At 39.1% G+C, this 261,210-nt stretch overlaps 3 protein-coding genes across 5 annotated transcripts; 1 reads left to right on the plus strand and 2 right to left on the minus strand.

Moving 5' to 3' along the window:
• Positions 1-14,331: 14,331 nt before the first annotated feature.
• On the minus strand, positions 14,332-17,139 carry LOC143418762 (uncharacterized). Its single transcript, XM_076884468.1, has 5 exons — positions 17,067-17,139; positions 15,298-15,585; positions 14,996-15,141; positions 14,621-14,710; positions 14,332-14,519 (listed from the first exon to the last, which is right to left on the minus strand). Exons 2-5 carry the CDS (start codon positions 15,397-15,399, stop codon positions 14,387-14,389), a joined length of 471 nt encoding a protein of 156 aa, XP_076740583.1. The 5' UTR covers positions 15,400-15,585; positions 17,067-17,139; the 3' UTR covers positions 14,332-14,386.
• A 17,664-nt stretch (positions 17,140-34,803) lies between these two features.
• Positions 34,804-165,618, plus strand: raly (RALY heterogeneous nuclear ribonucleoprotein). 3 transcript variants are annotated; one of them, XM_076884184.1, is made up of 9 exons: positions 105,658-105,872; positions 107,335-107,431; positions 116,381-116,709; positions 121,704-121,773; positions 122,867-122,914; positions 138,311-138,474; positions 143,688-143,807; positions 146,449-146,624; positions 161,280-165,618. In XM_076884184.1, the coding sequence occupies exons 3-9, from the start codon at positions 116,454-116,456 to the stop codon at positions 161,406-161,408; spliced, it is 963 nt and encodes a 320-aa protein (XP_076740299.1). In that variant the 5' UTR covers positions 105,658-105,872; positions 107,335-107,431; positions 116,381-116,453; the 3' UTR covers positions 161,409-165,618. The 3 variants fall into 3 exon arrangements, with proteins under 3 accessions (XP_014268519.1, XP_076740299.1, XP_076740298.1); XM_014413033.3 differs by lacking the exons at positions 105,658-105,872; positions 107,335-107,431 and adding an exon at positions 34,804-34,945; XM_076884183.1 differs by having other exon boundaries at positions 105,658-107,431.
• A 19,267-nt stretch (positions 165,619-184,885) lies between these two features.
• asip1 (agouti signaling protein 1) lies at positions 184,886-202,074 on the minus strand. Its single transcript, XM_004548839.3, has 4 exons — positions 201,685-202,074; positions 186,817-186,986; positions 186,669-186,718; positions 184,886-185,589 (listed from the first exon to the last, which is right to left on the minus strand). The coding sequence occupies exons 2-4, from the start codon at positions 186,980-186,982 to the stop codon at positions 185,425-185,427; spliced, it is 381 nt and encodes a 126-aa protein (XP_004548896.1). The 5' UTR covers positions 186,983-186,986; positions 201,685-202,074; the 3' UTR covers positions 184,886-185,424.
• Between the last annotated feature and the right edge of the window lie 59,136 nt (positions 202,075-261,210).

The following is a 261,210-nucleotide window of genomic DNA, read 5'->3' on the forward strand; positions in this document are numbered from 1 at the left end:
AGGAGGAGAGGGACAGGCGCTGCTAGGGTGAGACAGACGTCTCTCACTGAATCCTTTAGTGCTGCAGGCAGGCAAGGTGTTCAAATAGCGCACAACTTCAGTTTTTTTTTTTTATTTCTATGTGATGAACTCTGCATTGTTAAGTGATAAGAACAAGTAATCTGATGTCCTGTAATCATTATGACACTATAATTTGAGATACAATAAATAAAATAAGTTTTTGTACAAAGTATCGGTATCGGATCAGTATCGTCGATACCACCCTGAATATTACTTGGTATTGGATCGGAAAGGAAATCAGTGGTATCGCACATCACTACCAAGCATGGACAAACGAATCCCCCCCCCCCCCCCAAAAAATAAAAATAAAAATAATTAGAGCTACCAGCGTTAACACGATTAAAATTTTAATCAACCCATCTGGAGTGCAGATTGAACAAACTTTGGACAATCTGCCCGAAATGCATTAACAGAGACATTTCAGGGATTTTTACTTTATTTGAGTCTGTGCTCCAGATGGGTTATTGTTAATTGTGTTAGTTATTGTTAATTGTGTGACAGCACTAAAAGAAATACAGTGGGGCAAAAAAGTATTTAGTCAGCCACCGATTGTGCAAGTTCCCCCACCTAAAATGATGACCCCACAGGATGAGATCTTGCGTGGCGCCCCAGATCGAGGGAGATTATCAGTGGTCTTGTATGTCTTCCATTTTCTGATGATTGCTCCCACAGTTGATTTTTTCACACCAAGCTGCTTGCCTATTGTAGATTCACTCTTCCCAGTCTGGTGCAGGTCTACAATACTTTTCCTGGTGTCCTTCGAAAGCTCTTTGGTCTTGGCTATGGCGGCGTTTGGAGTCTGACTGTTTGAGGCTGTGGACAGGTGTCTTTTATACAGATGATGAGTTCAAACAGGTGCCATTCATACAGGTAACGAGTGGGGGACAGAAAAGCTTCTTACAGAGGACGTTACAGGTCTGTGAGAGCCAGAGATTTTCCTTGTTTGAGGTGACCAAATACTTATTTTCCACCCTGATTTACGAATAAATTCTTTACAAATCCTACCATGTGGATTCATGGATTTTTTTTTTCACATTCTGTCTCTCACAGTTGAAGTGTACCTCTGGTGCAAATTACTGACCTCTGTCATCATTTTAAGTGGGGGAACTTGCACAATCGGTGGCTGACTAAATACTTTTTTGCCCCACTGTATAAAGTCGCCAATTTGGGATTTCTTTGGCTTTAAACCAGATGAAAGAGGTAAACCTAAGGATGTAACCAAAGCGGTGTGCCACTTGTGCAGACGTATAGTGCGAGCAAAGTACTCAGACATGACTAACTTGCATAAGCAAGTACATGTCTACCAACAGTCTTCCCCGTTTGTTCTGTTAAGTTTGTATGTCTTAATTTTGGTCTTGATGTTAGTCAGCTATTGTTTAAATTTTTAAACCCCCTCGTCACATGTGCATCATGTTCTGCTTTGCTATGTATGTCCCGTCAGTCAGACTCTGTTCAGCCATGCTCCCAGGTGTGTTCACTCTGCTCTAATTCCTTCCTGTGTATATATAGTGCCTTGTCGCTCTCTGTTCTTTAGTGTGTTCTCACTCATGGTGTGTTTTGCCTCCGTCAGTCTGGGCCTACCTTGCCTAGTTATTGTATTTGCCCTTTGTTTTGCTTTTGTGCCAGTAATATGGCGGTGATTTTGAGTTTTACATCTGTCTGCTGAGTGCAGCAGTGTTAGTCCACTCCATGCTAGCGACATGCCCACTTAACATGAACTGCAGTTTTGCTCCATCTATGTCACATCTACACCAGTGTAGACAGGCCCACAGTTGGAGAACCACAGGTTAAGGGGAAGGGTCCACATATATGGTAGTGTGTCAGTAGTTTTTGTAAGAGAGACAGTTTGTGAGCAGGGTTTTTTCAAGGTTACGACTTAATTTGGGATTAAGGTTTGAATTAAGTTTTGGTAAGGGTTAAGCTAAAAGTTGAAAAAGATTGTCTAGTTGTGATCAGTAAGGTTAGAGTAAAAGCTAGGGACTGCTTTATGTTAGAGATGGCACAATACCACTTTTTTATGTCCGATACCGATATCATACATTTGGATATGTGTCAATACCGATATGAATCCGATATATTCGGATGCATTTTTTAATCAATAAAACTGTTTTTTTTTTTTTACTATTTTTCTGCATTTTGTATAAGTTCATACTCAAGTTTAACCCTTTAAGACCTACCATAGAACCAAGTCCGCCAGAGCTTATATTTTTGCATGTTTTAGTGCCATTTTTGGGAGCATTTCAAGTTGATATACATCAATACAACCATTATAGCCCAAATTTTAATAATATGTATGCATTAAGTGCATAGTAATTACATAAATTGCAAAAAAAGTGCAAGAAACTACAAAAAAATTAAAATTGTTTTTTTTTTTTTAACATATGTTTCTAGTTAGAGAAATTTAAGAGGCTTATCCCTCAAAACTGTAAATACAAAAAGTTGCACAAAATAGTTTCCCACCACAGGAAATTTATTTTAAGTGTCTTCATAGTTTTATTTTCATATACTGCAGGAAAAACGAAAATAAATATTATTCATAAATTTGCAAAAAAACAGCATATGCATCAAAATAAACTATTTCCAGCAGTGCAATATGAGTCCTAAGCATCCCAGAAACGACACAGAAAGTCATAAAGTCAAACATAACTTTTAAAAACACAAGTATAGGCTCATAAGGCCCTGATGGTAAAAAACTACATTTCTGCAAAATGACACAACTTCTGGTTTTGGGCAGGTCATGGCGGACATTTGATAGTTTGCGCTGATGGATGTAGGAAGTGTTACAAACAGCTGATCGGATTGGCAAAGCATGTTTCTGGAATATCATTTTTGTTGCTGAAAGTGCTTTTTTATGCAGTTTTTGCAAAGCTATATGTGGAATGAAACTGTGACCTAGGACAAGCTGATGGCATAAGATGTAAGTACAACTCCTCAGGTTTCATATGCAAAAAAAATTTATTGCGCTAGCTTACGTGGTTGCAGTGCTACCGGGATTTAAAAATAGTTACGCAAAACGGAACGTGTCCGCTCCGACCGGCTTTAAAGGGTTAAAAAACAACAACAACAAAACACTAAAGCTATTCTGTTATACCTGTATGCAAAAAATACACTGCACCCAAAATATTTCATAGTTCAGCAATACTGATCAATCTAATAAACTTAAGCCTACACCATCCTTCCTATTCTGGTATTTTAAAGAGTACTTAGCAGAAATATTAAACAACCTAACTAATAGGGTTGCCAAATCCGAGCAAAAATAATAGGAAACCATCCCCCACCCTCCACCTCGCGATGCTTAATTGACGTAATCAACTTTAATTTAATTAAAACTTTGGATGTAAGATTTAGATAATTATTTATTAAACGCTAGACATTTTAAATGAGAATAAGAAAGAAAAGTATGTCTTCCTACCCCCCTTTCCCTGTTAACGCCCTACCTGCCCCCTTGGCTAAACTTTGCTAGACCCGCCCCTGCACAGTTACCAGCCGTCAGCTACTTAGAAAAGGATCCTGGTGTAGAAAGTAATATTAAATAAATTCTGTTAACAGCTTATCAAGCTTAAACGTACTGCTGTTGTTCAGCCGCTGGTTTCCTCTTTCTGGTGCAAAGTGGGCCAAAACAAACAAGAGAGACGGGAAGTTTCATGATTGAAGTAGCAACAAGCGAGGGAGGGGGAGAGAATGAGAGGCAATTGGTTGTTAAGCTTAATGTGGGAGTGCTTTACAAACATTCAGAGATGAACTTACACACTTGCTTTACTTCTTTCTGGGATAACTTTCTTGGAGATGAAATGCCGGTTTGGTAGCGAGGCTCCAAATGCTCAACCAGACCGCCGAGAGGTCTCGCACGCCACAGCCGCTCTATTGATACCGATACGTAATATCGGTCCATCTCTACTTTATGTCAGTGAGTACTAACTCAAAGACAGATGTAAGTGTGTGTGTGTGTGTGTGTGTGTGTGTGTGCTAACCTAAGTAATTCTCCAACGGAGCAGGAACTGGGGTAGCCCAATAGCCTACAGTGATGTGAACCTCGTTAATTACCCCTCTGTCTTTGATCTCAGCCTAATGAGCAGAAAACGAGGTGATAACGAGCCTAGATGAGCTTTTTGAGACTTTCAGCTACTAATCACTCCATGGGAAAAAGCTGCTATTTGTGTGCGTGCATGTGAGTCTGTGTGGTGTGATAGTGTACTATGTAGAAAGGTACTGGGAAGGTAACGGTGGTAAATTGAAAGTGGTTTGCAACTGCTCCTGAATGTGTGGAATAATTCTCCAAATATCCCAGAAAGGTTCTTTTCAGGTTTTCAATGTTTATAGACTGATCCTTGAAAATGTAACGGTTTGCATACAGAGTGCTGACTGCTAAAGTTGTCTGAAAGTTCTTTAGAAGAGGTGAGATTAAGGCTTTAAGCAAACGGTGGTCTGCCAGAGACTTTGGATAAGGTTATTGCAGTCATAGTCTTGGAAATTTTCCTATATGTGATGTAAGAATGGAAAACAACAGTCTGCTTTCTCTTGATAGCTTCTCAATTGGTTATACAGCACCAGAACTGCATTAATCTACAAAAAAGGGGGTTATGAAAATAATTAAAAACTGACCAGTAAAGAGCAACATACAGTTACTTTAATGTGCATTACTGATTAATTTCTGTGTGAGAACCTTTAGTAGTGGCTATTTGGCAGCAAGTGAGCTGTAGAATTCATTGGACGCTGATGCTTTTGTCTTTTTGTTGTTGTTGTTGTTGTTGTAGTAATTGTTCAATGGCATCACATAAAACATACATCTTTGGCCCTTTGGCACTTATTAGTTAACACTTACTATGTATTCACAGCTTAGCATGGTTCTATATTCCATTCACTGAAATTGTCTTTCTTTAATCAGTTGACACAATAATCAACAATAATAAGAATGAAATCAAAAGTGAATCGTAAGTAGTGTAAAATCACTTGAGGCCCATGCATAGTTACTAAATGTTATGCATCTCTTGGATATCCTTTTTTACTTAAAGATCAAATTTCACGTTTTTTTTTTTTGTTTTTTTTTTAAAAGAAGGTTGTTCTCTTCTTACTAACCAAAACACCTTTTATATTTAATTTTTATAGGAGTTTGAAAAAATCTAATGAGTGAATCCTCAAGAAGTCTGTGCAGCAGAATAAAATTGTGTTTGCTGAGATGGGATGGTTTTTATGTAGTGGCGTGCCCAACAAGAAAAAGTGTAACTTCTTCTTTATCCCTCCCTCTCACTTATACATTAACAGCAGATAAACCAAGAGAAGGGAAAGGCAAAGGATCTGAAAATACTGACCTCATCTTTTTCACACAAACCTTTCAGGCTTACATGAATAAGAATTCTGCAGCAGTTTATTCATTTCCCTTTCCATATTTTTACCTTTATTGCTCTACATGCACAGCCAAGTGCCACACCATGAAAATATTTGAAGTCAATTCAGTGTTGTGAGTGGTTGTTTGTTCTGTCTGTTTGTTATTGTAGGTTTGTTTAGTTTTTTTCCTCTTTGTAAGACTATTTTGAACCTCAGTTATAACAACTTTTTGTCATCATCAACTTTTCTTTTTGTCATAATTTTCTTTGTGGTTCTTTGCTTATTTACACCTTTTTGATTTCTCACCCTTTCACCTGTGCCTTGTTTTCAGATTTGTTTTTTATTATTAGGACAGTAAGTGACTTTGTTGGTTCTCTGTCCATCTGTTTTACTCATTTACCTTCTTGTTCAACCATCTTCTTTCCCTGCAAAGCTCCTTCTGTTAGCATCTTACCTTCTGTGGTTTGGCTCTGGCTCTTATTGCTTTAACCTGTCAGTGGTCTCCATCATATTTCGTTCTCCAGTAAATTCCATTAGAATTTCTCTGATTTCTTGATATACTTCACTCATGCAAAAACGCACCTTCTCTTTCACCTTCTAAGTTTTTCCATATAAGCACATAATAAATCAACAGGTGATAGCAGGTGTTAAAATTAATTAAATAAAACCCTGGATGACATTGACAGGCTGAGGCTATACCATGTCAAAACTAATAAATATAGTCTCTTATAATCTCTTTCTGAATATTATGCATATTTCACTGTGGACTGAGTGTTTGATACTTTCACAGAATTAATATGGCAACATGTAGTGCTTCATAATAAGAAACAAATATTCACAGAAATTTCTAGAACTTGAGCTTCACATATCCTTAAAAATTTCCCTTTATTAGATGCGGCTTTGTTTAAAGTAAACAAATCTAGAACCAAACATCTTCATTGGCAATTGATGAACAGAAGGGAAAATGCCTATCGTGAGTTGTCTGACAAACCTGGCCTAGATTTTTCGCTACAGCTCTGACACTAATCAGCCAATGAGGGAATTCAAATAGTGTTTAAACAAACAAAAAAAGACAAACTACATCAAAGATGTTCAACTGTCAGGCAGATTTCTGGTTGAAGGTATCGCTCCATGCTTGCCTTCAGGGACTTCGATATTGTGGGATTTTTTTTATTTTTATTTTTTTTAAAGAAGTGGCAGAAGAAAGCAAACTTTAGTAAGCAGTTTTCACAGTAAAACAATATAAGTAAGCAATACTGTTTCTTGCCAAGTGAAGCAGAAATCTCTCGTGGCTTGAAACTATAGAACTTTTTGAACTAATGACAATATATATATACAGCATGCTAAAGTGCAAATCTGACAGTTTCTTTTTTGTTTTTGTAGCTCGTTAGTTTACATTCACCAGTTTAGCATTTTAATATTTAATATCTGATCACTGGGCTTCTTGAAGAAATATTTGTCTTTCTTCCTCTTACCTGGGTACATTAGTCATGAATAACCTTGAACGTATTATTCCATCTTTTTATGATTATATGAATATTCATCAGTTGACCAGTTATAGAAAACTAATAACGCAGAACTCAATCATAAGTATACATAAAGAAGCAGGAGTAAAGATCATTGACATGCGTTTTTTTTCCTCCGTTTTTTTTTTTTAAGAATTCCTGTTGCATTTTCAGCTTGCCTTCCAGTTCGCTGGAAGTTTGTTTTATGGTGGGTGAGCCACAGTTCTTTCACTTGTCAAATAATCTGAGATTCAAATATTTATATACCTGTGAAGCCCTGTCTGATCAGTTTTTGAGCCTGTGGTGGATTGTGAGCAGAGTATAGCCCTGCTGTTTCCTACCATTCTCTAAGAAACTGTACAATAACACTCTTTTCTATGACAGGTGAACACACCTGTCAGGCATAAGATTCCACACACATATATCTGTATAATACCTTCTTACAGCTGCTTCTTAGTGTTATAGTGTACATATAGTTTATTATATAATTTTGCACTACTCTATTGCACATCTCAGTGTTACTTCAGTTTAATTCAACCATGTTAACAATCTTTGACAGATAATGCAGTACACTATGCTTCATATAATGAGCTCATTCTGGTACTTCTGGTACAAGCTAATTTCTTCACATATTCTTTCCAGAAGTAGGTAGTTTGTTTTTTTTTTTTTAAAGATGTGTTAAGGAAAACTCTTATCTGGCGTTCTGGTTCTTGACAAGTGTCCTTGACTTGGTTAGATATTAGATATTGTAGAGGCTTCCTTTTTTGGAGAGATTTCTGAGCTGTCCACTGCAATCTTTCTTTTTAAGAATGTTTCAGATTGTTGATTTGGCCACTCAAAAAGTTGTGTTTCTTTGCCAAGTTTATTTTGGTTTTTAGCCTAATGATGGTTGACTTCATTTGCAATGATATCATTGGACCCTATAGTGTGAGTTTGAGTAAACAGCTACCAAATACAAGTTCACTACTTGGAATCAACACAAGATCTTTTATCTACTAAATTTCCGATAGACTACAGAGGGAAAAGGTCACAATTGGCTATGAAACTGCTCGTCAGGCAATTGTCCAATTATGTAGTATTTACAAAAATGACTAATTCCTTAGCAGATGATGCAGTACTTTTGGTAAAAGCCTTGAATTAAAGTTGTTCTGGTAGGATATAGAGTCAATCATTAAAAAATAATTACAACGTCCAAATACTTGCCCCAAACTATAACTTTAACCTGTGTGATTAGTAGGGATGGGTACCGGTACCCGGTGCAATTATGGCACCGGTTCTGACATAAACGCTAGTAACCAGTAGTGATGTGCGATACCACTGATTTCCTTTCCGATCCAATACCAAGTAATATTCAGGGTGGTATTGACGATACTGATCCGATACCGATACTTTGTACAAAAACTTATTTTATTTATTGTATCTCAAATTATAGTCAAAGGAGCTTGCAAAGAAAAGCGGCTGGACTTCTTTAAGTTACTTGAAGACGTTTCACCTCTCATCCGAGAAGCTTCTTCAGTAGCTTCTCGGATTGAGAGGACAGATGGTTTGAAAGAGGAGTGAAAGAAGCCATCTATGTCCACTGTGAGCGACCATCTTTGAACAGGCGGTGGTTTACGACACCAACTGTCTGCCATCTATAATCCAGTTTTGAGATCCCTTCCCAGACGCCTTAACGCCCACTCACATCCTGGGCCATCTGACCTTAGGAATTTGCATGATAAGGTGGGGCCAGGTTTCACAATGAACACACCCGAAACTCTGGCTGATTGGGACCCACACCCAGTTTCACACCTTGGCTCAGGCGATTAGAGGATCATCAGGGGGTCCGTTTGTCCCTCTGTGGGGGGTTACTCCCACTAGGTTTATATCTGGGACTCTCCACCATTTGACCTTAGAACTGAAGAAGCTTCTCAGATGAGAGGTGAAACGTCTTCAAGTAACTTAAAGAAGTCCAGACGCTTTTCTTTGCAAGCTCCTTTGACTACGATGACCTGGATGACTGAGAACCTTCACAGACATCTCAAGTGTCATAATGATTACAGGACATCAGATTACTTGTTCTTATCACTTAACAATGCAGAGTTCATCACATAGAAATAAAAAAAAAACTGAAGTTGTGCGCTATTTGAACACCTTGCCTGCCTGCAGCACTAAAGGATTCAGTGAGAGACGTCTGTCTCGCCCTAGCAGCGCCTGTCCCTCTCCTCCTCTTCAGTTCGCCTCAACATACGCTCCTCATATTCTGTGATATGATTTACTCTGAGGTGTTTGACAAGGTTAGTGATGTTGCCACAACCATACATGCCAACCCTCCCGATTTTTCCAGGAGAATCCCGAATTTCAGTGCCCCTCCCAAAAATCTCCCAGAGCCACCATTCTCCCGAATTTCTCCCGATTTTCCACCAGGACAACAAAATTGAAAAACCATATTGCAGAATTCATAGCGCGGCCCAGCCAATTCCAGTTTCCAACAATGACGGCAGCTACTTAGTTTTAATATTACTCTTAGTTCTCTTTCTTGGTCGCAAAAAAACCTTTAACATATTTTCAGGTGAGAATGTAGCTGTGTAAACTTCAAATATCTGAGCCGACCGACACATCGTCTTCAAACCCCCGCGGTCTTTCGCTACTCGGGTTAAACATGATGTATAAGTCACTTTGATAACTTAAAAATGTTATTGTTTGGCTTTTTCAGTGTTTTATTTGTTCGTGAGTAAATCGGTTTGGCTGAGATTAAAGTGATTAGATTAAATGAAATTAAATTTTATTAATCCATCGGGTGGGTTCCTCCGGAGTTTTCACACAGCTGAATAAACGTCAAACAGAAAACTGATTAAACAGAAGTGTGAGACGGTCGAGAGTTTAAGTCAGCGCCCGGTTATATTTTAGATAGCAAGGAGCAACAGCCCTTTTGAATATCTCCCTAATTCTGAGGTCTCAAGGTTGGCATGTATGGCCACAACACCTCACTTTTTTGCCACATGAGACAACCATGTGTCAGCTGTTTGTGGAGGTAAAATACGTCCACACATGACTCCAATTATGCTCAGCCATTGTTGTGAGTGCACGCCAGTGGCAGCGTATTTCGCACACATAAGTATGAAAGGCGGAAGAGGAAGTAGTTCCTTTGAATGTAGACAATCCGAATGATGTAGTTTCTTTCCACTGTGTTCCTGTTAATGATAAACTACACATTTACCCTAAAGTACTAAAATATCGATATTTTAATGTGAGAATCGATTCTAGAACATAAATGATTGGTATCGGAGGAATCGATATTTCAGGATCGATCCGCACATCACTAGTAACCTGACCGAAAAGCAGCGCACATTTCGGTGCTTTTTTTTTCCTGAAATGTCATACACTTTGGATTCTAGCCAATCATTTTACCTTTGCAAGCGTAGTAGGCGGGCCCAGGTATGTACGTTCTTTTGGAGCAGAGCTACAGATTAAAAATGCCCAAGGTGAAGCGGTCAAAGTCTGGCTGTACTTCACAGCAAAAGATGCAAACACAGCAGCCTGCAACAAGTGCTTTAAGGCAGCGGTTCCCAACCCCCGGGCCTCGGACCGGTACCGGTCCGTGAGTCGTTTGGTACCGGGCCGCGAGAGTTGAGGCTCAGGTGTGAAATGTATAGTTTTCAGGGTTTTTTTCGGTTTTCAGCGTTATTTTGTTATCGTTTTTATCGTTTACTCGGTTTTCCTGGGTCCTTTCATGTGTGTTATGAATAAATCTTCTTTTTTTCGGTACTGGTACTAGTTTTATTTTGTTGTATTTATCCGCGACACCTTAAAGGCCGGTCCGTGAAAATATTGTCGGGCATAAACCGGTCCGTGGCGCAAAAAAGGTTGGGGACCGCTGCTTTAAGGTGATACTGTGCAAAGGAGGTAACTCCTTGAATCTGATGAAACACCTGGCGACACAGCATTTTGTTAAAGCCGAGAAATGCGCCGTATTTGATAGCTTGCTGAGAGACCTCACACCAGGCACATCTACTGCGGGTGTGGTGCCTGTTATCTGACCCGGAGTTAGCAACATTCCCCAAAAACCCAAAGACGAGAGTCCTGGCCCCTAGCCCTGCCAGTGTAGCAGAAATGATGACGGATGATGATGGCAGCAGCAGCCGTTCTTCTCTGCGTGAGTAGCTTAATGTTGTTCATGTGTAATTTACGTTGAGTAGGCTAACCACGTTATTACATTAATGCATGTAAAGTGAACTAGCAAACACCGTCGTAGTTACATGAGGCTGTCTTCCTGTTTGATGGCAGATACTCCCTTCACCCTGGCCAAAAAGGCTAAAATGACCAAAGAAAAAGTGGAAAACAGTTAAACATGAGAGGTTTTTGGACAAAGTTTGTGTTTTTTTTCCATTGTTTAAGCACTGCTTCCAGCCAAGAGTGATGCCATAAATCCCCTATAGCTGCAGAAAAGGCTAACATTGTTATCTATTTACATAAAACAGCTGAACATGAGAGGTTTTTGGACCAATTTTGTGTTCTCCATTCTTTAAGCACTGGTTTGAGCACCGTTTAAGCACCGGCACCGTTTCAAAAGTACCGGTTTGGTACTGGTATCGGATTAAACCTAAACGATACCCATCCCTAGTGATTAACTAATTTCACTACACAAACGGCAGTTGCAGTTACCACAGAAACAGCCACAGAGATACAGCACGAATGGGACATTTTCAGTAAAAAAAACCCCAGATAAATAAGAAAAGTTTTCAGCATCATTATCTTTAGAGAATCTGGTTGTTTATCTTTGCCTAAAGGTTGTCAGTTCAATCAAACACCTCCACCTGCTCAACATTTATGAACAGCCTGTTTTATGTGTTGTCTGACATCTGCCAGGATTTAACCACCGATCTTTTGTTTGACATTCACTGGAGATGAGGGTTGGATCATCTTTATCTACCAGGTCCTAATTAGTATCATCATCTTAAGCATTACCAAAAATGCATATAATTATAGCACTATTTGGCTATATTGATACTGGTACATTTAACAAGTCTAACCTTGAATTACATTCATTAGCCATGGCCATGAGGTGCAGCAATTTCATCCTCTGCTGATTGATTACCCGTCACGTTTCTCTCATAGTGCAGGTTTACAAAAGTAGAATGGGAGGTAGAGCCTTCATCTATCAGGGCCCTCTCCTGTGGAATCAGCTCTCAGTTTAGATTCAGAAGACAAAAACCCTCCCAACGTTTAAGAATCAAAGTTTGGCTGCAATAGCTGTATTTGATCTCAAATCATGTTTCCCTAAACCTAACAAAATAGATTTTTTTTTTAGCGAAAGTAAAAAGGCTATAGATAAGAAACAGTAACAGGAGCACACTTTCAAAGATTGAATACATATTAGAATTGCAGAAAAAATGAGACTCACTCATAATAAGACCTTTAAAATCTTTCCATATCTTCTATTTGCATTTCTTATTCTTTAAAACTCTTCAATAAATTCCGGTGTACCAGACGGGGCTTGTTAATAAATTCTTGTCATCACTGCCATGATAATGTTTATCTTCACAGTGTTGTATTTATCTTGATCCAGCTTTCTATGCCTAGTCTATTTAAATAGACTTCTCATCTCAGCAGGATAGTTAACGAACAACACATAAACCTTCAGAAAGCTTTAAGATCAAACTCAGATTTCAGTACATTTCCCAGGGCAAAAAAAGGTTAAAAGAAACTGTTGCTCTATCATCTAGTTCCTACCCCTGATAGATTATTACTGGACATTTACCACAAAAAACCCCAATTCTTTAAATTAAATTAAAAGCAGCCTGGATTAGTGCTACTTATGTGGTGTTGTGCAGCCATATATGTTTTTGAATTCAATTAAGGTGAAATTAAAGAATTAATAAAGTATTTAATCTTTTTAACACCATGCTGTCAAGTTCTGAAAGTATGGTGTTATGTTGGATGTGATGAATGGGAGATAGTCTCATTCAACAAGACATATTTTCTAAGTGTATTTAGATAGTATTCAGTGAAATTCATAGGAGGTGAACACTGTAGAGAACTGAAGGATAACAAGAAATTCTGATTACCGGTAATAACTTAAATAAACCAGACCTCACAGTCTTATGTGATGCATTGAACTGCACATCTGTTAATCAGGTGGTTATGGGATATCAGAAGTGTGATCCCGTTCAAACATATTGAACAACAAAAGTGCAACGCACCTGGTCTGAAAGCAGAATGTGTCTCCGCAGAAAATCACACCAAAGAGCTCTAATTTATGTATCAAATGTGGTCAAAGTACACTGAAAAAAAAAGTTCTTTCAATTTACTTGATTTTATTGTGTACATCGGTCCCACATAATATGAATAAGTATGACTGACTTAATTTTCCACTTTCCCTCAAGTAATTAATGCTTGTCAAATCAAAGTATTTTATTTACATCAGATTACTTAAAAAAATAATGTTTGATGTACTAATATTAATCTGTTATCATAATATCAATGTATTGCATAATGTCAATATATTTTAATGTTTAACACCAACTTATTTTTATTTGCCAGTGGTATGCAATGATATTATGTAATGTAAACACATTGCAATTATGTTCCTGCAACCCAACTTTTGGCTTTAAATTCTACTTAATTTTTTCAATTGAAATATTAACTGATCATTATTGACAAAAAAAGGCAAAGACTGTGAGTGCTACTGAACAATTCACCTTTATTAAACTGTAACAGCAGTGAAAGCAGCAATTCTGCCATGAACAAGTCCAAAATCACATCCATATAAACTTGTTAACACATTTTTAAAGATAGCCTGCAGAAATAACTGAAAGAAAAAGTTAGTTTGAGAATATATTTGCAAATATTTCACAAAAAACTGACCTTAGCAGCAAATAAAAGAAATTGCTTATAGATGATCCTGTCATCTCTTACATATAACATTTGTATTAATTACACAATTGAAAATGTAAACTAAATTAAGACTACCTAAAAAAAAGCAACACGCTTTTATGAATAAACAGATTTACACAAATATAACTTGTGTACTATTTGACAACAGTTTCAGCTTCTGTACAAGTATTTATCTGTACAAGATTTCTAATAAGTTAAGCCTTAAATGACATTGTTACATAACTAATACCAAACACCTACATGAATTTTAATCTTCATTTTAAACATGTAAGCAGGACATTAAGGTTGACTTAGAACATATTGCTAAAAATCATCAGTAGAAATTTCTTACAACATGATACCAAAAGGAAAAATCATCCTGCATTGCAGTCACATGAGGGGAAAGCAATAAAAACATAAGCAGTATAACGTTACTGAACACAAAATGAAAAACTGCAAAGAATTGCAGAAGTGCAGTCTCTGACTTCTCAATGAAACAGATGGTTTTTGAAAGCAAGAACTTTAGAGAGTTTAGCTCCATCCAGTTCCATGAAAACCTTCTGGAAAACATCAAAGTTGTAGGGTAGGCAAGGTTTAATGCATACATGAGTCCAAATAGCATTATCACAGCAAATGCTACATTATCCAAATTCTTCGCCACCCTGATGCCTGCAAGGACAACTCTTGTTCATCTGCTGAAGCTTGATCTTTAAGAAGATAAATTCAAACAGTGGTGTCTTCAACAGTCTCACTGATGGCATGTTCTTCCATGCCCTGTAAAAAAGAAGCCATGTTAGTCATTTCATGCCAAGTAAATAATATGACACTGTGGAAAGTCCGGAAAAAAAAGAAAAAAAAAAAAGACAAGTACATACCACATACTCCCGGATAAGCATGCCAGGGTCTTCACCCATGTAGATACACACTCCCTTGACACACTCACGTTCAGCATCAACATCTTCACACTGAAATGAAATGTATGTAATTAGCATCTTCATTCAGCTCTTGTCCTTCATTTAAGTTTTAATAGTGTACTTTGCATGAATGTTTTTAAAGTAAAGGCACACAAATTAATAATAGGTTTACTGGCAATTAATAATAAGTTGACAAAGTGAAGGTTAAAAAAACAAGCAGATGTAAAAATACAATATGAGAGAATTTATCATGGAAAACATTTGAAATCTTCCACAATTGTAAAGTTTCATCCAAAGAGGATCATGTTAAGTGAATGTTGAGGCTTAATCACTTACATTATCCACACAATTCTTTTCAGTATTAGTCCAAGCTCTCCTCTTGTGTTGACCAACTTCACCAGGTTGTCCAAGTGGAGATCCAGCTGAGCCAGGAACTTTGTCTGAGGGGGGATGGTGGCAATTCTCTTCAACTCAGCGTTGATCTGAAAACATGAGCACAGAGGAATGAGCTTTAAAGGTTTAATACCTGGAAGAAGGCTGCAATCACTCATTCTGAAGAAATGGGCTGTCAAATAACAACTGTGCCTTAACCATTTAGGCTAATACCACAAGAACACCGTGTATGAGGCAAACCTTACCTCATGGAAATCAATTAGAGCAGGCCATCTTGCCATGAAAGCCTCCACCATTGGTGCATCACGAACACCTTCATGTCTTCTGTATGAAAAAGTCTTTCCCATCTTGAGTTTCACCAACTCTGTTACTCTTTTTTATGTCCAAGTCTGAAACTGCCCTGAAGACAACACTGTCTCTTGACTTCAACGATGAGATCCTCAGTTGATTCAGGTGCTCCATTAGAGAGTGAGCCTTCGACAGGTTCCGTCAGCCAAAACAGTCTTTAGGACCATAGGACTCCCCATAGGACTCTGTAGGCAAAAAAGAATTACATATTCAGAAAGAATCCTTTCAGTTTAGTTTTCATAAAGCTATCCATACCCAATAGTCAAAGTTATAAAGATCAGACATAAAAAAAGAAGAATTTATCTAATGAAATACATGCGACTGAACCTATTACACTTATATGAACACCTTTTATTTCTATATGCCTTTTTAAAGTCACAATGTGGACTGATCCAATCTCATAGTTAACTAATGGATAAGTATCAAGGAGTTCACAGAGTGAAATGAGAGTGAATAATCTTGTGGATACTGGGCTGAGCTCAAAAGCTGTCGTGCTCTCTGTACCAGCCACCAAGCTCTCTGACAATGTAGAATATGCTGTGGTACAATGCAGATATGGTTTTTCAGTATTCTGGCAATCCACCTGCTGCCCTTTGGGCCAGTACCATTCCATTTCTATAAGTTATGCCCTTTAATGTCACACACTGTGCAAGGTTGACCTCTAGAATGTCAGGGAATATGTACCTAATGACTTAAGGTATCTCCTCTTTAAGTCTTTAACTCTTTAAATCCACCAGAAAGGCCGATACAGCTGAGCCCTCTAATTCAGAATTGCCAAGAGATGGGGAGTTTAGATGGTAAGCTATCATCATCTGATGTTTTGACTTCTGTAATCATAAAGGTAAAAATTCCACCATCACAAAAAACATTAATTTTAATTGAAAAAAGGTATTCCAGTCCAGAAGAGCATCAATGGTTTCTTTAAAGTACCAATCTTTCCCTCATTTATATATAATGTTTTGAGAAGCAGCTCACATATGTTCTACACAAAGTAGAAAAAAAAAAGGGGGGGGGGGGGCTCCTAATTTTTGTTAGGACGATGTTGGAAAATTCACAATACATCACTTAATAAGATATAGTCTGTTGAACAAACTTATCTCCTTGTAGATATCTGCTGTATTATTTGGGCTTGACCAATAGAATAGTCAAGTAAGTGACACTTCACCTAAAACAATGACTAAATGGAAAAATGATTTGGCATTTATGGGCACAGGTTCTTAAACCCACGTCTAAGGTGGCAGGATCCTTATTATAACTTGAGTGCGTGTCAGCAGCAAGAATTAAGGTATGGCACTGTGGGGCTCCCAGCTTCTTAAACTCTGACGGTTACAGCCGGACTAATTAGCCACTGTAGCCATAACTAGCACGAGTAACACAAACACTATTGCACTCTCTCAGTGACGTTTTAACTTGCTAAGCCATCAAAAACGTCAGTGCTCTCTGTCACATGCATAAATTCCATATCTGACCGACAACAGCTGCTTTCTCCCGACTATGTGCAATTTGTTAATATTTTTCAGCTTTAGCCACAAAGCTAATACCAACTTTAGCTAGCACTGTAAAAACAACATGCAGATTGCATTACAGATTACTTTTCATATAGCATGCACTACAACAATTCTGTGAAAACGTACCCAACTAAAACAAATGTATTTAAATTACTTACCTTCTCACTATGCCTGACTCAGTGCCAAAGGTTGCATGTGGCTGAACAGTCTTCCAGAATCTGGCGGTCAATTGCGCTCTCCTTAAATTATGTTGTTGTCTTATTGGATAAGACTCTAGGTCTTATTATCCAATCATATTTAGTTGTTGTCTTTGAATATATTGCATCATTTCCGGTTGTGGTCAAACATGATTACAATGGTTTTAGTATTCTAATTTAGTCACTTTAAATCAATGCAAGAAAAATTAGTAGTCTCAGTATTGTTTATAATCAAGTAAATGGTACTTTATTTAATAATGTAAATAAGAGAAACATGAAAAGCTAGTGTAGCATTAACTAAATTCATTTGTGCAAATTCAAAAGCCTGCCAATTCCCATTTTTTCAGTGTACTGCTTGATGATGTGGTGCTTTTCTCCCCTGCATGTGTGTTAAATTTATTGTTTCTAACAGTCAGTAGTTCCTCAGTATTCTGCAAATCAATACACTGTAATTCAGCAACAAAGGCAAATGAAAAGCGTACCTGACAGGAACTTTGACCACTATTGAAGACTAAAAAGCACCCAACTTATCTATTAGACAACACTATATTGTAACACAGTTTTAGAGCCATCTCTCTTACTGAGATCTGGGAGCATGGTGAACATGGTGACATTCTTAAATGTAATAAGATGAGTATCAGTAAGAATTTCACCTGGAGGTAAAACAGTAATTTAAAAAAAGCTATGCAAAAGTATAAATTATATTTTATATTTGGATTCAGTCTTCTGCAGTCATCTGAGTTAAATGTAATTATTTTGATACTAAAAACCGTAGTTGAAGAGTTTATCCCTAAAACATTCAATTGTATGTATTCTGAGGAAATTCTGGGATAAAAGGAGATGATCTAAAGCCATTTTAAAGGCTGTCTGGGGTGATTTAGTGTCATTACTGAAGCTGGATCTATTACACTAAAGATAATGAAAGTCATAATAGCTTTTCACCGTGTGTGTGTTATCAATCGATCACTCTGTCATCTGGTTCGCTTTTTAAAGTGAATTGTCAGTGAAAGTGATGAAAAAGTGGACCAAGAACACATTTAAGTGGCAAGTGCAGGAGTCAATCAATCAGCTGAATATTCTTTTTAATTATACACTAACATTTTCCACAATTTTGAGTGTTTCATAAGATCTTAAGCAAACAAGAACATGACAGAAGGCTGTCTCACACAGCGTTTGGCTGCAAGTGTCCTGTCCCGATCATGCATTTACTAACAGGTCATCAGAATTAAAATGGCAATGTACAACTCCACTCTCCTGCAACACCTCATTTAGAGCAAAATTCTGTAAATGCGTACTTCTCCCAAGGCTGAGCATTCCCCTGACACCATGAAAAAATTCAGTCCCTAGTTCTTGAATTATCTGGATCTTTGACAGCTGGCAAATTACTTCAATTTAATTTGTATGACATGACATAAAATGCCCAGTGATACTGTATCTCTCAGTGGTCAAGAGTATTTAGAGAAATTCCTAAATCCATCGGCAGAATGATTCCAAAAATGAATGCCATCTAACTTGGGCCAAATCCCATCTTTAGTAAAACTTTCATACAATTCACCCCATATTTTGAGTGATTCAGGTAGAACAGCGGCCCCAACCCCCAGGCCACGGACAGTCAGTGAGTCGTTTGGTACAGGGCCGCGAGTGTTGAGGCTCGGGTGTGAAACTGATGGTTTTCAGGGTTTTTATTGGTTTGTAGCGTTATTTTTTTATCGTTTTTATCGTTAACTCGGTTTCCCTGGGTCTTTTCTCGTGGCAAGACAAAGTGAACAACCACATAACCTTGTAGGCAGACTCCACTAATGATAAAGCAAAGCAAATATAGACTTTGTAGCAGCCTTCCAGATCCACACATACTGTAAAACACTGGATACATTAGTTCTATTTGTAAGCACACATTTAGAATCAGAATCAGAAACTTTATTGTCATTGTCACAAGAACAATGAAATTAAGAATGGTCCCCGATCATTGCATCATCCCTAGCAATATCAAAATATAAATTTAGTTTACTTATGCATTCATACCAGTTCATTACCTTGTTTGATTTTTGACTAAGCGTTGTTTCTTTTACTTGCGTCTTACCTGCCATGATCCCTGGGAGTTGCAGGACAAAAGGTGGTGGCCAGGGTTTGAAGCCATTAAATACAAAGAGGGATAACTGGACCGCACCACCACTTCCTGCTAAAGGGGGAGAATGTGTATTTTCTTTAATTAAAAAAAAAAAAGCTTTTGTATTTGATTGGATATTTGAGTTTAGGGTTCAGTGGTTTTGATTTTCTTCTTTGGTGTTTATTTTATTAACAAACTAGACTGTAATGCATCATTTTTGTGGTTTATGATTGTGTTTTGTTTCTGATCAGCCATTATCTATACCCTTCTTGTGTGTCGTTTCCTGTTTGGGTCAGTTATATTTGTTTGGGCAGTTGTTTGGTTTGTTAAGTTTGTAGTTCTTTGTCTGAGTTCAGTTTTGTTTCTTTGACCTCTTTTATAAGCTCAACATTTATTACTTTTGTAAATATAATTTTTGGGGGTTAAATAAATGAAAACTCTGACTCCTGCAGTTTACTTTTGTGTGTGTTTGTGTGTGTGTGTGGATTTGTTGTTGTTGTTGTTGTGCCTGTCCCGTTTGGATCTTTAGCCATCAGAATTATTGTCTGAAGGCCAAGAAAGATGCCAAGAGGATTTACTTTACCAAGTGGATCATCATGGCCTTGCCATATTGGTCCATTTGATTGACCTTTATTATAATTATGTATTTATTTGATTTGATTTTTGGTTGTTACAGACGGGACAGACATGACTGGGGGATAGCTAGCAGTAGATTCTAAATATTACATGTTCTTGTGCAGCACGCAAGATTGACAGCGCACAATGTGCTTTGAGGTAGCAGCCAAGAAAGGTGTAGTTTGTGTCTGTGAACACCTGTGTGCACACCTGTGTGGATCAGCACGCTTGAATTCCAAAGGATCTGCTAGGGAGTGTGGGGAGCCATAGCCCCATCCCCCAGGGCATGAAGCAGGTATGGAGGAGATCCAGATATCCAGAGGCCCCAGAGTACGAGGACCCGAGGAGACACAGACAAACAGGCGCATGCAGACACAAACGTGCATTCCCACCCCCATATACACAAACAAATACTCAGCACTCACCCAACGTGGAGACAGACACAAATAGACACTATACACACATTCACACTCCCCAAACATACTCTATATCCCAGGTCCGGGTACTCCTGCCCCCAGACGGGCAAACCGTACCTGGACCCAGGAGATGTAAGCCTTCTCTCTTTGGTGGAGGAAAGAAGACCGCCTTCTTATTTGCAGTAGCAGGGAGGCCCCGCATCCCAGACCCCAATCTAACGGCCAGCACCTCCTCTCAGCCCCTCAGCCCCGACGGTTAATAGAACGGGGGTGAGTGAAGACCCCAAACCTCCCTCCGCCCGCTCATATGTAATGTTGCTGCGTGTTGTTCTGAAGTGCATTTAAAATACAGGAGGGCATGGTGCTTCCTGCCAGAGAGCAGCACAGCTCCTCCTTGTGTGTGTGTTTTTTAAGGCATCTTAACACATGTAAACACTGATGGACAGCATGTAAAAAAAAAAAACAGAAAAACAATCTCTATCTTTGTGAGCGCTTGTGCTGCAGAGTCGCTCACACATTTTAATACACAGGCAAAGTTTCATACATTCCATAAATGTTCCATTCGTACTGGTCAAGTCTTCTCCAAGGTTTTTGTCATAAATAGCACTGACATTTGGTTTTAAAAAGAGCTTTAATGTTTGAGTGAGGGCTAGTATTTAAATCTTAGTGCAGGCTGCATGGAAATTTAAACCTGACATTTTTTTTTAATCAAGCACTGATATTTTGGCAGATCCTCAGTTCTTCAGTTTACTGTACTTTCTGGAAAGTCACTTCAGAAAGTACAGCCATAAAGTCATAAACATATTCCATATCCTTTGCAGCTTTGAGACATCTGCCGTCAATGCAATATGTAAAGCAGTGTGTGTGTTGACAGCAGTGTGTTTTTCAGTTAAATTCTCCACAAAGCTGGTAAAAGGTTGTGACTGAACCTGCTTTTTATTGAAAATAAATAAAATGTTCTGTATGTAATTAAAAACATAAAGTCTTGGCTGTGTCACTGATACATTCTTTTATTTGTCATTCAACACTGTCATATGTTTGATTCAAAGTGCTGGTGCCTTGGATTTGAAAATCTGATCCAATCCTTATGGTTTCCCATAGTGAGGTAGTTATTAAATAAACATGTTTACACTTTGCCTGACACGGGGTGCTATATTCAACAAATGTCTCTATGCCTCACCTGATTTAAGTCAATAAACTTGACCTGACTAATACAGCATCCTATCATTAGTGATAACTGATAACTTTGCACTCCACTTCCACTTCAAGTTCAATAAGGAAGATCTGTAATCACTCATCTGGCTGCTTTCCTTGGTTTTCAGCTGCTATGCTGTTCTTTACATCACTTCAACTTTCCCACGCTGTCAAACTCATGACTGACATCATTAAACTAATCCAATCATCTTCTTGCCCACCTACTATGAGTCAGTCAGCCTCCTCACTGTGTTCTTTAAATTTCAGTGTTTTTCCGCCGTTCTCCCTTTTAGTCTCTGATTCACTCTCCATCTCTCCATCACAGCTCAACCCAAGCCTCCATCTTCATCCATTCTTCCATGATGATTTTCAGACTCTAACCGCCAAATAATTGATCTCAATGAGTCGAGTTCTGTTCTTCTATATGATCTGTACTTATTTAAAATTCCACGTTTTGTGTTTTAAAAAGGTAAATGTAAAAACTAATATGGTGTATAGTGGTTTGCACACACACATGACAAAGATATACCATACCAACTCCACAATCATTCAGTCTTTTTTTTCCTTTCCTTTTCTTTTTTTTATCATCAGTGTCTGTAAATGAAATGGTTGCTGTGTGAAGCATTTCTGCATGACATTGATTTTTATTGGTGTTTTGCAAGGTTACCTGACTGTGACGAAGATAGACTAAAAGCTGTGAATAGGGCTGGGGAATGTATGTGGGCTTTAGATGATGATGAGATGAGATAGCCTTTATTTGTCAGTTGCAGGTCTTTTGCCCACAACCGAGATGACAGATCTTGCCGACCGTACATACAATACAAACATCACATTGGGGAGACAGGTCAGGCTAGGTAGCGAGGAAAAGAACATCGAAATGTGTAACACAAAAGGATAATACAGGAATGCACAGATAACAACACACCATAGCACAATAAACACAGACAAGCAACATGGGAAAGAGTTCCAGTGTGTACATCTGATCTGGGACCGCTGCAATCTTTCGACTGCGCCTCCAGCTGACCCGATGTCCACATCAGAGGGGAGGTAAGCGTTGGAGGTGGCGTTGGATCCGGGGTAGGGAGGGTGATGCGTCAGTGAGTGCTTATCAGCATCAGTATATGTATGTGTTTGTGTGTCCATAGTTCAGCTGTGACAGTGTCCTTCGCCCTGCCAGGCTAAGTAAACAGTCTTCCAGCCAACCCAGGTGGCCTTGTAGGGAATGGGAAGGAACAGACTCAACACAGTCGTTATCAGGGAGTTTTTGTTCAGCTCCAGCCTTGAGCTCCGGCCTTGAGCCCACAACTGGCGCTGAAGGGGTAGCCGCATTATGATGGTAATTTTTCTTTTGCAACAACTCATGAGAATTTCAAAGCTGTTCTTTAACACTCCGACACTGGTCTCTCAATCTCCCGTTGGAGAACCGCGAGCTTCCGCATGATGGTATCAAACTTGCACTCCGTGGTCTTGTCATTCCTTTGCTCAGAGAGCCGATTCTGAGAACTCACGACTGCAGTGAACTGTTCCACAATGTAATACAACTTTCGCTCAAAGGTATTCTGAGCAGGCCTCTCCTTGATGTAACCCAGTATAAGCTCAGAGGTGTTATTCTGAGTATTCACGGCAGCTGTAAGCGTCTCCAAGGTCTTAACCATGCTGCTTTCGATGAGCCCGTTCTAAGAAGTCGCGCCTCGTCCCATCGTTTCAATCCCAGCGGGCAGCCTTGGGGGGGTTTGAACAGCCGGTTCCGCTTTCTTAATTCTCCAATAAGCCAGGGCCAAGCCAGCTCCGATCAGCAAGAACCCTGTTATCATGGTTCCGAATAGGTAGATATCTTCAGCGTCCTCGATCGACAGTCTCGCCAGGCACACGACCCTCCATTTCTGCCACCCATCCATCGTGTATCCAGCGGAGAAAGTCCCTCCAGGGCACTCGGGCTCTCCCGAGCCCAGACTTCTCGTTGAGAAAAGGGTGTCAATAGCATTCAGAGACCAGTTGATCAAATCCATAATTCTCTTTAGGTTTTAGAAACAGACTGTGAGAGAGTGTTCCAGGGAAAGTAATACAAAAAAACACGAGACTAGACAAGGACATAAGAACTAAGCAGGGGAGATAAGGGAGAGGAGAGGAGAAAAAGTGCGTCCGCCTCCTCCGAGAGCCAAAAGTGCCTGAACATATCAGTGAATGTGTTGTATCAGATGGTCAGATGGAGAAAATTAAACTGTCATGTTCCTGGAGACGGCTACATGCCGGCACAATGCACACCTTGTTCATGTGCACTGCAGGCTGACATAAATGCAGTATATTGTGAGAAACAGCATGTGCATGATGATTTTTTAAAATCATTTTTAAAAGCAAAAGAATAATAATACACTTAAATATAACCTCACATGTGTTTAATCCCACTGACCTTTATTTGGTATCATGGAGATGCAGCTATGCTTACATTCCATTGTCAGACATTAATTTCAGTCTGGGAGCTTAGAGAATATGATGGTCATTTGAGTGGTTAGTTACAGAATTTTTGGCCTATCAGGCACGGTTTAGGGATTTCAAAGAAGCAACCAAAAGATATTTGTATAAGAAGTGGGAGCAATCAGCTCCTTCACAAAGCTAAATAACCAACGTACAATAATAAAAGTTGAGAAAAATTAACAAAAATAGAAAATAAGAATCAAACTAAACTGAAAATTATCAAAGTGAAAAATTATAAAGCGTCACATTCAAAAACAATTAATAATAAATACAAATATTCAAAACCTAAAAGAGGCTATACTTATATTTTAAACTTAATTCTTTATATTTATCCCACTCTTCTCCAATATAGGATCCTAGCTGCTCAGCGGTGACATTCTTTTATGTTGCATTTTTCATTTTGTGATGTAACAAATGTTTTTAGTTGTTCTGGTCTCCAGGCTGGCCAGTTCAACATGCAGACTCTTCTACTACGAAGCCGTTATAACAGATGGTTTAATCTTGCTGAGATATGCAAGACCTTCCCGAAAAAGATGTCATCTGGCTGGGAGCATAAGTGTTGCTCATATTCACATATGGCTTCTTCTTTAACTTGTGTTTGTGAATGGCACTGTGAACTGTACTCACAGACAATGTTTATGTTCTAGAAGTGTTCTTCAACCCACACAGTGATTTGCATGACAGAATCATGCCTGGTTTAAATGAAGGGCATCCAGAAGGCCCCAAATCATATCCATACAATATTGATTTTTGGCCTTATTCCTTGCACATATAGATTTCTCAAGATTGTTGGACTGTTTTTAGGATATTAGGGACATAATACTATATTTGAAGACAAAGACTTGTTACCACTTAACCCAATTAATTGCAACATATTGCTTGAGCTTTCTTTTAAGTACTCCTTAATTTTCCAGCATTTTATTTCCTCAGGTCGTAATTTTTGAGACATGTTGCTGCTGTCAAATTCAAAATACTTTTTGCGAAATAGGAACATGTCTCAGTTTAACATGTTTCTATGTTCTGTTGAAAATAAATTTTGGTTTATGACATTATTGCATTTGGCTTTTATTTACATTAATTTTAACAGTCAACAGGGCAAAACTCAAAGAGATTTCTAACCGTGTGGAAGTTTGTGGGAAAGTTAGTTTCCCTATGACCTCAATAAACACTATCTTGATGAGTTATGGGCTTGAAAGCTTGTTTCAAGTTTTACTGATTACAAAATGATATTGATTTTGTAAATAATGGCCTTCATTACAGTCAGAATTGACGATTAACAGGGGTATGATGAATAATTTCACTTAATTTCACAGTCAGACATGTGCTTGTTTTCTCTGACTGACTAAACAAGAAGAAGATGATGAAAAGAAGTTTGTGACTATGGAAACACTTCGCTTCAGGCTGCACAGGCTTTGACTAACCAGTGGCTATTTTGCACATTGTACAAAATATACCTTCATATGGTGGTGGTGGAGCAATCAGCAGCCCATAATATGTTGATTGCCAAGGTTACACTACATGATTCACATCATTTCCTACTAATAGAGACAGCTCAGTGACTCTTTATGGCTTATGGATGGGCCCATTGTCATCCTGGAAGAAGGTACTTCTGTCAGGATATAAATATCTATCTATCTATCTATCTATCTATCTATCTATCTATCTATCTATCTATCTATCTATCTATCTATCTATCTATCTATCTATCTATCTATCTATCTATCGAGTGTGTGGTCTAATCACATCATATGCACTGGCTGTCTCGGACATCTAAAAATGTACCATACTGTACAATGTAATAGTATAGGATTGTTTTTACATTCAGACAATAAATGATCAAAGTTGCTGTTCTTCACTCTCATAAGAACATGAATTCAATCTTAAAACCTCTGAAGGAAATATTTAAAATCCTGGATTAATTATTATTTAAGATTATTCAAGCTTTTCTATTTATTTATTTATTAACAAGAACTAAAATGGTATTACAGCTCAGGTCCTCTCTTAGCCATTTACTCTAAGTGGAGATTAGGTAGATGTTGTATAATGACTGACTTAACAGAGTTTTTTTTATTGACTTTGATGTTTAACTTTCTTTATGTATCAGGTATAAAGGGTTAAAAAATTAGCACTGAATATACTGTTCTGTATACTCAGCCTACACTTGGGTTTAATAATCTGCTCACAAGCCCACTTCTCTGGCCTGTATATGTGTTCCCATCAATTTATTTTCAGGATGTTTTTTATGCCTTAACAAGATACTCTTTGTTGTGTGTCTCACATCACAAATCAAACCAGGAGACATTATTAAAGTGAAGTTAAGCTTTATTCACACCAGGCAAAGCCCACTTGCTTACGTACAACTTCCTCAGCTTATTAGGCACCAAAGTTGCCATCCCAGACATATTTTTGGGAACACTAACTTGTTAGGAAGCTTTTAGGGGGAAAAACAAAGATGTAGAATTTCCTGTCTAATCTGTGTAAAAGTTTCTGTGTAACATCCTCTAATTGGGGCTAACTGAGGAGAGAATGTAATTATTGTCTTTTTTTATCTGTTTTGTTTTGATGGCAAGATCTTCTGTGTGGTGTTAAATAGGTAAACTATATATGGCAACTAAATAAAGCTGTTTAAAATTTGGTTTCATATGGCCGATTTGTCCAGCTGAAATTATATATTTCTGCAGTTATTTTACATAAAATTTCTTCATTAAAATAATTTTTTTTTAAAAAAGCATCAGCATTAGTATCAAAAAGAAGAAAATTCAAGACATTAAAGTTCATGCAATAAAGAATGAAATTGTGAAATGTGTTGCACCTAATTTTAAAAGATTGGTTGTGATTTCTGGGCTCGCCCTGCATTTCTGCATTTCTCACACTTGTGTATTTAGTTGTATATTGAGTTTTCCTTTTTTTAATTAGCTGTGTTGGTTTTTATAATGCTGTCAATGCGCCATCAAATGAGACAGTTCTTATTACCAGAGTGTCAAATAGTGCCATTCTGTCAAAGCAGTGACATTTCGCGAATGCAAACAAGCTGTCCTTTCACGCCTGTGCCAAGACCCACCAGGAGCCAGATGCATAGCACTGTGTGTACACATTATCATAGCTTATAACAAAGGAGAACAAAACAATCATAAGAAAGGCAAATGCAAACCCTGCAAAATTGTTTTTTACATTTAGTCCCACCTATCCCTATTTTTCCTGCTCCTTTTCCATCTGGTCTTATATTTCCATCCATATCAGGCTCGACTCTAGAAAAATGAGTGTATGCATCATCTGAATTATGTGTGCGGTCCACACTTTTTACTGCAGACACATTCTTTATAAATGGCCGTTTATGTCTGGGAAATGGTTGCGGTGATAGTGATATGGGTCTCAAGCTCCAAACACATAATATATGGACACTGGTAAAGGATGCCTCATGATTATGTTTAAACTGACTGAGAGTGGCTGGGAGTCATTATTCAATGTGATGTTTAGGGCACCCAAAACCTTTAAGTAAAACAAAATGACTTCCAATGAGGACTGTGGCTGGGGACCAACTTTGCCAAACAGGAGATCGCTGGTTGGCAAACTTGGACATAGTCATGTTTTTGTTTTTTGTTTTTTAAAGAGGATCTCCCGGCATCTAAAGCCAAAGATCATTTTGCACGAATGTTTGGAATTCCAGGCATATCTGACAGCATTTGGCACCTTACAAAAAAAGATGTTGGTGAAAATGGCAAAGGACATTTTTGCCTGTATGGATGTATCTTCTTTAGCTATAGTACTCTAGTCCAGCGGTCCCCAGCCGGTTTAATGTCATATTTCCATGGACCGGCCTTTAACGCAGATAAATACAACAAAATAAAATGATACGACCAAGACAACAACTGTGGTAAATATAATAATAAACGCAAATTCACCGTATAATTGTGTAACTGTATCAGCAGCATCCTCCTGAAATGCGCCAACAACATTGAGAGTAACAGCCTCCTCTCTGCCCCTTAATGCTCTCTGGTCACTATTGTAATGCGTAAATATTACTTTCGAAATAAGACACATAACTACAACACGGGAAAACACCCAGGGAAACTGAATTAATGATAAAAACCCTGAGAACCATAAATTTCACACCCGAGCCTCAACTCTCGCAGCCGGTACCAAATGACTCATGGACTGGTACCGGTCCATGGCCCGGGGGTTGGAGACCGCTGCTCTAGTCTGTCAGTGTTATTGTATAAATTACTACAATCTTAAACCAAAGATGAAAATGTTACTTTCTAAAATTTCTTTTACTGTACATCTGCAGAAATCACACACTCCACTGACACCCACAGCTGTTAACACTGTTAAAGGTCTCCCTGGACTACAGCACACACCTGTCCCATCTGTTTTGTACAGTAAAATGTCACTTGGAGGACATAGAGGGACGTCTGCCCATAAGAAGGTCTATGTTTCTATAAAACTTTAATTCACATGTATTTTCTTATGTTTCTGGACCATCTGGAGGGCCAAAGATAAACTTGTCGAGCAAGGCAGGCATTTTTATATTGATAGCAGAAAGCAGGTCAAAATATTTTCACCAGAGCTTAGGGGACCTTATTGGAGCTTAATGACTTGTCCAGTCAGATTTCCTTTCATAAATATGTGACCAAATGTTGAGCAACTGGATTATTTACTTATATTATTTAACAGTAATATATATTAGGCCTAATGTATTTTGATGGATGGCTAAGAATGACAGACCATTAAAAGCAATTACATGGGTACATTTGGTCAAAGACTGTTGTGTAATGTTTTTATTTTGTTATAAATGTAAAAAAAAATTGTTTAGGTTTTATTTGTCCTCGATTTAAAATGTCACAAATTTGTTGCTATGCTTGGGTTTCTTGTTTATTTGGGTTAGCAATTAATCAGACCTTCCAGAGCCTTCATATTGCTTTTCAAAGCAAACAGCTGTATTAAGAAGCTCTCTTTCTAACTCCTCCAGTCTTTTTTTGTCTGACAAAAAAGGGGAACAGCATTTGGATTCAGAGAACTTTGTTTCTTTTGTGCTTTGAAATCGGACTTCTCACTGAAGAAAATCACATAACTTGAAGAATCTCCTCAGCTCACTGTCTTTGTTGAGTGCAGCACCGAGTGAAGGAATATGAGACAATATATTCTGAGAGACTTTAATTAAAACATCCAGTGTGAAATCCCTCTGACTTATACCATAAAAGTGACTTTTAATCTCATATTTCAGTAATGCATATTTCATTTTTGTCTGCCTGCTGTTGTTGAGTTATTACAGTTTTTAAAAACTTAAGAGATACTTGTGATTCTGAGGTTTCTGCATTATATTTGCAGGTATAGTTTCTAAAAAAGCACACTGCCTGCTAAAATAAGTGGTGCCAGGAGCTTGTTGATTTTGCCTTTTAAGGTAAACACATTTCATTGTAATGTTGAGCCTTTGTTAAATTACATTCATTCATTCATTCTCATCTGCTTATCTTTATCAGGGTCCCAGTGGAGCTGGAGCCTGTCCCAGCTATCACAGGGTGAGAGGCGGGTATGTTGCAGGGCTAACACAGAGAGACAAACAACCATTCATACCTATGTGCAATTTAGAATTACCAATTAACCCAACCACTGTTAAATTACATATGACAAATAAAATTTAAATAAAACTGAAACTGAAATAGAGATGTAAACAAACCCTCCTGGTATTTCTTTTCTCATTTTGCAGTGTAGAATACAGCCAAAAGGTTTCAACACTGCCAATATGATGGTCTCAACCATTATACACTCTTTGTTCTCTCAAAGGTCAACACTGTCAAATCAAGCTTGCAGTTGGTCAGTAGCACATTCATGTAATAAAGTTTACCAGAGTTCATGCTTTCATTTACCTTTGGGACTAAGCCTGCTGACTGGGTTGATGCCACTTAAACAAATGTATTTTTTGGTATTGATGTAGTTCAAAGAGCTTCAAATCTTATCATAGAAGAAAAATAACATTATCTTCACTACTCATACTGGAAAGTTATAGCCATCTTTTATATACAGTTCATGTGTTAAACATTAGCGTTCATTTAGTTGGCTTTCTCGACAAATTCCATTAAGGAGAGTAAATCTAGCTATAAAGCATCAGCTAGATTAACACAAAGGGGATTCCAGAGTGAATGAAGTTTTGTAGAAGGACTTTGTAGAAATTGACTGGTTCACTACTTAAAGACTAGTAGACTCTTATTTATATAAATGCATAAAGTATATGTCTTTCCATCAAGGTGAACAGGTCAGACAAAGCAGTATATTTTGTAACACCAACATTGGCTCATATTTTGACTTACTCAGTCAGTTACAACTGTCTGCTTGTATTTTCTTCATGAACGTGGCTGCTCAAAGAGCAGGGGATGTTCTCCTTCTCTGCATCTGTTTTTCATCCTCTCTGGCTGTCGGTATCTTTCACCGTCTCCGTCTGCTGATCTGCTTCTTCTTTCTTCCCCACTCACTCTCATTTTAACGGCTCCTCTTTTTGCCCTTGAATGAAAGAAAACAAAAAAAAAAAAAACCCAGAAACAAACAGCACAACACAATAAACAACCTTGCTCTTCCTGTCTTCGCATGCCTCTTCTCCTTGTCTCAGCTGAAATGTTTTCACAGATAACCGTGCTCGTGTGTATATGTGTTTTCAGGATTGCCCTTTGGCTTTTAAGACTTTGCAACTTCACTGATGTCAACAAAACAAACAGCTTAATGCTTCGCGTTCATAAAGTCTCCCTGGCACCTTTGCAGCAGCAGTACAGAGTAAACAAGAGTAGCAATACAAACAGGGAGACACTTACTGTACATAAGATAAGATAAGATAACCTTTATTAGTCCCACACGTGGGAAATTTGTTTTGTCACAGCAGGAAGTGGACAGTGCAAAAGTTATGACGCAAAAATGATAATACAGTAAGAATAAATACAGTACACAGCTGTACAGAATAGAATAAAATAATATACTATATACAGTAGAATAAAATAGAATAAAAATATACAATAAGATAAAAATAGAATACGAATGCTATATACAACTGAGTAAAAATACAACGATGACAGAAAAGATTATTGCGCTTAGTGTTATTGCACATGTGTGGATGTGTGTGTTTGTTCAGTTAAAGTCTTTGTTGTGGAGTCTGACAGCAGTGGGGAGGAAAGACCTGCGAAATCTCTCCGTCCCACACCGTGGGTGCCGCAGTCTCCCACTGAAGGAGCTGCTCAGTGCTGTCACAGTCTGCTGCATGGGGTGGGAGACGTTGTCCAACAGGGATGACAGCTTAGCCGCCGTTCTCCTGTCACTCACCACCTCCACTGGGTCCAGAGGGCATCCTAGAACAGAGCTGGCCCTTCGGATCACCCTGTTCAGTCTCTTCCTGTCCCCAGCAGAGATGCTGCCGCCCCAGCAGACCACACCATAAAAGATAGCAGAAGCCACCACAGAGTCATAGAAGGTCTTCAGGAGTGGGCCCTCCACCCCAAACGACCTGAGTCTCCGCAGCAGGTACAGCCTGCTCTGCCCTTTCCTGTAGAGGGCGTCTGAGTTATGAGTCCAGTCCAGTCTGTTGTTCAGATGAACACCAAGGTACCTGTAGCTGTCCACAGCCTCAATGTCCATACCCTGGATGTTCAGTGGTTGCAGTGGAGAATGCTTGTGCCTGCGGAAGTCTACCACCAGCTCCTTGGTTTTACTGGCGTTGATCTGGAGGTAGTTCAGCTGGCACCAGTCCACAAAGTCTTGAGTCAGTCCTCTGTACTCCTTGTCGTCCCCATCAGTGATGAGGCCGACTATTGCAGAGTCATCAGAGAACTTCTGCAGGAAGCACTGGGTGGAATTGTGGGAGAACTCTGCAGTGTAGATGGTGAAGAGGAACGGAGCCAGAACCGTTCCCTGTGGGGCCCCCGTACTGCAGACGACCCTGTCCGACACACAGCCCTGAGTCCTCACATACTGTGGTCGGTCGGTGAGGTAGTCCAAAATCCAGGTAGTGAGGTGATGGTCCACTCCAGAGTTCTCCAGCTTGTCCTTCAGAACCGAGGGAAGAATAGTGTTGAAGGCACTGGAGAAATCAAAGAACATGATTCTCACAGTGCTTCCAGCGGTCTCCAGGTGAGCGAGGGAACGATGTAGGAGGTGAATGACGGCATCATCCGCTCCAATGCCAGGCTGGTAGGCAAACTGAAGTGGGTCCAGTGATGAGCTTGTTAGGCGCCGAAGCTGAGCCAGGACCAACCGCTCCAGGGTCTTCATCAGGTGGGATGTCAGAGCCACCGGCCTGTAGCTGTTGAGGTCCTTGGGGCGTGAAGTCTTGACCTGTGCTTTGATGGGGTGAGAGTTAGGAGACGGGTTGCCAATCTATTCGAGGGCCAAAACAGAATGAGAGACAATCCTCACACTCATGCTTATGACTAATTTAGAATAGTTAATTATTTACTTAATTAATTAAGTATGTCTTTGGACTGTGGAAAGAAGAAAGTACATGGAGAGAACATGCAAACTCCACACTGGGAGGTGATAGTGCTAACCCCTCCATATTCTTTATAAATGTTTACCTTTCCCAGTTATAGAAATCATTTTTGCAGTAACCTTGTTTCGTAGCAAACTGGGACAGAACAACGTAACCACTTTTTTAAAATAGTTTGATCTTTTATCATCTGTGGACTATCAAAACCCTAATCTTTGCTTACTAGTGTACACTGTGTAATTAACCACATCAATCTTTCCTTGTGCTGCAAAGCCAATTCTGCTCATATCCCTTTTCCAGCACACTATAGACTTTCTTGTTAAATGAGAATTGCAAAATCTCCCCTTCAGCATTGCATCACTTCAAAGAGTTCTAGATTTGATAGCTTATCAGACAGCTGCTCTGTTTGAATGGAAGAACAGGTCAACAGAGTTTATGGTGATGTCCAGAGTAGGGTGCAACTAACAAACTATATCCCCTTGTTGAAACACCAAATTAGAGGTGATTCTAGGATCAAAGCTTCAGGTGGGCTAAGCACCCAGTCACAATGTCATGCATACAGTGCTTTGTAATTAATATTAATAGAATAAGGTATTTGCAAACAAACTGGATCCTTTTTACTGTTACATATCTAAAATTAACTGGGCACATATTACTCTTACCTTTAAAAGGAATCTAATTGGTTGGATGATCTTTTCTAATGTTGAAGAAATGATTCTGAATGAATAATCATAGTTCTAATATAATACACCAGTTTTAGGGTTATCATATCTGAGCCCAGGGGGTCAGTTGTGTTGATTAAATGTAGTAAATTAACGAACAATTTGTAGCAAATTAGATTCACAGCATTGTTTCAGTCTCTCAAACACATAACTGCAGTCTATTTTACTTTTCATGCTTTTACATTGAAGTTTTTGAATTTATACAAACCCTTCTTTTATATTACACAATAAAGACACGATCCCAGGTACCCAGCTCTGTGGAGGATAGATTAGCAGTGTCTCACTCAAATCTATTAGCAGCCATCCTGTTCAAGCCATGTTCAGAGTGATGTGAATCCAAATCAGTGATCATCAATGAATGTGGGTGAAACAGAGGATACCTCAGCTTTATAACTTTTGATGACTCTGACTAGTCCACTCCTATCTGTTTCTTTTTGCGCTCTTGCCTTTTTGCTGTCTTCATCTAGCCCCCTCTCTCTGTTCACCCTCTCTATCCTCTTTTCTCAATCTTCATGCTGTCATCCAATAAAGAAGCATTTTTACATAACTAAATTCGCTAGGAATTGGCTGCTGGCCATTGACACATAAGATCTTTCTGACTTGCACTCTGAGGCTCTGCAATCAGTAAACAAACAATGAAGCCCAATTCGGCCAAACTAGAAAACTTTATTGAACTAATAAAATAAAACACACCAGCTCACTGGCTGGCAACTTGTATTATGGTAGCAGATTTATAGCTTATAAGCTAAAGTTATCTAAAAAGCTGTACTGCATTACCAAATGTTTTGACGCTATTTAGAGAACAAATATACATAATCAGCTCTTTCTGTAACCAAATGCAGGGTCATTGCTGTGACCCCCCAGAACCACTTGCACTTCTGCTTGTTGAAGTTTCAGGTAAAGTGTACTTTGAATAATCTCTTCATTTTCTTTTAACAGCAATAACCTTGTCGTGTTTATTACTAAGAAGCCACAGCGTGTGAGAGCTATGTAACATCATGACATCAAGAACAAAGAACATTTGACCTTGTTTTCGTTGTAACTTAAGCTGACAAAATAGACCATTAGAAGATGATGTCAGAAAATACTAGTAAAATACGTTATTATTGTTACTATAGTGTTTTTGAGAGGCTCTATAATGAAATTAAGGGATGCTTGAGCACCCATTAAAAAAAGGTCTAAATTCGCCAATGCACTAAACCAGGGGTGTCCAGTATAAGGTGCAGAGGCTAGAGTCAGTCCGTCACAGACTCCAATCTGGACCATAAACTTTTGATTTTTGACTGTGTTCATAAACTCTACATCTTTATGCAGATGAAGACCACCCCCATGGCCATTCATAATACAGCAAAATAATTAAGTAATAGATCAACAATTACATGATATTTTTTCCCTATGTAAATGTATGATGTTGTATTTTTTTTAACAATGGGTCCACATTTTTTAAGCCTGTGTTCTGTGAATGAACAATGAACAATGCTTTATGATTACAGGAAAATCTGGGCAATTAGCTACCAGCAGCTATGGAAAATTAGACACATGCAGTAAATTTTCTTTCGTTTTTCCTTCTAAGTGAGTTTGTCGTGCGCTTTTTAATCCAAGTGCCAAATTACCCACAGAGCTCCCAGCAGCAGCAGCAGCAGCAGCTCCCCCTCCCTGCCCGTGATCAGTGGTTTGCTCCAGTCGACACGCTGCTGCTGTTTGTCGCAGCTCCAGCGGCTGCTCTGCCACTCAGAGCTTCAGCCCGTTTACCGAGCGCACTCCGGACGTCGTCCCCGAACGCTGTCAGCTCTTCTCACCTTCTCACCGTCAGCCTCTTTCAGCGTTTTTACCTCCTACGTTGGAAGGTCAGTTCTTCCCCTCCTCTTGTCTTCATTTTTTCTTTCTTTCAGGTTTGATATCCCTTCTTTTTCTTTTTTTTGTCTTCTTTTTTGTCCCCCTCATCCCCTTGTTTTTTAGCTGTTGGATTTCTCTGTTATCCTGCAAGTCTTTGCCGGAGCTCTTTACTCTCTGCTTTGTGTTGTTGTTGGAGGGAAAACCAGTTTTATACCCTTTCTTGTCTTTATTTTCAGTTTCTTTTTTTTTCGTTACGTTTTGTTCACTTTAAAAAAAAAAAGAAATCTGCTGTTTTTTTAATCTCTTACAGAATTTATTTGGATTTTCATGAGTTTGGCTCTTCAGTTTGCCCACCCCATCGTAATCACACAACATCTTTTTTTTAATTCTTGTAAAGTCCAAAATGGATTTTTATGTATCTTATATTTGAATGCTGCGGGTGCAGCATGGCAGATGTGGGGATGCTGGTGCTGCTGATGATGGGCAGGTGTTTCATGGACCGATCAAATTCCACCGAACTGCTCGTGTCTCTGACGGGACTGCTTTTGCCCGAAGAGTGATCTCAGTTCTGTGAATACGTGTTTGCAGCTGCACACAGACAGAGACACAAACAGACACTAAAGTCTGTTTTACTGTCGGTCTTCGTGAAGCAGACCTGGAGCTGACAGGCTGGGTTTGTTACTCTGTCATGTCCTGTTCAGCGTTTCTGGTGTGTAATATCAGCAGACTGGCTGTTTGTTCCTGTTTTTGCAGATATGAGCTTCAGTGCATGCTGAGAGCTTTTTTTGCTCTTGTAAACCGTCACTTGGCTCCTTTAAGAGCTGTTTTGACATGCACACTTCATTCTCAGATCTATTAATTTGGTAGCAAATCTTGTATCTAGTTTAGTTTAATATTGGTAATATATTTCAAACTTACAACAACCAGTGTAGACTTTTGGAAGCTGTCTAACCTGAATACACCAACCTGCCGTTGTGTGTACTGGATTTTAAAATCAAACTTCTTTTTCTGAGCCAAAATTAAGTCAGTGAGAGTTTAAAACAAAGAAAAACATAAACATTTGCTAATATAAGAAGTAAGCGAAGGTGTAAATTTATATAAACAGTTTGGTGAGACATCCATCTCCTCAGCATACACAGAAAACTTTGTATCAAGCGCTTCGTAAGTGATTAAGATTTTTTTCTATTTCCCATTATTATAGGCAGCATTTTTTTATTTGTCTATGCTCTTGACAGTTCAGTTACTTATCAGATCAGTGAAGATTCAGGCTGCTGCAGCTGTGCTTGATTCTGCAAATGTGTTTCGTCATATTGCCAGAGAGCACTTGTAATAAATTTATGATTCTGGGTTAGTTTGTGTTTCTCAGTCTGTCTGTTCTTGATGAGAAATTGGATATATTTGGAATTATAATCATTACGTTTCAATTACTGACAGATTCTCAAAAACAATTTAATAATTTGGTAGCCACAATATTTAACATTTACTCTCACGTATCTGATACTCTAAAAGCTCCACTGATTAATACATTTGTGTATTTAAGTCTTGCAGGTGCTTTCAAGAACTGTTTGCTTAAGAGTGGTTGTGGCTCAGGAGGTAGAGCGGGTCCTCTAGTTTGTATGTCAAAGTATCCTGGGGCAAGTTACTGAATCCCAAGTGGCTCCTGATGCATCCTTCAAAATGTGTTCGTGAATGTTAGGCAAAGCGCTTAGCATGGAAAATACCCATATGGAAAAGATATATATAAATCTTATAAAGTTTTTATGTCTTGTATGAAACTTGTATGAAAAGCATACAAGAGTGAAAACACATATAAGATCCCTTGAAAAATTATATAATGAAACTTGTATGTTTTCTATACTTACTAAAAAATATATGAAAGTAATGAGAAAGTGGCCACTTTCATGAGTAAATCATATATGTTTTTACTATTTCTTTTCCATATGGGTATGCTTATATCAATGCACAGGTATGAGAACTGTGCTTGTAGTGATGACTGATGGACTATGCTGAGAATATTGTTGAAACCAGACAAAATTCTCTCTCTTTATACATTTCTGAGGTTTGCCTCTTTGCAGAGAAATCAATCAGTTTGCAGTTTGACACAAACACAAAACTCTGTATTGTCTGGAGGAGAGAGACTCGTTTCCTGGTAGAGAGCTACTGCTCACCTGTTTTATAGAATTAATTCCCTGCGGGGGGAAAGTATGGGTAAGGCTTGACATCTTGTTCGTCAGGATGTAATTATTAGAGCCAATGCGTGTCAGCTTTCTTGCACATATAAAACGTTTCAAATTATTAATAAGTTTAAAAAAGTTCATTTACTTTTCAAAGTCAGTGAGGCAAATGCTGTGACTTAATGTTGTTTCGCCTGCTCGGATGATTATGATAACTATCACATACTACATCATTCTAGTATGTGAGTGAGGTTAACCAGGACTCGGTACCCTCTCACTGCCATAGACGACATCATTTTCTGTTCATCCTAGAAGCGAGGAAATAAACTCCCCGGTGTGTCTCACTCACCAGCAGCAGTGGCTGTTTCGATTTTGTTTATGTGTCATACTATGTATGATATATGGGTAGAATAGTGCTACCTTAACCCCAGCACACATATCTAATAGCAGTATAAGTGGTCACAAAATTATATCTTTGTTTAGTCCTGGTTCACTTGTCAGTGTTTAGTGCTTAGGCATGAGTCCTGGCAGGTGGTGTTTTCAGGTGAAAAGCTTTTATATGCAAAATGGAACTAAGGAACATATCCTGCTGAATAACAAAGCACGTTAGGTGTTAATTGCAAGGCTTTGAAGGCATTTTTGAGCCTTACTGTGCATTCAGATTAAGAAAGGCATTGTATTTAAAAATGCTTTATTGATGGGTGCATGACTGAAGCGCAAGAGAGCGGATGAATTGCAATTCAAATTCGCAGGTTTTAAGGGTTCTCTAATACCCAAACAGTGTTTAATAGTTTATAATGATATGAGGTATATTTTATAAAAAGCTTGCACGTATTTGATAGGCCGGTGGTGCCCATGTCACTGCACTGTACAAATGTACAGTGTATGTATTTATTGTTTACTCTATTTAATTTGTAAAATATGTGTACACACACACACACACACACACGTAGAAAAATATTTAGTATACACATCCAGAAATGCATATACTATTATATATTGTACATATATTTATTAGTTTCAGATGTAGCCATTCTTGTATTTTGCTTGTTTACATTATTGTATTTTGCACAACTCTGTTGCTTGTGAAGCTCGCACACAAGAATTTCACTCACATGTGCTGTACCAATGTACCTGCACATGTGATGTGACAATAAAAGTGATTTGATTTGATTTGATTTGATTTGATGTAGAACTGTTTTTCTTTTTTAAACTGTTCAGTTCTCTCTGTTTCCTCAGACATCTCTGTGCAGACCTCTGCACTTATTTGCTGAAAGGTTTTTTAGTCCGTGAATAGCCTTTAGCATTTAAAAAAAAATCTCACCCCACAGAGTTGCATGCAAACCTTCAGATCAGTTAAAAGCAAAAAAAACCCAAAACAGGTGAGATGAAAGGTTCTGACAGCGACAATATTGCTCTTGAAATTAGCTCAGTGAACGCAGACTCACAGCTTAGTGACATAATAAAACCTGTCACAGTGAGAGCTACAGCACTGTGAAAATTAGATGCTCTTTCTCTTTTACACAGTGTTCTTGTTCAGCATTCAGACAGCTGTATTGATAGAAAAAGAGAAAAATGAAAACATGGATGAATAAATAATGATTCTGAATTATTAGAATGGTTTTGTTAATTATTCAGTACCTCTGAGCTGATGATAAATAGATGTTACTGCATTTTGGCTCCATATGTAGAAACTCATTAGTGTTTGTGGATGGTAGCATAATTAGTGATTTTTTCCTTTCTGGGGTTTAGCTATGTATATATATATATTTACACAGTGGAATGATCCAGTATTGTTAAGCATGTATACACCAAGTTAGAGAGAAATCATTTTTATGTCACATTTTTTTGTTAAATATTGTTCCATATTTATAGCTTCTTTTTTTTTTTTAGAAATGTTGTGGCAAGGATCCAAGTCATATCAAAAGATCATGAATTAGCCAAATGAATTTTATTTGTATTTCTGGTAATCAATAGTAACCGAGGTTTATTTAAAAACATTTCATTTAAAACTGTGTATTAGAAATGTTACATGTAATAATAATAATGGATTGCATTTATATAGCGCTTTTCGGGACCCCTCAAAGCGCTTTACAATACCACTATTCATTCACTCTCACATTCACACACTGGTGGAGGGAAGCTACAGTTGTAGCCACAGCTGCTCTGGGGCAGACTGACAGAGGCGAGGCTGCCATATCGTGCCATCGGCCCCTCTGGCCAACACCAGTAGGTGGTAGGTGAAGTGTCTTGCCCAAGGACACAACGACCAAGACTGTCCGAGCCGGGGCTCGAACCGGCAACCTTCCGATTACAAGACGAACACCCAACTCTTGAGCCACGATCGCCCAGATGTACATAAACCATGTTCTACATTGATATTTTTGCTCAACTTATCAGCACCAGTGGAAAAAAATCTATTAGTCTTAATTACAATTTGACTTTTTTTATTTTTTTTTATTTATTCCTCTGTTTAATTACTATAGGTCAAGCTAGCATTGTCACACTAGAGGTATATCATTTCAGTAAGGCAATAGAGTATGTTAATGCTGGTTTTGTTCACATTGACTGTGGATAAATAACAAAGTTTGCATGTTATGCCAGTTAATATAGTGGAATACTGTGGGGACGGCACTGGGTCAGGGATCAGCTCTGAACACCTTGCCGTTTGCTGTGGTGTTGAACAGGTTGATAGATGAGGTCAGGCAGGAGTCTCTGTGGACTATGATGATGGCAATTGTATGTAGTGAGAGTAGGGAGCAGGTTCCTGGAGAGCTGGAGGCATGCTCAGGAGAGAAATGTAGTTCAGTAACAGCAAGGCTGAATACTTGTGTGGAAATGAGAGAGAGGGTAGCAGTAGAGGTGAGGGTGGTTGAGTTTAAATAGCTGGGGTCAACTATCAGAAGAAACATACACTGAATGAGTTAGGTGAAGAAGAGAGTGCAGGGAGGGTGGAGTGGGTGGAGACAACTCTCATGTGTGATTTGTTACAGAAGGATAGCAGCAACTTCAATGGCTGGATTCAAAATGAATGAAAAAGCATTCAATGTGAAAAGAAATACTTTCGAAATACAAGAAATTCTGGCTCTTTACAAGCAAAATATAAAGAAATGAGGGGTGGCTCAAGATGTTTGCACAGACATTCATACAGTACTGTTAAATATCTGTGGCAAGGTGTGGTTTGTGGCTCAGGAGGGGTGGAGGAGTGGGTTCAGGGTGTGGTGTCAGGGGAGGCTGATCGTGTCTCCCTTATAAAGGATGTGATGGGACCTGAGGTGGGGTGTTTTGTGTGTGGGTGGCAGCTGGAAAGCTGCACCCGATTGATGAAAAAACCCTAAACAATAAAACGTGTAGTAACTTGCAAGTGTAACGGAGCGGAAAGGCTGATTTATTTCCAAGATGTTTTGTGTTTTTAAAAGGAAGGAGACCTTCCTAAAAACGGGCAGAGCAGTGGAGCCGCCAAGGGAAACACACAATTTAAACTGTAAGATTAAAAATATAATTTATTATATTTAAATAGTTAAAAATGTAAGATAAATTAAAACAACCTTGGCCAAGGGATAACACAATAAAAATCAATAAAACACAACATTAAAAGTCCAGTGGAATCCACCACAGCATAAAAGTCCCAGGGAGTTAAGAAATCCAGCGAAGTAAAAGGGAAACCCAGCGGAGTCCTCTCCTTCCTTTCCGCATTCGCGTCTTGATATGCTAGAGAAAGGGAGGAGCGGCAGTCACTATTCTTCCGGCAGTTTTTATTCAATAAAAGGGGATAAGTCAAAGACTTACCCCGGGTGGGCAGAGCTCTCAACTCCGCCCGCCGCTTCTTAAAAACTGCAAAGCCACACAGCCGTCCCGTGCCTTCCGCTGGTGCTGTCTCCGCTCTCCCCGCTGGTACTGTCACTCTCTGCACTGGTGCCTGTGCGCTGGTACTGTCCGTTCTCCCTTAACGCCCAGCTCCACCAGCCCCTTCGGCTTGCAGGCGCCGCCGCCTCTGGCACCACTTACTCCTGGCCGTCATTCTAGCCTCTCGGTCGAACCCCTTCCTTTGGTCTGCCAGGCCCTCTTATTGGCCTCTCTGGGATCTCTCGCAGGTGTGAACAGTTTATTATCAGGTAGGGGCGGAGTCTTTACAGGACAAGTCATCAAATAAATACCATTAAAACATGCAGTAAAACTCATAAAAATAAACCAGTGTACAATATTAAAATATTAAAAAGGTAAAACGCAGCAAAACATGCATAGTAGAAAAACTTAGATGACTTGTCCCTTTCCACCCCGTGACACAAGCTGTGTGTGCAGGTCCTCATTCATGTCACAGTATCCTTTGGTCCATAACTAGGATGCTGGATGTGCAGTTCCCAAGTAAGAGGAAAAGAGAAGACTGCAGAGGAGGTTAATTGATATAGGGAAGGAGGACAGGCAGACACTTGGTGTAAGAGAAGAGGATGCTAGGGATAAGATGAGATGGAAGAAGATGATCTGCCTTAAGGGGACAACTGAAATGAGAAAAAGACAGTTCTCAAGCCTACACATGCATTTTTTAAGCACAAATTAATAGTACAGGATAGAAAGTTTTGCCTAGGATTGGATAAGCAGAAGAAAATGGGTGGAAGGATACAAAAGGAGCCCGTCTCAAGTGTCAAGTGTCACTCTACTGGAGAAAGTACAGTTTTCACACTTAGATTGCATTAGATTTATTTTCCGGTTCCCGGAGCTGCCTTTTGGTTGCTCAATGGCACTTGGATTTCCATTTGGATTTACTGAAAGTTCACATATTATAGCAATGGCTATGATGTCAAATCAGTCATATTTGTTTCAGGAAATGATTTGTTGTTGCTTTGTGGCTTTAAATTATTGAAATGACTATAAAAGAAAGACGTACAGAAGGGTGAATGTTCACCATTTTGTCTCTAGTTCTCTGTGGCAGTAAAGCTGTGGGGTAAGTTCAGTTTTTTGGTCGAGCAGGCTACTTTTTTCTAGTGCAGGTGTCACTCCAGATGTTTTTCTCAGAACTGGATCCTATAACATAAATGTGAAACGTAAAACCTGCTCTCCTTTGTTTCTTGTTACCTTCCTGTCCTCTTTGGTAATGATGGTAATTTCCATGTAGAGATGGCAGCACATACACCAAGGTGCAGATATGTTTAAATCTAGAATCAAGGCAAGACTGAATCAAAAGTACACCAGTTTTGTTGATTGGAGTGTACACAAAACAGAAAATTTTTTTGACACCTACACATTTTTCTTAATTGACCTTTTTAATGTGTTCTCAAAAACTCTTTTTGCTCTTAAAAACGATGAAGCTTTTTGTTTTGTTGTTGCAGTAATTCAGTGGATTCTGGTTTTTCCGAGAGCCATTATAGCTGCTTGCAGCTGTTTGATGACACATGAGAGAATACAAGGACTGAAGCCATCAACGTCTGCGATTGTAAAGACTGTCAGTGCTTCCCTCAAGCCTCAGCAGCTTATATTAATGCATGAAAGGGCTGGGAGTCAGAATGAGAGATGCCATTTGGATGAAAAAATGTTTCAAGAAGTGCAATATTAAAAACAGAGTTTAAAGTGGCAGCTAAAATTGGCAGGTGGACGATGTATGAATACAAAAAAAAAAGTGAAGCTGGCATTAAGGAAAAAACAAGTCAAAGGAGAGAAAAATCAAATAATGCGCAGGAGAGTGGAAACGATATGTGACAAAGTGGAACATGTGGTTAGATTGAAAATATGTAATTTGTCAAGTTAATGAGTTCTTAAAGTGAGGAAAACATAGATGTTTTTTTGTGAGCTCCTTGATATGCTGGATGGTTTAGGGACAATTTGGATTCATTAGCTTGCTCATAGACACTTTTACAAGTAATTAGCGGATGACTAGCACTATTCCCTAAACCAAAAACACCCAAAATGTAGTTCTACTAAGATCTGTTTAGTGGGAGGAAGAGAAGTAAGTTGCAAGATTGTGATCCAGGAGGCCATAGTTCAGGTCTCATTTTGGAGTTTTCACCTTTTTCCTCTTTCTCCTTCACTTATTGATTACATTTAGAAACTAAAAAAAAATGTGGTGATGTTCAGTAAAACTTCAGTTTTGTTCTTTCACAATAGTAACACTCCATGTAGAACAATTATGCTTCCTGGGTGTGTTTATAGGTGATATCAAGGAGTGTTTTACAGGCGTTCACATGCATGGGGTAAGAGTTAAAGATCTGCCACATTAGTGCAATAAATATCACCAAAATATCAGAGTACAGTTTTTCTATCTGACAGAATGGCAGCATGTGACACCCTAGAAATGACATCATCTGCTAACAACAAACTTCCAGTGATTTTCAACTCGTTTCCCAAAAACATCACTTAAAAAAAAGAGCGCTTTTCCTAGACTTGTGCTTCGGGGAAAACTGCTTCAATGTTTACTGGATAACTAGAGCAGAAAGTGAGCAGAAAGCGGGGGGGCACGAGATGAAATACGCATGCAAACAAGCCATATTAATGTTCTTCTCTGTTGCATGACCTTGACTTCAATTAGGCTTCTTTATTAAATACATTGGCACATATTTTAACTATGCATGTGATATGATTTATCCTTTTGTTCTATGGGAGATGTTAACTCTCTTTTATAGATTGCACACAGCTGAAACACATTCAACATTAAACACATACACTGACCCACTGAAGCTTACTTAGACACATCACATGCAAACAGACACCCACTCACACAGGTCTATCCTTTTCTCCCCTGGAGACACTCACACCTGCATGCAGACCGGATGCACTCTAGCACACTTAGCCAGCGGGCAGATAATGGTAGTGTGGCACGCAAACCTTTCTTTCTCACTGTGATAAGTAAACTTGGGTAATACGATGCATTCTGTGATATTCTACTGAGAAATGTTTTTATGTCCATTAAATGAGCTAGAATATTCAGCCTGTGGGCTTTTGACCTGATTCATTAATAGCTGTCAAGCTTTATTTTGGCAAATAGATTGTCTAAATATTTATATAAATTTCCACTTTTGCTTTTTGAGTTAATTGTTAAAAATGAGATTATAATGTTGCTGTAGTGTAGTGGTAGTGGCAGCCATCCACTGTGGCGAAGCAGTAAAGAAGCAGTAAGAATGGGATTATACTTGCACAGTTTGCATGTCAGACGCTCAGATTGTGTTAGATTTCCTAGATTTTAGGTCACTTATTTTTGGTATAGTTTAAAAAACAGTTTGTAGAAACATAATCCAGTTAATTCATATGTCTAACACAGCTATCAATCATGATAATACTCCTGTGAAAGGGGGCTGTTCTGAAAACTCTGATGCGCTTCGCTGCAAGTTTGTTGTCAGCTACTCAGAAAAAAAATATGTTGTGCCCGAAACGACCGTGTTCACAAATTCCTGTTTTATAATGCGGTTGTTTTTCCTTTGTTTGTTTGTGTCTCTTGTGTTTGATTTTCTGACAATGGAGCTCATGAATATGCCTGTATGGTACACTGACTGGTGATGTTCTTGGCTGGCTGGTTGTTTACTGAATAGTCAACTGAGAGACTGCTTTCTCTCCTCTGTTTGCCGTCTTTGTAATCATCTTCCTTTTCTCTCGACTCTCTGGCTTCGCCAAAACTTTCAGTTTTAATGCCATTAATGCTCTGTAGCTTTGCTCTATGTACAGATACTGTGTGTGTGTGTGTGTGTGTGTGTGTGTGCGCGCGCGCGGTCAGGAGTCAAGAGGAGTCCTGACATTTAAGAACTCAGCCACCTTCGTGACTCAGCAGAAACAGATGGAGAGCTTTCTTCCTCCTCCTTCTCCTCCTCTCCATCATCTGCTTATTTCCTCTTTTATCTCTCATCCCCTTTCAGTGTCTCTTCTCACTCTGTGTACTCTTCTCCATCTGTACTGTCTCATTTGTCACATATTTCACCAGTTTTCTTTAAGTTGAACACTTCTGATAAGTGCAAATCCTAAATTATGATGTTCTGACTCTATGAATTCTCCTCATCCAGTGGGAATGGTCTTGGTAGTTTTTAGTTTGCATGTGAGTGTAAGGGCTGAATGACACATTGACTGCGAACAGGCCATTGTTCCACCAACAGAACTGCTTAGTGAAAAGCAAGATTTATATGAAAGTGATGTAAATGTCAATGGCCTCATAGTTCTATAGCCACTGCATTGTACAGTTTTCCTTTATAATGGAGAGTTAAACCAGCAAACGTGTCTACTAAAGCTATAGCTAAGTAAGTAGATGAGGTAATTTACTATAACACATAATACACAAAGTAGAATAAAAATACATATTATTTTACAATGCAAGACTTAAGTACAGCATTTAGACTAAATCAACTGAGTGGTTGATGAGACAGAGACTGAAATGTTAGCATGGTTGCCAAGTAGCCTGTTAACAACAACAATAACAAAATCTAAACTTTAGCATTATAACATCTTGATCACCCATATGAAAAAGAAATAGTAAAAACTTATATGTGATTACTCATGAAAATGGCCACTTTCATGAGTAAATCATATAAGGTTTACATGATTTACTCATGAAAGTGGCCACTTTCATGAGTAAATCATATAAGGTTTACATGATTTACTCATGAAAGTGGCCACTTTCTCATTACTTTCATATATTGTTTTAGTAAGTATCCAAAACATACAAGTTTCATTATATAATTTTTCAAGGGATCTTATATCTGTTTTCACACTTAAATGCTTTTCATACAAGTTTCACACAAGACAGATACAAACTTTATAAGATTTATATATATCTTTTCCATATGGGCATTTATAACATTTACTGCTGTAAACATTTTAGCTGTGGGACATAGTACACGATGACTATGCGAGTTGTCTCATTTTGTTTTCCTTCACTGAACATAAAGTACAATAATTATAGTAGCACACACTCATTGTCAGCTGATTTAGGTTTGCCTGAACTCACATTTATTTCCTTATTGAGCTTTTAATTAATAAACTACCATATAACTTTTTTTTTTAAATTAACCATTAAATATTTACTTGCCACAAAAGCACAAAAATGGAAATACATTGCGCTTTTTTTCTATATCAGGAAAGATATACACATACAACATTTACTCTCTGACTCTTATGTGATGCTGGATGTAGAGAGGAATGACTAGGACAAACGCTGTGTAGTTTAACTTGTAAAGTGAAATGGAAAACAAGCTTGAACTAGAGCTGTCCAGTGAAGCAGATGATGGGAAAAGGAAAACAAAGAAGAGTGACAAGAGAAAAGGAGGGACAAAAAAGAAAATGATTACATTCAAAAAAGAGAGAGAAGATGTGGGAAATGGAAGGAAAGACGAGACAAAGGCAGAGCAAAGGAGAGTAGGAGAGATCAAAAGAGATACTAAGAAGAGAAAAAAAAACAAAGAATGTAGTGGAAGGTAGATAAAAACTTGATAAAAGGCATAGAAAAGGAGGAGGAAAGAGTAAGCCTAATACTGAGTATGAGAACGCTCTGTGTACTTTCTGTGTATGTACGTCTAATGACTGATAAAGTGAGGCTGGTGTTGAATTATAGATGCATTTGAGATCAAATTTTTATGAAAATGTTACTAAGCCATTCAAAGATTAGCCAAACAACCTAAAACATGACCTGAAAGATAAGAGGGGTGAGGCAAGATAAAAAGGAGAGGTGGAAGAAATAATTGATAGTGGTAAAATAAAGAGATCGAGACGTATGGAGGCGATAACAGAAATACTTTAGCTGAGAACAAAAACAGATGAACAAAACAAAAAAATCCAAACACTTCTTTACTTTACTCTGGGTTGCACAAGTTTGCAGCTTTCTGCAGTCTGATGATTCTTAATGGGAACCTGGCATTAGGAGTATATCTCGCAGACACAGTTGCATTTCAATAGCATGAGAAAGAAAGATGGGCGAGCCAAGAAAGACTTGGAAGTGTTGTTAACGAGTCTGTTAAAAAGCATGTGTCAGAAGAAACACTGATTGGTTCAGGCTCATTTCCCAGTAGCTGTGGAACTGCAGCGGAGGACACAAATGCTCAGCTTCATTTCTTTCTGTGTTTTGACCTTATACAGTTAAACTGATAAGCAGCTAATTATTATGACCCTTGTCCAACACCCTGACTCCCAGCGCAGGCAGAATCCTTGAATAAATGGGGAATTTTGTGTGTATTTACGTGTGTATAGTCTAATTACACTCCCCAGGCATTATAGGTTATTTGCATTAATAACATCACTGTTGCTAATTTCCATTTAACAGACTCATTATCTGTTTAGCATGGTCTCTTTTATTGTTTCAAACTAATTTGCTGAAAACACTGCTGTTCCAAACAAAGCACTAACAATGAACACGGTGACAGTGAAATATACAGTATGTTATATTTCAACAAAAATATGTGAAGTAATAAAATATGCGGTCTCACCAAAACAAGATCATCTAATGTGCTTCCCCGTGTCTTCCTTTTCCAGTTTGCCGGCTGGTGTTAAAATAAAAATTACATTTAGCAATGGAACATGGATTTATACAAAATATAATATAGTTACCATCTAGCCTCAGGAAACAGTTTGAGCATGCTAGAAGGAAAAAACCTGTGCTTTCCGTTGATGTTTTACTCTATTACTCAGACACATACAATTTTAACGTTAATTTTCTTCTAATTTATAGAGTGCAGAGAGCAGAGCAGAATGCTCTATGCTTCTGCTGCTACTTAATGTGCTGTGTACATTAAGTCGTGGCGGACATCCAATCAAACATTCATTTGCATGGAGCAAGTACAGTGTGAACTGAAGAGGATCAAGTGGAGAAGCCTTGGGGGAAGCTGGAGGACATGGGAGCTGTTGGAGGAGATATGGTTATTGATGCTGATAAATATTCCAGTGCACAAGCCTTTTCACAAGTTCATGAAAACACTTTTTCCAGTTGTTTCCACCAGTGGGGCTCTTCCACTCATAGTGCTCCACCAATGGAAAGTTTCCACCTACAGTGAGGATATTCTACCAGTGAAACTCTACCGGTAGCAGGAATTTCCAAAACCAGGGCAAATGCAGGATCCCAAATTAAATCAGCCAATTCCAGCCAATGTCAATCTAAATCAGTTTAACATACAGCAGCATCACATGGATCTGCAAAGGCAAATTAGTAAAATCCAAGTCAGGGTATTTGGTGGCTTTTAAATCCAAACAGCTTCTATTTGTTTGTTTAATATTGTGGGTGTCCTGGTAGTGACTAGTCATGGCGTAATTCATGTTAATTGTGTTTATATTTTTGTTATGCTAACCTATCCTGCAAATGTCTTTTTATCTACCAGTGTAAAATAATGTTATTCCACTCACAGGATCCTCTAATCTGTGGGCTCAACCATGTTAGCTGGGAGTCTGGTTGAAAATGCCTCAGACCAGTTTATCCTGTGAACACATGAACCTGATTAATGGTGATTTAAGGGAGATCTGGCTCATTATATCGCCACTCTCAATTTCCCCAATTCCATTTAGTTCTTTCATTTCTCCACCTCCGGACTGTATGTTATAAAATAATCTAAAGAATATTTTGTTGGTTTGAGGACATTTCATTATAGTAAGGTTTGTCCCAGTGTTTGGTTCTAGTGAACAGTTTCTGTAGGGTAGTCTTTCTCTGTCTGTGATCATCATTACAAATGTGATGTGGATAGTTTGGTGTATTATAGACATCATTAGTACAGTTGTAGCCGCTAATTAAATAAAAACAAACAAACTAGAAGAGAGACTCATTTAAATAATCCTAACTTGGTGATTTAACGAGCTGCCCATTCTAAAGGTTTTATCAAACCACTTTTTAAATGTCATTTTTGTCATAGTTCAGAAAGGCAGCATCATGTTTTGTTTTTTTAATGAGTATTTCTAAGTTAGTACTTGTTACTTGTGAGGGTAAGAATATTGTGCAGAGAATTATACTATTGTTAGCCTGTGCACTAAGTGACACCAGCCACCAACAGGCCTCACACCCACACAGTTTGACTGACAGCTGCTCCCTGCAAAATGGGGAGAAGCAATACAGAGGAAAAATGGATTTCTAGATATTTCTTTGACCTTTAGTTCATGCTAACTAACTAAGAGAGGTGTGATTGTTAATGATGATAATTATCAGCCAGCTTCATCATTTGTATTTTTTTCAGTGGCTGTCTGCACTTCTTTGCTTGGCTGCTTTAGAGATGCATCTTGTTCCATAAAGTATTGCCCTGTCATTCCCAGCAGCTCAGCTGCTGCCAACTGCTTTGGCTCCCATTTCCTCCATCCATCATTCAGTCATCCATCCTAAAACCTCGTCCTCTCATCCAGCCACCAACCACAGTCTATAGAAACCAATAGAGTTTATGTGCGTCTATCAGGTTAGTCACACTGATGTGAGTGTCTGTGTATTATTTATCCATGTCTGCCTGAAACATTTAGTCCAACTGCAATAACACCAACGATATATCAGATTTTACTGTGTCACTTTATCCTGAAAAGAAAGACTGTTGGCACTATTACTGGTGCGAACCCAGCTGGAGGTTTTCTGAATGTAACTTTTCTGTTGCAATTTAAAACAAATATAACACTAATATACTTGGGGAATTTCCCATTTGAACATGATAAAAGCTAAAGAAGTAATGTGTTAACATGCTTGGTTCATAATTCAGCAATGGCTAGAGGAACCACTCGTAATTTATTCTCCTGTGTGGGGAGATAATTGATTCCGATGAAATTGACTGCTGCACCACGTAGAGATAATTTGATCGAAAGTGCACTCTTTTATTTTGTGTGTTTGGTTAAATAATTCACAACATCAAACGTCATCTGCATCACTTAATCATTGTTAATGGAAAAAGAGATCATTTGTTTTGCGCATAAACTCTCATCAGCACATTCAGTATGTAACAGCAGTTGGGTGGCTGGCAATGTTGTGCAAGTTCACAATTTGCAAGAATTTGCTCAAAGCTCATGCCGTAAAGATTAAAGTCAACTAGCTCACCATTGTCATTCATAATTCAGAGATCAGTACTGAGTTCACAGTCCCAAAATTGAGCTGGTTCACTTTAATGTTCGCATATTCCTTCTATATGACCTGCTCTGTGCCAGCACAGCCTGGAATGATTGAGATTACTACTGTGGAGTCACAGATTCATGTTTTTTTTATCACTTAAACAATGATGTATTTTAATGAAGTAGGACAAATCAAAATGGACCTACAAGTTGTCTGTTGTCTTAACTTTTGCTAATGATTTTTTTGTATGTTACAAGACCCAGCAAACACAATTTGCATTACAATGTGAGTTTTTTTCATGTCAGAAGTCTTCAATTATGCATGTATGGTCATATGACCCCTAGCTAACATTTCTCAAGTGCTAATGGTATGAAAGCAGTTATCTATTCTCCTGTTTAAGAAGCCGATTACTCAGTATAACAAAATTTGTCACTGGCCTTATAAGTGCATTAAATACTGACATATATAACATGTAATAACTGGTGTAAATGTCTATTTTAGATTAATTTGATTTATTAAATATGAAGACATTTTTGCATTCAAACGTCAAACTGGCATGATTTTTTTAAACCACTTAGGTAGTTTAGTTGCCTCTGAGCCTGCTGTGAGGAGAATAAATGTTTTTCATGAAATTAGACAAATACCCCAGGGGTATGATGATACTACATTCCTCAGATAATAAATTAACTGAAGAAGTATAACGTTTTAAAAAGATTGCCCTTCCAATCCCCATGGTGGAAATTTGCTGGTCAGCAAAACTTATGAGTAGTTCCCCCCTCTCTCTAAATATATATTTTCTCTGTGAAGGAATGAGTTATCCTTTTCCCCGAGGAGGCTGAGTGGACCACCATCCACCACAGGTTTTTTATTAGCAGCTTTGATGGATACAGTGAGGAGGCAGTAAAGTAGGAAAGAGTGCAAAGATAGAGGTGGAGTTTTTGTAGTTAACTGCAAACTTCCATCTCACAGTGATGTCCCACAATCTTAATAAGTCTTAATAAATAGTCATTTATTAAGATGTGTGTGCTTAATGGGCAAAATTAATGAATGAATCGCTGAATTTGCTGAAACTGTCTATTTTAGGAGTGATTGGGGAACTCTGTATATGGCAAGAATTCTCATCAAAAAAGGATAAAGGCAATTATGCTTACTCTCTTTGGAGGGGGTTTCCAGTAAGCAACGCACTTCCATTATGGAACAGCATTACTTACTACACTTCTTGATGGGTTCATTCTTCAGAGCCTCCCTGTCTGGAAAATACCATTGCCTGTTAAAACCAACACCACCAGTTTGTTTTCCCATGGCCTTCCAGTTCCCACAAAATACCAGCGTATACCCGCACTGCTTACACATTTTTAATTTGTATTCTTAGTATTACTTCAGTGATTATACAATCAGCTTTATTTATTTACTGCATTAGTTATTGTGTAATGGTTATTAGTAGGGGTGCAACGATATTCGTATCGATATTGAACCGTTCGATACAGTGCTTTCGGTTCGGTACGCATATGTATCGAACAATACAACATTTGTAATTTATTTTATCAATTTTCCTTCTGACGATGCTGTCTGTGTTGAGCGCTCAGTGAATCTGCGTTCGACTACTCCGCCTAGGCTGCACTGTCCAGCGCAGATCCACTGAGCGCTCAACACAGACAGCATCGTCAGAAGGAAGAGGGCAGGGCACCTCCCCCACCCTCATTCAGATCTGGCGTTTGGAATTATTTTGGTTTTCATGTGACGTATGACCCTGAAGGTAAGCGAGTCATGGACTAAAGTAAAACAGTATGTTGGATGTGCCACGCAATGCTCAATTACATGGGTGGGAGCTAGTGTGTTAGCGCAGTTAGCTCGTTAACGTGTTGGCCGTCTAGCCCCATGCACGGAGCGATCGGCGGTAGCTCGTTAACGGAGATTTGCCGTGTTGTGGCGTTAAGGTCATTTCAACGAGATTAACCTGAAAGCACTAGTGGGAACACAACGAATATGACTGCACATTTACGCCGACATCATCCTAGTGCAAAGACCAAAACAACAAGCATGCTACTACCTTTAGCCGAGTCATTTAGACAGCTGTTAGCACATGATTCTCCTTATGCTGCTGAGAATATAGCCCAGAAGAAGCGGATAGTATAGCTTTTATTTTGGAAAGAGACATTTCTCTGTAATAAACTCTCTTTTCCAAAGATGAGTGATTCCTCAATCAGATACAGGGCTTGCAATATCGCTAGCCCGACGTCCCGGAGCTAGCGATTTTTTCAGTCGGGCTACCAAAATCTATCTCTTCCCTGCCCGTCGGGCTATTGTAGGAAAAATATATGTCAATGCTTTTGCATTCTTTCAGAAATGTAGCTGGGTAATTATGTCATTGGCATCGGTGAGCCACTGTCAATATGTGACATATTGAAGTCGCGTTTGAATTTGCGCTTGTTTTTTTGCTTTCACTTTGCAATCGTGTGAACTGTGTATAGAGAGCGACAGCACTGATCTGTGAGTGATGATAATTTGTGCACCAATTCCTCTGACATCGTCTTATTAATCGTTAGCTTACTATGCAAACATGACACAGCAAGCTTAAACATGTGAGAGGTTGATCGCGCAGAGAATCGCTGAGCTTATGTGAGTGAGCGTGTAAAAGCATTTCAGTTCTGCTGAGCCAAATAAGACAGGTCAGGGTGAAGAAGTGACAGCCAAAGAAAAGCTCACCACAAAACGGAGAAGTTATGACAAATCAGACTATAAGGCAAAAAGAAAGTGCAGCTTTATGGTTTCATGGACAAAAGAATTTCTGTGGCTGCAATATGATGAGCTAAATAACCAGGGCTGCACATAAGTGGTCCGCAGGTGCGCATTCGCTGTCAAAATAAAAAACACGCACAAGGGTTAGGGTTAAATTTAAAAACTGTACTTTTGAGTTAAAATATATATTTATAATTTTAATAAATGACAAATTAAAAATGCATGAACATTTTGTGTATCGAAAAAATATCGAACCGTGACACCAAAGTATCGAACCGAACCGAACCGTGAATTTTGTGTATCGTTGCACCCCTAGTTATTAGTCAGACAACAGCGAGTCTTAAGATTATTTTGTCTTCAATAATTCTGACTGCCAAAATATTAAATTTAATCAGCTGTGTTTCTGGGTAAGAACTGCAGGGATGTGCCAACTATTCTCTCCCCTCTGTTTCCGCATTATCTTCAAACAGATGCCATCTCCCTGCAGTCTGTCTCCATGCTCCACTTGCCTCTGTACATTTATGAAGCAGATTCATAAAGCTCTGGAACAAGTGCAAGAGTTTTTGCTTCAGCTGAAATACTTTCAACTCTGGTAAATTTGCAAATATTGTGACTTTCCATGCTTCTAATAAAATTAGTTTGACATCTGTCTGACCACGCAATGTGACCAAATAAGTCAAAATAAATTCCTTCACACTTCCTGACCAGTGCTCACTGAAATAAACTCCCCAGTCTAAGTTCATCAAAGCTTTCCATCTATTTAACAGTATGCAGTACAAAATTTAGAAGACATTCTAGCTGTCTTAAAATATACTGTAAGTTATAGTATGTTGAATGTTTGACCTTACTTTAATTATTCTCTTCTACTTTTCTTAATCAAAGACCATAAAAAGTGAACATAATCCGAATCCAGAAATAGAAAGGATGTTGGGAAGAAAGTTTCCGGAAAGTGCTCTTCATTCAGACCGAATCCTTTGTCCGTTTGCTCTGTCAGTTTGAATTAAAGAGTTTTAAAAAGTCCTGCAATTAAACCCAAATATTTTTTGCCTTGGTTTCCAATTTCCTCACTTTCAGTGAAGGAACAAATGAGTGAATGCAGCAAAAATGTAATGAAATCATGAGAAATGAAATGATTTCGATTTTATATTACCACCACATAAAAAAATAAAAGGGTAAATAAAGGGAAGAAGGAACAGAAGGGAAAAAGAAACAATGGGGACAATGATCTTGTGTCAAATTCAATTTGGAAAGTGAAGGAATGAAAACTGGGCAGCAGTTCCAGAATGTCGATAATTATAGAATTAGTATTATGATCCAGGTGTTTCCCTCCTTTAACAAATGTATAGTAAACTAATAAATGCATACATTTCAAATTATTTGAATCTAGTACATAAAATGTTAAAAAAGTTAAGGTTCCATTAAAAAAAAAGAAAAAAAGAAGTAAAATAAGGACTTATTTTACCTCTAAGATAGATGGCTCGATCACAGCAGCACAAGAACAAGTCCTAAACAACAGATTCATTCAGGCAGGAGGCTATCACACCTTTAGGCTGTGCAGAGGTGCCCCAGAGGCAGTCCAAAACCCAGTAGAACGAACAGGATGTAAGATGCAAGCAGGCACAGTGTACTCTAACTGGGATAATGGGCCTAGTGTAAGATTAAATAACCCCAAGTCCCAATGGGAGACAAGCTCGAAAGTGGTTGAGAGCAGCAGGACTAAGATCCTGGGGGAGTTTAAATTCCAGACAGACGAGCAGCTGCTGGGTAACCAACCAGACATCGTGGTGGTTGACAAAGAGCAGAAGGCAGCAGTTGTGGCAGTCCCAGATGATGGTAATATCATAAGGAAGGATGATGACGAAAACTGAGAAGTACCAGGGGCTAAAGAAACTATTGGAGCAGATGTGTAGGGTGAAAGTGGTCCCAGTAATAATAACAGCATAAGGGGTTGTAACCCCCAAATTGAGAGATTCCAGACACAAAAAAGGAGTTCTCTGTCCTGACGAGTACAGTTGTAGGAACAGCTAGCATACTGGATAGAACCTTTATAGAGTCCGTATCTCCATTTTGGACGTGTTTGGGGGTTTTATTGTTTTAATGGGCAGCTGGGGCTGAGGTGATAAGCAAGTTGTGAAAACTGAATCTTAAATAGTTTGATACCTAGCTCCTCCATTCCATAAGTCGAAATGTCCTTGGGTAAGATACTGAACCAGAGATTGCCCCAGTGAATCTGTGAGTGTGGACACGATGTGTAAAAAGCTCCTAAAGACAGCGATTAAACCATGAATGTGTATGAATGGCTAAATCTTCAGTAACAGAAGAAAATGCTATATAAATACCAGTTCATTTACCATTGTTTAACATAGTACATGATGAGATTTAAAATTAACATAAAAGTGCTTAAAATGGGTTTCTGTGTAATACGAGAGGGGTTTAAATACTTTTAAATGTGTAACACATTTTGTTAGAAGCATACTGAGGTCTTAAAATTTGGGCTGAAAGGCAGCAGCTCATGTCCATTGACTCCTACTAAAGACTAATTTAGAGGTGGGTGCTAGGCAATCTCAGCCTATGACGCATCCCACTGCACACTCTGGCAACAAATTAAAAGGGAATGCATTAGCTTATAATCACCTGCTAAGTCTAGAGAGGTTTTTAATGTTTTATTCATCGATGAGTCATAAAATTGATACTGTTTAAAATAAAACGCTGAGGTTAGTCTAGGTACCTGAGCTACGTATACATGTGGGTGAACTGTAGTCTATGTGTGCGAGCCTCAAGTACACAGGCCAAAGAATACATTTAGTTTATCTCTGGATACTACATGCTTAGGACATGTGAACGTGCACATTTCATCAACTGGGGAAAGCAGGGAGCATACATGAATACAGGATAGTTTGAACTTTGAGATCATCAAATATAAAGCACCAAGCTTTTAATTTGAATCTTGTCTGCACTGGATTTTGGCTGCCATGATTTATGTATTCACTGTTACCCACACAAAGACTTTACTTGGGCAAGCTGCCCAGGTATATTGGTGGATGCCGGAGGATATTTTGCGATTTTTTTTTTTGTCATCTGTTCGAGACAGCATTATCAATTTGCTCTTGGACAGTCGTTTTGAAGAAAGGAAACAAGGAAAGTAAGAATTAGTCGTCTAAATGAGTTTGCTTAGTTTAGCTGCACCAGCAGGTGTTTTCTTGCAGGTGTGTGCATGCCTCTGATGTGTGCACTTGCATATCTGTGTGCTGTGCTGTGCCATGCCTCAAGTGCTGAATTATAGTTCAATCTTGTTCTGCAGCCTCCTGCATTGAAAAGGGCCTCACAAATCATAGACTACATCCACACACGCACACACACATGGGGAGGATGGTAATGTAGGACCAGGATTTATGTGGCACCATTTATGTACAATAATGTGAATCAAGCTCAGACTCTTGTTTTGCCTATTTTCAACAAAGAACTTCAGACTCAAATAGAGGGGCTAAATGGGTTTTCTGATCTGTGCAGCTGATGATGATTTGCATTTTCTAAATTTGTGTGTTACAGTTAGGAGTGCTGTGGACATGCCACTACCACTGTTAGCGTATCACAGGGTGGAGTTTGCTCATTCATTTCATTGTGCTCACAGTGTTGGTCTACTTTGTAACACAACACAACAACATGTGGCAAAGCACATGTCAATCTAAAATGTTGCACATTTCTGTTTATGGTAATTGAATGAGTGCATTCTTGTTCTGTTTCTGGTCTTAACCTTACATCAGTGTTAACATATATCCAAATCTATCTAATACTTTGGTAGATAAAGTAGACTATTTCTGTAATGACAATGTATAATCAATATATGCTGTCAAAGTCTTACTCCCTAATTGAACTGCCTCTTTTTTTGTATTGTTGATATCAGGTTGAAATTTAACCTGAAAGTATTCTTTTTAATGTAATAACTTTTATCCAGGGTCCCATCATAAAAATCAGACTGACTGAAGAAACTTAGCAGCACAGTGGTACAAAGAATATTAAGGGTTGTTAATTTTTGGAGCTTCACATGCCGTTATAAAAACGTGTAATACTGTGTAACAGAACTTCTATGGCACCTATAGTGGACACTTCACTGAATTACCATTTGCTGAATGACCATTTCCTTGAAATGGTCATTCAGCAAAGTAAATGACCATTTCCTTTAACTGCATTCGTTCAGATTTACGATGTTTCTCACTGGAAAAGGGAGGTCTGACTTTATTGGCCCCTAACCAGTCGCTAATGATGAATCCTTCATGTCATTTTCAGTTGACAAAGACTCAATGAGAGTGGTTGCTTGGAGCATTTAACATAATATTGTTCACTCTGATCGAAGAAGTATGCAAATCAAGACTTTCAGAAAGCCAACTTATCAGCATGCGGAGGTGTTTCTGTCTTATATTTAACCCCATTTTCAGGATACTTTGTAAGTTATTAAATTGTAAGCATAGCTGGGCATCAGTGTAAAAATATCTCTGTATTTTTAATCCTGAATGCTCTGATTGGTTTTTACAGCCAGAAGATGCTGCTGTCATATTCATAACACCCACCCCATTTGGATGTTATTCTTTTGACAGAAGAGTGGATATAAACCTTGAAGGAAATTATGTGCAACACACTATTTACCTTTATATCTTGGGTTACACTGAACATTGAAGCCTCTAGAGGCCTTTAGGAGGGATTTAGAATTTGAGTCTTGTATGCTTAGAGCCAGTGAAATAAAATGTTTCATGCTGAATGAAATTTGTCTTCAGTGTAATGTGTCAGTTTGAGCGTGGAGCAGTATGAATGTAAATTTGGTTCAAAGGATCAAACAACATGTATAAAAGATTTCAAATGCTAAGGCCATGGGGATGCTGTGTGTTTAATGTGCAAAATGAGTTTGAAATGCATGAGCTTGTGTAAATTTGTACATTTGTAAATTGCTCAAATACAGCTTGACACGTCCTTTTTATGCTGTTCTGTGTGTGGAACTTTCTATACTTGGGAAAATGAGCTCATTTTTCATGCTGAGCATGGTATGTGCAACTTAAGTTGCAGTACCAGCAGGGGGAGATAATATATATTTATATATTTAATATATGTAAAGCCAAGAAATCACTAGTGACCAAGGAAGGTATGAAGTGGATTGCAGGGTTCTTCTATGCCAGAAACGATTTAGCTAGGTGGCTAATATGTATTTACATGGAAATGTGTTAGTAATGTCTGTTTAAACACTTTCCTATGATTATTTTTAAGTTGGCTTGTAATTAAATTATCTCTGTCTGTCTGCTGGTACTGCGATTTACTGCGACTTAGTGTAACTTCTGCATGCGTGTACATTTCATGAATTAGAGCGTGACATGGACACAATGGACTGGTGTGTCTGATATATGCTTTGCCTTGATACTGGGTAGGTATGACTTTTAACAGTGAATCTGTATCATTGTTGTTTAACCCCAAAATGGAAAATAATTTTTATTTTAGAAACATGAACTATTTTATTTTAACATCCACAGTTTTGTATAATTTTAATGATTTAGACATAACATTACAACCTATTGATTAGAGTAGCCATATCTGTCTTCATGCTTCAGAATTTTGCATCATTTTTCTGTCCTGGTGTAGACACAATTGTTCAGGTCTGAAAGTCAACCTGTGTGCTGTACAGCTACAGCGATTGCAACCACCGGGACTCTTTTTTTTTTTTTAACCAGAAGAGCCTTTAGTACTGAAGAAGAATGTTTATCCCCTCTCCTAACAAAGTAAGATTGTGTTTAATATAACCAGATATGAAACCTCAATCCTTGTTGTGACATTTCAGTTTAAGCCTGTGTGGTACACACGGCAGCACAAAGAAAAGGCGATGCTCTTTGATTAAAACTGTGACATTCTGGGAGGAAAACTGAAGACAAGGCTGTCAAAATTAAAAACGAGCGAACATACAAAGGGCGCTCTTCCTTTAACTTTAAAGCACTTATTGCATGAATAGTTAATATGGCATCAACACAATCCCTTCATTATATACACACAAGACCAAAACTGCCTTTTAATGAAGAAAGTTCCACAAATTGTTACATTAGCTTTGTTGTGAATGTTACTTTTTGGTGGGGCTAAGAAATCACCCAGACACTGCTTTAAGGAAAGGAAACAATATTCTTTACTTGTCCTCAGTGTCAGCTAATCCAATAAGACTAAAACCAACAGTGTGATTATTTCAGCACTGCATTGTCTGTTGCACTCAGCTCCAAGGCCTCTCTGAACTAGTGATTAGAAAATGACATCAACTGAGTGAATGATTGCGTGAAGCTAATGATTGGATATGATGTTAACGTAGCAGAAAGTAAACTGTGGAGTCATTCCACGTATTTATTCCAGCTAAATTTCCATATTAAAATGTAGGCCTTTGTAAAATGAAAAATCACAGACTTTAATAGGAATGGATCAGCCTCACAACACTACCAGATCCCTCTGCTACATCTCACTTTGCAGCACTTCACAAGTACTTGGCTGTGCTGAGAAGTTGAACTACGGCACCAATACTGAGTTTGAGAAGCAATTAATATATAACATATAAACGCCTAAATTGTCAACTTGTTTTTGCACCTTATCTTAAATCCTTTATTTACTTATAAATGCTTATCTGTTAAAATAATCACATCACTGTACAGTCGATTGCTGAGGTCTTCAAATATTTACTGACTCTGCCTGAAGGGCAAATCCACAAATCCAAAGCAAGAAATTAAATTATACACATGAACACAAAACTGCACTTCCTGTGTTGCACTGTTGGCATCTAGTTCTGAAACTCATTAACAAGATTCGATTAGAACGAGAAAAAGGTCAAAACAGGGAACAGACGGTCCTGATGTTTTGAATGTGACACAAATCATGTCAAATGTTGTTCTGAAGAATTTGAATTAACAGGCTTTGTCACTCAGAAATAGAGATTGATGTGAAAACAAAGGGTACAGTTCTGCGAGAGCGAATGAGAAGGTGAGTGTGCCTGTGTGATTATATAGCCTCGCAGTTTTGAACAAAGTGAAACAATTCCTTGATAAAGATGCACTTCGTACTCTGTACTGTACCCTGGTTCTTCCATATCTTACATATTGTGTGGAAGTGTGGGGAAATACATATAAAAATACAACTAATCCATTAGTCACAGTACAGAAACGAGCACTGCGTATTATTCACAAGGCTGGTTATCTAGATCATACTCACAAATTCTTTCTTCAGGCAAAGTTACTTAAATTCCAGGATCTGGTTAATTACAATACATCCATAATTTTGTATAAAGCTTTTACTAAACTTTTACCGGCAAATTTACAAACTAGATTTGAAATTCGAGAAAAGGTTTATAATGTGAGAGGCTTTGGAGAATTCAAATTACCCAGAACTCGAACAACCCGTAAAGGCTTTTGTGTGTCTGTATGTGGTGTGAAAATCTGGAACAGTCTGAGTTTACAATTGAAACAATGCAAAAATATTCATAGATTTAAATTTCTCTACAAACAGTTGGTCTGGTCACAGTATATTCAATGATGGGTTTTAGTGTGCTCTGTAATGTCTGTCCTCTTACCATTGCTGGTATGGATTCCAAAATAAAAAAAAATAAAAATAAAGTGTGCGTATGTATGTACATATATGTACTTGTGTGTGTAGATATATATGTATGTATATGTATGTGTGTTTGTTACTTGTAGTTATTACTACCTGTTACCTGTGGTAATGCAATTTATAATTTATATATTCTGTATTCAGTTATGAAGGCTCTAATTGTTGGTTGCGAGCTGCCGCTTAGATGCTTGTATGTGCCCGGAGCTGTTGATGGGTCTGTATGCAATGATGGGCGTAGCTGCGGGAAGTTTATTGTTTTTTTTGTTGATGAGTGAGTATAGGGGTGGGATTTAATAAGTTTTCTTCGTCCCACTCCTTTTTCAGGCAATTTTTGTTTTTTGTTTTGTGTATTTTATGTTCAATATAGGTATTTGTTGTGCCTGAAAATGAATAAATAAATGAAATGAAAATGAAATGAATACTAATGAATGACAGCTACTTGTCAATTTCAGAGTGGCACATCTTCTTTGGTCATACTGAGAGTTTTGTTTTGGAAACAAAAATAGGCAATCGAGGGCTTTGGATTTATTAGTTGTACTCCAATAGATATATTATTTTCTATACTTAGTTGCTAAATGTATCAATCTTGTTTCTGACATAAAATGCCTCATAACAATTTGTGTAATTTACAGATAAAAATTTAAATGCCTACACTGAATGTTTTTGTTGGGGCAAGCCGTGTGAATTATTAAAGGACCCAAAATGCAGGTGGTTTCTGAGGTGAGCGAGCTTTTATTGTGACGATGATGTACAACACAAAAAAAAAGGGTGGCGAGAAACAGAACGGAAAACACTCTGAACTGGGAAAACTAAAACTTAAACAACAAAACTAGAACACGAATGAGAGTACCTTGCAGGGAGAATGTCCAGGAAGATGGAGGAAAATACACAGAATGACGGGAGGAATAACACAGACAAACCAGCAACTACTACGACAGAAGACACGACTTAAATACACTCAGAGAAACACAGGGAGATTACACACAGGTGGGGGACACAGCTGGGAGTGATTAACGTGAGGAGACCAGGGAGGCAAACTGAAAACACTCACAGGTCGTGTCCAAATTCATGGGCTGCATCCTCCTGAGGACCCGGTCTACGTGGGCCGGGTCCTCAGAAGGTCGGGTAGGCCGGAAGTAAACGGCCGCGAAATTGGACGGTCTAGCCTTCTGATTAGCGTCACCGCTGTCTCAGTGGAGTTTAATAAACTCGGTCGTCTGCTCCTTGCTATCTAAAATATAACAGGACACTGGCGTAAATTCTCGACTGTCTCATACTTCTGTTTAATCAGTTTTCTGTTTGACGTTTAGTCAGCTGTGTAAAAACCAAGGAGGAGGGGGATTAATAAAGTTTTATTTTATCTAATCTTATCTAATAACTTTAATCTCAGCCAAACCGATTTACTCACGAACAAACAAAACACTGAAAAAAGCCCAACAATAACATTTTTAGGTTGTCTAAGTGACTTATATATTACGTTTAACCCGAGCAGCGAAAGTCCGCGGTGATGTGAAAATGATGTGCCGGGAGTTGTGCCGTTCTCGGCCGCATCAGTAACCCTCGAGCTCCCAGCTAGCTATCGAGCTGGTGGGTAGCAGACGCCTTCGAAAACGTCGACGCACTTTTGCAAATATGCGATATCTTGATAAACCGAGCAGATATTTGATGTTTACACAACTACTTCCTCGCCTGAAAATATGTTAAAAGTTTATTTTGTGACCCAGAAAGATTAGTATGAGTAATTTTAAAACTTAGTAGTGGCCACCATTGTTGGAAACTGGAATTTGGCTGGGCCGCACTATGAATTCTGGGATATGGTAGGCCACGAAGGACACACCCGACCCATCCTTAAAATTCGGGGAAAAGGAGGACGCATTTGTCGGCTACATTCGGAGGAGTCTACGAATTTGGACAGCCTTCGGCGCGTCGCTGTGACGTAATCGGTCTACAAATGCGGCCTCAGGAGGATGCAGCCCATGAATTTGGACACGACCACATAAGACGCAGACCTTCACAATAAAACAGGAAACACATACACGTAATGACACAACACACAGACTTAACACAGACAGGGGGACACACAACATAGGAACATGAAATGGGAAAAAAGGAGACAGAAACCCATAATAATAATAATAAACTTAACCATAAACACTGAGCCACAGACTCCGAACCATGACAGTTTTATTACGATGCGTTTCCACTTTTGGTCTCACTAGCAAAAATACCTTTCTCAGTCATCCAGGTCATGGTAATCTAAGGAGCTTGGAAGGAAAAGCGACTGGACAAAAGAAGACCAGTCGCTTTTCTTTCCAAGCTCCTTAGATTACCCTTAACAGAGCGTTGGCCAAGAAACTTAAAGCTTCAATAGACATAAATCTAAATTGAGGGAGGGAGGGGTGCAGACTGAGGCAGACCTTCTCCTTTAGCTCTCTCCTCTCAGTTCTAAGCTTCTTGTGCGACCCAGTACTTGTGTTTCAGACTCAAAGAAATTTTCTTCTTTGATTATTGTTGTTCAAGGTTTTAGTTTTCTTTAGTTCTCAGTGATCTTCGTTCTCCCTCCCTTAGTGTTTATCTCAGCCTGTGTTTAGTCTCTGTGTGTTCTCTGGGCTGTTCCTGTGTTCCTCGTTTCTTGTTGAGTCAGCCTTGTCTCTGTGTTCGTTCATCTCCTGTGTCTCCCCAGTCAGTCGTGTCTCCCTTCAAGTCCACGTCTCCATGCCTATCTCCTGTTTCCCATTTTATTTTGATCGTTCTTTGTCCTGTGACCAGTGTATTCAGTTTTGCTTCCTCCCTGGCAAATTATGTTACGTTATTTGGCCATGAGTAAGTTTGCTAAGAATGATGGAGCTAATAGAAGCAGTCAACAGGAAAAAAAAATGAATAGAGCTGTTTTAACAGCATCCTCTTTCATCTGCGAGCAAATGCACCCTCCTCAGACTGAGCCCAAATGCTTGTTGATGGAGCTGCAGAAGCTGGTGATAGCATAGCATACTCAGCCGGATGGTGGACACGTTCATGCTCATGTAAGTTAGTCGTGTTTGAGTACTTTGCTGGCACTATACGTGTGCACAAGTGGCACACCGCTTTGGCTACATACTTAGGTTTATCTCTTTCATCCCAACTTTAGATTTTTTTAGCGCTGTCAGCCTTAACGCGCTGTCATCACGACTAACGTGATTAACAATTAACCCATCTGGAGCACAGACAGAGTCAAAAGTTTGTTCATTCTGCGCTCCAGATGGGGTGAGCGCGTTAAAATTTTTAATCATGATTACCGCGTTATCGCTGACAGCCCTAATATTTTTGGGAAATTAGTTCGTCCATGTTTGGACTTCTGTGTCGTAAATGCGCAAATCAGTCCGTGCATGCTTATATTTCTCCGCCCATCAAAAAGTCTGCGCATGCAAGAATGTATCGCCCATCGTCGATTATTGGACTGACGATTCTCGGTTGGAAAATTTACATATCCCCCAACCTTAGTATATGAACAAATATTGTTTATGTTACAATAACATAATATTGTTTTGTCAAGTTTGACTTCATGAATGGTAGACCTCTGCTTTACCTTGTAAAACCTTACCTGCAACTGCACCACCATCTCTTACTCCCCATTGTGAACTTTCTCGCCAGACATCAGGTGTGAATAAGCGTTGCTACTCTTCTGCAACTGGCTAGATTTTCTGAAACTTTTGAAAACAAAACCCAGAGGACATGCAGCAGACTATGTCTCTCTCAGATGACATGAATTAAAAAGAAATTAATAAAACAGAAACAAACAGACAAAAAAAGGCTGATTGTTGTCTTCAAAAAATGTTGGCTACCCTAGTTTTGAGCAGACCTGAACAGTTTCCATTGTAAAATATTTGAAAGGTACAACTGGGACTTGCTCTAAAATAATTTGTATGATCGACCTGAAATTTCAAATTACTTGGCCTTATCTAAAAAGTTTTTCTTTATAGTTTCAATACCGAGTTGGCAGCAAATGGTAACAAGTTAGCAAGTAGCTTAAATGTGTTGTTACACATGGCTCTTTGAGTACTTGGTAAGATAAGAAAGTCACTAGATAAATACTACTGTATCTCTTATTTATGCTCCTTTTCCTAGTGTACTAGTGGTAAATGTCTAGTGGTACATCTAGGGTAAGACAAGCTAAGAAATAAATGCATCTTCAGATTTCATCAACAGAAGGACTGTAATCTGAGATCTCAGTTATATTTATTATTATTTTGGTTTTCAGCAGTAGAAGTAAAACTTTTATGAAACTTTCTTTTGCTTTTTTAATGTTTCTCTTCTTTCTTCTGTCCAGCTTATAATTTGTTTGTGTGTATGTTGTGTAAGTCCTGAACACATTTCAATCATCGTGTGTTTTAGAGATAATGAATTATTTAAGATACCACTCGACAGGGTAGCTAGGCAGGGGCTAGAGAAATTTTCTTAGGGTGGCAAGAGGGTGGCAAAGAAATCAAATGGGGTGGCAAAATCAAGGCCTTTTTTATTCAAACACATATGCAGGTGGTTACATATGGTTAAAATGATTCAAATGCAGTAAGTATACACGTTTTTCATGTAAATATAGTCTATAACTTAATTATTGTCTATAACCCACATAATTAAACACTTTAGTTGCATAAAACATGTGACTTTTGATGTTATGTACTGTATAATCTGTATAATAAATAAATATGTAGCCCAATAAGTATAAAATCCAGAACGCTACACAACATGGGGCGGTTGATTTACAAACACAAGTCTAACTTAAGTTTCACACTTTTTTTGTTAGTAAAAAATCTAATTGTTACATGTTTAAATTACACAAAATGTCAGAAATCTGCACTGTCATTAACACAAATTTAAACCAAATTTTTCATGATTTGTTGGATTAACCCTCTGAGGTCCGAAATACAACCGGCTATTTTTGACTCCTTTTGAGTTTACGTTTGTATTTCACCCTCAAATTGTTTCAATTTATTTTTTTCCCATTGCCTTGTTTGCCATCATTCTTTTCAGCTTAACCTCACGTGTCTGAATTAAGTTGTTTTTTCACTAACATACTGCATTAGTATTACTGAGCTGAAATCACACAAAGAACTTTGTGTCCTAGAACAAAGAACTTAAAATCCTAGTAGTAGTTTTTATTTTACTGTAAAGAAAAACACAGACGTGTTGAGTAAATTATTTTTATAACTTGAAATGCAAATATAAATTGTACATTTTGAAAACTTATGCACACATTTTGTAAACATATACAACTATTTATCTAAAAATGCAGCCAATACACCTGCCGAGGTTTTTTTTTTTGTACAACCATTTAAAAATATTACTAAAACTAAAATGAGAGAACAATCAGGTGTCGCAATAAGATGCCCCACAAATGATGTGTGCCAGTAAAACAAATTGTTTGTCCACCAAAAGACAGAGGAGAACAGCACAGGGACAAACTTGCAGGCCTGGCAACAGGAGGTGTATCACTTTGCTGGTTTTACTTGGTGACAGTATTTACACTGCAATCTGCCTTTGTGACATTCATTAGTGCCCTCACTGACATGCAAAACAAAACAACGACTACACAACAGAACTACTGCACAAGACAACACAACACACTAACGATACACTCCACGCTAAACGTCACAAATCTCCTACATCTAAAAACTCTCTCTCTCTCACTCGCTCTTTCACTCGCTCACTCTGTCTTGCTGCCTTTACCGTCACTCCCAAAACTTTCCCGTCTTCCTAAACAACCGAATCCCACGTGACTTAAAAAAAAAAGAAAAGGTCGAGATGGTACAATTTCCCACCGATAGGAAAGAAGTGATTTTTTTTCTTTCTTTACTGTTTTCGAGCTGTCCTTAGAAAATGCTTAAAAGAATTTTAAAACACACACACACACACACACACAAAACGTAACAACAGTATTTAGAAAAAAGCATGGCTTATATATATATTTTATCATAACTCTGGATTTACTGGCCTGTAATTGCAATTTAAAAGCCGATGTATACTTTGAAGTCCGGACTTTGGGAAAAGCGCGATGACGTGTGTTTGCGGGTCCCACGAAAATTCAGAAGCAGATTTGCGTCGTGAAAACTCGTCAAACGCGCGTCAAAGTAGCGCGTCTGGTGCGTTTGACGCGCAAATAAAAATACGCGCGTCAGTTTTTGTGTTGCATTTTGTGCATTCACGTGTATCGCGTCTACTGCTCGAGTTGGAAAAATCTGAACTCCAGCATCAATTCGCGCCGCGACAACCAATCAGTTAGCCTGGTGATGTGGCTCTGACCTAGGTCAAAGGGGCAGGTCCAGCCAAAGCCCATCATACTTCATTCAATATGGAGGAAAGGCTAATAAGCGTGGTTGCAAACCACCCGGAGCTGTACGACACCCACTGCTTTCTGTACCGAGACAGGAATAAAAAGGACCGAGCTTGGAGGAAGATATGTGAAGCTGGCAACCTGGTAAGTTCATTCATTTCTCTTTTGAAATTTTTGACTGACCCGGGGAAGCACTTTGAGAATCAACTTGTGAGAACTGTGAGTAATATTCATGTGTTTGTGTGAAAAAAAGTGTATAAAGTGCGTGGCGAGGGGCTAGTTATTCTGAGAACCCCTGCTGCAATAAATGAGGGACCACTGTATATACTTTCTCTATGATTATTGTTTTCAACCTGTTAACATTTAATATTGTCCTGACAGAGCCATATGATTCTGCAGCAGAGCCATCACCTGTTGCTTCTCCTGGCTCCCCAGTCCCTGGTCCCTCCACTCCTGCTGCTGCAACCACAGGTATGAGATTGTAGCAACAGATGTACAGCAGCACTGATAACTTTTTACTCTGTTAGATTCCCTTGTGATTGATTACCTTCACTAAATATCTACAACCAATCTGTTTATATCCTGTTTTTTTCATTGTTGAAAATGAAAATCTAGGTCCTTTTTATTCCTGTCTCTCTGTAAATGGTTCTATTTTATATATTTATGTTTAATGTTTTTCTGTTTGAGAATTTTAATATTATTTGAAATAAATTTTTGTAATGACTAATGTCTCAGTTCTATTACACAGCAAATATTGGCACACAGAATTAATTTCATATTATACTAATGAAAAAATATACTACTATATAGGAACATAGTGAAGACCAATTATTTAAGAGAATAAAGAGAGGTTAGTTTATTTTGGAGTAGAGCTCCATTTATTAAGAAAATTTTAAAAAGGCAGGGTTGTAGGGAAGTCAGTGGGTCTTCAAACAGGCTATTCTTTTGGCTGCCAAGACACTGCTCCCTCCGCCGAGAGGTGGGCCATGAACTTCTCCCTCACCAGGACAGCCTCTCTGGAGGAGTTGTTGGCTGCTACACGACCCAGGCCTTTTTTGAAAAATTAACCTGTGATAAGACAGCATATCAAGATAGAATTGTTATTATAATTCACGTTGGACACGCGTCTAGGTGCAAATTTGCATGCGTCAAGTTAGGGGCGTCTGGCACGTTTTGGTCGCGTCTATCGCGTTTGGTGTGAACACACCGTAAGCATCCCTTGCTACTGAAAAAAAGAAAAAAAAAACGGTTTGCGCTATGGGCTGAACCATTTGTTAATATTGGAGGGGGGTAAAACTATGCAATATATTCAGTTTTAGCATTTATATTCACTGTTAACTGTAACTACGCTCAAAGTGTTAATGCTGTCTTTTTTTTAAATAGACAACACTGTCATATGCAAAACCAGGGTGGCACTTGGGGTGGCAAGAGATCATTTAAGGGTGGCACTTGCCACCCCATGCCACCCTTCTACATCCACCCCTGTAGCTAGGTAGCAACATTGTTTCAATTTAAGATGAGGATTTACTCAAGAGGATGCGAAACACATTTCTCTCTTGAGTGTAGACAGTTTATCAAAGAAACTGTGAGTTTTCTTTTAGGTGTACAGAAATTCTGGAGATTGCTTGATACAAAATAACCTATACCTTTATTATAACATGTAACTACACCTACGTTGTTACACAGTCTGTAACTAAATTTACAAGCTGCTGTTGTGGTTTTTCGTTTTTTAATTGTGTCGATGTAAAACTCCTGCAAGTTATGACAAAACAGTGAACAATGTATGAAAATATGATTAAATATTGATATGACTGGTAATAAATATATATTGGTGTGCAATGGCTATTTGACTACCATGTCTTTTTGTTTATTAAGGACACTGCTGGAATAGTGTGTAGCAATTGAATACACATGTATTTATATTATTTATTCATCAAGGTCAAATGTTAGCATCCTGCATGTAAACAAAGTTTCTCCCCTTTTCATTGTATTTCAGCAGCACTCCAGCTTGTATTATCTTAATGACAGAGTTTTGACTCTGATTGTGTGAACATGCAGAAACAAAATCTATTATCAAGCTGTGAGTAATGAATAGACATAAATGTGTGGGTCATAATAATGGTGTGTGTTGTTAATATGGATTACTCAATCATATGCGTTTGGGAGTGAGGTTATTGAATTTGATCCACAGAGTAATGTGTTCAGGCAGTGAAAGACTCCTCATTGAAATGGGAAAGCCTTGACCTTTGTGGATGCATCTGATTACTGTCGGCTTCACTTTATCACGTTTGCGTGTGTGTGTGATATGCAAGGGCATAGTTTTGGCTTTTAAAGGTGAAGAGACAGTGAAATTAGGGTTTTATAATCTGATATTATATCTTATCTATCTCAGATGGATAATACAAGATACATCTTTGTTATATCGTATCTTCTATATCTTATAATATCATAATGTTATGATGAGACTGAAGAAGTCACTTGGATGAGTGACAAAATGTTTCTCCCAGTGAAAACGTTATATCCAGATAAGCAAAATCACCTTTTGGGTTTGAGGCATTTTATTAGTTTTGAAACAATTTAGATAATTCATTACAGACTGTAAAGATAATATATATTTATAATACACTAATAAACAAATGGCACAACAACGCAATACCCAATACATGTAATACATGTGGTGGTTTTACATTAAATTCTATGGGTTCAAAATGGTGCACTTGTTGGTTCTAGGTACAAATGGTCTTTTTTTTTTCTTTTCTTTTATCCTACACTCCCTGAATTTCAGCATCTGATGACTAAACCCATTTTAAGAAAAGTTATGAAATATTAGATGATGGGATTTTAATTTAACACAGTTATGGGATTTTTTTTTAAAGCCCAGGGGTTTAATGACCTAGTTGGCAATTCTAGTGTTAGCATACACTAGAACACAGTGATAGAACATAAAACACAAATCACACTACATAAAACATGTTTAGATGAAAAAAATAAGCATCACGATCTTTGTGATAACGATAAATAGATGATTGCCGTAAAGGTTCTTTTTCAAGCTTCTTTTGTTACATGTCACAATTCCTGCATGTATCACAATATTTCTGACTCTCTAATCAGTTGAACAGCATATGTTCTTCTATTCAAGATTTTCCCTTATTAAGCAGGGTTCTTAACAAGGCTCCATAATGAGCAGTTTCTGCCTTAGCGTTGTCAGTGTCGGTCTATTGACTTAGCAGGCTGTTGCCCTCACAATGGTGCTGACAGCCCATGTCTGCCTGGATGGTGCCCAGATGTCAGCAGGGGGAGCTCAGCTTGGAGCTGGAAGTTATTTCTGCTTCTGAAATATAATAATTTTATTTACAAAGGGTACCATGGTGGTGCTGTGGTTAACACTGTTACAGCAAGGAGGTTCTCACTTAGAACCTATTGGTCAGCTCAGGTTTTTCTGTGTGGAGTTTGTGTCATGTCCCTGGCCTGCGAGTTTCCTCCAGCACTAGCCTTTCATATATACATTAGACTGATATCTCTCTCTGAGGTCTATGATGATCTAGTGTCCTGGCCAGGGTAAACCACACCATTAACCCTTGGTTGGATAACTGGTTAAAAAAATGGGTGAATGGTACCTTCATTAACTTGAACTGATTGCAACCTGACCTGTTGCTGTTGTGTTATTACTTGTGTGTTCATGAAATGAATGAATTGCAAAAATAAGCTTACATTAACATTGCCACCCTCTATTTTAAATTATTCACTAATGCTGCTTGGCTCAGGCTTTACAAAAAAGATTGATTTCATATCACGGTAAATCTTTTGCCTCTAAAAGACTAAATTCAACTAATTGTAACAATATTTATTTGATTAACGCTGAGCAAAGTTGCAGAATCCCATTGCTCACCGTTGGAGTGGAGCCACTGTGAGTCACTTGAGAGTCTGGACTTATATAAATACTTGAGCTTTTATGAACCATAAAAACATAGAGCACTTTGTTGCATTTGTGGAGTATGTGTGTATGAGTTACTTGAGTGATTCATAATTAACCGAGGAACATAAATTGCTATTTGCAAAGTTAGGTTATAGTGGCTCTTTGTTTTCGTGCATTAGTTTTCAAGAATTTGTGACACTGTACAACTCATACAAAACGTCAAAGGTTTGCTTCACAATAGTTAGTAATCTCTCACTCCATCTTCAGTTTATTTTCACTGACATTTTCAAGTGCATTAATTCTGAAAGGTAACATGCAATAAAAAGGCACCTCATAAGAGTACTTTACCGCTCTATTTTCAGTGTTAGTTCACTGTTAGTGTGCAACAGCTGTCTATGAAAAGAGTTCAGCAGCTGTGTCCAAACCTGTTTTATTATATTATATGTTATACTGCCTAAATTTAACCAGCAACTGAAAGTTAAAAATTTTTTTTTTAAATTGTGTTAGCATCTACAAACGCAATTTTAAGTTGTTGTTTTTTTCTTTGAGCTCTTTGATTTGTCACCTTATAAGCCTAATGCTGTGAAACAAGGGCAGTCTGACTCAAATGCTATTATTATTATTATAAGTAGTAGTAATAATAAGTATCTTAAAGCCTGTGACACAAAGATTTAAATATTGCTGTCAGTTTAGTTATCACGTGACAACAATGCACCATACTTCAGTCCTGATAGAAAATGTATGCGAATCTGTACACGGAGACTTGTTTATTTCCTAGCCATTGCGTTGCCTTTACCTCGTTGTTCAGTAATAGTCCTTCCATAACCTTATCTTCCTGTTTAATATTACAAAACAAAGAAACTGCTTCTTTTAATTCAAACCATTTTTTTCTACACTTATCAACAAGAACATTCAGTGACAACACAATCTGTCCCGTTGGAGTAGTGGCGTGCATCAGCCTGAGCCTTTTCTGGTGAAAAACACAGGAAGTTACCGTGTGATTGTTGTCTTTTTTTCCCTGTTATTTATATTATGTACTCAGTATGTTGTCTTAACACTGGCATTTAATGCTTCAGTTTGAAAATAGTAATTATATTGCTTGTATATAAGATGAGTTTTTCCAAACAAATATGTAAATGAAACGCTTTTCATCAGTGTCATTGTGCTAATACTTCTATATGAACTAAATGGAACACAAGGCCGAACCAAAGTTAATTTGCCAAATGAACGTGAAGAAGCAAATGAAAATAAATCAAGAAACCTTGAGATTCATTCGTCACTGTATCGTGTCTCAAAAGGAAAAGAGGAAGAAACACAGCTGTGTGTCTTCACTGACGTTATTGGCTACCACCAATTATATGGCCAATATCAAGCTGAAAGGTTCTTCCATGAGGAGGAAGTTTGTCCCTTCCAAGAAAATTTTTTTCTCACAAGGATGCAAGGAGCTCGGGTAGAAAAAAAGCTACTGTAAATAGAAAAGGTTTTTGAACAACTTGACTGTAATTAAGGGTGGGGCTAGATCGTTTAAGATGATTTAGAAGTTAGAGATTTGTGAGTTTAAATAGATTTGCCAGCCTTTGTGGTGCCAGCTGTCCTGTCCATTTTAAGTGCTTGTAGTAGATGCTGACTCCGTCCATCGAGTATTTATGTGTATACATTGCCAGGAAACACAAGTGACTGAATACCAAGTGAGTTACACACACACACACACACACACACACACACACACACACACACACACACTATTTATTTGTTATTGGCTACAGTAATGAGACGAGAAATACACAAGTAGCTCTCATCTCATCGCTGTGTATGTTTGTGTGTTTTCTTGCAATTACAAAGGACAAATAGCCAATACCAGCATTTTATTATGTGAAAGAGAGAATGCATCACAGAAAGCCATTTTTTTGGTGTTTGGATGAGTTTGATTCAGACTAACAACCTTCTGAGAAACAATCATTGTTCTTTGCTTTTCCCTATCCTCTCTGTTATGCCTCTTATTCAGAGCTGCAGGTCACAGGCAGGATTCAATTTAAATCACTAAAGCGCTCAGGGACATTTGGTTTGCACACAGGGGTTGCAGTGGCAGCACAAAACACAGACATAGAAATAGAAATTAAAAACACAACCACCATAACGACACACAGAAGTGATGAGAGCTGACAGGGAGGTAGGCTGGATGTAATGAAACAAAAGGTTTGCATATCTGTTGCATATCGTGAGTGTGAGCTATGAACACTTGCATTGTTCCTCTGGGCTTTTATTTAACAAATATAATTTATATATCCCAGTGGGACTTATTTCCTTTTTTGTGCTTTTACTTTGTGCTAATGTAGACTTCACTGTTTTGGGTGGCTCTTTCATCTTAATATGGTGATATTTTCTCTTAATGTCAACAACTTCTCATAAAACATTACAACTTATCATGTACTGACACTTGGCCAGCATCCCTATTGTACTGCAGCGAGTAGTGTTAAAGTGTAGTGTAAAACAGCATTTTGCATTGTGAAAAATAACAATTTACAACAGTGCTTTTAGTCGGCAACTAAGTCAGCAGAAGCACAAATCATTGGACCTTCAGTATTCAACATTTTTGACTTGTTTTCTGCCACTGAATACATGAAGTCGTGGGAGTATAGTTTCTAAGGAGAGATGTCAGACCCTTGGCCAGCTTGGAGAAACAAAGGTGGCTCCTCTAGTAACAAGATGTTACCAAGTCAGCTATGTCGACTTACACATATTCCCTTGAAATATCTATAGACATTACAGCTTTCGCCAGACTTGCATGCTTTAACCAAAACTTCTTCCTAAATGCTACTAATAATCTTATATTTATACACATGCTATTAATTCTGACACAAAATGTGTTCTTAATAAAAAATTGTTAAGCTATTTGCTAAAATGCTAGTGCCCCGGCAGTTAGCTGTAGCTGTAGCTGTGAAGTGACTCTTTGTTTTGCTGTCATACCTGTAACACAGCCCAAATTTATGTGTTCACATTCATGCACTGAGCTGCTGCACTTGACATCCACAATGTCTTTATGTCATCTCATCTTTAATAATATGTAAGAGTATAATAAAGATTAGACAGTAGTATCACGACATGGGAATGTACAGATGTGGAGAAAAGTATTAGCCCCACTATGAATTGTAATTTTTTTAGAAAGTATAAATTATTTTTATGCGCATGTAAATACAGAATTATTTCAGAAAAAACCCCATCAATTTTGAAAAACAAAACAAAACAAAACAACACAACAATGCGCTTTAACTCTGTAATGCTAAAAGCTTGTAAAGTCAAGTTAAACTGAGGGTCATCTTTCAGTTTTACACCATATAAAGAACTTCAGTAAGGGTTTGAGCTGTCACTTGAAAAACATTCACGTCATGAATGAAAAAAGAAAAACAGTTTAAACTAGAGAAAGAGAAACGTTGATTCTTCTGAGCGACAAAGAACTGGAATGAAAATGAGAAACAAGAAATTCAAAGAGAGCCACACAGTATGGTAGAGGTAAGTGAAAGATTTCAGTGACTGAGGAAAGAAAACTAGTAACAGATGTGTCAGAGCAAGAGACTGATTGCAAGTAGTTGCAGTGACCAACCATTCACCCAGAGGTTAATCGTGCAGGACCGACAACCTCTGGGCAACCACGTTTGTTTGGAAGACGACTGAACAGTTTGCCTGGTGGAAGGAAAACTGTCTCAGTCTGACTTAGAATAACTTCATTCACTCACAAACAGATTGGTAAAGATTTGCAATTAATCACCATATAATTTATGAACGCAGAGTGACTGACTTTTATTGGTTACAGTATGTTAGCAGTTTGCTCTGAGGAGTGCAATTCATCTGTTCCATAAAATAATGAAACACACAAAGGTTTGTGGGCACAGGTTTTACTGTAAATTGTGCTAAAAATCACGTTTTATTTTGCACCAGATATTCATGTAATAGTTGCCACTAGGAGTATTTATCTGGAATGGAGAAGGAGATGCTATCGGAGTACTGGAATAACTGGCACTGGTGTGTAGAACCAAAACTTTGACTCTGTCCTGTTGCTCTTTGCTCACCAGAGTGTTTCTAGCTGAGCCACACAGAACAGCGTGAGAGTAAGGGAAGAGGAGAATCCAGATACAAGATGCATTCAAGGATATATCTAGTTTACCTTTTTCAGAAACCTTGGCATCATTTTGGACAGTGAGCTCAGTGTTGATGGTCGTTTTAAAAGGTCACCAGAACAGCTTTCTGTCACCAGAAAAATGTATTCAAAGTTAGAAAATTCTTAGCTTAAACTGACTCAGGTGGTCGCGGACACCCAACTTTGTGAACACAATAAGCTGGGAATGATACTACACCAGATTTTCATTTGCTGACACCAGATGTGCTTCTACTAAAAAGGTTTTTTGAAAATCTTGTGAATACAATCACTCGAGAAAGATGTCAGCTAGGATTTTCAAACTGATACCATAGGTGCATCTACCAGGAGGCTGAGGAGTAGCACTGGTGACCGACAGTATTTTGTATTTGTATTAAGTTTAAATATAGTGAAATGTGCTATATAAATAAAACTGCCACTTTTACAGTGAGCATAGCACGTTCCAGTGTTTCCAGTATATCTACAGAGATCACCTCACAATGAAAACCTCTTTTCTCAGCCATGTACATGCATGGAGCGACATTCATGCTTCTTTTCTTACTTTCCTCGATATCAACAAGAATGTGTGTTAGTGTGTTAGATTAGTTTCTTTATATTACAGTATGTTACAATAATATGCAGAATATTCCCAGCCACAAACTTGCATCTTCAGACACAATTGCAGTCAGACTCAAGAATACACACAGTTTACGGTGCCAGAATTAAATCCCCTGTCAACTTAGTGCTTTGTCCAGCTGTACTACTTAACTTCAGTAGTTAACATGCAATGATGCCAGTTTAAAAAAAACAACATTTGTTTCTACTTTTCTGCAGCCCATCACCCTTTTTTAACCAAATCTCCATGCATGGAAGGAGGCAGCTTTAGGGTTGATCTTTTCACTCAGGAGCGTAGCTGTTCTTCTCGGTCTGCCCATGACGGTAGCTGCGTGTTACTTGCAAAGCCAACAAACCTTATGTGTACAATTTCCTCCTATATGTCCTCATAGCAAGGCTTTCTAAATACATCAGTACTGTCATTCTGACCCTATTAACACACCTGAAAAACAATTCAGCCAGAATAAAGAATGAAGCACCCTGATAACAGAAACCCATTGCAAGTAGGGAACTGGTCAGCAAATTGATTTGCCTTATTTCACCTGCAAGTACACAGTAATGCTGATTCAGAAATTACTATGACAAAAGTAACTCAACAATATACACAAATGGAAAATTCCCTGTAATATTACTGGTGGAACGACAGAAGCAATTTTGATTACCCAGAAAAACAGCAGTTTTCAAAATTAGTAGGAGAAACAGATGGGGAACACAAACACCTTCTGCTTATTTCTATGGGTATGTAACGGAAATAAACTTTATACATTTTAGAAACTGATATTCATAATATAAGATTGAGAGCAATGGCTAGACGTGAAGATTTGTTGATATGTGGTTTAAACAGGAGGTACAAGTAAACATAATCCGTTATTAACATGCTGTTGATCTGTGCAGTTAGGATTTCCCTGTACTGCCTATGCCTGCTGGATTTGATGTGGAGCATTTCAAAAGAGGGATGTTTTTCACTATTTCTTTACTGTAATGTTCTCAGCACTGGCCTGTCAATCAAACTGTGCTGGCGTACTTGGTACTTTTGATGGTGCCGCTTGAGTTTCGGTAGATGGCATTTGTTCTCAGACATGGTGGAGACCGCTGTGCACGCTAACTACACTGTGAGTCTTTGACTTTGTTCTGTCACAGAATCACTAGACTTACTTTTTTCAGTTTCACTACTTTTCTGTCATAATTTTGTATCCAGAACCTAAACCTTGACCTTCTTTCTTTCACACATATTCCCACTCTGTTAGTGCCTTATTCAGCAGTTGTCCCTAGCTCACACCCTGGCATACATCAATACACTTACATTTCCTTTTTTCCCTGTAATTTCCCTCTGTAACCTTTTTACCTCATACCAATACACAGAATCCATCAGGAAGAGGTCAGAGGGTCACATGACGCCCACACATCTCTCGCTTTCATCTCCAGGGAATCCTAAAGGGGTAAAAAAGGTGTCATTTTAGCACCAAAGTGAGCTGATCCCATTATTAATAACATTAGGTGAAGTTAATAGGCAGGCATAATTCTCCAGATGCGGATGACTTCATTGGAGAAATTGGCCTAGAAACATTTAATTTAAGTACAAATTACTGTGGAAGTTTCTCATTCTGCTAGCAATTTAACAGAAAATAACATAAAATGGCTGTGCAGGTTATGATGAAGCATACAAAGAGGGGGAAGTAATTGAAAAGTATTGTCCTTCAGGAAATATAAATGGGGTGAAAAAGACAAGAGAGAAGTATCGAGAAGGGAAGAGAAAGAAGGAGTGATGAAGAAAATAGAATAAAAGGACACGTTTCAGAAATAATAAATGGGCTAAAGCCAAAAATAAGATAAACAGCAGGAAAAAATTAGGAATAAAAAAAAGTAAGAGGGCAGGTGGCAAGAATGGAGAATGACTTTGATGATAGACAAAAGGGAAGGGGATGTAGAAGCTGAACACACAAGAGAGAGTGTCATTTTATATGTGTGTGTGAGGGAAAATTATATTAAAACGGACATACTGCTTAAAAGCACTTGAACTACCTTAAACATACATCTTCTAAAGTGACTTTCAGAGCTTCGCTTTTTGATCTGAGTGTGGTTACAACAAAAACAGCCCTTGTTGCACAAACCTGAATAATTCAACATCTTTAGTTCTTGCAAAGTGGAAGCTGCATGATGGCCACAACTGAACTAGACAGTGAGGGCACAGTTCCAGCTGTGCCTTCTGCTTTAGAAACTCTCACTTGAAGCATCTTTGATGTGTCGTGATCTCTCTGTAAAAGCACAACAATAAAAGTAAACAGCTTAGTTAATTAATTTTTGATGTTGTGTTTTTGTGTCTCCGCAGTCTTTGCTCATAGACACTTAAGTTGGGTCGAGGTTAGGGAGCTGGGAGAAAGAGGAGTGCTTTATTAAAATTTATGTCATGCATCCAACTTTCAAAAGGTCCCCAGAAGCCATTCATAGTTGCTGACTAGCAACATCTTGTGATCTTTGATGAACTTTTGTGTGCTTGCAAAGTAAGCTGTTAAGAAGTTAAACTGCATTATAACTGTGATTTTTGAAAGAATGCATTTGTAACATTGAATATTTCTATAATTGCAAGCCAAGTTTCTACCAGCATCTGATTATGATTATGCCTGTAGAATCATCTTTTTAGCTTAGGGTTTACTGCTGACTGTTTTTAGATTGTAAAAAGTGACCTCATCTTTCCTTCTTTCAGCAACTGCAACTGCAACTGCAAATATTGTTAGTCCAAAAAAAGTTGTAAAATAAGGTATATGGTATAAGGTATATTGCAGCATTTTGCAGCCTGTTTATTTGACTATGTACTCGTATTTGTGGGAGAAGACCCCATTTACAAGACTTAGTGGATTATATAGGAGTTATGGTAGTTAGTTGTTTAGGATTTCTGGTGACTCCCAAGGTCAGCTATAGGGAATGGTTACTTGCTTAGAATGCTATAACATGTTAAACATAAAATATATCTAATTAAAATCCAAGATACTGTATTTGTGCAAATGTTCTATTAATACTTTAGTTGTAAGTAATTATTTGTAATGCAAAAAGAAGAAAATTATCCCTTTTCGTGCTGTTACATTGCATTTCAATATACAGTGCCCATCTTGGTATAAAAGACATATCCAGATAATTACAGGAATAGTAAATGGCCTGCATTTGTATAGCGCTTTTCTAGTCCCTAAGGACCCCAAAGCGCTTCACACTACATTCAGTCATTCACCCATTCACACACACATTCACACACTGGCGATGGCAAGCTACATTGTAGCCACAGCTGCCCTGGGGCGCACTGACAGAGGCGAGGCTGCCGGACACTGGCGCCACCGGGCCCTCTGACCACCACCAGTAGGCAAACATGGGGTTAGTATCTTGCCCAAGGATATTTGGCATGCAGCCAGGAGGCAGCCTGGGATCGAACCACCGACCTTCTGATTAGTGGCTGACCTGCTCTGCCACCTGAGCTACAGCCACCCCTAGTATTCTTTATTTGCATAAAAACCTGCATAGTTGCCTTTTAGCAAGTCTCTAAACTTCTCTAATGGAGTTGCGTACCTGACAAATAGACTGTGCTTGCAACAAGAGAGGTCAACTTCAGGTGTACATGTCCAGCAGCGCAATGGTACTGGGAACCAAAGACCTAGTGCTTAATAAATTATTGTGGGATAAATACGAATTAAATAAGTAATAAGGTTTGTACTGAAAGTTTAATACTGCAGTAATGTGGGTATTGGTGGTGAAAAAGGATCATTGGTTTCTAGCGGCGTTTGATCCATTAGTTCATAGCCAGTTCCCACCAGAGTACATTTACAACAGGCTGGAATGAGAAGATGAATTATTAAGCCCAAATAGAGACAAAAGAAAAAATCTTCTGACTGCTGCTATGGTGCTCAGCTTGCACTGCTCAGAGGAAAACAGCTTACTTTAATATGTATGGAAGAATGACATATACAAAGAAAGAATAAGTGAATGATGAGTGAAATGGAAGATCAAAACTAGTTGTTTGATAAAGGTTATGTGAAAGTCTGGACTGGGACCAAAAATCAGCCCTGGGATTTTTAGTTAAGTTGGCCTGTGATTGGTCAAAATAGCCCAAATGGTCCAATTAAATATGTCAAATCCTCAAAGCACTAGTAAAGCTACACGAGTAGTAGTACATGAAAAAAATATAAACAAAACAAACATAAAACAAATATATGCATATATGTTTGATACCAAAAGAGTTTGTCTTTTTGATCAGATTGGTACGGCTGTTGCACTGCAGTGCGGCATGTGACAATTAAAAGTTAAAATTAAGTCTTTATCAACCACACCTTCCACACTAAACTTGGTTCTATGAGGTGCATGAGCAGGGTAGGGGCCTGGAAAATGATCACCAGACCAGCCCTGGTTGTGTGCACATCCTGCAGCAAAGGTGGGTTTAAGACACTCGTCCCCACAAATTTGTGTTGTGAATGTCAAATACCCAGCTTGCTTTTCATCAGTTGCAATGGATCCATTGTATAGCAGCCTTTCAAGCCTCTGCTGTCTTATATTTTATATGTTAATCTTAATTTATTACATCTCCAAGAGCAATGACGCAGTTTGAACATATGGTTGAGCTGTGAAGGGTTTAACATTTTGGAGAAGTACTACAACAACCTCATTTTGGTTCCAATTGATTGCTTTTCATTTCCCATCTGTATTTGTATTCCTCTTCTCTCACTCCTTGGTGAATTGACCCTTTGTTTTGTTTAGTGATACAGAGATGAAGCTCAGTTTGAACCATAGTTTGATTTAAGAAAAGATGTTGTGTCCTAATCCCTTCAAACTCTGGTTGTGTTTGATAGTGATGTGACCTAACCCCTTCACTGGAGCACAACAGAGGTACTTTTTTATTTGCGTTGTTGTTTCATCATGCATTTATGAAAAACAGTATGTTTGCGTGTGTTACTGAGTGACATGCTACTTCTTCGCTTCAGTGCTTCGTGTGGCAACATGCATGCATTCCTCCCTTGAATAACTCTTGCTGTTCTTGTTTCTCTTCTTGTCTTGGTGAAATAAACAAGGTTGTTGGCATTAACTGTGACCACAAACCAAAGACGTTATTTACTTTGTGAACAGCGAGCATTGTTAGAAGGTAGGAATCATAATGATGAAGAAAAGGTTAAAAAGAGCTCTGAAAGTTTTACAGAAAAGAAGAAGAGCGAGATCAGAAGCAGCATACGGAAACAATAGATTTGCATTTACGTAGAGGTTGTTAGCGAGCACGCACAGAAGAGCCAATGTTAGAAACTCTTTTGTGTTTCTTATTACAATTTTGTAATGTTCTGCAAAGGATATTCATATTATATATTGTGAAGGATGAATAATTTAACTTTTTTAGTATGTCGCACAACATAAAATTAACTGTTATCTTAATCAGGTTCATGTTGTAAGGCAAAGATCTTACTATAGAGATAGAAACTCAATGATCCCTGTAATCAGAGATTTTTGGGTGGAAAAATGGGTACGGAGTAAAGGCAGTGAAAAACAAACAGGCCAAAACACAAACCATGCTTAGAAAACCGCCTTTTCCTGAAAGTCGTAAAAGCTTTATTCAACACAGCAGTTTAGTTTTCAGCATTCGAAAAACTAAAGGCTGCTTCATTTCTGAGAATCCTCAAAAAAATGGACCTGAAGAAGGAGCTGCTGACCGTCTTCTACCGCTGCTCCATTGAAAGTGTGCTGACATATTGCATCGGTGTTTGGTTCTCCAGCTGCACCACAGCACACAGAAAGGCACACCAGAGGGTCATCAACATGGCCCAAAAAATCATTGGACATCCTCTTCCCTCCCTGAAGGACCTGTACAGCACTCGCTGTCTCAAGAGGGCACGCAGCATCCTACGGGACTGCACACACCCAGGACACCGGGTGTTTAAGCTGCTGCCGTCTGGCAGGAGGTTCAGGCTGCTGAGGTCTGAGGAACAAATAGACTCAAGGACAGCTTTTACAACAGGGCAATAGCCCTGATCAATGCAAATAGCTGACCTGACTGGATACCTCCCTGGACTTTTTAGGGGGAGGTAACAATGTTTAAAACGATAACAATAATATTTATATTTATAACAAGGTGCAATAATAATTAATGTGCAATAATAACAGTGTGCAATACACATACACTTATTCTTCTTTTTTATACTAAGTTAATATACTGTGTTGTGTTGTTTGTTACGTTGTGATGTGTCATATCGTGTCGTGTTGTGTTATATGTAGTGCCGACGTAGGACAGTTTTTCCAATTTCATTGTACTACTGTACTATGTATGACTGTGCAATGACAATAAAGAGTTATCTTATCTTATCTTATCTTATCTTATCAAAAGTTTTTGTCTTTGCACCTGGGTAAAATACTGGAAGCATGCCAGACTTGATAAATGTTTTGAAACAGTAGTGAGGAAGCACGTTAGGAGGAAGATAGGTTAGTGGATGATGCAATCACCAGACCTCCAACCAAGAGACAAGAATGCGAGTCTTCTGTGGGATCTTCACTTTGTTCTTCGAGTCTCTCTTTGTGGGATTCCGCTTCTCATTTTTCCTTTTTCTGATCAATGATGTGCCACACTTTTAGTAATTGGTCTGAAATTTGCAACTGTCCAAAAAGCATTTTCACACTGAAAAATGAACAGAAGCCTATTTCACATTAACAATGCTGCCTTTTTTAAACCAATGTTTTTTTTTTCTCTCTGCTGTAGTGTGGGGAAGGTTTCTCACCTGTACTTTGGTTCAGCATCAAGCTGAAAAGTGTAAAGGATCTGGAGCAAAAAGCACCCACATAAACTGTGTTTCTCCTGAAATTAATTTTCAGTTCATTTTAATCACAGTTTTTTCAGTTTCACTTAAAACATAATAATAAAGTATTTTAAGTGTTAGTATTACATTTTTACATTCATATTAGTCTTACATTTGCACACATTAGTATTTAATGAACAAACGGAGCTGTAAACACTGTGGGTTTTTTCATTCGTTTATGTCTGTTTAATTAAATCATTTATATACTTTATAAATGATGGATTAACATTTCTAAATAGAGTATTTTGTCAAGTGCAAATCAGTTATTTAATGGGTAATATTGTCAATTAGCAAATTATTGAGATGCACAGATCAAATGGGGGTGAGCGTTCAATTTATTGAAAACAATCACGGTGAGGAAGCTACTCATTACTGAGTTCATGTTGGGAACTTCTTGGGGATTCCTGTTCTTGGGGATTTAAATGTTGTTTTCAACTGCATCTACAAAAAAATGTTTTGTCTCACTCCCATTTCTTCCTGTTGCATTTTCAAGCTCTACTTGGAACCTTGTTAAGATCCAACCATGAAAAATATAATTTTTTGCTATTTTTCAAATGGTTTTAAACTTTTGATCAGGACTACTAGACCATGGGAACATGAGTGCCTGTTTTGGCTAAGCATTTGACCTTGACCTTTAATGTTAGTGACCAAGGTCAAAGATCTTGAAAAACAATTAAAACATATTGAGTATAATATATCATATCAAAGGGCATGGAGAGAGCTGCACAACACACTTCTAATTTTTTCTATAGAATGCCCTTCAACATCGCAATGAGGCCAGAAAGTTTGGCAAAATTGCACACTGCATAAAAACATCTTAAAAAAGCAGGTTTTTACATCTTATAGAAGCCAAATATTTCAGACAGTTCTGCTCCAATCATAGGGAAAAATATAATAAAGCACACTATTTTCATATGTCATGCTTGAAGGTCATAGGTCAAAGGCCAAGGTCACACAAGCCAGGATCATCTCCAAAATTTAAAGCAATACATTAGTCATTCTGGGACATAAGCACTTTCTTTGTTTGAGCTATTTTTTCAATATATTGTTTCACTTCAGAATGACATAAAAATATATACTAGACCTGATTTCCAAATTACCAATGCTGACATTAGCTACTCCCTCCTGTTCCCTTAGGTCCTCATCCACCGCTCACCTTATGGTTCCCCTTGCCCGTTTCTCCACTATGAGCAACAGAGCTTTCAGCCGCTCTGCTCCCCAGCTCTGGAATTCACTTTCTCCTGATATTAGAAATACCAGCTCTCTTCCCTTTCAAGTCAAAACTCAAAAGCCATCTCTTCAAACTGGCTTACTCTCTTTATAATTAGTCTTAGTCTCCCATAATTTCACTGTACATGTACAGTGACAATAAAGGGCTATTCTATTCCATTCTATTCTATTTAAACATTGCCTCCAATTATTGTCTAATGTTGTTTTTATCCTTTTTACTGTTTGTCTTCTATGCTTTGTACAGTGACCTTGGTTTTTAGAAACAAAATGTAATATTATTATTACCATAAATGATCTATAAAAACTGCTGATGCCATCAGGCTGATGTCAGCATGTTGCTATAAAAACATGATAAAACATCAATATTTTAGTAAATTAAATAAAAATGTATTCAAAAGAAGCACTTTTTAATGATTAAGAAATTGGCTCATTTGCGACTATTGGTGATTCAAATTTGTCTTGAAATGTAATATAAACAATTCTGCTGGTGTCACTCTCTGAACAAAGAGTGTATAACCACACAGTGATGCTCCATGTCCTGTATTATTGGGGGTAATGTTGTGCTGAAGTGCTTAATATTATATTGAGAAAAAAACCCTAAGTCCCATGGAAATACAGACCTATCAGTCACAGATTTGTCCTTCAGCATTATAATGTGATCCAAAACCTTGAAAGAAAAAGCTTCAAATATCGGAAGAGCAGCATAATTTCCAGACATAAATCCTATCAAAATCAAAGTGTCAAACCAAAGCAGTAGCTACATTTGTGGGAACTTCAGCAACAGTTTTGGAATGAACTTTGCATTGTAGAAAGGATTCCACAGGGATGTGTTCAGCTGCTGAATGAGAAAAGCCTTTTACAGTTACTGGAGTATATTTATGCATACACAGTACATATTTCTACATCACAGGAAAACTTTCAGGGTAAGAATGGCAAAGAGACAAATGTGTTGGTTTTGCTTCATAAAGATATTAACATATAAAAACCTATAGCTATTATTCAAACAAGTCAGTTCTATTTATTTGCACAGACACAGTGGATTCCTCTAATAAAGTCCTCCCCTTTTTGCACTCCTGCTGCCTTTAAATATAAACCGTTTTCTTAAATACCACCACACACTCATACAGAAAATCTTGATCATAAAACAGCTGTGGTTTTATATAGATTAAAGTAATTGTACATAAAGGAACTGAATATAAAATGTATGCACAAACAATGAATGTATTCTGAACCTAATTACATGCTGTTTGATTGGTTTTACAAGAGTAAAAGAATGTAACACCAGTGAAGGAAGGAGCATAAGCAAACATCTGAGAAGTCTAAAGCTCATTTTTGCGAGTGTTTTAATAGAGAAGCTCCTGAATCATCACATAGAAAAAACAGAAAGGCTTTTCTAGCTTAAAGACTCAAAGACCGAATCTGCTCCTTCTATCACAAGAAAAAACATCCTCCCAAGAACAAAATAATCCTTATTTACATTACTTTAATTGCTCCTAGTGTAATTCATTTATGTCTGTTGCTTATTGGCCCTGGCTGTAAAGTGCCAAACATCCACTGGAGCAAATCTCAAACCCAACCCCAGTTTTTCTCATTCTAAACTCACTGTACATAGACTAGGTTGGACTTCGAGCTTTTGTATTTTGTTTATGACTGAGCAACAGTAATAATGATTATGGTAATTAATCTTGTTGTTACAATATTGGTATAACTTGTCTCATTCTCCTCTCTGTATAACTTGCCTCTTGGTTGCCTTGGCAATGCCAACTGAACACCCATCGAATGCCAGTCACTCAGTTTCACCGTACGTAATGAACGCTTCCTGACTTTCAGTCTCCCTCTCCTGTCTCTTCACATTCATTTACTACTTCCCATGTTCTTCGCTGTCTTTCGCCTTTGCCTTGTTTGCCCTCTTCCCTTTTCTATGCTGGTTTGCTCTTTGCATTTTAAGCCATCACTCTTTGTTCTTTTTGGTTGTTTTCCACACCCACTTTTATTCTTCTTGCTCCGTTTTAAGACACTTCAGGGTGTATCTGTATGTGTGCAACCACTCAGTGTATTTACTTGCATTTAAATGTTTATAATATAAACAGGATTTATAAATGTTTTTTCAAGGAAGTGTGCATACATAAGCAGTTTGCAGTATATGTGGGTTGCCACACATAGAGGAAAAGCGCCATGACTTTGCATCCAGTTGCCTCATTATGGTATTTAGTCAGGCTTATGTTTAAGCATAAGGCTGCGGGATGGTATGGATCTAATCCTGTTTAAACACATCCTGTGCTTGTGTGTTATTTGAGGCTTAGTTGTGTGTCAGAAAGTAACTTGTGTTTGAGTCAAAAACTGAAACAAAGATAGAGACAGAGAAAGATCAAGGATATAAAAAGAACAGGGTTAGAGGCCACAGAATCGGTGCACATATCTCAAGCACTTTGTGAACCTATTTTTGAGAAGCAAACTATAAATAAATGTAATATTATTTATTATCTTTTAAAAAAATTGATTTAGTTCCAATGTGAACTCTTTATGTGGTGATCTTGTGATCCACAACGAGCCTGTGCGTGGTTCACAACCAGATTGTTAAAGGCAGTGTGAGTGCAACCCATCAGTGTAATAAGGCAAGACAACCGTACCTCATTTGAGTTAACCCTTGGCCTCTGTCACATTATTGTAGGGCTTTCAACATAGTCACTATCTGGACCAAGACTTCCTATTTTGCTCACTGGTCTATGACTGTAGATAAATTCAAAAAGTGAACAAAAAGCTCACTTGTAGTTGGGTGATAGCCAGTAGTTTCAAGATGGAGTTTTAGCAAAGACAGACTCTTGTTCTACCACACAGATTGGTTATATTGCACCCAAATCCTGCTTAAAGTGAATGATCAATTAAACTTGGCCACAAATGGAAACCAAATTAGTTCCAGTACCAAAACATTTGTCCCTGAAAACATATATTTATATAAAGCTTTGTGTTTCTAGAGATTACTGAGGAAACAACTTCCAAAAAGAGCAAATATGGAAGGCCCTTGGTGGGTTTATAATGGTGAATGGACTTCACTGAAGGGATGAAAAAATGTCTATAAACAAAAATAACAGAGTCAGATGTACAAAAAATTTGTGCAGAAAGGTTCATACCTCACATATTTCAAGTTATATATTTATACTATGTTGTAAATAGTTGTGTACATTTGGGTTCTCTTTTGTTGCATACTTTATTAATCCCCTGTAGGGAAATTACTCTCTGCATTTAACCCATTCTCTCAGTGAAGCAGTAGGCAGCCACCAATCCAGCGCCTGGGGACCAGTGTGTAGGGATGGTACTTTGCTCAGGGGTACCTCAGGGTAGCTGTTCGGTGAACCCCGACCTTTTGATCATGGGGCGAACGCTCTACCTGCTGAGCTATCTCCTCCCTTACTTAAATATTAAAGTAGTTATTTGGTGAGATTAAAAAAGAATTTGGTGGCACTTGTTTATCTTGATGCAAGATAACTCTTTGTGTTCTTTAAATAATACCAAATGACTAATGCTGCAGCTTCTAAATTCTCTTACTACAATAGCGAAAAATAATAAAGGCAAAAAAAAAACACATTTGAATTGATGTTTTGCTTTTGAAATAAATACAAACTATCCTGAGCAGCAAACTAACCTTTAAATTTTATACACGGTCATGTTTCAGCAGGACGATGCTGTTACAAATGAATGCCATTTCACCTGGATGAGGGATTAGTATCTAAATCAGAAAGACGACCGGGCGACCGTGGCTCAGGGGGTTGGGAATCGCATCTGTAACCGGAAGGTCGCCGGTTCGATCCCTGGGCTCTCTGTCCTGGTCGTTGTGTCCTTGGGCAAGACACTTTACCCTACTTGCCTACTGGTGTTGGCCAGAGGGGCCGATGGCGCGATATGGCAGCCAGGGCAGCTGTGGCTACAACTGTAGCTGCCTCCACCAGTGTATGAATGTGAGAGTGAATGAATAGTGGCATTGTAAAGCGCTTTGGGTGCCTTGAAAAGCGCTATATAAATCCAATCCATTATTAAAGAACAGATTTGTGGTGTTGATTATTTAATATTTGTGCTGTTTCTGTTGCAATGCTATATGGAATGGCCTTCATACCCACTAAAAAGTTTCCTCTCATCTAATCTTACTCCCAGAAAAAAAAAAGAAAAAGAATGAAGGCTGGTGATTTTGGAGAAAAAGAGAATGTGGAACTGAGGTCAAATGGGCCCCACACCTTGTTTCTTACTTGACTGAACATTCAGCATTCTTCACCCCAGGGCTCTGTCCACCATGTCCATCTCTCTGCAGGTGTGTGTGTGTGTGTGTGTGTGTGTGTGTGTGTGTGTGTGTGTGTGTGTGTGTGTGTGTGTGTGTGTGTGAACACAAAAAACAAATACTGTCATGGTCCTGGGCCATGTTGGCCCAGTGTTCTTAGTTTTCTTGTATGTTTGTATTTTGTTCCCTGTTTAGGCTCTGTTTCCTGAGTTGCCCTGTTGTGTTGTTCCCTGAGTGCTTTCCCTTTGTGACTCTCACCCCCTGTGTGCCCCTCTGTGTATTCATGAGCCCTCGTCCCCTTTCGTGTTTATTCCGTGTCTCCCCTGCCCGTTATGTTGGTGTTCTCCCCGTGCTCTCTCTCCTCCTGTCTGAACCTCTGTACTTCCTGTTTCACCTCTACCGTCAGTGTTGTGTTCACTCCTGCCATGTCCCGTGATTATTATCAGTGTCACCTGTGTTCCCCGTGTGCTCCCACTTCCCTCGTTAACCCTCTGTGTATTTATGTCTGCGTCTCCCTCAGTTCTGTGTCGCGTTCTCCCTCATGTTGTGTGTGTTCCTCCCTGTGTTTCTTGGCGAGCTTTGTATTTAGTTTTCCCAGTTTAGTTTTGTATTTCCTACGTTCTGCCTCTCCAGCATTAAAGCTGTAATTTTTGAGTTCATCCCCGTGTCTGTGAGTTTTGCATTTTGGGTCCTCCTCCTGCCTGCCACACAGCGATCCATGACAAATACTGAAAGGAAAAAGGACAGAAAGGAGCATAAGAATAGGACAAATAAAGCAGAAGTTGAAGGACAAATTTTAGATGATGCTCGACAGAGTTTGCAATTGCCCAAATAATACTTGCACATGTAACAGGGTTAAGATGAGGTGACGAGATACACTTGGTTGAGAGTAGTGAGGTTGAATATTTTAAGAAATTTAAAAAAAGGGGATTGTTAAGGAAGATGCAATGCAAACTTGAGTTGTACCCTGTGGCTACAGTGAACGCATATTTTCAGCATCTTTATGTGCAACACACTGTGGCTGTGAGTCACAGGCAAAACAAGACAGTGAGCTTTAGTATGTGGACCCAGCATTGCACTGTGAAGTTTTTCCACTGAGTTTATGTAGCAAAGTTAAATTACCATGTACAGACTGCAGTAAACTATATGTGTGTAAAGTTACTAAGCAACTGCCAGTTAGTACGAACAACAAATCCTGGAGACATTTCCCATATTCTCATAGTATCATTTAGTCAAACACTATATGATTCATATGTGTGTAAAAAGGGATGTGCACACCTCATGTAAAAAAATAATGACTGGCCTATTTTTACTCTTGAGAAGAACATTCCTGAAGTGCATATGTACCACTTACACTCTGGTATAGCCTCTTTCATTGATTATCAATGTTACAGCATCTGCAGACGCTACATGCACAGGGTTACTTTAAAGATTAAACTCATATCCAATCCACCCCCACATCCCCAGTCCGGTATCTACTACCTTACCACCTCGCACTGCATAATATCATTGTACTTCCTGCATTAGTAGTAGGGAACGTGGGCATTTGTTAATGTAAAACCTGTCCTGTAGGATCATCCAGTATGAAGAGTTGTCCTTGGGAGATGGGGAAATGAGTAAACACAGGAGTGGTTATGAATTTGTGTTCAAATTTTCCTTCAAGGTGCCCCATAGCATTTTCTTGATTACATTCAGTTTTACTCACCAGAAGGCTTTGTATTTATTTTTTTTGTTCTTTTTTTGTTGAAACCTATCAAAAAAGTTCTGCCAGTGGTTTGCAAAGTTGCTTTGCTGTTTTTGTGTATTGCTTACCAATATGAATTATTTTCTAAAGTGTAATGTGAATATATTTTATGCAAAATCTGCATCTGCAAAGTGGCAAGCAACTTGAGGAAAAAGTGAAAAAAGAATCCCACTCAGGAAGTGTTAAAATTATTTAAAGTGGCGTGTGCTTAACAAATATGTTTAAGCACATGCTAACAAACACTGGACTGAGCATCTTCACCTAGGGTGACTGCTTTTGAGACACAGATATACAAACCTTCAGCCAACAAGGGAGACCCAACGATCATAAACGGCAACTTTCTCATCACTCGATCCAAACCTGAAACAAAGAGGCCACAAGACAGAATCTAATGACTTTAAACTGACAGATAACTGGACTTGACAGATTTTTTTTTTCAAGAATTAATCATTCAGACACACACGGTACAATTGTAGCCTGTGGTAATATAGATAAAAATGCAACAACACTGAGATGTCCATTTTAATGATTTTGAAATGTCTGCATGAAAAATACAGACATAAATGCTAAAAGTGCCCATCAATTACACACACACACACACACACACACACACACACACACACACACACACACACACACACACACACACACACACACACACACACACACAGAGTCAAGACTGTGATTTTATCCCCGGGCTGTGGTTCCCATTAACATCCTGTATCTGCTGCAGTGTTAACCGCCCGCAGTGCCAATCAACTGGAATGCCAATTTATAGCCAGTGGCAGGAGCCGCAGTTGTTGTATCTTACTATCGTAGTGGTTTTTTTCTTCCTGTTTCCTGCAGGGAGAAAGATGGAGAGAAGCACACAGACAATCAGAGGATTGTAGAGGGAAAGATAAAGAGAGGACATGGGCAGAAAGAAGTGGTGACACATTTAAAAGAAAAAATACACATTTGTGGTGGATTGTTGATTTCATATAAAGTAAGTTATTCTGCGCCAGTGGAGAGGAAGCACAAGGAATAGTTTCCTGCAACACAGGAAAAGGTTCCTCTGGCACTGCAGGAAACTGTAACTTGGAAAAAAAAACATGCACAAAAACTAAACTAAATTTTATTTTCCTCCATTGTATTAGGTAGAAACAAAAGTTTAGAAATAGACCAACTAAGGAGTTACAGTGGTCCCTCGCTATGACGCGGTTCACCTTTCACGGCCTCGCTGTTTCGTGGATTATTTTTGTGTGCAATTTTGCATGCTTTTTTTTTTTTACTTTTTTACACAGTGCATTGGGTTCTGCATCCTGATCAGCTGTAAACCACAGTCAATCAATCTCCTCCGTGCCGTGTCACCAGTACAGTACAGAATGTGTTCAAGATTGTCAAATTTACATAAATCTTCAATCGCTAGCAGTGTGACTCTGAAGTGCTGTACTGTATGTTTGTAAGTTTTCTCCTCAACAAAACACAACAATGTCGACGAAACATTTTGCACCATCAAAGGCAACCGTAGTAGCACCTGAAAGGCAGAAGAAGATGCTAACCATCGCACAAAATGTTGGACTTCTGGACATGCTATAGGAGGGTAGAAGTTACCGTATTTTTTGGATTATAAGGCACATTAAGTGAAACAAAACAGTCAGATAAGTCAAACTTTACGCAACTCATTCTTTTTGCTTCTTCTACTTCCGTACCATTGATTCATTAACCCTTTAAAGCCGGTCAGAGCGGGCACGCTCCGTTTTGCGTAACTATTTTTAAATCCCTGTAAAACCGGAACCATGTAAGCTAGCGCAATAATGTTTTTTGCATATGAAACCAGAGGAGTTGTACTTACATCTTATGCCATCAGCTTGTCCTAGGTCACGGTTTCCTTCCACATATGGCTTTGCAAAAACTGCAGAAAAAGCACTTGTAGCAACAAAAACATAATATTCCAGAAACACGCTTTGCCGATCCGATCAGCTGTTCATAACACTTCCTACGTTAGAATAGACATCAGCGCGAACTATCGCATGTCCGCCATTACCTGCCTGAAACCGGAAGTGACATAATTTCGCAGAAAATGTAGTTTTTTACCTTCGGGGCCTTATAAGCCTATACTGGTGTTTTTAAAAATTATGTTTGACTTCATGCTTTTCTGAATAGTTTCTGGAATGCGTAGAACTCAAATTGCACTGCTGGAAATAGTTTATTTTTATGCAAATGCTTTTTGTTTGCAAATTTGCATTATAATATTTATTTTCGTTTTTCCTGCAGGACATAAAAATTGGTGTATCTCAAAATTAAAACTATGAATACACTCAAAATACATTTATTGTATTTGGAAACTATTTTGTGCAACTTTTTTGTATTTACAGTTTTGAGGGATAAGCCTCTTAAATTTCTCTAACTAGAAATTTATATAAAATTTATGTAAAAAAATTAATTTATGTAAAAAAAAAAAAATTTGTAGTTTATTGCACTTTTTTGCAATTTATGTAGTTATTATGGACTTAATGCAGACATATTATTACAATTTGGGCTATAACTGTTGTATTGATGTATAACAACTTGAAATGCTCCCAAAAATGGCACTACAGCATGTAAAAATATAAAGATAAGCTCTGGCGTACTTGGTTCTATGGTAGGTCTTAAAGGGTTAATGTTGAATTCTCTGGCAGCTGCTCTATTCCCATGTTCTGGACCTGAAAACAGGGTTTGATCTTTGGTTTTATTCTATAATACTGGACCTTTCTACGAAGGTTTGAACTTTGAGGGTGTTTAAACAAGAGAGAAAAGTGTGAAAATGTTCATCCCTGTCTGAGAAAAGTGTATAAAGTGTGTAGTTAGGGGTTTTACAGCCTTAAAACATCTATAATAATTGTAAAAAATAAAGTTGGCTACTTCGCAGATTTCACCTATCGCGGGTTATTTGTAGAATGTAACTCCAGCAAAAACCAAGTAACCAACAGTAACCTACATTTTTACATTGTTACCCTTCTTCCCATGTTAATGAATACTGTGTCACAGGCTGGGTCTGTGACCTAGCATTTTGAGTTTATTTTGTATTTTTGATTTCTTATGTTATATTGGAAATATGTTAAGTTCTCATGTTGCTGTTAGAAGTTAGGATGTAGTTGATTTCATTCTAGTTTTTGTTCTTCTATTACTCTATGTAGTCTGTCTTGTCCTCAGTGTTTTATTGTTAGTTATGCCCGTGCTCTCATCTCCCTTATCTGTTCTCATGTGTCTCTCCTTGTGTTTTATGTCTGTTCCATATTGTCAGGCTTGTGTTGCAGTGTCTACATCTCTCAATGTTTCCTGTTTTATTTTGAAGAGTCGGGTGTTTCCATGTTGTATGTGTTTTGCTATACTTCCCCTGTGGCGTGTTTCCACTTCCCCTGAGGAGCTCTTGTGTGTTTTTAGTCTGTGTGTTTTCATTCAGTCTTTGTCAGGTCGTCTGTCTATCTCCCTCCATGTCATGTCAGGTTAAAGTATTTCATGACTCTGTTGAGGTCATGTTCATGTAACTTTGTCAAAATTGTCATAGTCTAGATTTTTCCAGTTTAGGTTTTAGTTTAGGTTTTGCCTCCCGCTGTGACACAACGGGGCTGTTAATTAACAAAAAAAATAATCTAATTTGGAAATAAAACAGAACTAAAGTTGCCTCATAACTCAGTGTGATTGAGTGTTTTCTATTTATTATCTGTGAAATCTCCTTTATCTTTTATTATGACACTGAGAATTTCCAGGAAAAAAACAAAAGGCCATTAAATGAGCACTGAGTTCCCATCAGCCCCCCTGTCAGCTGAGTTTGCCTGTTATTTGTTTGTTTGGTTCTAATTGGTGCAACATCCAGCCTCAGCTTTGGGCTGCGATTGTGAGAGACTGATCACAAAGAGGCTGCAGTATAAGCAATATGCCAACTACACTGTTTAATGATGAGTGCCATGAGCGTGTGCTGTGCAGTCTCTCTCTTTCTCTCTCTCTCCATATGTGTGTTTGTTTAGAGTGCAGCTATGCATGTTTGTTAAGAAAAATAATGAATATCGTGGTTCTACATAATAATGAAGCAATAAATAATAAATGTCTCAAAAGACTGGAATCTTACTCTTACATCATTCTTATATCATTCAGTTCTGCTGTTATTTGTTTCAGAAGTCACTTTTCATATCGATAGTTTTATTAACTCTAAATAAGCAAAAAGAAAAAATTAATTTTTTTGACTGCTGTTAACTTCAGAAGTAAAAATGATCAAATTAACTTCATGAGTTTATATTCAGCAACTTGTATAGTCTGATTCCATCACAATCAACTGACAACAGAAATACTTTGTAAAGTGTCTCTATGCACACTCATATTTTAGATGAAACTTTCATATCAGACGTCATTTTTAGAAATAAATCAGTTGTTCCTCTGAGGGAGTATGGTTTATGGTTATAATAAATATCAGAGAGAAACTCAGATGTGGTTCAGTTTTCTACAGGGGCTCTACTATTCATTCTTTTGAAACCCATGGTTTTTATCACATGTTTGGCTCTCTCATCAACCAACCTCCATCCACAGTTCCCCAGCAAGCAACACACTGCATTCTAACATCACCAAGGTTAGCTATGAAATAGATTGAGCACTTTAGAGAATAAGGAATTATATATTTTTTTGGTTATTTTAAGACAAAATCAGAGCTATCACTGCAGTCAGACATGAACATGTGCCTTGTACCATACCAATAAAAAAGATGAATGTCTGATTTAGACAAGTGCTTCTCAACCTATTCCTTGCATGTCCTACTTCATAAGCAGAGAAAGGTTCACAGGCCACACTCTAAAATTTCTATTAACAATAAAAATAAATAAATAAATAAATAAAAGGAATCTTATACTCAGCTTAGCTTCACCACACGTTCTCATCTTGGTTACTCTTCTGTGATTTTTCCCAACATGCCAAAGAAGAGTTAGGTTAGTCATTATGAAAGTTGTTATGAAACTTTTTTGGGGTTCAATTTGGTGTTGATGTAATGTGCATGTAATGGATACATAGTGGTGATTGTGTCTATGGAGTTAGGTTTTCTTTTGAGCACTAAAGTAGCTAGCTTAAATGGCATTGGTCAACTGTTTCTATCAAAAATAAGTTTATTATTTATTTATTTATTGTGATTTTGGGGACTTATTTCAACTTTGTATTGAGGCTGAGAGAAACAAGGAAACAAGGACTGCCTTCCATTCCAAAAAGACACATTGGACCAGATTACAGCATGCTGTCTTTATCCTTTCATGTATGCTCACAGTCTCCAGCATCCTTCTGCATTCTGCCTGGATGTCCTCACATTTCTGCACTTTTCCTGGGTGAAACATTGTATTATTGTTTTTTAGCTGAATACCAAATATCTGTGTATGATTTGCAGCAAAATAGTAAAAGTAGTCATTTTTGTTATTAATATTACACTGGAAAAATGTTTTCCATCATTGTTATTAGGTTTGTATAAATATTTTTCCAATTTCATTGTACTACTGTACTATGTATGACTGTGCAATGACAATAAAGAGTTATCTTATCTTATCTTATCTTATCTTATATGACTGCTAAACATATTTACAAAAAGGCTTTTTTAAACTGTTTGATATTTGATATGAAGACATCAAAAATATACAAACTAGAGATACAGAATATCTTTAATTTTAACATATTTTGATGAGAAATATCTTAAATCATGGTGATTTTAAAAAATGTCTAAGAATTATATTAATATAAAAATAACAAAAGCATGTCTTCTTCAATTATGGGGTCCATCTTTTGTGGGATTTATATTTCTCCTATATAAGTATCATAACCCCAAATCAGGATAGATCCTGATCTGAGCATTACCTCACAGGATGTAGCACAAGTTTATTCTCAAGAATCCCAAATACATTATAATCCTGCCTATACCTCAGGCCTCAGTATTCCAGATGAAAAACAAGCTAAAATTAGAAAATAATTGAGATGTGTGCTGCGCATGGGCTGATGTCAGGTCAGAAGCAGCTGATGAGCCCAGCATTGCAAGTCCATCTCAGTTTGTTTTGATTGGAGTGGACTGCAAATGGCTTGGTTAGGAGAGACAGAAAGGAATCAGCTGCCAATGACAATTGACTTAGACCGGCACTGATCCATGTGAAAGACAGAAAGCACTCAGCCTTCAGTATGAGTGTGTTTGTGAGGGATTCGGTTGAAATCAAGTAGCAATGGAGCATTTGTTTTTAAGAATGAGTGTGTTTTGGTGCGTCTAGGTGAGTAGGCTATGTTAAAATCCAAAGTATCCCCGTGTGGTAATCACGCATGTATGCATGGGTGTATGTTGATTATGTGTAAATGTAGTGTGATTGAGCAGGAATTATAATCAGAGCTTTCAAAGTTTCTCATTAGAATTCAAGGTTGCTGTAAAACATGTCCTTATACTAATGCATGAGAATATGTCCACTGACAGTGACTTTAAAAAAACAACACACTATATGTGAGGGAATGCAAAAAATAACACGACTCTTCCCACAGTTTTACTGTTTTTAAGTGATGCGGTATGAATAACGACAAAGTCTGCATTTGTGCTAATGAAGCAAATCAAACACAAAATTCCTACTTTTCAGTTCATTTGTTTGATGGGAAGATTGTGATGCATCTTTAACCTGCAAAGCCCACACTCAGCTGTAGTGTCTTCTGTCAGTGCTTAGAAGAAACGCTTAAAAAAAATGCACTCTGTCATGGAAATATGTTAAAACAGGTCACTACAGCATAAATTCCATCCCAATTGATGCAAGGTTTGGAGTACATGTTATTTTACCAGACAAATCCAGAGTGGACGGATTTTAACAGCTCAGTCTTTAATCTCCTCTAGGGTGCTGAATTAAGTGTTGATCCCATAATCCACAACTGCAAAGGTGAAGGTGGTGAAAAACAAGTAAAACACAAGAAAGAAATCAGTTTAGACAAGTCGTATGTATATAAGGTATTTATAACTGTACTTTTATTAATCAAGGACACAGACCTCGGCATATTCAGGTGTATTTCTGTGGCCATGTAAAATATTTCCGCTCACTTTGATGAAAGCACAGTTACCACACAGACATGACCCTCAACGGCCATCACTATGGTAAAGCCACAAGACACATTCTTGACTTAAAACTAAAGCATTTTCAAAGCAATTTAATAATGTCTGATCACATCTAATTAATCAGTTCACTACTGCTTACATTTTTTACTAATGTTTATTATATGACTACCACAAAGCTACACGTGAAATAACAGGTTAATATGTTCAGCTCCTGTGCTCCCTTGAACAATGTCTAGTGAAAAGAAATTGAATTACAAAAAAAGAACCAGGGTTATTTTATTCAGCTATGAAGGTAACATGAACTGAGAGATAAGGGGTTCAATAAAAAGCTTACAGCTGACCAAAGGAGGCAAACTGGTTGCTAAGCTGCTAATTCAAGTTGATGAATGTAAAAAATTTTCATCTTAATTTGGCTCTAAAAGGAGTACACTGCAATTCTTAAACATTATGGTTAGACTGATTTTCATGTTAAACACTGCTCAGCTTGTGAGAATGGTGGTTGCTTAGAATTTATATGGGAGACCCTGCATTATGCACCGGAGGTGTGGCTCTTTGATGATATGGTTGTTTACCAAGCAGGAAGAGCAATGGATGTATTTATTTATTGGTCTGATGATTTAATTTTATCAATAGACAGACTGAAAAATGATGATGTTGTTGTGTCTCGTTTCCTGGTGCCTCAGTTGTGAAGAATTATTATGCTTTTAGTCCTTCATTCTTCTGATGGACAAAGAAGAGCAACTTTAAATCAGGAGTGATTTCAAATGGTTTGTTGGCTTGCTGTGAAAAAGGGCCCTTTTTTTCATTATACGACCTAAGAGTAAGGTCTACTTTTTGAAGAATTTGGTACAAGTACAACTTGATATTAAATCAATAAAAACTGCACAACTGAACTCGTGCTTTTATTTACTTGACTATATTGTACAGCAGTTTGTATATTATGATTTGTCAACAGTCAATTTGTTGTACTCCACTCCAATGCTTTTACAATAAAACATTTTTGAAACAAAGCAAAGTGAAGAGCTGGAGGGATGAGGCAGGGAAGCCTTGATGGAGAGAAAAGGACTGAAGGTGGAGAAAGAGAGAGAGAAAGAGAGAGAGAGAGACAAAGAGAGGTAAGGCTGTAATGAAAGAGGTATTGATTTTCTATAGAGGCTCTTTAATCAGAAGCTGTACTGACACATCCTGCTGGAGGATATATACATGTGTGTGTGTTTGCATGTTTCTGTGCAGGGCCAAGTATATTCAAATACACTTCATTTCATTGTAGACACTTTCAGTTTGTGTCTGGGTTTCATGTTGGTTGTGTGTTCCAGTGTGCATGTTTGGTTTTTTTTTTTTATATATATGTCGTGTGTGTGTGTGTGTGGGGGGGGGGGGCAGGCAGTAGATAGATAGATGAGGCTGCCCAGTAGATGGATGAGTGGAACAACCACTCGTTCATCATCTGGAGAACAAGGAATTCAGGAAATGCTGTGAGAGAGAGGGGAGGGGATACAAGGGAGGGAGGAAGAGGAGGGATGATGATGAGGATAGAGGAGAAAGGGAAGGTGCAGAAGGAAGAAGAGTTGCGACAGTGTGAAAGAAATGAATGAAAAGAAGAGAATACGGGAGTAGGAAAGGGAAAATGGAGGAAGAGAGAATGAAATGCAATTAAAAAGTCATGAAAAGGGGAGACAGGGAAAATCGGTGGGTGAAAAGAGCAGAAGTTTAAAGGGTAGAAAATCAAATGGAGAGGGACAGAAGAAGAAGGAGAGGGTTTTATGAAACAAGAACTCTAGGGAATGTTAGAAGAGAAAAAGGAGGGATAATAAGGAAGGAAAGGAAGAAAGAAGGGAAAGTCAGGGAGGGAACAGCAGACATGACAGGAAATGAAAAAGAAAAATAAGGTGAATCACAACATTATGAAGAATTATAAAGTTGGTAGATTAGTTAAAGATGACAAAAAAAATAGGATTTTGGTTTTTTTTGCTGACTTTTTGTCATTTACATTTTAACTAGTATAGCTATTGGTATTGATTCACTTCTTCAGGGTATCAGAAAAATCAATTAGCAGCACCTTGATTATTGATGATGTGTGGGTCTGTATTGGTTTAGAAAATTATGTGCTGCATTGTGATAAAAAATGTAAAAGGTTCTCTAGAAAGACCTAAAATAGACAGTAATTCATTCAGTATTTATTGTTGATTTGAATGTGCAATATATGCTGATTCTCAAGCTTGTGCTTGAGCTACAAACTAACTGGAATTTTGCGTACACTTGTGCGTTTTTAAAAATATCATCATGAATGTTGGAACTGAAAAAAAGTGAAATGAGCAGATAAATGCAGCCCGAATAGGAAAGTTGGACTACAGCCATTCCACCTCTAGTCAGCTCAAAATGGAGGCGGATACATTCATTCTTGAGGATCTATAAATTTTTTATTTAATATTAATTGCCTACCTGAGCTCATAGTGAACAGATGTTGAGTCGGCAGTGATTGCAAAGCAGAAAACAATGCAGTATTGATCCGTTCATTGGCTTCCCTGGTTCCAGGAACAACAGTTCATTAATGCAGTCTAAGAGGGACTATCTGTCTCTATTACTGCCTTGTTGGCCTGCATGGCAATGATTTATAGGCAACCTGTGGACGCAGTGGAGACAGCTAATGTTGCCCTGAGTGGGAATTGAGGACTTATCTGTGGTGAAGCCTGTGGTGAACGGTGGGCTGTCGAACATGTAACTATCACCATTAGAAGCTGTAATATCGTCAGAATCCTTTTCTCAGCCACTTACCAAACACATGCAGCTTCTATAACTTTTTTCTTTTATTTCATTCATTTCTTACTTGCCTTTCTTATTTAGTGTTTTGCAGAATTTAAAAAAAAAAATGGGACAGTAAATAATAGCTCTTCTTGCAAAGGGTGCTGGACATCAAATAATTGCCATTGTGCCAAAGGTCACACAGTGGTAAGTAGAGTTTGCAGGTAGTTAGTGTAAACTTGAAGCTAGTGTTGTTGTAACTTTATTTGTTGCAACAGTTAATTGTGCCTCAGCAATAAGTCTCTTTACACTGCAGTGATACTGTATATCTGAAGGAACTTACCTTTTTTCTTGTTCTGTTTTCCTTGACCGTTGTATTGTTTTGCTCGAGGCCTGACTGGACTTAGACTGTCCATTTCTTCTCTAAAATTGTGGGAGTTTATTTTATATTAATTTAAGTCAAAGAAACTTGGACTTAAAAGACTTTTGTGTGACAATATGTTCATGGTTGTAAGGGAAATCTTTTTAAACCTATTGCAGGATTGGACCAAGTGCATCCCAATGAATATGGTGAGGAAATTTAATCAAATGACAACAGTAAGGATAAAAGCAATGCATTCATTTAATCCCTGCACTCACACACTTACATGTTTAATACATCTCAAATTGTTCTATACAAAGACAGCATGCTCCAGTGGCCAGTATTTAGTGGTATATTAACTCATTCACTGCCAGCCATTGGCAGTGAATGAGTTAAACCCATTGACTCATTCACTGCCATTGACGGCTATAGACGTCAATGGCAGTGAATGAGTTAAATGGCTTACTCAGTAAGACCTCAGCACTGGGATTTATAGCAGTTTGCTGGTGTTTTACTTCTTCTAATTAACCACATTTTATGCCAGAAAATCGTTCTAAATTTTTTACATCGAATTTCAAATAACATAGCAAATAACAATGCCGTGCTCTTGCAAGTAATGGTGTTTATTTCTAGGAAGTTCAATTTGGTTGGACACTGTAAAATGAGAACTATCTATACTTTGGAAACTATTGAAATATGGTGCCCAAAACCCTGAAGCTGCTTTTAAAATATTAAACATACATCATCGCAGTCTGATGTTCAAAGCACTCCAGAAATTATTTTATGATGAAAGGCTGTAATGTGCTTATTGTGGTCCCTGTTGCCTGAAGAAAACAAACCACCAAACAACAAAATGAGGCCAGAAATGAAAGGTACCCTGCCACCGAGTTTAGAGTGGTGTTAGAGTAGTGTTTTCCCTTACTATGAAAGTCACAAAAACCAAACAAGGCAGAGTAAGACTGGAGGAAAGGCAGCAAGAGTTTTCTGGTAATTGTTAAATTATCCATTTTGTTTATTTTCCTTTAAGAAATTAAAGGATCACACTCATTTTCCAAAATACAGCTATTATTCATTGCAGCTCTCTCGCTCCACAAAATTCGCTGGCGAGTCCTGAATCAAAAGTTGATATACAAACAAGTCGTGCATCATCAGACTGTATTACTGATGGCAATTCTCACAATAAGAATTACAGTCTATACCACGTGTTCTCAAGCCTTTCATTTAGTGCTGAATCACAACAGCTGGATACAGTTAATGTATTTTGTAAAAGTTCTTCAGTCATTTTGGTCAAATCAATCCGCAATTAGAATAGTATAATTATTCAGACAGGGATGACTACATGACAAGTGTTTTTATTGTAACACCTTATGTGATTTTAAAATCTAATAAAAGCTTAAATGAAAGTAAAAAATTTTTTTAAAATGAAATCTAAACAGAAATGAGAGAACTTAGAAATCACCCAAAGACTCTAAATAAAAATAAAAACTGATGCTAATTACAAATGTCACAATCTTTCTTTTTTCCTTTTTCCATTTTGATATTTAGTTTATACCTTTCTGATTTAGTGTTCAGGCTTTTGCACTTCGTGGTGTAAATAATTGATTTCTTGTGTTTTTGTTTATTCTTCACTCACCTATACTTTCTTATCTCTTAATGTCAAATTGTCATCTCTGTGTTCAGTATTTCATTTAGTTATTTCCAGTTGTACTTGCATAGTCCTCCATCTTCTGTGCCTTGTTGTTAGTTTTATTTCCTTTGTGTCATTTGTATTGATTAGATTAAGCTGTTCCTCATTTCCCACTTGTATCCTCGTTTGCCCTGATTACCCTCAGTGTCTCTGTATGTATATATAGCCCTGCTCTTGTGTTTATTTGCTGTGTGTGCGCTTGTTGTGTTAGCCTGCACTGGTTGTTACTGCTTCATTGTCTCATGCCTGTTTGAGTTTTGTGGACTATCTGCAGCCAACCTTAATAAAGGCTAGTTTTTGTGTTCTTTTAGCTTTTGTTTTGAGTCTCTTGTTTGGGTCAAATTCCTGCAAACCATGACAGCTATATTAACCCAGCTTGTAGTTCTGATGAGCACCTCCCTTAAACTAATTTTTGAGCCACTTTTTTAGTTATTAACACATTCATACTGAAGATGAAGGTAATTAAATTATAATTTGTATGACATATTTAGAATCAGAATACTTTATTGATCCCTGGGGGAAATTATTTTTTTTGTTACAGTGCTCCATTATAAACCAACATTAAGACAAGACAGACAATGCGCTAACTAAGAGTATTAAACTATACTGGGTGGCAGATTAACAAACCTAAAGAAGCCTCCTTCAACTCATCAGCATATAATTCCTTTAACTTGCCTTTAAAGAAATGTGTAGCACAGCCAAATGCTATATGCATCCATTCACTGAACCTCACCCAATACCCCCAATTTATGCTATACAACAGGGGTGGGCAGCTCAAGGACCGGTCCCCTGTAGGGTTTAGATGAGTCCTTGATCCAACACATGTGATTTAAATGGCTAAATTACCTCCTCAACATGTCTTGAAGTTCTCCAGACACCTGGTAATGAACTAATCATTTGATTCAGGTGTGTTAACCCAGGCTCCTCCTTGAATCGCTACCTTATCGTGGTGGAGGGGTTTGTGTGTCCCAGGGATCCCAGGGGCTATGTTGTCTGGGGGCTTTTGCCCCCTGGTAGGGTCTCCCATGGCAAACTGGTCCTGGGTGAGGGACCAGACAAAGAGCGATTCAGAAGACCCCCATGAAAAGAATATCGAGGGAACAGTTTACCCTGCCCCGGATAGGGTTACCGGGGCCCCGCCCTGGAGCCAGGCCCGGGGAGGGTGCCCGAGGGCGAGCGTCTGGTGGCCGGGCCTTAGTCCATGGGGCCCGGCCGGGCACAGCCCGAAGAGGAGACATGGGCCCATCCTCCCGCAGGCCCACCACCCGCAGGAGGCGCCATAGGGGTCGGGTGCATTGTGAGCCGGGTGGCGGCCAGGAGCGGAGGCCCTGGCGGACCGACCCCCGGCTGCCAAGACTGGCAATAGGGACATGGAATGTCACCTCTCTGGTGGGGAAGGAGCCTGAGTTGGTGCGTGAGGTTGAGAGGTACCGGCTAGATATAGTTGGGCTCACCTCTACGCATTGTCTGGGCTCTGGAACCAGTCTCCTGGAGAGGGGCTGGACTCTGTCTCAGTCTGGAGTTGCCCCTGGTGAGAGGCGGCGGGCTGGGGTGGGTATTCTTATATCCCCTCGGCTTGCTGCCGGTACGTTGGGGTTTTTCCCGGTGGACGAGAGGGTTTGTTCCCTGCGCCTTAGGGTCGGGGAACGGGTCCTGACTGTCATCTGCGCTTATGCGCCGAGTGGCAGTTCGGAGTACCCAGCCTTCTTAGAGTCCCTGGGGGGGGTGCTGGAAGGTGCTCCACCTGGAGACTCTGTTGTCCTGCTGGGAGACTTCAATGCTCACGTGGGTAACGACAGCGAGACCTGGAGGGGCGTGATTGGGAGGAACGGCCTCCCTGATCTGAACCCGAGCGGTGCTTTGTTATTGGACTTCTGTGCTAATCACAGTTTGGCCATAACGAACACCCTGTTCGAACATAAGAGTGTCCATAAGTGCACGTGGCACCAGGATGCTCTAGGCCGTAGGTCGATGATCGATTTTGTAATCGTATCACCAGACCTGCGACCATATGTTCTGGACACTCGGGTAAAGAGAGGGGCTGAGCTGTCAACTGATCACCACCTGGTGGTGAGTTGGATCAGGTGGCGGGGGAGGACGCTGGACAGACCTGGTGCACCTAAACGCGTAGTGAGGGTGTGCTGGGAACGTCTAGCAGAGGCCCCAGTCCGCGAGATCTTCAACGCACACCTCCGGCAGAGCTTCAACAGCATTCCGAGGGAGACTGGGGACATTGAGTCCGAATGGACCATGTTCAGCGTCTCCATTGCCGAAGCTGCTGCATTGAGCTGCGGCCGCAAGGTGGTTGGTGCCTGCCGTGGTGGTAATCCCCGAACCAAATGGTGGACACCAGAGGTGAAGGGAGCCACCAGGCTGAAGAAGGAGGCCTATCGGGCTTGGTTAGCCTGTGGGACTCCGGAGGCAGCCGACAGGTATCGACAGGCCAAGCGGAATGCGGCTCGGGCAGTGGCTGAAGCAAAAACTCGGGTGTGGGAGGAGTTCGGAGAGGCCATGGAAAAAGACTTTCGGACTGCCTCGAAGAGATTCTGGCAAACCGTCAGGCGTCTCAGGAGGGGAAAGCGGTGCTCTACCTGCACTGTGTATAGTGCTGGCGGAGCGCTGTTGACGTCGACTGAGAAAATTGTCGGGCGGTGGAAGGAATACTTCGAGGACCTCCTTAATCCCACTGACACGTCTTCCGGGGAGGAAGCAGAGTCTGGGGATGAGGGGTGTGACCCACCGATTTCCGGGGGCGAGGTCACTGAGGCAGTTAAACAACTCCTTGGTGGCAGAGCCCCTGGTGTCGATGAGGTCCGCCCCGAGTTCCTGAAGGCTCTGGACGTTGTAGGGCTGTCTTGGTTGACACGTCTCTGCAATGTTGCGTGGAGATCAGGGGCAGTACCTGTGGACTGGCAGACCGGGGTGGTGGTCCCCATCTTCAAGAAGGGGGACCGGAGGGTGTGTTCCAACTACAGGGGGATCACACTCCTCAGCCTCCCCGGGAAAGTCTATGCCAGGGTGCTGGAGAGGAGGGTTCGTCCGCTAGTCGAACCTCGGATACAGGAGGAACAATGCGGTTTTCGTCCTGGTCGCGGAACACTGGACCAGCTCTTTGTCCTCTCGAGGATACTTGAGGGTGCATGGGAGTTTGCCCAACCAGTCTACATGTGTTTTGTGGACCTGGAGAAGGCATTCGACCGTGTCCCTCGGGGCGTCCTGTGGGAGGTGTTGCGCGAGTATGGGGTGTCTGGCCCATTGCTACGGGCCATTCAATCCCTATACAACCGTTGCAAGAGCTTGGTTCGCATTGCCGGCAATAAGTCGGACTCGTTCCCGGTGGGTGATGGGCTCCGCCAAGGCTGCCCTTTGTCTCCGGTTCTGTTCATAATTTTTATGGACAGGATTTCTAGGCGCAGCCAAGTGGCGGAGGGCTTTCGCTTTGGTGGCCTCAGAATCTCATCTCTGATTTTTGCGGATGATGTGGTTCTGTTGGCTTCATCGGGTGAGGGCCTCCAGCTCGCACTGGAGCGGTTCGCAGCCGAGTGTAACGCAGCGGGAATGAGGATCAGCACCTCCAAATCTGAGGCCATGGTTCTCAGCCGGAAAAGGGTGGAGTGCCCACTCCGGGTCGGGGATGAGTTCCTGCCCCAAGTGGAGGAGTTCAAGTATCTCGGGGTCTTGTTCGCGAGTGATGGGAGAAGGGAGCTGGAGATCGACAGACGGATTGGGGCTGCGGCTGCAGTAATGCGGACGCTGCACCGGTCAGTCGTGGTGAAGAGGGAGCTGAGTGTAAAAGCGAAGCTCTCAATTTACCGGTCGATCTACGTCCCTACCCTCACCTATGGCCACGAGCTGTGGGTAGTGACCGAAAGAACGAGATCGCGGATACAAGCGGCGGAAATGAGCTTCCTCCGAAGGGTGGCTGGCCTCTCCCTTAGAGATAGGGTGAGAAGTTCGGCCATCCGGGAGGGGCTTAGAGTAGAGCAGCTGCTGCTCCACATCGAAAGGAGCCAGCTGAGGTGGTTCGGGCATCTGGCAAGGATGCCCCCTGGGCGCCTCCTGGGCGAGGTGTTCCAGGCATGTCCCACCGGGAGGAGGCCCCGGGGCAGACCCAGGACACGCTGGAGAGATTATATCTCTCGGCTGGCCTGGGAACGCCTTGGTATTCCCCCGGACAAGCTGGAGGAGGTGGCTGGGGAGAGGGAGGTCTGGACCTCTTTGCTTAGGCTGCTACCCCCGCGACCCGACCTCGGATAAGCGGATGAAGATGGATGGATGGATGGATGGTGTTAACCCAGGGTGCTAGCTAAAACCTGCAGGACACCAGCCCTTGAAGCCTGCAGTTGTCCACCTCTGCTATACATGCTTTCAAACATTAATTCATTCATGCATTGCATTCAATTCTTTAATTGTGTACTTTTTTTTTTTCAGTCATTTTTTAATTTTTTTTTTTTTTTGTTCACTTTTCCTGACAATGTTTGACAAGCAATAGATACTGTCTTCTTCCAGTAAGAGTAGAAAAGGCAACAGTGGCACTTTTATTGCACGAAGAAAACCATCAGGTGGGCGGCTGCATTCTTTCTCTAACAAAATGGATTGTGATATGAACTTCACTATACCCTCACTGGAAGACTCAGAGGCCAGTAATGGGTTGTTGTGATCAACTCGACTTGTATGTGGTTTTTGGATGACTGCTGTAAATGTTTAAGATTCTGACTGCAGTGAAGTGTAATGAATCTTGAATGGACTTCATATTCATAGTATATTTATCATCCTCAGGTTATAGTCTAACGAGATACTGTTTCTATAGTAACAGATAAATGGGCTCTCCCTGTTTTCCTTTCTTGCTCTGGACTCCAAAGCCACATTTCTCTGCACAGTTCACCAAATCTCAGTGATTCTACATGAATGCAGCTCGTAGGCTGCTGGGACTTGAAGTGGCATCAGTCACATGGCTCTGTGCTGATCTGTTGGTAAAACAATGGGGGGGGGGGGAAGGTGGCGTTAGGAGAAGGAATGACAAACAAACAGGGCTAAAGAAAGAGACGAAGAAAAATGCAAAAGGGTACAGGTGGAGATGGATGGCTTAAATAGAAAGTGTTGTTTTTATCCTTCACTTCTCAAACTGAAAACTTGAGCTTAACTTACAGTGTTTGGTAAAAAAAGTTATGAGAATTTTAACTTTGTTTTCATTTAAGACTCCATGGTGATTCAAAATTAGAACGTGAAATGTTACATTTTAACCGTGTGAGTGAGTGATGTTTGGCCAGTTCTTCCTTCAAAAAGACTTTTAAAGGCTGTTTTTTAGGGTTAAAATTACACTTGGGTCAAATTAGGTTAAGGTAAGGTAGGGCTAGGCATTTAGCTGTAACGGCAAAGTTCAAAATAAACCAGGTGAGATTAAACATGTATCAAGTACAAAGATGTGAGTTTTTGTTTTATTGTCATTTTTAATAAGCTATTTGCATTTCTTTGAGTTAGGCTCTTAACATGTAATTTTTATGATTTGTTTGTGAATTTCCAGTCTTAATTCCATGCAGATTTGTGTGAAGTGTGAACTGGTGTGTATGTGCAAGTGTGTGTTTTAGCCCAGCCTCTAGCCTCGCTCGGGGGTGCAGCTTGACTCTTCAGTTATACATCAAGCCAAAAACCCAAGTGAAAGTATATGTCTCTGTGCCTTTCAAGGATCTGAGTTTATCCTCACATCCAGCCACAGCTGTTACCTCAAGCAACAATTCTGTGTACATTTGGGGCTGCATGAGTACTTGTGTCACAAGGTCTTGGGCTTTAAGAATGGACTGGGTAGGGAAAAAAACATCTCCAATGAAGGAATTTCAACTAGCTACCAAGGTGGTTTTTTGTGTCAAAGTTTAATGTGTGGTTCTGCATATGCATCACTACAAATGCACTTGTTTATATTTGAGCTCATGCACTCATCAAATGTTACATTCACCAGATTTAGCTAATCTACTGAAAACATAAAAATAAAAGTGTGTGTGTGTGTGTGTGTGTTATATATGTTAGAGAGTGAACCAGAGGGAGAGAGTGATGGAAATATTCCTTATGCCTGTGGAACACATCCATTCAAGTCCAAACATATATGCGTCCAAGAGAGCGCAAGGTAAGAAAATAATTGCCAGCCTCTGCTTGAAGGTCAAATGTTCAACATATTCAACATGGGTTGTGGCTAATAAATAATGAGCCTAACACTGGTTCGACTTAAATAAACCTTTTCCTGTTATTTAATGGGCACATCTCATACACACCATGACAGTGTATCACCCTGTGTGTGTGTAGGGGGAGTCTTCATTTTACCACATTAGTCCAGTTTTGCCTTGTTATCTCTGACAAACACCCATGTTTCCTTTCCCTTTCCCTCTTTCTCTTTTTCTCACACACTCACACGCACAGAGCAACAAATGCACAAAATAGCTGTATTCACTAAAAAGGGTTAAGACACTGTCCTTGGCAGTTCAAAAAGTTCAGATCCTTCTTTCATACATACCCAATGAGTTGAATACCAGCTCCACCTCAAGTCTTCCCACTGCTGTTTGATAATCATTAACTGTCTAAATCTGTACCATGCTCCTTCGTGGGATGCACTGTATATATGTCTAACTACTGTCTCAGAAATTAGCATAGAATCTGTCATACCGACATACGCAGCTCATGCAGCAGACTCATGTGTGCAATCTTACACCCACCAACTGTATAGGTGGTTAGCTACTAAACAGAAACTTAAAAAAAATAGGACTAATGTGATTAGAGGTGATTTAGATGTCTTGAGTTTGCAATCCTCAGTTACCCAGAAATGAGCTCAACAGCTGTGAGGCATTAACTGCAAATATGCTGGTCACCCTTTATCTTAAACTCTGCCCGAGGGCCTTTCCCTACAGTCTGGCATTATAGCATTATATCCTGGAGTCATTACACGGATGGGTAACTACTGAAGACAGATGAGAGCAGGAGCGATACTGAAATGGGCAATATGAATTGTATTTAAGTTACTTGCAGTATTGTTGTGCATGGCTGTCAAAAACAGATTACACTTTGGTCAAATAATCTATCACTTCCTGTGCAATTATTACTTATTCTCACTGATTTCATTATCCTATTTCTTCCCTTTCTTCAATGTTTTATGCTGCTATCTGTGATTTACTCTTAGGTTTAAGGTTAATATTAGTTTGATAACTGAGACAAAATTGTAACAGTCTTGGGTTTAGTACCTCCTGCTACTGTATCAGCCAGTGGCATCATGAAGAGTTTGATGGTCATTGCAGAACTTCTTGCAACGCAAAAGTCATACACGATTCGTTTTCTGTATACATTATTCTATACATATTTGTACTCATATAATCTTTTGTTAAATGAATCCTTTAAAAGGAGGAGAGCTAAGCTAATCTGCAAGCCTGGCAACTCCAAAGCCCAGATCAGCCGATGGCTAAACTGATGTTCTTCCAAACAACCGATTGGCAGATCTTCTCGAGGGCCGCTGTGTAAACTGCTTTAAACTGCCCATAGTTGCTTCAAACCCAAAAGCCCCTTTGCAGCCTCCACTTTTTTATGCTATATCTGAATCATGTCATGTCTGTCATTATGATGTCTTATTCTACTGTATGGGGGCCTCAATGCCTCAGGCTCTCTTCTTCTATTCTTGAAATTTACTTGGAAAGGTGTAAAGTGATCTCTTGGGAACTGTTTGGACAAAGCTATATCACCAAATAGAAGTTGCTAAATACGGAAATAACAATCCTTTTTGCTTGTTTTCCAGTACTTTTTTTTCATAACCATCATGACAAGTCTCTCTCTTTTATAGAGAAAGAGAGACCTGTTTTCTCTATAATGCAAAGCTCTTGAGATGCAGAAGCCATCTTTATAGTTTTAAAGGTCAATAATGTTTGTGAACGTATCTGAGCTTGAGCCATGGGGCTGACTGTGAGAGTATTGACTGTAAGCCCATAGTGATTCTTTCTATCACAGCATTACCACCTTGGGTTGTGAGCACAGTTTGTCGAAGTAACTCTAATCCCAAATGTGCTGCTGTCTCATCTATTTATCATTATGAAGTGTTTCTCCCTGCTGCCTCCCCTGGTGGTGAAATGACCTTTCCTCACTGTGGGCAGAATCACCCGTCATCTTCCAGACTGAAATTCAACTTTTTATGATATAATTCACATTGTGGTCTCCCTTCCGAGTCACAATTTCTTTCAATTCAAACACACTTCTCTGGCTGATCTTCCTGAAAGCACATCTCTTCCCTTTTTCGGGCGCTTCACATGATCAATATTTGTAAGGCAAGGATTTTGAAACATAACATAATGAACTGGTGATCATTTAGACTGATTTTAAAATTGCATCTAAAGAAGTGTAGGCCTCATTCGTCTAAGTTAAAGTCAGTTTTTATGATGCAACAACAAGAAAGAGACTGGCATCCATGGGAGGATTCTAAGGTGAAAAACAACTGCAGAACAAAAAGAACATTTTTTACTAAGCTCGTGTCACATTTGCCAAAAAAACATCTTGATGATCATCGAGACGCAGACTTCTTGCTGTTGCCTCACAACAAGAAGGTCCTAAGTTTGACTCCACCACCAGGCCGGGGCTTTTCTGTTTGGATGTTCTCCCGGTGTTTGCGTGGGCTCTCTGGCTTCCTCCCACAGTCCATGACATGCAGTTAATGGGGTTAAGTTAATCAGTGATTCTAAATTACCCATAGGTGTGAATGTAAGTGCAAATGTCTCTCTGTGTTAGCCATGTTTCAGGCTGATGACCTGTCCAGAGTGTACTCCATGTCTCGCGGTAGCTGGCATAGATATCAGCCCTCTTGTGACCCTGATAAGGATAAGCAGAAGAGAATACATGGATCCAAAGAGGACTGGACCAAAATCCCTCCCCAGCAGTATGAAAGAGTCAATTATCAAATAAATACTTGAATGCAGTTCTTACTGGGTGGCACAAGTAGTTATTAGAATTTATTCTATGGGCTTTTTCACATAGGGCCTGTTAAAAAATGAAATCATTATTTAAAGAGTGCATTTTGTGTATACTCTATCTAATATTCAAATTTGTTTGATGTAAATGTGATAAATATGCAAAAAAAAAAAAGAAATCAGTATGAGGAAAATACTTTTTCACAGCACTGTATCTACAAAAGTAACATGAATTAAACATGGGTACGCTGAACGAAGCCAAGATCAGCAAACAGGAAATTACATAATGTAGGATGGCCATGGTGAAATATATGAAATCACGCCATGGATCATACTGTGTATCACTGAGGCCCAAGGGTGACTGCCTTAAAAACCTAATCTTTCAACAGTATTTAACTTGTCAGCTTGTCTCAGACATTTGCCTTGTTATGTTTTATTTGCAGTGGATTTTTTTTCTCATCCATTCCCATACGTTTCCAGTTGTGTCAGAACTATGCTTAATGGTAAAAAAATAATCATTGATATCAGCATCAAGATTTTGATGCATGCAAATTGTGTGTGTGTGTGTGTGTGTGTGTGTGTGTGTGTGTGTGTGTGCGCGCGTGCTAAAATCCTAATTATGATATTTCCAACAGTGCCTGGAGATCGCATTTGTTCCATCATTATAATCACAGCCAATTACCGTATGATGTTAGCTTTAATTGCTAATCCTGCACACATGGGATCACTGAGAGAAACTGTGTGATTTTTTTTTAAATTTTTTTACAGTTATGTGCGTGCACATGTCCAACTTTGGTATAATTAAACACTCAGGAAATAAAGCTAATTTTAGTGTAAAGCTGGGCTTTTCTCTTGCAAGACTCAGAAGGTGGACATTTTAATGAATGCGCATCGTTGAACCTGGGGAGCTTATCTGCATGTTAATCCTGCACACACAGAGCAGGGAGTAAGTCCATTTCATATTACTGTGGGGTGATTTGACTTCATTGATCTGCACTGGACTTGGCACAAGGTCAGCTTAATCTCGCAGTGTCTGTATCGTTTGCTTTAGAGCACCTACCATGGATGCTTGTTTTTTCTTGAGGTTTTGGGCACTAGGTCAAGCCATGACATGAGTTTTCAGGGAAATAAACAGTGTGTCAAATGTGGTTAATGTCTTATTTCTACAAGATGAAAAGAGTAAAAATTCCAAATATTAATGACAAATAAAAATTTAAATTAACACATTACTTTTTTTAAATAGATAAGCAGTATGTGTATGTGTGTCATTGACATCATTGACACATCATTGAAACAATTGTATTGTTTTGGTCTAAGGTTTATTTGTCTTTTTGATAGCAAGTATGACGCTCTTTTGAAGACTTTTGTGTGCAGAGGAACACAAACTGGCAACAGTGGCAACACTGTGACATCCTTAGAAAATGTAAAATATTCATTTTTGAGAATCTAAATCTGTATTCAAATATTTCTCTTGTTTTTATTACAGTTCGTAATACTGCGCCTCTGCCATTAAAAATGTTATACAATAAAGGAGTTTTGGGAAGAAGTTGGAGCAATGATAAAGGAGATTTTGTCAATTAAACTTGTGATGGATCCCAAACTTTTCCTACTGGGATTATATCCTGTAGGGTGTAACATAGATCATTTTGAAAAAATCTTCATAAACATGGGAATACTACAAGCAAAGAGAGTGATAGCTCTAACGTGGAGGAGTCTTGGCAAACCAAGTATTTCACATTGGTTCAAAGAATTGTCTTTATGTTTACCATTAGAGAAAATTACATATACTCTAAAGATAAACAAGAAATTTTCCAGAAAATTTGGGGGTGCTACATCCAGTATATTTGGAATAAAGATCTATCTGGTTTACTGTGTGAGACAGGGACAGCCTAGCTATTCCCTGTACAGGACCACAACCATATGCTGCAATCTGAAAATTATTCTTTAAAATCTGTCAGAGGTCTCATGGACTCAAGTGCTTTCATTGAATGTACCTTGTGTTTCGTTTATTGTGTAAATTTGTTTGTGCATGTACTTTATATATGTATATATGTAAAACTTTAATAAACATAATGTTGAAAAAAATGTTATACAACTTAGCTCCATACAGATGTGCTTTGAGCTTTGAGGCTGATTGCTCTGGTCACAAGATTTTCAGAAAACTTGCTTTGACCTTGAGGTCGAAATAACTAAGATTCAAACGGACTTTTACGGCTGAGTGGCAAAGATGCATCCCTGACATGTTATCTTCAGACGTGATCTTAAAAGAACTTTGTTTTCAGAATCACTGCAATAATTAAGGTTGTGATCCAAACTGTTTAAAAAAAAAAAACCAACTATGCCTTGAAGCTCATTTTAGCTTAAAAGCTATTATTGATATTAAAATTAGAGTCAGTTCTCAGATTCATTGGATGCATGTGTCATTGAGCCAAAAAACTCAAACAGAGGATGTTAATTTGCTTAATGAACTTGAGGATAAGCAGAGACATATAATGTGTTTGCATTTTGTTGTTTAATGCTTGATAATGTTGATCCTATGACCCTCATCCAAGTACAGTGAGAGCCTCTTCATAGTGCATTGTGTACATTTTGTATAACCTTTTATGCTAATAAGATGTGTACCAGCACAGGAACACTTGTTATGTACCAGAAAGCTATTTCAGGAATTCTAGGCTATTTCAGTATCTACATACACTGTCAATCAATTATTTTTTTCATCTTCCTTTTGCTGAAAATATACTGTATGACTATAATTATGTTGTTTGTATGCTTTCATGCTGTAGTATGAACTTATTACCAGTTAAATGCCTTGCTAATGGTATTGTGGGATGGATAAGACTATAAACATATTTCTAGTGCCTAAAATTTTTTGTAGTAATTTACATCTGTGGGATGTTGATAAGTTCCTGCAATAGAGTGCAGTAATGCTATATTAATGGCAAACAAAATAAATAAATAAAATCCCAACCTTCACTTCAATTCAGTTCAGTGCAATTTGGCTTTATTTATATTGCGTCAATTCACAACAACAGTTGCCTCTAGGTGCTTTATATTGTTAGGACCTTAACCTTGTTATGTAGGCGCAATTCAAAACAGGTCAAAACCTGTTTACATTTACCAAAGTCGTCATTCATTTTTCTTAATGCATTTACCTCCCCCCCCCCCCACACACACACCCATACACATAAACACACTGGATGTGCTGGATCAACACTATTCTGTTGTCCACTAATTGTGGACCTCTAAAACAAACAAACACACATACACACACATGCACACACAGCCATAAACACACACAGGTCCTCAAGGCCAAGCTCAATTTGATTTATTAGAGTTTCACCAATCAGTTTTAAGACAGCTCTGTCACTGGGAAGGTCAGTGGAGAAAGGACGAGAGATCATCAATGCACACACACACGCGCACATGTACACAAAGGAAGTTGGTTTTACCTGACTTTTTAACCTTTTAACTTTTCTCGAGTTGCAGGTCTGAAACTAAAAAATTGGTTTAATACTCACAAACATGCCCCCCCCCAAACTCACACAGGCACACACACACACACACACACACACACACACACACACACACACACACACACACACACACACACACACACACTCAACAGTGCTGAATCATAAAAAAAATCTTGCTTCCTAGAACTCTAACTCATTGCTGGATATTTCTACTGATAGAGAGGAAAGGAGAAGATATACCATGACCAAAGTTATAATTACAGAAAAGTGTACACCAACATATTTATCAGAATTACCTTGTTTTTTTTAATCACTTGTGCCTCTTTGTGTATTATACAATATGCAGTGGGTGAGGGGTCATTGTTCTAACCAGTATTCCAATGTCCATACAGAAGGTCTAAGATAACTCAAAAGTTTTAAAATCAGGATCCGCGCAGTTTTTTCTAACCTTGATAATTGATGAGTCTGACAAAGCTTTGAATATTTGTATTGTTCTGGTGTTTGGCACGATTTCCAGCCCCCACAGAATTCTTTGAGCTCCTTTGTCTATTATACTTAGCGCTGTTTTCTGTGTACCAAAGTTCTTCTGTTTCATGTCATTGCTGACAGAACAACAAGTTACATTTTTCCATCTCCTGTCTGCTGACTCATCTGTCAGTTTTCACTCCCACTACTCTGCTATCAGTAGTTTACATAAATCACTCACTCATTTGCATGATTCCCTTGGCTTTTTGTAAATGCCAAGTTTATATCTGAATGTCAAGTACAATGAAGCCATGATGAATCAAATTTCAAGTGAGCAATGATCTCCTGGAGCTTTACAGCGGTTTGTGATAGAAGTAGTTAAAAGTTCTTCAATGGTGGATAAGTTACCTGAGATCTCCTCACTTAGGGCTTTGTTTAGGGCTTAAACTCTAACACTGGTTTTGGACACTTTTAACTGGTATGAATCAAATATCAGCAGTTCCTGTTTGCAAAGCAATCATGGGTGTGGAGGACAGTAGAAGTATCAGTACTTTGACTCTAAAGAAAGATTAAAGTGTTCCTAAACTTTTGATTAAGTTTGTTTGGTTTCACATCCTTCCGTGCATGTGCAGTATTTGGACGGGCGGGGGGCATGCACCCCCAAGTTTGTAAATGTGATAAGTCAAGAACAAGGTGACATAAGACTTTCAAACTGATACCATAGGTGAATCCCTGTGGCCTTGAACCCAAGTTTAAGGTCAGAAGTCACATTTCCTGAAAATCCTGTGAACTCAATAAATTGAAAAAATGAATTTAATTTGATACCACAGCTGCATCTAGTTCAAATCCCATGGCCTTGGCCTCAAGATCAGCTTTTCTGAAAATCCACTAGGATTTTCAAAACGCAGGTGCATCTACTAGGAGGCTGAGGGATAACACTGGGAGCTGCCAGTACTTTTATTTTTGCCATCAGCATTTCTCTTCTCTCCCCTTCTTTGTTTTGATGCTTCACTGTCCACACACCTGTTCTGTTTTTCCTCGTTCTTCTTCTGTTACTGATTGATAGTGTTTTTTCTTTGACCCTTTTAATCTTCTTTTATGTTTTAAATGTTTTTTACTTTCCTTATTTATCATTTTTTCCCATCTTTCATGTTACTCATTTATCCAGCTGTTATTAACACAGATAAAAGGAGGAGATCACTTTGTGGAGAGGGTGGTGATTGCTACGTGATGCTTGTTATATTAGTTTTCAAATTCTGCTCTGTCATCGATTTTGGTTGTCTCGTGATAAAACAGCTGCATTTTGGGCCACCATAACTTATTGGATCAGATCAACATTGTTGCTTGTTATCATTGTTTTTCTAGATATTCAGATTAGACTGTAGCTGTTCTTTCCTTTTCACTTATGGAAGTGGTTAGTAATTACATATAATTATAAGTAAATACAATTTTAGTCTCTGTTTTGTGAAAGACTTTATTAGAGGAATGAGAAGAGCTTAGTTACTGCAGTTATTGCTGATCGGCTGTTCTTTCAGTATTTGTTGTATTTATTCTCTTTAATTAATGAATCTATAGGAGAAGAAGAAGACTGAGTGGATTATAGAAAGTGGTTTGAACCTAAAGCAGCATAACTAACAAATGGTTTAGGATCATCTGATCCCGAAATAAAAACAGGCTTCATCAAAGAAGAAATGTTTATACATGTAGATGAATTTTTGCAAAAAAGAACTTTGAATTTTAGAAAATAACCTTTCAAATCCTTGTAATGAGTCATATCATGTGCACCGATGTCTTTAAATCTGTATGAATAATGATCGAGTGCCTGTTTATTCAACAAAGAAAACTAATTTTCTTTCAGTCTAAAATTAAAGGCCCAATTTTTATGACTAATGAAGTAGAAAAGAAGTGGGAGGAGAGGGAAAAAACTTAAGAAGAATTCAGAAAATAATCAGCATAACTAGAGTAATTGGTTGCTATTGTGTGGAGAAATACATACATATACAGCTGTTGTCTGTGTTTTTGATGGGACATCAGTCTACCCTGAATTTAGTGTGTTGAAAAGGAAGAATGTTGGTAAAGAAATAAGCATTTACCTCTTTGCTCAGTTATGAGAATAATTCTTAAATGTCTGTCAGTGAGACTCCTGCAGCTGTCCTCTATTATCTGTCACTGAAACTGAAAATGTATCTTCTCTCTCTCCAGATACTTGTCTGTCTACATTGCTGCCTTCCAATCCATCCATTTGGCACTTACCTCCATCGCCATTCTCTCCAGGATGTCACTGAAGGTACAGACCAGTAATGTGACCAACAAGACAGACCCAAAGTCCATCAATTCACGGGTGTTTATTGGCAACCTGAATACAGCGGTGGTCAAGAAGTCTGATGTTGAGAGCATCTTTTCCAAGTATGGCCGTGTGCTCGGCTGTTCTGTGCACAAGGGCTATGCCTTTGTCCAGTACGCCAGTGAGAGGCATGCCAGGGGAGCTGTGATTGGGGAGAACGGCAGGGTGCTGGCAGGACAAACACTCGGTGAGTTGATGTGAAACAGCATGTGAATTGTAGTTTTACTTAATAAAAAAAGATGAATAAAACTTGACTTTTAGGACTTCCACATTGCGAAAAGACACTGTTGGTCTTTTGGATTAGATATTCAGCTGAAGCTTGTAACCCACAAAAGGATTGATAGATTAATGGCATCAGAATCTACAGTTTTGTTATAATAAAACTAACATCCAGCAGCTCTGACTACAACAAAACTCTCTAACCTGTGACAACCCTTAAGCATCGTTACATTCAATTTCCTCTTTAGTCTGTCTGTCTCTCTCTCATATTTTTTTGTTTTTGCTATTGCGGAGGAAAAAACCATATCAGAGGAGCAAAAACAGTTAAGCGGAGTGTGCCTTTAAGCTGCTGGAGTGATTTTCTCCCCCTGCCTGGTCCCCCGGCGAAGCAGGAAGAGACGAACTGTCAGTGAGCTGGTGTGAAGAACTCGACTGGTTTATGCTCAGTCACTGCAGGGCTTCAAGCACATTTCTTTAATAGCTTCTCTCAGTGCGGCGTGTGCGAGAACGAGAATGTACGTGAATGAGTGCAACTGAAAGAAGCATTTCTCTGTGTGTGTGTGTGTGTGTGTGTGTGTGTGTGTGTGTGTGTGTGTGTGTGTGTGTGTGTGTGTGTGTGTGTGTGTGTGTGTGTGTGTTTATGTGTAATGGAGGATAAAGCTGTGACAGCTAAGGGGTCTCTAAGTGATGCTCTCTGCACCTCTGCAGCTTTTGTGTAGGTGTGCGTGTGTTGCTGTAGAAATCATATAAAAGCCATCTTCTTTTTCTGTACCAAATATCTTTTCATTCTCTTATCCTGTCTGTTTCCCCCTCTCTGAGACACTTTTTAAACATGGCCATTACCTTAGGGATTCAGTTTCCTTTTTAACAGAAGACTCAAACAATGCATCCAATGACATGAAGACAGTTTATTTTGAAACTGTCAAAAGACAAACTCTGCTAACAGACTGCTTGAAAAAATAGAGTCATAAAAAAGCAAAAAAATGTGCAATACAGCAGAAAAAAGAAAATCATCATAAGAAGAATCATGCAATTTTCAGACACAGTAAAATTAACAGTTCACCTGTAATACGACCACTCACTAGAATGGGTTTCAGGAGACTTGGGCAGCCTGAGGTCTACAAAACAAGCTGTAGTCCTCGAATTCTTAAATCATATGAATTTCCAAATATTTTCCAAATATGACAATATTCCTGAATCATGGGTCAGTAACATCACAAAATCAGTTATGCAGCAATTAAAAATGCCCCATGAGGTTTGCTTTTGTACATTTTAACACACGTGCAACATGTTTGTCAGTTATCAAAACCATTCGTATTTAAATTCATGGGGAACATACGTATATACATATACATGTTATATACCTATGTGGTATGTGACTTTTGTTGCTATGATGCCAGGTCTCTCTTGGAAATGAGATTTTTAATCTCAATGAGATTTTTTACCTGGATAAATAAAGGATTAATAAAAACACGAAGTATATTGCACTCATCCTGTTTGTTTCCAACTATTTAAATGTTAAATTAAAAAAAGTAAATCAATAAGCAGAATATAGAATTTGGCTGATATATGTAGCTGCCATAACTTTGCTTATAGCTAACTTTATCTGCACAGTATTAGTTAGTTTGTAAGAATTAAAAACAAATTATAATAAATAAACTCTATAAAAATAATCAGCATGGATTACTTCACATATGCAGGCATAACCACATATTATTATTACAAGAATTTATGTATAATTATGTCGTCCGAAAGTGTTTTCATAAAATCTGGTGTCACCTTTCTCTTCTCAGTCTAGTCCAGCGAGGTAGGGAGGAATCAGTAAGCTGGTTTAATACTCACCTAAGGCACAAAGAGTACTGTACAAGGTATTTGCCTCAGTGTTGTCCTCAAACTTCTGTAAACACTGTAAAACATGAGAAAAAACCCAGCATGTTGTGTCATCAAACTAATATTTTGACCTTTTGCTTTAGATAAAAAGACAAAGTTAGTGCTCCACCCAACGTTATCATATCAGCTGAGAGTAGTATTGATTCATAAACCACTATTCTAACAAACTACTAATTTTAATGCGCTGATCAGCTGACATGAGGTGTTTTTACAGACTGAAATGACTTGCTCCTCAAAGGGGCATTGTGTGTGTGTGTGTGTGTGTGTGTGTGCTTGTGTTTCCCTTACAGGCTTCCTCTTTAAATAGCAGGACCTACAGGTAAAGTCAGTGAGGCATATGGAGCAGCAGGTAAACTGTGTGTGTGCGTGCGTGTGTGCGTGCTTGCACAGTTTTTCACTAGGTCATAGAGGGGAGGGTATGTGTGTTTGTGTGTTTCCTGCAAACCAATGGACTCCAACCATTTTCACACCTGGCTGGAGTCACAGTTCTGGATCACTGCCTCAAACTCACACACACACTCACACACACACACACACAGGCACGTGCACACTCTCCTTCACGGTGAAGTTAAAAGGCTTGAATCTGTAGCCTCTGGTTGCTGAAAACTCACTTTCCGTCCTCATCCTCGCTCCATCCTGTTATTATCCTCAGTGGATGCTTTTTCTTCATCTTTCTTCATCTCTGTCTTCATCTTTCAACATTTCTAAGATAAAAACAATTGTCTGCGAAATTTAGTAACTCCGTGTTTTCCATCACTGTAAAATGTACAGGTTTGTTTTAGGCAATAAGATCTCATGTAAGTTCAGAAATGTTACATCTGCCTTCGTAGTATTTGCTACAATTTGCTTATCCGTCAACTTCAAATCCTTTTATATACTTTTCAACTTGTGGTGATGTCTTTATGCTTCAAGTGCTGCCTGCACTACATAAAATTTAACAAGACAGGAGCATCACCTTATATTCAAGCAGAGGAGGATTTAAGGGGGGCTGGTATTGGATGACTAGCATCAGCTGCTTTTTTTAGTAGCTCACAGGCACTGGCTCATTAGCAGTTTGTTGATTAACAATCATACTCAAACAGATGAACAGAACGGCCAGTATGAGCTTAGACTGTTTGCTCTCCTAAAATGCTCGTGTCACCAGCGTTTCCGGTTGCTTCCTCTGTAACCAGCCCAAACAGCTCTCCATGTAACATTTTGTTTCTGCCTTAACTCACACTGCATTACAATAATGTTATTAAAACTACAATATTATTACATATTGTTTTATCTGATTCTTTATTTAATATTTCTGATTTTAGCAACGTGCTATGTATCCTCTCCTTGTAGTCAAATACGATCACAAACTAGTGCTAGTAGTTTTGCAGAACTGAGATCACAATATTATTGATTTATTACTAATTTAGCTTAAGCAACAGCAATTTTAAACTAGCCGGTTTTCAGCAACTTTTAATTTATTTTATATTTGAGTGTATTTTACTGCTTTACTGCATTTGTCTGAATTTTTACTTCAGTAAACTTTACAATCTAAAGATACTTTGGAGAGTGAAAAAACCCACGTGAACACTGCACATCAAACCTGAAGAGGTATTTTCCCAAGTTGCCAGTAATTTTTGCTTGGAAATATCTAAATATCTCACTAATTTGTGAGAGGCTGCAGTATCAGTGCTTGATTCCAAGTTCTGGGTTCCAGTCTGATACAAATCTGCTGAACCTTTTTCGTCTGTATGGAGTTTGTTTCCTCCAGTTTTGTAAGGCTTTCATAGAGATGCTCTGGTTTACTCCTACAACTAGAAAGTAAATGCTGTTCTGTGATAGACTGGTGAGCTGTGGTGCTCCGTGACCCACTGCATGCTGGAATTGACTCTGGTGCTCTGGTGACCTTGAACCATGAAGTGATTTAGAAATGGATGGATGGTGATTCATCAGTGCAAGTTCTGTTTTCCCCCTCTGTTAGCAGACTAGCCATTAACCATCTACCCATGCTGGGTGGAACTAAAGCAAATGAGCTCTAATATTCTGTTAAATTTAAGACCACAACGTAGGAATCAGCTCATGACATTTTCATCATTCATAATGACAGATCCTTTGTTTTCCTTTCACTGTGTAATTAACAACACAAATTTGAACCAAAAAAAAGAAAACCTTCTCAACAAACTGTCTTTAATAATCTTACAGTGAGGACGCTTTGTTCTTAGTTTCTCTACTATTTCCCCCCCCAATTCATTCAAATCATTTTGCCTCCTGAAAACATACATATTCCATTAATCCTAACTTGGTGTAATTAAGTTTTCATACTTTAGTTGATCATAATTACTATTGCAGTATTTACAAAACATTAGAAGAACACAACAATTATTTCAGGACTTGAGGGGAGAAAAGTGATTTACAGATTATAGTTGTTGCCTCAAAGGAAGATGATACTGGGTTAAAACATGCTTTCCAAGGTTTGTTTGGTTGTCAGTCTGTCTTTGTTAGACCTATGGTTGACAGACAACCTCTTCAGGGTATAGCCTGCTTTTATCCCAGTCAGCTGAAATCAGGCCCTCCACGTCTTTAACTGGATGTCTGATTCAGAAAGTTTGCTGACAGTTTCTTTCTTTTTTCATTTTCTTTCATTTTATTTGGCCTACAAAGCAGCTACATATATTTTTAATTGCTTCTACAACCATGTAATTATTGTAGAGCATGTACTTTGGATGTACTGTTATATTCCTTTTTGACATAAGAGAATGAGCGAAGTAACAAACACAGCTGAGGGGTTAGTTTCTTGTTTTTTTCCCCTCCCCTTCTGCACAGTAAGGGGAACTGACCTAACAGCTGGCACTGTTATTGTTGTAAAATAGCTCAACAGCTACCTCTAGTGGAAGTTACAAGATAACACAGGAACTGTCTTAGATCTAAGTTAAAGGCACAGTTAAAGGTACAGATAGGGTTACTGTTTTGTGATCTAGCTACAATACTTTTTAATGATCGATTAATATAATTTTATTTGGTAGTTAACAGAGTGTTTGTTCTTTTTTATATATATAAATATATATATATATATATATATATATATATATATTCCAGATATCAACATGGCGGGAGAGCCAAAGCCCAGACCCAAAGGCCTGAAACGATCAGCAGCTTCTCTCTACAGGTACACACTGCTATTTATCAGACTTATTGATTATTTGATTAATGTGTCACTCAAATTCCTAAGCAGCTCTTTGAGTGTTTCGGGAACTTGCTAAAAAGCTTCTTTTTAAGGCCAAGGGATTGATTAGGAAGCCTGGCAGAGAGTAATGTGACCACAAACGGTATTACTACATAAACAAATGCACACACACACACACACACAAGGAAAGTTGTAGTATAGCATCAAAACCACCTACAATGCATAACAACAATTTTCCTTGTGGGATCAATAAAGTTTCTATCTATCAATTTGTAATAAACCCACAGCAGACCTCAGGCCTTTCAGCACTTTATTCACAGTTGCTTGTTTACACACTGGCTGCAGCTGTTCAGCTCACAGCCACATACTCCAACAACAACAACACTCAGGACCCAGCACAGCCTCACAGCCTTTTAATACAGGTGCGGCGTGATAACTAATGGCGCTCAGGTGTGTCCGCCTCACCGCAGAATATCAACCGACCACGCCCTGCCGCACTATCTATAAAGAAGTAATGAGGACTAAGAAATCCTTATTAAAGTCTGTTCTGAATGATTTTATTTTATAGTCTTTTCTTTATATTTAAATTGGTGCAGAGTCATGTTGTACGTCACTCTACCATTTAAACCTGTCATTGTCTGAATACTAATGTAGGCTCATAGCTACCAACTGTCATACTGTGACGCTGGTCATTTTTAGTGATAAAAGGAACAGGTTTATTTTTCGACCTGCTGCTCTTCACTCTGCTTCTCAGGACATGCTAACAGACTGTGGATGCTAACAGTAATTTTAAAATATGTGTCATAAATGCACTCTTGGCCTCTAGCAGTCTGTTTGAAGATCTATTGTCTCTTGTTTTATCTCTGGTTTGAGTACCTTTTGTCTGTTTTTCTGGTTTCTTTCCCACACAGATTGTAACTATTTTATACACTCTTATTTTTCATTTGTATTTTTAACTATAAACTGCATTGAAAACCTTTTTTTTGTCATATTATGGTGCTTTATATGCAGTTTCATGCTCGTGTAATGAAAAATACTCTATGACTCTATGTTGTGCTGTGCTTTTTCTACCCAGCGGCTATGAGTTTGATTATGACTACTACAGAGAAGACTTCTATGACAGGTAACACATGGACTGTTTTCAGCTGTCAGCAACAGGTTAATCATGATAACCCATTTAGGTAACACATGGACATCTCTATCCAGCAGTAACAGAGAAAGTATGGTTTTTAGGCCTTTTATTGGTTTCCAGTTGCAGATTTATATATATATATATATATATATATATATATATATATATATATATATATATATATATGTATATATGTATATATATATATATATATGTATATATATATATATACGTATATATATATATATACATATATATATATATATATATATATATACATATATATATATATATATATATACATATATACATATATATATATATATATATATATATATATATATATATATATAAAAGAAAAGAAAAGAAATTTGTAAAGGTGAAAATATTGGGTTGGATATTTTGATCTATAAAAAAAATGCCATAAATTTGAAAAAGTTACAGTATATCACTTGTTTCATTATTTTACAGTTCCCAGTTTCTTCCCAATAACCGTGACCACCCTTTACTTATCCAATAACACAGTCCCACCCCCCCACCCCCCATCTATTAACCACCACTTTGCAATACCAAATTCTATGTGTCATAACCCAAATTGTATATACATAACACTATTATTTACATATTTACTTTTTAACAGCGGATTGTATATTTGCACATTTTATATTTTTTTTTCTGTTAATACTGTTGATACGTATATACTGCTGCAGAATTGTGCTTCAATAAATTATTTCTAAAAATTTGATTTCACATATGTCAGCCTAACAATTTAAGAACCATAAGGTGTGATCTAAAGTTTTTGACTTTAACGTAACTGATTTAAATCAGCTTTCCCATTAAGATTTTCCAGTTATACACTACTTTCAACTATTTTTAGCTATTGTTATTTTTAGATCATTCCCTTCATGACCGCTTGCTCTTCCGTGTCTGCAATTTCACTCTGGACAAACATCAACTCCTGTTTCAAATGAACACAAATTATGTGTGGAGGATCTTTCTGATGATGATAGTTCGGTTTCTGGCTTTGACCCAGATGTTTTCAGCAGATTTTATTATTGGAGGCCTCCAGGCTGAGACTGTCAAAGCAGAGTTCTAATACTCAGCAGAAATACTCATCTGTCTTACATACCAGTTTTTGCATCCCAGAGAGTTCTCCTTGTCCCTAAAATAAAAAGTCAAAGCTAAAGTCTTGATGTTGGAATTTCATATAAAAGAACCAGAACATCTCCTAATGACGAGCCACTACTGAAAATGCAAAAATGCACGCCTTACTTCACATCACAGAGTCCAAATGCTGTGATAATGGTTAAACAAGGTCTTTTCTCACTGTTTCATGTGCTGGGTCGGATCTCATTTAGTGGGAACAGTGGGGACTTTTATACTTACTGATGAACTGCAGCTTTTTTGAAGAGACTGATTTATATTACGGTGAACCATCCCCAATCTCAATTTCCAAAGGACATTAAAGGAAGAATTGTTCTTGACATGCAAGAAATTTAATACTGTTATTATTCTCCTACTCACATCAAAAGCACAATAAATAATCCTAAAAGACATGAGAAACAGCTAAAATAAAAAAAATAAAAAAGCAGAAACCTCTACAATTTGCAAAAAAACCCCAACTTCTTTCTTGTTTTTGTGTTTTTTAAGCTTTAAAATAAAGGATACCACGAGTGAAAGATATATCAGTTTTACAAAGACTAAAGGTTCCACAACACTTCAAGACAAAAATAAAAAAATGAAGTGCACACCATTAACGAAACTTCATCGGAGCTGTTGTACTTCATTTGCTACCTCAAGGCTTCCACGCCATATAATGGCTGAAGGTGGTGATGGTGAAGCTGTTTGTGACCTGACGTTTGGGATAGTTTCATGATGCACCAAGACAGAAAAAGAAAGAAAGAAAAACAAAGCACACAGGAAAAAAGAAGAAAAATTGATCTGTTGATGATCTGACTCCAGATATGTCCTAGAGAGGAAAGCTTTAAAAGGATATGCCAGAAATAGTGATGAATTGAAATACTTTTTTGGAAGGGAAATGGTCTAAAATTCCTTCTTGTCATTTTTCAAGGTTCTGCAAACAGCATCAGGAAAAATCCTTTGAAAGTCCTTTGAAAGTGGTGGCTGCTAAACTAGGTTCTGTTCTACGAATCACTAAATTGAAGGGTTCATATAATTTTTTCCAGACTTTACTGAGTGATGACGAAACTGCATTAAAAGGCACGAAAATTACAGCCGTTCGCGTGTAATGACACTGTATTTACATATAATTGTGACAATATGAGATCAAACCATATTAAGCATATTCACTAATCTTAGTAACTCAGCAAGCAGGGAGGCTTTTCCTCTTTCAACTTTCAACAACTACATGTGTGAGCAGAACAGAAAACAGAAGTTGCTTGGTGAGAAGAATCTATGATAATGCATCCAGATGACACTAGATGTTAAAATAGTATCTGTATCCAATCTTTGCATTTACCCAGAGGAAAGAAAATCACTAAAACAACAGGGGGTTATTCGGTGTCATTATATGTTGAGGTTTTTGAAGCTTGTGGTACCAAGCATTCGTGTTTCAAGATGGTCATGCTAACAGTTTGAAATACAAAAGTCTAATGGAGTGAAATGGGGGTAATTGAGGTTTCTCCGTCTCCCAGAGAAGAAGACCAGTTGCGTTTATTAATCCTCTTATACATCACAATTCCACTAAAGTTTACCTCTAAACAAAGAGTGAACTGAGAATTTTGCTCTCAGGGGTGTTTGAACACATGGCTAAAATGTGGGCTAGTGTGAGATGCTTGCCTTGGGATGCTTCCTGTAACCCATGCAAACCCTTTCTTTCACTATTTGGGTGACAGAAAAAGATATGTTTGCCTTTCTGTAAAAGTTACCGCACACCACTGCTGTTTAGTGTCAGATTATTCCAATAGAGCAATTCGCTCTTAGAGTACATGCTTACTTGTGGTTCTTGGAGCTGCTAGAAGCATAATGGAAAGTATAGCCTACAGCTATTATAATTTTCTTTCTTTAAAAGGCAAGCCTGAAAGCCTGTGGAGCAGTTCATAATTTGGGTTCAGATACCAGACACCTTCCGCGTTAAACTTTGTTTTTTTATTAAAGCTTATGGTTAGGTCAGCTAGCCCTGAGCCATCCCTTAGTTATGCTGCTATAGGCTTTGGCTCCTGGTGGACTTGATCCATGATGCACTAAGCATTTCTTCCCCTCTTGCCTGTATATACTTGCATTACATTTATATGTTATGGCTGCATGTCATGTCACAGCAGATGGCTGGGTTAGGGCCCTGTCTGTGACTGTTGGAGGTCACTTTCTGTGAGAAGGGAGATCTTCTTTGCCAGTATTGCCAAGTGCATGCTCATAAGGACTTTTCAGATAGTTTCCATCTAACGTTGTGGGATCTTTACATTGTGATTTGAAATGCCTTAACACAGCTGTTATTGTGAATTGGTGCTACATTATATATTGGCATGTATTCCTTTATCCATACAATTTCCACTTCTAATAATCACCCACACAGTTTCAAATTTGTCAAGTAATATCAAATTTCCACCCCTTCAAAGGCTGACTGCTTTCACCCCATCTCCAGTTTAGAGAATCGAAATCAGCTAAGACAGCTTGTGAAGCATTGGGTTTGAATTCATTTGTGTAAAACTATAAAGAAGGTAAACCTCAAAGCAGCACGAGTCAGCTGATTAAAGCTTGTACACTGGAACTGTCAATGGAAATTATCGCCACTACAACCAATCTTTGTGTTCCCCTACCTGCTGAATCCCACTTTAACTCCTGACTGTACTCTTTTTCCTGTTTAACTGTGGAGGCAAAATCAACTCTATAATGTAGGCAACAGAAAATTAAGGTATTTTTAAATTGTTTTTCACTGTGTCCTACATAACAGATTTAAACTGAGTACATTCATGAAAATTAGAATTTAGATTGGAATAACTTTCATATTCATTTTATATTATTGTGTACTGAATTAATATAGCACATGACAAAAATAGCTGGTAGAATTGTCCTTTAAAGTGCTCCTTTTTCTTTTCATACTTGGAGTACATTTCCGAGTCTGTACTTTTTATTATTTATTACTTTAAGTTAAGAAGTTGATTGAGTACTTCAGCTTTTAATTTTTTCAAAAATGTTCTTTTACTTAAGTATCTCTACTTTTGCCACCTCTGAAGTTATTTTGTTTCTAGTCCAGGGTGGTATGATTGTACAGCAGACATCTTATGACATTAGAAAACAAGAACTGGGTGAACAAGTTTGAAATGTCAGTAAGTACATGACTTTTGACCACAACTGTTTGCTACAGTATACGTAAATATAACTGAAGTAATGTTGCTTTGTAATGTGTTACACCCAACACTGGTTATGGCATATGCACACTCAAAATCACAGAGTTACAAGGAGAGCGTTCTAACCTGCAGGGCAACTAACAATATTTGGAGAATATTTAATATCACAAGTATATAAAAATTAACTCAGAAGAGGTAGCAGAGAAAATAAGCATCTTTCTACCATCTTATTCTTTCACCAAATTATTAGGAGTGTAAATATGTTTTATGAAAAGATAAAATTCCTATATATTGGAAAGACTAAACTGTAAGCTCTAGTAGGTTGATTTGATGTCACAAGGACGGAATGAACTGAGGTGCAGACCAGTGGGGTTAGAAAGAAAAGTCACAATTTTATTTACACAATCACCAGGTGAAACTATATTCAGTGCGAAGGGTTAAGGATTTCCAGGGAAGGAAGGGAAACAGGTCCAAAAAACACACTCCACGCTCTCGCTCTCCACTCCTTTGTCCGTTGTCGCGTTTCCACACCACACCACATTGCCAGACTTCAGGGAAAACAGGTCAGGAAGCAGGTCCAGGGAATTGAGGTTACTCAGCAATCCAGCAAAGAAGCCCACTGAACCACCATCTTAAATAGTGGCTTGGGCAAAGAATGCAATCAGACAGATCCGTGGCAAGTGGTTGATTACACCAGGTGCGTGGGCCAAGGGCGGGAGCCCAGGTGAGCTCAACCCACGCAGACAGAGGAAAGACAGGAGAAAGAGAGACAAAAACAACATGTGGCCTGAAAACTAGGTCAGACATGGAGACTATGACTCTAACCCCCTTTCTGTTGGAAGACTAGCTGAGGTAAATATTGTATGTGCTCACAAAGAAACTGGAACATACATCTAACCTAGAACTGTCACTAACCAGTTTGGTAGATAATAGTTATTATTTATTTCTTGTCATGTTCCAATATACTGTCACTTGCGAAAAAGTGTCTAAATTTATTTCATTCAGCATGCCATAAAGGATTAATGGCATTTGTGTGGATAGCATATGCAATCCTGTGAACCCAGCGTAAACCAGTTTCTGTGGTTTGGACTTGAAAGATCATTTATACGCACCATCAGTTTGAAATTAAATAAGCACCTCATCCAAGGATTACCACAGCATGACTCTCACATTGCCAACTTATTTAAAAGACAAGTATATCAGAATTGTAGAACGAAGTGGTTGCTTCCTACAACTTATTTAATACTTGTATATACTATTAGGACAATATTTAAAGAACACACATATTTAATGACTTCCCAATTGTAGACCCTATACATGTTTAAAGCTAATCAGAAAGAAACCGATTCGTGTATTTACACCCACAGCAAAGTCAGTGAAGTGTATGCTCACACTTACTACGCATGCACAAGTCATGGTCTTAACAATAAACAAACGAAAAAAAACTTCTCTGTACATCTCTGCCACACCAGCTGTGAGCCTCACGCAGTGTAGATATCTTCTGTCAACAGATATCCTCTTTTAAAATTAAAAACTAAATTTAAAAAAACAAAACAAAACAAAAGACAGCCTCACTCTAATTAATTGTGGCTTTCTTTGCTAAAAATCAGAGCATAGGAACAACAGAGAATTTATGGCCAAAGGTTTGTGAACACCCTTGTGTGGCTGGTGAAGATGTTAAAGCTACATTCATAGGACATTCATATGCTGTGATAATAATTCATTGCTCTGGAAAAGATTAGCACAAGATTTTGAAACCTTTCTGCAGTAATGTGCTTTCATTTAGCTACAAGATCATTTCAAAAGTTGGGAACAGGCTCACAGCCTTATCCCAAATAATGTTTGATGGGGATTGATGTGAGCCAAGTTATTCCAGGCCAAACTGGCAAAAACATTGCTTCATGAACCTGGCCTTGTTTACTGTTACAAGTTTAGGATCATTGCACACACAACAACTTGATTGTATTGTGTATTTACAAATAAAGCATTACATCAGTGAGTTTTTTTGTCTAATATTGGCAATGTGCAATATTCCATCTATTACTTCTTTTATGTGACACTTGCTCCAGACTGGATTGTCGTGTTGGCAGACTTGGGAAAGGGCGGGTAAGATGCGCCTCCACACGGAGGCATCCGTGTCCCATTCTTAATCAGGTATCTGAATCAGCCACCTTAACTGGCTTATTTCCAAAGCTTTCCAAAGAACAGCACTGCTACGCAGAATTCCTTCCAGATGTTTACAGTCGTATTCCCAGTGTTCAACCACCCTGCGAAGAAAACAAATCAATAGCTTGCACCCACTCACCTTTTGTCCACAATTTGGGTTCTCAAACCCATTTCGGTCCCTCCAGCTTCGAAACCATAGTTGTAGATTTTTTTCTGAGCTCAAGTGGGCAGACACATTTTGTTAACAGTTGGTGAAACATGCTGACCAGCTGGGCCACAGACCTCAGCACTGATTTACACCCATCCCATGTGTCAATCTCACTTTTTCACTCACATTTTTAAATGTAAAAATATTACAAACAGTCCAGGCTATAAGTATTTTTATAGCTTAAGAGTGTTCAGGCTGAGGCTGTGCACATGTGAAATAAAATACGATGACCCTAAAATTGAAAAATCTGAGTTAAGTGGATCTACTTCTATATCAAAAATGGACTCTATGAGAGAGAATGCTTCTGCTGTTGTCTTTTTCCCCCATTCTTTTTACTGTATCTTATTTATTTTGAAACTCATGACCAGAGATGGGCAGTAACGCGTTACTTGTAACGCGTTACTGTAATCTGATTACTTTTTTCAAGTAACGAGTAAAGTAAGGGATTACTATTGCAAAATCGGTAATTAGATTACCGTTACTTTCCCGTAGGAACGCTGCGTTACTGCGTTACTAAAACCGTGATTTTTTTTGCGAGAATGTCTCATGACAGTGACGTAAGCAAGTGCGACGTTGGTGACAGCAGCTGTGTGCAGATCAACAATGGATAATATATCGAGTGCGGGAGAGAGTATGAGCGTGCAGCGTTTAAAGTGTGGAAGTACTGACCTTACTTTGAGTTTGATTCCATAAAAAGTGACAAAAACATTAGCGTCCATCGTGCGTGGGAAGAAAACTTCTTTTTACAGCGAAAAAAAACCCCTAAACTTCCGAGCAAGCACCGAGTAGCTACGACGTGATGGGAAACTCACAGAGACACTCGCGCGGATTCTTCAACTGACCGCAGCACACCTGCACCAGGGTAACCCTCCGCCTACCCTGCTCCTGCTTTACAGGTGAAAATAGAGCAAAAGGACCGCTGAGTCTTTGACTTTATTTATTTTCTGCTGTGTTTTACTTGCATCTGTTTGAAAGAGTGAGTGAAAACACAAAAAATATTTTATTTTATGTGCTGGAATGTGTAGAAAATAGGTTTAAATGTTAAACTAATTTATTCAAGTCAGAGAATGTTGCATATAATTAAATGTTTTGCTTGATGCATAAAGTTAAAAGATTAAAACTGATAAAACAAGTTTTAAAAAGAGACTTTTCCATTTGATTACATTTTGTATGATGGATTATGTAGAAAAAGTAGAATTGGGCTGAAAGATCTATCACTTTATCACCTCTTCAGGTTGTAAATCGTGTTTTTAAAAAGTAACTAAGTAACTAAGTAATTAATTACTTTTGAAAATAAGTAATCAGTAAAGTAATGGGATTACTTTTTTGGGGGAGTAATCAGTAATTAGTTACTGATTACTTTTTTCAAGTAACTTGACCAACACTGCTCATGACCCTACATCACCTGAGCTGGGATCAAAGTTTATCCACCTCCTAAAGTATGATCTTTACAGTAAATCAGGGGATCAGGGACTTTTTCTGCTGGGGTTTGCGTGGCCCAGCAGAATAGCTTTGCTTTAATGGTGGTATTATGTTTTCATATTACACAATATGATTTACCATTTCATGGTTTTTATTAAGTTAGTGGAGGAAATCGCCATGCCATCTGGACAAATTATGTGCGATGACTATCAGCTCTTTGACTTTACAGTTTTATTGCTATCTGCAAAAATCTCAGTTTATCTAATATCTGAACAACTTCCACACTGTAAAAACTGTGATTGGGGTTAATTAGAATCTAATAGGAGAGTAATAGTAATTATTACTCAGTAAAAACGTGTATGAGTAGTTTTAATCAAATCTAAGCAAAATTCAACAATTTTGAGATGTTCAGTTATTTAAATTTACACAGTTTTGTTTGGGGTAAATTCAGCAATGGTTTGTTGAGTAGATTTAAAAAAAAATGTTTGAGTACTAAAAAAATTTAAGAAATCTAATAGATTTAACTGATGAAAGCATTTTCATTTTAATCATTGTACACTTCCGCCCATAATCCTTTGTGCCACGTGCAGGACACACGCGCTTCATGAGTGGACGTCTCCATTTTGTCAGAGGTAAGACTTCTTAATTTGTTCAAATATAAGACACGGTTTAAACAATAACGTATATCGGTTTTGAGTAAAGGTTTTAAACAGTATGATACGTCGAAATTTTATTAATAATCATCACTGTAATGATAGTATCGTATTTTTACACAAATGGCAGTTAGTGGACTGCTAGCACAAGGTCACTTTCCAAGCCTTCACGACTGTGTTACTGAACAGCTTTAACTAACCACATGTTTTACCGTATTAAAAAATATCAACGGTATATTCCGATGAGTTTTAACGTCTTTCATCCACGTTTAAAAGTTCATGAAAAGGTTTTGCGGTCAGTTGTGAGTGATTTTGTCAGCCACAGTCAGTTTTTCGAACTCCAGTTTCCAATAATGGCGGCCGCTACTAAGTTTTAAAATTACTCTTAGTAATCTTTCTGGGTCACAAAATAAACTTTTAACATATTTTCAGGCGCGAAAGTAGCTGTGTAAACATCAAATATCTGCTCGGTTTATCAAGATATCGCATGTTTGCAAAAGTGCTTCGACGTTTTCGGAGCATCTGCTACCCACCAGCTCGATAGCAAGCCGGGAGCTCGAGGGTCACTGAAGCCGCTGAGAACGGCACAACTCCCGGCACATCATTTTCAGATCACCGCGGGGTTTCGCTACTCAGTTTAAACGTAATGTATAAGTCACTTAGACAACCTAAAAATGTTATTGTTTGGTTTTTTTCAGTGTTTTATTTGTTCGTGAGTAAATCGGTTTGGCTGAGATTAAAGTTATTAGATTAGATTAGATAAAATAAAACTTTATTAATCCCCCGGGTGGGTTCCTCCTTGGTTTTTACACAGCTGACTAAACGTCAAAAATGATAATGTTGCTTTCCTTTCAGGTAATGGAAGATCCCTCAACTTAAATTCACCTGATCAGCATGGGATTGAAGTTGCAGGCTATCATAGCCAAGGTATTTTCCACAGACATTTCAGCTTGGAATTTTATTTAAAGAATTTTTTTGTCAAATTTCATTTGCATGGTGCACAGCTCCACTAATTTGTTTGCATGTTTTTGTCAGTGCAAGAGGACGCCAGGACGTCACTGATATAATTAACAACACAATTATGGGTTTCATGTTTTAATTGTATTTTAAATACATGTCTATTCTTAGTAAAAAAAAACAAACAAAAAACAAACAAAAAAACACAAGTACAGGTATTGCTGGGTTTTTGTTTTGTCCCAAGAAGGAAAAACCCTTTCTGACGAACATAAACTAAATTAGATAAAAAAACTAAATGACTAAATTAATGTAATTTACTAAAACGACACATTTAAAGATTGAACCTGTCAAGCATGTTGACAATACCTTTGTGTTGACTGTCAGCACCCAGGCATGTGCATTAACATCAGCTAATTATCGCACATAATGCTCCATGTGATGATAATTTGATATTTAACAGTTTTTTTTAATACTGCCAATTCTCACAGTTTTGTCTTAATAAATGGTCACTTATCTGATGGTAATTTTTGGAATTCTTGCTCATTTTCAGTCACCAAGCAATCCTAGCAATAACATAACCAGAAATCTGGTTATTCAGTGCTTGATGGTGTACCTTGGGGAGTCCATTGATCAACTGATCAAAGAGTACAGTGTAAGTGTTGAAGTAGAAACATTATTCTGTTTTTGTTATTCATATGTGTTTGTCAAGTTTCAAATAATTTGAGGCATTATCATGTTTTATTTGTCATTCAGCTACAGGATGTGTCCAGGAAATATTTCATGTGTGCAACTACAGTCAGAAAACCCATGTGTTTGTTGTTTCAGGATGCTGATGAGGATGGTGTGTCACAAGATCTTTCTGAACAGAGGATGAAAATCTACAAAATCAAGGCTGTTGGATCTGAGGAGGATGACATTGGCATTGTGCTGGAGGGTGTGAGAGTTATGCCTGCTCTGGGCAATTTTCCAAGAGCATGCGCAATGCTGGTTGGATTGACATATGCAGTCGATCTTGCCTATCCCAAAGAGCTAAAATACACCTTGGAAGTATTCCAGAAACTTTTCCTTGAACTGGATTGTGCTAAGCTCTCACCAAAAGTGAACAGCCTCAAGAACAAGTTATTGGCTTAAACGAGGACTCTGAAAGAATGAAAGGGAAGTAAGCTCACTGAAAACCTTTGGTTTGTCTTTGTTAGATGCAGCTATCTTTTCAGTTTTTAAGTTAATTTCATCTTATTCATATCTTACCCAAATGACCTGCAATGTGTCAGGCTGTATTTGTGCTCTTCATTTTAATTTTGTTTTTTATTACCTACAAGTTTCTTAGGAATATTCTGTTTGAAAGGCAGCAAATTGGAGGAATCACTAGTGAAGCTTTTCTTTGTTTATAGTGTATGTTACTATAAAACATTGGTTTAAAACAACTTTAAAATTTAACAGAAGTGCAGTCCTGTAGCTGTAGAAATGTTACTTCCTCTTACATGTGTCTTAGATTTTCTCAGGTTAAACATCCAAATTGGGATAAAAGGTTGATTTACATTATTGATATTCCATGTACATGAGTGAAAAACCTTTGTTCTACAGTTATATTGAGTGATTCAATTTAACAAAAGATTGACAAACTAAAGTTTTTGTTTGTCAATCATAAATAAGTAACAGAGATAAAGGAAACGGTAAAGGATATTCAAATTTCAGGTTCATGTTGATATTACAGTCTAAAGATTAATTTCTTTTTTACAAAACTGGTTTACATTCATGCAGTTTATGTTGCTGTTGCTCTGTACACAAAGCTGTGTGATAAACTGTTTATGACACTAAAACAAATTTACAGCAGAGGAATGTATTTAGGAGATCAGGAGATTGTTGATGAGAATTCAGTGTATACGAGCAGAAAAATGTTATATTATAAATTACTGTGTTTTATTCTCCACAATAAAACAAATTACTGTTTTGATGTTTTCTTTGTGAAATTGATTCATTTTACTCAGAAAATAAGTAAAATTCATTTCATTTTCTCTTATTATTCAGTCATTATTTTTAAGGTTTATTTGGAAAATTATTGAATCCAATTTGAGTTTTACTGAAAAAACAAGAAGATTTCATTTCTTTGTAATGGATATTTTAGGAAGTTTTTACTAAACCTTTGCCAGATAGTTAGTAAATTCAAAGTAATTTTTCTCAGAGACTTATTTCATATCAATTATTTTTTTTGGTAAAGTTGGGCAATTTCAACCTTCAGTTTGAGATTTTGACCCTAAATCCAACACATATTTACAGTTTAATTCTATTAATATCTACTTTTGTTTTCTATTTGAATTTAATTAACATTTTCTCTACATTTTACATAAATCTTTTGAAATTAAAATCTACTTAATTATTTCAAGTGTCACTTTGTTGCCATAACTTTTTTAAGTAACCTCTAGTCACAGTTTTTACAGTGCAGGAGTGTGTAAATCTAGAAGTTATGGACTTTGTTTGGGCGTATTACTGAAAACAGACCAAAAAATTATGTTGCTTGTCCAAAAAGTTTCAAACTGCAGGCTTAGCAGGACATCCTGTGCAGGATAGCACATAATGTAGTAAAACCAAATGGAGTTCATTGTTCCCAGAGTGGTTGAATTAAATCACCATAATCCAGAAGGTTTCTAAAAAATGTCATTATTTTTCATGACCCGAATTGAATAACCAACACATGACATGTTTTCTCCTGGGTGTAAATAAAGATTTTGATTTAAGAAGTTAACTTTTTAACTGTGCCCAAATATATACTCTGACCTGAGGTTCCTGGAACCCTTTTTCAGACTTGGGACGTTAAATTGTAGTTGTTCATTGCTCTCCCACAAACAGAAGAAATGGCCACATTCTTACCATTTAAAGTAAATCAGTGTGTTACGCAGAATGGGATTATGTTGTTGAGATTGCATTATAGAAATCTGCATAGTTTTATAAATTTATTACTCTTTAAATTATTCATTCTTCTCAGCGTTTAATACATTAAACAAGCAACTGTTGAGTTCCTGCTTTTTATTCAGCTACAGAGATCATTAGAGCTGGCAGTCACATCTTTTGCTTTTAATCTCGGGTTCTTTGGGATGGGAGTAAAATAAATACAAATATATTTAAAAACAGTAAAATAAATGTATGTAATAGATTATTTATCTGTTTCTCCTAATCAATGCACTTAATAAGGGCTGGCCTTTTCCTCATTATAATTTGTAAAGCTGCTTAAGGTTGTGGACTACACCTGAACCCACAAAACGAGTTCAACATGGCCAGGGTTTCTTACCATTAGCTAGCGCAACAAAATTTAAAACCTCAGTAAGAGATGATGGCTCTCAAGCAGATATAGAAAATATGTAAATGTTTACCTTTTTATGCGATAAAAGACTCACTGGCTTTAAATAGCCTGTATTTGTATAGCGCTTTACTAGTCCCTAAGGACCCCAAAGCGCTTTACACATTCAGTCATCCACCCATTCACACACTGAATGACGGCAAGCTACATTGTAGCCACAGCCACGCTGGGGCGCACTGACAGAGGCGAGGCTGCCGGACACTGGCGCCACCGGGCCCTCTGACCACCACCAGTAGGCAACGGGTGAAGTGTCTTGCCCAAGGACACAACGACCGAGACTGTCCAAGCCGGAGCTCAAACCGGCAACCTTCCGATTACAAGGCGAACTCCCAACTCTTGAGCCACCATCGTCCATTTAACTGACATTCTGTCCCTACATTAGCCTGGTTGTTGCTAATCTTTGCCAAATAAATAACCAGTGGCAGATATTGCTAAATGAAGTTATTTCAAAACTATTTTACAATTCATAATTAAGAATCAACTTGTTTGGGCCGTCGTAATTCATTTCTGCTCCTCAGCTTATTCTGCTTATTCCAATTTGTTTAAAGACATTTGATGTTTATTGAATTGCCTCAGCAGTTTCACAGCATGAGCTCATGTTTCTTTTATTTGCAGCAACATGTTCAAACACAACTGAGATTTAAAATTGAAAATGTTTCAAAAGGTTTAATTTATTACAGATTTATGTTTGGCTGAACTGTAATGTAACCCAATTGTATTACTTTGGCAACATAACTTTGCATATATTTTTTAAACTTGTGAAACATGAAGTTCATAAATTTATTTAAGCCATCAGCAGACTGTCATCAGGGTGTACCACAAGAAAATGAGGCTCATATGTTGGATTTCAAAAAAGACATTTTTCCTCTGGCTCTTTCTGTGGACTCTTTCATAAAATGATAAAATGATGCCTGCGTAAATTATTTTGCCTTGGAATTTCTAAACCACTTTTATTTAGATGTCATGCTCAATAAAACACAAATGCCAAGCTTTGAAATTACTAAAGGCTCAAAACATTACTAAATCACTGTGTTAAAGCCACAGGGGTAACAAACTACCAGAAGTTCCACAAAGAAAGATCAAAAATATTGTTTTTCCACAATAGTAATAAAGTCTTTTTTCAAAGTGTTTATCCTCATAAAATCCAAGTAAACCATTTGCAACAGATGTTTTTCCCAAAAGCTCTGCTGAGAAGTTACAAGGCTAATAGAATACCTTAATAGTTGTTGTTGATTCTTTGCTGAGCAGTTGCCAATGGAAGTACTAAAAAAGCCAGGAACCTAATAAATGTGGCCATTAAATCTTGGTATTGTTTGGGTGATTTTTACGTATAGCTGTGAGCAGCACAGTCACAAAGCCAGACATTCTCAGCTTTACTGTCAGTTTTTGGGTTTTTTTTTTGCATAAATTATTTACTTGAATGTACTTTTTTTTCCCGCTTTTTTTTAAGCAAGTTTCCAGACACATCCATATATCCAATCTCACACTGCTTCAGTAAGGCTGTCGAGGTCAAGGCTCTGGGGAGGCCAGTCCATGACAGATGTTGTGTATTTTTCTATCCAGGTATACTTGTACTGTACTGCAGCGTATTTGGGATCATTGTCATATTAAAAATTGAAGCTGTTGTCAATCTAATGTTTCCCAGATGGTGGATACAAATATGATCATACTTTTCTGAATTTGTAATTCCATCAATTTTGACAAGCTTCCCCACACCACTAGGTGAAATGAAGCCATAAACCATGATAGAGCCTCCACTGCATTGTACAGATAGCTATCTGTCAGATAGTTTATTTTAGGCTCCCAGTACATTCTAAGGCAAATTTTTATTCATAAAGCACATTTAAAACAATAAATTTGACCAAAGTTCAGCACATGAAATAAAGGATACAAGATACAACACACACACACATACACCAATAAATATCTAAAAAAAAAAAATCAAAAGAATATAAGCGATAATACAACATCTAAAGCTTCCATCTTCTTTTTTTTATCTTCCACGTCCAGTTTTCTCAAATTTTTCCGTGACACTCAACACACAGTAGCGAGGTATCCCAGGTTTTATGCAAAATACTATTTTATGCTGTCAAACTGTTTCATCTTTGGCATTTTTCATAGATTCAGCTAAAGATAAATGTAGTTTTTTTTAGCACAACGTCATTTTCAAAACATTGCCTCCTTATTTGACCTCTATTCTCCTATCTCAACATTTCCTCTTGTTTCCCTCCTTTTCAACCCTCCTTTCTATCTTTCTTTACTTTGATGCCCCTGCTTCCTTCTCATTCTTTCTGTCTCCCCTCACCTTCCTCTTCGCAGGTTGTTTGAGTACCGTGGCAGAGTGTCTCCTGTTCCACGTGTGGTGCCAGTCAAACGCCCGAGAGTGGCTGTACCCCTCGTACGACGGGTCAAGTCTCTGCCTGTCAAACTGCTGGCGTGTAACGCCTCCATCCTCCCAACCAGCAATGGCAACAAACAAAGATGTGAGTTTCAACGTGTACAAATGAACCATCAGCCAGTTTTGCTTTACAAGAAGCTGTTGTAAAGCATTGCAGTACCTACACCACATTAATCCACCATTAAAGTCTGATGTGTTGACTTTAGTTTGTCACTGTTTACTTTTCCAAGTAGAAGTAAAAATAAATATCAACATTTTAAGAAAGTAAATATGCACGTACATATATTGATATACAATTCTGTACATATAACTTGTTAAATTCTCAAATTGTCAGTGATATTGATTTTAGGAAAAACACACAGCTCTGTCACCAAACATTTTCCTTCTGACTACATATATTTCTTGCTTTTCTCTTATTCATTATCTCTTCTGGTTAAATTTCTAACCAGCTCCACCCTGTCTCAAACCTCCTCTTCATCTATCTTTCAAGCCCTGCTTTTACATGACATTGGAAGGCCAAAACATCAGGTTAATCCTTGTCTCTCTCTTGTTTTTTCTCTTGTTTTTTTTCTTTCCTTTTTTTTACCAGTTGCCCATCACATGAATTGAAAGCATATTCAGATTCTAAACAAATTATGCAAAGGCCCTGTCAGCTCCCTGAATTTTTCAGTCTACGTAGAGCTCACAAAGCAATTTACATGTCACAGATTTAAGTGTCTTTCTGTGTATTCATTAAACTTACATTGCAAATTGTTTTAAAGAGAATAAACAAAAGCCTTTTTTAACTGCAGATTTTTTGGGGATATCAGAACAGGTTTTTTTGGCCTAATGCTCGCTGATATGAACTAAGTTTTGCTTGCAGTTACACAGGACATCCTTAAACAACTGGACCTATGGTCAACGGTATGACATTTTTATATTTCACATGATTTTAATTTGACTATTAATATTTACTACCGCTATTACCGCTCGTTTTCATACTCCCATATAGAAAAAGCCATTCATGCTTTTATTTGCTTTGGAGACTACATCTACTACCTCTTTTCTGGGCTAAATATGAAAAAATTATCTTTCTTGCCTCCAATTCAGAATGAAGTTAGAATGAGTAGAATAACCAGTCCTGGCTTCTCTACAGTGTTCCTATGTACTGTATATATTGGGATTTATTTTTGTTTTATTTTGCTGATGACTTTCGTAACTTATCTGGGTCTGGCCCCGAGCTACATAGGAGAAATGTTTGCAGCCTTAGAGCTTGAGCTGGGGGCTCTTCTGTCTGTTCCAAATCAAGACTTAAATCTAAAGATGATCCTGCTTCACCGTCAAGGGACCTCAGCTTTAACACAACCCACATGAGGACATAAGCATATTGAGTGTAATGAAATACACTATATAAATAAAATTGCCTTAATAAAACTTTTTTTTTTTAACTTTTTTTACTTTTGAATATTTCTTTTTTTAAATTGTTAATAAAGGATAATTAAATAATTATCTAGTAACGGCCCAGCTTTTAGATTTGTATTTACATGATGTGTATTCTTTTCTTTAAAACAATAAATCTTGGTTTTCTTGCTTTTTTACTTTAGATTTGTGTATCCTGTTTTGCATTCTATGCATTAAGTAAGTAAATTTTTATTTATATAGCAGTTTTCAAGACAGAGATCATGAAGTGCTTCACGACAAAAAAGATACCAGAGCAGTAAAGCAGTTAATGTTAATCAAACTCCAAAAAGATGAGTTTTAGTTGTTTTAGTGAATACTTTAACCATTATTACTCACTTCCATAACAATTTAGCACATTTCATGTAATCTTTAAAGATTTTTTTGAAGAATTGAAGATTTTACCTTTCAAGCTGCGATAAGCTTTTGTGAAGAGGCATCTATGTATACGCCGAATAAGACCAAAATAATAATTTAAGCTCTATCAATCATTTCCAAAAACTAATACATGGAAAGGGTTTTTTTTGTTTTTTTTTAATATTAAAACTATCATAGACAAAGCATAAGCATGGTCACATCCATCACAGCGCTGCCTTGAAGATACTTCCCTCCAGCATGGAAATGGGAAACAGATGACATTTTAACAAACCTTGGATTAAGTTAGGAACTTAGTTGTAGATAGAAGTGATATGAACTTCAGCGACTTCTGTGTCCAAAGAACTTTACTAACCCCCCCCCCCCCCATTTTTTAAAATAAAGAAGTTCTCATCGGTTTTAAATGGTAGTATCTTTTGTTTTCCTGCTCGCTGTTGACCCCCTTCAAGAATATTGTCTGTGCATTTAAATTCAAAAGCATAGTCAAAATTAGTTTATTGCATCAAATACAATAGATGCCAGTATCACATTTAAAATATATATAGTCATGTAGCTTCATACAAAAATTATTTTGTTCTATGAAATAAATAAAAAAATGCTGTTACATACAGCTACATGTGGCCTTTTTCTTTTTTCTTTTATAGTATTCAGTTTATTTCTGTTTCCTGCGGCTTTAAGAGAATACTTAAATAAATAATAATACACTCATATTATTAAGTTATCACTGTAACTATAAAAAAACAGTTCTTCTTTTATTAACTTAATGTTTTGTGAGGATAATAACACATAATGTTTTATTTTCAGTTCCGCCATGTTACAGTACCATGTTAGAATACCCAATTCTCGTGCAGCCTTAAGGGTTAGCGGGTTTATATGAGCAAAATGCTACAGGAAACTAATTAAATCAAATTCAAATTTCAGCGGGTCTTTGTCATAGAAAGGAATGGTACATCATTACCTTCGTGGTACAGTCATGAATTGGATCCAGAGTTGTTTTTTTGGTTCTGGTTCTTCTCACTGTCCAAAGAGGTGACACTCTCCAGAATTCAGCAGGCGCCAGGCGTGGGTTGAACAATGCGGATTAGCTGAATGTTGGCTTGAGCTGACGTCACAGTGTGTGGGCTGGGAGATATTAAAGGCAGATTCTGGGTCCCTTTTGTTTGAAGTCAAATAACTCTAATAAATTCATTAATCAAAATTAGACTCTTTAAGTGTGAAAGGAATCTCATGTGCTGGACAACAAAATAACAATTCTCCAGATAGGGCAGCAATAATGTAGCAGAAACTGCGTTGCTCGGGTCGATTCTTTGTATTGAATTGAGCTTGTGCTTATTCGAGCTTAAAGATCAAAAAGGTATACATAAGTTAGTCAGAGAGAAAAAGTCAGAGTTTTAGTGATTGTTCATAAAGTCTTCAGTAGAATAAATGTAAGACCAAAATAAAAGCGTCAGACACCAGTGTCTAATACCAGAGATGGAATAAGGCAAAAAGCCATGGCAGCACAAGCAGGCAACGGAAGACTGCCAGGTCTTTTATCGCCTGGGGTCTAGAGTCAGAGCAACCTTCTAAAAGAGCCTGTGTGATAAGGCTTCGGGTTGTGCCTGCATGTATAACTTGTAATGAACAGACAAGCCGTAAAAGGCGGGGGGGATTCTTGGGTTTGTGTGCGAGGGAGAAGGGTGGAAAGAGTGAAGACATGAAGTCCTGGTAACAATTTAATTTCATTAATCCAATCATCGATTTCTGCACGACAAGCCATCTTGTCTACTGAAAAGAAAAAGTGTCTTTTTCCCCAGTCCTTACAGCAACATGCACAGCTTGAGTGCAGCTTGCGTCCAGTTGCTTCTGGTGAAATCTTTACAATCTTAACAGCCATCAAAGGCAAAACACCCATTAGATCTGAAAACTTTTATCTTGGTGATTCTGTATGCTGTAAAAAACAGATCTTCCCTAGAGGTCGTGATAAGTGGTAAAGAGAAACTAATGCCAAGTCACTGCAGCGATGTGTCGATTTATTACTAGCTTCTGGCAGACCTCTTATCTCAAGGTTTGTCTTTGTGTGTGAGGCTGTGTGTGTGTGTGTGTGTAAGATCACTGAAAGGTCATCAAAGGGTTCAGCTGTCTTATTTTTATGTCAAACAGAGATGCATCTTTTGGATTTTTGGATCTGTTCCATTGCCTTTGATATCTTTATTGTAGGAATAATAAAGGGAGCATTTTTCCAGACAAAGAGTCTGTCGAAATTCAAAGTTGAAAACAAAAATTTAATTGCCCTATAGGTTTAATAGGATTAAACAAAGAGGGTGAGGTTGTCACTACTACATTACAATAACAATAAACTTTGGCTGAGAGAACCAAATTGTCTGCATTTAACCTTATTCAGGGAGGCATGGCTCAGCAAGGTAATGCAAGCAAGGAAAGAAAAAATGATCTATTTATACAGTATTTTTCACAAACAAGAGTCACAAAGTGCTTTAAAAAAGAGGCACACAAAACTAGAATTTTAATACAATGTAATACAAATACAAGTACAATGTAAAACTAAAAGAAAAGGACAGGACAACGGAGTAAAAGACCAGAAAAGAAGGACGGGGGCAGAAGTGAGGACACAAGAGGTACGCTGGTAGAGTTAAAGGGGGAAAATGGAAGGCTAAATAGAAATAGTATAAAACTTGAGTAGATTTCCTCACATTTCTATCTTCAAAACACAGACAAGCTTTCATCCATTTGATCAGAAAAATCTATTAAGTTTCAGAGAAATACATCAGAATACTTTGATTAAAGAAAAAGATGAAAAAGTTTAACATTTACTGAATAAGACTGTAATTCATCACTTTGATCCACAGCAGGATATTTGTCTGTAATGTCATAAAATCTGGCACAGATGCTCATGAATCCCAACACACGACTCCAGATGTTCTTGGTGATCCCCTGACTTTATCTCCGGTGCTGCTAACACATCAAGTTTTTGACTAGCACATGATGAAGATCAAAATATATTTACGGATTTCCATCAAAGCGATCAGAAGAGGGACCTGATGTAGCCAGGGCCATAACTTTGGAGACAGTGACACATTTCTTGTACAGTTTTGTCGTTGTACATCACCGCCATGGATTTTAAATCAAACGATCAGGATGTGATTAAAGTGCAGACGTCCAGCTTTCATTAAAGGAGCTTAGCAAAAGTTTTGTATTGCCTGCTTAGAAATATGAGATATGAGATCAAATCAAAGAGAATCTAAATGTTTAGGGGGGGGGGGCACTTTTTTAAAGGAAAAAAGGCGCAAATGAAGCTTCAAAATAGGATCAAAAATGAAAGACATGTTACTGTCATAAAAGGAAAAAAGATAATTTAAACAATAGAGAATGTTTAAAAGTGTGTGGATCCACTGCTTTCTTTGCAGGCTTATCAATCAGGACATGGACACTTACATCCCCTCTCACCTCCCTCCCCTCTGTCTATGTTTGTCTGTGTCTCTCTATCAGCAGTGAAAGGCACAGAGCTTCAGGCGATAAAGTCAGAGTTGACTCAGATTAAAGCCAACATCGAGGCTTTGCTGGGCAGACTGGAGCAGATCACAGAAGACCCACACATAGCTGCCACAGGTGACACCCCCACCCCACACACATACATACCTTACATTATAAATGAAATCATTCAAGGAATTGGAACTCTACAAAACCAGTGCACACTCTGATTATGCTAATCAGAGTTAAACAGTAGTAAAATAGTAATGGTCAACTAAACAAATGCAAACAATTACCTCATTTTCAAGGGGCCTTGACTTTGTCCCTGCGATTTTGCACTAGCTGAGTAAAATCAGTCATTGAACTGTATAGGTCTTCCTTGAACCTTGGAAACCATTATTTGTATCTGTTATTTTTCTTCTTTCTTTTGTGTCTTAGTGCAGCCTTTTCTCTTATATCAACATTGTTTCCACTTCACCTCCAAGCAAACTTGTTTCTTGTATAGAGCAAAGGGGGTCTAGCTGGTAAACAAATAGTATGCAGACTGGAGACAGCGAGCATGAGCCTTCTGATTTAAAATGAGTCTTATTTACTAACATACACATGGCGGTAAGACAAAAATTGGCCGGTGTGCACGTGTCATAAAACTGAGCAATTTTGCATGCAGACTCTTTTTTTTTTTCACATCATAAGAACATTTCCATACACATATTATATGAGGGGCCATTAAATTTAGTAATATTTGTGTGCTTACTGAGAAAGCTGCTCAAGATCACCAGTATCAAGGTTAGAGCACAGTTTGTTTGTTTGTTTGCTTTTTGGTGTTTCCAACCAACCTTGGAGTCTGTCCTCTTCAGGAATCAGAATTAGTAAAACAAATAAAAATATTTTCCTGGCAGCCACAGTTTGTGAAGGGAGCAATGGTGGAAGTCAGATGTAATGGGACTTTTTCTACTTCCAGAGTAATCACAGCATTTGAATCGTTCCTCTTTTGCATAAAGCTTATGGTTAGGACTGGATCCCTCTAACTAACCCTCGCTTAGTTAAGCTTAAATAGGCCTAGATTACAGGGAGCTCCACACAACGCATGGCCCCAGTTTGTTTGTGTTTGTTTTCCTCACTCACCTCTTTCCACCTTCTCGTTTTTCTGCGTTTGGTCATTTTTCGTTTGTATTGTGAAGTGCTGTCCATTTCAGTTTTCCAGCGTTTGGCTGGATTTGAGTTGAGCGTATAGCCTTTTACACTTCAGAATTCATCCTGTTACTCCAATCATAAAATCTAGTGATTCACTTCCAGAAAACTGTATCCTCCATGCTTATGATCATGAGATGTTTTTTTCCCTTCTCCATACTTTTTTCTTCCCATGATTCTTGGTTTCATCTGTCCAAACATGTTTTTTTTGTTTGGTTTTGTCTCTGGGGTGTGAAGGCTTTTTCTTCTGCATAACCAGCAGTTTGCAGCTTGTTGTAAACCCTCTGTATTTAAAGCTGAATTCTCATTGGAGACAACAATGCCTTCACCCTCAAGACTGTTTTTGACTTGACTAGGTGTTGTGAAGGTTTTTTCTTAACTGAGGAAAGAGGAAAGGGAAAGGAAATTCTTTGATCATCCACTTCAGTTGTCTTCTGTGGTCTTTCAGGCTTTCTGGTCTCACTGAGCTGGCCAGTGAATTATTTCTCCTTTAAAATGTATCACATTGTTAATCTGGCCAAATGTAAAGTCTTTTGCTATCTTCCTGATAGTCCATTTTGTGTTTTAAGCCTAAGAATTGGCTCCTTCCCTGGCATCAACCTCTCCTTGGACTTCATATTGAGAATTTCAGTGGATAGCCAACAAACACAAGTTGAATGCTTTGAATCAACATCATGTGTTATTTTCAAATAACCTCACTAGGCCATGCATACAGTATAAATCAAAGCCTTATAAACGATTTTCTACTTCACCGCTCAACTAAACAAAGTAATGGTAAGTGTTGATAAAATAACCATCGGCCTTTATATTGGAAAAATTTAGAGAGAAAGAAACATGAACAAAGAATCGTTAAAAGGACCGAATTGGTCAAAAGGACTAATCACTGCAGTAAAAACTGTACCAAAATGTGATTACAATACTGACTATAAAAAAAAAAATAATAATAATAATAATAAAAACGTAAGAAATGCAACGGCACAAGCAAGCAAGTCCAAGATGAGAAGAAATCAGAAACAGTTGACTTGTATCCGTACGAGGAGTCTGGGATGCAGCTTTAGAAACACAAAAATGTTAGTGTCTGTGTTGCCTGATTCCAGATTTCTGAATGGCAGCCCACCTTTGAAACTTTGCCAAACAATTCTGAAGCCTGCTTTTGCTCTTTTCCATAGATTCGGCCTATGCACAAGAGGAAAGTTGCTAAGGATGGCTGGAACCATAATCCATTTCTTTTAGCAAGATTACTGATGCTTACTCACTTTCTGTACTTACATGAAGATGTCTCTTGATTTGATTTACTGCAAGAGGGGTAGTAACAATAGCACTTGCCTGACTAAGACCATTGAACTGTTATCCTGCAAAAAAAGCAAAGCAAACAAAAATTACTCCTTCATTCTGGATTGAATTTCCATTCTTTCTTTATTATCCCATGAGGCCTATTTTCAAATCAGATTACCCCGTGAGGACGGCCGTGTTTTCTTTCCTCAAAGACATAGATCATCAGCATTTGTAAAATCTGATCTACAGTTTTCGCAGTTGCGACATGTCCATCTCACGTTTGGGTTTCTTGTGTGTGTTCGCGTTCATGCAGATTTGATCAATACAGAGGAGTGCAAGAGTGAGGAGGCATGGCAGGGAGGGGAGGAATCAAGTTCAGAGCTTGAAGATGAGGATGAGCAGAGACAGAACAGCGAAGCTGAAGAGGAGGAGGAAGATGAAGAAGAGGAGGAGGGAGAGCACACACAGGATGACACCCACAACCATATGGTGAGTTAATGTGACAAACAGTAGTGTGATCTGCGGTAACCTAAGTCGAGACTTCTTATTCACACAAAGATGATTTTAGTGCAGGATTCAACCATTTGAGCCCTAATTAGTTCATTTTCATCAACATAATTCAGTTATATTTAAACAGTATCAGTTTATAATAACAGTCATTACAAGATGCCTTATATATAGGTAAATATCCTACAATATTACAGACAGAACTGCAATCATCAGAGTATCTTCTATCATTTTCCCTGCATTACATGCATCTTATTATTTTACACTGATACTACATACATTTAGAGCTTCTGTTGGAACTGCAGGATTTTAAACACATTTAAACTGAATGACAAAAAAATAATAAATAGAACAAAATTACAGTCCATCCCACTATATATATGTATATATATATAGAGAGAGAGAGAGAGAGTCATGGGTGGTTTGGATTCATAGGAGTTGTTCAAGGAGAAAAGGAAGCACTGACCCTTTCCTTCTGTCTTATTATCTCATAGTCAGGCATACAGTGGCTTGCAAAAGTATTCGGCCCCCTTGAACTTTTACACATTTTGTCACATTACAGCCACAAACATGAATCAATTTTATTGGAATTCCACGTGAAAGACCAACACAAAGTGGTGTACACGTGAGAAGTGGAACGAAAATCATACATGATTCCAAACATTTTTTACAAATAAATAACTGCAAAGTGGGGTGTGCGTAATTATTCAATACTTTGTAGAACCACCTTTTGCTGCAATTACAGCTGCCAGTCTTTTAGGGTCTGTCTCTACCAGCTTTGCGCATCTAGAGACTGAAATCCTTGCCCATTCTTCTTTGCAAAACACCTCCAGCTCAGTCAGATTAGATGGACAGCGCTTGTGAACAGCAGTTTTCAGATCTTGCTACAGATTCTCGATTGGACTTTGACTGGGCCATTCTAACACATGGATATGTTTTGTTTTAAACCATTCCATTGTTGCCCTGGCTTTATGTTTAGGGTCGTTGTCCTGCTGGAAGGTGAACCTCCACCCCAGTCTCAAGTCTTTTGTAGACTCCAAGAGGTTTTCTTCCAAGACTGCCCTGTATTTGGCTCCTTCCATCTTCCCATCAACTCTGACCAGCTTCCCTGTCCCTGCTGAAGAGAAGCACCCCCAGAGCATGATGCTGCCACCACCATATTTGACAGTGGGGATGGTGTGTTCAGAGTGATGTGCAGTGTTAGTTTTCCACCACACATAGCGTTTTGCATTTTGGTCTCAACTCCTATGTGCTCTGGTCTCATCTGACCAGAGCACCTTCTTCCACATGTTTGCTGTGTCCCCCACATGGCTTGTGGCAAACTGCAAACTTCTTATGGTTTTCTGTTAACAATGGCTTTCTTCTTGCCACTCTTCCATAAAGGCCAACTTTGTGCAGTGCACGACTAATAGTTGTCCTATGGTCAGATTCCCCCACCTGAGCTGTAGATCTCTGCAGCTCGTCCACAGTCACCATGGGCCTCTTGGCTGCATTTCTGATCAGCACTCTCCTTGTTTGGCCTGTGAGTTTAGGTGGACGGCCTTGTCTTGGTAGGTTTACAGTTGTGCCATACTCCTTCCATTTCTGAATGATTGCTTGAACAGTGCTCCGTGGGATGTTCAAGGCTTGGGAAATCTTTTTGTAGCCTAAGCCTCCTTTAAATTTCTCAATAACTTTATCCCTGACCTGTCTGGGACTTCATGGTGTTGTTGCTCCCAATATTCTCTTAGACAACCTCTGAGGCCGTCACAGAGCTGCTGTATTTGTACTGACATTAGATTACACACAGGTGCACTCTATTTAGTCATTAGCACTCATCAGGGAATGCCTATAGGCAACTGACTGCACTCAGATCAAAGGGGGCTGAATAATTACGCACACCCCACTTTGCAGTTACCGTATTTTCACGACCATAAGGCGCACTTAAAAGTCTTAGATTTTCTTCAAAAAGTACGGCGCGCCCTATAGCGCAGTGCGCCCTGTGTGTTGTAAGGAGGACGTAGTAGAGAACACCATGAGAACGCTAAAGGGTGAAGTGTGGGCGCAACCCTGAAAATGGCAAAGAGACACGCTTACGAAGCACAGTTTAAACTGAAGGCCATCAGCTACGCGGAGGAACATGGAAATCAAGCAGCGGCGAGAGAATTTAAGATTAACGAATCGATGGTTCGCAAATGGAGGAAGCTAGAAAACAAGCTCCGGCAGGTCAAGAAAACGCAGCTGAGTTTCCGCGGACATAAGGCGAGGTGGCCCGAGTTGGAGGAAAGACTCGAGCGGTGGATCATCGAGCAAAGAACGAGCGGGAGAAGCGTTTCGACGGTCACCATTCGGCTAAAAGCAGTTTCACTTTCACTTTTTATGAAACGGTGCCATTTTTCCATCCGGACCAGGACTACGGTAGCGCAGCAACTTCCAGCGGATTATAAGGAAAAGCTGGCCATCTTCCGCTCCTACTGCAGCAAACACATCGGCGACAAACACATCCAGCCCAGCCACATCACAAACATGGACGAGGTCCCGCTCACTTTTGACATCCCGGTGAGTCACACTGTGGAGAAGAAGGGGACCAGCACGGTAGCGATACGCACAACGGGGCACGAAAAATCTTCTTTCACTGTTGTGTTTGGCTGCCATGCTAATGGACAGAAACTGCCGCCTATGGTGATTTTTAAGCGACAGACTTTGCCTAAAGAGAAGTTTCCAGCAGGAATCATCATTAAGGCAAATGAAAAGGGCTGGATGGATGAGGAAATGATGAAAGAGTGGCTGAGGGAGGTGTATGTAAGGAGACCAGGTGGTTTTTTCCACGCATCACCATCGCTGTTGATCTGTGACTCTATGCGTGCCCATCTCACAGCCGATGTGAAAAAACTAGTGAAACAAATGAACTGTGAGCTTGCTGTCATTCCGGGAGGCCTGACAAAGGAACTCCAACCGCTGGACATCGGTGTGAACCGCCCGTTCAAAGTAAGGCTGCGAGCGGCCTGGGAGCAATGGATGACCGATGGGGACCACAGTTTCACCAAGAGTGGAAGGCAGCACCGGGCGAGTTACGCCACAATTTGCCAATGGACTGTAGATGCTTGGGCTAACATGTCTGCTGGCACTGTTGTTCGAGCTTTCGCAAAAGCCGGCATCATTTCCGAGGAGCTGCACGGCACGGAAAGTGACTCTGACAGTGAAGAAAGTGAACCTGGCATGTTTGATGGAGATTTAGCGCAGCTGTTCAATTCAGACACAGAGGATGAGGACTTCCATGGGTTTGATGATAAAAATGTGAGTACCAAACTTCGTTTTGCTCCTGCTTTATTTTTAAATACGCACACTTGTATGCTTGTGTGTTGTTGATGATGACGATTACTGGTAATAAAAATGTGAGTAAGGTACCGAACTCAGGTTTGCTCCCGCTTTATTTTTAAATACGCATACGGTACTTGTATGCGCCCTATAATCCAGTGCGCCTTATGTGTGTGTTAAATACAGTAATGGCACACATAACTGAGACTGCACCTTTTAGTACAGTGCGTCTTATGGTCGTGAAAATACGGTATTTATTTGTAAAAAATGTTTGGAATCATGTATGATTTACGTTCCACTTCTCACGTGTACACCACTTTGTATTGGTCTTTCACGTGGAATTCCAATAAAATTGATTCATGTTTGTGGCTGTAATGTGACAAAATGTGTAAAAGTTCAAGGGGGCCAAATACTTTTGCAAGCTACTGTATGTAACAGGCAGCTGACAGAGCAAGCTGCAATCCAATACTCTCTCAGCCCATACACATCGCTTATGCTGCTTGTTAAGGACACGTTAGTGTAATTTCTCATTATGCACAGTAAAATTTTGTCAAAAGAAGTAGTATAAAAATGAACAAATGTCCAAACGAGGAACTCAGTGGAGTTTGTGGTATAAAATCCAAACCCAGAAGGCATCCTTGTGTCTAAAACTTTGTTTTTAATTATCTAGTTTTGTTTTGATTTTACTTTTCGTAGTCTACTCTTGTAGTTATGTTAAGGTACAAAAACTGAGAAAGGCTTAGGAAAAGGTCATTCTTTGAGTTAAAATATACCCTTTCTGAACTTTTACTGTGTCAGAAGGCAAACGTTTTTCACATGCAACAGACTTCTCCTACATTGTTTTTTTTTTTAACTTTAAAAGTGCTAGAACAGTGGCATCGTGAGTGGAAGAAATGTGTCCAAGGTCTCACTGTGTTGATTTAGGATGTAGAGGGGTTTCTGCTGCACTCTGTGAGATATGCTGAAAAATGTTATACCTGCAACATACTCGTTAAGTAATTCAGTGGGATCCCTATTATGCATCAGTATGTGACAACTGGACCAAAATGTATCTGATATACTATACTTATTCCAAAATGTAATGCCTTTTAAGCTGTGGAGCTTAAATGCTAGTAATTTCCCAAACATAATTTAGCTACAGATGACACAATTTGTAATAAAGAATAAGAAAAATCTATCATGTGAAATGCTAATTATATTCACGTTTTCAGTTCCTTATTTTGTCCTAAAATTTTCCATAATAACAAAAACTTGAACACATGTAATCAGTATTGTGTGTGTTTTGACTCTTGGTTGATATTCTGTTCTTTCTTTAATGTATTACGTTTGTGTTCCATTCAGTAAAAAAAAAAAAAAAAAAAACGATAAAAATGTACCAGCAAAGTCATACTTAAGAGTTTAGTTCATTATTGGATGAGCAAATTGCTAAGCCACAAAGATTTGTTTAAAGAAAAAAATTTAAAGTTCAGTATTTTTGTAGATTTGTGTTGCATTATTGTGATTCTCAATTGTGTACAATGAGGATTCGTGCAAAACATGGCAGACACATTCAGTTCCCATTTATCAAACAACTTTGAAATAACCTGGGGGTAGCTAATCATGTTTGGAACAAACAATTCAAGTCACTACCAGATTTTCAGTTCTAAAGATTGAGTGTTTTAAGACTCGGAGGCAAAATGTCTGAAATGCTTTGAAGAGGCAAGTCATAGTCAGTCTGGACTTCATCTAGTTCAACCAGATGAACTTACTAGAAATTACCAAACAAAAGCTTTGCACTAGTCATGTAAAATTCCATAAATGTCACTGAGAACTAGGCTTTTGATTCAGAAATAGTTTGATCAGATTCACTGGGAGCTCCGCTGAGTAAACTCACCCACCTCAACAAGTGTTGCTTTTGAACTCGCCAGTCCAGTCCAGTCCAGTCCAGTAAATGAATGATGATATTAAGTTAAAGGGCCGATGGCATTTTAAAAGCACCTTAAATGTGACAGTGGTCAAAGTATATAAAAGGAGTCAGAAATAATATTAAAAAGATGGAAAATCTGAACAATGTGAAACTGTTTTCTCATAAGAGCGGAGGAAATTTGCAATTTGTGCAGGCTTAGGGCAAGAAGTTATGAAAATAACACATAGCACTGTTCAAATGTACACACACACTCATACACACAGCACAGTCTCTTGCGTGCCTTCGTAAATATACGAGTGACTGAAAACATCCATGGTTAACAACATAAATTTAAAGCTGTGGATTTGAATAAGCCCAGGTCCTTATAATGTTACATGGTTTAATCCCCAATTTCTGCAGCCTGCACTGACTATGTGTAGTTACACAGACATTACTGTATATTGTTGTATATGAGGGAAACAGTGTGGCACTCTATGCTATTTATTTTTCTGTCTTTCTTTTGATTTACCTGCACATTATCTACCACATCATAACATATATGACCAGCTGTAACTGTATATTTAGATTCATGTGTGGTTTTGGAGCCAGTATACAGACATGTTCCTCTACATGAGTACTGCTTTGGTGAGAACACAGTGTACAGTATATCTGTATAACATTATTCCAGGCATTTTCTTACACTTACCCAATTAAGGGTTACCTATCTCAACAGCCAAACGGGTACAACCATGGACAGGTCACCAATCTGTCACAGGGGTAACACATCGAGAGGCATTCACTGTACACATTCACATCTACGGGCAATTTGGACTCTCCAACTGACCTAACACTATGCATGTTTTTGGGCTGTGGGAAGCTGCAGTACACAGAGCGAACCCATGCAGACACAGCAAGAACATTCAAAATCCACACAGAAAGGCTGCAGCCAGATTGAACCCAGGATCTTTTTGCTGTGGGGCAGGAGGGCTAACCACCACTCCACCTTATAACAATATTCAACATAATAAATATGAGAACAGTGTTTACACCGTGTAGTGATCCTCATACTTGTATTCCTGCGAGAGTAGCGTTTTTGTCATCTTAGAAATTCTTACATCTGGATCCGAGTGTTGACACAGCATGCAAAGCCCTCCCCCGCGCCCCATTCGGCCAATCAGATCACCGCTCCATCCTGCTCCTGCCCGCCTACAGGCAGAAGCTGAAACAGGAAGCTCCAACCCGGAGGGCGGTGCACTGTTGGACGGACCAATCGGAGTCTGCGCTGCGGGACTGTTTTGATCACGCGGACTGGGAAATGTTTCACGTGGCTGCTAGGGACATTGATGAGTACACAGACTCAGTCTGCGGATTTATCAGGAAATGCATGGAAGATGTCGTCCCATCCAGAACAGTTAAATCCTTCCCAAATCAAAAACCCTGGATCAACGGAGATGTTCGCGCGGCACGGAGCACCGCCTTTGCCTCCGCGAACACATCGGACTACAAACACGCACATTACCAACTCCGGAAGACGATCAAAGCAGCCAAACGTGAGTACAGGGACAGGGTGGAGCAACAGTTTGACAACCCTCGGAGTATGTGGCAGGGACTAAACACGATCACAGACTTTAGAGGGAAAACCAGCACACCGCAGACCACGGCCTCTCTGTGTGAGGATCTAAACGTATTCTACGCTAGATTCGACACAGCGAACACCATGAGACCGGACAGTGTGCGCACCGCGGATGACGTCAGTGCGCACACTGTTTCTGAGGAGGATGTGCGGAAGTGCTTCAGGAAGGTGAACGCACACAAAGCTACTGGTCCGGACGAGATTCCCAGCCGCGTCCTCAAGTCATGCGCGGCTCAGCTGGCTGGAGTGTTCACGCACATCTTCAACCTTTCCCTCTCTCTGTCTGTAGTCCCAGCCTGCTTCAAAATGGCCACCATCGTCCCTGTACCCAAATCCTCCACCATCTCCTCATTGAACGACTGGCGACCTGTAGCCCTGACCCCCATCGTAAGCAAATGCTTCGAGAAGCTGGTCAGGGACTTCATCTGCTCTGCACTACCCGACTCACTGGACCCTCTACAGTTCACATACCGCCACAACAGGTCCACTGATGATGCCATAGCCCTGACACTACATACTGCCCTGTCACACCTGGAGAAGAGAGACACCTATGTGAGAATGCTGTTTGTAGATTACAGCTCAGCATTCAATACCATCGTTCCCTCGAAGCTGGACAGGAAACTGCAGGATCTAGGACTGAGCAGCTCCCTCTGCAGCTGGATCCTTAGCTTCCTGTCTGACAGACGCCAAGTGGTCAGACTGGGCAGCATCACCTCATCCCCCATCACACTGAACACTGGTGCTCCACAGGGGTGTGTACTGAGCCCTCTCCTATACTCACTCTACACCTACGACTGCACAGCCACTAACAACTCCAACATCATTGTGAAGTTTGCGGACGACACTACAGTGGTGGGTCTTATCACCAATGGTGATGAGACGGCTTACAGGCAGGAGGTCAGCGCCCTGACCCACTGGTGTCAAGACAACCATCTCACCCTCAACGTCGCAAAGACAAAGGAGTTGATAGTGGACTTCCGGAGGTGCAGAGAAGTACACACCCCCATCACCATCAACGGCGCTGCTGTGGAGAGAGTGAGCAGCTTCCGGTTCCTTGGTGTACATCTGGCTGAGGATCTTACGTGGTCAGTACACACAAACAAAACAGTGAAGAAGGCGCAGCAGCGCCTCTTCTTTCTCAGGAGACTGAAAAGATTCGGCATGAGCCCCCGCATCCTCAGGACCTTCTATCACTGTGCCATTGAGAGCATCCTCACTGGATGCATCACCACCTGGTATGGCAACAGCACCGCCTACAACTGCAAAGCTCTCCAGCAAGTAGTGCGGTGCTCTGAACGGATAATTGGAGGTGAGCTTCCCTCCCTCCAAGACATCTACAGGAAGCGGTGCCTGAGGAAAGCGGGGAGGATCATCAAGGACTCCAGTCACCCCAGCCATAAACTGTTCAGACTACTTCCATCAGGAAGGAGGTTCTGCAGCATCCGGTCCCGTACCAGCAGACTGAGAGACAGCTTCTTCCACCAGGCCATCAGACTGCTGAACACGTCATAGACACCTCAGCTTCACTACTGGAACTTTAACATTATGCACTCCATACTGTACAGTAATGCCACTGTTTTGCACATGTCTCAACTCTGTATATTTTATATTTTTTATTTATTGTTTACTCTATTTAATTTGTAAAATATGTGTACACACACACACACACACACACGTAGAAAAATATTTAGTATACACATCCAGAAATGCATATACTATTATATATTGTACATATATTTATTAGTTTCAGATGTAGCCATTCTTGTATTTTGCTTGTTTACATTATTGTATTTTGCACAACTCTGTTGCTTGTGAAGCTCGCACACAAGAATTTCACTCACATGTACTGTACCAATGTACCTGCACATGTGATGTGACAATAAAAGTGATTTGATTTGATTTGATGAGTTTGTGTTGATGAGGTCCGCCCCGAGTTCCTGAAGGCTCTGGACGTTGTAGGGCTGTCCTGGTTGACACGCCTCTGCAATGTTGCGTGGAGATCAGGGGCAGTACCTGTGGACTGGCAGACCAGGGTGGTGGTCCCCATCTTTAAGAAAGGGGACCGGAGGGTGTGTTCCAACTACAGGGGGATCACACTCCTCAGCCTCCCTGGGAAAGTCTATGCCAGGGTGCTGGAAAGGAGAGTTCGTCCGTTAGTCGAACCTCGGATACAGGAGGAACAATGCGGTTTTCGTCCTGGTCGCGGAACACTGGATCAGCTCTTTATCCTCTCCAGGATACTTGAGGGTGCATGGGAGTTTGCCCAACCAGTCTACGTGTGTTTTGTGGACTTGGAGAAGGCATTCGACCGTGTCCCTCGGGGTGTCCTGTGGGAGGTGTTGCGGGAATATGGGGTGTCTGGCCCATTGCTACGGGCCATTCGATCCCTATACAACCGTTGCAAGAGCTTGGTTCGCATTGCCGGCAATAAGTCGGACTCGTTCCTGGTGGGTGATGGGCTCCGCCAGGGCTGCCCTTTGTCTCCGGTTCTGTTCATAATTTTTATGGACAGGATTTCTAGGCGCAGCCAAGTGGCGGAGGGCTTTCGCTTTGGTGGCCTCAGAATCTCATCTCTGATTTTTGCAGATGATGTGGTTCTGTTGGCTTCATCGGGTGAGGGCCTCCAGCTCGCACTGGAACGGTTCGCAGCCGAGTGTGAAGCAGCGGGAATGAGCATCAGCACCTCCAAATCTGAGGCCATGGTTCTCAGCCGGAAAAGGGTGGAGTGCCCACTCCGGGTTGGGGATGAGTTCCTGCCCCAAGTGGAGGAGTTCAAGTATCTCGGGGTCTTGTTCGCGAGTGATGGGAGAAGGGAGCCGGAGATCGACAGACGGATTGGGGCTGCAGCTGCAGTAATGCGGACGCTGCACCGGTCCGTCGTGGTGAAGAGGGAGCTGAGTGTAAAAGCGAAGCTCTCAATTTACCGGTCGATCTACGTCCCTACCCTCACCTATGGCCACGAGCTGTGGGTAGTGACCGAAAGAACGAGATCGCGGATACAAGCGGCAGAAATGAGCTTCCTCCGAAGGGTGGCTGGCCTCTCCCTTAGAGATAGGGTGAGAAGTTCGGCCATCCGGGAGGGGCTCAGAGTAGAGCAGCTGCTGCTCCACATCAAAAGGAGCCAGCTGAGGTGGTTCGGGCATCTGACAAGGATGCCCCCTGGGCGCCTCCTGGGTGAGGTGTTCCAGGCATGTCCCACCGGGAGGAGGCCCCGGGGCAGACCCAGGACACGCTGGAGAGATTATATCTCTCGGCTGGCCTGGGAACGCCTTGGTATTCCCCCGGATAAGCTGGAGGAGGTGGCTGGGGAGAGGGAGGTCTGGGCCTCTTTGCTTAGGCTGCTGCCCCCGCGACCCGGCCCCGGACAAAGCGGATGAAGATGGATGGATGGATGGATGGATTTGATTTGATTTGATTTGAATTCCCTGAAATTGTTTGGAGACACTACTAAATAAATCCTGATACATGCCTTTGCATAATATATGAAACATGAGCACATATGTATATATTTTTAACTGTCTCTTTCAGCTTATACTTGATTAGTTCTACAGATCTCAGTAAAAAGAGAGCTTACAGAATCTTACTTGAGCAAATCTGACTGTCTAAACCAGGGATAGGCAACCTTTCTGATGGCGAGTGCCATTTAAAATTTCCTCAGAAGTCAGTGTGCCATATGATTGCATTAGCAATAAATTTAATAACGCTCTATATGAACAGTTACACAATATATAGAACCACTTTATAGAATTATATTTGTTCGCAGATGTTGGCAGCTATCAGTGAATAGTTATCAGCTATTTTGAAACAAAAAAAGACACTTTTTATCCATAACAAGAATTCCATAACAGCAAATGAACTGTACAACAGAAAATACAAATGCTATTTGGGGTCTCCTCACAACAATGATAAGAAAAATAAACTAAGCCAATATGGCATGTCTGTTAATACACATTAACAGACATGTTATGTGATCTCTGGTCTCCCACTCAGAGACACAGGTCTCAGAGTGTCCAGCATTCAGACGGCTACCTGAGGACACTCATGTGAGAGAAAATCTGCTCACACAGACATGTAGAGCCAAATACTGTCAATAAGGCCTCTGCAATGTTCTGAAGACAGTTAAACTTGTCAGGTAGTGATGTCCAGCAGGTGAAAATGCAAGCTCCATGAACACGCACAGCTGTGGATTTCAGCTGCTTCGATGTTGTATTAACTAGCATTAACTCAGCCAGTTAATGCGAGACAAATCTAGCTGCTCATTAAAGATTTCTGGTTTGTTCAGAAAATAAAACATTGGTCCATACACCTGAATGTCCCAAAAATGCATTGTGTCTCGAGTCTACGGATGTATCCGTGTATTTCCGCGTGCTGATGCTGTGCTGAGCGAACAGCTCCTGAAGCTTTTGAAGTGTCGGAGTGTGGAAAGCTAACAACATCCCTCTTACCAGTAGGCTAAGTTATTTTTAGCCAATTACAAGTTGAATCTGGTAGTTGGGGTTATTAGCTAAGATACCGTCATTAAGAAGCGGCACAACTAATGTGTCTATGCGAGCTGATTTGCGATGTGCACCGCTGGCGCGGCCATTTGTTTTTTGATGCACCTTCTCAGATTAATTCACTGCGTGTCGTGCCCAGGGCTGGACTGGGACAAAAAAAAAACAGGCATTTTGACTAGAGATCGGCCCACCAGGTATTAAAGCCATTAAGCCTTTGAATGAAAACAAACGCTGTTGTGACAGTGATGTACAGTCTTGTTGGTATATGTATAATTTCTATACATTTTATGTCAGATAAAAACTTTGGTTGTAAGATTCAGATAATTATTTAATAACAGCCCGACATTTTAAATGAAAATAAGAAAATATTTCTTTGTGCCCCCCTTTCCTTGTTAATGCCCCACCTGGCCCCCCTGGCAACACTTTGCTACACCCGCCCCTGCACAGTTACCAGCTGTCAGGTACTTAGAAAAGGATCCTGGTGTTATTTGTCTCTCAGAAACAGTTCATAACTTCCCTTCAACTCACTCATGTCACCTAAAAAGGTAAACCTGTTTCTCCATCACTTGTTCAGCTCTGATGATTCAGTAAGGACATCTCCTGGTTTCATCTTCATGTTTCCCTCTCACCAGATATACAAACCGACATCATGACCAGCAGCTTTTACAGCTGTGGCTCCAGCAAACATCAGCTGATACTAGAAATTAATATTAAATACATTCTAGCAACAGCTCATCAAGCTTAAATGTGCTGCTGTTTAGCGCGACAACCAGCGGTTTCCTCTTTCTGGCGCAAAGTGGGCGATAAACAAACAAGAGAGAAAAGCCGATCAGCTGATCATTGATCAGTTTCATGATCAAAGTAGCAACAGGAGAGGGAGATAATGAGAGAAGAAGAGGCAGCTGTGCTGCGTAACGACACAATAAATCCACCTTTGTGTCTTTTTCTATCCTAGACAAACTGCGTCCCTTCTCAGTTCAACACGAAACGCGCAATAATTTCTCTGAATGCGGGACGATTCCGTCTTTTTACGGGACGGTTGGCAACTCCACTAACTAACCTTATGAATAAAATAAAGTTCACTATCAGTAACATCATAGCACCCACCCAGCTGTATAGAAACTCTGTCATGCTAGCTAGTACGCAGTATGAGTTATTGTAACTGACTGTAAAAAGGCAGCACAACGAAAATAAACTAAACTTGGTTTATATCTGACCCAGATAGATTGCAGGTCATAACTTCTTACCTGAAGTTCAGTTCACCTGACACTCGGACCAGCGGCTGCCTTGGGTCTCTCCTCCTCCTGCCTCCCCTCTCCCTCATCCACCTGCTGGCCTCCACCACTTGTTAATTTTACTGAACCTGTGGAAGCTCCGCCATAGCCACCATCAAACAACTGAGTTATTTTTACACATGGCCAGCATCTGGCCAATCCACCACCTTTCATTGTTTATATTGTTACAAAAAAAAAAAAAAAAAATCATCGGCCCACCGAGCAAATGCCCGATGGCCAGTCACGCTATGGTTGCGCCATCAGTTAACCCTTCGCGTGCCAACTGTGGCACGCGTGCCTAGAGTTGCCGACCCCTGGTCTAAACAAAGTAGGTCACTGATAGACAAGGTAAAGCAAGCAAATCAAACTCTAACACAGATGTGACATGCTGATTTTATATAAATTCATGAAGTGAAATTATTCTATGTTCAGCATTGTTCTATATAATCAGGGAGGAGTTATACTATTTTTTATTTTATAATATTAAACGGAACACCATTGATTTCGTTATGTTACAACATTTTTTGTTTTGTTTATTAATTTATTTGACAATTAAAGTTCACATGACAGAGCAGTCCATCATAGATTTGCTAACTTTGGGGAAATAAAACATTAAAAGACAGATGGATTATTTTACCTTTAGTCAAATCAGCATTTTCTTTTCCAAAATGCAAACAACTTATGATACAGATGTTTAGTTAGTATATTGAGGCATTCACATTACATTTTTTTTACATTCTTTTATGTTTTTTTTTTAACCTTTTCTTCTCATTCTCTCCTTTAATAGTTTTAAATGTTGTACTTTCATATCGTATCAGTGTTTTAGTGTCTTATTTAACAACAGCAATTTCACTGCAGTCGTGCTGATTAATGTACATTGTCACTAGCAAAAGGTTACACTTCCTTGTGCACCACACAAGAAAGACAACTGCCTTGTTATCAGCAGACAAGACAGCAGTTCACAAATCACTAATAGTTTTATGTGCATGTAAGCAGCGCTGATGACCTTCAGTACTTTTCTGCATTAGCCTTACATTGTTCAGCTTCTTCAATTTCTCCACACTCCCACATCAAAGCCTTTGTACACACAGGGTACCTCGCACCCTGCGCAGATGTAGCACTTCACTTCACGTCATATTTTATGCATCGTGTCCATCATGCTGTTCGAAAATAAGCAACTGTGTAATGAAAAAAACAAAACACAACTGAAATTTCAGCATGACAGACAACTATTTTACTATTTATTTATATATTTTTTTAGGTATCACTGTTTTAGAAGCAAACCTTTAGATATTGACCAGAACAGGAGATATGTTCAAGATAATATAAAAATAATCAGTAATAATAATCATCATCAAATTTGTCCCCTATAAGACTTAAGCCATGTTATAGTGTTCTGTGGCACTGTCGTTAGTATGTGGTATTGTAATTTGTCTTTGTCCTATATTTAGAATAACACCATATTAACTACTATTTCTCCTTTGTAAATAGAGGAGAATAAATAACTGAAAGCTAGTAAGCCTGTCACAAATAGATTAAAATATTTTATATCCAGCAAGTCTGATTTACACACCTGATCTTTCCACCATCAATCATGTCCACGGGAAAATTATACTTCTGACATGGATTCCCTGAATTTTTGATACTATTTCAGCTCTGTTTCTAAGTTTCCCAGACTCAACACAACACAACACAGTCATTGTTGTGACAGAGTTTGGTTATTAATTAGTTTTATTTGTGACACTGATATGATTTTGTTTCTATAATTTGGGACATCTTTTCAGTGGAAATTACTAATAGCAGTAATTATGAAGATGCATTATTTTTTACTTTCGTCAACCAAGCTTATACTGGACTATACATTAATGCAACATCCACTGACTATAAATCAGAATCAGAAATACTTTATTTATCCCCAAGGGGCAATAGCATTACTCCCTGCTTAGTTTCTGAATGTTTTGATGAATTTGCATGCACTTTTTCTGAGATAATGATGTTTGCGATGCTTGTTTTGTACCACTTTTGTGAACTATTCTTCCCTCTTTGTCTTAGGTATTAGGAACTGTGGAAGGAGAGACAGAGGGAGAGAGAGAAAAGCACTCTGGACAGACAGAACTAGAGAACAGAAAAGGAAGACCATCAAACAGCAGGGATCATGAGACTCACAAGCTCACTCACTAACACAGACAAAACTGTAAAAACACAGCAAAGAGATATACTTGACACTTTGTCCAAGCCACAGGAAGATAATAAAACAGCAGGTTACTGCCTGAGTGCATAAAATGAATTACACACACTAGCACACAAACACACACATTGATATAAAGAAGACAAAAAAAAACCCAAAAAAACTTAGTGATGGAGCCAGATTCACTGTGTCAGAGCAACAGGGGGATAGTAAAGACAGCAGGCTGTTGTCAAAACACATCTTAAACTGACAGGTTCATTCACTCACAGAAGAGCTCTCTTTGGGAAAGCTGGAGCTTGTCAGACCGTCTGCTGCTTTATAGGCCATAAAATATGACTGAATGGACAACATATAGAGATTGTTATTTTTAGTATAGATTCTTTAATATCAAGGTAAAAAAAATCCCGGGGGCTATTATTGTTGCAGAATTATTTGCAAGAGTTGAGCAGAGAGTTGCATACCTCAATCAGTGTGCGAGTAATCAGATTTGTAAACATGTAAAAAAAATCTTCAAATATGTACTGAGATTTGTTCATGTCTACATCAGTCATGTATTCAATCTGTGTATGTTTGTAATGACATTTGTAATCAAATCCCAGCACGCGTAGATTATCTGTCACATTTTGCAAATCTAAGCATGCACACCAGGACTTTTCTAATCGTTCTGTTACAATTACAGCCTCATAAAATCCCAAATATCAAGTGACAGTGTTCTGCCAGGCCGGGCTAAAATTACAAGGGAAATAGGATGGTAAATGCCGAACATCATGCAATGAACTAAAAAACAACATAAAAAGATGCTGATGAGCAAATATTTCACATGTGCATGTATTCACTGTCGCTTGGTAGTATAGGCTCTACACAAATAAACCAACATGTAAAATTAACCAGACAAGTACACAAAGCAGCAACATTTTACTTGACAGTTTCTGATGGATGGAGTGCTGAAGGGCGTATATATGCTTGGCGATTCATGCTCACACATGTGTGAACATGCATACATACATGCCTCCATGATTGAAAGACTGTAATAGCCACATTTTATTTATCGCAACAAGACACCAACAAGAATGTCGGTTCACATCCTGTTTCTTTACCTGTTGATGAAATTGAAGTCAGCTCTACGTTTTTGCTGTGTCCCAAAGGATGTGGAGACAACTCACTGGATTACTTCAAGTCTAATTTTTAATGTAATTAAAAAATAATTATACTATCAAAATGCATACTTTCATTCTTTCAGTCCCGGTTTTGTTTGGTTTCATAATAATAAGATAAGTACGATAAGTACTGTGTAATGTACAACCGAGTAATGTGACAGAGTGGGGATGCAAAAGAACTTAAAGTGGGAGTGAATATCTGTCCATGTGAAATCATTATTTGGCAATTTTTGGCACATTTTACACAAATATGACATCATTAAGTAGCATCATTGATACAATTACAGTGACTTATTTAAAATAACACAAGCCAGAGTCTTTTAATCAGTAAACAGTAGCTCAGGGGAACATGAAAAATTGGAAAACATCTACAGTCAATCATTTTTCAGTAGATTATAATTTTTACTGTAAATGGAAGTATTACAGCAAAGACTAACACTTCAAATTCAGCTTCTATTTTAAAATGAATAAAAAAAAAAATAATGAATTCAATGTCCCATTACAAACTGAGGCTGATGCCCTGAAAATACTAGCTATTAGGAAAAACCCTTTCAAACTTCAGGTTTTTAGCCTCCAACTAATATAAAAGTCTTTGAAACAAATTGGTTTTAATCAACATGTATGATTTTACAAAGAAATTTGCTCAGAGGATTATGGGAAGTATGCTTACAGAAAGACAAACCCCTGAAATACACTGGACTTATCTGTGTCACATTCCAGCTCCTATGCAGCCACCTGAGTTGATTAAACCATCCAAGACATTGCTTGCAATTCCACAAGACATACACCAGTGAATCCCAAAGCATCCCAGAACAGACTTGCAGCTCTACATCACTTAAAATTGTGCCGGCTCTAGTTTTTACAGAGGCCACATCAAGCTGCACAAAGCTGATAAGGAGGCCAGGAGGCTGGGCACAGAAACAGCATGGAGAATCCAGTCAATTAAACAAAAATACATGCAGAGTACACTTTGCTTCTAAAAGGCTACTGATGTAGTCTGAAGCTGGGCAACGAAGGCTTTAAGTAACACTGGATGCCTTTTGAAGTCGACAGTTTAGTCACAAGGTGGTCTTTTATATTTTTAAAACTGACCAGATTTTCTATGCCATCCCTGTGTCTGACGTTATGCCCTCCTCGCCAGCTTCTTGGATGCTTCTGAAATGCGCTGTGGTGGGTCCTGGGATGTTGTCTTAAAGCTGTAATGAAACAGAGCTTCATCTAGCGTATTCCCAGGTTAATGGTCATAAAAATCTAATTGAATAAATGGAATGTCAGAAAAAATCATTAGAAAACTGACAACATGTACATTCCTCTCTTATGCATTAGGCCACCATAAACCCTTCTATTTAAAGTGAATACATATTTATTCATACTGAGTAATGACATAGTGTACAATATTAAAACTTGACATTTATGGAATAAAACAACTATTTTAATCACATTGCTCAGTTGATATAAATTTGTTATTAATACTGAGTGAATTTATACAACAAATAAAGTAATAATCCCACTGTAGAAGTTGGATGGTGACGTCATTTAAACCAAGAGGTTGGAGGCCCAGAATGAGTCCTTAACAACCGGACACTGCAGCAATAAACTGGTCTCAGACAACAGTTGATATAATCTTAAACGTTATTGTCTATTATACTATATACACTATAAGATTGTTTTTGATCCTGTCTATTAACTAGTAATTAATTGGTCATAAAATAGTAATTACATAAAATGATTTTTGGTGAAAAATGCCAAGGTTGGAAAGTACAGTGCACATTGTCTCTACCAACGGGAAACAGTCAGGAAAAACATCATTTATTACCCAGAAACAAGAAAAAAAAAGTTTGATTACATAGTTTTATTAAAGGATTCATTGTTTTTATAACATGTATTTGAGTGCACTGAGAATATTTTTGCTGCTCTGTGTTTTGTTTAAAAGAAGCAACATTCATTTACACAATTACTGAAAAACCTGTTTTTTTGTGTGTTTATGGTAAGTCATTCATTTTGGACCAGTTTCAGGAATAACCCTAACTAAAATGATGTGGGGACGCAGTCATGCATTGCTGTAACTGTTCAAGAACTTGGTCATTTTTGCTTTGAGAAGCTCCATTGTGGAAGTGTATTACTGTTGCCTGGTAGCAAAGAAATCTTGAAAGTTTAAAGTATTTGGGATGTTTTGTCTGTGTCTATAGTAAAGGGAAAAATAAGGAAAGAGGTCATAAAAAGGTGGAATATTGATTTTTTTTTCACTCTTTATTGGTGGTGTAAATTTGTCTCTGAATGACTGTACTGCCTCATCACTGTACTTTCACTTTCTGAACCTTTATGATGGCTTTTTTAATCTTTTTTATCTTCTGTTCAATTCTTTTTTATTACTTACTTTCAGATTTCCAAATCTATTGTAAATATTTATCTGTTACTTTTAATTTAATTTGTTACTTTTCCCCTCTTTTCTTGTTGGACATTCTACTATTTTTTTTTCTTTTTCCATTCTGAATCACCACCATGTTCTTTAAATGTCATGTATGAAGAGACAGTATTTATTTTAAGTAACAATATTATTTATATCCCCTTCATTGTGTAAATTAGGAAGCCAGTTAATGTTTGATCCGTATTGATTGTTAAGGTGTAAGGTTGTGTAAGGTTTTTATGGTTATTAAACACCCTTGAATAATCAGGCCTTACTGCAGATTTTTACCCATCACGTCATGTAAAATTGAGCTATGTTTGACTATACAATGATCTCTGTCTTTACTTCTCATCCTAGAATGAAAACTGAATATGAATTGAAAGTGTTTTAAATTGTATATGGCTCTTGTTTCAGGCTCTCTTCTCTTCTCCCCCATTTTCCCCACCCCTACCTGCCCCTAAAGTCAAGTCCATCCCAGTCTGCTTTTTACATGCTGATGTTGGCTTTACTGTTATTTTTAATGACTTGTGTATGATACTGAATACTCCGTCAGCACTGAGGGTGCTGGAGGCCTTTACAACACATGTAAATAAAAGGGTTGGAACTTGTGATTGTTGTCTGAGGACTTTTGGGATCAGAGTCTTATAAACTGAAGTTAACATTCTTAACATTGCTTAAGCAGTGCTTTTTTCCCTCAGTGCTATTCTCTCCATTCTCTCTCACACTTTGCATCTGTTCTTCACATAACTTGACAACCAATTTCGGAAATCATTGCATGCATGTGATGCATTTAGAGAAAATGTCGATTGTACATTTGAAAAAAAAAACAATTAAATAAATAATTCAGAGTTTAATCTCACAATTCTGAAAAAAAGATGTCCCCACTTTTTTCCCATGGTCCTAATCCTCTTCTGTATATATATAATTCAAATAATTAATCATAAAGGAAAATGTGCTGTGTTATAAACTGAATGTATACCAATCAAAATTTTATTTGACCAGACTCCCTTAAACATAATATTTCACACCGTACTTATCCATCAAAGTTATTAAAAACAAATACTCATTGTTCACATCTGAAACAGATTTTTGTTGGGAAAATGTTAGCCAGTGGGCCCACACTGCTTTTTAGGCGAGAATAAAGCTAAAGCAAATAATTCATTAATTTTAAAAGCATGAATGGGCACTCAAAAAGTTACAGTAATAGATTGCTTCTTGATGGAATTATTGATTTCCAAAGCCACAATCAATGCAGTAGGGTTATATATGTGTGTATATATGTATATATATATATATATATATATATATATATATATATATATATATATATATATATATATATATATATATATGTATATATATGTGTGTGTGTGTGTGTGTGTACATATATACATATATATATTAGGGGTGCAACGATACACAAAATTCACAGTTCGGTTCGGCTTGATACTTTGGTGTCACGGTTCGATATTTTTTCGATACAAAAAAATGTTCATGCTTTTTTAATTTGTCATTTATTAAAATTATAAATATATATTTTAACTCAAAAGTACAGTTTTTAAATTTAATGTTGCTGAAACAACAAAGTAATAAAAAATAAATCTGTCTGATCGAGAAATCACTCATCTTTGGAAAAGAGAGTTTATTACAGAGAAATGGCTCTTTCCAAAATAAAAGCTATACTATACGCTTCTTCTGGGCTATATTCTCAGCAGCATATTAAACATATCAGGTCCCCATAAGGAGAATCATGTGCTAACGGCTGTCTAAATGACTCGGGTAAAGTTTGTAGCGTGCGTGCTTGTTGTTTTTGTCTGCTTCCACTTGTCTTTGCACTAGGATGCTGTCGGAGTAAATCTGAAGTCATATTCATTGTGTTCCCACTAGTGCTGTCAGCGTTAATCTGAAATGACGTTAACGCCACAACACGGCAAATCTCCGTTAACGAGCTACCGCGGATCGCCCCGTGCGTGGGGCTGGACAGCGTCAACACGTTTACGAGCAAACTGCGCTAACACAGTAGTTCCCACCACTGTAATTTTGCATTGCGTGGCACATCCGACATACTGTTTTACTTTAGTCCATGACGCACTTACCTTCAGGGTCATACTTCACATGAAGACCAAAATAGTTCCAAAGGCCAGATCTGAATGAGGGTGGGGGAGGTTCAATTTGCCATGTTACAAGGAGAGCTTAGCTTCTGTCTTGCTAGCTTGCGCTGCGCTCAGTGGATCTGCGCTCGACAGTGCAGCCTAGGCGGAGTAGGCGAACGCAGATCCACTGAGCGCTCAACACAGACAGCATCGTCAGAAGAAAAGTTGATAAAATAAATTAAAAATTTTGTATTGTTCGATACATATGCGCACTGAACCGAAAGCACTGTATCGAACGGATCAATATCGATATGAGTATCGTTGCACCCCTAATATATATATATATATATATATATATATATATATAAAAACACCCAGCACGCCCCTGTGGGCGGTTTATCCTTCAAGCTCGGGTCCTCTACCAGAGGCCTGGGAGCTTGAGGGTCCTGCGCAGTATCTTAGCTGTTCCCAGGACTGCGCTCTTCTGGACAGAGATCTCCGATGTTGTTCCCGGGATCTGCTGGAGCCACTCGCCTAGCTTGGGAGTCACCGCACCTAGTGCTCCGATTACCACGGGGACCACCGTTACCTTCACCCTCCACATCCTCTCGAGCTCTTCTCTGAGCCCTTGGTATTTCTCCAGCTTCTCGTGTTCCTTCTTCCTGATATTGCTGTCATTCGGAACCGCTACATCGATCACTACGGCCGTCTTCTTCTGTTTGTCTACCACCACTATGTCCGGTTGGTTAGCCACCACCATTTTGTCCGTCTGTATCTGGAAGTCCCACAGGATCTTAGCTCGGTCATTCTCCACCACCCTTGGGGGCATCTCCCATTTTGACCTCGGGACTTCCAGGTTATACTCTGCACAGATGTTCCTGTACACTATGCCGGCCACTTGGTTATGGCGTTCCATGTATGCCTTGCCTGCTAGCATCTTGCACCCTGCTGTTATGTGCTGGATTGTCTCTGGGGCATCTTTACACAGCCTGCACCTGGGGTCTTGCCTGGCGTGATAGACCCCAGCCTCTATGGATCTTGTGCTCAGAGCTTGTTCTTGTGCTGCCACGATTAGTGTCTCTGTGCTGTCTTTCAGTCCAGCTTTGTCCAGCCACTGGTAGGATTTCTGGATATCAGCCACCTCCTCTATCTGCTGGTGGTACATACTGTGCAGGGGCCTGTCCTTCCATGATGGTTCCTCGTCTCCCTCCTCTTTCTTGGGTTTCTGCTGCCTGAGGTATTCACTGAGCACTCGGTCAGTTGGGGCCATCTTCACAATGTATTCTTGGATGTTCGTTGTCTCATCCTGGACTGTGGTGCTGACACTCACCAGTCCCCGGCCCCCTTCCTTCCGCTTAGCATACAGCCTCAGGGTGCTGGACTTGGGGTGAAACCCTCCATGCATGGTAAGGAGCTTTCTTGTCTTTATGTCAGTGGCTTCTATCTCCTCCTTTGGCCAGCCTATTACCCCAGCAGGGTACCTGATCACGGGCAGGGCGTACGTGTTGATGGCCCGGATCTTGTTCTTACCATTCAGCTGACTCCGCAGGACTTGCCTGACCCTCTGCAGGTACTTGGTGGTTGCAGCTTTTCTAGCGGCCTCTTCATGGTTCCCATTCGCCTGCGGGATCCCCAAGTACTTGTAACTGTCCTCTATGTCTGCAATGTTGCCTTCAGGTAGTTCAATCCCCTCAATTCTGACTACCTTCCCTCTCTTTGTTACCATCCGACTACACTTCTCCAGCCCGAACGACATTCCAATGTCATTGCTGTATAGCCTGGTAGTGTGGATCAGTGAATCGATGTCTCGTTCACTCTTGGCATACAGCTTGATGTCATCCATGTACAGGAGGTGGCTGACAACTGCTCCGTTCCGTAGTCTGTATCCGTAGCCAGTCTTGTTAATGATCTCACTGAGGGGGTTCAGGCCTATGCAGAACAGCAGTGGGGACAGAGCATCTCCTTGGTAGATCCCGCACTTGATGGTGACTTGTGCTATGGGCTTGGAGTTGGCCTCTAGTGTTGTCTATATATATATATATGTGTGTGTGTGTGTGTGTGTGTGTGTGTGTGTGTGGTTTGTCTGTGGCTGTCTGTGTTTCCCCCAAGGTGAGATTGTAAGTCATGTACAACCTTTGCACGTGTGAAACCTTTCTATGTTTCTAAATTACCTTCTCATGCTTTTAAAATAAATGATTTGCTGGCAGTTTTTGAGACTGTGCAGCACTTAAATAATTCAGGTTTTAATGACGCCATTTTAACAATTTGACATACTGTACTTGTTAGAGTATAGTGAGTGAAGGTTTTAATTGGCTTTTGGAAAACAGTTCAAATTGGAGGCAGGCTTTGAAGTCACAACCCTCACCATGTCTGATTTTCTAGGTGTTTTGGCCTTTTGACCCACTTAGAGAGTTTCACTTTAATCTGCATGCTGTCTTTACCTGAAACTGAAAAATGTTAATTTCATAACTTGATCTCATTACTTAACAACAAAGCCCTGGGGATTAACGGCTTAAGCCTAGTCTCTGTTATCCCTTGTCGCTCTGGCTGCCAGCTTACTCATTAAACAAAAACATTCAACGATGTAATATTTTGCGTCTCTATATCAGAGTGACACTTCATCCACCACAGCAAAAGCACCAACTTTTGTTACACAGTAGCAGACCAGAGATAGATCCCTTGAGAGAGAAAAAATTCCAAAGAATTTTGTATTTCTTGTGTCATGGAGAGTACATATAAACTGCTACTTGATACTGAAAAATAAAAACAAACCAAAGGAAGCTGAAGTGCAAGGTAGAAGTCCTGAAAAAACACAAAACAATGGCTGATAACTGACTCTATTCTCAGGTTTGTGCAAGGAGTCGACTGTCTACTCTGGAGTCATGGGTATGAAAATGTATCCCATGCCCCAACATTTACAGCAGTAAAAAAAATTTTCACAACTTTCAACTTTCAAGCAAAAATTCTACACGATGGTTAAATGTTGCTGCCCTTACTTATTATTACCATAAAGGAATTCATGCATAAGTTCAGTAAGGAAGATCTGTATCGAAACATCTCTGCTTCCCAAGTATTTGTGGCTAATCTAAGCTTTACATCACTTCCACTTTCCCACGCTGTCAAGCTGATTGTCACGTCAATGCTGGCCTTCTTCAGGCCAATCAGCCGTCACACCACATACTTTAATTCTTCTGTAATTCTCCCTCACCTTTGTGAGACTCACATCCTCCCCACCACAGCCTCTCGCTCGTCATTCAGGCTCCATTCAAGCTTCCATCTTCACCTCCACCACTAGCATCTAGACTCCAGGGGGGTCCTGCCCTAATCCTTATGACCACTGGGATTCCGTTCTGCTTTGATGGGCCATCAGAGTCTAAACGCTAAATACCCTAAACTGAATTCTGCACATCAATAAATCATGTTCGGTTTCTTCTGAGGATCTCTCCTTTTTGAAATACTATCCAGTTATACAACTTATTGTTCATTCATGAATGTACAATGTTGGACCTGATACTATTTATATAGTTCGTAGTTTGCAGTTTCCCATACGAAACACCTTGTGACCAGTGCAAATAAATTATATTGGTTGTGCCTGCAAACTGGCGGTTCTCTTATTGTACTGTGAAAGAGTTTGGCTTTGTAATGATCTTGAAACCAAAGATACCCTGGGATAATGACAGTTTCAGAAATTTATGACAGCTGTCTCAAAATGTATCTGCAGAATGCAGTCTTCTGGGTCTGATCCAGGGGTTGGAGTCTATCCCAGTTGTCATATGGTGAGCAGTAGGGTACATCCTGAACAACCTGCTAGTCTATAACAAGGAAACAGAGAGACAATCAATATAATCAGCATTTTTCTACCAATGATATCTTTCAGACAATTTAAACTCACAAACTGGATTCAAACCCAGGACCTTCTTGCTCTGAGGTGTGTGTGTGTGTGTGTTTTCCTTGGAAAATTGGCTGTACCCTATCATACTTATTATTGTTAAACTTGTATTGTCATTTCTAATATTTGTTTCGACCCACAGTAATATTTTTTAAACTTGAGAACATCTGTTGCTTGTTCATCTGCTTAACTCTTTGCACCTGCTGCTTCTCACAGCAAGAGTGTGACTCATTCCATCTCCAATGACACCACTCGTCAGATAATCTAAACTATGACAAAGATGTCACAGTCATGGCCTGACTATTGCAAGCTGTGTTGTAGTTCAGGTTGCGTTTCATGGACCAGAAACAACTTTGTGCAGCCGATCAGGAGGGATATATCTGTGACGACCTGACACGTGATGGTTGATCTGGAAAGAGTTTTCTCTGTAAGCTCCTCGTGTATTAGATTCTGAATTTTTACACATTTTCTAATTAAAGCCCAGTGGGAATAATTTGATCTCCATGCTTTGCTGAATCTGGCAAATTGTATTTGTATTTAGTTGCATTGTCAAATTATGTTTTCAGCTTGGTGATAATCAGGGCCCATGTTTTCAATGTACACAATCACAAAAGGTTAGCATCAGGGTGAATAGGCAGTGCTGCAGGATTTTAACAGGATGTTTTGGTTTGACTGCGCAAGGAAAAAGAAAGCAGTCGTTTTTGGATCGGTTTTCATGTTGATTTATTGTTAGTACAGTCATATATTCAAGGCTCTGACAAGAGCTCTAGACCAACATACTGGTTGTTATGTCTGACCTTTAATGCATTTCTAACTTGGCAAATTGTTCAAAATTGACTACCTGACATTACACCTAAATCCTGACAAAAGCCCACAAAGTATTTGAGAGCTAGTTTATTTTCAGTCCATCATCAATATGCTAGTTTAAGAAAGTAGTACATCTGTTATTGTCTTCCCTTTTGACATTATCTTTCAAATTGGCAATCACGTAATCTTCATGATTTTAATTTTATGCTCTGGTTCCGCTGGTATTTTGTGTGTGTGTGTGTGTGTGTGTGTGTGTGTGTGTGTGTGTGTGTGTGTGTGTGTGTGTGTGTGTGTGAGAGAGGGTGGGGGGGGGGAGAGAGAGAGAGAAAATGCAAATGAAAAACACATTGGAAATCCTTTTGCAGAACCACCATGGTTAAAATGTTAAAATGTAGACCATTTACCATTAAATCGGGGCAGTCAACAGTATGAAAGAAGGTTGTTCCTCCTGTTGCTGTAATCATGTTTTAATTGCTCAGTTATGTTTTAAATATACTCTGTAAAAAAGGTCCTGTATACTTAAAGGGCTGGTTTGAGTATCTCTTTTTTTTTTTTTTTTTTTTTTTTTTTTTTTGCCTGTCCCGTTTGGCTCTTTTGCCATCAGAATTGTTGTCTAAAGGCAAAGAAAGATGCCCAACGGATTTACTTTACCAAATTGACCATCCCAGCCTTGCCATAATGGTCCATTTGATTCACCTTTTATTGTTTATTTTATTTTCACTTACTGAACATGGGACAGACTTGACTGGGGGAAAGAAGGGGAGAAAGAAAGAGGGAAAGAGAAACAGCTGAGAAGAGGGATGGGGGAGAAGGGCAAAAGACAAAAACCAACAGAACGGGCAGAAAAAGAAAAAAAAGAAGAAAAAAAGAAAAAAAATGCATATATCAATCACCTGGATCACCTGCTGAGAAAGAAAAAAGAAAACAAGCAGAAGAGAACAAGAGTAATAGAATAAACAACATCACAATGATATATGGGAATATGACAGTAAATACTAAATGTTAAACATTATTGTGCAGCACATAAGATCAACAGAACACAGTGTGCTTTGAGGTAGGAGCCAAAAAGGGTGTAGTTTGTGGGTGTGATCACCCGTGTGTACACCTGTGAGCATGGACGCGCTTGTTTTTTGTTTTTTAAAAGGTTCCTTCATGTAATGATCTGCTAGAGGGTGTGGGGGGGCCACAGCCCCGTCCTCCAGGGCATGAAGCAGGTATGGAGGAGATCAAAACTCCAGACATCCAGAGGCCCCCAGAACACAAATGGTAAAATGGCCTGCATTTGTATAGCGCTTTTCTAGTCCATAGGACCCCAAAGCGCTTTACACTACATTCAGTCATTCACCCACACACTGGCGATAGCAAGCTACATTGTAGCCACAGCTGCCCTGGGGCGCGCTGACAGAGGAGAGGCTGCCGGACACCACCAGTAGGCAAACACGGGGTTAGTATCTTGCCCAAGGATATTTGGCATGCAGCCAGGATGCAGCCTGGGATCGAACCACCGACCTTCTGATTAGTGGCTGACCTGCTCTGCCACCTGAGCTACAGCCACCCACAAGAGACCAAGGAAGACCAACAGAGGGGCAGCCGCGCCACTGGTTTGAGTATCTCTGACCAAACATCAAAAACAGACTTCATGAGGATGGTCTTAGGGCCAAAAGTCCTCTAGTACAGCGGTCCCCAACCTTTTTTGCGCCACGGACCGGTTTATGCGCGACAATATTTTCACAGAACGGCCTTTAAGGTGTCGCGGATAAATACAACAAAATAAAACTACCAGTACCGAAAAAAAGAAGATTTATTCATAACACACGTGAAAAGACCCAGGAAAACCGAGTTAACGATAAAAACGATGACAAAATAACGCCGAAAACCGATAAAAACCCTGAAAACCATACATTTCACACCTGAGCCTCAACTCTCGCCGCCCGGCACCGCTGCTCTAGTGGGCCCTGTGCTCATCCTGGAGCCTGCACTCAAAAAAACAATTCATTGGATGAACGTAATTTTATCTTGCCACTTATATTCCATCTAAACAAATCATGTTATATTAATCCATCTTGATTGTGTTGTGTCAACACGATATATGTGTGTAGGTTTAACATAATATTAACATTAACATTCAATTAATTTGACTTTTGTTCAATCAACATGTTTGCACCACGTTAGTCTAATTAAATTTATTTAAATCCATCTTATATTGTTTAAACGCTTTGGCACATCAAAAATCAGTCTTGTTACATGAACTAGTAAAATATTTGTTTGTTACACCAATGATAATCTTGTTGAATGAATAAAATGTAACTTATATCTGTAGTACATGTTGTATTCATATTAAGTAATGTTCAACCAAAAAAAAAAAAATCAATGGATTTACAGCAACTTCCAATCCACCCATCTTCTTAGCCTTATCTGGGCTGCGGAAGTGATAGGGCAAGAGGGACAGGGGTATCCTGGACAGGTCGCCAGTCAATCATACAGAGACAAACAATCATTTGCACTTTAACACCTTTGGGCAATTTAGAATAACCAGTTACTCTTACAACTGCATGACTTTTAACTGTGGAGGAAACTAGAGTACGCAGAGAGAACCCACTGCAAACTTCGCCACATTGTGGATTTGAACCCAGGATCTTCTTACTCTGAGGCAACAGCACGAACCACCATGGCATTAATCTGTCAATGCAGACTTAACAAAAGTAGGAAAGCTATGCTTGATGATGCTTTATGTTGTTGTTCTTGACAAGTTAAACCATAAGAAATAGTAACAGCATACACGTGGTGTGGTTGTCTTCCTCTTGTAACCCCACTGATTTTCCTGTGGTTTGACATCTAATGTGATCTTGTGAATTTCGTGAGTCGACCCCCAAAATGAAATTGGGTGGTTGTTACATGCATAAGATCCAAACTTGTAATTTGAACTAAATAATTCCATGTTTCTATGGTGAACGTAATTAAATCATGTAGCATCTGCATGAAATTCAGCAACTTAATTTGTTCTTGTTGAGATGACATCATACAATCTAGTAAGAGCGGTTAGTTGCCTGGATCCAGCCACATGGAATTATTTAGTTCAAATTACAAGTTTGGATCTTATGCGTGTATCAACCACCCAATTTCATTTTTTTGAGTGTGATTAAAATTTGCTATAGTATACCAAGTCCACCACTGGCACCTTGTGCTTTTCACAGATGAGTGTAGGTTCACTCTAAGCACATGTCACAGATGTGAAAGGGTCTGGAGAAGCCACGGAGAATGAGGCATATTGATGGATGGACACCAAGACTTCAACAGACTCAGCAATCGCAACCTGACTGCCATTAGGTGTCAGTGCTAAATCCTTTGACCCACTGTCAATTGAATTAAGCTCAGCTTTATTTACTATATAGTGCCAAATTACATCAATCATCTCAAGGTTTTTGTCAGACCCTACACTGGTGCAGCGGGTCATGGGGTCCTGCTTGTCGTCAGCTACACAGAGCCTCATGTGGTGAGAGTATGAGGCATTTCCTGGAGTCTGAAGTAATTGATGACACTGACCAAAAAAAAAAACATCTGGGAAATTATGTTTTGATTCATCTGATGCAACTCAGATTGTGCAGGAACTCGGTGCCCAGATCTGGGAGGAGATTCCCCCAGAACACCATTTGTTGTCTCATTTAGCGCTGATGTTGTCAGGAAAGCCTGGATCATACAAACTACTGATCATTGTGAGTTGGTGCAGTAGCTTGGTGCATCAGTTTTCACTTTGATTCTCTTCAAATTCTGCCCTCTGTAGATTGATCATGTTCATTTTGATCAAACTACTGTTCATCAAACTGTTGCATCCTTCCATTCCTCCACTGTGTTTGTGTGTGCAGCTGTGTTGGTGTTTGTGCATTAGCAGGACACACCCCAGATTTCCGCCTTTCGGTTTTCACACGCCATTTTTATGTAATCACGTGATTTTATTGAAGCTGCTTTTTAAGGACGTTAGCTAAACATCATTTTTTGCTAGATTGTTCGCAATAGTTAATGTTTCCCGGCTCCTTGCCTCAGCATATGTTTTCCTTTATCTACAAAAATGTTTCTTATCTTCTTTAACTTATGCTCAGGTTTTGTCTGGTAGACCTGTGGATAAGGAGCGACATGCAGTTATTGTTTGGAGTGAACATTTGGATTGGAGATTTTTAGACTCTGAGGAAAGCCTGAAGGGAGACTGGGACCGTCATTACTGTTGATGTTTTTTTTATTCACTGTAATTAAATGCACTAAACTTTGACCTAGAGACTGCATTTGAGTCATGCTTATACCAAGAACCTTGACAAGCTCTTGTAAATTATTGATTTGAACTTAAACTTTGATATTTTTATGACCCTTTGCCACTGACAAAGTTAAACAAAGAAAGTGTAATAGACTGTAAAGTTGTTCAGTGGCTTGTATTTTATATAGAGGCAGCATTCAAAGTATTTGTAGCTATTCACAAACAATAGTGCAAATGAATGTGAAAAACATGGATGTCATAAAAAATCTGGATACCTTCATGTCATATTAAAGTTTTCCATATGGTCACTTACAACAAAATTAAGACCTAATTGATTACCACAATCATCCTTAAATTTTTTCAGTCTAGTTAGCATTGCCATGAGCACAAGTCCAACGGTTAACAGTCCAGAGCAAACACTTGTGCTCAATGTGCTTTACCAAATCTGTTGTAATGAACTAAAACACATGAAAGGGGCCAAATCTTTTCATTATAATGCATTTTAGGGCGATCACCATCACTTACTATGACCTTAAAAATGAATATAAAATGGAAATATCACTTTTCTTTGGCGTGAACATAATGTTCATAACAGTAAAATTTATGGCACAGCTGTTAAATGGGTTTATGTTAAATTTCACAGGTGTACCTAATAACGTTCCCAGTCAGTTTGCTTTACGATGCTTTGTCAGCCTGTTTACGGAGGCTTTCCTACACAGACCAAGTTTTTTTTTTTTTTTTAAAGCATCTCTCTGCTGCTCAAAACATCCTTGTAAACCCGAAAATCACTAATCGTAATCATCATTTCATGTAAAATTACAAGTACATATTTTATTGAGTGCCACAGCATTTGGGTCATATTTAGCTAGATATTATTGCAGTGTCTCTTTACTGGCAACAAGAAATCAAAAGGTCTTGAATCATGAAGAGCTAATTTCTGTCACAATATTTTCCTTACATATCAGTTAAATATATCATATATCTTTACTTCAGCAAACAATCTAAACATTAAGCACTTCTCCTCTCATAAATCAAATTTTTATTCCTATGGCTAGGTTGCGAGTTGCTGGTGAAGCAACCCTCTGCCCTGTGTTGAATGCGTCACTGCACCGGTTGTATTTCACAGAACTTGTTACCTCAGACTCCTCTGACTATTTTTTAACACATGTTCAGTAAGCAGGGTGCTATGCATCAACATGTTGTAAAGTGGAAGAATGAAAGTATTTCAAAATGACATTGTATTTAACACATTTACACATTTTCTAAAAATCCATTGCTTGTGTTTTCTTTCTCTCTCTGTAGCTCCTCTTGTCACAGGTCACAGATCAGTTTGGCCCACTATTCAGTGTGGACAAGATTCCTTTGACATTGCCCTGTGCTCATGTATAAAAATGTCTATATAGGGAATAACAGAAGCAGGAGTATGTATTTATTGGTATAGTATGTCTTTGATTTAATATGTGTTTTCTGAAATTAGCCTCATGCTATTTAATATAACTGGCCAAGCAGCAAATTAAATACTTTTTGACATACTAACTTCTTCATGCCTAAATATTCTTTCTTCTTTTTTTTTACTAAAGGTCACAAGAGGCAACAAGAAACACATTCGACACGCAAAGTCCTGATGTCACATTTAGTGGACTTCTGCTAACAGCTTTGAATAAAAGGATCCATAAAATAGCAAACTAAGAGGAATTTAGTGTGATCTGCTCTCTGTCAGTATTTCAGTATCTTTCGCCTGTCCCTTCAGAACTCAGAACTGCCTTCCAGCTGTCTGTGATAATCCTTCCTGCTCTATCCAACTTTTTTTTCCAAACCAGATGCCTTAACACACACTTTAGACTAGTGGAATGCTGCAAAAATATTCTGACCCAATAAAGTCAGTCTGAGTCAAGTAATGATGGGGGAAATTCTCCTTAATAGTAATTTTGACAACTAGAAATTAAAGTATCCATAAATAAATAATGTACATGTTTATATTTGTAGGAGATCAGAATTTATTCCTTCCTCAAAGTTTTTTCTCCTCATGTGAATTTTATTATTATTATTTATAGCAAACTTACTTGTTTGAATTCAGTGGTACAGATGTTGGACAAATATGTCTGAGCAATCCTGTCAATACTCACAACATGGGATTATTTATTTGAATGTATTTTTCCTCACTGTAAATTGCTTTTAGCTTTTTTAGATTTTCACAGCTTAACTACTAAAAAAAGAAAAGAAAGAAAGCTACTTGCTTAACCTGATAAAATGTTCAAGCTTACAAAATATTGCTTTACACATATGGCACAAATCACAATCATGCTAAAAGTACAATATAATTTACTTTTACCCTCTGAAGTATCTGGAAGTATCTAAAGTAGCTTTTTAGCTGTGTCCAATTTAATTAATTTCATTCAATTTATTTTTCACAGCTGTTTCAACAACAGCTGTCTCAAGGCGCTTATTTGCGTATTTATTGTAAAGTAAAGATCCTACAATATGAGCGAGAGCAAGAGACAGTGATGAGGCACTGAGTGATGGTGAGGAGGAAAAACGTCCTTTTAACTGGAAGAAACCGCTGCCTGAATCAGGTTCAGGAAAGGGCCCTGACCAACTCGGCTGAGGGGACAGAGAAGAGCACAGAGAGACAACGAACAGCAAACAGGCCAAAAACAAACAAAATGAAAGTAGAGACAAAAGTTAATGACTTGCAACTATGGCGCAGTTTATATGGGTTTTTTTTCAAAGGCACTTTTAAAAAGTGGTTTAAAAAGAGTCATGACATTTAACCATAGAGGTGTACATGACTGGGACAATTTGTTCATCAAATGATGTTTTAAAGAAAAAAAAAATCCTAAAACCCATAGCTACGGTTAGACTGGACTTTTCTGGATTACAGCTCCATGTGCTTTATGAATAGCGCCAGATAAAGAATTGCTTTTCTATAAGCTTTAATTTACATCACAGAGGTCACATTAAAGAGTGGTTGTGCTTGTAATAATAATATAATAAGGGAGCGTAATGTGTGTGCACATTTATGTCTTTTTTGTGCACACAGTTTTAGTTATGAATCTGCATAGTTTTATGTATCTGGCTCTTTATCTAACTAGCCTAATATTAATCTAATATTAATGTGGAACATGAGCAGAGTCTATAAAGAAAGTGATATTACTGTGCCTTTGAAGAATTCAATTGACAATTCACTTCAAGTAAGTTAGAATGAGTTTCCCCTGAAGCATATGTATGAAGCATATGCAACTCTGTAACTGATTTGGCAAGTGAAACATTATTCCACAGAGAGAAGACAAGATAGAGAAGGAGCTGCAAGAGCACAACAGATGAAGGAATGAGGCAATGAAGATAGATATTATCAGACTGAGAGATCATAGAAAAGTTTTTTTTTTTGTTTTTTTTTTTGAAAGACTGAAGAATGCATATCAATATTAGTCTGTTATTGGCATCCAATAGCATTGGCCAATATGGAGCAATGAATATCAATGGCCGGATCCTATGGGATACTATAATTTCAAATATTGATTTCTGTATACTAACCAGTTAACTCAATGTTTAAAATAAACCTATCAAAAACTGGTTTGGTTCAAATTTGGCTGATTTATGCTGATTGCGTCCTTTGAATGACCAAAATAGGAGAGTTGAAAACAGGAGACCAGGGCAGAAAACATCAAGAATTAGAAAAGATAAAGAAAAATACCTCTTCTGAAAAAATGAAAAACAAAAAAACAAAAAACTTTGTACCATACAAGGTGATGGCCAGGAGCAGCTGTGGTCACTTTTGATTCATTGGAGGTTCAGGGAGGAGATGCTTTTTGTTCCCGTTTACTTCTTTGGGCCAGATTTTCCTTCCAGTGGAAATATATGATCATCCAGGCTGACACTCCCTTGTAATCAATCATCACACGACAGTAGTTATTACTAGCATCTCAATATTCCTTATTAGTCATCTCCAAAGGGAATGTGAAAAGTCATGTGTTTATCATAATGTAGCAATTACTTGGAAATCACAACATAAAGGTCCCTGGAAATATCTTTAATTCTTGCTCAACAGGCGGTAATTTAAAACTGGGGAAGGACTCCACCACTGAATTTATTTCCCTCAGTAACAAAGCACAGATGATAATAAAACACTGATTAAACAATCAGTTTAGCATAATGATATGCTGGTGAAGAGAAAATGCTTCTGGAGAAACCTGGGCTTTGTTTTAAATAAGATTTAATTGAACTAAATATATATATATATATATATTTTTTTTTCAATTCATCACACAATTTTATTAAAAAAAGATTGTAGGGTTTTTACCATATACAACGCTTTGAGGTGACTTTTGTGATTTATTTATATATAAATAAAACCGAATTGAATTGAAGTGAACAGTAGGTTGAGATCATTGTACACACAGCTCAGTATAGTACATTTTTAAAAAATTTGATAATAAAACGTGTCCAACAACCAATATTGTCCTGTTTGCAAATAGACTTTTGAGCCCTTTTGAGTCAGTAAGAAAAAATGTAGACATTTCTGTTTAAGTAGAAACAATGTATGTCTATACACCCCAAATGTCATGGTCCTGGGCCATGTTGGCCCAGTGTTCTTAGTTTCCTTGTATGTTTGTATTTTATTCCATGCTTCCCCTGCCCATTATGTCTAAGTTCTCCCCGTGCTCTCTCTTCCCCCTGTGTGCCCTCTATGTATTTATGAGCCCTCGTCCCCTTTCGTGTTTATTCCATGTCTCCCCTGCCTGTTACGTTGGTGTTCTACTCGTGCTCTCTCTCCTCCTGTACTTCCTGTTTCACCTCTCCCGTCAGTGTTCAGTTCACCCCGCCCTGTCTCGTTATGATTATCAGTGTCACCTGTGTTCCCCGTGTGTTCCCACTTCCCTCGTTAACCCTCTGTGTATTTCTGTCTGCGTCTCCCTCTGTTCAGTGTGACGTCGTCCCTCATGTTGTGTGGATCTCCCTGTGTCTCTCTGCGTATGTTAGTTTACTTTTCCCAGTTTAGTTTTGTATTTCCTATGTTCTGCCATTCCAGCATTAAAGCTGTGATTTTGAGTTCATCCCCGTGTCTGTGAGTTTTGCGTTTGGGTCCTCCTCCTGCCTGCCACACAGCCGAGCCTTGACAGTACGACGTCACCAGATATGGACCCAGCAGCACTCAACCCACCTGAAGAACTGCGTCTGGACATTATCTACTCCGTGGAAAGACTCCTGCATCTGTGGCTCGAACATGAGGGAAAGGAATTTCGCCGTGCTGTGGAAACCAAACTACAGCGTTTAATCTCTGGTCTTCCCTGGCTACTCAGTGCGCTCCACCCACTCGAACAGGATTTAATCCGCAACGAACTCCACCTTCATCCCCCAGCTGCTACTACCCACCTGCCTGAAGGGCCGGATGTGGAGCCGCTCGGCCCGTCAGAGCCATCATCAAAAAAGAAACTGCATTCACGCCGCCGACGCGCCACCCCACAGCCGGACATTCGGCCTTCTAATTCACCTGCTGTGCTACCAGAAGCTCCGTCGGCTCCCTCGCTGCTACTTCCAGCTCGGTCAGTTCCCTCGCAGCCCTTCACAGCTCAGTCAGCCCCCTCGCAGCCCTTCACAGCTCAGTCAGCCCCCTCGCAGCCCTTCACAGCTCAGTCAGCCCCCTCGCAGCCCTTCACAGCTCAGTCAGCCCCCTCGCAGCCCTTCACAGCTCCGTTAGCTCCCTCGCAGCCCTTCACAGCTCCGTTAGCTCCCTCGCAGCCCTTCACAGCTCCGTTAGCTCCCTCGCAGCCCTTCACAGCTCCGTTAGCTCCCTCGCAGCCCTTCACAGCTCCGTTAGCTCCCTCGCAGCCCTTCACAGCTCCGTTAGCTCCCTCGCAGCCCTTCACAGCTCCGTTAGCTCCCTCGCAGCCACCCTCAGTTCAGTTAGCTCCCTCGCAGCCACCCTCAGTTCAGTCTCCTGTGTCCCCGCTAGCTCAGCCATTAACTCCACCACAAGCTCCATTTTCACCAATACCATCGCTTCAGTCATCAGTTCGGTCTGCCACTCAGTCGCCCTTAGCTCCATCATCCACACTACCACCTGTTTCTCTTCCACCACAACCGTCACTACACCCAGCCACTCAGGCTGCTACTCAGTCAGTCATTCAACCCATAGCCCTGCCGTTACCATACCCTGTAGCTGAGCCACTAGCCGTCCGACCCACAGCCGCTTCAGCCACTCCTTCACCCGTTACACCTCCACTACAACCATCACTGCAGTCTCCAGTGTCCCCAGTGCGGTCTCCAGTGTCCCCAGTGCGGTCTCCAGTGTCCCCAGTGCAGTCTCCAGTGTCCCCAGTGCAGTCTCCAGTGTCCCCAGTGCAGTCTCCTTTAGCACAGTCACCCACTCAACCACCAGCACCACAACCGTCACTACCTCTAGTTCATTCCCCTGTGAAGTCATTAACTCCACCACCTACTCCACTCTCACCACCTCCGTTACAACAGACATCAGTTCAGTCCCCTGTGCCAGTGCAGACGCCCTCAGTTCAGTCCCCCGTGCAGTTATCTACTTCACCCGTGTCTCCAGCAGCTCAGCTCCCGCTCTCACCCGTGTCTCCAGTAACTCAGTTAGCTGCCCAGCAGCCACTTTCCGCTCAGTCTCCTGTGTCGCCAGTTTTGCTCATTCACTCCATGCAGAGAGGTAACTGGATTTCTACTCAGGGTACTTTCCATGGTTTAGCCGCCGTTGGCACAGTTTGCCACTCCAGGGCTTCCCCAGAGGCTAGGTCTCAGTCACCAGCTGATTCTGGACCCCTGAAGTTTAAGCAGCCCCCTAAGAACTGCACCATGTTCGCATTGCCTGGGCAGAGTCAGTGCTCAGTGCAGCGCCAGTTGTCCTCATGTCGGCCGAAGGACTTCATGCCTGTTGGCGTTGTTTTGGCCTCCGCTGGAGGGTCCGAGGGGCCCGTTCAGCCTCCTGTCTCCGCTGGAGGGTCCGAGGGGCCCGTTCAGCCTCCTGTCTCCGCTGGAGGGTCCGAGGGGCCCGTTCAGCCTCACGCCGCATCGGCTGGAGGGCCCGAGGAGCCTGTCCAGCCGCCATCTGCAACCGCCTCGTCGTCGCCTGGTCCAGCCGCATCCGCGACCGCCTCGTCGTCGCCTGGTCCAGCCGCATCCGCGACCGCCTCGTCGTCGCCTGGTCCAGCCGCATCCGCGACCGCCTCGTCGTCGCCTGGTCCAGCCGCATCCGCGACCGCCTCGTCGTCGCCTGGTCCAGCCGCATCCGCGACCGCCTCGTCGTCGCCTGGTCCAGCCGCATCCGAGTCTTCGTCATCGCCAGCCTCAGCCTCTGCAGCTCCGCCTGGTCCGGCCTCAGCCTCTGCAGCTCCGCCTGGCCCGGCCTCTGAGTCTTCGTCCTCGTCTGGCCCGGCCTCTGAGTCTTCGTCCTCGTCTGGCCCGGCCTCTGAGTCTTCGTCCTCGTCTGGCCCGGCCTCAGAGCCTTCGTCTGCTGCAGCCTCAGCCTGTGCTTCGCCTGGTCCCGCCTTGACTGGTCCCGTCTCGACTGGTCCTGTGCCCACCGGGCCTCGGCCAGTACGCCTGACACTGGAGAGCCCCCGCCGCTGCCTTCCGCGCGGCCGGCCCCCTGAACTGCACCGTCATCGCCTGAGTGGCCGCCGTCGCCTTCCGCACGGCCGGCCCCCGGACCGCCTTCGCCTGAGTGGCCGCCGTCGCCTTCCGCACGGCCGGCCCCCGGACCCTCTTCTCCTGGGTGGCCGCCGTCGCCTTCCGCACGGTCGGCCCCCGGACCAGCGCTGTCATCGTCGCCGCCGCCTCCCGCGCGGTCGGCCCCCTGAACTGCTCCGTCTCCTTCACTGCCGCCGTTGCCTTGCGCACGGCCGGCCTCCTGAACTGTTTCCACGTCGCCGCCGTTGCCTTCCGCACGGCCGGCCTCCTGAACTGTTTCCACGTCGCCGCCGTTGCCTTGCGCACGGCCGGCCTCCTGAACTGTTTCCACGTCGCCGCCGTTGCCTTCCGCACGGCCGGCCTCCTGAACTGTTTCCACGTCGCCGCCGTTGCCTTCCGCACGGTCGGCCTCCTGAACTGTTTCCACGTCGCCGCCGTTGCCTTCCGCACGGTCGGCCCCCTGAACTGCTCTGTGTTTGGGTTATTTTCTTGGGCTCCGGTGTTTGCTGTGCTCTTCTTTTGTTTTCTGTTCCGGGCCCTCCGTCCTGGGCCCCCGCCGCCCGCCCTGGGTTGTTTTCTGTTTGGTTTTGTTTTTCTGTGTTTGGGCTGTCTGGAGCCAGCCCTTGAGGGGGGGGTACTGTCATGGTCCTGGGCCATGTTGGCCCAGTGTTCTTAGTTTCCTTGTATGTTTGTATTTTATTCAATGCTTCCCCTGCCCATTATGTCTAAGTTCTCCCCGTGCTCTCTCTTCCCCCTGTGTGCCCTCTATGTATTTATGAGCCCTCGTCCCCTTTCGTGTTTATTCCATGTCTCCCCTGCCTGTTACGTTGGTGTTCTACTCGTGCTCTCTCTCCTCCTGTACTTCCTGTTTCACCTCTCCCGTCAGTGTTCAGTTCACCCCGCCCTGTCTCGTTATGATTATCAGTGTCACCTGTGTTCCCCGTGTGTTCCCACTTCCCTCGTTAACCCTCTGTGTATTTCTGTCTGCGTCTCCCTCTGTTCAGTGTGACGTCGTCCCTCATGTTGTGTGGATCTCCCTGTGTCTCTCTGCGTATGTTAGTTTACTTTTCCGGGTTTAGTTTTGTATTTCCTATGTTCTGCCATTCCAGCATTAAAGCTGTGATTTTGAGTTCATCCCCGTGTCTGTGAGTTTTGCGTTTGGGTCCTCCTCCTGCCTGCCACACAGCCGAGCCTTGACACCAAAGACATGAACTCAAATAAATCAGATTTAGGATTTAGTCACTTTTTTATTAATTTACTTGTAAATGCAAATTCATACACCTTCATTTTAGAAAACAGGCATGATTTTGTAGACTGTGCGCTAAATAGAACAGAAACAATACTTTTTTTTTCCAAATAATTGCTTTAACATTACAAACATTTAATCCGTAGAAAGCTTAGTAAAAAATACAACCATTTTTAAGTATACTGTTGCATTCATGTGAAAAATAAATTGATTATTTATGGAGAATGTAAATTGTTTTTATGCATGCTGAAAGCTCAAAGTACAATAAAAACTTGCTTTATAACTTTTATTTGAGAGTTTCCTAGCAGTGCTGTAAGCATCACACCCTGTAAGAGTTTAGGAAAGTTCCCGGTGGTGCAATCCTCTGTGATAAAGTGCTTTCATGCAGTGAATTTTAGGGAAAATTATAAACCAAGGGGGAGGAGTGATTAACCTCTCATGGTGTTCATTGCAAGTGGTTTGCTGGAGCATAAACATTTGTTCTCTTAGCCTGGAACTGGGTTAGGCTGCCGGTGGCTATTCAGCAGCGAGGGTTACCCATTCGGCAGTAACAAACAGTTCTGAACAGTCGACACTGGCAGAAAGCACAATAATCACAGCACACGGTGCCTTGAGATTTACAGCTTCCCCACAGGGAAATACAGTTGGCAGGAGGAGGAGGCCGCTTCTTCACACCATATTTGTTCTGAAAGAAAAGGAGAGAGAGAGAAGAAGAAGAAGTTATAACATAGAAAATCATATTTTTAAAACAGGTTGCTGTAAAAAATTAGAAACAATATGTTTATGGAGTTGCTGAACTGTGCAGCTTACCCCCTTTTTTCTATATGCCTGCACAGAGTAGGAGTTGCTCTGAGTCTCATTGCACATGTGCATAGTGACAATAAAAGGCATTCTATTCTATTCTATTACAAAAAAAAACAACAACAAGCACTATTAATGATGTTATGTTACTGAGTGTTTTGACTGAGAATTGTGGCATTTATTAAGTGTGTTTATAAAAGCCAGGCACAAGGACCTGAGGCAAGAGAAAAGAACGGCATCCTGACTGCCAACAGAAAACCACACAGGGTACATTTCTGCCCCTTGAGTGCACAGAAGAATGCATGAGAGGAAAAGCATCTTTGCCAGTAAGTTTTTTCCTTTCTCCTTTTCCACGAGCAAGAGGGTGTGATAAGAGTTCCCTTGCTCTTGTCCACCTTTGATTCTCTGGATGCGGGCAGTTCTCACTGTTCTTTCATATGATCAATTTAAAAGGTCACTCTAAATACTGACATGCCTTGATTGGTTGTATGGTTTGATCACTGACACACTGATCACTGGTTGCAACATTCAGTCCAGCTTGTTCAGTTAATGATAGTAATCAAATCATGGTATATTATAAAACGTTTCATATGTAATATGTTGTTATAAATCTTTCTTTTAATTAATGAATTCTTTAATTTTAATTTGGTTGTTTTAACTGTATTCAAAATTGATTTGATCAACTAAATTACATAATTAAACATAGTTTCCACAGCAAGTTCACTTGTGTAGGGTAGACAGTTTTCATTTTCATTACTTCACTTTAAAAACTAGTATATTAAATGAAAAACTATAATATAATGACGCTATATGATAAAAGGTAATGGAACCCAGTATTATATCAATACCATGGTATTATTATTATTATTATTATTATTATTATTATTATTATTATTATTATTAATAATAATAATAATAATAATAATAATAATAATAATAATAATAATAATTTTTTGAAACAACCTTTTTCTGTTTCTTTGGTTTCTTGCTCTTCTTTGCAGATTTTGGTAACTCTGGAAGAGAAAATTAAGAATTGCAATTATTAGAAAATGTGTTAGAAAAGAAAAGTGTCATCAGCATAGATGATACATGATGATCCTTTCAAACTTACCTACAATAACCACAGGGGGTGAGTCTATTTCTAGATTTTGAGACAAAGCATTAGATGCAGAAACTCTGCTGGTGGAGAGTCTCTCATCTGGGATCATGTGGGCACAGCCGAGGAAGTAGTCTGTCGCAGCCAGAAGAAAGCAACTTAGCAGCAGTGAGATGTGCATCTTTCTGTGAAAACAAAAACGAGTAATGGATGTCTGTTAGATAAACAGCACATCAGGAACTCACTCTGCAGGAGGGGGCGATATAGGAGAGGTGGAGTAAGATCTCAGCCTGGGCGTCTATTTTCTTGTGTAGTCTGGAAGATGAGTGGATGACGAGGTGGGTGCAGTTTTATCTGTGGTGGGGTCGGGTGGACTGTCCTGGGCTCTGCGGGGCAAGGTGGCGCTGCCAAACTAGGCCCCAGTCCAATGGGGCCTGCCCCCCCCCTTTCCCTGGCGGGTTGCAGAGTATCCCTCTTCCCGCTCCACCACAATCACCCACACATGCAGGGCCTTGGGGTAAAGATGTGTCACCAGGGTGCAGAGGAGGCATCCCCCCCCCCTCTGTCCCGTTCTGGCTGCCTGTGCCTCAATTTTATCCCACAACTTAGACATTCACATTACTCACACTCTCATAACACATACATATAGGATCTTGGGGGTGGGCACGCTACACGGTATCCAAAAGACCATCAGGGTGTACAACCTCACCCCTGGCATCGTTGCCCACCTCTCAATTTTAAATACATGAAGACACTGAGGGCTATCAGGAGGGGCTATGCGCTTACCTGCTGCTCTCTGGCAGGTAGCTCCATGCCCTCCTGGGTTTTAAATGCACCTTAGAACACACATGCATCAACACTACATATGAGCGGGCAGAGGGAGGTTTGGAGTCTTCTCTCACCCCCATTCTCTCCCCCATACCTGCTTCATGCCCTGGAGGACGGGGCTGTGGCCCACCACACCCTCTAGCAGATCATTACATGCATCTTTCTTCGCCTTCAGACAATAATTCTAATGGCAAAAGGGCCAAATCCGGACAGGCAAAAAAAAAAAAGAAAAAAAAAAAGATAAACAGCACATCTGTTTATCTGTAATTTGAAAACAATAACTACATTTTAAAAACATCACTAGAAAAACAGTAAATTGGCCTGATGAGAAGTGTTTTAACTTCAAATAAGCTTTCTCATCATATCTGTTAATGAAAGATATTTATATTTAAGATATTATATTTAATACATGTTTTACTGTGATAAATCTGTTTACTTTATTCTCTGCTTTATCAGTTTGTCTGCACACAAAGTAAAAACAGACAGCAAAGAAAAATGAAATGAAAGTAGCTCAAAAATGATGCTGTTCTTTGAAACACAAGGCAATCCGTATAAGCTCCTACAATGAAATGCAAATATTTCAAGCACAGTCAATGGGTTTTTTTCTCCTTCCATTTTTAAGAAAATAAACAATTGTGACAATGCTTCAGTGGTATTTTTAAAAAAATAAGTTATCCATCTAAATTTTATTAAAGCTTAAAACGTGCGTAAAAAAGTGAATAGTCTCTTTGACTCTCGGGTAGACTGTGCTTCAGTTTTGGTGACTGCTTTTAGTATTTTCTCCATCCTGTTGTTACTGAGCACTGAGTTGCACTCCACCTGGTCACTTTTGACATTTCAGCTGAGTGCAGTCAGGATAATCTACAGAGAACCAGTAATCAATTTTCTTATTTAGGATCGGGGGGATTTCAGCTATTCCAGCAACAACTGAATTTTTGGTCAAGCTGTCTGTCCAACACTAGACAAGTGAATTTCGAATCAGCAGTTAGCTTCAGAAGCATGTCTTTGGACTATGGGAAGTAACCAGATAACCTTAGGGAAAGCTACACAGGCTCAGCAAAAAAAAAAAAAAGGCTCCACACAGAAAGGCTTCAGCTGAGTCGGAGGTTTTTACTCTGTTATTGTATTTCAGTGTGTTTCAGATTAGCAACAAATACACATTTTACGTTCCAAAACAATGTTTTTCTGTCTGTACAAAAGGTTTTGCTGTATTTTTCATACTGATCAAATACTAATTAATATAAATAACATCATAGATACACTCTGCACAGAAAGCAACAGCTCTGGTGGGGAGTGTAATTTGAACTGTTGGGAAGGATTACTACTTTGAGGTCAGTGAGAAGGTTTAGTCGGGCTCTATGTTTTCCTTTTACTTTTCATTGTGATCATTATCTGGACTTAAATATCACAGTTTGTTCATTTCTAAAGGTTTGGTGTGAGCAGTGTCTATTTTGTTTTCAGGGAAAGGCTGTAAAAATAACTTGCATGCAAATATTTGATGAGGAAAAAGGAAGAAACAAGGAAATTATGAATGTTAACAGTACTTTTACACAGTGCTTTAAAAGTATACATAAAATAAACCTAGACTGAATTTTGTTGTTTTGTTCATACTTATTTTTAAAGTTTTTGTACATCATAGTTGTATGTTACACCTTTTTCTGGCTTTTAATTTAGGATGACTAGAAATGTAAGAATGACCAGTGGTGCAATATGACATTATTATTATTATTATTATTATTATTATTATTATTATTATTATTATTATTGTTATTATTATTATTATTATTGTTATTATTATTATTATTGTTATTATTATTATTATTATTATTATTATTATTATTATTGTTATTATTATTATTATTATTATTATTATTATTATTATTATATCTAATCATATCAGTGTCACACAACCAAAACAAATCTAAATTGTGAAATCTATCCTCAAAAAATCCAAAATCCTAAACAGTCTCATGAATTTTTATTTTATGCATGTTATTCTTAATTTGAGATTGCCTTTCTATTTTTTTCTGCAAATGAAATCCATATCATAAATGGAAAACACCAACCAAATTCTGTGCACCATCCCAGTTACTCCTTCCTTGAACAAGAAATTTCCATACCCTCACCACTGAAGTTCACCTCTGTGCTTTAAAAGACATGGCTCCTATAACATATGCTTGAAATATTGTTCAAGACTCTGGATAGTATTATTGTATCCAGCATCCTCAAAACCACACCCTCCTGTAGTATCAAAGCTGAGCCAACCAGTGAAAAATAAACTTTTGTAGAAGCTGAAACGCTAAGCTCAGCTAATAGTTTTATTCATCACAGACTCAAGAACTCTTCCAGCTGATTCTGCCTTGACTTAAATAGCCTAGGCTGTATAAATCCCATATGTTCAGAGACCAAACCAAAAATAGTTTTAAAAACACAGTTTTATAGCAGTTTTTTTTTTTATAGGGGACTTGCCTTTAATATCAGGTTGTTTTTGTACTGACTGCTAGTAGTTTATTTCAATTTAATTCTCCATCACATGGTGGTTAACCTGATTTAAAAACCTGTTTTGAAAAGCATCATCATTTTTATTATTATTTAATATAAATTAAACAAGTTGGGGCATGTTTCCTATTTCCAATACAATTTCCAAATATAATTACAAAATTGATTGTAATTAACTATCACAGGATGGTTTTCCACCTTGCGTCAGTCCAGCTTAAAATAGTCCAGGCCCAGCTTATAACTTTTTTTTTTTGCATGGTAAAGGTTTAACTGACATATGTGGATGTGGTGACAAAATGTGTTCACTGACAATGGTTTTCACTACAGAATGGTGTCTGTTTTTAATGCTGTGCTTCGTGAGGGCCCCTAAATTCTTGGCAATTTTATGCTGAGAAATGTTATTCTTACATTATTGAACTATTTGACCACACAGTCTTTCACAGAGTGGCAAACCGCACCCCATCTTTACTTCTGAAACACTCTCTGAGATGCTCTTTTAATACCCATGTTTAATACTCATGTTACTGATTTGCCAGATTAGTTGGCAGATGTTCCACCAGATGTTCTCTGCATTGCACAACTTCTCCACTTTTAATTGCAATTAAATGCTGCTGGCGTCAAATTCACGACTTGTTAGACATGTTTTTAAAACACAAAAAAAATATAAAAAATTGTCACTTATTAATATTTTACAGTGTGGTGACATTTTTGGAAACATTATTAAGCTCAAATAAAATAGGTGAAATCACTTCCCTTTGCTTCAATCCAGATAATCCATGCTTTTACCCACAAATGTGGATTTCTATTAGACATTGATGGCACTAAATTTACCATCAGTATATATTAAGTTATGCTTTAAGAGGTCTTACAGTAAAGTGACTTGCATTCATTATCAAGAGGAGGTCTGCTAATGTTCATCCTAATCCTTTTCTTGCATTCCCTGCCCAAACAGCAGCTGCAAAATGATTTAATCTCTCAAAGGAGTAAGGGTTGAAAATCACGACCCTTGCAACTCAAATTCCTGAATACTCATTTTGTAACTAGCCAAAATATGTGGAATAAACAAACAACTAAATCAACTAAAACAATAAGATATACACAAGAATTTTTGACAAAGAAGATCTGAGTCGTTCGCAACTCATGCCAAGTGGACTTGGCGTGAATTCAAAGGTGACCATAATCACTGTGATATAATAAAAACACATTTTAGCACCTTCTCCCACAGATCTGATAGAAATTAATTTTAAATTGAGTACAGTGTTAAGAGCTAAGCATTTCCTTTGAAAGCAGGGCAAACATAAAAGGAATGCCAAACACATACACTAAGTCAAAAAGCACCTAAAACCACCTTAATATGGCTCCTTTCCTGCATCTGGATAGACTTTAGCACGTCAGCTGAGGATCATGGATGCTGCTTCTCATGAGGTTTTGGAAACCACATTATAGTGCATTGAGACATTTCAAAGCGGAATGATTTAAAGAGGTGAAATGATGACAGTAAATGCAGAGGGAAGGTAAACAATCAACAAAAAATATGTACAGATGTGCAGGCAAAATATGAAGTGCAAAGTCTTTTTTCTCTCACGGCAGTATTTTGTTCTTAGAAAAAAATCCTAAAAGGTGATTTGTAGGCTACAAGGGTGATACAAATTTCATAAAACTTTAGGAGCATATTTCAGTATGAAGTAGGTCTAATGACTTCTTAAGACATTTTGTTTATATATTTTGTTATCATCAAATCATCAAATAATTGTTTATTGCAAAGGTGATCATTTATGTGGAAAGAGATTTTTTTTCTTTTCCCGACTCAGCTCATCCAATTAAACTAAATTCAATTTTATTTATACACATGCCAAATCAAAACAACAATTGCCCCAAGGAGCTTATATTGTAAGGCAGGCCCTACAATAATACATGCAGAGAAAATCCATGTCTAATGTTGTATTTCTCTTTCACTCACTCTCTTGCTCAACATCTGAAGAGTTAGAAAATAGAAAAGCTAAAAGTTACACCCCTGATCTTGTAAGGTTAAATGTGAGGTGAAAGCTACGTAATAATCCAATGATTATTCATGATCCAAGTCAAGACAAAAAGCCTCGAATTCCATAAATATACCAACAGAATACATCAACATTTTCAACTCCATGAACTACAAGGATTACTTGATGAAACACCTCTAGAGAGAACTCCTGAAATAAGTCATTCAAAAGTCATGTGTATTAAAAATAGAAAAAAAAAAGGAGGTATGTTTACAGCCAAATTCAGCATGCAGTGGAAACACCACAAATCAACTAAAATTATCTTTAAGAGAGCTTTGTGAAAGTAGTTCACCTAAACACAGTCTAACTCTCTCTTATGACAAGCTCCACCAATTTAAAAAAGGCAATTATGATATATCCATAGGACACGAAAAAAAATTTTCTTGAAAAATGCATAAATACAAATCAGTGAATGAATTAATGAATGAACAGATAAACAAACAAATTAATGGCCTATAATTCTGGTCATCTGATATATTTGTCATGTGGTGCTGAATGGAAAGCTCCTTTAAAATGTACCTTTCATGTTGCAATATCATGTTGCAGAATGCCAAATCTTTATTACTGCTGTTTATGTAGTTTAGATTGTGGATTCTATTCCTAAGATGTTTTTAATAAAAACATATAAAAAATAATTATTATTATTTTTGAGAGTTCTGGGTCAACCAGTCAACTGGTGCACGGGAATGGCAGCTTTACAACCTAAATTCTAATTTTAAAGAAATTTCTCAGCTTGAACATCTGTTTTGTAGAACAGCAGAGAAAAGCTGCTCTATTTGCTTTTCTCTACATTTTAACCTTTGGCTCTATTTCTAAACAGAAAAATAATCAGAGTCATGCATTAAATTGATATTTGGCAGGTGGGGGGTACTCTAGGATAAGATGTTGCTCTTGAGCATTGGGAAAAGAATTTAGATAAACTCATGAATAAATAAGAATAATTCCTATTGAAAGCGCCAGTAGATTTTCTTTGTATACACACTTTGAGCAGCTGACATGTCCTGCTGCTACTCCCATGTTTCCTGGTGGATTTTAATACAACTGAATTTATCAAATTATAAGCAGGCATTACATGATGACTGATTTCCCACCTTTAGGCACTACAAAGCTGTTATGAAGGTGGAATTCAGTAAGTAAATCACCTTAAATTTGATTTGATATGCATTGCTCTTGATGTCATTTAATTCCGACCATCAAATGTTACTGAGCAGTCCTCTCATTTTTTTGTCCTCTCTGAATGATGTTATCTCACTACCAGAAGGATTACAGTCCAAACAACACAGAAACAGTCTGTGTGTTTGCTCATATTTGTTGAGCTGAAATGAGCTGCTGCATTTGAAATTTCCTGCCATTTATAAAACAAAAAAAACCTTTAAAAAAATACTGCTTCATTTTCCTCTTCCTCTTTTGTAGCTGTTAGCTTCTGTTATTGGTTCCTCCACTTAGGTTCAAATCTTGTGAAGACATGTACATGGAGTAAACTACAGATACCTGAAAATTCTACCTAAACACAGTAATGAATATTTGTACTTTGTTACTTCCCACCTCCTAAACGGACCTGTGTTTGAGTGAGTTTTCATTCAGCTGTGAGATGGTTTTCCATTTGGCTTTGCACACTTCTATTTATCTTCAAATTTTGTGGCACATGTCTATTTCAGGGACATAACATCTGTGTTAAAAGACACAGATGTCATAGCTGTCAAAACTGTCATACTAGACACTCAGAGAATCCAGGGTTTCCTACCTAGCCATAAACTAATTTGCTTACTCAGAGATCTACAAAGATTACCCCCACCTCAACAGGCTGATGCCCACTGTTTTCGCTCTCCTTTTGCCTCTTAAACACACGTGCACCTCATAATTGATGCCTTGTGTGCAGGACGAAGAAAGAATCATATCAGCACAGTATTCTGTTGCTAGAAATGTTACATCATCCCAGATGATTTGTAGCTTAAGGTAGAGTAACATATAACTAACGTTTCAATGGTATTTGACTGATTATATTACAGTAAAGTAGTCCTAACTATGTCAGTTCACTTTTGACTTGCACATCAGTCAACTAACAATTACTGTTATATTACTGTCATACCTTAATGTGGCTAGAAAAAAAAGTTTTTGTTTTTTGCTGATGCCTAAACTCAATTTTCTGCCTTAGATGGTCTTTTATAATTAAAAAAGCAAAGATTTTGGTTCATCTTTTGACCACATATGCACCAATACCACTTCATGATGAACATTTTTCAAAAAAAGATCCCAAATTCACACACCATGAGATGCACACATTCATACCTGGAGTAAGTTTTTTTTCTTTTTTGTGTCATAGTTGGAGAAATTACAGCATTATAGTTGCTCAGAAAAACCCTCTTGACCTCGCTGCTGTGTCACATACTGAGCAAATTATGTAATTTACGTACCCCTAAGGTGACCCTTGAACACAAGATTATGCACCTTGGCAAGAAACACATTTCTTCTGCCATCACGTTCCCTCTACACGATTAGACGTGTGTTTGTAAGTGCATGTTAAGACTGAAAGGCTTAGCTGCGTAGAAAAAAATGCACACTAAGAGAGGCACACAGGAATGGCTTATCTTATCAGTCGTACACCCTTCATGTTCTCTCAAATACACAAAAGAAGAGGTTTCTTTTACAATAATACCAACATATTATTATAAATAGCCAAAGAAAAAAGGGAATCTAAAACTAGAAAAACTGTGCATTAAGTTAATTGAGATAAAGAAAATATGAGGATAAAAATAAGGCAAGGTTCAGCTACACTTTGAATAAAACTGGACTCTCCAAGCTAATCCAATAATTTGAGGTTTTGGATAACGAGCTCAAATTATGTCATTATAACACTACAGTAACTATGTGTTTTTTAGAGGAAAATAAATGTGTTCTTCTTTCTGTTCTCCTCTGATAATCACATTTTCTGTGGTTCAGCTGCACTAGGTACACATGTAATGCGTGACATAAAGAACGTTTTCGCCCTACCACAGCTGAATCTCCCCCGTGGGAGCCTGAATTGGATAAGCAGAAAATAATAGATGGATGGATGGATATAAAGAAAGTAGGCAAACCAGGTGGTATCTTGTTCAGCTAATGTGCCCTTAAATAACTGGTTATTTCATGCAGGTGTAATAATCGTCGTTACAAATGAAAGAAAATGAAATGTAACCACGTAGAATCTGAATTGTAAGAAGTTGGATCTATTAGTGATAATATTCTCTATAAGATCCGCATGTGGTGGCACTTTTGCCTGTAAAAAAAACAGTGAAAATCAACTTAATTTAACCAGACCATCAGCTCACGAACAGTTCTCACATCAAAGATGGTGAGATGTTTTTTTCTGCCCACACCAAAACATCTGACCTTCACCTCATGAGGTGAAGGTCAGATGTTTTGGTGAAATCAGTTCAAGGATCCTTCTCTGAGAGTTGTCTGTTCAAACACACACACTCACACCCACACAGACTCACTCACTCATATTTTTTGAAGACACATGGTTAGGAAATTGTGGTGAAGCTGAGGGAAGAATAACAGCACAGTGTCCCAGTGGCCTGGTTCTCATTTTGAAATAATTTTCAGTAATTTCCATCACCATGGAAGTCAGCAATAAACTCACGGGGTTCCCTTTTAAATTGATCTGCTCTGTTGCAGAGGCTGTTGGCTCTGTTTTTCGCACACAGCCCTTTGTGCCTTTTTCCTTTTTCTTTTTTTTTTAAATAACTTTTTTTTTTTCAAACAAAAGGAACCAAACAGCAGGGAAGCATAAACAGAGTTTGTTTTTTTTCCTATTCAAAGAAATAAAGCTGACTTTTTCAGAAAACAAATATCCATTTATTTGTATTTTTTAATTAAACAAGTGTCAATACCATCAACGGCTAAATGGACAAAATCATTTGAATGTTTTCTTTTGCTTTAAAGAGAAAAGAAAATCCACCCAATATTTTTCTTATCCATTACAACACGTAGAGAGAAAGTTCACCCATTCAGTTTTAAAATGAAATATTAGCTTCAAATAACCCTAAAAAATGTCCTTTCAATGTGCCAATAAAAATCAAACTTTTAGCCTCAGTCTTAAACACAGACAAACGTTTATCATGTTTTAGGGATAAAGGAAGGTCAGTGCCTTCAAAAACAACTCTTTAAGGCCAGCAGCGTTTTGTGTGTGTGTTCTGTGACGTGTTTCTCATACTTTTCATAATCCTTATCCTTGAGTTTGATTTTTTACCAGATGGATTTGCTCTGACTGTCCAAGTGCCAGAATCCAAAAGAGAGATAATTTTAGATTAAAATGGTTTCTGCGCTTGTCTAAGTTGCCCTGAACTGCAACTGTTTTACTATTTTGTTTTGTTTTTCTTTTCTATTTTTACATTTTCTAGGAGCTCCAGCTTCTAAATATGTTTTTCAGGTTTCAAAATCTGAACGTTACTGGAATATAAAATATTTGTCTTTGGATTATCTGTCATCAACTATTAGGTTGCAAACAAATGCCACAGTATATAACATATGTCATTTTTATTTTTTGTTTATTTTTTGTATATTACCCTTACTTTAGGAAGCACATCACCAAGTTTATTTTATAGTGTTACCTTGAGATAAACTTATATTAGAAATAGACTTCCTCTTTGTTTTTGTACCAAAAACCTTTTTTGTCACTGCTCTTGTTAACGTTTACTCAGAAGAAAAAGTTATGTTGTCCAATGTTTTAAAAAAAAATTAGGGGAAAAAAAAGAAGTGCAAGCTTCCATGTTTTTTATTTATTTATTTTTAGAGCTTCTGTAGGCAGTCAAATAGGTCAATCATCTGTGTGTTTTTGTTACTGCGGGCACAGACTATGCAGAGGTCATAATAATATTTTCAAGTGTGAAGGGATAATGAGAACAAATATCCTTTTAAGTGGAATATTTTTAATGCTCATCAACTATAACCATGAAAAGAGGAATGCGTTTTGTGCCTTTATGAAGGGTGGAAAGTATACCTTTAATTATTGATTCCAACATCAAACCAGTTTTTCATCAAATCAACGAATCAAATGCTCAGAGAAACTTTCCAGCCCTTTCCTGCAGCATTCTTCACTTTCACACTGCCGGTTCGTATGTTCAGTCTGTTTCAAATTCTCACGTTCACTAAAATATGTGCATCAAACCTCCACAGCGTTCCCATTTTTACAAGCACAGTGGGCTCATTAAAGCCGAACAATGTTGTCTGATACAGCTGGAAACATGCTGATGAAAATCTGATTACACAGAAATGTTCTAATAACTCAATAATAATAATTTAAAAAAAAAACCATTTAAACAGCAATGACATGGAGTATTAATGAATGTGTCCATAAGAATGCTCCTGAGGTTTTCGGTGAGACACACCTCTGGGGAAGTCTGTGGGGAACTATTAAATGCCGTTTCACATTTCTGCTGATTTTCCAGTTGAAAATGAAAAGGTTATATTTGTTAGTACTAAAATCTGACAGCCTTTCATCAGAATCAAATACTGACAACACATAAAGGTGGGGCACCAAATGTGAAGTTCAGTTTATTTCGATTTTCAAAGATGTGATGCAAAGAGTATTCAAAAGTAAGCTACTTCATTTTTGCAGCATGACTAATGCTGCAAATAATCAAATATGGATTAGATAAAATCATAAGGACTGTATCTGAAATTACTGTAAACTTCAAAAGCTGAATGTAAATGAAAATCACTAAATGCTGCAAAATCCTTTACTTTTTAAAAAGTGAATAAAATTCATTTAAATCCACAGTTTTATAGGTTTTACAGTTACAGTATTTTGATTACCTGTCCCCCACACGTGGACATTGTAATACCTGAAAAGTTTTGTTTCTAGATATCACTTCTATAAAACATAGAAAAGAACAAGAGTAAAAGAAAAATCCCCAGCAGACCTCATAACAAAGTTCAGGCTCTCCTGTTCCAAGAAACAACTCTTAAAAAGGCCAAAGTTCAAAGGTCAGCTGCTGAATAATACTAGTGTGGCTCAACCTTTTGTTTGTGTTCGGACCCAGAAATCTGGGAACTGAGAGCGTTTTATCTCTCTCATCAGTGTGTGTGAGGCAGCTTTAAAAGAGAAGACGAGAGGCTTCTGGCAGATTTGGGGTATGACTTCAGGAGGATAAATCAGCCAGACAGTAGTTTTAATGTCTGTGTCTCATCTATCATCTACCATCTGGGGCTACTTTGCACTGCGTGCCTTTTATCTGTTAGTTGTTCCACAGGTAGATGTAAATTATTCTAAATGGCAAAGTGTTTGGAAAAGTGAACAACATTTTCTGATCTTCCTTTAGAATTTAAATATCTTAAAATGAAAATACTACAATATATCAGACCTTCAAGGATTTTTATAATAAGATCCTATTTTTTTTTTCCCATCATGAAATCCAGCATATTAAAGCACTGTAGCCAAGCCACTGTACTACAAACTGCTGATATTTCACGCTTCACATATCACATACCCGTGAGTTTAAAAAGCAACAGGAGTTTCATTTTACAAAGTAAATACCAACTTTATTACATTCCCACCATAGCATATTGACAGTAACTGCACGACTGCTAAATTAAGACCTAACATGTCTTGATTTCTGTTCTGTTACAGCATGCTTGAAGACATAGTTATGGAGCGAGAGAGAGAGAGAGAGAGAGAGAGAGAGAGAGAGAGAGAGAGAAAGTCACAAATTTGAAACAGAAAACTTAAAAATTTTAATATAAACTCGTTACCTGATGGTAAAGATTGAACTGATGTGCTGTTACATCGCACATTTTATACATGTTTTCATGTTCTGCAGCACACCGACTGAAAATAAATATTTCCAACATTATTGCCAGCTAATAATACTGTCTTAATTGTCAGGAAGATATCTAAGAAACCAGAAAACAGACACAGGTAGTATTTTTTTTCCATCTCCTGCTGCTCTATTAGGTCAAGGTATGTAAAGACACAGTAAGAGGAAGCAGACCAACCAGAAAACCATATCCAGCGAAAGCGTCTATGAGAAAATTCTGACGACTGCTTCTGTGTGCTTATTAAAACTAATCAGCAGCTATAAACCTGTTTGAAGATGGCTAATTATTCAAATGTGTGGCAGCACAAGAATGTACTCAACATTACTGAATGACTGTTGCTCCTGTTTTTTAAGTAAGACTAAGCTTAAAGAAAAGTCTGTCTTTAGCGACCGCCACTAAAATAGGAAGGAAAAATGTATTTATTGAGGACTATATTAAGTGGTAGATTACAGCACTTTCTGGTAGCAGATCCACAAATAAAGTGTGTTTGATTTGTCATACATTTATAACAACCTGCCAACTTGTGCAAAACTGCAAAAGAGTTCCTAGACATGACAGAGACAAATAAGCGATTACGCTCTTCTCAGTTTTATTTGATCATAGTATAGAAACATTTAAATAAAGACAAAGTATAAATTTTATTCCTTGTAATTGTGTTAGGAAATCTTCTCCTATTGAAAGGCAACATTTGTTTTTCAACACTGACTTTGCATGAGATCTTTAATCCCTAACCTTGAAATAATCCTATTCTCCTGGGATTATACATGGACAACACAAAATGAGAGAGAGAAAAAAAAAGAAGCTTTTTCTTAATATTTTCAATTCATCTTTGTTTCTATAAGTGATATCTTTGCCTGTTGTGAAGTGTATGAATATTCACTATATTGGGAATGTCGCACCAGACAGCGTCCACTGTTGCTAGCGAGTGCTTAACAATCACTAGTCAATACTTTGTATCCAAAACAAAACTGAAACTCTTACAAAGTGTTTATTTTAAGTAAAAGAAACAAAGCATGCAATACGTCGGTCCATCACAATAAACATCATGTACTGTCACACAGGATCCCAGATGGCACTGGCTTTAACTTGCATTGATTGTTTATAGTTTTTTAACAACTAAGCTGTAGTGCCTCTTCACCTCACTGTGCAATACCTTTTGTGCAATACTTTTGTAAATAGTCAACGGTGCAATAGACTCAATACTTGAAATGTGCAATTCACTTGTATTTTTATTTTTATTCCTATTTATTCTATTTATCCCCTTCGTATATTTTATTTATATTGTCTCTGTATTTATATATATGTGTGTGTGTATAACTCTGTAACTTCTGTCGGTGCTGTGCTTTTTTGGAAATCGAATTTCCCAGAGGAACCCACCCGAGGGATTAATAAAGTTCTATCTTATCTGATCTTATCTTAATTATTAGGTGCCATTTCTTAATTAATATTTCTAATATGATTAACTCAAATAATAAATTATAATGTGTTTTTTTTTCTCTATTTAACAACCATAGAAATAAAGATAGGAGAAATTATGTTAAAAACATATGCAAGCGCTGAGACACACATATTTATATTCACTCTTTTAATGTTCTGAGGACGATCATCAGTTTCAGAATGTGTTCTTAAAATATTAGTACACTCTGCAGGTTGCAAAAATTCGGTTTAATATTTTGTAATAATAATATTTAATTTTTTAACATATAATCAAACATAATATAATAAATAATAATAATAATAAAAATATTTATATACATACAATGAAAAGACTGTATATTTCATTATACATGTGAACTGTTATGCATACATATTCTATAGGGCTATTAATGTAATGTATTTAAAAGGGGAAATGAACTGGAGAAATTGATCCTTTACGCTATCCCAGCAGCTCAGACTCAGACCCCTGTGCAGTTTTACATATTCAGTCAGCAATCTGCTGATGTGCTGTTCCTTTGGAGGTTCTACTGACATTTCAAGAAGACTTTTAATGTAAATACAAGAAGCATTGATTATTATTTATTTTTCTTATTATTCATTTCAGTGAATGTCTCGGAACGATGATACCTGACAGCTGCCAATAATGGAACAATACGGTATAGTCGATAGATGGAGCCCTGAGAACACTGGCGCTCTACCGGAAAACAATCGGGAAAACTGCTCTTGTTGTTTCAGTTATACTTCGCTACAGATCTTACTATGAACACGTGTGAAGATGTAATTCGGTCCTCAGTTACCAGTGACGACTTGATCAGCGTCAGTATTTTCGTAATAATTTAGCATTAGTGGTCCGAAACTCTAAGTCACATGACAAAATAAATCAAACACATTGACAACTGAGCTTGAACAATGACTAATTTGTTTCTCATTATTGGTTTAAGATTTTGATTTCAGCTATGTAACTGTGTTGTGCCCGTTGTATTTTACAGGCCACAGCTGGGGAAATCCTGCTAAAACAATTGGCACATGGGAGACAACATTTGAAGGATTTTTTAACAAGCTCATAAAGGATGACTACGGCCGAAATCTTGTTTGTGACTTAAAACAGGATTGAGGAAAAACGATCATAAAAAGCATTTTGAAATTTCTCATACATCAGTGATCCAGGTCTCTGAGCCTCAGATGTCTGTGTTATACTTTCGTTACCGTGTCTTTCCGGCGCTCAAACGATTTCATGGAACATTTCAAACAAAACAAGACAGGAAGAAACTATTTGTCTTACCTGTGTTTGCCAGGCCAGCTGTCTGATAGTATGTCACACTCAGTTTCTCGTTCTTTCTTGTTTCTCGTTTCTCTGCGCTCCTCTTTCCCCCCCCCCTTTTCCCTGTCTTGCTTCACGTCTTTATTTCTCTGCTACTTTTAAGCAAGTCACCACTCTCCTTTTCTCTCCTCCCTCTCTTTTCCCACACTTCACCTCTGATTTCGTCTTTTTTTTTAAGAATCCTTATTTTTTTTTTGCCTTGTTTAACTTCCCCCCCTTTAGCTGTCTTGTCCGCCTTCCTCTTTTTCGCTCTGTCTGTAAAAGTTTGCCTTTTTTTTCCAAAACGTCTTTTTATCCTGCCCTCCTCTGTTTCTTCTTTTATCTGTTCTTAAGGAGCAATACCTTGCTGTTGATAATGAAGACATACTGGGAGGTTTGTACTGGAGGCGGGACCAGTGCTGCAGTGCTTTGGGGGATGGGAAAGGTCATATTATGCAGAGAATAGACAGATAAATGTAAAACAGACCCTCCAGTGAAGTGCTCTTATGGTAGGCGCTGTCATTATAGCCCTCTTATGCTTAAAAAGCCAGTGTTTGGCCTTTTGTGAAAAATTTCCTTAAATAACTTTCATCTGTTTTATCTGTCTATGATGTCCAATTTAGGAAACTGGCAATCCCCCAGCCTGTCCAGTGTACTTTTGCTTCTGGATGTAATTTTTTGGCATTTAGCGTTCCAATTGGGTCATACAATATAACCTATATCCAGACAACACATTAAGTCTAACTGTAAGCAGGTGCTGATTCTGCTGTGTGTTCATGCTGGAAAAGTGACAAACTCCTTTTCTCAATTCTGTCATCTCCCTCTCATCACCCCCGGCCAGTGAGGCAGAAGGTTGGTCCTCCTGATTCTTTCTTTAATATTTGCAGTCGTCACCTTATATAATATAAAGCTTGTGACTGTTGCTGTGAGCTGATGTTTTTTAATAAAATTGAATAAAATGACACCACTTGGCAGCCATCTTTTTAATATTTCATTTAAACTGTGTGTGTACTGAAACACCAGTCATGTCTGATTAAAGCTGCTTAAAATGATTGCTGATTTTGCCTCAAAATATATTTAAAAAAAAGCTTTGCTTGCCCAGTTCTCAGGGGGAAAAAACACAAATGTTTTGAGATGAAAAGGGACATCTCATCAGAAGCATACCACAGAAATTTTTCGAATATGGTGTAAGCAATGTTACAGCATGAGCATGAATGGGTGCCAGTGCAATCATGGTACAAAACTGATCAGATAGTGCTCCACAGTGCAAATGGATAACGATCCAAAGTATACTGGGAAAGCAATCCAAGAGTTTGTCAAGGCAAAGAAATGGGATAGTCTTCAATGGCCAAGTCAGCTTTCACTCAATATAGCATGCTTTTCAGTTAATGAAGTTAAAATTAAAACAGTTAAAATTGAAGGCAGAAAGATCAATAAACAAGAAGCAACTAAAGGAAACTGGCATAAAGGCCTGGCGGAGCATCTCAAGGGAGGAAAAACAGTATTTGATGATGAATCCGAGACATCAGACAGTCATTTACTGCAAAGGATTTTCATTAAATTTCCATTTTTCATCAATTTTCTGATCAATTTTGAGCATCTGAAAACCATAGGATATGTTTAAAAGGGGCTGTAATTATTACATGATTTATGCAGCATTTCAATAAACCCCTAAATCAAAGCCAGAAATTGCTAATAAATTTAAATTCAGGACTGTTTAAGTGTCAGTTTTCTTTCTTATCTTGTTTTTCATAAATGAAAAGTAAAGTATCACTAAAGATAAAAAGGGGAAATATGACTGTAGCAAATCTTAATTTTTCACAACATGGTGCTAATTTATAAAGAAATCTTTGTATGTCTATGTTTTTTTTTTCTTACACAACGTTTAACCTGATTTACTCCAATTAAAGTTGGTTTATTGCTTGGGACCCAAGTAAGGGCAGTGTCCAATTAAGACTAGTTTTATTTCTGGCATCTTCTTCACAGGTTGTCTAGTTAGGAAAAAGAGGGATTTCTGACTTCATCGTCAACATCACAAGTCTCTGTGACTTTGTGATGTAACCAGGTCATAGAACATATAACTTAGTTCATATAACATAGTTTATAAACTGCTGACTCTGATGACTGCTTGTGACAACGTGCACTCAACTTGCTAATGCTGGAAGATGAATTCAGGTCCAAACTTTGTGGGCACTAAATGGATCTACAGAATTGCTTGGCTCTTGGCTCTACTTCCTTGTGGACCAAAGTTTTGGAGAATCAGATGAACAACCAAAAGAGTCAATTTTTTTTAGGTTAATTTTGACAGTCACCATAGCCAGTGGAACCTGTAAAAAGTAGAATAAAGTACCTAAATAAAATTATTATTATTATTATTCTTTTTTTAAATACAGGCTATTCAGACCACAAAATAATATTAAAAATAAAAATAAAATTAGAACAGTAAGACAGAATATAGAAGTTACTGACTTAACATTAATTTGCACTGAATGGGCTCCTTTTTAAAAATAACACTTTTTTTGTCTTATTTTGTTTTTGTTATTATTTTTGTAATCTACCTGAATTTCATCCATCAAATGAAGAACCCCATATTAAAACGACAAAAATGTATCTGTCCCACTTGAAAAGACTGGTATAGTGATCAGTAAACATCACTGATCTCAAATCTTATGAGTTACTATAAATGACATTAGGAAAACACACGGAGAGGCTACATGTAAAGCAGCTGTGTGCACACACAACAAGGCTTCAAAGACACATATGGCACATACCATTGTTGAGATTAAAAAAAAAACAGAACAAAAAAACCTGACCCCTGCATGCCCACATTTTGGAAATTGGGAAAACTTTGCAACACAGATGGTTTCGCCTTGAACTGAAGCCAGATTTTAATCTCCTCAGATTCAATTTCACTCAGACCAGCAGTGTTGGGCCACCCTTTGTGCTTGTAAGACACTAATTATTGCTTTTAAAGGATAAAGATCAAATAAAACCTTACCAGTTCACATCTGTCTCTCATTTTTAACAAATTATTAAACCACTTTGCTGGTGCATTAACACATTCCCAAACTGTGAGAGGTAAGGGTTTGTCAAACATCAAGAATAACGCCAGGAAGGAGGTGGGAGTTTGTGCATGTCTTTTCCCACTTATATCTTCATGTGGGTTCATCACAGCCTCATTAATGGAAGGATTAATTATCATGTGTATCTCAAATAGTGACTGTAAATATCTAATACACCACATAGTTCCTGATATGAATTTGCTTGATCTTTTTGGTAGACGGTGGTGGTTATTGTTTTATAGATATTCAATGTAAATGTTTGGAAGTTACATAATACACACACATAACACACACCAAGAATACCTGTGTAATCAATAAAAGTTATTTCACTTTGATCTGCAAAAACATTTCATTTATTTGGCTTTGAGGCAGACAGATTTTATAATGTGCAGATGTCATGTTAAAATAATTAATTCAAATCAAAATATTTGTTATTCTGTGCTAAATTGATCAATTATCAATTTTCAGCAGCATTAATTTCCCGTTTTATTTGCAAAATTGTTGCATTGTACTGTTAATTTTTTTTAAATATAATTTTCTATCACAACTGTATCGTCATTTCTGATTGGAGTAGGCTGCACTCACACAGAATATTTTGGTGAAAGAAGAGTGATGTGATGCATGGAACACCCATTTATATGTCTGTGTGCACTGACTCCGACCTTGGCTACTGACCTAAATTCCTAAACAGTGAATATACAGTGAATAGCCTGTGTTTCAATTTTACTCTCAATGTGGACTTAAAATCATCCCAACGGACCCTCAGTTGCAATTAAATATGGTCCACAAGATTCTGCTAAACCTCCCTGTAACTGAATGCCTAAGCCTAACCATGTCTAGTTAATCTTGGTGGACGATACTTGCTCTAACCAGCTGATTCAAGTACCCAAGCCAAGTCATCTCTAGTTTAAAGCAATTGTTAAAATCATAAGATAAAAGATTATTCCCGAATTACTTACAAATTAGTATTAGTCTAAAAAAAACATTCCACTTTTTATTCACAGAAGAGTAAAAAAAATTAACTCAGAAGATAATTTAGGTAGAATTCAGACAGTCAGCCAGTTCAATGCCTTTGACTTCTTAGTTTAACCACCTGGTCGATGGACACAGACACTCCATGAATCGAATCTTTTACGAAGTAATTTTCTTTCTACCAACAGCTCGTGCAGCTGCCATCTGAGATTTCACATTCTCCACAGGAACAACATTCAGATCAATATTTAACAGATTGTCCAGTTGTGGAAATGCGATTGATGGAGTGTTAGGATAGAAAAAAGTGATCCCACTGTGTGATTTATATTAGGAAATGTACATGCACCTGCATGCACACCGTTCTATGTCATTTATATCTATCAACTTTTGGTAAGGATCCCACACAAAGTCTTACCATAGAGGAGACGTCAGGTTTTGCTGGGCTACTCTCCAAAGATCGCAGTGAAAGGTTTAAAGTTTAGTTAAAAGATGGCTGGCTCGCTGATCGGAATTAGTCTCAGAAAGACAGGCTGATTTCTGGTCACTTGGGGGGCCACAAATTTATAAACTGACTTGCCAAAAACAGTTATTGTCTTCCACAGGCATGTTATGGGATAGAGTTCAGCTAAATTAAAAAAATAATAATAAAAAATTCAGATGAGGACACGGCACTGAACACAGATGTCACAGCAGCTGGAAGTTCCTCTCCAAAATTTGCAAAGTGTATAAAAAGGACATGGCCTCTTATAAATAAAATAATCAAATAAAATGATATAAAATAAACTAATCACAAGCTAAACAGGCAATGAAGCAACAAACTGTGAACAGGGCATCCACTGATACTGAGACCCTCTGATGTGTGCTCAGGCTGTAAGACCATATTTAAAAAAAAAAAAAAAAAACCTCTTCATTAACTAAAACAGTTGGATCAATGTGATATGTCCACATTATTATACAGAAAATGTAAACACTGATCTTAGATTTTTTTTGACACTATAGAAGATTAATCTGGTATCAAAATTTAGGTAGAAACCTACATGAGACCTTATGAAATTACTCTTTTGACCAGACACGTATCCCTCAAAACTGTTTACTGAAAGTTTTCAAATCTCCATGGGTACTGAAATTGCAGCATATTTTTTCATGATCTCTGCATCTCCTGTGCAGTTTTGGTTCTGTGTCTCATTATGCGTTAGTGCTCACTGAAGATTCTGGAGGCATGGCCACCAGCTGGAACTGTGACCTCACTATGCACCAGTATCATCATTTCACATCTCCTTCAATACCAAAGGGCTGGTTCTTCCTAGCCAACATTGCATGCTTGTTTCGGCCGTCTCATTGGAAATCTCCACGTGTGTGTTTGTCCAACTTCCTCACAGACAGACCCCAATCAGTGAGGGTGGGAAAACAAGTCTCCCCCTCCATCTCACTCAGCACTGGAGTGCCTCAGGGCTGTGTTTTAAGCCCCCTGCTGTACTCACTGTACACTTATGACTGTGTAGCCACATCCGACACCACCTCCATTGTCAAGTTTGCTGACGACACTGCTGTTGTGGGCCTGATCTCCGACAACATCGAGACGGCCTACCTGGAGGAGATTAGGAACCTGGAGACCTGGTGCCAGGAGAATAACCTCCTCCTAAACATCAGCAAGACTAAGGAGCTGATCGTGGACTTCACTACAAAGCAGGCGAGGAATTACAAACCCCTCATCATCAGTGGCACGCCAGTGGAGAGAGTGGACAGTTTCCGATACTTGGGTGTCCACATCACTCAGGACCTGTCATGGTCCTGTCACATCAATACCCTGGTTAAGAAAGCCCGTCAGCGTCTCTTCTTCCTCAGAAGACTTAGAGACTTCCATCTGCCACTGAAGGTGCTCAAGAACTTCTACTCCTGCACCATCGAGAGCGTCCTGACGGCAAACATCTGCACCTGGTTTGGGAACAGCACCAAGCAGGACAGACGAGATCTGCAAAGAGTGGTGCGCTCGGCCGAACGCATCATTCAATCAGAGCTCCCTGACCTGCTGTCCATCTACACCAAGCGGTGCAAGTCCAAAGCTAGGAAGATTATGATGGACCTCTCCCATCCCAACAATGGACTCTTCTCACTGTTGAGGTCTGGGAAGCGCTTCCGCTCCCTTAAAGCCAAAACAGAGAGAATGAGGAGGAGCTTCTTCCCCCAGGCTATTCGGGGCCTGAACCAGGTGTAGGACTGGACTCTCCCACACGTCACCACACGCACCACCACACATTTCCTATAATCCTATAATCCTATAATTCCTATAATTTATAATCCTTATCTTTATAATCTCTTCTGCTATTTGCACATTCTTTACTGTAAATTCCTAAGTTAATTTGTAAATTTTTGTAGTAAACTGTAAATTGTAAATATTGTAAAACTTTTCTTCTGTCATTTAATGGTCGGGCATTGTACAGCTACAAGCATTTCACCCCATGTCATACTGTGTATGGTTGTGTGTGTGTGACAAATAAAATTTGAATTTGAATTTGAATTTGACTGGATCACTCCTCCATCTCTCCCACTAATACTAGATTAAGTCCGGGATCCTCAGACCTTTATCAGTCAGTGATCTCCCCTGTGAGAAAAAGCTGACTCAGTTTAGGAAGTTCAGTTTACACATCTGCCTGCTCACTCCTCAGGGGAACAATCAGCTGAAGGACAATTCCTTTGATGTCTCACTTGCCTGGTATAAAATCAATTAGGAATAAATCTTAACCTGTTCACTACTGACCTTAAGAAATGTACCTCACGCTTCCTTTTTCTGACTCTTTTGTTAACAAACTCTGTGTTAATAAATCTGTTAAACTTCTCTTGTTGGCTCTTTCTGTCTTATTGTTAAAATGTGATGGGAATAAAATCAGAATATAACATGGCCTAGCATTCCTATACTGTTTCTTTTCATTTGAGTTATTCTCACTATCCTTCATGTTAAAAATACCTAAATGCAAAATGACTTCATATTTTTGGAAATCCACACCCCACTCTAGGACTCTCTTTCTCTCTGACATGTGTGTGTGTGTGTGTGTGTGTGTGTGTGTGTGTGTGTGTGTGTGTGTGTGTGTGTGTGCTCACAAAGGTAGTTCAGTTACTGTAACAAGCTATAATGTCTAGATGTTAAACTTACTTTACATGCTGGGCCACGTAGAGCCCACTTTGATCTTAAGTGGGTCAGACCAGTATAACACTTTTCTGTCAATACATATTTAATTCCTGAGATAAGTTATATAAGAAAACGAAATGCAATCTTAACAGTGCATCCCAGTTTTTTTTTCTTCATGATAAACAACAATACTGTTGTCAGCAATACTCTTTGAGATTTGCAATAAATAAATAAATAAATAAATAAATAAATAAATAAATAAGTAATGAAGTAATGAGAGTTAAAACCATTTAAACAGTTAAAAGTCCAAAATTTATCCCTCCTTCACATTCTCTAAAACCGTCCAGGTTTGCATCTTTGCTCACTCTCATGTCTTACGATTGACATCCCTGGTCTAGCTAGAAATAGTAGTATTAGTTTTTAAAAGACTGTAAACACTGTTGACTGCCTTAGAAAAGAAATATAACCGTCAGGCAATGTTCCAACTGTACTTTCTGTCAAAATGTCTTGTCAGACAAATAAAGACAAAAACTAACTTGTGTAAGTAATAATAAAATGAGTTTAGCATTCATGCAAGCAAGAACATTAAAGTAGACCTCCCACTATCCAAAGTGTTTATATTTCCTTTCTCAGATGTTAGGATTTAAGTGAAAATCCACAGGGGAGGTTAAAGCTGGAAAACTAAAAGAACTACTAAAGGCCACATGCAGAGTTTTATTCTGAAGAGGAATTATTCACGAGAGCACAGAAGCCCGCCAAAACTGTCGTAGCAAACTGCATCGTTATTAAATAAGGATTACAAAAGCTTGTAGTTAATGAAGAAAAAATGTATGATTACAGCGAATGATGTTGTTTATAGTTGGTCCATTCTCTGAAACCTGTGGATAGACAACACATTTGCTTCTATGTTAGTCGTTTAAATTAAAATTGAGAGAGAGAGAGAGAGAGAGAGAGAGAGAGAGAGAGAGAGAGAGAGAGAGAGAGAGAGAAACCATTAAAACCATTAAAAGTTACTAAAAGTAACAAGAATAATCCACTCCTTGCTTTTTAGACCTTGAATCCTTGTTCTTTTCAAGTTTAGATGACATGTATGCAGGTTAAAATCTTTCAATTTTTAAATTGTTCACATTTTCATCAAAAAAAAAAAAAAAAAAGATGATGAACTTCATTCTGGGTTTTCTTTGTGAAGATACTACACTCTCGTAAATTTATGAAGAAAGAGAAGAAGCATGGCTTTACCCTGGACCTCACTTCAGTGCAATTTGGCCAAAGAGTAATGTGTTTTTAAGTAAAAACTCTGTAACCTGCACAGTGATTAAACCATCAGACCAAGACAATGCTTCTTAGTCCAAAAATGCCATGCCAAGTCCAAAAATCATGGCCATCTTTTCTAAAATTTTTACACTGTACATGAGTTTTCCCATGTTATTTTTGCCATTTTAGACATTTTTCAAATCTATTTCCATTTTTGAAGTGACTCTTGCTTATATTCAGGCTGCACATAAAAGATGCATTCAGGTTCCAGCTCCGAAAAGTGAAGTAAGACCAAAAGTGTTTGTAATGGCCAGCGGGGGGGGGGGGCAAAGCGGCCCTTGGCTCCCTCGCTCTCTGACCTCAGTAAACACTTTCTGATCAATTAAAGGCCTACATTGTTAGTTTAAGGTTTCAGTTAATTAAATATGATATTCATTTTGTAAACTATGCACCCCATTAATGTCAAAAAGAAGGATGCAGCAGAGTGTGCTTTAATTAGCCCACCCTTCACATTCTTAGTCATGTCTGTTTTTTAAAAGGCCAAGATGGAAACAACAAAAATGCTCAGCTTGAGGCTTTAGCAGTCCTCATCAGTGTTCTAACACAGAGCTGATGGTTTCCTCATCGTATAAACTTTAGACCAATTAAATGCAGCTATGTAGGTAGTTTACCATTTCTTTGCTTTGCAGCATGTTGTGCTGGAGCCTCTCAAAATTGCAATCATTGCAAAGTGGTAAAGGTCAAACATTAAAAGTTTGAATTTTGCATGTTTTTTTTTCATATACAGAGTTAAAGAGCTAAATAAAACATTCATTGCATCAGGAATAACACATATACAATACTCATGAGGGACAATGAGAAGGAACATGTAGCCACTGAAGTCTCTGAAATGTAGTTGTGAATAAAGAAATAAACTATAAACTTTTACAGCTATCTAGCAAGGCTTTAAGGTTTAGATGGTTGATACTAAATATGTACGGGGCAGGTATAACGTTTTTCTTTCGTGGGACCGAACATCTGGGTGATCATAAAGTTGTCACATCTTTTGATACTTGTCTTTTTTCCATTGCCAGCTTTACTGTTGGAATTTTCCTTCAAAAGCATCTCACATCTCTCGCATTCTCCCGTTCACTGGTATACTGAGACTTTTGGCCCTTTATTATTCACTTTAAATCAGCTTTTAAAATACACGCTGGAACTGCTCTAACTGCAGATTTTTGCAGCGTTTTCATCTCCATGGGTCCATTTATTTAGCAGCTGAGCACATATGCATAAGCTGCAGTGGGTCAGTGGGGATTTTTCTTTTGCTTTCTTTAATATTTATATTTGTGTGTTAAGGTTGATACAGTTCATTATGATACTGCGTGCATTCTTCAGTCTTCGTATGGCAGGGTCATATTTACAGACAGAGACATCTAAAAGAAAAGTGGTTTATGCTTGCTTAGAGACCAAAACAGGATTAATATTTCATTTTTAACTTATTTATAACCATTGCAGCTGTTTGGCTTGACGTTACAGCACTTCTTTGTTGGCACGTCAAACTCAAACCAGTACCTTCTCAAGCATTTCAAACGAAAGAACTGCCAGCAGCAGATACTCACTCAAAGCCACGAGAGACTGAATGTGGTAGGAACCAGGCACTCTTTCCTGTGGCTTTGAGACATTTTAATTGCTGTTTATAGATTAATTTTGAAGAACTGTAGCACAACAAAGAAATTCAGCAACAGATGGTTTTGAACAAGCGGTCTGATAGGTTAGATAAGTCATGCCAGTGCTCTCATAAAGCATGCCATTTTGCTTTACTGGTTGTAGCGTCGTAAGTTTACTTTATGGTGCTGTCTGCATAGTTGCTCTGTGTCCAGTAGGATGGTTTGACTGAAGCCAATATAAGTGTGTGTGTGTGTGTGTGTGTGTGTGTGTGTGTGTGTGTGTGTTCAGTGAGCTGCAGGACTGCATCACTCATTCAGTCTGAACTCAGACTAGATGAAAATCACTGTCTGTTGTGAGGTTGTTTTGGACTCTATCTTTAGTTGTTATCAGCTGTGCTATTTCTTTCAAAACACCAAACTAATAAAAGTTGAATTCGATTACTTAGCTGTAAGACAGCAATTGCACTTTGTTACCTCTGCTGCTCAGGTTCACCTTGGAATACTCAAATACAATTAACGCCATTCAGTGAGTCTGTTCTTCTAGCTGTCTTCTTAAAAAATAAATAATTGAACTAATAATGTGCATTTGTGTGTGTTTACTCAGCCTGAACAATCATATGGACTGTTTGATCCTTCTCTCTGAACAGCCTGTGCAAGCATTCCTAAAATAAACACAGTGTACGTTTCACCAGAAGCAGATGTGGCGTGGTGTTATGGGCTTTTGTGACAACCAAACAATATGAATTATGAATGCATTATGAAACTGCACAAAAAATGTATAAGTGACATGTTGGTTTATTGTGTTTACTGTTGGAAACACACATCAAAGTGATCCCTAGTTTGTTTGCGCAGTCACCGGATGGCGTCTGATTGACAGTGAGGAGGTTAATAAGGGGGAAAAGGGAAGACTTTCTACTGTGGAGAAAACCACAATTTACTCTCATTAGTGTGAGAGACCCACAAAACTAAAAAGACAAAAAAAAAACCTGTTACTACATAGTACTGGCAGTGCTTAAGTGTCCTCTGGCTTCTGCTGGATTATGGATTTCACTTCTTACATCACTATTTTGTACAGATATGAATATTGGTGGACATTAATTCTTTTACTTCTCCTTTGGTTCATTTTGAGCAGCAAATGTCTGAAAACCATTGACTAAGAGGCTAGAGTTCAATTATAGTCTTCCTTTTAACTCAGTGTGTTAACACAGCTTTGGTGGTTTAGGCACCAAAGGGAAGTGTTGTGAAAAGATAATCAATTTCATCTAAAAATAAGCAATATTGAAGACATAATACAGTTATCTAGCTCGCTGTTCCCTATCTAAAACAAGCACATGTGTGCCCAGTCACAATCCATGAACAACAAAAGGGTTCATTCACGCTAAATCTCACTTGAAATGTACACAAATGTGGTAGCCGCAGCGCTCATGTCAGTGGGGGGGATCTGGGGTTTTCTCGTGCGTGATTTGAGGTTTAATTTTTCGCTGTAGAAATAAGTTTTCTTCCCACGCAAAGTGAACTGCGGATGCTAATGTTTTTGTCACTTTTAATATAATCTAACTCAAAGTAATGTCAGTGTTTTCAAGCTTTAAACACTTCATGGTCATCCTCTCTCCTGCACTCCATATTATCCATTGTTGATCTACACACGTCTGTTGCTTCCACGGACGCCGCACACTCGTACATCATTGTCATGAGACATTCTCACAAACAAAATCATGGTTTAGTAACGCAGTAACACAGCGTGCTTACGGGAAAGTAACAGTAATCTAATTATTTTTTTGCAATAGTAATCCCCTACTTTACCCGTTACTTGAAAAAAGTTATCGGATTACAGTAACACATTACTTTTAACGCGTTAATGCCCATCTCTGGTCTGCTGTAACAAATAGCTCGGTACATTTAATAAAGCAAAGAGCACTGTGTTGGACCAAAGTCGCCAACTGTTCCATAGCCAAAGACCTATGCTAAAAAGACTGGGACTCTTGTTTTCACCAGTACAACATGTCACCAGACAGATGAGATCAGCTCATATTTCTTCAGTTTAATATTTCCCTCTTTAGAGCTCTCGTGATCTAGCCATATCTTTTGTTTTCCTACCTTAAAATGGGCCTTATAAGCATGATCAGTCTTGTCTACAGCAAGGGGAAAGAGGCTGTGTTATTATACAGGAATCTATTTTTTGTCCTGTTAATTCTGACCATTAATTCATGAATATTGCGTCATCTTCATGAACATGACATTCCTGGTGTTGTCTTTTAAGAACACAGATGCATCACTGAGAAACAGTTGAGGAGGTCATGGAAGTATGTGTGGACCTGTGTGAATCACTTCTTCAGCCAGGAGTGTAACCTTAGATCATTCTCATCTGCTGGAAAAATAGTCTGCAGTTTGGCCTGGCCTCCTACAGAGGAGCAATTGCCACACGTACCACAGTGAGATCAGTGTTATCTATCTCAGTTTCTCTGATCAAACTATGCTTTCGCCCCAAAATGCCAAGAAAACTGGAGAAATGACAAACATGGTGTCTATACAATCATTAATATAGAGTAATGTACAGTCAGTGTTGGGAAGGTTACTTTTAAAATGTATTCCATTACACAATACAGAATACATGCCCCAAAATGTATTCTGTAACGTATTCCATTACGTTACTCGATGACAGTAACGTATTCTGAATACTTTGGATTACTTAATATATTATCATGCTTTTTACAACAACGTGAATGTACTATTGCTGTGTGATTTATTACTATTACTGAAGGTCCGCGTCTCCGAACTGTAGTAAAGGGACCTCTGACTAATACGGCGGGGTCCCTGTCGGCTTGTAGCCGAAAAATAGCTTTACTTTGTTGTGTGGGTCAACTTTTCTTGCGAGAGACAGAGAGAGGCGTTGAAAGACGGCTCCAACGGAACTTATTGTTTTCGGAGGAAAACACGAACACGGTGTACAGTCGAGTCTTAATAGCTTACTTACAACTGGGCTCGTCAGGCACTCTTCTTGGCTGCAGTGGTTATTATTATATTTACATGCTTCCAGCTCCCGTTTTTGCTCGATGACAACTCGTACCTTTCCACTCCCCTTTTTCTCCCTCCTCGCGCTCACAGACCCATAACATGTATGGCAGTCCATTCTCCCTGCAACACAAACTACACTGCCCATGATGCTACATTCTTTAGAGCTATGCTTGTAGCATTCTGCCTGTTAGCTTAGCACAACAACAACAACAACGAAAAGGCGCTCTCTCACCCAGGAAACACACAGTTGCAGAGAGAGAGAGAGAGCGTCGCCCTGTAACCATGGCAACCGCAACGCTGCCGCCTGGAACGAAAGAACGTAGCTGTCAAACAAAACCCAAACAGTCCTGACCCGCGACAAAATGAAACAGGAAAGTACCGCAGTGTAATCCATTTATTTCAACAAAGTAACTGTATTCTGAATACCACCTTTTTAAACGGTAACTGTAACGGAATACAGTTACTCATATTTTGTATTTTAAATACGTAACGGCGGTACATGTATTCCGTTACTCCCCAACACTGTGTACAGTGCTATAAATATGCAAGACTTCCAACCATCAAATGTTACTTATCTTTGGTCCTTGCTCAGTAACGTGTCTCATCTAATAAGAGCATAAAAAAGGCTTGTTTCTCATGTACTTTGCATATAGCTGTATAGAAACCTGTGCAATGACTGAGCATTTAAAGTAGTGTAGAATGACAGCTTCAGCCTGAGACTTCAGAATTATAGGCAAGGATCTGTTCAACGATGTCATCTTATGGAGACCAACCTACTGCAGAGACCTGTGAACCTGTGCAGGTGTCACTTGGAAATACTTCCCCCAGGCCACATGGCGGTACAGGAGTTGTAGCAGGATGCCCTGATGTTGTTTATCAAAGCAGGCATAAAATGTCTGTCTGAGTGGTTTGCTGAAGGGGTGGAAGAGTGTTTTTACTGTGGTTGTCTGTGACAGCTTGGAGTTCTTTCAACCAACTGTTAGTGTAGTTGTCAGAAAAGGAAAACGGATCCTCTTTGCTGCCCTGATCAATGTCAAAACAGCATAATTACTTGTATTTTGGAAAGCTATGCAGCCTTCTCTGATCTTAAGGGACCATTTTTCAGATGGAAGTTATTAGCCAGCTTCTAGTATTTCATCCCCATAATCCAATGTTGATGCTCTGATGACCACCTTCTAAGCTGTTGGCAGTGGATTTCTCAAATGTGAGGAAATAAATGTGTTGACAACAGCAATATATCTCAACTGTGAACTGTTTCCTAACTCATTTTTCAGGTCTCCATTTCTTTATTATCTTAACCACCTTAATCATGTTCAAAAGCTGAGAAACTGCTGTGAATCTGCATTGTGACTATAGGAAATTTAAAGGCTAAGTATTTGTTAATCTCCTGCCTTGTCCTCCTACAAATTCAGTTCATATTCCTCTACATTGGCAATTAAAGATATTTAATATTGGCCTTTAAAGATGCAGGAAGAGAGATGGATTGAATTCTACATCGGGTTGTTGCCACTATTACCACAAAACAATGAGTTGCAATAGCGGCAAAGATTTTCACTGCTTAGTAACATTTTCAATAGATTTTTTTCAATAAGTTGGCTTTATGACAAAGTCTGGTTGGAGGCCTAGACTGAAAAATAATGTTTTGACAGATGAAGCAGTATGCTATGGTCTAATTATGAACAGTTTTCTCTCCTTCTGCAAGCTTTCCATCTTTCTGGTAGAAGTTAATCTTGATTTCATCTGTCCAAAGAATTGTTTGCAGAATTGTCCAGATTTTTGTAGATATTTTTTAAATTTTTTTGGCCAAGCCAAGTGCAGCCTTCCTGTTCTCAAGTGTACCCAGGGGTGTACATATTGATCTAAAGCCCCCTGTGATTCCATTCATGAAGTTATGATAATGATATTGCTACCTCCTCATGAGTGTTGATGGCTCTGTGAGATGGCATCCGGGCGTCTGATTCTATTCAATCTTTTAAATCACGGCTTAAAACATATCTGTTTGAACTTGCTTTTTCTACCAGTTAAATACTGGCCTTGTTTGCAGTGAGTTATTCTATTAATTTTTCTGTCTGTCTTGCGTTGTCTTGCGTTGTCTATGTTCTCTATCACTGTGTTTGATGGTACAGCTTTACTTTGCTATAGCTATGTGCTATAGTTTACTCTTATTAGTGGTTTTTACCTGTGAACATAATTCCACACTTATATGACTCTGATATTATAGTGTTAATTGTTTTATTCTTTTATTCTTTTATGTAAAGCACTTTGGCATGCCCTTGGCTTTTAAATGTGCTCTATAAATAAAGATTGTTGTTGTTGTTGATGTGTTAAAGGTATTTTTCTTCATTAATCATTTAATTGTCTTTTGTGATTTTTCAGGCCTTTTGATGTTGCTGAGGAGTCGAGTGCATTCCTTCTTTTTGAGAACCTGCCAGATTGTTGCTCCTAAAGTTTTTGCTATCTCTTTGATAGGTTTGTCTTGGTTTTTCAGCCTAATGGTGGCCTTCTCCACTTGCATCAACATCTCTTTGGCCCAAAGTCCAAAAACGTCTTTTCTCAGATCTTTTATCCACCCAATCTGTCATGGAATAATGAAGCCACAGGGTTTACCTGGTCCTGAAACTGCTCATCACTCAATGCTAAATTACTGTGCATAAACATGGCTTTAATTCTTAAACAGTACATTCGATGCTTGCTTTAAAAATCTTGAATTAAAGCTGAAAGTCTGCACTTTGCTTTGAGGTGACTGGTGTTGTGATTTGGCACTACATACTTGAAACTGAACTGAAAATTGACTTTTATGTATTTTTAAAAAATCCACCGTGATGTTGTTTAGAGGCAAAATTACAAAATTGTGTCATTCCACAAAGACATATGGACCTAATTGTATTCCCCAACCTCTCATCTAAGCACTGTTGTTGTATTTTTCCAATATTCTTAATTTCTAAGCAGCCAGTGGATGTTTTCTTTTTTGCTTGTTAGCAATTACTGAAAAAGTCAATTCTGGTATCCTTGAATATTTTATGTCCATTTTTTAACTTGCAATGGTGTATCAGAGCCAAGAAACAGAAAATTGCCATACTGAGGAGAAGTAGTAAATTCTTGAGAAACAAAGAAATAATAAATTCTCTGATATTAAAGTTACAAATTGGTGGGAGAAAAACTAGGGAAAAAACAGCAGACCCACTTAATTTCTCTTTACTAGGTTGACTCCACTTTATCATCCCACTGACACCTTTGAACAGGAAGTGCCACGTACAAACTTTCATGAGAAGCTGCAACAGCACACAGAAGGCCTTATTCTTGGTCAGTACCACATTCACAGGTATGTTGCTTTAAAATCCTAATGCTTGTGAAAAAATTGTGGTACTAAGGTAAAATCGTAAGTGTTTGCATATTGCATCTCGTGCAAGGTATAATTTGGTAAATGCTCCCTTGCAGCCATAATTATGTCAAGTGGCGGTGTCTGTGATGTGATGAGGCTGGCTTGTTCAAGAACACCATCAGTGAAGTGATGGTGTCCTTGAAGGGGGAAAAAAAACCTCTCCCACACACTTCTGAGAATTGTACCGCTCTCCCCTGGCTGTGATTTTTTTCCCCTTGGTCCAGGAAAGGCCCTAAGATGCAATTGTAGATCACTCCACTTCCATTTTGATTATTTATTTGATACAGTTACCATTTGTCCCGGGTATGTAAACTATGTATCTAACTATTCAGAGAAGCTACCATACAATTAGGCTTAATAGCACACACATTTACTAAATGAAAGCCTCTAATGTGCTATTTACGGTTATTAGGGCTAATGACTGACACATTTCCACCAACAAATACTGATGTTTCAGTTGATGGCAAAATAAAGTGTAAATGAAAACCATATTGGTGTGTGGAAGACAGGCTTCTGCTGGCTCTGGTGGTCAACTAAAACTATAACCACATGGAAATGCAGTGAAACAGTGCAACAGCGCAAACAGTGGAGATAAAGAAAAGAGCTTTCGTTTAAGGAAAAATAGTTGGCATTTACTTAAAATATGACAAACAAGAGATTTAATGATTACCTGCATTATTATAGATCAAATGAAAAGGCAAAATCAGCAGCAGCTGCAACATTAAAGTGATTTGCACATCAATAAATATAATTCTGAAAAGTCTCATTCCACATAATGGGGACACTTACTTTAGTACTTTTATTAAAATCTTTAAAATGTTTTATTTAAATATTTTTAATACAACATGTCCACTATTAAGCTACAGTCAGATTATTACTTTTTCTCTAGTAAACAATCTAAATGCTTTTTTCACCAGTTCTCTACACAAATTTCTAAATAAACATTTTTGTCTCCAGCTGTGTTCTTGGTCCCCTTGAGTCAAACCATTTTTAAAAAATCCTGGAAACACCCATGTTGTTCAGCTGGAAACTTGAAAAACAACTCATCAGATGGTGCAGGATGAAAATACAGCCACAAATTTTATAAGATTGTGTTGCTTGAAATAATATGTGCAGTGCGATATCTGTGTATAATTACATGTTACCTTTGTATGTGAATGTTTCTTGTGTCTTAATGGAAGAACCTGACTGCAAAAGTGAAGAGAAAATGCTTCTTTTAAAAGACTTAGTATTTCTTCTGAGTAAGGCTGTTAAATTCAGTGCAGATAATAGGGATTTCTCCATGAGTAACTGTTACAGTGGATTTTCATCAGTAGGTTGAAAGTTGGCCCTCATATGATGACACCTTGGTGTAAGAGCACCTTTCCACACTATAGAATACAAAACAGGTGTGGCTGTGTCTTCAGCCTGAAGAAGAAAGAGCAGCTTGTCATAGCATGACAGTTACTTTTAAAAATGAAATATGGTCTGAAATTCTCACTCTAGTCACTTCTCTCTGTAGTTTTCTCACATGGCTGATGCAGAGCTGCTTTGGACACCAATTTTAACTCACCTCAGGCTTACAAGGTGATGATATGTCATGCAAACCTAAACATTTGGGTAACTTATCAAGCATTGTGTCTAAATTAAGCTTGTAATAGATTTACCCAGGTATCCACTTTAAAGGTTCAATATCCTGGAAAAGTATTTCAGTTAAGTTTTGTGGCTTTTTATAGACCTTAAAGTATGACAACAGTTACATTTTTAAAATATATAAAATCTCCAGTCCCACCAAAACCATACTGTGTCCAAGTTTGACAAATAGGTTTAGAAAATGTTATATTTTAACCTAAGTTTAGTATTTGTGGGGCTTGCTATTTGTCCTTAGTTTCCTCAGTGCTGTGTTTAGTAGTTACTCTGTGCATTACTTCCTGTTCTGTTTTTATGTAGAATCTGTGTTTGATGTTGAGTTCGACTCCTTCCTTCCTCCCTTTGATTATCTAATTGTCTTCTCCTGTTTCTTGTCATCCAGCTTTGCTCAGTCCCCAATTAGCCTTGAACCACAAATGAGTTCAACATACCAGACTATCTTTCTATTATCTGCACTTACTTACCCTAATGGTTTTCTCTTTATCTGGCTTAAACATATTTTAAGCACATTATAGATTCTCAGGTAGGTGAATATGTGTTATATGTTGAAAATGTATAAATGTTTCAATCAATCAGCCACTTATATGGATCATGTTGTGTGGAAGAGTCATATGACTCATAAAACACTTTTAATGAGAGCCTCCACAGAGCCTGAAGCAGAAAGCCTGTCTTGACCCTCTATCATCGACTGATATTTTCGGTTTTGTTGAGCTATTAGGAGACTAAACGCACAATAGCAACACAGCTGTTCCACAGAAATCAAGGTTATCAGTGTCTGTAGTAAGGAAAGAACTGCACAGTAGTTTAGTATTTAAGGCGCTGTATGAATTTGTGTGCATTTTAAGCACTTTGGTCAATAAATCAGGAAAAGACCTACACGTCTATATTAAAGTCTAAATAATTTGAAGCTTTGAAAAAAGCCAGCAATTGCAGAAATGCAATCTATGCAACTCAACAGTCACAATTCTACCTAAACACGAGAGAATCTGATTGCTTATAACTGACTTTTTATTAAATGAATGTGTTAAAGACTTTTTTTATTCTTTCTTGTGAAGGCTTGTTGGCAGTTAGTAAATAATAATCATAAAAACAGACTCCAAATGAAGGCTTAGACTCCACGGAGATTTGGTATAAGGCCTTTAAGGATAAACAGGTGTCCTGTTTGAGAAAATGGAAGCGTATTGAACAATAGCATTGTTGTAAAATTGTTTGATTTCAATTGCAAATGGATTTCACTGTACTCCTAGAGGTCGACCCAGATAGCTGCCTAACAGGGTTCTAGTTGTGTCTGAGCTTTCTTCCTGATGAAGGAGAGTTTCTCCTCTCAGTCTGAGGGTTTGCTTAAGAGGAAATTACTGGGCTTTTTTCTTTGACACCATAAGGTCTTGACCTTACTATATAAAATGCCCTGGTATGACACATGTTGTGAATTGAAGCCCGTATTGAAATTGTCTTTTAGCTTAGGGAGGTAGGCAAGGCCCTGACCTTAATTAAGAAAGCATGGGTCTAAATTTGTCTGTTTTCTAACAGCACTTTTAAAGGCTAAAAACCCTTTGGGGATGAGAGAGAGAGAGAGCTATTTGGGGTTATTGCCCTGTTTTCTACGATTTGTAAAAATCGTAAAATGTTGTTTATCTCTGTTCTTTCCGAAATGTTGAAACTTTGAAATGCCACTACATTGTATGTTTGCTGCAACTTTGACATCTGGACTGTGGTCAGAAAATTGCAACTGCTGAAAATAGGATAGTTTGTGGAAAGCACTACTGTTAGTTAAACTAAGGCTATGGATGAACTCTTTGTCCAAGTCACACTCAGTGTCACAAGAGTCACAAGCTCTTGTGACTTCATCTTGTGACACAAGATGAAGTCACAAGAGCTTGTTCTTCTGAGATGACAAATCCATCTGTTTCTCTTCTGTCAGTGAGATCTGAAGCTATAAACAAGGGTTTTGGCACCTAAATTTCATTCACAGGGAGCTGGTTCATTTGGAACATTTTCTGTTGCCTCCCAAGCTAGCTCTGTCACTCATCAAACGTGGGATTATAAGGATTTTAAGGAAAAGGTCTCAGCGCAGACAACAGATTTCATCAGCAGTCAGTGTTTCCACAAACAAAGGGGATTAAAGTGGAGTCTTTTTACAGGCGCATGGGCTACAGACCTCCTCTGGAATTGTTTAAAAGTACCAAGTTAATACCTTTGCCTTCAAAACACCAGACATCTAATCCTCATGTATGTTTTTCCCACATGTAATCCTCGCAACAATATTAGTGTGCTTACTTTTCATTAGTGTACTCCAGTGCCATTACAGAATCATGGGCATTCATTTTAATGAGATGTAGAACTATTAAAGGTCCTAACCTTTCTTAGAAGTCAAATGAGGGTAAGCTTTTCAGTTTGTTTTGTTGTTGTTGTTCAGGTTTTATTACTTCGTCACATTTGCTTTACAGATCAAAATATATACAGTGAACATTGTTTTGGTCTCCTTTGTTGATGAGAACTTTTAATTTGTATAGGATGGTTGTCATTACTGAGGGTTTGTGCTGGACATGGTTTCAATTAAAGCTGAAATATGAGTCGTTTTTTTTTTTAATTGGTTTTTCTGTACACAGTGGTTTTAGTACTGTGCTATTCATGCACATCTAAGCAAATGCTTAGGGACGGTAGTTTGATGTGCTGGTGGATGTGTTGGTATGCTGATTAATACCACTATGTTAAAAACTATATGGGAAACTTCATTATTTGTAAATCTCCACACCCCAACCCCAAAACACAGAATAGGTAGTGTGTTTTTAATAGCGGTTCCTCTTCGATCAGGTTACTGGTCACTCTCTCTTCAAATCATGTTCCCAGACAATCTTACCATTCGTGACTCAGGTAACTTACCCTGGGTTGGGTTGAATGCTAATATGTACAAGAATGAACCAGGTTTCACTGGCGATTAAAATGATCCAGCGAAGACTGACGTTCAGCTGCTTCCTTAAGAAGAATTATGAAGTAATCAATTGCAGGCATGTGATGACCCACAGGTGTGTGGAAGCCAGAAGGCGATAACTGAGGCAGAGTCTTGACAAAACACTTAAACTAGTACACATGCGCACGCACACACACGCACGCACGCACGCACACACACACAGAGATACTGGGAAAGGAGAGAGGAGGGAACAGAGAACTTAAAACACTATGCAAACAGAAAAAGGCAGGTTCACACAGTGAGGGCTGAGGGACCATGACACCAAGTCTACAATCATTTCCACAAAACCAAACATACTTTTCCTTTTTTTTTTTTTTTTTTTGCCTGTCCTGTTTGGCTCTTTTGCCATCAGAATTGTTGTCTAAAGGCAAAGAAAGATGCCCAACGGATTTACTTTACCAAATTGACCATCCCAGCCTTGCCATAATGGTCCATTTGATTCACCTTTTATTGTTTATTTTATTTTCACTTACTGAACATGGGACAGACTTGGCTGGGGGAAAGAAGGGGAGAAAGAAAGAGGGAAAGAGAAACAGCTGAGAAGAGGGACGGGGGAGAAGGGCAAAAAACAAAAACCAACAGAACGGGCAGAGAGAAAAAAAGAAAAAAAATGCATATATCGATCACCTGGATCACCTGCTGAGAAAGAAAAAAGAAAACAAGCAGAAGAGAACAAGAGTAACTTGAGAACATCTGTTGCTTGTTCATCTGCTTAACTCTTTGCACCTGCTGCTTCTCACAGCAAGAGTGTGACTCATTCCATCTCCAATGACACCACTCGTCAGATAATCTAAACTATGACAAAGATGTCACAGTCATGGCCTGACTATTGCAAGCTGTGTTGTAGTTCAGGTTGCGTTTCATGGACCAGAAACAACTTTGTGCAGCCGATCAGGAGGGATATATCTGTGACGACCTGACACGTGATGGTTGATCTGGAAAGAGTTTTCTCTGTAAGCTCCTCGTGTATTAGATTCTGAATTTTTACACATTTTCTAATTAAAGCCCAGTGGGAATAATTTGATCTCCATGCTTTGCTGAATCTGGCAAATTGTATTTGTATTTAGTTGCATTGTCAAATTATGTTTTCAGCTTGGTGATAATCAGGGCCCATGTTTTCAATGTACACAATCACAAAAGGTTAGCATCAGGGTGAATAGGCAGTGCTGCAGGATTTTAACAGGATGTTTTGGTTTGACTGCGCAAGGAAAAAGAAAGCAGTCGTTTTTGGATCGGTTTTCATGTTGATTTATTGTTAGTACAGTCATATATTCAAGGCTCTGACAAGAGCTCTAGACCAACATACTGGTTGTTATGTCTGACCTTTAATGCATTTCTAACTTGGCAAATTGTTCAAAATTGACTACCTGACATTACACCTAAATCCTGACAAAAGCCCACAAAGTATTTGAGAGCTAGTTTATTTTCAGTCCATCATCAATATGCTAGTTTAAGAAAGTAGTACATCTGTTATTGTCTTCCCTTTTGACATTATCTTTCAAATTGGCAATCACGTAATCTTCATGATTTTAATTTTATGCTCTGGTTCCGCTGGTATTTTGTGTGTGTGTGTGTGTGTGTGTGTGTGTGTGTGTGTGTGTGTGTGAGAGAGAGAGGGTGGGGGGGGAGAGAGAGAGAGAGAGAAAATGCAAATGAAAAACACATTGGAAATCCTTTTGCAGAACCACCATGGTTAAAATGTTGAAATGTAGACCATTTACCATTAAATCGGGGCAGTCAACAGTATGAAAGAAGGTTGTTCCTCCTGTTGCTGTAATCATGTTTTAATTGCTCAGTTATGTTTTAAATATACTCTGTAAAAAAAGGTCCTGTATACTTAAAGGGCTGGTTTGAGTATCTCTTTTTTTTTTTTTTTTTTTTTTTTTTTTGCCTGTCCTGTTTGGCTCTTTTGCCATCAGAATTGTTGTCTAAAGGCAAAGAAAGATGCCCAACGGATTTACTTTACCAAATTGACCATCCCAGCCTTGCCATAATGGTCCATTTGATTCACCTTTTATTGTTTATTTTATTTTCACTTACTGAACATGGGACAGACTTGACTGGGGGAAAGAAGGGGAGAAAGAAAGAGGGAAAGAGAAACAGCTGAGAAGAGGGACGGGGGAGAAGGGCAAAAGACAAAAACCAACAGAATGAGCAGAAAAAGAAAAAAAAGAAGAAAAAAAGAAAAAAAAAAATGCATATATCAATCACCTGGATCACCTGCTGAGAAAGAAAAAAGAAAACAAGCAGAAGAGAACAAGAGTAATAGAATAAACAACATCACAATGATATATGGGAATATGACAGTAAATACTAAATGTTAAACATTATTGTGCAGCACATAAGATCAACAGAACACAGTGTGCTTTGAGGTAGGAGCCAAAAAGGGTGTAGTTTGTGGGTGTGATCACCCGTGTGTACACCTGTGAGCATGGACGCGCTTGTTTTTTTGTTTTTTTTTAAAGGTTCCTTCATGTAATGATCTGCTAGAGGGTGTGGGGGGGCCACAGCCCCGTCCTCCAGGGCATGAAGCAGGTATGGAGGAGATCAAAACTCCAGACATCCAGAGGCCCATCCCCGGACACAAAGAACCACCAACGCACCGATGTCTGAGGGAGTCCGCCACTGGCAGGGGAAGTGGTAGTAGGGGGAGATAGGCCTCCAAACCTTGGAGGGCCTGAGATGTCCCCAGAGAGGTGGCGTCTGACACCTCTCTGGGGCGATCGTGGCTCAAGAGTTGGGAGTTCGCCTTGTAATCGGAAGGTTGCCGGTTCGAGCCCCGGCTTGGACAGTCTCGGTCGTTGTGTCCTTGGGCAAGACACTTCACCCGTTGCCTACTGGTGGTGGTCAGAGGGCCCGGTGGCGCCAGTGTCCGGCAGCCTCGCCTCTGTCAGTGCGCCCCAGGGTGGCTGTGGCTACATTGTAGCTTGCCATCACCAGTGTGTGAATGTGTGTGTGAATGGGTGGATGACAGGTTGTGTAAAGCGCTTTGGGGTCCTTAGGGACTAGAAAAGCGCTATACAAATACAGGCCATTTACCATTTACCAACCTGACATATAGACACAGACATACAGGCACACACATATACAAACATCCATTCCCACCCTCATGCTCTCATATGCACTTACTCCACACTCAACCAACGTGGAGACAGGCATAAAGAGACGCTGTACACACGATCACACTCCCCAAGCGTACTCTACGAACCGGGTCTAGGTACCCTTGCCCCTGGAGGGGGGAACTGCACCCAGACCCAGGTGGTGTTACCCTTTTCCCTGCGGTGGGGGGAGGCAGACCGCCCCGACTCCGCAGCAGCAGGGAGGCCCCACACCCTAGACCGCAGTCGGACGGCCAACTCCTCCTCCTAGCCCCCCCCCGCTCCAGCAGGCCACAGAGAATGGGGGGTGAGAGAAGACTCCAAACCTCCCTCCGCCCGCTCATATGTAGTGTTGATGCATGTGTGTTCTAAGGTGCATTTAAAACCCAGGAGGGCATGGAGCTACCTGCCAGAGAGCAGCAGGTAAGCGCATAGTCCCTCCTGCTAGCCCTCAATGTCTACGTGTATTTAACATTTAGAGGTGGGCAACGACGCCAGGGGTGGGGTGTACACCCTGATGGTACTTTGGATTCCGTGTATCGTGCCCACCCCCAAGATCCTATATGTATGTGTAATGAGAGTGTGAGTAATGTGAATGTCTAAGTTGTGGGATAAAATTGAGGCAGAGGCAGCCAGAAGGGGACAGAGGGGGGGGGGTAGCCTCCTCTGCACCCTGGTGACATACCCCTACTCCAAGGTCCTGCATGTGTGGGTGGTTGTGGTGGAGCGGGAAGAGGGAGGCAGCTGGAGATGGGGAGGGAAGGAAGGGAGGGGCAAGTGACCCCTCCCTGGGGCCAGCTCCCCCGCTGACCCCAGTAGGCACCCCCATACTCCGCGACCCACCAGGGAAAGGGGGCCCAGGCCCATCCAGACTGGGGCCCAGTGCAGCAGCGCCTCCCGGCCCCACAGAGCCCGGGACAGTCCACCCAACCCCACCACAGAGAAAACTGCACCCACCCCACCATCCACTCATCTTCCAGACTACATAAGACAATAAACACCCAGGCTGAGATCTTCCTCCACCTCTCCTGTATCTCCCCCTCCTGCAGAGTGAGTTCCTGAAGAGAGGAAAGTTCCTGCAAGATGTGACAATCTCCCCCACCAGTTGAATAATAATAATAATGGATTGGATTTATATAGCGCTTTTCAAGGCACCCAAAGCGCTTTACAATGCCACTATTCATTCACTCTCGCATTCACACACTGGTGGAGGCAAGCTACGGTTGTAGCCACAGCTGTCCTGGGGCAGACTGACAGAAACGAGGCTGCTATATCGCGCCATCGGCCCCTCTGGCCAACACCAGTAGGCGGTAGGGTAAAGTGTCTTGCCCAAGGACACAACGACCAGGACAGAGAGCCCGGGGATCGAACCGGCGACCTTCTGGTTACAGATACGCTTCCCAACCCCCTGAGCCACGGTCACCCACAAAGAGTTGAAGAGCCCCCCAGGTGGCTCGATGCACCGGCGACACCCTGCTCCAGGGCTGGGCCCCCATGCACCCACCCGCCCACAACCCCGGCAACACACCAACCAGGACCCAAGCCCCTGAGGCCCGGCCCGGGCCCCAGCCCAGAGACGGAGCGCCCCCAGAACCTCACGCCCATCCCGGACCCACCCAGGGGCAGCCAGGCTACCAGGTCAGTAACCCACGTCCGTCAGCACAGACCCTCCCCTAGCCCCGCTGCACGCAGCCGCGAGGAAACAGTCACCTGAGAGCCAACAGAGCCCCTAACCGGACATGACCGCTACCCCGGGTTGAGCCCCCCAAGGAAGATGCCTCCGGGGAACCCCCCGACGCCCTAAGCCTGTCCCTACCCCCACACCAATCACAACAGTGAAGGCGGGACCAAACTATGACCCCCCACCCCCACTAGGTGATGGAGCTGATCAAAGGAGCCCAGAGCAATTGATCTGATGTGGTGGCAGAGGCTGTATCAAGACTAATGTAATCTAATAGATAATTTCTATATTGGTTAGAATTAAGATTATTTTTATTTTTCCAGTTCATGAGGACTGTTTTCTTGGCTATGCATAGGGCAGTGAAAACCATATGGGCGATATTCTTTTCTGAAGTGACATTATCTAAGCTGCCCAACAAACACACTAAGGGGGAAGTTGGAATGTTACATTTCAGACACTTCGATAAGTCTTCACATATCTCGCGCCAAAACTTCTGAACTGGTGGACAGAACCAAAGAGCGTGGATATAATTGTCCGGTGAATTGGTTTGGCAGTGTGAGCAGTTGTTGGTAGACGTAAAGCCCATCTTGAACATCCGATGACCTGTATAGTGCACTCTATGTAATATTTTGTATTGAATTAATTGAAGATTGGGATTTCTAATTAGATGAGAGGTTTTTAAGCAAATCTGAGACCAGAAGTTTAGGTCTAAGTTAACTGATAAATCCGCTTCCCATTTTGCAATAGGAAGTGATATTGATTCATCTGTTTTAGAAAGCATTCTGTATATTTTGGATAGTAATTTGGGGGTTTTAAGAGTAATTTGGGGGTTTTAAGAACAAAACATACTTTTCCAATTTCCCTGGCTAATAACCTCTCTCAATTTTTAATTTCAATGCTAATTTCATGTCGTGAATAATTGAATCCATACCTAGAAGTAATAATTTTGTAAAAATAAGCAATATTATTGCAGATTAACCTATTCAGCAATATGTAAGGTAGAAAAGATTACCTTTTACCTTTTTCTTTTGGCAGACCAGTAAAATGCTGATGTTTGATCAGTGTGGGAAAATGTTACATCAGATGTGGCATGGAGACAAGAAAAAAGAAAACCACCAAAACAAAGAAAGAGCAAAAACACAGCAATGCTGTAGCTAGAGGGGAATGATGCAACACAATTTGAGGTTAGAATATAACAATGTAAGGGCTGTAGTTAAGGTCACAAGTAGTATCTAAATATATAAATCCCCCCTGTTTGAAGCATTTAAAGGCAGTCTTTCCCATGAATTTGAATATATTCATTTGAAGCTTTGTCTCTGCAAAGTAGTAAGCCCCTTCTCACGTGATACCCCAAATGCTGCAAGGGGTCAAGAACAACTCCTAAATATTTTTTTTAAAGTTTCAGAGAACAGTCAAACTAGAGTATGTCACTGACAGTCATGTTTAACTTTTTCCACATGGTGAGAGAAACCAGGCTTCTGCATTATGCTTCAACTTGGACTCAAACTCAAGAAGCTCCTTTAATTGAATACCGACTGCAGAAATGATTGATACAGTAATAAAATGCATTAACAAATTGTGGAAGAATTTTAGAAAAGTATTCCTAAATGTAAAATTGCTTTGACTATCTTATTGTGTACAATATATAATTTCATCAAATGATTCACATCTAATCTGAATTCAGATTTGAAGAAATCTCTGTGTGTGAAGAACAAGGCTAAAAATCAGTATTAAATGACCATCAGGTGGCACTGTGTCAAAAACAGGCACGATTCTGTCATGGAAATCATTACGTGGGCTCTTCACATTGCCATCGGCAAATGTAGGTTAAAGCTCTATCATGCAAAGAAAAAGCCTTGATGCATGCTCAATCATCCGGGTAAGGAAATCCCAAAAAGTTGATTCTGTTCGTCAGGATGTAGCATTTTCAGTGGGAGAAACACTTCATCAGACTGACTTCTTCAGTATCAGCTGACTGCCGGTTTCCCAAACCTGACAAACAGTACATTTGCACAATGACTCAAACTAGCCCCACTAACAAACAATGGGCTGTAAGGTCACTTTCTTTATCATTAATATGTAAATTGTCAGCAGGGAGTCAAGGAGGCCATTTAAGTCAAAGACTCTCTCTGAATTGAGAAGGGGACCAAAGGGTACATCTTTCATCATCTTACAATACTGAGATTGCAGCCATTTCCCAACTCTCTCTGAATGGAATTCATGACCATTGATCAATGGTTATTGATCAATTCACTTGAAGAATTCACTTGGATGAGTGACGAAATGTTTTTCCAACTGAAAGCGCTACGTCCGAATGAACAGAATCAAATTTTTGGCAAAGAAAAAGCCATCTGAAAATATGATCCAGTAATGCCACTGTCTTTTCTATGGACAAGGCAAAGTGGAAACCTAGGTTCAATCAAAATCTACCCCTCTGATGCGGGCATTCCTTGGTGAATATGGAATTTGCTGAAATGCACCATAAATGCTATATACATGCTTTGGAATTGGCTGGATGGGAGATGTTCCCATTATTGCATATTTTAGTAGGACAAAAGTAGGCTGTTGTTAAAAGAAGATGGGAAGCTGCACAATGATAAACATGTTGCTGTCATTACGTTAAAAATGGCAATCTTATTAAATGCTACATTTTCATAGTTCAAACATTTGATGTTTTCTATGTTCTATTGTGAACAAATATGGGCTTGTAAGATTTGAAAATCATTGCATTCTGTTTTTATTTGCATTTTACACAGTGTCCATGCTTTTTTGAAATTGGGTTTATATTTAAAAATTTTCAGAATTGAGCATCATAAAAGTTCAGCTTTGTTCAAAAGTACATGAAACAGGAGATGTTGGCTGTCCGATTGGCCTCCCTGCTGCTGCGGAGCCTGGGACGGTCTGCTTGCCTCCACTCCGGGGCGAAGGGTAACATCTCTTGGGTCTGGGTGCTGTTTCCCCCTCTGGGGGCGAGGGTACCTGGACCTGGGGTATAGAGTAAATCAAATCAAATCAAATCAAATCAAATCAAATCAAATCACTTTTATTGTCACATCACATGTGCAGGTACATTGGTACAGTACATGTGAGTGAAATTCTTGTGTGCGAGCTTCACAAGCAACAGAGTTGTGCAAAATACAATAATGTAAACAAGCAAAATACAAGAATGGCTACATCTGAAACTAATAAATATATGTACAATATATAATAGTATATGCATTTCTGGATGTGTATACTAAATATTTTTCTACGTGTGTGTGTGTATATACATATTTTACAAATTAAATAGAGTAAACAATAAAATAAAAATATAAAAATATACAGAGTTGAGACATGTGCAAAACAGTGGCATTACTGTACAGTATGGAGTGCATAATGTTGAAGTTCCAGTAGTGAAGCTGAGGTGTCTATGACATGTTCAGCAGTCTGATGGCCTGGTGGAAGAAGCTGTCTCTCAGTCTGCTGGTTCGGGACCGGATGTTGCAGAACCTCCTTCCTGATGGGAAGTAGTCTGAACAGTTTATGGCTGGGGTGACTGGAGTCCTTGATGATCCTCCCCACTTTCCTCTGGCACCGCTTCCTGTAGATGTCTTGGAGGGAGGGAAGCTCACCTCCAATTATCCGTTCAGAGCACCGCACTACTTGCTGGAGAGCTTTGCAGTTGTAGGCGGTGCTGTTGCCATACCAGGTGGTGATGCATCCAGTGAGGATGCTCTCAATGGCACAGTGATAGAAGGTCCTGAGGATGCGGGGGCTCATGCCGAATCTTTTCAGTCTCCTGAGAAAGAAGAGGCGCTGTATGTTTGGGGAGTGTGATTGTGTGTACATGTCAATTTATGTCAATCCTTACGTTGGGTGAGTGCTGAGTGTTTGCATATGTGTGCATGAGGGTGGGGATGCATGTTTGTGTCTGTGTGTGCCTGTTTGTCTGTGTCTATATGTCAGGTCGGGTCTTAGACTCCACCTCTCTGGGAACTCCCAGGCCCTCCAAAGTGTGGAGGCCTATCTCCCCTCACCACACTCCCTGCCGGTGACTGATGCCCTCAGGGGTCGGTGCATTGGTGGTTCTTGGTGTCCGGGGCTGGGCGCTCAGGTATGTACCAGCTCACTCCCGGTGGCTACTTGGCGGGGCCTGGCGCCTGTTGCTCGGTCAGGCCTCCTCCGGGGTGCGGGGGGCCCTCAGGCCTTCGGCCTCTGGGCCTGCGGCTCGGTTCACTCTGGCACAGCTGGCTGCCAGCAGAGCCGGCGGGTACGCTGGTGCAGCCCCCTCTAGCTTCTGCTCGGTGGCTACTAGGTGACGCCTCGTCTGGGGATCCTCAGCCCTTCCCATGAGGGTGGCACGGATGCCCCTCCGGTGGTCCTCCTTGGGCTCTCGCACTCTGGGGCCTCTGGATGTCTGGGGCCTGGATCTCCTCCATGCCTGCTTCATGCCCTAGGGGACAGGGCTATGGCTCTCTACATCCTCTTGCAGACCATTACATGTGGAAACCATTTGAATACAAGCGCGCTGATCCACACAGGTGTGCACACGGGTGTTCACTGTTCGTAGACTTAAATTACACCTTTCTTGGCTGCTACTTCAAAGCACATTGTGCGCTGTCTGTCCTGCGTGCTGCACAACAACATTGAATATTTAGTATTTACTGCTGTTTACACTTAGCTAGATTAGATGCGATGGTGTTGTGTTTAGTATGTTGCTTTGGTTTTTTTTGCTTGTTTTCTCTTCTTTCTCTCTCAACAGGTGATCCAGGAGATTTTTTTTCCCTTTCTCACTGTCCCTCTCCCCTTCTGTTTTTCTTTTCCTTCCTCTTTCTTTCTCCCTTTCCTATCCCTCACTCATGTCTGTCCTGTCTGTAACAACTGAAAATAAAATATAATAAATAATAAAAACAAAGGTCGATCAAATGGACCATTACGGCAATGCCACGATGATCCATTCGGCAAAATAAATCCATTGGGTATCCTTGTTGGTCTTCAGACAACAATTCTGAGGCTAAAGAACCAAATGGGACAGGCAAAGAAAAACAAAACAGTACATTAAACAGTTCAATCTAAAGCATCTTAGAAATGAGAATGTTGACTGCTGACTGGATAACACTTCAGATACAAGCACCAGTTATATGCTTGCACCAGATTAGAGAGCTCATTTTACCTATATGAAACCCACTGGTTAACTTACAAATTATAGCAAATCATTATGCAGCTTTTGAGCCTGAATGTGCTGAAACACCCGTTTTGATTTTGTTTTTTCCCCAGAATAATTAAAGTAGTTGTTGTAGTTTTGTAATATACTTGAATCTAATGCATTTCCACAGCTAGAGTTTGTTTTCTATAGTCTGAATCAGATGATAAGTTTGGTTTCTTTGCACACATAGAAAACTACTTCTCTACAAACCACGAAAGAATACTGAGTGCTTTTATTGGCCAGGTTTTTGTGCTTTACGAGCAACCAAAGTTATTACAGCAAGAAGCTACCGTTTTCTGCACTAGTGAATAATGTGGAGAATTTACATCTATTAATCATATTTATTTGGACAAAATTTTATAGTTTGTGCATGCTTCACATCAGTGGTACTCTGCTGCATCCTGGAATGCAAAGTATACCTGGTTACAACAATGCATCTGGCTCAAACTTGGAGTGAACATCTGGCAGTTTGAGTTTGGATCCCATTCTCACCATAAAATAACCACTGTGGTGTTTGTTTGGAACTGGACTGAGACCACCTCCTCTTGATATCTTCATGCGGTTGATTTCCTCCACACACAAGTATAATTACTGTGTTACATCTGCACAAACAAGCTTTAAAGGAACACTAAAGCTTTAAATGGAGTATTTTGACTTTGGGTATTAGCAGTTGGAATTAAAGCAAAACTTTTTATATATTTTTATTCCCAGACATCATTTAAATAAAATCTTTTCATCCAAAATGGGGAAAATCTTTTATTCACTTGTGTTTTTCAAGTGTGATGCACAGGACATACTGTACGGCGTAGGCATCAATATCTTTATAAAGCAAAGGTTATGTGTTTCATCAGTAATACAGCTATTTAAATCATTGTCTATCAATAACAGTAGCAATAAACTATTTTCTGATGTACAACCCACTATTCTTGTGCCACTCCTTTTCCTTTCATTGCTTTGACAGTATTATTTTTTTTAATGTCATATATTTCATGTAACTAGTATTTCAGACACTTTTACTGCTCCAGAGAGTAAACAGTGAAAACATGAAGCTGTCTGTGACTTTAAGATAGTTAACTTATGACATCAAAGATTATTTTTGCCATAATAGGATTGATGTTGGTGTGATTTCTACAATAAATAAGTTACTATGTATTCATGTTGAAATGAAAAGGGACATAGAGACAATAGCATTAAGGGGTTTTTTTTTTGTTAAAAAAGAAAAGCAGGCATTGAAAGTTCCCAAGTAGTCACAGTGAGTCTCTTGTCTATTACATGAAGAAATCTGGGGAGACCCAAAGCATGATAGCTGTCTCTTAAGTGTTTTTGGTGTATGGGTTAAGAGTATATAGTCTGAGGGTTTCAGCCTCTGCAGTGAGCATGTGTCTATCAGTGAGAACCTGCACTGTTTACAGCTAAGTCATGTCATATGGTTGCCAAGTGAATTTGCAAAAAAGTTGAATCTGTCATTGTACGGCTGGAAGTCCATTTGAATATTTGAACAGGGGAAGGGTTCAGACATTCGAGATCAAGGATATCGCTGCTCTCCAGGCAGAATGTAGCCACGGAGTCTATCAAAACTCATTAAGTAAGTGTAGAAAAGATGTAAGATGGCAGGAAGTATCTTAATAACGGAGACGTTCCACACATGCCTTTAATTTGAATCATCCAAAATGCATTGTTCATCCTTTTCTGCTTTGTGCCTACTTGATGGATTAGCTCTGTCACCGAAAGGTTTTTGTTGTCTTTCTGAAAGGTTTTAATTTAATTATGTGTGACATCTAACCAGGGGCGATTTTAGCCCATTTTGATGATTGAAATGATTCAAAGCACCCCCAAAGATTTCTTACTTTTTTTGACAATATTTTTAGTTGTGTCACACACTACTAAAAATATAAAAAGCATACAGTACTGTACTTGTTTGAGACGTAACATTTTAACAACAAAAGTATAGATAACCCCCCCCTCCCAAAATGGTTTGTTCCAGCTCTCCCCTGCTGGAACAAACCAGCAGGTATAGCTGAAACCATTGAAGGACTGTGGAAGGCAGGAGTGCTTGAGCCCTCATGGTCATTTTGGAACACACCTATTTTGCCAGTGGAAAAACATGGGACAGGGAAGTACCGTATGGCACATGATTTGAGAGCAATAAATGCCATACTGCTTTGATGACCATAAGATGTTCTGTTAACCAATCCACAGGTTTCACCCCTTATGAGCTGCTGACTGGGAGACAGTTTCCAGCGCCCTGGACAGTGGTCCCGGTGGAGCAGCCCAGGACAAGCAACAGGTCTCATGCAGAATATTTTAATGAGTTGAAGGCTCTTGTGTCCAGCTTTACAAAACAGGTCACTTGTGAGAGACCCACGGGGAACGGAGAGGTCCCGGACGCAAAGGCAGTGTGGCTAAAGGTCATTAAGCGAAAGTGGAAGGAGCCCCGCTGGACTGGTCCGTATGAGGTGACCGCCCGGACGGCTACAGCAGTCCAGCTGAAAGGGAAAGGCGACACCTGGTACCACTGGTCGCAGTGTGCACCCGCACACGAGAGCTTGGTGGAGGAAAATTCGTCTTCAAAGAACGCAGGTGTCAAGGAACAGAGGCAGAATAAACCTCTTCACCTGTGCAACGGGCCGACCAGTAGTCCACCTGGAAGGCCGAAGAAAGAAGAGCAGCCTAGGAGGAGATCGCCGCGCCTACAGAAAGGAGTGGTAACAAATTGAGAGTTTGAAAAGGGGTGGTTTAAATAAAAAGAGTAAAAAAGGGAAAGTGGAAGGGGCTTGCTCTGTCAATTATGTTGTCTCTATCTGTATTGGTGGGTATTTTGATGACCTGTGGTTGTTGTCTCATTCCTTGTGCCCGAAGGTTGGTAGAGAAAGTGATTGTAAAGGCAGTGGACCCTGGGGCGGTGGCCCCTATGTCCATGATGCCGATGATGGATCTGGAGGTAGTCGAGTGGACTGAGGAGTGAACAACAACCTATGTATCGACCTCTGGTGTGCCAGAGGTCGAAAGGGGGATTGTGGGGATGAACAGAAAAGTATTTGACCAGCATAATATAATCTGCAGTATGATCATTGCTTTAACAATGTAACAGATAGCTTTAAGATGGCCTTAAGATGTTTATGATGATGTTAACTTTGTATTTCAGGTGCAGTTATAACTATTTTATACATATTGCATATCTGTGCTTATTTGAGTTGATGTTCAGGTTCTTTAAAGGTCTTAAGCTTCACTGACGTGACTGTTCAGGTGATACATGCTGAGGGAAAACTAGAACATAGAAGGAATTGCAATACATGCTTACAAAACACTTATATCAGGTCATTTTATATTAAGGTTTTAGTAGAGGTTCTTGGTTAAAACATTTATTTAGTAGAAGACATACACATAGTCTCAGTTTTGTGCTTATATTGTGGTCTGTTAATTGGTGTGTCAGACTTCAGCTGGAACAGGACAGGCGAACAGTTAGCTAGACCTACATCTGTGGGCCCTGCGGACCACAAAGTATCAGGCAATTTTGAGAGCTCAGCTACTGCATCAGGATGATCCATTCTTTCCCTGCCATGTATTCTGGAGATTTCTTTATGTTCTAAGATCACTGCATCGTTGGACAAACAAGTTATGCGATATATTTTACATTTTGGTTCATACCAGACATTTGGAATTTGGGTGCTTTGCCAGCATGCCTTGTCCAGCGCCCGCTTGACCATTGGTCCCAGATCTCTTGGCCCATGACCCTCGTGGACCGCCAATGTAATGTGAGGGGCTGAATCCTCTCCCACATTGTACCAAGGCAGTGGATTGCTGCCAGAGCGATGGTGGCTGAGACGCAGCGGAGCGGAGGTGTAAGTACCTGGCTTAAAACAGGACATATTAGCTGCATTTAACCTTCAGTTACTCTTTATATAGTTAGGTAGGAGTCAGACCATGTTTCTTTTTAGCTGAAAAACATTACACCAGGTAACCTGCAGTGTTGAAAACGTGTTTTCCGACGATGTTTGCTACCCTTCAATCCGTCTTGCTCTGTAGTAAATGAGTCATTCCTACTATTCGGTGCCATTTCAGTGTGATCACTCTTCATCAAAAAATACAAAATTTTGAATTATTTTAACATTTCATCTAAAAGAGGGATTTTCAACCTATAAGAAAAATGTATTGGTCCAGCTAAGGATATTATATTATAATATTTTTTAAAATCAAAGTCTTTACCCATGACGTGCCAAATGTCCACCCTGTTACAGGACATTCAATTTTCTATTAATAACTGTTTTGAATACACAGTTATAGTAATATTTACATTTTCTAAAAGCTACAATGTCCCTTTTTAAAATCTGCAAGGAAATTTCATGTTACAGTGCATAGCAATAACAGGGGTGACGGTAACAGGGGGGAGATTTTATGCTAAACTTAGCCATTACTACTAGTATGATGAACAACAAGTTAGTACATGGTGACCACTAAGAACCATTTTTAACATGTTTATTAGCCATATTATAAAAATTACAAAAAAAAAATTGTTTCCACTATTAATAAGCGTAACAGGTTGGACGTGTTATGCTTTGCCACATTACAAAATCTTGCTAAAACATTGAAAAAAGGGTTGATTAAAGAGTGGTACTTACTCGTCTTCTTCTTGAAAGTTTTCCCTCCAAAATATGTTACATCCGGGAGTGTCATGTGACTAAAAGAATAATCAGGTGATGTGTTCTATGGAATTCTTATCAGAGTAACAGGGGTGACAGTTGATTCAGGGACACAACATTTTTTAAAGATTTTAAGTATTAAACATGCATTAATAATAAAAAAGAACATTTGATGAGGAACATTAGAAATAAGCCAATCCAGAAATGATGAAAAATTTAGATTTTTTTTTTTTTTTTTAAGTTATATTTGTAACTGAAGTCGAGCAAGCATGACTGGGGACATAGTACTTTAGTGACTTGTGCTAAAATAAAAGTAATTTACTTTTAATGTATTTATCCTGTGTATATATCAATGTGTTCTATGGTAGAGGGGGGTTAAACATACAAGAAAATGGTTTAGAAATAAGCATTAGACAAGTTTTACACTAAATATACCATATTATGTCATTAGGACTCAAATGGCACCGAATAGTAAGAATGACCCAAATTCAGCGACATTTCACCGTCCTGTTGCTAACATTGAAATGTATACAGCCTATTTAAAAATCTAAAACTTTAAATTATCCGTAGCCTTCTGTTGTTACCACTGTCCTGTTTGAAATGGATACTAACTAGCTAACTGACTGGATGCCCATTAACCTTATAACTCCTGTTGTGTGTGTGTGTGTGTGTGTGTGTGTGTGTGTGTACAGAGAGACAGCCAGGTTCATAATGGATATGAGGAAGTTTTTTCAAAATAAGGAGCCACATTCAGGTAAAATTGTAAAATCAAATGATCCGTTAATCAAGGATAATGTTGGATCAGTGTTTCAATATTTATCTTTTATTAGATGTTCATGTGGTTTGGTTATTTGCCTTTTGGTTGAAAGTACACTGAGAGTGGACTTTTTTATTAGTGATCTTAATAGTATTTTTTCATATTAATTTAATTTTTCATCTAATTGAATACAATCTATTTGTGTATGATTGTCAGTCCGAAGAGGGAGAGAGGAAAGAGGGGAACGTGAGGAGAAAGTACAAGGTCAGGAAGAACCAGGTAAGAAAACAGAGAGGGAACAGTGACAGGCACAACAGAACCTGTTAAACTGACAAAGAGAAAAAACCTGATTTTACTCAACACAATCTGGAAGTTGTGTTCTCCCTATATTAAAGCTGCTATACAAAATCTGTAAAACAAACTGGGTTGAAACATTTTTGACCCTCTTTAACGACATTCCAACATAACATTATCATTGATTGGGGAGATTAAAATTAATGATATATTTTTATGTGGTTCAGCCACAACTCTACTAAAACCTCAGCTAGTAATAGGTAGGCCAACTTTTGGACCGTCCAGTTGTCTGTATGACTGCTGCAGTACGTACATCACATTTGCACACTATCAGAAAGTGCCAAACAGCCCTGGTGGAGTGAGGAGCTGTAAAGAGAAGCAGATGCTCTGTTTATATTCTAAAAATGTTTTAAGCTAACTTGTTTCAAAGATTTTGTACAGCAGCTTTAAATGTTTTCCAAAAGCACACATACGCTTATCAGTGTTTCTCAAACTTTTTACAGTGTCAAGCTCTCCTAAGTACCACTATGAAAGCATGAAAGTCATAAATCTTACAACACAAAATTATTATTATTAAATTAGTAAAATTAGTATCTGCATACATTGTATACATTGTATACATTCTACCACAGCCAAAGTTGCCTCCAATTTTATAGTTTTTATTAATATTATGTAATTTATTTGTAACAATTTATTCTGTTTTGGGAGTGTTTTTTATGTATCTGTATTATATTATACATACATATTAAAAGTGAATCTCTGTCCAAAAAATGCACTCAGTTTACTTTTTACTCACTATGAGCATCACTCATTATTCTCCCCCAGTAATTAAGGTTAGGATATGTATTTATTTTTTATTCCAATCCATTCTTCTTTAGCAGCATTTAAATAACCTTTATCAGATTTGATGGTTTTGTTACAGACTTTTCAAAAAAGTGTTTTGCTTTTCTTTCACAAATGTGGGGATTAAATTGTGTGAAAATGTACAAAACAGTGATGCCATGTTTTGTGACGAGGACCCAGGCACAGAGAGACTTGATGAATTTAAGAATCTTATGATTTAATAAAGAAATTTGCAGACTTGCACAGAGATGGTAAAATTATGATGACTGATAATGAAGACAACAGACGATGAGGACAGGGAGGAACAGGGGTTTAAATGCACCAAAGTGACAGTCAGAGAGAACTCGGGACAACATTTAAGGATGCAGGGACTGACAGAGACAGGTTTATCTTGCCTGGCTGGGCAGCTCTCTGGGTGCTCAGCACCCCCAAAGCTCTGATTCTAGAATCGCCCCTGCATCTAACAAAGATATAACTCACATCTATCCCTTTATTTAGGGAACAAAAATGTGTCTCTTGATTTGAACAGGTTACAGTCCTCAGCATTGGTACTTCCTCAGTGAACATTTATACCAACCAAGTTTAAAGGAAAATATTATTTTGTTCTTGGCCTGTCCTTTTAAGCCATGTGGTTATTGTGCAACCATCTCAAGAGTCTCTCTGGGTTCTTTATGTCTTCAGCTGTAATGTAGATAACAACTATAAAAGCTTTTATATGTGCCAAAATATTGAAATATGTCTCTCAAAATATAAATCCTGAACTTGTAGCTAAATAACTGCACATTTCAGGGTTATTATTATCTCATTATATGCTATTGTATTAGACTTCTTGTCAGGGTCCTGGGTCGGAGTGACCCAGGATCCCTGAGCAGTTATGAATTATATTATTATGGTATGTATATTTGGTGTTGCTGTCCTTCTTCCTGTTTGCGCGCGTGTGTGTGTATATGTGTTTCTGCGGGCGCCTTCAGGCCTGGTGGGTGTGGCCCTGCTGGCGGACTGGCACACGAAGCCACACACCTGCTGCTGATCAGGCCTCGTTGGGGGAGCTACTTAGGAGAGTCTTGGAGCTCCCACCGACGCAGGATCATTTCGTGAGACTTCCCGTCAGTTCTCCAGCTGGTCTGTTTGTGTTATGAGTGGCTGTGTGCAGACAGGAATAGGACCCAAGGTGCAGACTCCGGAGACAGTCGTGAACTCAAAACAGCTTTAATGTAAAACTCAAAATATAACATAACTGGAAAAAATCAAAATAAACTTAAACCAGAGGACTGACAGAACACACAGCTAGGTAAACGGTAGATCACAACACAGACACAAAGAAACACAGGGCTTAAATACATAGAGGGAGCAATCAGGGAATGGGTAACAGGAGGGAAACACAGCTGGGGCAAATCAGGCCTAACGAGACAAGGGGAAGCAAAACCAGACACATTAACATCAGACATGGACTTTCAAAGTAAAACAGGAAACATAACACAGACTCACAGGCAGGCACTATAACAAAGGGAACAGAGACGTGGGACCAGGGCAGACACAGACACTGACTGGACGTGGGAATATAGCAGACAGGGGAGACAGCAACTAAGGAACACAGACAGAAAACCAGAACACTAAAACTCTAACCAAACCCCACCCAGAGAACCTTAACTAAGAATAATCCTAAAACCCGTAAAGCAAAGCTAGAATATAATGAAATAACAAAATCAAAGAACCAAAAAACACAAAACACTGGGTCAACGACCCAGGGACCCTAACAGTTTGTGAGTGTGAGCTTACCAAGTGGACTGAGGGTGCTAACTACTCCCAGGAAGGATTGCTGGACGAGAGGGCAGCAGACACAGTGCACTGGCACGAGGGAGCAGACACATGAGCACAAACACTGGGAGAAGACACAGAGTGGAAGTCGGGAGCACACAGGGATGTATTATTGTTGTGTATCAGTTCCATCACTGTAAATAAACGCACTGCTTGTACATAGAGCACCGCGCCTGGGTCCTCCTTCCCCGCACCCCCCACGGTTTGCCATGCCAAACCGTGACACTTCTGAAACCCCACAGACCTTGAAACTTTACCAAACAGATGGATGTAGTGGAGATATTGTGTTGAACTGAAATACAATATTTTAACAGCTTTTTGAAATTGGCAAATATAGCATCTTTTCATTTACATTTATTTTTACACTGTTTATTTGTCTGGTACTTACAAAATTAATTCAAAGAACAAATAATTTCACTGGGTATTGATGTTAATGTTAATAAAAAACCTGACATGATGCAAAACTAGTTCAAAATGTCATTGTACTAACTGGCTTCATTCACACCCACTGAAGCGTTTCCTAACAGTATTTTACAACAGACGTTTTCTGCTTTCCCTGAACAACAATAAAGCAGATTTCATGAACAACACAACTGTTTAAATCATTAGCTTGCAGCTACATCGATAATAATAATGAAAATAATAGTAACAATAAAAAGAGAAGCATTAGGATAGAACCTAAGAGTGTAAAGAGTTCTTCTTAGGGTTTCTTTCTTTCTTTCATTGCTTTAAGGCCAATATTTTTTTTTTAAGTATATATTGTAATTCTTTTTCCTTTAACTACTGTGTCAGATAACAGTACCAAAAACAATCCACTAATGAAAAATAACAGACAGCTTCACAAACACAGGCTTCTGACCTCGACTGAGACTGAGACAAAAAGCTAAAAATTCCTTCAGCTGCAAGATTTTTGAGGTTTTCTTGCATGCGTTACCTATTACAAGGCCTCGAGTATTTCAACTGGATTCAAATCTGGGTTTTTTTCCCCACTGGCCAGTCCGTAACAGTTGACTTCTTTTTTCTGAGCCATTCCTGGTTGGATAGACAAGTGTGTTTAGGATCAATCTTACATAGAGACATCCACATTTATAACTTTTCTGTTTTTTTGTAGTCACATTTAAGCCAGTCAGATGCTGAATTATGAGGACTCATATCATTCCCTTTAGACTTAAAAAACTGACACTAGCGCCTCTCTGTTGGCATGCCTGTTGATAAGCTAGAGAATTGATTCACATGCTGTGTGCCTTTTGCTGGTTGGTTAAAAAAAAACAAGACCGCACAGCTATCATTAAAAAAAAAAAACAGAAAAATTGTGTTTTCTTAGTCTTTTTGGCTGCCAAAAGAATGTTTCTGTTAAAGCTTGAGAATTTGCAAGCCAACGTGTTTTGCAATAAATGCTTTTATCCTTCTGGAAGTGATATGATTAGCTCTACTAGCAGTAATTCTGGAGCAAACTGTGACTATGTTTTGAAACATAATTCCAACATCCCTGAATCACAAATAATGATTGATTTGTTTGTGCCAATTTTTCCCCTTATGTAGATCAAAATCTTATGATGATGAAAAGTTCATTGAGGACCTGAATTTTACACCCCTAACTGCATCATCTTCAAGTACTACTTAATATGCCAGTTTTATACTATGGTATAATAGTGCAACCTAAACTAAACTGACTTCTTTGTCAAAATTCTGTATACATAGAAAAAAACAAAAAGGTCTTCAGAGAGTGCACCCTTCTCCAAGGTTAATACTCTACATACCAGTAGCCCTGACATCACATCTGATGAAGACCCTCGAGAGGTTAGTTCTAAACCATCTGCGCCTCCCTGGTGAGGTCTTCATTGGATCCGCTGCAGTTTGCATCGGGGTGGAAGACGCCATCATGTACCTCCTGCACCGAGCTCTGATCGTGTTTTTTGATTTCTCCAGTGCTTTCAACAGCATCCAGCCACGACTTCTGAGGGACAAGCTGGAGCTATCTGGAGTGGACCACCACATGTCCCAGAGGGATACATGTCCCTCATCTCTCCTCCACTCGCACACTGAGCACCGGCTCCCCACAGGGCTGTGTGCTGAGCCCCCTCTTGTATTCTCTCTACACCCACGACTGCAGTTCGACCCACAACAACACTCTCGTTATCAAGTTTGCTGATGACACCACGGTAGTCGGACTCATCTCGAAGGGAGACGAGGCAGAGTACAGAGAGGAAGTCCTGAAGCTGGCAGCATGGTGTTCAGAAAACAACCTGGCACTGAACACTAAGAAAACTAAAGAGCTCATTGTTGACTTCAGGAGACACAGCACCGACTTGGCCCCCCTCTACATCAACGGGGAGTGTGTGGAGAGGGTCCACACTTTCCGGTTCCTTGGTGTCCTCATCTCTGCTGACATCTCCTGGACAGACAACATCTCAGCGGTCATCAAGAAGGCCCAACAGCGGCTGCACTTCCTGAGAGTCCTCAGGAAGTACAAGCTGAACTCCAACCTGCTGCTGACCTTCTACTGCTCGTCCATTGAGAGCCTGCTAACCTACTGCATCACGGTATGGTACGGCAGCTGCACCAAGGCGGATAGAGTGAGGCTTCAGAGTGTGGTCAAGACAGCACAGAAGATCATCGGCTGCCCTCTCCCCTCCCTGATGGACATCTATTCCTCCCGCTGCCTCACCAGAGCAGCAAACATTATCAAGGACAGCTCCCACCCTGGGTTCAACATGTTCAGCCTGCTTCCCTCAGGGAAGCGCTACAGGTGCATCAACACAAGAACCCACAGACTCAAAAACAGTTTCTTCCCCAAAGCGATAACCACCCTGAACTCACACATGCACAGATAACACAGCCCCCCACTTCCCACTTCCTCTATGGACCACCACTGTGCAATACCAATTCTATGTGCAACAGCTCAACTGTATATACATAACACTATTTATACCAATTCCATTTGCAACAACTCAACTGTATATACATAACACTATTTATTACATAATACTTAATACTGTCCATATGTACATAGCACTGCAGAACTGTACCACCCCCCCCCCCCCACACACACACACACACACACACCCTAGCATGTTTACACTGAGTAGGAGATGCTCTGTATCTCATTGTACAACTGTATAGTGACAATAAAGGCATTCTATTCTATTCTATTCTATACTGGACTACCTGACAGGACGCCCACAGTATGTGAGGACACAGGGCTGTGTCTCTGATACGCTGGTCTGCAGCATGGGGGCCCCAGAGGGAATTGTGCTGGCATTGTTCCTCTTCACCCTCTGCACTGCAGACTTCTCCATCAACTCCAGATCAACCTACAGATGTTCTCTGACAACTAGTCGGCCTCATCACAGGTGTGGACGACTCAGTGGACTCTGGACGTTGTGTATTGGTGCCAGCAGAACCACCTGCTGATCACTGCCAGGAAAACCAAGAAGTTGGTGGTGACTTGAGGCGACTGTTGTTGTGATTTCGCGCTATATAAATAAAATTGAATTGAATTGACTTCTGGAGACACAGACCCACCACACTGACACTAGTGAACATCCAGGGAGTGGACATTGAGATAGTGGACTCTTATAGGTACCTGGGTGTTCACCTGAATAATAAACTGGGCTGGAGCCACAACACTGAGGCTCTTTACAGGAAGGGTCAGAGCAGACTCTACCTGCTGAGGCGGCTGAGGTCATTTGGAGTCCAGGGAGCGCTTTTAAAGATCTTCTATGACTCTGTGGTGGCATCTGTCAGTTTTTACAGTGTTGTATGTTGGAGCTGCAGTTTATCACCAACTGAGAAGAAGAGGTTGGATAAACTCATCAGGTGTCAGACTGTACAATCAAAACAAACACAGACATTTACATCAGTGCTGTAATTTGCACTAATCCACCGAACAACTACTACTGTTATAACTTGCACATTATTTTTCTCAGTTCATATTTTAAAAAAAAAAACACTATACTTTCATCTTAATAACTGTACAGTACTCGGTTTTTGTAACTATTGTCCATGATGTAAATATTTTTTTCTGTAAAAGTTGTGTGTCTTTCTGTTCTGTGTATTGTTCTGTTTGCATATGTGCTTTTCTTCTGCTGCTGTTACAACCAAATTTCCTCTTGTGGGACAATGAAAGGATTATTCTATTCTATTCTATTTCAACAGAGCGCTAACAGACTGAAAATATCTCAAACATACCTTGAGTTGTTGAGCATTGGCTCAGGGTTTGGGGAGTAATAAAGTTACTATGCAGGTAGTTTGAGGGGGGAAAGTAGCACTATTTCAATAGAACACTGCCTTTTTATAACGCTGACACATCTGTAGAAGTCTTTGTACTGGCTCCTATTCTGGAAAATAAATACAGGCTTTTCTTTAAAATAAAGTATATCCCGTCTCAAGATCAATATAGATTAATAGCCTTCAATGATTGTTTAATACTTTTGTCTTTCTCCAAAATAACAGATTGACCCTTATAAAAATTATATCTGAGCATGAAAAACATTAATCCAATTTTCATCCATTGAAACTTCATAGTACCAGAACTTCCCTATTCACAGGGTAAGCATTTTTACAAGTGCACTTGCATAGTACACACATAGAGAAATTAAGTTAAATTTATAAAAATGCAAAAATATGTCTCAGATTGCAGAGGCATAGTATGAGATGAACAGGACAGACATTTCCTCTACATCCGGAGGTGGATCAAGGAACTTAACAAATACTAAGAAAGTAGCACATGAGTGCAGAATATCTTTAACACATTTCCATTTGTTTTGCAATTTTAAGAGTGAGGTCATGCTTTAAAACTGGCTGCACAAGATGATGAATGTACTCTTTTTAGTTCTGAAGGGACATGGGGGCACTTCCCAAAGTCTGACATGCATAGGTCAAAGTGTCACCTACGGTATCCTCTTTAGTCATGCTGGTTACCACGAGTGCTGCAGAAGAACTCGACTGTTAGCCAGATACTTAAACTGAAATTACATCTCAATAACTTGGGTGTTAACTCATTCATTACCAAACTGTATGAAATGATGTGACTCATAGTTATAGTATATAAGACTGGACAGGCCTTGGATCCCAAAGTCTGTCCATGAAGCTGACGCTGCATATCAAATGCTAACCCTATTCTAGAAATGAAAAGGAAATTTATTTTGTGTGCATGCGTGTTTTTCCAAGATTTCCAACTGTGTGTGTTCTGCCAAGATATCTGAGAATATGATCCATCAAGACACACAGCAGGTTTGAATGTTCATCAGCGGGACTTGTCATTTCACTGAAGTACACAGTTATGACATTTGATCACAGTGTCAATAATTAATTGCAGAATTTGAAACTCTTGGAAAATCCATCACATTTCTCATTTCATTTTGGCAACAATAGTTGGGCTCAGGCCTTTAGTTCGACGTAAAGGAATTCTTGATGTTTAAGCACATCAAGAGCTTATGGATAATTTCATGTTCCCAACATTAAGGGGAACAGTTTGTGGATGACACCATCCTGTTCCAAAATGACTTCCCAGTAGTGCAAAGCAAGGTTCATAAAGACATGGATGAGTGAGTTTGGTGTGGAAGAATTTGACTGGCATGCACAGTCCAGTCATTTACCTGATACAACACCTTTGGGATGAATTAGAGTGGCTGTTGGACAGAAGGCCAGCTGAGGCCTTCTGCTTCAGCATCAGCATTCCCATAAACACACTGCCTAACTGGTGAAAAGCGGTTCTGGAAGAATTGAGGATGTTATAACTGGGACAACATTGAATTCAATCCAATTCAAATAAACTCAATTACCAACCCTCAAGGAGCTTTATATTGTAAGGTAAAGACTGTACAATAATACATCATATTACACCATAGGGATTGAAAATGAGACTGAGTAAATATGACCTTACAAAACTAATTTCACTGAAACTGAATTGCATAGTGACTTAATGCAAACAGAAAATAGATGTACTTACTGTAACCTTAACATTTATTATCAAAAACACACACACATCTTCACATGCTGCCTCGCCAACAACTTACAGCCATACCATTCTAAACATCCTGGATCTTGTCTAAGTGCTATGTGGGGTTAAGCTTTGTTTAGTCTTTGATGGGAGACTGCCTGCATATACCAGGTGATTACAGCTCAGGGGGGAGAGAAGGTCATCTAATGGCAAGGTTGGTCTGGATGCCAAAAGTGGCCTTGGGCAAGATACTCAAGTGCTATATAAGAGCCGTTTTTGTGCATGTATTCGCATTTCCAAAAAACACACACAAAAATCCAGTTTGTCATACATCATTATGTGAGTGTGTTTAACAGAGTAGATGAGGTGCTTGGAAGTTATGCTGCTCTGCGCTTTGTCAGATTACTACCAGCAGCTTCTAGGAAAAACAAAACCATATGATATTTTTTTAAGTATTATTACTGCACAGAAAACCTGCTAAGCTTAGTCTCATGTGACACAAAAATGTACAATGGTCCGTAGAGCTTATCCTCTTTTAGACACAACATTATTCAAGTAAGAAAACACAACCACATATGGAAATGGACCGCAAAAACAGGAACCTGCTGCTAGTCAAGCCAGCAAACATGGTTGGAACATAAGTGTTATCTCAGGCAAAGCCAAGATTCTACTAGAAACAGACCAGTTATAGGTATTATTGCTCATACAAGGTTATACATATTGATCACATTATTGCAATTAAGCAATAACAAAAAAAAAAAACAAATACAACCATCTGGCTCTTTGGTTACTAAATGGTTGTTCAGACACTCCGCTCCATTTTCAGTCTTGCATTACTGGATATCAGGTAGCTTTGTACTGTGTTTTTACTTTTTTTCTTTATATTTGATAACTAAAAAAAAATGATATATGCATATATCATAATTACATGTGTGTGTGAACTTTTCATTTTGATTCTTATTTTTATTATTATTATTTTAGCACAATCATCACCTCTGCTTGATGTTCAAGAAAAATATGACTGATGTTATTCAGTCATATTCAGTGCTTGCTGGGAAGTGTTTGGAGGGTAGAGAAAAAAACAAAGTTTTAATCAAAATCACAGCTGACACATTGTTTTTTGCTATCGTTTTTGCTGATTTAGTAAACGTGTTTCATTTTAATTGTATTATTTCAAACCAGAGACACAGCAGCTCATGAAATTTACATCTTATATTTTTTGTATGTGCAGAAAGAGACATTTCCCCGTGTTGTTTTGAGTCCCTGCACAGTATGTTCTCATGACAAAAGAAAAAAATTTTAAAAAGCTCTAAATGAGGGTTAGGGTTATTTAATTCACAGGCAGTGTTGAACGTCTAGATTCATAGCTTACGGCAGCCTAAGGGCTAAAAGGCAAATTGGGTTGTTTTATGGCCCAACATGTGTCAACTATAACTCTTACTTAAATGTTGTCCCTCAATAAAATCTCTTCTGGGGGGAAGTTTGCACGAATAAGGCTTTTTGTTTTTGCTGATAAATATTTTGACCAAAAAGAGTTGGCTGCCTTAATATAACCATATGTTAAGAAAAGTGAGGGTAGATCAGAAACAACATGTGTCATTTTGGAATGCGCAGACCCATTTTGCAGTGTCAGATTGAGAATTTGTTGAACCACATTGTTAAAATAAAAACACGGAGCTGGGGAGAGGCATAACTTCACTCATCACATAAGAGATAATAAAACATAAAGTAAATGGCACTCAGTTTTTCACATGTCAAACACTGCTCACTGGATTTCCGACCCTGTCATTATTACACCCATGAGCCCGAGCTTGTTCCAAAGTTCCAAAGTCTCAGGATCTGCTTTCGTTTTTCCTTTCAAAAAAAAAAAGAAAAAGAAAAGAAAAGATGTTTATTTTTTCTTTGTCATGATGACCTGACAAAAGACATGGGATTTGCTCACTGACAATTGCACTTGGGTAGAAAGTAACATAGGAGGGCCAAGGAATAAAGGATGATTGCCAGTTTGGCTGAAAATGTAGATCTGGTGGGACACCAGCCACAGAAAAGAGAATAATGAGCTGTCTCAGAACAATATCCAGATCTGTGGCCACATCTAAAAAATGTAGTTATCATTTTTTTCTCAGGAAAACTATACCCTTATTGTGGCATGGACAACTAACACAAGGGACTTGCTCTATCTGTTGTTTTTTAGTATTGTTTGATACAAGTATATGTCCAAGCATTTACCAGACTGAACGATGTGACAGAAACCTTTGTTTTACCTTTAAATCATTTTGGTCAAAAGCTACTGTTAACTAAACCTTGGAGAAGGAGAGGAAGGAAGTGAAGAAGACTAATCGCACCCTGATTTTCTAAGGGGTCACCAACATATAGTTGTGATACAGAGTAGTAGCTTGTGTCCCACAAAGGTCTCATCTCGGTCTCCAGCTGGGGATCTTTTACATTTAAGGCGAATATGTTAAAACCACTACACCATGGAGCCACACTGATATTATATAAACTCCCCATCAGAGAAGCCCTTTCATTTTTTTTTTTTTACAATTTTAATGGAAATCACACTACAAGTATGTTGGTTTTATTTTTAAGGTACCAGATATTTATTTATTTATTCTTATTTACGCACCTATGTATGTGCAATCAAATGCAGCTGAATTGTCAATGCAAGCATTTTGCTTTTGAGATTCTTTCAGCTGTACTTTAACAAAATTCACTTGTTGACTCAGAATTTGAAACCTTTTTTTGTCTAGCATGTCCTGGTGTTTTTTTAGGTACAGTGTTTCAGGTGTTGGACAACTAGGATAAATGGACAGAAACAGCAATGAGTTTCAGCATTTAAAAAACAATTTTGGTCTCAAGAAAATTGAGACCGATATTAAGGAAGGTGTTTTTGTTGGTTCTGAAATCTGTGAACTGATATTTGATAATGACTTCAAAAGGAAACTGAATCAGCAGCATGCTAAGAATTTTATATCACAACTTTTTTCACAAAATCTGGGCAGTGTCTGCAATAAACATGGGAGAAGATTTCATTGAAATATTAAAGTGGGGGGGGGGGGGGAATTACATATAGTGAAGACATTACCTGCAAAAAACTTTTCTTTTTTTTTACTTTTGTCTGCTCCGGGGAACTACAGAAAATAATAGCTATGAAACAGACTAAATAAAGTGCTAAGAAGAGTTTGGAAAGTGAGAGCAGAAATTCAAGATTTTTTTAGGAAGAAAGGTAAAGACATTGTAGAGCTCTCAGGTGAACCTGACTGTAATGCATTTGTTCAAATCCAAAATAGACTTGATTTCTGTGAATGAAAAAGAAAAATATAAATAAAATATAAGCAAAATAGCAACAGCACTTTGTATGAAGCTTGACTTTTTGGCTAAAATGTCCACATTTTGTTCACAATTGTTTCATGGTATGTTGATTAAACAGTGAGAAAATGCTGCTTATTTCACATTTTTATTGTTTATTATAATTATAGCATCTGCTTTTGCCAGTAGCGGTTCATAAAGAGGTCAAATTAATTAATATTGAGCAGCACTTAGTTCAGCTTAGTGATTCGGCCATTCTCATTAGTCCCAGTTTGTCATGTGGTCCCTTGGGAAATTACTGCATCCCCCTGTTCTAGATCATAGCGATTGAAGACATGAACCATTAACTTTGAAATTCCATTTTGGACTTTTGTCAGCCTCTTTTTTTTTTTTTTTTGCTAATGCTAATGTTAATGCTTTGTGGGTGGTGGTAGCTCTATGTAGCGGAGATGTTTCTTTGCTCAGTGGAAAGAGGTTGTTTCTATGTCACTACGTCTGCATACCACATCTTTTTCTATCTGTGAGCTCATGACCATATATGAGGTAGCTGAACTGGTAAATCAACAGTTTTGCTTTTACACTTAGCTCTCTCTTGTTTTATACTAAGCTGCAAACATATTTATTTGTGCTCTTAAGTTGTTAAGTTGATAATTTAGCTTGAACATTGAGCCTCTTTTGGAACCGACCTTGTATGGTACTTTGGCCTTATTTTTAAGCCCCACCTGGCCTTTACTTGACATAAGTAATCTTCCTGCTGGTTATATAATGGAACTATTGATTTCCCCAAACATTAACTTAATTCCACAGTTATATATATATATATATATATATATATGTGTATCACTATTCTTTCCACTGAGCTGATTTACTGTTACTATTAGCCACAATTTTTTGTTTTTATCCTTGTCTTTTGTCATCTTAACAAACTGTATACGTTACCTATCTTCATCTGCCCCAACTGTTGCTGCGACTTTGTCCTCCAAAAACTAAGCATTCCTTTTTTTGGTATAGGCTGTTCCTTACTATGTCCCCATTTGTGGCAGGAGATTTATAGGTAACATTACATCAAATAAGGTTTCTGGGAACCTGCTCAAGCAAGATTTTTTTTTTTTTAATCAAATACTCAGCATCTTTATGGAATTAAGCACACAGTCGGGAATGATCTAATGTCTAAGGTCAAGTATAAATTCCATTTTAGAAATGTGGTCTCTGAAGGGCTCATTAAGGCTCCGAATGCAACTTTCACACCATGTAACATGTTACAGACCTTTTCCTAAGTAGACAGGTCAGAGCCTTTGTAGGAAGTGGCCCATGAAGGTGTGCCCATTTCAGACTGACCCCGTCCACAAGTCAGTGTGAGTTTGATTTGTGACAGCTTCTCACATATCAGAGCTCTAACAAGGACAAGCACCAGACAAACCTTTATTATTCACATCCTGTCATGAATTTCATTTGTCACCTAAATACAATATAACTCCAGCATTCAGGAGACTTTTTGATTTTAGACTAAGACACCTAAACTCTGCAAATAGATCTTTACTCTGTGTCTTGGGCTTGGGAAGTGCTCACCAATCTATCGATAGAAAATTCAGTCCAGAAGGAGCAGCTCCTGAACTGGGACACAGCTTGTGTTCTTTTTTGTTTTGTTTTGTTTTGTTTTTTGGGTTTTTTGTTTTGTGAAATGTAAAAAACAAAATGGGTTAATCCAACACAGCCACACCTGCTGCCTCTTAGATAGGCTATGACTGAAGTCCTTGTGTTTTTGATTTTAACAAATTCTGCTTCCAAACAGGAACAGGCGCCTTGGCCCTTCAGATTTGATTTAGTGTCCTTCCCCAGTGTCAAAAAGAAGTTCCACATTTTCAAACCACTAGACGTGCAGAATCCAGATCATTTCAAAGGCCAAAAATTATGCTTTTCATGATTGTTTGTTTCCTATCAACTCTACTGCAGCTCTAGGAAGTGCTACATGTTTTAAAAACATACATGGTAAACTTTGTGTGTGTGTGTGTGTGTGTGTGTGTGTGTGTGTGTGTGTGTGTGTGTGTGTGTGTGTGTGTGTGTGTGTGTGTGTGTGTGTGTGTGTGTGTGTGTGTAAAAATACATAAAAATATATATCAGGTCAACTGAAAATCTGACTAAAGTCATAATCCAGTCTGTCTTTCAGATTTTCTGAAGGAGATGTCGCTTCTCTTCCTCATTTATTTGTTTATTTATGTGTTTTAACGACACTTCTCCTTCACCCTAGCTTTTGGCTGCAATCCTTTTTCCCAGTTCTGTCAGAGTTTTCTTCCTTTTAAAAGGGAGGTAAAAAAAAGCCCAACAAAACAAACTGAAATTACCCTAGACTGATAGACACCAGCAGTTTCGGCCAAACCACCTAAACTTAATTTGTTTTAACATGCTGACAATGATGAGGAAGAACAGAACTCCACCAGAAGCAGGCTCAGGAAGGGTTATGAGCAGACAGAAAAGCAGAGCAGACAGATACAGCAAACAAAACAAAACAGGTTTGTTACATGCAGTAGCATATGAATGCATATAAGTGATCCCTGCATCGAGGGTGTTTGTCTCTTGAACCCAAACTGAGAGCTGGTTCCACAAGAGAGAGAGCATGAATTTTTTGCCTCCTATTCTACTTTTAGAAACTTTGTGGACTAGAAGTGTACACTCTGAGAGCTAAGTGATCCATTGAAATACTGGTGCCATATTATCTTTAAAATAGGCAAAAAAGAAAGGACTTTAATAATAGTACGGTTCCCTTATAGCAAAAAGGTCCTGGGCTGGAAACTACCATCTGACCGGGCCCTTTCTGTGTTGAGTTTGCGTGTTCTCTTCGTATCTGCATAGGGTCTTTCTGGGTACTTCAGCTTCCTCCTACAGTCCAAAGACACACAATTAGTGAGGTTAGGTTAAATGGTGATTCTAAATTGCCCATAGGTGTGAATGTGAGTGTAAATGGTTGTCTGTCTCTCTGTGTTAGCCCTATGAGAGGCTTGCAACCTGTCCAGAGTGTACCCAGCATCTCGCCATATAGTATCTGGGGTAGGTTCCACCACTATGACTGACACTTTGACAATGAAACTTAACCGGTCAAACAGTCTTTGTCATTTAAACTCTTGTCAGTATGCTAATAGTACTTCAGTTTTTTCAAGTTTCCCCTAAGAGTCTAAGTGCTCATACGTAAAAGACAAACACCCACATTAATTTGTTCTGTGCTGGAGTTGCCGTGGGTCGCAATGGATCATGTGTTTGCTTTAACATCTGGTGTTTTATTACTAGAAGCTGAAAGGCAATAAATACTGATGTACCATAAAACCCTGCAGTCATTTCCCCAATCACTGCTTCACCTTCAACGAGCATTTGAGTTACTCAGCTCCCCTCATGAGAGACCTGCGGCCCTCTGAAGGCAGCTTAGAGCATTAGTCTGAAATGGTAAGAAAAAAGATGCCTATTATATTAAAGAGTGTTTTAATTGGGCTTTGTAATTGTAGGAGAATTGTATAGTAATTATATTTGTTTGTAAAGGCAGTAACAATATCTTTGCAGTTAACAGGGGAAGTTGTTGTAATGATTTTTTTTCTTTCTTTCTTTCTAACAATCCACTAATGCACCCAAAGCTGAGGGTGAATTGGAAAGTGATGCATCTGACCTGACATGGGTTAATTTAGTGTTGAAGTAAGAGGATATATTTGCTGTATCTATTTGTCCATATATATAAAACACATTATCCAAAACCTGTAAAGTGACACACTTTATCTGTAATTGCTTCCTATGTGCATGAGGTCTACTGTATGCATGTCAGCGGCGGAGAACGTTTGTAAGCAGCCTGGACCTCACCTTGAGGCACCTGCATATTTTTAAGTCTGTTGGAAAATTACAGGTAACCATAGAATTTTTCTACCCTTCCTAATACAAAAGCCCTTCCAGACCAGCATGTCAGATTCACTTCAGTTAATTGGTCATGTGCACACCAGTTCAATCTCAAGCAGGCCAGTAAAACTATTGCGTGATAATCTACCTTTCTTTTAATGTGAATGAACTGGTTTACAGATCAGAATTTTAATATCTCCTCCTTGAATCGCTACCTTATCGTGGTGAAGGGGTTTGTGTGTCCCAGGGATCCCAGGGGCTATGTTGTCTGGGGGCTTTTGCCCCCTGGTAGGGTCTCCCATGGCAAATTGGTCCTGGGTGAGGGACCAGACAAAGAGCGATTCAGAAGACCCTTATGAAAAGAACATTGAGGGAACAGTTTACCCTGCCCAGGATAGGGTTACCGGGGCCCCGCCCTGGAGCCAGACCCGGGGAGGGTGCCCGAGGGCGAGCGTCTGGTGGCCGGGCCTTAGTCCATGGGGCCCGGCTGGGCACAGCCCAAAGAGGAGACATGGGCCCATCCTCCCGCAGGCCCACCACCCGCAGGAGGCGCCATAGGGGTCAGGTGCATTGTGTGCCAGGTGGCGGCCAGGAGCGGAGGCCCTGGCGGACTGACCCCCGGCTCTGGAACCAGTCTCCTGGAGAGGGGCTGGACTCTGTCTCAGTCTGGAGTTGCCCCTGGTGAGAGGCGGCGGGCTGGGGTGGGTATTCTAATATCCCCTCGGCTTGCTGCCGGTACGTTGGGGTTTTTCCCGGTGGATGAGAGGGTTTGTTCCCTGCCCCTTAGGGTCGGGGAACGGGTCCTGACTGCCATCTGCGCTTATGCGCCAAGTGGCAGTTCGGAGTACCCAGCCTTGTTAGAGTCCCTGGGCGGGGGGGGGTGTGCTGGAAGGTGCTCCACCTGGAGACTCTGTTGTCCTGCTGGGAGACTTCAATGCTCACGTGGGTAACGACAGCGAGACGTGGAGGGGCGTGATTGGGAGGAACGACCTCCCTGATCTGAACCCGAGCGGTGCTTTGTTATTGGACTTTTGTGCTAATCACAGTTTGGCCATAACGAACACCCTGTTCGAACATAAGAGTGTCCATAAGTGCACGTGGCACCAGGACACTCTAGGCCGTAGGTCGATGATCGATTTTGTAATCGTATCAGCAGACCTGCGACCATATGTTCTGGACACTCAGGTAAAGAGAGGGGCTGAGCTGTCAACTGATCACCACCTGGCAGTGAGTTGGATAAGGTGGCGGGGGAGGACCCTGGACAGACCTGGTGCACCTAAACGTGTAGTGAGCGTGTGCTGGGAACGTCTAGCAGAGGCCCCAGTCCGCGAGATCTTCAACGCACACCTCCGGCAGAGCTTCAACAGCATTCCGAGGGATACTGGGGACATTGAGTCCGAATGGACCATGTTCAGCGTCTCCATTGCCGAAGCTGCTGCATTGAGCTGCGGTCGCAAGGTGGTTGGTGCCTGCCGTGGTGGTAATCCCTGAACCAAATGGTCGACACCAGAGGTGAAGGGAGCCACCAGGCTGAAGAAGGAGTCCTATCGGGCTTGGTTAGTCTGTGGGACTCCGGAGGCAGCCGACAGGTATCGACTGGCCAAGCGGAATGCGGCTCAGCAGTGGCTGAAGCAAAAACTCGGGTGTGGGAGGAGTTCCCCCGGATAAGCTGGAGGAGGTGGCTGGGGAGAGGGAGGTCTGGGCCTCTTTGCTTAGGCTGCTGCCCCCGCGACCCGGCCTCGGATAAAGCGGATGAAGATGGATGGATGGATGGATGGATGGATGGATGGATGGATGGAATTTTAATATCTAGTAAGCGGTCCATTTACAAAACAGATAATAAAGAGAGCAAGTTATCTTTAAAAAGTGAAATTTCAACAGTGTATCTTATTACTTAAGCACAACACATCATAATGTATCTGCAAAAGAAGAAAACCTGAAAACTGACTATTTTTGCCCTTTGCAAATCCAGATTGTACCTTTGAATCACTGGTTCTGTTGAGCCGCCTGCTTGACATTCCTCCTCCAGAGGAAAGTCACTCAGCTTGGAAATGTTTTCCGACAGATGTTTAGGACTACCAAAACTAACCTTCTAACTAAATGAATGGGAAGAGAGCCACAAATTTTTATGATCACTGTGGACATGGAAACTGTATGTAGAGACTTGTTAATCAAATCTAATAATAACTGCTTAAAGAGTTTAATGACTTTGAACCAAAACAAGTTTTATATTGCAGGCTATGTTTCTATGGTATTTCTTATCATTTCTATGTAGATGAAATTCAGATGTATATGTCTTTTAAGCCTCACTGATTGAACAGGTCAAATCAAATCACTTTTATTGTCACATCACATGCGCAGGTACACTGTACAGCACATGCTAGTGAAATTCTTGTGTGCAAGCTTCACGAGCAATAGAGGTGTGCAAAATACAATAACATAAGAACAAGCACAATATAAGAATGGGAAGCTGAGACTTATAAGTATAAATATAAGAATGTATGCGCATTACTGAATATGTATGTGTGTGTGTGTGTGTGTGTGTGTGTGTACATATGTATAAAATTCAATTAAATATATAGAGGTCAGCAGTTGGATATTGTGTTCCGGTAAGTGAAGGTGAGGTGTCTATGAAGTGTTCAGCAGTCTGATGGCCTGATGCAAAAAGCTGTCTCTCAGTCTGCTGGTTCGGGACCGGATACTGCGGCATCTCCTGCCTGATGAAAGTAGGTTCACCCTAAATCACTGTTTAACCCAGATTGTTCCAAGGTTGAGACCATGATTATATTTTAACTTTGACATAAAATCAGCTTGGTCAAACTAGAGAAAATTTCATCCATTTGTGTCATTAGATTACTGTGAAGGCCTGTGAGAGCCAGCGAGAAGGGGGAGATGGGTTGTTTTTACCTTATATACTTTATTTTCGTGTATATTTGCACCTTTCATTAAATCATTGCTCCAATTTCCCTTGTTACAGATAATAATGGGCGTGGCTCTAGATTTTTTTACAGTACTCTAAATTGGGTATGGTTCATATTATTGTCCGATAACACAATTCATCTAGATGTGATAGCAAGAAAGATCTTGTTATCAGAGAATATATGGCACTGAAATGAATGGTTTTCAGTTTTATTGAAAAACCATAATAATAACCAAGTTGAGCTTGGTTGGGGATGAGCAGATTGAACACAAGACATCCTGTGGAAGAGAGCCACAGGAAACACATATTGAGTGAAAAGGGTGAGTGAAGAAGAAACACAATGCACAATTCCTGCAATTTAATTGATTCCTATATGTTATCTGGCTTCACGGATAGATAAAGTTAAAGTGTCATCTGCATAGCAGTGAACATGTATGCTATTTCTTCTAATGATACTGCGTAAGAGAAGCATATATAATGTAAACAGAACTGGTCTTAGCACCGAACCTTGTGGAACTCCATAATTGACCTTAGTGTGTGAAGAGGACTCCCCATTCACATGAACACATTGGAGTCTATTAGATAGATTACATAGATACAAACCACTGCAGTGCAGTACCTTTAATACCTACAGTATACTCCAATCACTGTAATAAAATGTTATCGGCTACAGTATTAAACGCTGCACTGAGGTCTAGCAGGGATGAGTCCACTGTCAGAGCCATAAGAAGATTATTTATAACCTTCATTAAAGCTGTTTTTGTGCTGTCATGAGCTCTGAAACCTGACTGAAACTTTTCAAATAAACCATTCCTCTGTAGATGATCAGTTAGCTGTTTGACAACTACTCTTTCAAGAATTTTTGAGATAAAAGGAAGGCTGGAAATTGGCCTATAATTACCCAAGACAGCTGGGTCAAGTGATGGCTTTTTAAGTAATGGTTTGACTACTGCCAGCTTGAAGGCCTGTGGTACATATTTCAAATTACCTTTACACTGGGCCTGATTACAATCATCATTTTTGAACTTTTGAATCATTTATGACTAATCATAATTCCATTTTCATATACTGACAACATTATTTTTAATAGCTTAGTTTAAATTTCAGACATCAAGACTTAAGGCAATCTTAAATTAGCTGAAATTAAAACATCTGAACTGAAGATGAGAGCCGGTAGAAATACACAGTGGAATTATCGGAAATCCGTAATAATTCGTTTGTAGCCCAGAATGCAGTTTCGAGAAGGAAAAAAATGCAACAGTGGATATTTGAATCTGAACGCCCTATTCAACATGTCTAAAATGATATTCATCCTACAGATATCTTCAAAATATTACCAGTGCTGCTATTAAATGTTAAAACTGCTTGCCATGGCTACAGGGGCCTGTGCATGTCTAATAAAGGGCTTATATCATACCAGTAATGTATATTACTAACACATGTCAGTTTCAATCTAAACAGAAAAAAAATGCATCATGCCAATTATTTCACCAATCCTAAGTCCACCGCCCACAACATCCTGAGAGGCGCCCTGATCACAATAACTAAAAACACCTGTGCCTGTGAGTGCAGCCCTCAGTACTTAATGGATTTCAGCACTTTTCCAGGTCTAGTCTGGAGTAGCACATACCTTCATTGAACCACCTGTCCTGCAGATGTTTTTAGGTTAACCCTAAACATTAAATACAACTTCCAGAACAATCAACAGTAAGGGTTAGCATGATAAATCATAACTACTGCATAAATCTAACACACATTTTAGTTTTTCTACCAGCAATTGTCATCGAGGGGGAGCTTTCTGTACACCACTAGTAACATGCAGGTAAATATACTGTTTCATGAAGCGATGTGCTATAGTGAAATCAGCATTATATGATTAGTCTTGTTACAAATTAATTCCAGTTTTATTCTGGTCACAGTTTTTGTTGCTCCACTAAAGTGGCTGAGGGCCATAAACTGGAATTATAGTTTAAAAAGGAATGGTATTAATTGTAAACTCAGATTTACAAAGTCAGTAACAGTGACCAAGAAATGCTGTATGAATTCTTTGAAATATCATACACGAATCACACACAGGCTGAGGCAGAAGACTTCCGGGAAGAGAGTTAATAGGATCAACTGATCCTGTTTTATTATCAAAGCCATTTAAGATTATTTTATATTTTTAAAGCAAAATGATCAATAGTCAAGCTCAACTTTTTTTTTAAAAATGTAAGTCATTGCCATGGTAAATGTATCTAACCTGGTTTACAATTCTCTGGGAGATTTTGAATTTTTTCAAATAAGTTGTTTGACAGAAACATGTCAGGTAAATTAAGGCTTAATTTAAGAATAAACTGCAAATTCCAAGAAGATTACATGAAATGCAGTACCTCTGTTTACTCAGTCGCACACCTCTGGTTATAATGGACACAATGACATAACTGCTCTGTTTGCACTTAGCGTAACCACTGTGCCTGTAGCCAGCTATGAGGTCTCTGATGTTTGGACATCAGTGAGCTGAAGTGCAAATCAAATGTAAAATTTTAAAAAAAGGAAAAAATTGTTTGTCCCTGCATTCTTTAGTCTTCTTTTATACTTTAATGTTTGTTAGTTTGTGTCTGCTGTGCTAATAATGAGTTGTAAACATGGGCACATTCATAAACACCTTGCTTTAAGAGCATTTCTTGTATTCTCTGTAATCATATATCTTCTAATTGCCTACAGCAATCTGCTTGTTTCTGATCTGCCAGACTACAAACCATTCTGTAAGACGTTATGCTCTTATCTGTAACAAACGTTTAAAAAAAAGTGACCTGATACAGTGTTTGCTATTTGGCTTTTTACTAACAGTTAAATATCTATTAACAGCCAGGGTTGAGTTTAAATCTGGAAAGGTTTGGACATATATAAATAAAAAACTGGGTCTTGATTTCAGCCCCTCAGTTCATTCTTGAAATAATATAGTTTTCTCCTTTTCCCTTTCTTCTGATTGGCTGCCCCTCACAAACACAAGCCTTGAGCAGAAGGTGGGTGTGGCCTCTATACTTATACAGCCAGAGCTGTGTATCAGAGATTACCATGTTCATTTTATGAAGAGTAACTGAGCATTTAGAGCAGGCTGAAACCTGAACCTTTGGCTCAAAAGGATTAGTCCTCATTAAAGTAGCGAATGGTACTCATGGCCATTGATCAGTGGGTTTTGGTCAGTGGTTGTTGATCAATGGTCATGAGAATTTGCATAATTAAGATTAAGGAACTGACCTCCCAGCCCATTGTTCCTTCAGTGGGCTGATTTCAGTCATTATGCAAATGTACTGTTTATAAGATTGGGGAAACCTGCAGTCAGCTGAGACTGAAGAAGTCACTTGGATGAGTGACGAAAGGTTTCTCCCACAAAACGCTACGTCCAGATGAACAGAATCAACTTTTGGAGATTTACTTCCCTGGATGATTGAGAATGAATCAAGATGTATTCTTTCTAGCTAAAAATAAATAAATAAATAATTTAATAAGCTACCATCTATCCTTTGGACTTTTTAATGTCTACATTCTCAGATCAACACAGCCCTGCCCTTCAGCACATAAAAAAGTGGTATAGTATGATGTGATTCCATATTAGCTTCTTGATGAATGTGGGTTGTTGGTATTGAGCCTGGTTCGATGGGCCCCTTTTTAACTTTGAGCACCTGTCCCTACAAACATCTCTGCACGGCTCTGATCTCAGGACTAACACAGACAACCATTCATACTTATAGCCAATTTAGAATCACCATTAACCTAAGATGCATCTCTTTGAACTATGGGAACAAGCCAGGCTACCTGGGGAGAATATGGCAAAATCCACACCACTGTGTGGCCATTTTCAAATGGAGAAAATTGCACACTGATGCACACACTGACTACTTCCAAATGGACCTGTGCACTTTCATCAGGAATAGTTTGCACATTGTTCCGCTGCACCCTTTGCTGGCTTAATGATGCAGCAGTCATTCTGTTATTTACAGGGAGTGCAGAATAATTAGGCAAGTTGTATTTTTGAGGAATAATTTTATCATTGAACAACAACCATGTTCTCAATGAACCCAAAAAACTCATTAATATCA

Source organism: Maylandia zebra, linkage group LG5 (genome assembly GCF_041146795.1).
Source record: "Maylandia zebra isolate NMK-2024a linkage group LG5, Mzebra_GT3a, whole genome shotgun sequence".
NCBI lineage: Eukaryota > Metazoa > Chordata > Actinopteri > Cichliformes > Cichlidae > Maylandia > Maylandia zebra.

Bases quoted from the DNA above. Each gene is read 5' to 3' on its own strand.
- LOC143418762 (XM_076884468.1), bottom strand. From the start codon at position 15,399: ATGGGAAAGACTTTTTCATACAGAAGACATGAAGGTGTTCGTGATGCA. The intron at 15,142-15,297 runs GTAAGGTTTGCC...TCATGTTTTCAG, and splicing joins CTCTAATTGATTTCCATGAG to ATCAACGCTGAGTTGAAGAG. The intron at 14,711-14,995 runs GTAAGTGATTAA...ATTTCATTTCAG, and splicing joins AAAAGAATTGTGTGGATAAT to TGTGAAGATGTTGATGCTGA.
- raly (XM_076884183.1), top strand. From the start codon at position 107,328: ATGTTAGAGAGTGAACCAGAGGGAGAGAGTGATGGAAATATTCCTTAT. The intron at 116,710-121,703 runs GTGAGTTGATGT...TATATATTCCAG, and splicing joins GCTGGCAGGACAAACACTCG to ATATCAACATGGCGGGAGAG. The intron at 121,774-122,866 runs GTACACACTGCT...TTTTCTACCCAG, and splicing joins TCAGCAGCTTCTCTCTACAG to CGGCTATGAGTTTGATTATG.
- asip1 (XM_004548839.3), bottom strand. From the start codon at position 186,982: ATGCACATCTCACTGCTGCTAAGTTGCTTTCTTCTGGCTGCGACAGAC. The intron at 186,719-186,816 runs GTAAGTTTGAAA...TTTCTCTTCCAG, and splicing joins ACCCCCTGTGGTTATTGTAG to AGTTACCAAAATCTGCAAAG. The intron at 185,590-186,668 runs GTTGTTTCAAAA...CTTTTCTTTCAG, and splicing joins AACCAAAGAAACAGAAAAAG to AACAAATATGGTGTGAAGAA.